This window comes from Hemicordylus capensis, chromosome 4 (genome assembly GCF_027244095.1).
Source record: "Hemicordylus capensis ecotype Gifberg chromosome 4, rHemCap1.1.pri, whole genome shotgun sequence".
Classification (NCBI taxonomy): Eukaryota; Metazoa; Chordata; class Lepidosauria; order Squamata; family Cordylidae; genus Hemicordylus; species Hemicordylus capensis.
In genome coordinates, this window is record NC_069660.1 from 83,363,432 (window position 1) to 83,566,998 (window position 203,567).

General features: G+C 46.1%; 5 protein-coding genes and 2 long non-coding RNA genes across 17 annotated transcripts; 4 read left to right on the forward strand and 3 right to left on the reverse strand.

The window, feature by feature from the left end:
* The first annotated feature begins 5,598 nt into the window (after window positions 1-5,598).
* Window positions 5,599-20,067, forward strand: B4GALT2 (beta-1,4-galactosyltransferase 2). 3 transcript variants are annotated; one of them, XM_053251126.1, is made up of 7 exons: window positions 5,599-5,941; window positions 11,345-11,721; window positions 13,359-13,594; window positions 14,480-14,670; window positions 15,600-15,722; window positions 16,561-16,665; window positions 18,539-20,067. In XM_053251126.1, exons 2-7 carry the CDS (start codon window positions 11,412-11,414, stop codon window positions 18,687-18,689), a joined length of 1,116 nt encoding a protein of 371 aa, XP_053107101.1. In that variant the 5' UTR covers window positions 5,599-5,941; window positions 11,345-11,411; the 3' UTR covers window positions 18,690-20,067. The 3 variants fall into 3 exon arrangements, with proteins under 3 accessions (XP_053107101.1, XP_053107099.1, XP_053107102.1); XM_053251124.1 differs by having other exon boundaries at window positions 5,600-5,941; window positions 11,342-11,721; XM_053251127.1 differs by lacking the exons at window positions 5,599-5,941; window positions 11,345-11,721 and adding an exon at window positions 11,741-11,939.
* Window positions 20,068-20,838: 771 nt separating this feature from the next.
* On the reverse strand, window positions 20,839-25,804 carry LOC128325400 (von Willebrand factor C domain-containing protein 2-like). The gene is made up of 3 exons (XM_053251128.1): window positions 25,212-25,804; window positions 22,059-22,188; window positions 20,839-21,451 (listed from the first exon to the last, which is right to left on the reverse strand). Exons 1-3 carry the CDS (start codon window positions 25,530-25,532, stop codon window positions 21,267-21,269), a joined length of 636 nt encoding a protein of 211 aa, XP_053107103.1. The 5' UTR covers window positions 25,533-25,804; the 3' UTR covers window positions 20,839-21,266.
* A 179-nt stretch (window positions 25,805-25,983) lies between these two features.
* Window positions 25,984-41,983, forward strand: CCDC24 (coiled-coil domain containing 24). Of its 5 annotated transcripts, XM_053251119.1 has the most exons (10): window positions 25,984-26,201; window positions 26,320-26,415; window positions 26,971-27,152; window positions 33,669-33,853; window positions 35,273-35,413; window positions 36,534-36,623; window positions 38,778-38,832; window positions 40,532-40,601; window positions 40,809-40,914; window positions 41,181-41,983. In XM_053251119.1, the coding sequence occupies exons 3-10, from the start codon at window positions 27,006-27,008 to the stop codon at window positions 41,563-41,565; spliced, it is 1,179 nt and encodes a 392-aa protein (XP_053107094.1). In that variant the 5' UTR covers window positions 25,984-26,201; window positions 26,320-26,415; window positions 26,971-27,005; the 3' UTR covers window positions 41,566-41,983. The 5 variants fall into 5 exon arrangements, with proteins under 5 accessions (XP_053107094.1, XP_053107096.1, XP_053107093.1 ...); XM_053251121.1 differs by lacking the exon at window positions 26,320-26,415; XM_053251118.1 differs by lacking the exons at window positions 25,984-26,201; window positions 26,320-26,415 and adding an exon at window positions 26,422-26,574.
* On the reverse strand, window positions 41,935-106,990 carry SLC6A9 (solute carrier family 6 member 9). 4 transcript variants are annotated; one of them, XM_053251115.1, is made up of 14 exons: window positions 106,851-106,990; window positions 99,079-99,225; window positions 53,624-53,780; window positions 52,209-52,340; window positions 50,313-50,568; window positions 49,176-49,308; window positions 48,260-48,394; window positions 47,985-48,088; window positions 46,858-47,095; window positions 45,996-46,130; window positions 45,725-45,824; window positions 44,950-45,050; window positions 44,414-44,584; window positions 41,935-44,308 (listed from the first exon to the last, which is right to left on the reverse strand). In XM_053251115.1, the coding sequence occupies exons 2-14, from the start codon at window positions 99,106-99,108 to the stop codon at window positions 44,090-44,092; spliced, it is 1,911 nt and encodes a 636-aa protein (XP_053107090.1). In that variant the 5' UTR covers window positions 99,109-99,225; window positions 106,851-106,990; the 3' UTR covers window positions 41,935-44,089. The 4 variants fall into 4 exon arrangements, with proteins under 4 accessions (XP_053107090.1, XP_053107091.1, XP_053107089.1 ...); XM_053251116.1 differs by lacking the exon at window positions 99,079-99,225 and having other exon boundaries at window positions 106,851-106,984; XM_053251114.1 differs by lacking the exons at window positions 99,079-99,225; window positions 106,851-106,990 and adding an exon at window positions 75,656-75,924.
* On the forward strand, window positions 74,378-84,597 carry LOC128325401 (uncharacterized). 2 transcript variants are annotated; one of them, XR_008307428.1, is made up of 3 exons: window positions 74,378-74,586; window positions 79,964-80,097; window positions 84,056-84,597. It is a non-coding gene; the product is annotated as an uncharacterized LOC128325401 (long non-coding RNA). The 2 variants fall into 2 exon arrangements; XR_008307427.1 differs by lacking the exon at window positions 84,056-84,597 and adding an exon at window positions 81,158-82,113.
* Window positions 106,991-107,230: 240 nt separating the features above from the next.
* On the forward strand, window positions 107,231-124,843 carry LOC128325403 (uncharacterized). Its single transcript, XR_008307429.1, has 4 exons — window positions 107,231-107,345; window positions 122,231-122,475; window positions 122,558-122,706; window positions 124,402-124,843. It is a non-coding gene; the product is annotated as an uncharacterized LOC128325403 (long non-coding RNA).
* A 45,950-nt stretch (window positions 124,844-170,793) lies between these two features.
* On the reverse strand, window positions 170,794-175,245 carry LOC128323921 (Krueppel-like factor 2). Its single transcript, XM_053247863.1, has 3 exons — window positions 175,114-175,245; window positions 172,419-173,415; window positions 170,794-171,526 (listed from the first exon to the last, which is right to left on the reverse strand). The coding sequence occupies exons 1-3, from the start codon at window positions 175,198-175,200 to the stop codon at window positions 171,351-171,353; spliced, it is 1,260 nt and encodes a 419-aa protein (XP_053103838.1). The 5' UTR covers window positions 175,201-175,245; the 3' UTR covers window positions 170,794-171,350.
* Between the last annotated feature and the right edge of the window lie 28,322 nt (window positions 175,246-203,567).

Here is a 203,567-nt window from a genome sequence, read left to right on the forward strand (position 1 = left end):
CTGCACTTTAGTATGTGAGAGGGGCTGTTGCAGCAGCACCCTCACTCTTCTGCCCCCACCAGTGCGCCGTGAGGGACAGGGACGAAGCTTGCAGTCTACATTTACGTCAGACACTGCTGCATGTAGCAGCCCCAACACTGCCTCCCTGCATGCCCGGTACAGGGAGGGCACTATTTGCCTGAATGTGGTGTATGAGAGGGTCTTATAGTTGGGAGCAAGCAGCAGGTGCAGCTGGTGGAAGCCAGTATTCTCTACCACCTGGAATGGCTGGTCATCCAAAGTGATCATCTCGGCAAATGGCCTGGGGGATGAGGCTTTGAGCAATTAGACTGCTTACCCACTGACTGCACCCACCGCACAGGCAGCTTCCCCTGCTTGGGAGCTGGATACAAGGGGGGAAATCCACAACAGCACCCAGTTAAAGCCACTGGCTTCTGGTACAAAAAAAGTGGGGGGCGGGGAAGTAGTTGGCTGGCACTGCAAAAAGAAAAAGATACAGATAAGCCAGCAGTCTCTCTCTCTCCCCACTGGGCCCACCACCACCAATCTGCTCTCTGCTGCTGTAGTCTCTAATCCTTCCTCTTCTGATGTATCCTCTTCTAGAGAGGCACACTATAAGGCTCTCTTTATCTCCCAGTCCCTTTAAATACATTTTGAAAATCCCTCCTTTGGGTTCCTCCCCCCCTCCAGCCAATGGGGAATGGTTGCCCATGACAACACTTGATTTGTATGATAACAAACCAACCAAGAAGCATGGAGATCACAAGCCAATGCCAGAAAACCAATTAGCAAGGGAAACAGTCCTCCAAAATGGCAGTCAAAACGTTTTGATCTAAATGGGGTTGTTTTGTTCCAAACTTGAAACAGGCCCTTTATTTAAAGGGCATTTTGTTTCAAGCTTGAAACATTTTGCATATCCCTAGTCCAAAGCTCAGAATTCAAATTTAATGTGTCCTTCATCACTGCAACATGTCTATTTCTCTTTCAAACTAATTCATTTTCACAACCCCTCAAAGTGTCCTTCCCTTCCCAGACTGTCCCTTATTTTATTTTAACAATCTATCTTCTATCTGTATAATTCTCTAAGGCGTACCCATGGCTAATCCCATGTGTGGCAGCTCTTGCAAGAGTTCGTGAGCAGAAGCACTGTGGTGAATAGGCAGTGGGGATTCCATATGCAGATGAGGAGGAGCCTGTGGGAGCAGAAGCACCATGGTGATTGGGCAGTGGGAATTCCATATGTAGATAGGAAGAGGAGGCTGTGGCACCATGGTGCTTGGACAGTGGGGATTCCGTATGCATAGGGAGGAGGAGCCTGTGAGAGCCTTGCCACTAATCTTGCCTATAGCTGCTAGCAGGAGCCCCCAGATGATGGCATTGCAGGTGCTTCAGCATCTCCGATGTCAAGACACTCCAGGTCCTTCCTCCTGCTGACCTGTGCCCTGCAGAGTGGTTCTTCGAGTATTTATGTATTACTTGTTAGAGTGGTTCACAACCATACAATCTGATTTATAGATTAATAATAGCAAGGCCAGCCCAGGATTACCCTGTGCCTCAGATGGGGTGTCAAGGGCCGCTCCCCCCCCCCCATTTGGTGCTGCACAAATAATAGTGCCTGCCATTGCCCCTCCCCCTCCCATATTCCTTGAATTTAAGAAGGAATGGGGAATGGAGCTTAAGAAGTGTGGAGGAGATGAGTGATGAGGTAGAGCAGTCCAAGAGAATTCTCTGGCCTACCACTCTTCTCCTCCACACTCAGCCTTCTGCTCACTTCACCTTGTCCTCCTCAAATTCAGTGGATATGAGAGGAGGAGGAAGAGTGACAGAGGAATGTAAACAGCGGTGGATGGTGGTAAGGTAAAGTATGCCATCGAGTTGGTGTCGACTCCTGGCGGCAACAACAGAGCTCTGTGGTTGTCTTTGGTAGAATACAGGAGGGGTTTAGCATTGCTATCTCCTGTGCAGTATGAGATTATGCCTTTCAGCATCTTCCTATATTGCTGCTTCCCGATATAGGTCTTTTCCATAGTCTGGGAAACATAATAGTGGGGATTTGAACCAGCAATCTGGCTTGCTAGTCAAGTCATTTCCCTGCTGCGCCATTAGGTGGCTCACAAATGGTGGTACCCTCCACTATTCTACCACCTGCAGCAGCGGCCTCATTCTGCCTCATAGAGAGGCTGGGCCTAGAAGATCTTACCCTCACAATTATAGATCCAAAATAGGAGAGGCTGCAATGGTACAATTTTGCTCCAACTGATCCCCTGAAAGGTAACTATGACAAAGGAGGAAGAAGGTGCTGTAATGCTGTTATTTAGAATCCTCTTTGCCAGTCCACCAGATATTCTTGCTGCCACTACTATTGCTGCTGCTGATCTGAGCTAATTGTATTAATGGCTCTCACCCCTTAGAATTCTCATAGGCAATAGCTGTTGGAGGTGTTGTGGTGGCTGTGACATATCAAGTTTTCTCCCCAGTCCTCCTGCTGGGCTTCCCTCTCAGGAGGTCTACAGCAACAGCCTGCTAGCCTGGTCTCTGTGGCTTATGTTCAGTAGCCAGATGTTTTCTGTCCTTATGGAGCATACTTCCTTACCCTGGTTGGTGTCTATATGATGGCTTCATTCTTTGTACACATATCAGGAAATGTTCAAACCTGTATCTCCAACTTAGCACAGAAGCACTGGTGACTGTTATGAATGTTTATATATTGCTTTTCAACAACAAAAGTTCTTAAAGCACTTTACATAGAAAAAGAAATAAGATGGTTCCTTGTCCCAAAAGAGCATTCCTGAGTCAAATTGAATAGAGAGAAGATTAAATGTAAAAGAACAAAGCTGTCTGTACCCAGACAGGAGGATACAACAGGAGGTAGTGAACACAATGTGAGATAGTCTTCTATTTTAAATTTGTATCAATTACATTTATATCCTACCTTTTTTCTATTATGGCACCAGAGGTGGTTCCCCATTTGGGGCAGAGAGAGCATCCACCCCTTGCCAGCCCCCCATTCTCTCACCAAACATACAATCTCTTCCTTTCCCTCTGTGCTGCTATCTCTCTTGCTCAAATATTGCTTTTGCAATGCAGAGCGAGAGGGCATTGCTACTTTTCATACTCTCACCATGAACCAGTCTAAGGGCAGGATTCCTTTACTCAAAGCCAACCAAAGGGTGAATTAAGCACTAAATAGCCAGCTGCCAAGTGTTGGTGTGAATTATGGAAATTTTGGTTGAGACAAATAAACAACTTTACAAATGGAGAAACCATAGGCTGGTGATTCACTTCTCTTTAACTTAGGGTTGGTCCTGCTTACTACTAGCCCTGCCTGTGGCTACCCCTGGCTCCCTCCCCTCCCCCAGCTGCCATTGTATGGCACTGTTCTGTTATGGCAATACTTAGGATTCTTAGGTGATCATCCACCCAGGCACTGGCCAGACTTATTTCGCTTCAGCAAAGTAGCTGTATTGTGTGCTATCAGACTAGGCTCCCTAGCTAGTTACTACTCACCACAAAACATAATGAATTATGAGTTGCATGCTTTATACATGTTTGTATATCTACTTTTCTCTAAGTCTTACTGATATGGTGCTTTATGACTGTTAGGCAAAAATTATACATACTAGGGTGTGTTGGGTATATCTCGTCTCTACTGAAATCTAAGAGTCTGGAAGCACCTAACATGTGAGGGAGGAGAGCTGGTCTTGTGGTAGCAACCATGACTTGTCCCCTTAGCTAAGCAGGGTCTGCCCTGGTTGCATCTGAATGGGAGATTCTATGTGAGCACTATGAGATCTTCCCCTTAGGGGAAGAGCAGAGGGTTCCAAATTCCCTCCCTGGCTTCTCCAAGATAGGGCTGAGAGAGTTTTCTGCCTGCAACATTGGAGAAGCCGCTGCCAGTCTGTGAAGACAATACTGAGCTAGATAGACCAATGGTCTGAATCAATATATGGCAGCTTCCTATATTGTTCCTATGTTCCCTGGATTGTACCCCAAACATTCTGGCATGTTTATTTTTCCTTGCTGTGCTCCATTCTACTTGTAGTTATATTCAAGTGATAACTCAAGGGCCCCTTGAGGACACTTTGGGGATGGGCAGCAGCAGATATACCTCACATATCCTATTCTAGTTGAGCTGGCTTGGAATTTTGACTTTACTACCCAAGTTGTGTGAGTGGCTTCAGTATCACCTAATCTATCCTTACCACAAAAAAAGTTCTTTGCATCTCCATTTCCTTTTCAAATGCCTAACCAGGTCCAAGTGGTGATAAATAAACTCATATATAGCCGGCTGAGGTAGGCCATGCTTCCTCTAAGCACTGGAGTAATACTAGCATAGAGCTGACTGCCCATTTAAAGGTCAAATACAGAGCAAGAGGGAGAAAGCAGTAATAGATATGAAATTGGAATGGCTCCCTCCCTGTCTGCCTGTAGGGTACCATACAATTCCCTTTGATTCTATGGAGCTGTGGGTTGGAAGGAGGCCAAAGCCTCCCCCTTTGCTGCATTTTGCCAGATGGGCCCGAGCTCCCTGCTGATTTTGGTTACCCTAGGCAACACCACCTCCAAGCATTAAAACATGGCAGCCAGGAGTAGTATACATAAATGTAGACAGGTTGCTGCTAGTTAAGCTGTGTCACGTGCCAAAACAGCAGTCTGGGGTCAGGCCATGTTCAGAAGGGGGCTTAGAAGTTGTTTTCCCCACAACACAGGATATCGACTAGGAAGGCAAGGTCCTCCACAGGGCAAAGTCGCAGAGATGCAGCGAACGAAATGAGGGCCAGAATCCTCCATCCACCATCACCCTGTTGTCTCATTTCTAAACATCACAACCCTCTGGAACATTTATTTCAGCACACCAAATTCAATATCCAATTTTTTAAAAAATCTAGCAACCTCACTTCTCATTCCACACGTTCAGTGTACCTTTGATGCCTCCTGAAGTGGTTAATGTCTGAAAAGAGAGAGGCCAAGCCTTATGCTTGCCTGACCCGAAAGCCCTGCCTCTAACAATTCAGGAATGAGAATAGAGACTAGGCTATTCGGAAGTAAGGGGAATGCGTTCTGCAGGTGCTCAAAGGAACCCCCTCATTTCTTCAAATCGTTATTATTAAGAATATTTATATACCGCTTTTAAACAAAAAAAGGTTTTCAAAGCGGTTTACATAGTACAGCGATAAGAGCGACAAAGAAGATGGTTCCCTGTCCTCAAACGGCTCACAATCTAAAAATGCTTGGCGCCTCCGGAGCGGAGGACTGAAATAATATACCACAGGGCTGAACTCGTATCGTCAGAAACGGGCCTCTGAGACCCAAGCCCGAGATCCAGCATCCCAAATATCTCATTACCATGACAGGGGCTTATCTCTGACACGAGTGTGGGTGGCTTCTCAAAGGTCTTGCGAGCCGAAGAAAGTGGACCTCAGGGATTTGGACCTCCGCGCCGCCGCCGCCGCCGCCGTCCCCGAGGACGCCCCTGTAGATTTCCCCGGGCATCGTGCTCCGTGCAGGGCTGGGAAGAAACCCAGCCCCTCCCATGTGACTCCTTGGAGAGGAGGACCGCCCCCGCCCCCACCGCGTCCTGTTGCATTAAGTGGGGCTGGGGAGGCGGCGGGGGGGGGGAGCGGGTGCGATAGGAATGGTTGGAAGGGGCTGGAGAGGGCGGCGCTGAGCGCGCGGGAGGCGGGGCCGCTGGCGCGCCCAGGCAGGCCTGATCCGCTACCCTGTGTGGCAGCCCGCCGGTCCTGCCGCCTCAGCTCGGCCGTGTGCTGCCCGGGATGGGGCGCAGGGGCCGCTGTTGCTGCTGGCCGAGCAGCCGCCCGCTTTGAGGCCGGGCCGGGCTGGGGCCGGGGGAGCCGCCGTGCCGTCCCCTGAGCCGCCCGGCCCGGGCGCCGAGAGACAGCGGCACCAAGAGCGCACGGCGCGGCCGGGAACGAGCCAGGAGGTGAGCGGGAGCGAGCGAAGAACAAACCGAGTTGACTGTCTTGGGGAGGGGGGTCTGCTGGGGAGGGATCACAGCCGATGACGGGGGGGGGGTTAGAGAGACTGCTGCCTGCCCTTTCCTCTCTAGCCCTGCACCCTCCTTTTGTTGTTGGGAAGGGGGCTGGGTGTGTTCCCAGCATGGCTGTCTGTCTTGCTGCTTTCACGCGGATCCTTCCATTCTTCCATCTCATGCGCTCATCCCCTGGCTTTGGGGGCATATTCCCAGGCGGGCAAGTCCTTGGATACCTTGGCTGTGTCTTGGAGTACGATGCCTTCTGTTTTCTTGGGTAAACCGGGCGTTGTGTGGACTGGCTTGTGAATAGGTATCTAAGGGCTGCAGGTTGATAGTTCTATGTGTACAGGTCCGTGGCTGCGTGCGGTGTGAATAGGTGTTGCTAGGTACAGTTAGGCACGGGTGTGTGTTTACAGGCAGGTATGTGTATGAGTAAAGGTGTCAGGGGCGTAACGAGGCTGGAGTGGGCACAGAGACAAAATTTTAAAATGGGCCCCTTGCTGATACACACACACTCACTTCACATGTGACTTGCCTCTGGGGGGGCCCCTCAAGGCGTGGGGGCCCCCAGGCAGCCGCCTCCCCTTGCCTAATGGTAGTTATGCCCCTGAAAGGTGTGCCTCTGCCTGTCTCTAGGATGCTCGCCTCTGAGCCCCTCCCCCCAGTCAGCCTCCCTCCCCCAAGATGGCTCCTGCACAATCCCCAAGGCTCTTCTGCTAGCGGTTGTGTCTGGGCCTCCAGGACAGGGTGGAGGTCTGTTTTGTCACCTGCTATGCAGGCGTAGATCTCCACTCCACTTGTTTTCGGCAGGATCACTCCTGGGGTTCTTATCCCCATAAGATTCCCGACAAGACTGAGGACTTCCTGTTCCATGCAGGGGATCCCTGGAGGAACAATGCAGCCTTTCTTTTAGGGAAAGGGAAGGGGCAGCTGCTTTTAGGAGCCAGGGGCCTCATAGTGATGGGAGAAATAATGGAGTGTGTGCATGTTTACCAGGCTGTGTGCTCTTTATGGAATAGAATGGCCTTGTTGCTGGCATTTGGGTTGATTTAGCAAAAGAGTTTGCTGGCAGCAGCTCACCTTTTTTCAGCATTGCTACTTGCCCATCATGGGCTATTGCTAAGCCAATTGTTTGTATACCCCTTGAGAACCCATATGGGAATGGAGGCTTAGGCTAGCACTAGATTGCCTAGTCCTTCCTTTGATTATTGCATCTTCGAATAGCCTGGAAAGGTGTGCATCTAGAAAGTAGAGGGTTCTGTGCTGCTGCTTCCTGCATTCACAGGTAGGGAAAATGTCATGTGTAACCTTTCCAAACAGGTAACCATTTTAAGAAGTGTTTCCAAGAAGGGTTTATACAGAGCATCAATGACTCATGGCTGTGTTTTGGTCCAACTAAAACCTGAGTGTTTCTAAATGCCAACAAAATATCTAAACATTTGTGTCTGCACTCTGCTGATTGCCAGATAGAAGAAAGGACTGAATTTCTAGATAAATTATTCACAGCCAAGGAGCAGCCCAGCTGCAGCCTGGCTCCATTAGTGGATTGTTAACATTGCAAAAAGCCCATCTCTCCAACTATGCTAACCTGTGTTTTGCCCATCTTGTCTGCGCTCTGCTTGTACAATGGGATATCCAACTACATACTTAATCAAGGGGAAAACGAGAGTGACTCTGTATGGGCAGAGCAGTCAGGCCTGGGATGCGTTTAACTCTTGGCTCTTCCGTTTCTGACATCTCATTCAAGAGGCTCCTGCAGTTAACTTTTTGGGGATAGAAGGATGACTAAATGAGCTCTTCCTTCATGCAATTAGCTTAGGCAACAGTTTGCCTTGCTCTGGAAATCAGGAGCCTCTGGCACACTGGCCAAACTGTGACTTGAATTGTTTTTGTGGTTTCTGACTTCATGTCTTTCTCAGCATGGCCTTGTGTGAGAGAAAACCAGGTGCTCTTTTGAATACAGTGGCAGGTTGGCAAGGGAGATATCTGAGTATGAACCCCAGTGGCTTAGCAAAACTATTTAACTGGGTGTTATTGGCACCTCTTCCCAGCAATTGCTTGCTCCAAAGTAAGCTGTTTTGAAGGAACTGTGTCCAACTTACTCTAGTCTAGAACAAGTGGCACCTGATGCAAGCCAGCACTTTGATGTTCTAATGGATATCTACATGTTCTGTTGTGAGGTATTTTGTTCTTTAACAGATGTAGGCATATCATTGGTTGCAAACTATCTGAATTTATTGTCCTGGTATTTAAGGTCCAGATCTATTTCCCCCCATTTTCCTTCCATGCAAGGAGGAGTTATCCTTAAAGCAAAAAGAGCAGTTTTGCTCACTAGGCAACAAACTCTGACGACGTTAAAGCAAACTGTGGAATATTCAAAGCAGCCCTTCTTTCCACTTTTCATTGTATTCCTATAAAGTGATTATGTCTTGTTGCATGCATCACCTGATGAAGACAGCTTATTCATCCACAGCCGCCATGAGTCTGCTGGTATAAAACTGGATGGCACACTTGCAAGCATCAGTGCAGAGCAGAGCTCAGGAGTGTGGATGAGAAAATATGGTCAGCCCACTGCTTACTTAAGAAAAGCTTACCTGTTAAGAAGCTACATGGCCACGATGCAAGTATTGTATTCCCTGAGGCCTGCACCTGCTTGAGTCATGGCCCTTGTACAGGTGCACGAGATCAGTGGGTTTGGCAAAACCATAGAGTACAAGGTAGCTGCACATTTCTAGAGGGTTTCATTTTCCCCATTCTTTGTCGGAATGCTGCTGGTTGTATCATCTTCTGTCTTTGAACTCTTATCACTGTTGTATTGTGTTGGGTATGCCATAGTACTGGCAGATGATGTATGTAAAACACTGGATTAGGTAATCATGCCAGATGCTTTCTACCCACTGCCATGTTCACATTTATTCCCCCCCCCCCGCCATGCTTAGGCATCTTTAGTAGTAGAATAGCAGAGGCACACTACAGTAGTGGTGTGCACAGAACTGACGCCTGCTGGTTCAAAGGGGGGGGGTTATCTTTAAGGATGGGGGAGGGTGCTCTTACCCCTCCCACTACATTTCCCTCATCAGCGCTGTCTTTTAAAACGGTCCGGCAGGGCGGCAGCAAACCTCCTTGCCGCCCTGGTGCCTCCTCGGACTGGAAGTGCCCGGTGCGTGTGCGCACATTGTGCACATACATGTTGTGTGCATGCACACCAGGCACTTCTGGCCACTTCCAGTCTTTGAACTCATCTGCTCAATTATAGCTACATCCCTGCATGTTGCCTAGTTCACAACTGATATAAAAAGTATGTGTACATAGAAATGTAGATATTTTGGAGGAGAGTTCTAGTGTATCCTTCCTCCCTGCATGCTGCTAGTCTATGTATCTGGATTTTTTCCTCCCAGTGATGATGGGAAAGCATTCAACCTGATCCCCAACCTGCAGTTCATTATATGGTCTAGGAACAATTTTGCCATTTCATCTGCTATTTGTGTGAACTAGACCTGAGTGAAGTGAAGTGAAGATTCTAATCTGTTAGTGAATATGAGCCAGAGGGGGGTGGTTGTTCCCAACTGATTGATGTGAAACAAGTACAGAGGTGTGATCTTGTGAATATAGCATTGGAAAAGAGCTACTGTTCCCCAGTGCACCCCTACAGTTTCCCCTGAGATCATTTTCAGCCCTCTGCTTCCTTTCCCCTTGAGAGGGGGTGAGAGCTGCCCAGCCTCTCTCCTGCCGTTGTCACAGAAAATCTTCATAGTAGTTAGGTGCAGAGTGAGTGCTGCTTTGGTCCCAGAGAATGAGAGGTCTTTTACGGGATTATGGTACATTGGTGAATGTATTGTATATGCAACTGTTTGACGTACTAAATGCTTTGTGATTAGCCCACTGTTTGTCTGAATGAAACAGCTTATTATAACCTTCCTCTGATTAAGCTACATTAATCAGATGCCTTTCGGTGTTGCCTGAAGTGCTGTTACTTGAAAACTCCCATTCCCTTTCACCAACAGTAGGTAGTCCTCTGAGAGTTACCTTGTGTATCCTACTCTTACAGATACTCCCTTCGTCATCTATCACAATCTTGCAGCCAGAAGACACCCATTTGTATCTCCTGGCACTTAAAATAGGCAAAGAGGAGCAAAGAAGCAGGATATTCAAGGATGTTGATGCCTCCCCTACACTGACTTAACCAGATGGGTTCAAGTCCTTGCAGTCATGGGGCAGACTGAGCCAATAAGATGCTTTGGAGTCTCAATCTAGTCTGTTTGCTGATCTCTTCCTCCTCCTCTCTGCTATATTATCCAGTGAATTCATAGGTGAGAGAGGAGAGCCTGCTGATGAGATCAGACACTTTCTCTGCACTTGTGCCTTAGTTCCAGCTTTCATTCCCCACCCCCCACCTCCCGCCACAAAAAGATAGGATCCTCCGCTTCAGCCAGCAGGATTTCAAAGTGAAAGTAGAACAGCCTCAAATACGGCTCAATTATTCCTTTCCAAATGCGGTAGAAACAGTGCCCTTTCTATTAAAAGGTGTACTGAGAGGCAATTGAACTACAATAACTGACTCGTATGCATGTATGTGCTGTAGATCTAAGTTAAGGGCTTAAAATTGTGATTTAATATGGAATGGAGTGCGTAAGTGCCAGTGGAGCTGGCATGGAGGCTATTTTGTTCATGAAGTGTCAGGAGCTGTGTCTGGCTAATGTCTGAGCTATCATTGGAGGGATAAGAAAGACCCTGCTTCCCTGTGAGAGAAACAGCCTCTTTCCTGGCTTATTCCCCATATGATTCCTATGTCTTTCCTTCCGAATGCTCAAGGGACATTTGCCCTTCTTTCAGTTATGCTGATAAGTGCTGGAGGTTGTTGTTGTTGTTGGTAAGTGGGATGCCATATCTTCCCTCTTTGCTCCCCTGGATGTCTGTCCTTGTTGAGTTCCAGTTGTGCAGCCTTTTGCTTCTTTGGGCTGGGCTTGTTCCTGCCCAGCTGTCAATATCCCTCTAGAAAGAGAGAGTGAAAGACTGGGAGAATAATTAGATTGAAAGACCTGGTGGACATAGCTTGGAAACGGTACCCATAGCATAAGCGTGCAAAGTCATACTGGGGGGTGGGAGGAAGAAGGCAGTGCTTTCACTCAATGTTTTCAGCGCTGAGAGGGGAACAGAGGGGATAATATCTGCTTGATTTTAACATACTGCATTCTGTGTTTGAAAGCTGTCTTGTCTTAAAATCATTGTCACCTTTGAATGTCTGGTGGGATAGGGCAGGCTTAGAAATCATAGCAGGGAGTGGGTGGGTGCTGTTAGGTTAATGACGATTCCTCGTGGAAAAATTCCTGACTCCTTGTGTGTTTCCAGTAGGCTCAGTGCCTGGGCCAGAGCCCCCTACGCTGTGCTCCCCCGATGCTGGCCGGCCTGTGCCCAGAAGATGAGCAGATTGCTGGTGGGGGTGACCCTGGAGAGGATCTGCAAGGCCGTACTGCTCCTTTGTCTATTGCACTTCCTCATCATCATGATCCTCTACTTTGACGTCTACGCCCAGCGCCTGGACTTTTTCAGCCGCTTCAATGTGCGCAACTCCTCTCGCACTCTGCCCTATGGCAATGCGTCTCGGCCTAACAGCACTGCCGGGCCTCTGGGCCCTGAGCTCTTGGCCCCAAGTGCCAAGTCTATCAGCGGCAAAAGCACCATCACCGAGAAGCCCTTACCACCCTGCCCAGAGATGCCTCCTGGCCTAGGTGAGACTGCAGTTTGGTCCTACTGCAGATGAGGTCTTGGAGTCTCCTGCCTGTCCGCAGACCCTGCCTGCCTCTCTGTACCTTCCCCCACCCATAGAAGCTGCTTCAGTGGTCACCCAGCATTAGAATTGTGCTTGCTTGCCGCACCTGTGGTTTTGTCTCCGCTTCCTGTCCATACAATATGACAAGTGGCCTCTGGCTTCAGACACTTCAAGAAGGTATTGGAAGATGTAGGAATCTGCAGGGTAGCCAGTTCTTTAAGATATTTATATCATTGTAGTGCACTGCAAATCATAAAATGTGGCCTCTAACCATGAATCTGATCCTCGTACTAGTAAAGAAATTTTTGGGGGGGAAACATGTGGGTAGTATTTGTGAAAGCTTGCAAACCAAAGAATGTGTTGGGTGACATATTTTCAGTGGCCAGATGGTGGAATGTGCCTACCCTGGACAACTCCTTGTCTCTTCCAATAGTTCCTGTCTTCCCATACCCTCTGTTCTCCCAAGCCACATGATACTATCCTCCTTTACATCTTAATCCACCTCAGTTCTTCCCAAAGCAGACCAGATTTTGTGAAATGCTAAATGGTGAAAGGAGATTTAATTAAGCAGTATTGTCCAAAACTAATAACTTATTCTGAGTAGAACTTGGGTTTCCTCATTGCTGAGTTTATATCCTGCCCTTCTTTCAGGAGCTCAAAGCTGTGTACATGGGTTCCCAGTGGGTCTCCCTTACAGCTGCTGACCATATTTTCAAACAGAACAAAGGACTCAAACATATGCAGATTGGTCAGATTGACATCTTATAGCAGATGGTTTGAAATTCTGATTGCAAAACTGGGGTACATTCTCAATTAAGGCCCATTGGGACCTCTGTAGATGGTCTACATATAGTTGGGGGTAAGGCTCAACATTGCTCTAGACATGCCTTAGTATAGGGTGCAAGGTCTCATGTTTCCTAGTGAATGCATGAAACAGACCATCTCTTTCCTCTGGAGATAAACCATTCAGGACACAGAGACACATGTCCTCAACAATTCTGGCAGGATTTCAAAGCATTTTCCATTCACAATGACAGGGGCCAGTGAGTCTTCTACTTCCCACCCTTGCCTACCAAATGAGTATTGCCACTATTGGACTGCCTTGCTGCTGCTCCAGTGGTGGATTGAAAGCCAGATGTGCTCTTAAGCCCTGCAGGTCAGCCTTGTTTCAAAGATGGCAAAATATTCAGTGCTTCTTAATCCCCGAGACATCCCTTGTCTCAGGGATAGCAAAAGAGTCAGTGCTTGAATTTTCACCTTGCCCCATTCTGATGTCATGAGTACTGATTATCCTGTCTGGTTCTTAGGATGACTTTGAGCCAGTTGTACACCTATGGCAGGTTGTCACTGGTCAGCTTGATAAGTTCTGAATATATTCCAGGATCTTGTTTGGACATGTAACTGTGTTTTGACTGTTTACTGCCTTGATGACGGATACGCAGCCGGGTGTCTGAGTTCCTTAGCTGAACTTTTCTGGACAGTGTCCTGTCACTTTGGCTAATGAGAGTGGCACAGCCTATTAGAAGTGTGCAAGTCATGAGGCCATTCTGGTCCTGGAAGGCTAATGCATAGGTAATGGACTCTTCTCTCCTGCAGTGGGCCGTCTCCTTATTGAGTTCAGCTCTCCCATGAGCATGGAGCGGGTACAGCGGGAGAACCCGGATGTGCGGGAGGGTGGCAAGTACTCACCCTTGGACTGTGTGCCTCGCCAGAAGGTGGCCATCCTCATTCCCTTCCGGCACCGTGAGCACCACCTCAAGTACTGGCTGCATTACCTGCACCCAATCCTTCGACGTCAGAAGGTGTCGTATGGCATCTATATCATTAACCAGGTGTGTGGGGGAGTGGTGATGTCTGAGTGGGGAGAAGAAATCGTTGGGATTTAGAGCATAGTGCAATAAAATCCCTTGGGGAGAAACCTGCTAGCTAGACACAGAGATACCTTTCAGGTGTGGATTTTCTTTTATTTAGCAGGTGGAGAGTAACTGTCACTGTTCAACCCATTGTCACTCCAGTGGTTGTTGCTGGTCTCCTGTCTTCCTGTCTCTCTTTTTAAGATTATAAGCCCCCCATTTCTGTGCTATATACACTTTTTGGAGCTACTCTGACAATCAGTGGAAAGCAGGCTCAGGGTGCTTAGCCCGCTTACCACCGATCGTGAGACTCACTGGGCTCGCAGCCGACCCCGGTTGAGTCAAAGCGGGTCACCCGCTTATGTAGCCCTCCCCTAAGCCCGGGTTAGTGGAGCGAGTGCTCCGCTAACCCGGGCTTCCCGATCATAAGTTGCTGCGGTGTGGCTCCTCACAAGTAGACCCCCAGAGGGGAGGTGAAAAGCCAGCTCCATGGGTCTCTCCAGCATGCCCTGTGCGCTCGAGCAGGGCATGGTGGAGCTTCCAGCACCCGCCAGCTCTGTTACGGAGTGGCAGTCGTGTGGGTGGCCGGTTCGGCCACCCAGAGCAGACTGTCTGCTCATGTGTGGGGAGAGTGGGCTAAGCCCACTCTCCTCACTCACCCTTACAAAGTGGGTCTCACTGATCGTGAGACCTGCCTCTTTGTTGAAAAGTGTTATATAAATATTCTAAATACAAATCTAAAAACCTGGCAGAGGAAGACTGAGGCTCACAATGAAAAGAAACTTGAGAGGCAGGCCAAATGCACTGTGTAAGAGTATCAGTGAAATGCGAGTATCATCTCTCCTTGATGATTTTTCCATGCAGTTCGGTGAAGACACCTTCAACCGAGCTAAGTTGTTGAATGTGGGTTTCCTGGAAGCCCTGAGAGATGATGAGAGCTTCGATTGCTTCATCTTCAGTGATGTTGACCTTGTGCCCATGGATGACCGGAATCTCTATCGCTGTTATGATCAGCCCCGGCACTTTGCTGTTGCCATGGATAAGTTTGGTTTCCGGTAAGTAATGGATTGGATGGCTCCCTACTAAATGCTCTCTGCTACATTAAATTGTGTTGGGAATCGCACGATGCTACACCAGTAATTGGCTGTACTTCACCTTACATTGAGTCATGCTGGCAATTCCTGGATCCAGCTCTGCCTGCCTAGTAAGTTTCAAATCCTGTTCTTCAGGACCCCATATAGAGATTTTTCCCCAGTCCACTACATTAGATCGTTTAATTGGAAATTAAATTTGCAGCTGTATGCACTTTGATCTTTTCTGAGAAATTTTCTGAGAAATTTCTGAGATCTTTTCTTTGAAATTGTTCAGAGTACCAGAGGCAGTATGACAGAAGGTATCTGTCCTTTTTTGCACACCCACACACAACTTACTTTCCCAGTATAGCATACCTAAATCTGTGCCTTTAAAGATTCTTTGGACAGAATATCCCTAATGCAGTGTATGCTTGCACTCTCTGTTGCTGAGCCTAGTGAAGGCCAAGGCTTTAAAAACTCTCTTATCTGTTTTTTGTGCTCCCCAGTATGACATTTCTCTAGAACATTTACTGAGTTTCTGTTTAAAGGTCTCTAGGCTTTGGTGTATTTGTGATATTGTATTTTGCAAGGGACACTTTCAAAACCTTTATGCTGGTGACATAAGCACACACACCCAATTAATGTTTCATGTTGTAAAGCCCAGCCTACACAAAGTAGGCAAGAGAAGACTGACTGGCTACAGTGTGTATAAAATGGAGCCTTGGAGTCCACACTCTTCAGAAGGGAAGCAGAGGATTTGAGGAGCATGGTTGACTTCTCAGTGGGATCGACTTGACGACTTGGGAGGAGGCATTTGAACTGCAGCAGTATTAGCTGGGCCATCGGGTTCTGTGTCCCCAAACCCGTTCCTGACTTGACTGATCCCTATCTCTCTTGCTTGTCCTTTGCAGGCTACCATATTCTGGTTACTTTGGAGGTGTCTCTGGCCTGAGCAAGACACAGTTTCTGAAGATCAATGGCTTCCCTAATGAGTACTGGGGCTGGGGTGGGGAAGATGACGACATCTTTAACCGGTGCGTGAGAGGCTGGGTGGAGCCAAGCTAGTATTTGATCTCTATGAATTAGTAGACAGTCTCTGTGTGGTGGCTGCTGGGAATACAGCAGAACCTTGCTGCCTATGGATTTGTGTATTTGTGGCCGGGTAATTGACACCTGACCTCAGCATAAGCTTTAAAAATGGCAAGCGGGGGGGGGGGATTAATTCCACATATCCACAGGTCGGGGGTGGCCATAAATGACCTCGGAGGTCATTTCCAACCATCATTTTAAGGAGCCATTTTGTGGCTCATGTTTTTAAAAAGAAACTTTCCTCCTGTGATTTTTCACAGAAAAATTGGGGAATCGGGACAGGGGGTGGGATATTCCTTGACAGCTGGAGACCCACAGCGCATGGTAGGGCACTTTTTTCCCTTGGTGGGGGCATTTTTGGTTGATTTTTGCCATTTTCTCCAGCTTCCTGGAATCTAACCCGCCCCCCTTCCCACTGACTTAATTCCTTGGTATCCATGGTTTCAGTATCCACAGTAGTAGCGGAGAACAGAACTCACATGGATACCAAGGTCCACCTGTCTATCAGTTGACAAGAGGCCAATGTTATCACATGGAGTAGTTATGTAAACCACCGTTAGCATGCAACAGGTGTCTCTTCTGTAATGATTACAAGTATACAATGGAGACTACAGGCAGGTAGCCATTCAGCAGCACATAACAGAGAGGGCCCAATGGAAGAACTATGTCTATGATCTTTGGGGTTGGAGCTTTGAAAACCAGGCCTGGAATAGAGGCCAGAGCAAAGTCTGGTTTGAGACCTACCCTTTTTCTGATTTAAGTTTTGACTTTTGTTTTGCACAGGATCTCGCTCAATGGTATGAAGGTGTCACGCCCTGATGCCCGCATTGGGCGCTACCGCATGATCAAGCATGAGCGTGATCGGCACAATGAACCAAATCCCCAGCGGTGAGTGAGAGCATCCTGGCTCCCTACATGGCTTGTGGGTGCGAAGAGACAGTGAGCTTCCCTGAAACGTCTGCATAAACTTCCGTATCACATGCCTCCTACAAGCCCAGTGCCCAATGGAAGAGCAATCTTCCAGGCTCATCTTCCCTATATAGCATCCTCTTCATGGTACACCTCAAAAGCAAAGTGTGCCACACATGCTTTGTGTATCCCCATAGTATGTCCATGGACCCAGCTTCAAAAGAAAAGCTTCCTGTCAGAGTTGCCTATATTGCTGTGCTGTAGTGCCATCCTTGCTTCCCAGCTCCCTCCCCAGGTGGTCCTCTGCCCCTCCCTTCTAAAAGCCACAGACATTAGTCTGAGTCCCAGCCCTGCACCAGGTTTGTGGAAGTAAACCCATGGGTAGTTAATGCCTAGGTTGGTTGTTAAATTTAACATTTAGTGCCAGAGAAATGCCGCACTTAGTAGGGCTAAGCGATAACCCAGAATACATGGGTGATCTGAAAACAAAACTCTTCCCCATTTTCATAAGTTAGACACCATCATTCCTCACTCTGAGGAATGATGGTGTCTACCTTAGTAGTCTAATGATGCAGTCACCATCCACAGCCTTCCAGGCTCCCCTTATACCATCCCTTCCATATTTGGGATGTCATTTGATAGTGATTCTTGTTTGAACATATGAAGCTGCCTTCTACTGAGACAGATGATTGGGCCATCTAGCTCAGTATTGTCAGTAGTGATGAGCAGTTGCTCTCCAGGATTTCAAATGGGGGTCTTTCCCAGCTCTTTCTGGAGTTGCCAAGGACTGAATCTCGGACCTTCTACATGCAAAGCATGTGTTCTAGTACTGAGCTATGGGTCCTCCTTCCATCTTCTTCCCACAGATATCTCTTGCAGTTGTTACCTGCACTTCCCCCAATATGTGTTTACATAGTTTCAGTAATCCCCAGGCAGGGTAAAAGAGAGAGACTGGAAAGTGCTTCTTATGCTGGAAAAGTTACAAAGAAACTGCTGTATTATTTAACCTGTATAATTTCCCAATGGAGTATCATGGGTTTGTTGCTGACACTCCAAAACCCATACTTCCCCTAACCTTCCAGGATATTTAAGAGTTTATAAAATTAAGACCTGACATGCAGTCCATCTTCTTATGGAAAACTACCACCTCAGAAGCTTAATTATCTTTAGTTACCCTTAAAATAAGTGCTATTGTTTCAATGGAGGGCTGGTCCTCTGCAATGACAAGCAGCAATTTGTTCTGTTTCAGGTTCCCTTTTCCTTTCCTTTTTACAATGCTCATGTTAACAAGTGAAAGCTGCTGGCCATCTAAAGAACTACATTACTAATTCTCTAACCATAGTTAAATATAGCTGCCCACAAAGGGGAAAAAAACAAAAAATCATGACACTCTCTCTCTCTCATGCACACACACACACATTGTCACCAATAGCCAGAGGAAATGAAGGGAAGGAAGAAGTGCAAAGAAAGAGGCAGTGGAAGGAAATAAAGGAGAGGTGGAGGACCAGAAAAATAAGTTCGGAGGAAGAGGAAAAGGACTTTTCCAGGCACAAAAAATGAAAGAAAGAAAGCACAGGCAGAAAGGAAGAAAAGTGGCCCATAAAACAAAGAAACTATTTTACAAAAAACCTGTCATTCTACCCATCATTTTAAATGAGACATTTGCCAATTTATTCATAACTTCTCATGTAAGGGACCAACTCAAAATCTCACCTAATGATGTGAGTGGTTACTAGAGCTTCGATTTCATTAACTGAAAAATAGTTTATAAGTTTAGTCTGTGTTAGACTAGCTTAATGGTTAATGTATAGTTTCATGTGTAATATGAGGTTCTCTCTGGTTGCCTTGGCAGGTTCACCAAAATCCAGAATACCAAGGTGACCATGAAACGTGATGGCATCGGCTCACTACAGTACCGCTTGGTGGAGATGTCTCGCCGTCCCATGTACACCAATGTAACTGTGGAGATTGGCCGCCCACCACCACGCCCCCCTCGGGGCTGACTCTTTTGCTGCCTGGCCCTGCCCATGGCCCCATGCATGAGGAGCTATGTGGATCCCAGCCCTGACTGGTTCAGAGGACTGTGTCCTGGCTTGGAGGACCTGTTTGCCTCCTTTTGTGGGGATGGGGTAAAGGCCCAGACTACATCTCTGCCTTGCCCCAGCCGTTGGCTGAAGCCCACCTCCTTATCTCTAGTCAGTTCTCTACAGTGCTCTTCAGAGGTGGGGAATGAATGTGAGTGTTTCGTGGTGCCTGGCTCAGTGCTGGGGTTTGGGGTGTACTGAAGCCCTATTCTTGGTTGGAAGGTGCCAAGAGCAGAAGAAGCCTTGAGCAGTTCCTTGACCCCTCCCGAGTCTCAGCCAGAGCCCACCCTCTCCCTGAATTTTGCAGGGCCCTTAAGGATTCCAGAAGTACAGTGGTCGTGGTCGTCTTCTTTCAGCCTGCAAGACCGCTGCCTTCCAGGGCAAGGTCTTCTCTTATGACGACTGCCGGCTCACACGGTGTACGGATGGTTCACTTGTGCCCAGGTGAGGAGAGCTCCGTCGCAGTAGAAGCTCTAATGGGTCTGGCCACTGCCCACCTCCATTCATGGCTTGGTGCTGTCCCCTGCTGGGCCCTGGATGTCACCTCTGGCTCCAGGAACACAGGGGTGTTTTATACAAACCCTCATTCGAATACTTGAGTGCTTCCTCGGTTAGTGTGACATGTAGCCTGTCTGGCGGGGGGGCAACAAGGCACCTCTTCCTAGCAACAGTTGCTCCTTGGCCTGTGAATGGGGTGAGTTGGTTGGGCAGTGCTGTTGCACCTCTCAGTAGGGGCAGATTCAGGATGGTGTGGTCTGGCCTACTCCAGTGCAGGCTCTTCATTTTCATAGGCATGAATGGGCCTGCGGCCATTGCTACAGAGCTGAGGAAGGAGAAGTTGATTTTCCTGTGTGTCTTCGCTGATCCGCTATCTCAGTGCCCAACCCCTACTCACCAAGCAATCCTCCCCATCCCTACACCACTTGCCAAGCAGCCTACCCTCAACCACTCATGCTGCCCTCCTTGCTGAGCTGCCATCTGCCACCACCTCAGGCCTGGTCCCTGGGTCTGACAGTCTGCTCGTGACTCATGGCGGTCCTGTGCCTAGTATCTGGAGTAGGAAGCCACGGGTGTCCCTCGATTCTGGTTATGGTGCCTGGGAGGTAGAATCTCCTGTGTCTGTCCACTTTGGGGTGGCAGCTGGGCCAGGCTTGAAGCCAGGCATCAGTGTGTTGCAGAGCCCCGGTGTTGGTGACTTTTGTACATTTGAATGTTTTGATCCCTTTTCAAGCCTATGGTGAATGCAGCACTGGTCACTATGATCAGACTTTTGTATTCAATAAAGTTTCAAGACTTGGGAGACTCTTTTTGTGGGGGGAATGTAGGAGGGTGGTGGTGGTGAGGAAGTACTTTTTCACAGAAGAAAAAGTCATACAAGAGGAAGTAGTTTTTCACACAGCACATAATTAATCCATGGAATTCTTTGCCATGGGATGTGGTGATGGCCACTAGCTTGGATAGCTTTAGAAGGGGCTTAGACAAATTCATGGGCAGGTCTATCAATGGCTACTAGTCTGGTGGCTATGGGCCATCTCCAGCCTCAGAGGCACGATGCCTCTCAATAGCAGTTGCAGGGGAGCAACAGCAGCTGGAGAGAGGGCATACACATACCTCTTGCCTGTGGGCTCCCCAGGGGCATCTGGTGGGCCATTGTGGGAAACCGGATGCTGGACTAGATGGGACTTGGGCCTGATCCAGCAGGGTTGTTCTTATGTTCGGGACAGCACTGTGGAGGGTGGCTTTATACTAGCTAAAGCAGGACTGCACAACTTTGGCTCTCCTGTAGAGGTTAGACTGCAACTCCCATCAAACCTGACAGCTGGCCACTGTGGCTGGGGAGGATGAGAACTGCAGCCTCAAAACAGCTGGAGGGATGAAGTTGTGCAGCTCTAGTCTACAGCTCTTCCTCCTAATATTCTCCTGCCAAAATCCCCAAATTCACGGGGAGGCACTTTCAAGCCTGTCTTGACATGCCATACTCTCTCATCTTGTTTACCAGTTGGAAGGGCCGGGTGATCTGGCCTAGGAAATAGTGAGCATAGTTGTTCAGTATAGGAGACGAGAGCGCTATTTTGTAAGGATCCTTTATTGTCACATGTTCCAGAATTACATACAGGTGAGTCAGTTAAATAGTGGAGAGGCCTGCAAATGGTACTGTGTCTGGACAGGCCTGGAGTGGAACTGATAGCAAGCCTGTGAGGATTGGGGGAGGGTTGAGTGAGGGAAGTTCCCAAGAAAGGAAAAACCAAAGAGGATTGGCTATGTTGAGCTTGTCCTGTGGACTAGCCCCGTGTATAGTAGCTCTGGATTGATACGGGAACAAAGGAGCAGGTCTGGATTATGAAGTGGGATTGCTCCTTGCCTGGGGATGTGATTGGGGTGGATAAGTTAGGACTGAGCTGAGGGTGGGAACAGATGAGGGCATTGTTTGCACAACTGGAGGCTTAAAGGAAGTAAGGGAAGGTGGTTTTACGAATTGCTGGGTGTTGGAAGGAGTTAAGTGTGGTGTCTAGAAGTAGCCCGGCATCCCCGTAGCCGCTCACACTTGGCAACCCGGTTTCCTTCCCAGTAGCCAGCATCCTGGCCATCATGACAGCGGCAACGTGTGCAGGGCCCTACCCAGATGCCCTCTCCAGCAGGGATAACACGGTGCTGGCTCCCATCCACATAGCAGTTTGGCCCTGTGAAGAAATGAGCATGCATTAGAATCTGTCAGTGTTTCGCAGGCTTCTTGCATATCCTAGAAATAGATATGGCAGGCAGCTCAAAAGTCCAAAGGAACAATTCTTTCATGGCCCTGTATGCTCCAAAATTGGAGTTGTACCTGATGCCCATCTTGCTTCCAACTCGGTGATGTTGGACACTCTCTCTGGCAGGAGGGCATCTTTTTATTATTGCAGAAGTCCCTTTATGTAAGGCAGGAACCAGGGCCATAGTTCTGCTGATTCCTATGTGTCCCTAGGTAGTTCTAAGGACCACAGTGCTCTTTTCATGCAATCTCCTGGTTCTCCACAGATTAAACAAGGAGACTTCTGCCACTCCTTCAGGTGTGGAAAGTAGGAAGCTGCCTAATATTGAGTCAGACCACTGGTCCATCTAGCTCAGTATTGTCTACAGTGACTGGCAGCGGCTCTCCAGGATTTCAGGCAGGAATCTTTTGCAGCCCTACCGGGAGATGCCAAGGATTAAACCTGGGACCTGCTATATGAAAAGCAGCTGCTTTCCCACTGAGCTACAGCCCCATCCCACATCTGCCTCTTGTTCTGCCAGCAGTGCTCCATCTCTCACCGTCTTTGCAGGTGGGGCAGCAGTGGCCCTTCTCATAGATGGGATTGACACAGGGTGGAGGGGCACAGTCTGCCACTAGGCAGCGAGCGATGCCATCTGGGTCACAGGTACATTGTTCGCACTCTGATGGCTGTGGGAGAGAAACGATGGTCAATGTGGCAAGGCAGTTTTCAGTCACCTCTCTACATATGCAACAGTGTTGGGCACAGGATGATGAAGCCAGCAATGCTTCCGAGTAGCTGCTAAGTTATTCCCCATTCCTGTAAATTGCCATTCCTATATGTTCAGGTGATCAGTTGCTCAATATGCATATTCATGCAGAGTTACAGAAACTGCAAAAGGGATGTTTCACAAGTTGCAAAATGGATGGGCTGAAGTTTCCCAGTGTGTTAGCTCTGTCTTTTTCTATAACTTTGGAAGGGCCAAACACACGTGCCAGAAAGACCTGACTGGCTGTGGTGCTTGGCTGCATGGTGTATCTTCTTCAAATATCAGGGAAAGGATGGATCTGTTCACAATTGAAATATAAGGCCCATCTTGTTACATGTGGAGTATTTGGAGTTGAATGCATAGTTATAGTAGTTCTTGGATTGCACCATCGGAGGGCACTCTTGATCAAGACAACAGTTTAAGAGGCTCTGTAGAAATGAAAGGTGAAGGATCACATACCTGCTGGGCACAGTCTAACAGAGGTGCTAGTGTCTAGGCTGTTCAGCTATCCTTATGGCTGACACTGGGCAAATTGATTAGGAGGGGAATAGTTGCCCCAAGAAGGGGCAGAACTGGTAGGGATCCCAACATGCTAAAAAGACATATGAATGTGGGGACTAAGCACTCCAGATATCCATGACCAAACCAAGCTCTTGCTTAAAGTATCCAGCAAATGGTATTAGTATCCTTTTTCATCCCTGGCATTACTCATTCACCTTCTCACTAGCACAGGCCTAGAGTCAATATTCACTAAAATGGCGAAGCAAAACAAGAGCAGTTACCAATGTCACTACCTAGCTGCTTCTAGAAAATGATACTATTCTCTCCCCTGTTCTGAGGGGAAAGTTCCCAGATTCCATTGGCTTGTGTGAAATTTCTCCTTTTCAGCACCAATACAATGGATGCAAGGACTCACACCTGCAGGTTGGGTGATGCTAAAGCCTGGGAATTCACTAAGTGGACCTGTCCAGCGATTAGTAATAAGACATTGGCCCCTTGTTCTAGGACATTAGCCACAGTACTTTCATCAGAATTGAGACTTCCATCAGAAATGAAAGATGATGCATTTGTACCCAAGCATGTCGATCAGGTGTTTGTCCAGCAACTTAAGAACTCCAAAGAAGGGATTCCACCTCTTCTCTGGTGACTTGTTATCTTATTTTTATCCATCTATGATCTATATTAACCTAAATATACTGGTTAATTTTCTCCATAATGTGACCCTTCCTGCCTTTGTAACCTATGAGTAGAGGCTGTTTCTAATGTTATTGATTGCACAACATTTTTATCTAAAAGCACTTTAAAATGATAATATCCATCTTTTATGCCCATTGACCCTTATGAACGTATGATTTGGTACAGTACAGTGCACTGGACATAAGGTAACTATTTTAAAATATTTACATCCTACTTTTCTTGATCAATCCAAGTAGTTTTTGAACGCTAAATATTAACTGAGACTTCAGTTACTCACATTTCCCCCTTAAAATAATTTGCTTTTCTAAGCCTCTAATCATGTCACCTTAAGTGGCACAGCAGGGAAATGTTTGACTAACAAGCCAAAGGTTGCTGGTTTGAATCCCCGCTGCTATATCAGGCAGCAGCGATATAGGGGGATGCTGAAAGGCATCATCTCATACTGCATGGGAAGAGGCAATGGTAAACCCTTCCTGTATTCTACCAAAGACACCCACAGGGCTCTGTGGGTGCCAGGAGTCGAAACTGACTTGACGGCACACTTTACCTTTTAAGTCTCTAATAATCCCACTATCCATTCTTGTGCAAGTGCTAAATATTTTGGTTCCAGGAGATGCTGAGGGGCAGCCAGAGGGTTTATATCCCAGAGGCCTGGGATTCAGACCATCCAAATCTGACCATCAGTAAGGATTACAGGTGGGAGCAGAGAATCAATAGGAAGCCAGGGCTATGCAAAGTTTCCTAGAGCTAGTTGGGCTTCAGCTGCTTGTCCCAAAATCTCTGCCTTTCAAAGGAATTTGAGTGTTTTCATGAATCAACCCTAACTGGTAGGACAGGCCAAGGAATATCTAACTTTGAAGATATATCTCAAGGAGTACTTGTAAGTAAATTTGGTCTCTTGGATAACCAGGACAGTTAACCTAGAAAGCAGACTTCTGTCCACTCTCTGGCTCACTATAAGGACAGGCCTTTCTTCATCTAATCGCTCAGTTCATATTACTCCTAGAGGCAGAGAATCCATGAACAGCCAGGTTTGACCTTTCACCTGCAGCCTCTAGGGCAGGGTCTTCTTCCCTGGGCTAGTGCAGGCTGAGTGCCAAAAAATTCCCCACCCCCTATGGCCAACTCAGCCATGCCAGAGATTGTTTGAGCTGACTCAGATCCTAAAATACACTGCATGCAATGTTAGCCTTGACAGACAACAGCCAGCTCACAAGAAAGATATTGTACCAGCCAATGCCAAGCCTAGAAAATAGAAAAAGATGGGAGGGGATTTGTCCAAGGAGGCAGCTGGGCAGTGGGCACTATAGCTAATACTACCCTATTCAATTTCTAGAATTGGCAAAGAGTTCTGATTTTAAAGGAAGCTTTCCAGAGCTGTGTTGCTCAGGCAGTTCTCATCCACAATGGAAAAATAATTATTCAGCTCAGCTTTAATTTTTCTTTTGTTTTAACCAGATATCAGACACAGACAAGGGAAACTAGGATTCTGCTTCCAGTTCCTTCCTTTCCCATCTAGCTCTCTCTTTAAGAAGCAGGATTCAAAATATAGAGGAGACTTTTTGTGACTAAACCCTTCCTTCCTTAGCCCTATTCACATTATTAACTTGACTGCTGCGCTGGTAATGAAGATTCTCACCACCAGAGTTGGTGTCCAGCACCCATCCTTACCGCTTTTGCTGTTAATGGGTTACTTTTCATGCCCCATTCCCACCTCTTTGACCAACAGTCATCTGGATGCCTTACCTGGAAGTGCTGTCCCAGCTCATAAACCTGTCCACGGTGCTCACAGCCAACACGTTCGCAGCGTGGGCAGCAGTCACTGGGGTAGTGGCTGACGTGGATGCAGGCAGGTGGCAGGGTGGTGCACTCAGTGCGGGCACAGGCTGGTCCTTCGGTCGTGCACTCACACTGGGTGCAGTGGTCACTGTCCAGGAAATACCACTCGCCCACGTAGTAGAGGCTATCATTGGCATCGCAAGTGCTAACTGGCCCTGCCAACCCTGGGATGGGCACCAAAGCCAGCAGCAGTGCCAGCAGGCTCAGTTCTGCCAAAAGAAAGGGCATCGCTAAACTCAAGGGACAGCGCCAGGAGCATAAGCTGGGCGTGGGAACTGGGAGCAGCAGCAGCAGCAGCAGCGAGGAGCAGGACTGAAGGGGAGCGAAGTGAAGCGGAGGTGGCGGGGAAAGAGGGCATCCAGACTAGCCCAGACTATCCTCTGCGAGGTGCCCGGGAGAGCGCCGGAGGGTCCCGCTTGGAAGCGCTTGCCGAGGCTGATCGTCACCCCGGCCAGCCACAGCGCGCCTCGGCCTTTGTGCCGCCGCCTCCTGCCCCGGCCCGCCCCTTCATGAAATCCGAGCCCACCCCGCCCAGGGACCGAGGCTGAGCGCCCCCTCCCCAACGAGGCGGGCGGGACCTGAGCTTGGGAGGGAGGGAGGGAAGGAGGCGGGACCAGCACCGCAGCATTGCCCCCCTGCCTGCACCTCCTCCGCTGCCAGCTTGCCCGCCCGCACTCATTGCTGGCCCACTCTCCCACCCACCCACCCGTCCTCCCCAAACAAACTCGTCCAGCTTCGCCACTCATAACTCACCCTCGGTGGCGAATTCTGCTGCAGCTCCCCAGTTCTCAGCCGCTGTAGCCTCCAGGACTCTCTTCACGCGCCCGACATCCCTTTTCCCTCCTACAAGCCTTAGTTGGTAGAGGCACAAGTCCAGCAACTCTGCTGAGGAAGAAGGTAGGACTCGTCCCAGAAAAGGGCACCCAGACTGACATCGCGCTGCCCAAGTGCCTGCCTGCTTGCTATCTATCTATCTATATCGACACGCAGAACTTATTTGCCGTGTGGTTTCCAGGGACCCGGTTTCCTCCTCTCCACGGGACTGACCCGCCCCCCGCTTTCAGCCTGCTGGACGCGGCTCCTTTAAGAGACGAGGTTTCTGAAGAACGAGGTGGGGCGTTTCCATGGAGCCGGCGGGTTTGTGCTCGTGAGAGCCATCGGCGGGTGGGGCCTGGACTCCGGGGGCGGGGGGAACCGAAGAGGGCAAGTGCTCCTCGCCCCACCACCACCACCACCCGCGGCGCGTGTGGGTCAGCCGAGAAAGCTTGAGGTGCGCGCTCGAGATAGTGGGTCAAACATTTGGGGTAGACATAGCGCCTTGGGGGTGGGGGGTGTTTTTTATATTGGCCAAATGGTGTAGGAGAAGGTCGTGAGAAAGTGGGGCAGAGACGTGGGGGTGTGGCGCTGAGAATGTAGGTGGGCATGGAGATCCATGTGGGGCAATGGGACATGGGTACCGTATTTACTGGTTGTAAGGATCAGTGGAAATTCGAATGGGGCTGTTGGGTGGTATATAGCAAACAGGGGGAACTCCTGCACGCTTATTGGCCGCCTGTGGCTTGGGTGGGGTTGGGAAGAATATGCCATGTGCGCTAGCAGGTTCTCGGAACTATGGACCACCCATTTCCCTATTTACATCACTTGCTTTCTTTTCCCCCCTTTAAAGTGTCAGACCTCCATGCTAGAATTGGGACTGCCCCAATGTGGCCCTTATCTGGGGAGCTCTTGCAGCCAGTGCCATCGCTTTGGAGGATGGTGGAGGAACAAGTTGCACCCAGTGAGAGGCTCGAGGTGAAGAACATCTTGGGTGCTGATGTTGTGGAACGGAGCTTGGAGCTTCATGCTGAGGTTAAGTACAGAAACTCTAGATCTCCTCTGAATGGGGCATCTAGGCCACAGGGTGAAGTAGTGCTGTGTGCATTTCATATTCCTGCAAACACACACAAATAAACACTGCCCTTAAGTTAAGTACTAGTGGCTATTGCCTAAGTGGTACCTGAGTACCCCAGCATCCAATCAAGATCTCATGAGGTAAAGAGACAACAGCTGTTTAGCTAAGAAGCTTGATTAATAAAAGGGGCTCCTGAGTCATGTCTTCTGGATGCAGGGAAGAGACATACATATGCACATGGTGAGCTCCATTCAAAGGGACAAGTTACATATTTTTCTTTGGAGATCAGTAATTTCAAATTTGAGTTCTCTAAGAACTATTGGGTGGGTACCATCTGGCCCTGATGATTTGTTAATTCTTAATTTTTCAAGACAATTTAGAACATCATTTCTCATCACCTCAAATTGACCCAGTTCTTCAGCCTCTGTCCCTGAGAATACAGCCTCTCTGTCCCTCATAAGCTCAGTTCGGGCACATGTATATGCTCAGTATCCTTTGCTGTAAAGACAGATGCAAAGAACTCATTCAGTTTCTCTGCAGTCTCCATATCCTCCTGGGGAGCTCTTGATTACAGCCTTTCTCTCAAAGCAAACTCACATGAGGGAAAGAAATGCTGAATCATCCCTGCTGAGCTGCCTGGCTAGGCTTCTCCTAAAACTATTCTGTATTATCGGTAGGTTCAAAATGCTGCTGCCACCACTCCTCTTATTGACAGAGCTCAAACCTCCCTGGACTTGGGGTGGAATCCCAGGGAAAACTCTCTTTATTTTGCTATTGGATAAGTACAGAAATCTTCCAGGTGCAAGCCTACATGTGGTTAGAAAACTGATAGCTGCTGAATGTTTGAGGATGTGTTTGCACCAGATAGACCCCCTTTGCTCCCCCACTTTTCCTAAGTTAAAAAACCAAATTGGAGAGTTTTGTAAAAAGAAAAGAAAAACAGTTTTATTCAATTACTACAGATTGCTTCCATCTGAGGCTTACAAAAATAGGTTGTCTTAATGCATGCTTAAATGTTTATAGAGTCTTTTGCAATGCCCTAGGTATGGTGGGCGTAGGCTAGTGTTTCTTGTTTTAATTATGTTACATGTAAACAATAATAGAACAGTATCAGGAATATGCAAAAGCACACACACCAAATAAATCTAACATCCCTAACGCAAAGTCTGACTAAACAAACTTTTCCCTAGACTAAACTTCCCTTTTCCTTGAACTTGTCAAACTGCTGGAGAGAATTCAAGCTTCCTGCCCGCCTGTCTTTCAAGGATCTGCAGAGTTATTCTCCTGCAGCCAACCTCCATGACCACATGTCCTCCTGTGCACCTACAGCCTAGCTTCTCCCTTTCTTGTTCCCAGAATTCCCAGCAACTATTCTCTAGGTCCCACCCACCTGGTGTACTCATTGGGTGCCCTGGAGTTCACCTGCCTGTCAGTCAAGACAAGGGTTTACTCCCTTTTAACTCTTTAGAGGGAGGGGAGGCTAATAATTACACCTCCTTGCCATATAAGGATGTACCACCTCCCTGGTAGGTTTCCTGCTTCTGATGTATTTAAATAAGTTTTTTGTTATTCCCCTTGATGCTTTCAGCTATAAGTCCCTTAGCATACTCTCTTTTTGCGTCCTTATTGTCTCCTTGCATTTCTTTTGCCAGAGTTTATGTTCCTTTCTGTTCTCTTTATTTGGGCAAGACTTCAATTTTCTGAAGGAAGTTTTCTTCCCTTTTATAGTTTCCTTGACTCTGCTTGTTAGCCATGCTGGCATCCTCCTGAACCTGGTGGTACCTTTCTTGGTATACATTCCAACTGAGCTTCTATTATTGTGGTTTTAAATAAGCTCAATGCTTTCTCTAGTGATTTGACCCTTCTGACTTTCCCTTTCAGCTTCCTTTTTACCATCCCTTCATTTTTAAAAAGTTTTCTCTCCTGAAGTCCAATGTATCTGTGTTAGACCTCCTTGGAAATTCTCCACTCGCATATATGCTGAATTGGATCAAACTATGGTCACTGTTCCCTAATGGTTCTACGACTGACATCTTGCACCAGGTCCTGGGCTGGACACCATTCAGGATTAAGTTCCGCCTTCTCTTTGGTTGTACCATGACCAACTGTTCTAAGGCACACTCATTTAGTGTGTATAGAAATCTGGCCTCTTGGTCATTACCTGCATGTGAATTTACCCAGTCTACATGAGGGTAATTGAAGTCATCCATTATTACATCTCTGTTTCTCTTTGCCTCCATGATTTCCTTCTTCAACTCCAGGTTACTCTCAATAGGAGGATGATCTTTGATCATCCTCTTTGATCAGGAGGATGATAGCATATCCCTAGTAACACATTTCCTGTCGGACCTTGTATTCACCCACAATGTTTCTGTGGACTCAAGTCCTCCTAGTTTTCTAGCTTGTTAGATTCTATCCCTTCTTTAACATGCAGTGCTACTCCACCATCCCCATTCCACCCTTGCCTATCCTTTCTATAGAGATTATATCCAGGAGTAACTGTCCCACTGGTTCTCACTGTTCCACCAGGTTTCCATTATGCCCACTGTATCTCTGTTTTCATTAACGTCCAAGCATTCCAGCCCCCCCCCATTTTGGCCTGTAGGCTTTTGGCATTAGCATATGAACATCTATATGAAGGGTCCCTTACCTGGCATCAATGCGTGCTGTCTTCCTTACAATCATTTGACCTCATTGACCACCTATCACGTGCTTCCATCTGCCCTTTTTTTGGTTCTACTCTGTCCCCTTTTGCTTTATCTTAAATAATTCCTCACACCTTAAGGAATTATGTTTGCCAAACTGGATAGTGCCCAGTTCCTGTTGGTCTGCCTCAGAGCAGAAGATCCTGTACTAAATGTATGTTATAAAAAATGAAAATGCACACATTTCTCTATATATGTGGTGGCAAGCTGTGACTAATTGTGGGTCCCCACTGTTTGTACTTGTGGCAAAATAGACCTATGGGTACACCTGTCAAGCTATGACATATGTGCATTTCCCTACTCAAGAGCAATAGTTGTTTATGGAAATAATCTTGTAACTCTTAATTTTGGAATTTTGAGCTGTTTTGTGGGCCATGTTTGGATCCTTGGAAGGCGGCACTCTCACTGCTGTGAGAAAGCAAAACTGGGAGGGAGTGAAACAATGCAGTCGCCTCCTCCCTTGTCTGTAGGGTCTGCATTTGCCAACCCCCAACTCAGCTGGTTCCTAACGCTTGGCCAGAGTCCCTAATCCAGGCTATTGCAGGCCCTTTGTTCTCCTCCAGCCATTCATGCCCTTTCTCTTTTCAGTGTGGTCCTGGCGGGGGCTGGGAAGTACCATTAAACATCCAGAGGCTTTTCACATGGTAATTGCCTTACCTCTCCCTGAAACCTGGAGAGCAGCACATCCTGGCCAGCTGGCACCCTTTTGTCTACCATAGCCCCTTGTTTAGGGCTTTCCATGGGTCTATGTTTCCAAGTCCAAGCATTCAGGATTTTTCCTTGTGGACAGTAAAACTTTACCACCCACCCCCACTCCCCTTTAGGACCCCCTCACCTGGCTTTCCATCACCTCTTCATCTCAAGCCTGATGAATGTGGCCCTGCTCTGAATTCTCTTCTTGTCTCCTGTGTGTGGCCCCTTCAGTCTTCAATTAGGATATCTGGGAGGCTGCCCAGGGCAGCTTCTGCATTGTAGCAGGCCCCTTGTGGATGTATGAGGCCAGAAAGCAATTCTGGAGTGTGTTTGCCCTTCAGATGTCCCATGTTGTGTGCATCGTTGCTGGGGGTATTTTTGCTGCATGACCTTGGCTTTCCTCTCAGGGAGAGGGGAATGATTTAGAGGGTGGAGGACATGTCATCCACTTTGCACCTTTTATGGAGTGTCTGTGGTGCAGATGGCAGACATGTAGTGCCTGCTTGCCAGCTATTGTAAAATGACAGAGTTTGGGGCCAGCCTGGGGTGTGTGGAGTGTGGATGCCTATTGAGTGGCTGGGAGCTAGTGCTGCTGGTGAGAATTCCAGGGCAGGCCCTGCAGGGCAATTGTGCTCATCTTGTGCTAAAATATTAAAAGCTTATTTAAAAAATCCATCCTTTATCTTAAAATATTATACAATGTTTTAACTCATTCCCTATCTTTAGGCAGACTAAGTGTTTTTATGAATGTTAGTGTGGTCTGATATATATTGATTCATTCATTCATTCGATTTCTATACTACCCTTCCAAAAATGGCTAAGGGCGGTTTACACAGAGAAATAATAAATAAATAAGATGGAATCCTGTCCCCAAAGGGCTCACAATCTAAAATGAAACACAGGATAGACGCCAGCAACAGTCACTGGAGGTACTGTGCTGGGGGTGGATAGGGCCAGTTACTCTCCCCCTGCTAAATAAAGAGAATCACCACATTAAAAGGTGCCTCTTTGCCAAGTTAGCAGGGGCAAATTGATCTGAATATGGAGGCGAATAGGAATATATTGTAGACAGACATTAGCTAGGCAAGCAAACAGTAAATTTGTTTGGCATCCTTTGGCTGTTAAATGCAAGTTCCACTGATTTCAATGGAACATACAGAGTAAATTTGTGTCTAATTCCAACCCTGGTTCTTGTATCTGCCCCTGCTTTTTATTCAGTGCCTTCTGTCCCCAGGTAATTGTTCACCAAGTATGACAAGGAAGATGTAATATATTTTGCAAGCTAAATAAAGACATACACACCCCAAATGATATCACATACACAACACTTTTTTCCTAGCACACATTTTAATTCTATTGCTGTTTATTGAGTATAAACAATGTCTTGTTAAGAAACACAGATGATTCACTGAAAATGAATTAAATCTTGTAAAGATTCCTACATTATTTAGAGAAAGTAGAGCCTATGGGTGTTTGAGAGAGGTATGGGAAAAAGAGGGAAGGAAAGAGACACAGAAAATAACCAGGACATGGGGATAACCGGGAGGGGTGATGGGAGATTAAAGCCCTATTCAGACATTATGTTCTTCAAGTGTAGAGATGTCTGTACACATGGCTGTACCTATGTTCATTTTAAAAGTGAGCCTGGATACAGGCCCTTTAGATGCATGGTATAGATAAGCCCTGTTAGGCATTCATGAAAAGTGCCGCTGCTGTAACCATGTACAGCAGAGTAAATGGGTTGGAAGTCCCACCCTGACTCATCAGTCACCCTTGTGCCCCACTGCTCACATTTCAAGTGGCATTTGTGTAAACCGGGAAGTGCTGCGTCTGTGATGGTCGGTGCTTCCATGATCATGGGACTGGGACAATCCAGCCTCACAGGCATGCAAGCAACCACCATCGCAGACATGGCACTTCCTTTGTTTGTTCACACAAACACCATTCTAAGAGTGAGCAGTGGGGTGCGAGATTGACTGAGGGGATGGAGGTGGGATTTCTGACCCATTTGCTTCACTGTACATGGTTACAGGGGCGCTTTTAGTGAATGCCTGAACAGGGCTATAGTGTACTGCTGTACCTGTCTTCAATATAACATGTGAATAATTGTACTTGTGTACAGATCTGAACATGTACACTGTACATTCGTTGTATGAATGTTGAACATAATGGGTGAATAGGGCTTAAGTCAAATTGGCTTTCATGAGAAAAGTGAGAGGAGTGAGGGCAAGCAAGGAAACATACCTATACTACTACTAAAATGTATGTGAGAGTGCACTACAAGGACATGCTAGAGAAGTGAATGCATGATTGTGACATAACATTTCAACCATGCCCCCTCTTTCCCTTCTCACACATTGTCACAATTTTGATGCATGACAGGCTTCCCCTTTCAGATCCCATCTCTACAACTGTCACAAATGTTGGGGACTTGTGAAATGTAATTGCCCACCACCATGCTTGAGATTAACCAGAACCCATGATTAGGGTTTTTGTTTTGTTTTTTTACTGTCAATTGTCCAAAGTTACTTCTTCTTAGATGAAAGGGAGTTTCTTAAATATCATATTTATTTTCTAGCCAGTGTGGTATAGTGGCTAGAGTGCTGGTCTAGAACCGGGGAGACCTGAGTTCAAATCCCCATTCAGCCATGATACTTGCTGGGTGACTCTGGGCCAGTCGCTTCTCTCTCAGCCTAACCTACTTCACAGGGTTGTTGTGAGGAGAAACCTAAGTATGTAGTGCACCACTCTGGGCTCTTTGGAGAAAGAGCGGGATATAAAATGTAAAATAATAATAATAATTTTTCCTGTATTTGGCTAAAGTATCTCTTTGCTAATAGGCATCTGGCTTGCTTTGCCAGGTTTGAAAAACCTTCTTCCTGGACAGGCTGGGAAGGTATATAGTTGTATTGGCAATGAGACTGCAGTTTGTTCTTCCAGGCTACATGAGTTATTTGGGGAGGTGGAGCGGGTGAGAATATTACCAGATGAATATTTTTGCAGTTTATGTCAATGTGCAATTGTATGCAGTTTTGTACTGTTCCTTGTATAGTTGAACTCCTTCTCTATGTACAGGTGCAGACTCTGCTAGAATTCTATGAGGAGTTGCAGTCAGAGCGACCTAGACTTGGGGGGAAAACACTACACACAACTGACAGCTTGGCTTTGTTGGCTGCTCCACCCCATCTCAAGGAACTAGTGAGGGAGGAGATCCGCCTTCTTCTGCTTGGCCTCCAGGAAAAGGCATTGCAGGAGGGCAGGTACTGGGGATCAGGAGGGAGGGTGCTTGACAAGATTAAAGGCTGAGCTGGTAGCAGGTTGCAAGATGTTGGATGGGTGGATGGTGGCACAGAAGTACTAGGGATATAGCTAGGGGAACCAGAACATCTTAAGGCCTGAAGCCTCTTTGAGGAAAAACTAAGTCTGCTAGCTTTCTAGCCTGGTCGTAGATCTATGTGTTGAACGGGGGAGTTCTCTCATCTTGTATCCAGGGCAGGCCAAGTCAAGAAAGCCAGAATGACACGGTATTGTTCGTCCTTTCAGTATCTCAGGTGACTGTTCCAGAGATGTTTCCCAAGGGATTCTTAATTTCTAGTGCAGTCTAATTAAAACTTCAAGTATCTTTTGAAAATGGTTACCACTCAAATGGCTAATGCCCAGCAAGTAGAGCTTGCACTAAAGAGATACTGAGGTGAGTCTCACGATCAGTGAGACCCGCCAGAGGGAGGGGGTTCTGCGGGGAAAGTGGGTTTAGCCCGCTCTCCCTGCAGACGATCAAGGCTGCAGCCCTGGGCGGCCAGATCGGCCACCCACATGACTGCCGGCTCCGTCACAGAGCCGACGAGGGTTGCGGGGATCGGGGGCTGCGCGGCCCCCCGTAGTTCCAGGATGTGCCGCGCAAGTGCACGAGGGACCCCCAGGGCCTGGAGTCTTGTTTCAGCCTCCTGGCAGGAGTCTCCTTGTGTGTTGCCACGGCGGGGGTCTCCTTGTGTGTGGTACTTTGGAAGGTTTGCTGCCAGTAGCCGCGTGGCTCCTATGGCAGCAGAGGATTGGCAAAAAGCGGGCTAGGCTCCATTAGCCTGCTTTTTGCTGATCGTGAGAATCTCTCTTTGTGTGACTCCCTTATCTTGACCATGGTCTGGACATTCAAATGCAGCTCTTCAGTTTACCAGAAGTTCAAGGCTGTGTGTCACTCACTCCAGTCTATTTCTTATCTGCATGATTCTTCCCAGTCTCACAGGCACACAGCCTTTGTTATTCCCCAAGCACCCTTCCATGCAGAAATCTGACAGAGGTGATCACTCCCATCAGGAATGCCAGTCCAGCTGCTGTTGTTGTTTCTTTGGTGTACTCAGTCCATAGCCTGAGGCTGGGATTATATTCTCCCCACCTCCAAGTTCAAAGGGGGCATTCATCCAAGTGAGAGGGATTAATACCTTCAGGAACCCTTGCCAAGGGACTAGCTCCCTGCCTGGCGCCTTTGTTAACAATGGAAAGCTGAGTGGGCAGGGATCTCAAATGGATTGGCCAGCAAGGGATGGACATTCACTCTTTTGGCCCCAGAGTAGCAGCAGTGTTGAGTCATAGAGAAGACTTGCCTTCTCCTGTCCCTCTTAGTCCAAACACCGGGGTGGGGTGGGGTGGGACATTGCCTTATGCCTCTACTGTTTTCATTACAGGGACCAAGATGGTGCCATTGCTAAATACAGCCCCCATGTGGTCACCTTTGCTTTGAAGACAAATGCTGGCAATGGACGGCCTCCATCTCAGAGCAGTGCCCTCATCAGGAAAGACCTAGGAATAATTTCATCTGTGGAAAGGTAGGATCTCCACACAGTGTGCTCCTGGGCTATTCCCCCCCAGAACACCTTGGGCACCATGGGCTGGCGCCACAGGTGGTCTCAGAATCCAGGACTGAGTATGTCTGCAGAAAGCTTGATACCAGAGGGTGCCATATATTCTGTATACTTTAAAACCTATGTTGGCTAGGTCTTGCTGCTTCGATAAGTAGTTTTGGTGCTGATCACTGCTGTCCAGGTTTTGCACCTCATTTAGAGTCTGGGGGATTTGCAAATTGTTGCCATATACTATGGTTATTTATTTCACCCTCATCATGGCATTACTCTAGCCATGTGTTGTATTGGTTCATATAAATTATATGTGTGTAGAATTAGCAATGGTGTGTCCACCTGAAAAGCAAGTCTCAATTTTGGATGTAAACTTAAAATCAGGGTTATGAAATGCCACAGCCAAGCAGTATAGATAGATAGGTTGTTAGCATGTGGCTTTGTTTATTTACTTATAAGATTTTTAATGTTCTCTTTTGTTTTTCCTGTATGCATATTTCTTTTTCTTTCTTTTTTTTTAACAAATAGGCTCTTTATTTGAGGATTCCGGACCTGGGGCCAAAACCCATCTAGCCTTGTACTATCTAGCTCTATACTACTTATAATATTCAGATGAGATGGGTTTGGAAGTCTTAGGTATAGGTGCATAGACTTCCTGTGAGTTCCAAGTGCACCTGCTTAACTACCAGGTATACTTATACCTAGATGTAAATCTGTGACAAGATAGTTATAGTTACTCTGGGTTCAGATGCCTATGCAAAAGCTAGTCATCCTATTCTTAGTTTTGAGCATGAAAGTAATTCCAGAGCTGGGTCTGAAAAGTATATTGGTTCAATTTGATCAGCCCTGTTCTTATAACATTCACACAGAGGGGCCAGGAGTGCAAGAAACCACTGAGGTCAGAGGACATGGAAGGAAGGGTACCGAGAACCCTTGCCAAGTCATACTTCCAGACACTACCATGAATGTCCCATTTCTAAGCTTTGTCTCATGTAGGAGTGAATAGTTGCAAATACTGAGTCTGCCTGGTTATGGTGAACAACTAGTCCTTGAGCTGCCTGGTGCCTGTAGCCTACCAAATCTGTTTCCTCAGGCCATTGTCATCTAGAACCAGTAACAACCTGGAACCTTTCTGCAATAAACTGAGTATTGCCCATATTGGTAAAGTTGCCTTCCGACTTCAGTAAGTTTTTGCTGTGTTTTGCTTGTACTTCTTGGGATAGACGGTGTATGATGGAAGGAGACCTAAGAAGGTTACAGGTGCCTCATGTAGGCATGGGAGGGAGGTGCAAGGGAACACCTGATGGTGGAGAGTGGTAAGCCCATCCCAGAGCTAGGAGGTCTGGTGGGTGTCAAGGTGTGAAAATGTGCACAGATGAGCTCAGACAGTTTGTATTCTAACCTCTTCTTCCTCAATCTCCCCTCCCAATTTGGCCTATATCACAGGATTGAAATGGAGGAGGTACATAGAGATTTTGTAAGCAAAATTCTTTCCAAATTTCCTGTGGATGCACACACAATTCCTTCTGCATAGGTGCAAGAAGTGAACCAGCTCAAGCACTGATTACGGCAGGGTTTGTGGACTTTCATTCCTTTCCATATTAATAGTGGAGAAAAGAGAGATATCTCTCTGCTCCATGGCATTCTGGAACACAGGTGCACCTAAGTAATTTTGGAGCCTGGTCTTATTTTGGTGAGGTTGGGGGTGGGGGGTGGCTGCCACCACTGCAAGATAAGCTGCAATGCACTAATTTTTTTACACCAGAACATGCTTAGGGAAAGCTGGACACTTTTTTAAAAAATAGAAGAAATTCTGAATAAGATACTTCCCACTGACCTGCTGATACCATATTTTGCACGGACAGTCCTGCCATTAAATTAACTGACTGCACTACTTTTCACACCACTATATGCTCAAGGAAAAGTTGAAACATTTTTGGGGGGATAATTTTAGAAGAAATTCTGAACTGGACACTTCCCACTAACCTGAAGATTATTGTGTATGGACAGCCACTCTCCTCTCTGTTTTGGAACCCAAAAGCAAATGGAGAGGAGTGGGAGAGATGTGGTTAACCAGTCCTCTTTGCCTAGTCCAGGCTGCCTGGCTGCCTCCCCAGTGAGAGTGCTGAGGACAGGGACCACCCGCTAGTCATGATCCAGGCTGTCTCATTCCTCACCGCCTCCCACCGCAGAGCAGCAACCATGCTCCTCACAGGCCACCCCTATGCCCAGCCAGCCATTCTCATGTGTGGGCATTGCTTCCCCAGTGTGCACGGGTGCCAAGATCGCTTTCACAAGGGCTTTTCCCATCTCCCAGTCCCAGAGGGAATGAGGCTCCAGCATGTGGGACTGTGGCTGGATGCATGGTGTGTGGCTTCCCAGCAGCCATTGAGCTGGCACCGCTGCTGAAAGCCAGGCCCCAAAGAAGCAGCAGCCCCGGAGCTTGCGCTCTAAGCCTCCCGCTCCGTCCAAAGCGCGGTTTTGAATCTGAAAGCACGGTTCAAGCACTATTTGAGAAATTCATTTAGGAACTTTAAGAAAAGGGAGAGCAGGTCCTTGCCTTCTCTCCATTGCCCCATTCAGTTTTTTCTTAAAGTTCTTTTTCTTAAATTTCCCAACGGAATTTCCCAAACAGTGCTCAAACCCAGCGAGTTCCTTCCTGATTACTCCATCCTGATGTCACGCTTGGCCGCCTGGCACAGGCGGTGGCGTGGCCACCCATGACATTTGAGGATTTGGGAGCTCCAGGGGGTGTGAGGGACCGGACTTCTGCTCGGAAGTCTTTTCCAAAGGGCTCCTCTGTTCTGGAATGGGAGGGCAGGGTCCTTAGCAGATAGATGCTTCCTAGATCTGTGACTCTGTGCATGGAGCAGAATGCAGGAATCTGTGAATGGGTGCAATCTCAACTCCCAAAGGATTCTCAAGCAGGAATCTGGCAAAGGCTTTTTAGAGATTTCCCCATGTTAGGCATCTTGCATGTGAATGGAATCCCTCCGTCAGAGTCATGATACCCCCCCCCCAAAAAAAGAGTTTGCCTGTCAGTAGCTGGAGAAACTCAGAACTAGATTACAAAATGTACAGTGTTGGTCAGGGGCAGGAGTGTGTGTGCCTTTACACAGGGAAAGGGTCTTTTTATGAAGTACATTACAAGTGGGCCAGATCATCTTGTCTCGTGTGTAGTGGACTGCTGCTGCAAAGTGTGGTGGACACCACTGGGAAGAAAAATAAGAAGTGAAGAGCAAGGCTCTTATTTTTAAGGTCTGCAAAGTTGGCAGTTGCTTTCTGTCCCAAACCTCCCACACTCTATGGATCTCACTGGCAATCTCATTTCTCTTAGGACCATGCTAGAAGATGAGTGCCGTGCTTTGGAAAGATACATCCCTCATTTACAGGTAAGAGTTGACTCTCTCCCAAGCAGGATCTCTGGAGGCATGTCTAAGTTTATTCCATGCAATTCAAGAGGAGCAGACTAGAGTCTGCTTCAGATCTTGGAGAGAGCCCTGCTGGTTCAGAACAAAGACCTGTCAAGCCCAGCATGCTGTTTTCCATCCAGCTGCCTCTGGGAAACCCAGAAGCAAAGGCAATACCCTCCTCTCCTGCCATCGCTCCCCAGCAACTGGTATTCAGAGATGTGTTGCCTCTCAAACTAAAAGCAGCATACAACCATAATGACTAGTAGCCAATAGACTTGTTCTCCATGAAGTTGTCTTAAGCCATCAAGACTAGTGGACATCACGTTTTGTGGCAGCAAATTCCATAAATTATGTGCTGAGTGAAGAAGTACTTCCTTTTGTCCACCCTAAACCTTCTGCCAGTAAGTTTCATTGGGTGACCCAGGTTCTAGTCCAGGCCTGCTCAACTTTGGGTCCCCCAGCTGTTTTTTGACTACAACTCCCATAATCCCCAGCCATGGTGGCCAGTAGCCAGGGATTGTGGGAGCTGTAGGCCAACATCTGCAGGAGGGCCAAAGTTGAGCAGCCCTGTTCTCATCTATGTGGAGGGGTGGAACTACTCTCCCTGTGTTTTCTCTGCACCATGTAGGGCTTGGACAACAGGTCAATGAAGCGAGTCTGTACTCTTCCTTAGGCCCAGTTTTATTCAGCCATACTAGAACATCTCTCTTGCTCTTACTTTTCTGCCCCTTCATATTGGAGCTTGGCCTTTGGGATACACACAGCTGGTACTGTACAGCTAGACAAGCTTCGCTGGTCTGTGATTGTCATGAAGTTTTGAATTCAAAAGGTTTAGAAAGGAGTTTGGGTAGGTTTAGAGGCAGAATGCTTGGGTTCTTCAAGAGGTCAATGACACTGAAAGGTTTGGTTTCTATAGCAGCCATTGTGATTCCTTGCTTCCCAGAACTGAATGGGGGCAAAAGGATGAAGGTGAGTTAGTGGCAGGAGAGTGTAATAGCATCTTCACTGCAAAAATATTGTTATGCTGGGTTGCAGGACTGCAGCAACAGCACCCCCTGGTGTCAGCCTCTGCTCATCAAAACCAACTTTGCTGGTTGCACTACACCAGCAACTCTGGCAGATGGAAAATACTGCCACAGTAACTTCTAGTTAACCACCTAATGGCATAGCGAGGAAATGACTTGATTAGCAAGCCAGAGGTTGCTGGTTTGAATCCCTGCTGGTATGTTCCCCAGACTATGGGAAACGCCTATATTGGGCAGCAGCAATATAGGAATACTACATGGGAAGAGGCAATGATAAACCCCTCCTGTATTCTATCAAAGACAACCACAGGGCTGTGTGGGCGCCAGGAGTCAACATCAACTCGACAGCACACTTTACCTTTAACATCTGATTGCTGAAGATCTGTCTAAACTATTTTCCTGTGGAATGAGGGGCTGGCATATTCAGCTGAACAAGCTGGATAAGTTTCTGCTTGTTCCTCTTAGCTTTCTGTAGTTACCAGGGTGGCCAGAAGACTGGGAGGAAAACTAGAATATATTATTTGGGGAGAATTCTCTGTCATAGATCCCCTTAAATGAGAATGTGTACACCTTTGGGTAAATTGCATGTTTAACAGAGCAACTTTCTCGTTGTTCTGTTTTCTTTAGACTTTGACTCTTTCCTTTTTCCACAGTGCCAGCTGGAGGAGATATGTCAGTGTGCTACACAGAGGCCTGAGACAACACATGAGCCTACCATGGCTGGTATGCAGAGTAATTGATGCCATCCATTGATCAAACAAGGCTGAAGTGGGGTAGGGAAAAGAGACAGCATCACGGTGCCTACAGTTTTCACCTTTAGGCAGTTCTTTGGTGCTGCAGTGGGGTATGGGCTCTGTGTGAGTGCCAGCCCAATGCTTTGCATGCATGCATGGTGCTGTTTCACAGCTGAAAGGAGTCTTCTCTTTTCAGAGCTACAAGAAGAGAAGCGTGTCATGGAGCAGGACTTACAGTGGAGCCAGCCTGAGCCATCCCCACATCCTTTCCTGATGCTTAGACAGCTTGGATACCAGCACAGGTAACACAGGAACACCAAGAGGTTGCAGGTCACAGCTGAGGGGCATCTGTTGAGGTGGATGCCACCTGGGCTTGTCATAGAGGGTGGCAAGTGCAGTTCAGGGTTGGCTTATTATTAGGGTCTGTATCTTGCCTGCCACACTCTGGAGTGTGTTTTCTGCTGCAATCACGGGGGTACCCATTAAGCATGCTGTAGTGTCCAAGGCTTCTCTGTCATTGGTGTTTCATGGACAGGGATATATGAGTTGCACTGCTTTTATTTTGTAGTCACCCAGGAGGTGCAGCGAAAGGGCTAAACTTTGGGGAGGCCAGTCCTACTTCTAATGCTGCTTCTTCACCAAATCCCATGGATCAAGCTTCTCATTTGTGCCATCAGAGACTACCCCGGTGGGGCCACCCAGCAAGAGGCCCATTGGCATGGCTGCAGCGAGACAGCGAGGAATCCAACCAAGCAAAGAAGGACAATGATGCTTGGCTGCTCAGACCTGTGATTCCAACACCCCCTAAGGGAGGCAGGATTGTTTCAGCCTGCAGGACAGCAATACCAGGGTTAAACCCCACCTTCCATCCTGTACCTCCCCCTGAACCATGCCCACTGCCCCGCTTCTGCCCTCGCACTACTAGGCTGCTGCGATGCAAAGGACCCAGCTAGGCCAAGGAGACCTCCCTCCCCCCACTGACACCTCTATTTCTGCTCCCACGGTGCAGTGTCTGAGGGGGACCCAACTCTGCTGTTTCCCATGCCTACGCTGGCCTTTGCTCACCTCCGTGAGTGGGAGTCAAGGGAATTGAGGGAAAGTGAAAAAGCAGTAATGGCTCCTCTTCAGCACAGATCGTCCTCCTGCAACCACAACCATGACTGAGACTTTCCCTCCTTCTAATCCGCAGCCCAGTTATGGATCCACAACTCAGTGGGTCCGCAACCCAGTGCAACAGGTCTCATGTCAGCTTTAAAGAGACGCCATAACCTCTAAAGAAAGACCCTTCCCATTCCCACAAACAGGACTGTATCATCCTAGACTCAGGAATATAAATTTCATTAAAATCTATTGGACTTTAAAAATCTACAACTGGGAGAGTCACAGTATGGGAGACGTGTCACAATTATTGCTATGAACAACGAGAGCGGACAATGGCAATTGCCACACTCCACACAGGAGGGAAGGACAGACATGGAACCATGCATTAAATAGTGCATCATCGGGCAGGGGAGGTAAGGATTGGGTGCTGGAGGCTCAGGACAAAGAAGTACCGTCGTGGCATGGAGCCACCTGTCCTCCCTCTGATCTGCTCACGATGCAGACATTTGGCACTTAAGCACTGGCCCAATGCCCATGCTACTGGCTAGAGCAGGTACCCTATGGGTAGGATCCAGCTGTGCCCTTCCTGCTGGCACCATGGCTACACTGCAGCAATCATGCACGATTGGGAGCTGAGGGGTGCCCCCTACATGCACTGTTTGGCATTGCTAAGTGACTTGGCATCGTTGCCACAGAGTAGAGGGCAGGATAGTGGCTGCCAGGGCCTCCTGTTCCCTCCACCCAGGCAGTTTCTAGGGGTAAAGTGCAGGCAGCAACACTGAAATGGAAACAAAGGGAGAGGAGGCCGGAAGACAGAACCATTAGTAGTGTCTACCCACCTGAGCTAGCATGGGCCCTGCTTTGTGTCAGGAGAGATGGGCTTTGCAGCTTGTTGTGGGGCTGGGGCCTCTGGCTAGCCCCTCTGTGCCCCAACATGGGGCTGGAGGCTTCTATCCCCACTAATACTGGAGGAGTAGCCTGGGACAGCCTTGAATGAAGGTTGTGCTTGTTTGCTTTTGTGCTTCCTCCAAATAGTGTGGACAGGACTTGGCACATCATCTGCTCATAGCACCATGGTTGGCTCTGCCCACTCCCCTAGAAGATGGGGCAGAGCTAGGTCCCAATGGGGTCTTGCCAATAAAGAGACCCCATTCAAGTTCATTTGCACGTCCCAAGGGAGGGACATAAGATAGTGCTTCAGAACCCCCACAACAGGGCTGAGGCACCAGGTCCCCCAGGGTCAGTACCAAGAATAATGGGCTTAGGTGAGTACCCAGAAGATGCTGTAAGCCAAAGGTACACCTGCGTAGAGTGGGTAATGGCTTGCACTTGCTGCTCAGAGCCTGTGGCAATGCTCTAGATTTTTACCAAGGTTGCATGGTGCATCCAGAAGTGTATAGGAGAGAGAGAGCGCGATGCTGGGTAGAAATGTGTGATTCTGAATGAATGTGTGTGCAGTATGTGCGAGTAAGGCTAGGTTTGAGATCACATAGCAGACATGTGCATGCTTGTGTTCATAGATTAATGATATTTCCATCCCCACCTTGGCCATTTTAGGGAGAGTGCTCCTGTTCCCCCACCAACGTATTTATCTGTCAAACCCACTAAATTGTGTGTTTCTTGCAAGACTATTGCTTCTGATGGGCACCGTGACTAGAATGCATATCAGTAGTGTTGAGGAAGCTACCTCTCCTTTTCTAAGTGGGGAAGCTGGGAAGGTATGTGCATTGGTGGGTGGTGTGCAGTCTTCAGTGCATCTTCTGGAAGAGCTCACACAGGGACACCAGTCTCACTTAAGGCTGCCTAGCCCGTGGTCAAGCTTTGCCTAGAATGTCTAGAGTACATTTATAGCTACTTCCAGCCCCTTGCCCGCATCCCTCCCCTCCCTGATTCCCCATTAGCTTCTCTGAGGCCAGTCCCCAGGGCCCTGATCCAGGGCAGTAAGGGGCATACCAACCCCAATAGATTCCAGACCCCCTGGGCCCAGGTGCAGCTGCCAGTCTCTACCCTGAAGGGGATGCTGAGCCAGTGAAGCTGCAGCTTACCCTCCTCCTGGTACCCTTCAAGGCACCCCCAACTGTTCAGCCAGTGCACATGCTCCCCACTTCTGCCCCCTGGTCCTGGCTGTGAATTGGGGCCATCTGAACATTACTGTAAACATGAGGGTTACAAGATGGCACAGGGGCACTAATGAGGTGGGTGGGATGAGAACTCACAGCCCCTCCCCCAGAGTTCGGCACAGCCTGGGAGCCAGGGCTCCCCCACCCAGTGGGGGGCACTGCAATATATCTGAGCAGATTAGGGTTTGGAGGACCAGGAGAAGTGGGAAAAGGGAGGCGCAAGGAGGGCTCCCTGCCCCGCCTCCCAGGCTAAGGTTCAGATCTTGGAGTCCTGGCTGTGGGTAGAACCATTGCTTCCAACGGTGATGGCAACAGCCACGCCAGCCTCGTCACTCTTGGGCTTTTCAGGATTCAGCAGCTGAACCTCCAGCTGTGATTCTGTGGAGGGGCTGAGTGCTGGTGCATAGCGGCCTGTCCGATGCTCTGTGAGGGCTGGGCCCCATTCACGGCTTGGCCGGGTAGCGTTTTTTAAACGCTGTAGAGACAGAAGGTGTGGGAGAGGTTAGTTGTTTCAAACCTGTTACTGCCACCAGGATCCAACAGATTCAGTCTGTTTCCCCAACCCATCACCCAGCCGCACCTGCAGGAGCGAGTCCCCTTCTGAGCGCAATATGCAGAACACAGCATAGATAGGGATGCAGATGACTGACGAAAGTGCCATGAGGAAGCCAATGGTGATAGCCCAGGCGGGGTAGACGTACGTACTGTAGGTGATAGGGCGGTACTGGATCACTGTGAACACGAGGATAAACTGGGAGAGAAAGGGCAAGAAGACTTGATTGAGACAACGCCTTAAGGGATCAGGGCATGGGGCAGATTCCATTTCACTTCCTCCCCCACCTGCTCCACATATGGGTTGGGCTCATTCCTAATCTTCAGAGGCCCCCCTTTCCTTTGCAGGAGTGACCTTTCTTGCACTCTGTTCATGGCAGGCAGTTCACCATTTCCTTGCATATCCCTTACTCCACACTTTCCACTGTGCTTTCCTGTACTGGGAGTCTCCCCTTCTCTCCCGCACACACCCATTCAGTTAGCTAGTTATCTTCCCACTTCCAGTCCCACTTCAGGCAGCTCTCCCATTTCTTCCTTCTCCTGGTGATCCCTCCACACACTCACAAAGATGATAACAGGAGAGATGAACCTCCAACAGATCTGGAAGAACATGGGTGGTGGGAAACCCAGCATCATCTCAATGTCCTTGAAGTAGTTCCGGTGCCCTGTGTGGAGCAGAGGCAAAGGATGGTCAGTGAAGTGTGGCAAATCAAAATACATTGCAACAGGGCACACATCTTCTGCATACTCCAGATTACTCTAACATTAGTCCTACATGAGTTTAGGGCAGTGGGGGAGACATTATGTACAGCAGGAGATTCCCAGCCTTGGGCCTCCAGATGATGTTGGACTACAATTCCTATAATCCCCAGCCACAATGGTTTTCCATTGTGGCTAATATGATGGCAGCTGTAGTCCAACAATAGCTGGGGACCCAAGGTTGAGAATCCCTGGCCTATAGCTTTAAGCTGGAAAAATTAGTTTTACATTCATAAGTTCATTCATAAAATAAATAAATAAAGTTCAGAGGTGAAACTTGGGACTGCTATTGTTCTCTTCTCTTGTTCCAATGCAATTCTCTTTTCTCCCAAGTCCAGGGTTCCTGGCTCTCACTAACACTGGAAACAAAAGCCAGAAACCCTGGTAGTCATGAGCTGCACATTGAGAGGTTCTATCTACTGAATTAGCTTTCAAGCACTCCAACCAACCAGCCTGTTGTTGACTTTGCTTTTGAAAGGGGAAAAGGACAAGTGGCCCACACCTTGCTTAGCTCTGAATGAAACAGGGCAGTGATTGGCTGCTCCAGAAGAGGTTTCTGTGCAATTAGCAACAAACTCACCATAGATGTACATAATGGAGACGCACATGATGCATGAAATGACAACAAGTGAGAAGCTTGCTGCATAGTTGTCCATCAACAACAGCCAGTAGATACCAGCCTAGGGGTGAAGGAAAGCAGTCAGTCCTCTTCACTACCGTCTCAGGGTCCTAGGAGGGATTATTTGCACCCCCCACTAAAGCCTCTCCATGTCTCACTTCCACTTCTCTGCCCTTCCTCTCCTGTCCACAGAAGATTCCACATAGCCATACTTTGCCCCTTGTGCCCGTACCTGTGTAGTGAGCGGAACACCCAGCAAAAAGCCGACTATAGCCACGCCCAAAGTCACAAAGGTTTTCCGACGGATGATCCAGTCATTTCCCACTTCATCTACGATGGCTGTGACCAGGGTCTCCAAGAGGCAGAACTGCGGGGTTGTTGGGGGAGAGAATTCATCAAGAAAAGGCAGGACATGAGAATGTTGGGCTGGCTTCAGTCTCCTTTAACAACAAGCCCCAATGTCTCTCTCTTCCACATGCATAATTTCCCATTTAAGTTCCAGGCTGGGGGCCTGGACAGCTTGGAAAGTGGCTGTTTCCTTGGTTGAAACTGGGGGCTAATTCTCAGGTGGGACCAGTCTCTAGAGTCCTTGCCTCACTGTGATTCAACCTGCCCTAAAGGAACGTTGAGCTTCTTGCTGACTTACTGGCCTTGCCATTCTTCCTGGGATAGCCCCATATGATCTCTGGGAACCCTTGAAGCCTCCATCACTCAGTGCTCCCTCTTCTCTTGTGCCACTCACTTATCCTTGCCACGAGCTCTATGAACCAAGTTTGGGGTGTCCTGCATGTCTGGCCCCTGGATCTAACTGCATGCTTTTCTCCAATAATACATGTATCCTATAGATCCCAGTGTGCTCCTCCACTGAGAATTCCACAACTAGGGCATACTCATGCCCTAACCCATTGTTGTCTGCATCTGTTTCCAACATCTGTATGTGTGTGCTTAGGTGTACTATGTTTACATGGCAGTTCTCTCCCTGTGTGATTACTGGTGTACTCAACCAACATGACTGCAAATGTGCTAGTTCCCTGTGGGTACCTGTGCCTCATCTTTTATCCCACAATATCCGATGTGCCTATTTCCAAGATTACCTGTGTGCCCAGCCCCAGCAGGATGAGCATGAAGAAGAAGAGAACAGACCAGAGAGGGGAGACAGGAAGTAACGTCAGTGCCTCAGGATATGCCACGAAAGCTAAGCCAGGACCATGGTCAGCTACTTTGGAGACATCTACACCTAGGTGGTTAGCCATGAAACCAAGGATGGAGAAGATGACGAAGCCTGCGTAGACACTTGTGGCACAGTTTGTGATGCTGATGATGATACTGTCCCTGTGGAAAGTGGAAGGACATGCCATGTCACGGCAGGAAGGGTACCAGGGAAAGGTAGAGGGTCACATAATAGGGCTTCAAGATGGTGAGGCAGTGGCTAGACCAGGGATTCTCAAACTTGGGTCCTCAGGTGTTATTGGACTTCAACTCCCATAATCCCCAGCCTCAGTAGCCTTTGGTTGAGGATTATGGGAGTTGAAGTCCAATAACACCTGAGGACCCAAGTTTGAGAATCACTGGGCTAGACTGATCTCTGCTATTTCAACCATGAGCATCATTGGATGAATGAGAAAAGGCTCTGAAGAATGGTCTGAAAGCATTTGGTGTCTGAAAGCATTTGGAACCTAATAAACACCTAGATAAGAAACCGTAAGGGAATCCCATGTATGCTGCTCTTAGCATCTTGGACAAAAGGAGGATTTCTAAAATTTAATTAATTAAAAACAAAACAAAACTTGGAATTTAAAAAGAGTAGGAAGAGATTATTGTCTGTGAATACAAAAGTGTGGTTGACATGCAAGGGGAAATGAATCCTCATAAATATTGTACTGTACTGAGCATGTGGCCTACATGTCTAGTCAAGACTCATGGCCCACCTCAGGCTTTGCTCTAAAAAGAAGTCAGGTTTCTAGTCCTCACAGTTTCAGAGAGCAGTCTGCAGTATTTTAAATTCCAAGCCCTCAAAATCAGAGAGATGAGGCTTCTAGTATCTATCACATTTATATACCACCCCATATAAAATCTCTGGGCAGTTTATGGATCAAGACTTCGGTTCTCTGCTGTGGTTTCTGTGCCCACCCCACATACACACTTGCCCTAGACAAAAACTTTGCCACCCCAACAAATGATCTCTGCATTCTTTTGCCATTACTTATATGATATTTCTTACCTGTAGCAGTTGTTGTGGAACTTGTTATACGATGCCATGGTAATAAGTCCACCCCAGGCACAACCCAATGAATAGAAGATCTGGGAGGCTGCATCTCCCCATACCTACCGAAGACAAAGGCATCAACATTATTCCTACCCAGTTTACACTGGGCAAAAACTCCTACAGAAGGGAGGGAGGGAGGGAGGGAGGGAGGCAGCAGATATAATAGTTAAGCCCCAGAGAGTGGTCCTGGCAAAGCGAGCCCCGTCTGCCCAGGCATTCTACACAAGTACCTTTGCATCGAGGATTTTGTCCCATTGTGGTGTGAGATAGTACATGATTCCAGTTACAGCTCCTTCAAGGGTTATCCCCCGCACAAATAAGATTGTCAGCACCACATATGGGAAGGTTGCTGTGAAATACACAACCTGAGGAATCAAAGGAAAAGTTGGATAGAACTCAGATACACAGAGTGTGACAAGCAAACCTCTATCACTGTTATCAGTCAAAACTGGCTTGCAACATAGCTCCTCTTTCACATACACCCATGATCCGAACAGGGGGACCCTTCACTGTTGCTGTCACTGGCTGAGAACTTTCACTTATCTTTCTGGCATCCAAAAGTTTTCTGTGCTTTGCAAAAATATGTCCCTGTGCTATCTTCAGGCACATGTTTTTGGAAGGCACAAAGCATCTCTGGAGTAAGGGAAGATCAGCTAAAACCACTTGCTCCCCCCACATGCATGCTGCAATCTGCAATCGTGAGGAAGCCTGCAGCTGCATTAAGACCAGCCTCCCGCTGCTTCCTCACTTCAGTAGTCAGGATGTCTGCTATTTAACTTCAACCTTATTTAATCTTTATTTAATACCAGCAGTTAGGCACTGTACTATTGTGACTATATCAGAAGCTCTTGCTTATTACTACTTCTAATAACCATGGTCAATGCTGGACCACACTACTCACATATGAGCCCTCCTCTTCAGAAGTGAGTGAGTGAGCACGTGTGCACGTGCCATACTATCCAGGTCTGAAATAAATATTCATGAAGTCCTCTTGTAGGCTCCAGCAAAAAGAGGCTTACTAGGTCTGAGGAATTGAGGAGGGGAAGAGAACTTGTGTGTATTTAGAGTGCTCATGTTGGAGGCTGGAAGGGGTTCATATGCCCTGGGTGGAAAGGGAAGAGTTAGGAGAGAGGGAACTCTACTTGCTTTTCCTGAGGACTTGACACCCTTGATGAGGCAGAGGAAGACAACAACCCACGAGACACCCAGACAGCCCAGCAAAGGAAGTCGAACTTCGCCCAGATTTCCAATGTCATCAGACAGCTTCAACACATAGTTCCTAGGAAAGAATAAGAATAAGGCAGAGTTGACAGGTCCCTTACATCCATCTCTAGCAAGTCTACCACACCAGCCTGCACTTGCTGAAAGATATTAAGCTGCCTTTTCTTGAGTCAGCCCATTGGTCCACCTAGTTCAGTACCGTCTCATTGACTGGCAACAGCTCACCAGGGTTTCTGCTAGGGATATTTTCCTGCCCTACCCAGAGATGTCAGGGGTTGGATACAGAATCTTCTACATAAAAAGTACATGCTGTACCACTGAGCAACAGCCTCCTGATTCCCCCAACCTGCCCTATCCAAAGGCCCTGTCCCAGGCAACATAGCCACCAACAACCTCAGGGTTCCAGGCCATTCTTTTAAGTGTCGGAGTGATGATCTTATGTCGCTAATTGATTTGAGCACACTGCTGGGAATGGGAGATCGGAAACTAAGTAAACAAGTAAATGCCCTCAGAAAATAAGAGAAGTTTCAGAACACGCCAACATTTATTTTTTCTAATCTCATAGTTCAATATGCAAAATAAATTTGTTCTTAAACTGACAATAATGCAAACCATCTCTATCACTTGATCTCGCATATTAACCTGAGTTACACAGAGGTCTATCTAGTTCAATACTGTCTAGATGATGGGTAGCTTTCAGACCGGGATCTCTCCCAGTTCTACCTGGAGATGGCAAGGATTGAACCTAGGACCTTCTACATGCAAAGGAAGTGCTCTATCACAGAGCTACAACCCTTTCCAATAAAGAGCCTGCCTGCCTGCCTGCTATCTATCGATCTATCGTATATGATTTCTATACCACCCTTCCAAAAATGGCTCAGAGCAGTTTACACAGAAATACAGACACCCCTGAAGACAGCCTAGGGCAGGTTATGTTCTTTCTCCATCAACCATATTCAAGCCAGGGGTGCCTTCTAGGTGGTCAGCTTCTCCTTTGCAAGGCAGACCCCATCGATTACTAGCTCCCAATCCCACACCCATTTACCCCCCCTCCATCATCACCTCCAGTATTCCTCACTGGGGCTCGTGCGCTTGAGAGTCTGGTTGAGGAGCTGCGTGAGGTTGAGCGATGACCCAACTGAGGTATTGGTAACGTCCAACACACCAGTGCAATCCACTGTGTTCCAGGGGTTGTTGCAATATGTCCAGGGTAGAACCCGTGTCATTGACGAGAAGAAATAATAGAAGGCGATGCAGATCACAACGTTGTAATAGATTCCAATGTAGGTGGAGACAACCATCATCCCATACCCAACACCTAAGAAGTGGGAAGCACAGTATGAGGACAAGTGTGAAGGAATGTTAAGGTGCCGGAGTATATAAAATCACAGGAATATCTTGCATCTGCTGCATGGGTGCACAGGTATTTAACCATGTACACCTTAGTTGACATCCAGGCTAACGTGGATGCATACAATGGGGAGGGACAGTTTTCACCACTCTCTCCTTCCTTCTGCAACTCCCTGGGATGAAAATGAAGTTAGGGATTGCACTGTAAAGAGTTGTCTGGCCATGAAAGGGTTAACACACTCTGTAAGTGCAGCCACCAGGTCCAGCCCTGCAGCTGTGACTGGGAGACCCCCTGCTGGGAGGATTTGGGAGAGTGGGGGGTGGGGAGCTCAGCTGAAGCTTAAGAGACCCAGGATGAGGGTGTCTAACCCTGTATGCAGCCTGGGTGATTTAGGAAGAACTGGGTCAGGTTCTGTAAAGTAAGGAAAATAAAAAAGCAAATCTAATATATACGTTCTGGAAGGAAAACTGTGTTGTAAAGTCCAGACTCATAAAAGCATGTACAAGTCAGAAGTGAATGAAAAAAGAAGCCATTCTGTAACCAAGCAAGTGCACCACTCTACTTATAATAGAGTGAAGCCAGCCAGCCTTAGTAACTGTAACTAATCAACCTTTATTTATTCAATATGCAAGCAACAACTGTGAATGACTCTGTTTGTACTCTCACACCTGTAACACTACATTACCACACCTGAAGGTCCATATGAAGAGAGTTCCTGAGTTACTGGATATTCAGAATACATATTTGGTGGCAGCAGAACAAGGGAAAGTGAGAAATAAAACATTTACCGAAATATCAGCAAGAGCACACCAACCCCCTGCCCCAAGGCACACTCCAAAATATGCTTACAGTTGCAGAACCCTCGCAGGCTTATTTTTAAGAGACCCAGTGGGTTACGGAGAGAAGGGGAGCCTGGTGGAAGTTACCCCTCCCCCATCATGTGCCCGGAATGTTTTTGATGCGTTCAACAGCAGCCTAGATGTCAGTCCCTGGAGACTAAGGTGATCTAGCCCAAGTGGCCAAGCTGTGGCATGAAGGCCACAAGTGGTGCAGGCAGCTTTGGTTGATGGCATGCCTTGGCAGGAGGAGGGCCCATGGACCTGGTTATGGCACACAGTCAAATTTGCCCACCCCTCCCACCCACTATACTGCTTCCTGCTCACTAAACCAGAGGCCAAACTGCACCATGCCCTCCAAGGAGTGTCAGGGGAGCAGCCTGTGTCTTGCAGTGTGCACTAGAACGCCACTGTCTCATACATGTGAGAGGAAGCGTGATGAAAAGGCAGTGACATGTTGCATTAGATGCTCTGTGTTTCACTCTTGAATTCCTCCTTACCAGAGGGCTGGTCAAGTTAGGTTTTTGCCATACCAATTTATCTGCTTTTAACTGATTTCGCTCCTAATTGGCTAAGCCTGTACAGCTGAAATGCAAATGACAGATTCAGTCACAAGTCCTTCAACCAGGTCCTTCACCAATGCTACTAAATACGTGCAGGAGTCTCCTTTTGAAGACAAATGGGTCAGCTTGCAAATTGCATAAGGAACAGAGGATACAAAGTGTTTGTGGCAGAAACTAGAGAGGTGGTGTACTGACTCCTGCTTCTCACCTTTGAACATGGGGCTAATCCTCCAGACGCCGAGACAGCCCTGGCTGGCAAACTGTCCAAAGGAGAGCTCCATGAAGAAGAGGGGGATTCCACAGAACACCAACATGATGAAGTAGGGGAACATGAAAGCACCTGGAGATGGAATGAGCAGAAATGCAGCTTCAGGACTACTCAGGGGTGGAGGGGACATAAGAGGAGTGATGTTGGATCAAACCAAAGATCCACACACCCCAACAGCCTGCTTCCCGTGGTGGCCAACCAGATACCTGCAGGAAGCCCACAGATGGACTGAAGAAAATAGCCCTCCCTTGCAACTGCTATTTTGTAGCATACCACCTCTAAAGCTGACGATCCCATATGGCTCTCACTGTTCTTTGGCCTCTGCCTTTTAGTTTAATCCCTATCCAGAACAGCATAACTCCTCTCCAGTCACTTTGTTGTTGTTGGTGGTGGTGGTGGTGGTGGTGGTGGTGGTGTGTGTGTGTGTGTGTGTGTGTGTGTGTGTGTAAAACTGTTAGGAGAGCAACCCCTTCCCCTTACATAACTTTTAAATAAAAGCACCTTGAGTTTTTTTTGTTGAAAAGTGGGTCCTATTGCTACTACAAATATTTATATATTGCTCTTCAATGAAAGTTCTCAAAGCAGTTTACCTAGAATAATAAATAACATATAAATAAGATGGTCCCCTGCCCACAAAGGGCTCACAATCTAAAATGAAACATAGCATAGATACAAGCAACAACCACCGGAAGGATGCTGTGTTGGGGTTGGATGGGGACAGTTGCTCTCCCCCATAAGAGAATCACCACTTTAAAAGTGCTCTTTGCTCAGTTAACAGGGGTAATTTCCTCTTAAAGGCATCTAAGCTAGTGGCTATCACAACATCTTTGGCAGTGAATTCCATAAATACATTATGTGTGCTATGTGAAGAAGTCCCTTCTGGCATTGGATGAAACCAAGTTCTAGCTTTGTGGAAACATTTCTTTCCATCCACTTTCTCCATACCATGCATACTTTTATAAACTTCTGCCATGTCAGTTCTTAGTGTTCTTTCTTCAATACCCAGGGCATGTCCTGGGTTTTGTGTTCTGGGTGGAGAATGAAAACAGTTTGTGACAAGTAAGCCCAGTCCTTTCCTGCAGGGGGAGTGCTAAACTCACAGGATCACCCTATGCAGCTTTCTCTGAGGATAGAATACATTCTCATCATGAGGTTAGCACAGGGAAAGAAGCCAAATCCCAGAATTATCAAGGTGTAGCATAAAGTCTCCTGCTGAAGCACTGAGTTGAGTACTGACTGTGGCAGCCATGGAACTACCCACTTCCTGCAAACCACCAGCTTATGGCAGGGTCACGACTAGTACCAAGAGCAAAACCCAGGGGGCCCTGACCTCACCCACTCCCCTCAATACATACCTCCTCCATTGCGGTAGCAGAGATAGGGGAAGCGCCACACATTGCCAAGTCCAACAGCGTAGCCGACACTCGTGAGAACAAACTCAATCTGGTTGCCCCAGTTGCCACGTTTGAGGTTCTCATCTCGCTTACTCGTCTCACCAGGCACAGCGCCATTCTGCCAAAAGAGGAGAACAGCTCAGTTATTGCGGAGGAGGCAAGGCTCAGCTCTCCTGTCTGTGTCTTATGGGTCTCCTTCATTCCCATCTCATGAGCTCCTCCACTTGCTGAGCTCATACGCCAGTGGCGGGGGCAGAGGAGGAGGCTAGAAAAAGGAGGATTTGCACTACCAAATTTTAAGTTATATTTCAAAGCGATATGCCTAACCTGGATAAAAGAATAGTTTACATTAAAAAATCCAAGATTACTGGATTTGGAAGGATTTGATTTAAGATTCGGGTGGCATGCATATTTTATCAGAGGCGTAACTAGGGAAAACGGCGCCCGGGGCAAGCACTGAAATGGCGCCCCCCCCAACATACTACATTATACTTAGGTTTTTCCTCACAAGCGCCCGCCGCTGCCGCAAAGCCAGGCCACTGACTGGCCGCCAGGCGCCAGCAAAGCAATGGGGGGGGGGGCGCGGGCAGCGCAGAAGGGACCGCTCGTGGGGGAGGGGGTACCGACGCGCCCCCTTGACTGCTGCAGCGCTGCTGCACTGAGCAGGAAACATTTGTATTAACAAAAATTTAAAAAAATATTTTTTTGTCATGGAGGCGCCCCCCACGTGACCAGAAAAGATGGCGCCCGGGGCACGTGCCCCCCCTGCCCCCCCTATAGTTACGCCTCTGTATTTTATTTTATGACAAGGTAAAAGTAAATAAAGAATTTTTAAATCATTATGTTAGAAAAAGTCTATATATGGTATGGATGAAAAATAATTTTTTGTTAGAAGCAAAAATCCCACTTTGGGTATCTCCATTGGAAGTTATATCTAGAAAACAGAAAAATATGCAACAGTCTTGGCCCGCGTATCGACAATTGCTCGTCCCTCAAGGTGTAAAATACGAACTTAAAAAGTTAGAACATATGCAGGATTGGAATATCTCTTGGTTCCAATACCATCAAATCAATGCTTTATTTAAGCAAGACTGTAAAAAGGGTTTTAACCTACTAAAGTCAGAATTTGAACTACAGTTGTGCGATAAGGAAGAAAAACTCATTTCCAGGATGTATGGCCTATTACTATTGGAAGACACAAGAATGGAGGTAGTAAAAACCTCAATGATTAAATGGGCCCAGGACGTTGGTTATCACATCGATCTGGAAAAATGGGGAAAACTTTGGATAAAAGATATAAAATTTACTGCTTGCTCTAATTTAAAGGGAAATGTTTTGAAAATGATGTACAGATGGCATCTTACGCCCAAAAAGCTGGCCGTAATCTATAAGAATATGTCAAATAAATGTTGGAAATGTAAGAAAGAAGAGGGTTCCTATACACATTTATGGTGGACATGCAATAAATCGAGAGGTTATTGGGACTTAATATATAACGAGCTTAAAATAGTATTCAAAACTACTTTTCCCAAGAGTCCAGAATCAATACTATTAGGTATTGATAACAATGCTCTCCCGAGGAAATATTGGACCCTCTTCATGTACTTAACAGTGGCAGCAAGACTGACATTTGCGCGCAAATGGAAAGACAGTCAATGCCCGTCTAAAGAGGATTGGATTCTTAAAGTACTAGAATTGGCAGAAATGGCAAAATTAACATCCCTACTAAGAAATAAATTTGAAGATTTTAAAAAAGAATGGGAACCTCTTCTTGTCTATTTAAAAATACACTAGTGGGCCCGGGCACAGAGCATCTGTGCCTCTAGCTGGCCCGCTGTGGCCTGGCTTGGCGCCGCTGCCACCAGGCCCGCCACCAGGCCCGCCACCACCGCCGCCGGGCCCGCCGCCTCGCCTTCGCGGCCGGGCCCACCTGTCTCCCCGGCCATGGCCGCCGCCACTGTTCTCCTGGGTGCGCCAGCCAATCAGGTGCCCTGCAGCCCAGCCAATCAGCTGGGCTGCCGGGACGCATTTTTCCCTGGCACACCCAGGAGAATTAAATATATAGATCATAAAATGGATTTTTGTCAGGCTTTTGAGGGCTAACAACAAATGTTTCAAAAACACCCCAAAGTTGTTATCTATATGAACTATTGGGGAGAGAATGTTTAATCTATAGGCAAGATCCGGTTATTGTTAACAACACTTGTTGTTCCAATGATGAGATGGAAGTCTTTATTATGTGTGTTTGTGAGTGCTTGTATCGTTTGTGTTTGTCCTTTTGTGTTGTGAAAATTGAATAAAAAGTATAAGGCAAAAAAGAAAAAGGCAGCAGCCAGATACAGAAACCAGTATACACACACACACACACACACACACACACCCCTCAACTCAGGACACTTCTAGTTCTGCTGCCCTTAGTCACAACCCTGTCCCTAGCTGGAGAAAAAGAAGGCAGGTGCGGGGAGCTGGATTATGCTGACAGGGCTACTACCCCCTGCCCGCCAGGATGAATAGTCCTGGGTCTGGCTGTAGAGAAGTTGGCAGCTGCAGCACATACAAAGCAGGGATGAGAGGAGTCAGTACAAAGGAGCCTCTGTTCCCGCTCCTCCTGCTTGCCCATTGATCTAGCGCAAAAGGCCCCAGGCACCGTGGGCAGTTCCCTCTATGTACCCACAGTTCATCCGAACCATCAGAACATAAGAAGAGTCCTGCTGGGTCTGACCATCACATGCAGTGCACTGTTTCCAGCAGTGAGCAGGCAGATGCAGAGCATGAAGGCAATAGCTCTGGTTGGTCGTTTGTCCCCAACAACTGGTATTCAGAGGGATGCTGCCTCTGAACATGTATTTATAGTTGCCGTTTATCAATGGGTTCTTTATGCAGAGGTTCCACTTAACAATCTCAACTAATAGTCATGGATAGACCTATCCTCCACAAATCTGGCTTCTCTTTTAAAGCCATCTGAGCTGGTGACCATCATCACAACCTGTGGCAATGAATTCCACAAATTCTTGATTCTCTGATGTATGAAGAAGGAATAGAAACACAAGCAGACTTGTGCTTGGCAATTTCAGGAGGCTAATTAGGATTCCTTGAATGATGAGGAAATATAAAAGAATCTCTGCCTACTGAGTCCATACATATAAGCATCACTTATATTGTTTTTTTTACATATTTTAATCCCCTTTTGTTCACTATCAAGGCGATGGAATGCCCGCGCCTCCCCCGCCGAGCTTTTAGTACAAATTTATGAGTGAAAAGGATATTATAATAACCTACTCTATTACAATCTGCCAAGTAGGGACCTGCAACAACATGTTGCAGTATATGCCCCGCCCCCAACACAAGTACTCCTCCTGTTCGGGGCTCCAGCCAGCCTAGAAATCACAGGGGGAGTTGGGGAGAGGTCAGGAAAGTGAAGGCACTCTCCTGAAATTTCTTCCTGCTTTGCTACAAACTGCTAAAGAACTCAGTTCAAGGTTGGCTGCATTTTATTGTTAGTTAGCATGAAGGGATGGCACTTTCTGGAGAATGAGCAAGGGGAAAAAGCTGTCCTGTCCCGCCCGCCCCCCCCCCCCCACCTGAAAACATTCCTGTATAATGCAGAGTGCTTTAAAAAAAAAAATGACATCCTTTAAAAACCTCATGGCATCCACCTTTTGCTCCTAATCCCCACCTCCAGGATACTTACCATAGGCTGTTAGGGGCTCAAGCAGGCCAATTCCCTCTTTACCCTTCTCTCTTTTTTCTTTTTTCCTTATGGACGCACCTTCTACCTTCCATGGCTCAGTTTACCCTCAGATATCACAGATCCTGGAAACTCATAGTTACCTATTGGTCCATTTGGGGGTGTTTACATTTTCTTTTAATTTACAGATATGCATTTGCATATTTGTAAATACAATATGTAGAAATCTGTAGAAACCACTAGCTTATTTTTGGGTGGTCCTGCATTTCTTCCAAACTGCAACCTAACTTTGGTGTTAGAGGGAATGATGTACTGTAATCTACTAATGATTGCTATCTGGAATAACAGGTAGTTAACAGTAATAAAATTGCATTTTCAAAGGCAGGCCTTTATTCCCATTATTGTAGATTAGGGGATGGGGTTGGGGGGAGAGGTTGACAGTGGTTTGAATAAGGCCATCTAGTGAGTTTATGGCAGAGAGGAAATTTGAATTGAAGACTTCCTGAAAGTCTCAGTCTCTCAGGCACTAAACTAAACCAAACCAAACCAGCTCAACCAAGCTAGAGCATAACCTTTAACATTCAATATTAGCAACAGAAACAGAAAATTAAGAACGGTTCACAGAATAATAACCACAAGAACAACAAAAAAGTGGTAGTCAATGCTGAATTCTCTTTAGTGTCCCAATAAAGGGGCACTGAATGTGTCACATTTGTTCATTCCTTCTTCCTTTCCTTCCCCACTGCCCAATCTCCATCCCCATGCATCTACAGGAGGAAATTGAGATATAATGCCAAATCACACATTACATTAAGTACATCATTCAAGGTGATGTGCTTAGCTTTTCTGGACTAAATAAAAGCTATAGGGGTCTGATTCGAATTGGGCCCATGAATAGGGGAGGGGACTGTAATCCTTTACTCTGCTGTGGTCCCAATCCAGCCAACTGACTTTCCAACAGATTGGCTTAGAAAATCTGTAATAGGCTGTAGTGATGTGATGTAGCCAGAAGAGGGAACTTCACTCCTATTAATCACACCAACTCTCTACATAGTACAGTCTAGTGCTGTGCCACGTGGGGAAAGTTCTGGCCAGGTATGATAATAAGCAATCTTGGCTCTTGGCCCTAAATTCTCCTCCCAAATGATTCCACTGCTGTCCCAAGTCCTGAACAGACCTGCACATATGCTACCAGTTCTCTGCCCCATGGGGAATACAAAAAGGGGGAATAAAGATCACTTGCACTCTGAGTTACCTCTAGAGTAGTGCTGGCTTCAAGCCTGGTTGGAAGCTCCCAGCCTTGCATGGAACTCAAGCAACGAAACAAATCTCAAGCATAAACACTTTCTGAGCACAAAAATGGTGCCTTTGTCTATCTAGCTCCTTCCTGGCACCACCAGTTCGCTCTACTGCCCAACATCAACAATAGCAGCTTTCAGATCAAAGGAAAGGGAGATGCTCCTCAAAAGCACAGTCTGGCTTTTTTCATCCAGAGCGAATGGTAGGTATCTGCTCCTGCCTTGGACCAACAGTTCCCTGCTGGCCATGGCTCCCACTCTGCCCCCTCTTCCCACTGGCCGTTGGGCAGAAGTGACCCACCTCACCTGCAAATACTTCTGGGGCCCAGGGCCATTCATTTTTCCAGCAAAAGCACCTTACTAGAACCATGTAAGGGAGGTCCATATTAATATCCTAGCACTGCAGATGCAGAATTGAGAATGAGAGTGTTTGCCTAAGGTCACTGAGGAAGTCTGTGACACAGGTAAATTTTGAAATGGGCCTTTCCGATTCAATCTCTTAGTCAATGTACATGTCTCCATACATGATTTCGATATATCAGTCCCCAAATTCATTTCAGCTTCCTAGGATAGGCCTTCCTCTCTTGCACCTTTTAACTGTTTAATTTTCTATTAATATAACATTTTTATTCCACAAGGCTTTTAGATTGCTTAATCAGAGATGCTATGTTAATTGCTACTTTTAAAATGTTTTATCTGATATTCGTATTTTCATTTTCATTTTAATATTTTGACTGTTAGCCACATTGTACTGGCCTTGTACTTTGGAGAGGTGGGGGGAAATCACGTATGTAATAAATAAACCTCTTACTTACATATTCAAGGGGTTAATAAGAGGTTCAAGTGAACAGACAGCTGCTCAGCAATTTGTGACAAGACCTACAGGCTGCTGAATCTTCTCTCTCACCCATCACTCATAAGTGATCAAATAAGTAACAACAGAGTTGTGAATCTCTAGTTAGTGAAGTGGAGATGCAAAGTGACCTGGCAATAATGCAAGCTGGAGAGTGAAAAGGTGTGGCTAAAGTACTATGAAATTCTCCAGTTGGTGCAGATGGGTTATCAGTTCAGGGCAACAACCTTATGATGACAGCCTTTGAATCATGACTGTATAAATCTAAGCCATCAAATTATGCTGCTAATGAGGGTCCAAAGCTTTTTTCTTCTGGGGACCTCCATTTGGCCTAATAAAAGGTATTGCTTCCTATGCTGTACATCTCACACCCAGTCAGCAATACAGACAGTTGTTCCTATGGTAGGCATCCAAGTGCAGCCCCTCTTCCTATGAGACAGGCCAGCTGGGGTTATTACAGGAAAGGAGAAAAGTGAGTATTGTAGAAATGTGTACTGAGTCCTACATGCCAAGTCTCTACTGGGGCATAGCAAAGTTGGAGAGGGCCCTGGGACAAAAAGTGAAGATGGGCCCTTCACCGTCTTCAAAGAGATGCGAGGGGGAGAGCAGAGAGCAAGCTGTCACCCAGCCAGTGGGCGGGTGGCCCTCAGGGGCCATAGGAAATGTGTCCCTCCTTGTTCCACTGTAGCTATGTCCCTGGTCCCCACTGCCTGAGAGTCCAGTGGCCAGCCACCACCCAAGATTCCAAGCGGCTGGGCAGGAGACATTGCTTCCTGGGCTCAATTGCGTCTTAGATGAACAAACCGCCAACAAGACCTTGGGGTCATTTCACAGGGACCTTGGTGGAGGTTCCTCTTTTGCTCCCATCCCAATGCATGCAGCACACTCCTGTACGCTAACACATGGCTGCCCGCTGATTGCTACAATTGCTGTAAGCACTCAGCAAATGGAAGCCGTCATTTCAGCTCTGCCTCCTGCCACTGGGAAGGGAGGGGGCTGGCAGCCGGCAAGTTGTGCACCTAACCGTGTCATTCAATTAGAGAGAGCAGCCGCTTGGGCACAAAGCTGCCAAGGAGCCATCTGCTGCCCTAACTGGGTGGGTGGGGGGGACTAGCAGGGTGCAGGAGAGCCACAGAGCAATGCCTACTAGGACTGACCCTAGAGGGGGACTGCAGTACAATGGGGACCCAGAGCACAAGGCCTGGTGGGAGCAAAGAAGCATGAGTCACAGACAACCTCCAGGATCATCTCCCCCAGGAACTGCTAATTCAGCAAGACCTGAGGTTGTCTTGTCTTCCAATCCTGCTACTTTGCCAGCAGCGACTGACATTGCTTGGGAAGCCATGTGAGGGCAGGACCACAGCCTGCTATCCTTATTCCAATCTTTCTCCATAATCTGTACTCCTGACTGTATCTACCCCAACACAGGGGAAGCTTGAAGCCCACGTGCTACATAACACAAGTCTTGTGGGGAACACTGCAGAAGTCATCAGTAGACGCTTTGCACTATAGGACAGATAAACCTCTTATTTACATATTCAAGGGGTTAATAAGAGGTTAATTAATAAGAGGCTGGCGTAAAGAGGTCAAGCCCTTGGTCCAGCCAGCATTCCAAAAGACCCTGCAGTACCAGAGCTATGTTGAACTCAGCAGCTCAGTATTGGGGACTAGAGATTATAAGCATGGGTGTGCTACTCTTATGGGATACGTTTGTATCTTAGGAAGAAGGGATACGATTTCCTTATTTGAAAAGCTATGGCAAAATACAGCCTTCAGGGGTCTCGTGTCTCTTCTCCTGAACTCAAGCAGAATGGCAGTCCCTCTCCCCTCCCCCTCTCCCTCTCCAAATGAAAATAAATGTACGCCCACCCAAGGGTTCCCCGAATGCTTGTTTATGCAAATATGAGCGTAAGTGGATACATTACACAAATGTGAAGAAAGAGGCATTGCCATGTGTGTGTGACCACTGAGGATATAACTTAATACATGTGATTGGGGGGCAGGGGCTCAAATCCACCATGATAGCTTTTGCTAAAATAACCGTGTTAGCCTTTCAGGTGCCACATGGCTCTTTGTGTTTCAAGAACTGGCAGAAATTATCCCTCATGTCTTATGGATGAAGCTACATTAGAACTTCTACGTCAGGCCTTTAATCTGGGTGGCTACTTTGACTCAAACGTCCTCTTCCCTCCAGCCAAGTCATTATTACACAAGAATGTAGATCTCCTGCCACCACCCTTCCAAAGCAGGCATAAGCTAGCAGCTCTGGACCACTTGATATTGGTCAGATGGGCACAACATGAGCCTGGCCAAGCGATGGCAGACAAAAACAGAGTGCACAACGGAGGGCTGTATTCTCTTACAGAGTCTCCAGAACAGTTTAGAGCACAGAGCAGTGATTTTTGGAGAAAGCACACAAAAAGAACATGATTTTCACTCTTGGCGTTCAAGTTTAGTTCATTATTACAATTCTGGTTCTTCATCGGTGTCCACCTGAAGGCAGACTCTTTTCTTGGCTCTGTAGGATGTGTATAACAATAGAGAGCAGAGGCCCCTCCGTGTCCTTCCCCTTAGACCAAAAGGCCTTTCACCATGGCACAGCAGGGAATCTGGGGCAAAGAGAGGAAGAGCTACTTCCCCCTCCCTTCCCTCACCCGCGGAAGCAGTGAGTCCAGATGCTGTAAATCAAGCAACTAGTGCGTTCCCAGCTCCCCTCCCGCTATGTCCCCCATTCCTCCCACATTGACTGAGTCCCTGCCGGGTGCTTGCGGCCATTCATGTTCCCTGAGCACAGGCAGTGGGGGTGGGGGTGGGGCGCTCAGGACGAGATGTTCAGGCAGCAGCCGCATGTGACTGCGTGGCACGTTCGCCTGCGCAATTAAAGGGGTTGCCAGCCTGGCTACGTAGCACTTCGTAGGAATGATGTACACGGTCAGGTAGCCTTCCCCATAAAGAGTCATGATGGTGGGGTGGTATTCTGACAAGGATCTCCAGGGTGTCCTGCAACCAACAGAGCTCCCACTGTTCTTGATATTCTGGCTCCTTTGCCACAGGTTGGCGTGTGTCAGCTTGGCTGGCTGAAGGTAGACATCAAGCCATGCAAGGCACTGATGAAGCAGGAGGATGGTTTGATTCTTGGTTCAGCCAGCCAAGCTGACACACGCCAACCTGTGGCAAAAGAAACAGGCTAACAAGAGTTGGGGCAGCTCTATTGTCAGATACAGGTCAGACCCTCCATTGCTGGCTTTTTAATGCAGACTGCTCATTCGGAGTAGGCTAATCTGACTAAATCACAGTGAGCGCTAATGAGGCTTCTGTTCTGTCTAATTAATAGGAGCTTGGCTCACTCTGGCCATGTGGTGGCCTGTCGAACAGAGGCCTCCAACAAGAGCACAGTGAGGGGCTAGACCCATCAAGCTAGCCTACTGAGTTGGGCAGTTCCCAGCATGCACTGCTGTTTCTTGGTCTGTTAGGACCCAATAATCTATGGAAGCCTAGCGCCAATTTGTCTGATGGTCTTAATAAGGAAATGTTTGGAATCAATCCTCCACTGCTGCGACCATTTGTTAAGGAGAGGTGAGAACTGGGATCAATTTCCAAGCAGCTCTGTCTCCGTCAGGTACTGAAAGGAATCAGTCCCACTGCCTTTTTTGGCCATCAAGACATGTGATGGCCTTAGCAGTTAAAGATTGGTTCCATGCATTCCCTCATGAGGCAAACACGTGAACTGACTCCCAGAGAGTGATAAAAACTCTTAAGGTGCATGTCAGGCAGACCTTTATCGACCAACCCCTCTTAATAGGTTTGACAGCTGAAGCTATTTCTGGAGATTCCCCACCCCCATTTCCCCCAATATTTTCTCCAATATCAAGCCATCACAATCTTCAGGACCGCTTTCAATCATCACCTCGTGATTGATGCCATTTCCTGGAGAATCCAGGCCAATCCCCAAGGGCTGGCAACTCTACTTTTTAAAAGAGTTTTTACCTCAGTATGTCCCATTAGTGCCAGTAGAAGCTTCCTTCTAGGTAAACAGCATATGTGAAAACCCAGTCTGATTAATGACCATAGCAGGAACAAAAGTTCTTTAAAAAAAACAACCCACTCCCCTCACACGGCAGTCCTGATCCAGATCCCATGTGTGCTCTTTTTGTTTGATAAACAAGCATAGCAGGCTGAAACTACACATTAAATATGCAGCTTGACCCACACAATCACAACCCTACAGAACACTGGCTAAAACAACCCTTAACATTTGGGTCCTGCCTCCCAGCCCCCACCCTCGCCTGTGGGGCATGTGGATACCCTTGGCCTCTTCTCTACAAGGGGTCTGTTCTCTCCTCCCTCATGTTGTTGTAAACCACACAGAGACAGAAGTTTGGGGTAGTGTACACATGCAATAAATAAAAATAAATAAGAATAAATGAATACAATCCAGACCAAGTTACTCATGAGTACTCCCACTGAAATTAATGGGCCAAGTTAGTTATGCATAATTTGTTCATTAGTTTCAATGAGACTACTTACTTATGAGTAATTTAGTCCAGCTGTCAGCTATTACCTTGTAGTTTCTCTCTTTAAGTGAACATATTAACATAAAGATGACGCATTCATAAGTACAAGAGAAAAGCAGGCCTGGCCTAGGATAGCTATCTCACCTGTTTTAAAAGTTTTTAATCTGTTTCTTTGCCAGGGATATGGCTTTTGTTATTTAGTCAAGTGGCCAACATATTCCTCTAGAAGAACTTGGGATAACGTCTCTATAAAATACAAACTTCCTGGCATGAAAACAGACATTTGGAAGATGTGGTAAAACCATATCCTGGTGCCAGCTATTTCACCAAGATTCTAGAGATCTGCCCTCTTGTCCTGGGTCACTGCCGAGATAGGAAGTCTCACCAGACTGGAAGTATTATAATGAAATGAGGTGTACTCCTGCTGGCTACATGTAGAACAGCCCCACTTAAGCTAGTCTAATCTTCCCCTTCCTGGCTAGGCAGGGTGGATTGATTTAAACAAAGTGATCTAAATAATTGAATTAAAGCATGATTTACACCACCAAGAACAAGGACCAATTTAAATCACAGATTTAAATAAAGTTTCCAGCTCTCTAATTCACATATTTATTTAACAAGATTGCAGACTATTTGGTTGCTATAACAAATGAAAACATACCTGTTTTCAGCTTATCTGTTTCAGCTAAATGTTAAATAAAAATATGTTAAATATGTTAAATATGTTAAATAGATAGATAGATAGATAGATAGATAGATAGATAGATAGATAGATAGATAGACAGACAGATAGTACTTTTATACTTATCCAGGAGCCTAATCTAAAACCTTTGGTCATGCAGTCTACATTTGAACTACAAATTAATTTACATGTTCTTAGAGGAGCGATGGCAAAATTAGGTTTTCTGTTTGGCATTCTCTGTCCCAGTAGGAGGACACTTAAGACTTAACTGCCCAGAACTTTCCAGAAACAAGGGCTAGTAGTTACTGGGCAGAAGAGAGTTTCTCTACAATTGTGTTGATTTCTTTTTTTCAAACATGGTCCATTTTTATTCACTTTGCTACCAAGTTGATTGCAGCAATCTGCCACCTTGCAATGTGGCCAGGGTACTGAACAATTTGACCAGCCCATACATGCCAAGGCAAGATTTTCCATGCCTCCTCTAGGAGCACCCACAACTCATTCTTTCCCAGGGCCCAAGTGTACAGGCTACGCCTGGAAAAAAACCCCAAGAGTAAAGCCTGTGGGGGCCCTGAAAAAGAATGAGCCGCTGAATGTCTCCATGAGCAGTACAGAAGGCCTTGCTTTGGCATGCATGGGCGTGGCAGTATAATCAGCAATGCCGTGTGAAATTGACATGATGGGGGGAGGGACGGGACTATGCTAGCTTTGACTGGATGGTCCTGTATGCTGTTGTACAGGCAGAGTCAACAGGATTACACTCATGGTTTTTTGAACGATATTGTGTGCTCTTTGTGTCTGATGAGGTGCAGTCATCTTTAATGGCACAAAAGGCACTACAGCACTGGAACGAGGAGTGTGGCCCCTAACAGTCATGTGATGTACATACTGTATGTATGTATGCCTGCATGCCTGAATTCTGCACACATCTTCCTATGTTCTTCTCTGCAATCATGAAGGCAAGAAAAATAACTTGTAAAAAAACACAACATTCTAATTTTCTCAGCATGCCAAATTCTCAGACGTCCTAGTCCTAACTATGAACGTGCATCTGGTACGCAATCCTGCCCCTAATGCACTGATCACGAAGGCACTTCAGACCAAACACAGAGGGCTCTTCAAGCTCCTTATTAGGGCCAAGTCAAAAATAGTGGCTACATGCATGCACATACACACACCTCACTACTGGAATTGCAAGGCAACATTGTTATTCCAGTTTAGCTGAAGAATACTGGCTCTCATGCAACTGTACACGGATAAGAACCACCACCTGTGAAAACCATATGAAGATGTACAGATGCCAGGGTTGCCAACTCCCCCAAGAGTGGGCATCTATCTCCAGCAGACCACTGAAAACAATCCTGCAGATTTAAGAGCTTGCTATTGTGAAAAAGTTGGGGGTAAAAATCTGAAAAACAAAGACCGTCCTAAAATAGCTTCAGTCAGAGTTAGCAACCCTAAATGCATGAAACAAAAATGAGAATTCTAAGACAGGCACCCAAATTTGAATGTGCAGAGAATACTCTTCCCCCAAATGTATGGGATGGATATCTTTCAGTATAAGGAAAGCAGAAACCCAGAGACTCCCAACATATGCAGTCTTAGGGAATGCTCTCCCAGTTCAGAGAACTGTAGTGATGTGATGGGTGGATTATCAGAATAAAGAGTACAGAAAACGTACAGCGCAGACTCAGATTTTTCTTCTGAAGTCCGCCAAATTTTGTAATCCCATTTCAGAATCAGTTTATGATTCTATTATTCTCAGTTTTGATTAGTACTTAACAGAACCTAGGCATTTCATGGGGGATGCAGCAACTCCGGAGGTTTCTGAGATATTGTGGAGCTCGCTATGCATACATGGATTTCTTGAACTGACATGGTACAATAACATCATCTTGCCACATCAGAGAAGGAGAATTCTGTCCATATGCAATGAGGCCCGGTGCACCCCAGAAGTCTCCTGAAGTGAAAGGAAATTATTAGAATAATAATTCTAAGAAGTTCCTATTCTACTGTGGAACCACAGATTTCTACCAAATTCTGTGTGTGGCAGAATGAGCCATATTGTTTATTTATTTGTTCTTCCAACAAGGAACTCAGACCAGTGCACATAGTAATGGTTATCCTCACAACAACCCTGGGAGGTAGGTTAGGCTGAGAGATAAGTGACTGGGCAAAGTCCCCCAGTGAGTTTCATGGCTGAATGGGGACTGAATTCGGTCTCCCCAGTCCTAATCTAGCCACTACACCACACTTGTTTTCTAAATATCAACTGTAAATAATGGCTGACATTCTCACTGCACAGATAAAGAGGGACTGCAGGGATGTGATGGGGGTGTGCACACACTGTTGCGCACGCAGGCCAAATGTGTCTACTCTGCTTTCACTCTGTGAGTACTCTGGAACAGAGGAAACATGTCACTGACCATCAGACTGGAGGCCCTGTGGCTGCTATTTGCCCCAGGAGGGAAGTTGCCCAAGCCTGACCCAGGTGATGATAGATCAGGGTTGCCAGTGGTTTCTCCCAGAGGCACAGTGAAATTTCAGAGGCATGAAGGGGAAGGAAGTTTTTACACTACTCCATGCTAATCCATCAGAGCTCACCAGCAGTGCCCCCTTTCTCATGCTAATTCACCTGCTAGTTCAACTGGTGAGCCTCACTGTCGGGCACTGGGCTGCTTCCAAAAGGAGACTTCAATTAGGCACCAGATTTATGCCTGAGAAACGTTTGCCAGTTGCACAGCCCCTTCCGGCAAGTGGTTCCCAAGGGACATGCTGCCCTTGCAGCGGCAAGGGAAGAGAAGCAGGCCTGGGCAAGGAGCCAGGTGGCAAGTAGTGGCTAGTTGGGAGCCAAGGGAAATCCCTCTTTTGATCTCAATGGTCTTGGGTTGACCAGAGCCTCACCTGACCCCACACATCACATCACCACAAAAGCCTCCAACACTGGAGCAATGCAGGCAAGCAGAAAATGAGCTGCTCAGTTTATATCAGCAATACAAAGACAAGTGTTTGCAGGATCATCCTGTTCACAGAATGACATCTTTAGTGTGAAAGGAACTGGAAAGGCATCGTTCTGAGTGCCAATGATATGTTATGGGCAGAGCAAATGCCTCCCTGGGCACGGGACTGGGAGCTACAAGGAAGGTACACATTATTTCTTTAAAAATATCTTGTTTTCCACTAAATTCAGGAGGAAGCAGCAGACCTTCCCAGAGAACATTTTCCACATTTGACCTGCACTTGCTGGTTAAAGGACTCCGGAGCTTGCCCTTATTTATAGTGCTGCAGCTGGTTCTCAGTGAGACAAAGGGTAGCCCCTTTGCCTTATTCTTACTAAATCATAGATTGGGAGGGTCTTGCTCTTGAGACTGGAGCCTCAACATTTTAGCAAAAGATCACATGGAACCTCGACCAGAGAGGCACTGCTACTAAGAAGCTCATAAACATGTTATCTGCAGACTGCATGATGGCTTCTGTCACCGGAGACAGACATTTGACCAGGAGCTGGTGGTGTGAAAGCAGCCCTCCAAGGGGAAAAATGTGTCCAGTTATGCTGGTGATATTAAGAATTCCGAATCCAAGTAAGAGATTTGTGTTTTATGGGCAGGGTTGCCCTTTATCTTTTTGCTGCCTAGGGCAAAAACTCCCAAGTCATCACCAACCTCACACTGGCCGCCGCCGCTGCCTCCTCTTCCTTCAGCAGTGTGGAGAGTGCTTACAAGATGTTGTCCACTCCCACACCCTGAACCTGGTTGGTGGTCTCATCCTCTGGGAGGTAGGGGACAGCACTTCCAAGATAGCACTGGGCATAAACATTGCATGCAGGCTTCTTGAAACAGGGTGGAGGCATTTTGGGAAAGATGCCTGCTGCCTTAGAGAGATTACTCTATAAACGAGTAAGAAGAGGCCATAGCTCAGTGACAGAGTATGTGCTTTGCGTGCAGAAGGTTCGATCCCAGATATCTCCATATAGGGCTGGGAAAGACCCTTGCCTGAAACCCTGGATAGTTGCTGCCAGTCACTGTAGTTAACGCTGAGCTAGATGGCTCAATGGTCTGACTCAACAGAAGGACAGTTTCCCATGTTCCTAATTGTCCATGCCTAAAGGTACGTAACTTGGGAGTGCTCCTGGATCCCAAACTCCCTCTGGTTTCTCAAGCTGAGGCAGTGGCCAGGAGTGCTTTTTATCAGCTTTGGCTTATACATCACATGGGGCTGCCTTTGTACATAGTCTAGAAATTACAACTGGTACAGAATGCAGCAGGCAGGTTGGTCTCTGGCACAACCAGAAGGGACCACATAATACCAGTTTTCAAAGAATTGCACTGGCTGCCGATATGTTTCCAAGCGAAATACAAAGTGCTGATTATGACCTATAAAGCCTTTAATGGCTTAGGTCCAGGGTTAGTTAGTTCATTGTCTATGTAAACCGCTTTGGAAACTACAAGAACTGGAACTAAAATTAGTACCCAGGGTCAGCATAGTGCCCAGGATTTGTCATCATTACATTATTCCTCAAATAGCAATAGCACTTACATTTATATACCGCTCTATAGCTGGAAGCTCTCTAAGCGGTTTACAATGATTTAGCATATTGCCCCCCAACATTCTGGGTACTCATTTTACCGACCTCGGAAGGATGGAAGGCTGAGTCAACCTTGAGCCCCTGGTCAGGATCGAACTTGTAACCTTCTGGTTACAGGGTGGCAGTTTTACCACTGCGCCACCAGGGGCTCTGTTCAGCCACTCCCAAAATTGGTTCGGCTCTTGTTATTCTTCTGCGGAACTTCTTCTAGGGCATATCCTATTCCTTAGTTAATTAGATGATGATGATGATGATTTAATCACACTATGAATTCACAATGCAGCATGGTTTAATGGGTACTGAATTAAGATAAACCTGTTGAAATGAGGGAGGCAGCAAATCTTGCACATTCAAAGAAGAGACTGATTGGACTCTTGCAGAGAAAGATCCCGTAGTGATTGAGCAGTGCCTACAGTCAGGAGAAACTGCATGCAATAGCACTAGAGAGAAGTCTGCTTAATGGTGTGTGGTCCTACTCTACACTACACAGCTATTTTGAATCAACATCAGTCACTTATATTCCAAGCGTGTGCTATTGCACATCTTAGCTAGCTCCACTCTCATTTCATATTCCTGATAACACAGACCTATGTCCCAGGTTCCCAATAACAGTGTTTGGCAAAGAAAAAGTGAGTGAAGGAGAATGAATTTTTTGTCTAAATCTATTATCCTCACATGACTCCCAGCTGCTTGTATCCAATGCCACTATTCACACACTATTTAATCAAATCTCAAATGTAGAGTTACTAGATAGGACTTATTTTAAGGGATAACCTCAATCTGAAGAGAATCTCCTTTGCTCCAAAAGCATCACAAGTACAGAGAAAATAAATGTTGTCTTTTATTTCAGACCCTACTCCTCTTGAGTGCCCTTAATGCTGAAATTTTGATCTGGAAACCCTTTTGTATTGAGATAAAACCTCTTGTATTGATAGTGTTTCTTAAGAGTTCTTTTGCATGGAACTGAACAAATATAAGCTACTGATTCAGATGTTATTGTCAGTTTTGCAGGGTTGAAGGATCCTCAAGTAAGCAGCTATTCAAGGGGGATTCATTTGAGCCAGGAGATGGGGATATGGGTGGGTTAATTTGCCTGCAAACCACTCCACAAGCCAAGAAGCTACAGAAATATCAGTGTGCATTGCAGCAGCTTCACCTAAAGAGAAATCCCAATTCAGAGAAACCTTTGAAAGCCACAGTAGCAATCTTGCTGGAAAATAAGCTACCATTTGTGGAATTTGCTTCTTCTCTGTATGTGCTCATTAGCAAACATTTTTTTTAAAAACCTGGGAAATTTTTTGTCTGCTTCACTGACTGCAACACTGCTTTGGACTCCATCTGGCACCCAGAGCTGAACCTTAAATTGCTAAAGAAAGCAATTGTGGGGGGAACATATGACCTGATTAAATCTATGCATCAACCCATCAAACACAGGATAAAAATAAATGGGCAAACTGAACCTTCCAAACAGGCATAAAGGAGTTAGCCAGGGACGCAGCTCTGCTCAACCCACTTCACCCCTACGCATCCACAGGCTGCAACCCATCTGGCCTAAAATTTCCCTTAAATGGGGTCTATCAGCTTCTATAATCATCACCTTCAGAGCGACAGCAGGGAAACCTACTGGAGACTCTCAAGTGCGAAAGTGACCAAAAATTGGGGAATGTTGCCCAGAATCCAGCTTCTGATCTTCTAGTGTTCTGGAGAGTGGCTGTTTCAAGGAATGTGGCGGTGGAAACCCAGAGGTCTTTGTATGTTGAGAGGAAAGAGGGAGAAATTCCAAGTACTGCTGACTCTCTAGCCCTTATGCAAACAGCAAATTTGTTTACAGTCTGCAGCTGTGGGGGTTCTGCAAAGTTTGCATTCCATTTATTTATTTCATTATTAGCATTACATGTTTATCCTGCCTTCCCGCCAGGGAGCTCAAGGCCAGTATATATGGTCTCTCCAGCCCCACCCAGTTTATTATCACAACAATCCTGTGAGGTAGTTTAGACTCGGAGGGAGTGACTGGGCTTACTAGAAACAGTCCCTATAGTTCATTCCTATACATGAATTAGTTGGAAGGCACTGTCAATATAACTCAGCAACAGTTTTTCTTAAAGGAATATTAACTAATGTGGGTTTTACTGCTGTGCTTTCTTTTCGAGTTTAGATTGCTTATGTTTCCTAGTATAATTCTTGTGACAACCAACACAGAGAAAAGTCAGCATTAATTGAATAAAATGTTGTTGGTTTGGGAACTTGTTTTAAAAGTTCAAAATTGTTTTTCTCAGAGCTGATTTTATGGTTTATGGTTGCATCTGAACTGTCTTGGTTGCTCCTCTTGTGTGAGATAAGTTATTGCATGACCAAGAGGTAAGGTAAAGTGTGCCTCCTTTACACTCCTGTCTCCCACAGAGCCCTGTGGTTTTCTTTGGTAGAATACAGGAGGGGTTTACCATGGCCTCCTCCCGAACAGGCTGATCAGGCTCATTTTCACTTTCTTCAAGTTACTGAAAGCATGTTCCTGCAGTCTGACCAAGAATCAAGTTGAAATGCTCCCCTCTAAAGGCCTAGCTGGACCTCTTGCCTCAAGGGAGAAGAGCTGATCTTGCGGTAAGGTAAAGGTAAAGTGTGCCATCAAGTCGGTGTTGACTCCTGGCTCCCACAGAGCCCTGTGGTTGTCTTTAGTAGAATACAGGAGGGGTTTACCATTGCCTCCTCCCACGCAGTATGAGATGCTGCCTTTCAGCATCTTCCTATGTCGCGGCTGCCTGATATAGGTACCAGCGGGGATTCGAACTGGCAACCTCTGGCAGTGGCTTGCTAGTCAAATCATTTCCCACTGCACCATTAGGTGGCTACTGGTTTTGTGGTAGCAAGTATGAATTGTCCCCTTACGCAGGGTCTGCCCTGGTTGCATTTGAATGAGAGACTACACGTGAGCACTGTAAGATATTCCTCTTACGGCAGGCCTGCTCAACTTTGACCCCCCAGCTGTTTTTGGTCTACAACTTCCATAATCCCCAGCCACAGTGGCCAAGGGCCAGGGATTATGGGAGTTGTAGGCCAATATCTGCAGGAGTTGGCCGAAGTTGAGCAGCCCTGCCTTAGGGGATGGGGCCACTCTGGGAAGGGCATCTGCATGCTTGTATGCAGAAGATTCCACGTTCCCTCCCTGGCATCTCCAACATAGGGCTGAGAGAGACTCCTGCCTGCAACCTTGGAGAAGCCGCTGCCAGTCTGTGTAGATAATACTGAGCTAGGTGGACCAATGGTCTGACTCAGTATATGGCAGCTGCCTATGTTCCTAAGCCCTGACCCCGGCACTGGCACAACAGAACCATCAGTGCTGCAGTGCTAATCCCAGTTTCCACTGCACTGCAATAAAGGCAACTGAGAGGTGTTCCTGAGGCAAGAAGGGAGTGGAGTGTCACTGACAGCAACACAGCATTCAAAGCATCCGCCGCACAGTTTTTCTAATAATATGTGCTTGACTGGGATGCATCCAGGTGGGGATACTTCATTCTCCATCACAAGTTAGATTACACTTTAAGAAAGGAGGTTTATATTACAGATAAAATAATAAAAAATAATTAAATTTTTTTTTTAGAATTCCTGTTATAGGTCTGGGGTTTTTGGTGAATCCATTCCTTGATCCAGGCCAGTTTTTGAATGGGGCCTTAGTTACTTGTATTCCAGTCCTGGAGCAGAGGTGGAGCTAATAAACAGCCAGCAGCAAGAGCACTAAAAAGCAGTCTGCACTTGTCTCTCTCTATATAATATATATTTAATTAAACTATTAATATTCCTGATTTAACGAGAGAGAGTTAGAGAGAGAAAGGAAGTAAGTTACAAAACCTAAGTGATTAGATTCATTAAATTACTATTTAAACAAATGATGTATCTATGTTATATATCTCTCTCTGACACAGAACAGACAGACATGTCTTAATTCCTCTTCCAAAAACTATAATTTTCAGAACTCACTAGTCACCCTCCTGTCCCATGTACTTGTTCTTTCCCCCTCAGTTCAAGTCAATTCATCATACTTCACTGCAACCTAACAGGAAAGTCTACAAACATTATTAAAAGGAAAGGAAAGATTGTGCCGTTGAGTCGGTGTCGACTCCTGGCGACCACAGAGCCATGTAGTTTTCTTGGTAGGAGTGCTTTGCCATTGCCTTCCTCCCGCACAGGATAAGGAGATGCCTTTGCCATTGTCACTGAAGTGAGCATCTGCCTCCAGGACCTTCCTATATCGCTGCTTCCCGATATAGGTGACTACAAATATATATTTACTAGGCACAGTCTGGGAAGCACACCGGTGGGGATTTGAACTAACAGCCTCTTGCTCTCTAGGCAAGCTGCTTCCCCGCTGTGCCACTGCAGCTGATACAAACATTATTAGCCCACCAAAAACCCATTCACACCTGATAATACATACCAATAATATTTGTAATTTGTGATACATCAACAGCAAGGTGGGTGGGGAGGGAGAAACAACCATTTTCTTCCAATTGGCAAGGAGAGGCAATTGGCAGCCTTGATTAAAACATTTTAAACAGTTGACCATGTTGTAAGGAAATAGATTTGTGAAGCATATGCTCCAGAGCACACCAGAACACCACCCATCACCCTAGGGAAAATGACAGCGAAAGTCTATGCAAAATAGGAGAGATGGACGGCAATGAAATTCCTTAACTAGAGGAGTACTACTTGCTTTCATGGTCCTAATATGAAAGACATATATTTTTTAATTTTGTTCAGTGCCTAGTACAACATTTAATAATAAATGCAACAATAAAAGTAAAGGTCCATAATTCTCAACATTCTGGAAAACCCACCAGAATCCAAAAAACAGAGCTATATTTCCACACATTACTGGGATTATACACGTTTCATGATTTTGACTCATCCACTAGGGTAATCATCTTCCTTCCAAACAGGAATCCCTTGCCTTTTTAACAACTGATGAGCAAGAAAACGTTCAGCTAGAGAAACCCTCCCCTCGTTGCCCACAGCCTATCACTGCACCTGCATGTTGGGAAAAGCTATCTGCTGAATGTTTATTTATCAGGCAGCTGTAAAAGGCACGAAACAAAAGGGGAGGGGATACCTATTCACAGGATATGCAGTTCATCTGCGGAACTCATTGCCATGGGATGATGCCAAAGTCAGACAAGAGAAAAACTGGTTTCAGGTCATATTACGTGGATTCACACACAGGACTATTCATCATCATTCTGAATATACTCCTAATCTTGTGACTGCTGAAAAGTGTGAATGAATAAGTGGGTGAGCTCTCCTACAGTCATCCAGGTACATCTCTAAGGTTTTCTTTTTTCTGAAATACTCCCCTCTCTACGGGGCAGAGGCAAGTTGGCAAAAAACAACCAATTCTAAAGGGGGAAATCTGGGGGGTGGGGGTGGGGAAGGTGTACGTTTACCCCCAGAACAGACTGACGGGTTTAGATCCCCAACCACACACCCCATAGCCTTGGAAGCTTAGAACTTGTGGGAACAAAAGTCTGCCAGCATAACCTGTTGCTGTAGCAAGTTCACTTTATAGCCCACCAGCTCATTATTGATTTTTGCTGTTCTCTGGCTCTCTCTACAGGCCAAAGGAGAACACGGCAGGTCCCCCTAACCCCAGCTGGCAGATAATTTAAAGTATAAACAACACTGACTCCAAAAGCGCAGGGCATGAGCTGTGGTGACGATAAGCACTTCCAGTCTCCAGCCAAAAGCTACAAAATGCATGCGGGGAGGCAGGGAGTCCTACAAGGAGACAAGGGCGAGAGCCCCAGAAACTAGAAGGCCATCTTATGGGCACTCCGACTGGAGAAAGAGACCCGTACGCACACAGCAAGTTTCCCCTCCCCTCCTACCTACACGTCGTCGTCCCCCCGCCTTTAATGCCAGCCTCCGAGCTTCACAAAGCAGGTGGCACAGCAGCCAAGGAGCCCCCGCCCTGTGTGTTGGTGTGCTGGGGCCCCCACACGGCTTTGTGCATCTCCACCCTCATGACAAACAGCCTGGCAGGGATGCCTGAATGGCCACTGTGCCTGGCAATTCCTCACCTCTTGCCGCTGTCTCCCCGGGAGCCCGCACACAAAGAGGCTTTGAGAGAGTGCAGTTACCAGCTTTCATTGAGTCTCCTCTGGCACTAACTTCTCCCCTCTCTCCCCCCCGCCCCCCGCCCCGCTTCCCGCCATGGTAACTTGCTGTGGCAGCCAGCACAGCGGTAGCCCCTCACTAGGTGCGCTGCTGCTCAGTGGCACATGCAGACACCCCCCCACACACACACACACATCCACCGGTTCTTCCTCCCCATTGGAGAACAGCTCCCTCCCCACTCGGGGCTGTCGGAAAAAGGCTCCCCACTGACCTGCTCTTGGGGGCAGGGAGCCCCTTGGCTGCTCATTCCTGATCTCTGGGGGCGTTGCTAGAGCTGCTGCCACCGCTTGCTGCTGCTGCTGCTTCGCATCCAGCCCTGCTGCTACTGGGGTGATAATGTGCTTGCCTCTCCTCATGAACTTGGCATTACTCTCAGCTCAGTTCCTCCAGCACTATGCTGCCCCCGCCTGCCCAGTACCCAGCACCGCCCAGCCCAGCACCCATCAGCATCCTATACCCAGCCACATGGTTGGTGGTGGGGTTGGTGCTGCTGCTTTTCCCTCTCTCTCACTCTTCCCCCCACCATCCCACTGAGGGCAAGAGATCCCATCAACAATCAACCCTCCCTCTTCTATTAAGACTCCTCTCTCATGGGCAAAAGGCAGCCTCCTCCCTTCGTTGGCACAGGGGGGACTCATTAAGGCCAAATGGGAGGAGAGCTGGTCTTGTGGCAGCAAGCATGACTTGTCCCCTTAGCTAAGCAGGGTCTGCCTTGGTTGCATATGAATGGGAGACTACATGTGTGAGTACTGCAAGATAGTCCCCTCAGGGGATGGAGCCACTCTGGAGAGGGCATCTCGGTTCCAACTTCCCTCCCTGGATCTCCAAGATAGGGCTGAGAGCGATTCCTGCCAGTAACCTTGGCGAAGCCACTGCCAGTCTGTGTAGACAATACTGAGCTAGATGGACCAATGGTCTGACTCGGTATATGGCAGCTTCCTATGTTCCTATGTTCCACCCAAGGTGTAAGAGATTCTTGACTCTATTTCCTGTCATTTTGATTTCCACTTAAAAACTAGGACTCCCCAAATTGGTCAGGATCACCAGCACTTAGGGGCACTTTCCAGCTTAGCCGCTCAACAGCGGCAAAATGCTTCTGTTCAGGCAAATCACATTCAAAACGTAAATAGCAAAGCATCCAGCAGGGGGAGCAGTCTCACGAAAACTAACAACCCAGAAAAACAGCAATCTTTTTACACCGGACATACAACATTTTATCAATAAATAGCAACGATTAAACACAAAACAAGGCATCGGAAATGTGAACGGCACCCTGCTGTCAGTGTAGGGACAGCAGTGTCACAACACAGGAAGTGTGGAAGCACACCTCAGAGATATGCCGTGATCCCATTGCAGGGACTAATCTGGAAAGCACCAGGCAGGGGTATTTAACTTCCCCAACCCCACCCCAGGCCATTTTCCTGACCTAAGCCACCCTCCAAAGCTATTTTGCCCTCGTGTACAAAACAAGCATATAACATGTGCCCTGTACAGCTTGGCTCTGAAAAAGCTACAAGGAACGGATGGCTCCAAGATAGTCCAGACCAGTGTGGGATCTCAGCAAAACCCATGCACTTCCTGGCTTCAGACAAATGAAGTTGGGGCTGGCAAGGCAGTGCCAGAATAGATCTGGGTCTGCAGGAGGGAGGCTTGACATGGGAGTTTGGCCCCAGCGTGCAGTTCATTCCATTTGCTCTCCTCAAGCACATGATGCCGACTTGCCCTTGCGAAGCACTGACAGTCACCCACTTTTCAGAGCACTGCTTGACCCTTCCCAACTATGCCCCACACTTTGAGATCAGAGATAACCTGCTTTGAGGTCTGGATCACATCCCACCGAGCTAGGCTCCCGTGGCATGGTGTGGAATTCAGATCTGTGAAGTTAACCAAGTGGGGGCAATAATAAGCACATTCAGGGAGGGCTGCAAGAAATAACAGCGCAAGGAATCTGGCTGACCTGAAGCCAAGTTCTGCCTGCTACTATCAGAACTCCGACATGCAACTACATTTCACCCTGCCTCTCTAATACCGGCTGAAAGCAGAGACTGAGAAAAACAGATCTCTGTGATACGGAGATGGAGTTGCAGGTTTCACTTCTTGTTCCGCTTTGTGTCCAGCTCCGGCGCAGCCCTTTCCCGTCTGCCCAGCAGGCACACAGGGTGGTGAAAGAGCCAGCTCAGCCTGACCTCAGCCTAATGAGGCCTCATTAGCAGCATCCAGCTGTTGGCCACCCCTCCTCCTCCTCAATTAGCTAGCATGGGGAAGAAGGGGAGCTGCTTCACGGATGGGATCAGACCCCACAGTGCCTGGGCAAGGAGCCGGGCACTAGAAGGGGAGGAGAGGCAGGCCAGGGTGGGCTCTACCTTCCTCTCTACTCAGGCCGCGATAGAGATTTTCTCTAAGCCAGCCCCCCCTCCCAAGCCCAGTGTAGGCTCAGTGACTGTGCCTGCAGCCTGGCCGGGCTCCTTGGAAGCAGGAATACCCGGCACAGGCAGAGGATGACAGCCTTGCTGGGTTCCGCGGAGACAGGCGTCATGGGCTGGATCCGTTTTCATAACACCTCTCATTCACAGTGCTCACATATCCTCTCTTCACTGGGCTATTTAAGTCCTGGCCTGACCCACCTCTGGCCTCAGAGACTACTGCCTGCACACACCTGTTGCGGGGGTCCTGAAAAACCCAGCCAGCCCCAGAGCTGAGAAGAAATTGCAGTTGCAAAGAAGCAACTCTGAGGCTTGCATGTATGCAGCAGCACAACCTGCTTGGGGTACAACCTTCACTTCCTACAAGCCTCATTGCCTAATGGTCAAAACCGACTATCTCCCTGCAGCTCTGAAACAGGGGTAGGTGTGTGTGTGTGTGTGTGTGTGTGTGTGTGTGTGTGTTCCATAGTCATAAACCTTTCCCATTCAACCCAATCAGACTTGCTGATTGGAAAAGGCAGTGGCTATGTTTCTGACTGGCCAGCAGAGTGCAGGAATGCAGGGTGACTGCCATCCTCATTGTATTCACAGCTAGGCTCAGCCCTTCCTGTGTGCAAACAGTAGGGCAGTTCACAAGAACGTAAACTGGGCAGATGAGTCTTATCCAGTTTTAGGAGCTCAGCGCACTCCCGTTTTGCTATCATGTGAGACAAAAAGAAGGTCGGGGAGACGAGGAGCTTGATCATCGGTCAAGTCCCAACTGGGTAGGAAGAGTGCACCCAGGAGCACACTCAGCTAGGAGGGTAGGATGGAGGCACCTCCTATCCTAGTAATCATCATGTGAACTGCCCTAGTGTCTCCTCCTAACTGGTTCCAAGTCTTTGGATGGATGAACCAGCAACAGACCGCTTCTCCACTCTGAGTCCACCCCAGCATCTTCAGCTGCACAAGCCACCTGGGACTATTGGGAAAGAAGAGTAACAGCTTGCCTCATGCAATGCTGAGCTCTCCTTCACTGGAGGTTTTCAAGCAGAAGCTGGACAGCCACCTGTCCAAGATGCGGTAGCAGTTTTCTGCTCGAAGCAGGGGACTGAACTTAACTAGACCTTCCAAGTCCCTTCCTTCTGTGGGAAAAGCAAGACAGGGAGTCGTTGCAGGCGGCCTGTATCAAGATGCGCTCGCTTTTGTCATGGAGCGAGAAAGCGGGGAGTACTTTTAGATGCTTTGCGCCCTTTATCCTTCTTCCTCTGCTTCTCAGGGCCGTTTAAGGGCTTTTTTTCTTCATTTGTCCCACCCCCCCCCCCGCCAGGCCCCTCGGAAAGGGAAACTGTTAAGGTGTCCCCTGCCTGTATCAAATCCATGCTGTTAGTAAGGAAAAAGGTCTCACCAAGTTTAGTAGTAAGGGGGCTAGAGCCCCAGAGAATCTGTGCTGTCTTTAGAGAGCCCTGGTGGGGTGCAGGGCAAATCAGCAAGTGCGGGGCGCCCTTCCAATTAATTCTAATGGGGGATAAAAGAGCAGGGCCCAGGGCCCTGCTTGCCATGCCTTAAGGACAGCCCTGCTGAGGAATCTAAGTTGCAGCATGCTGGGAAAAGGGGACGTACTTCAGTACCTGAGACTACCTGAAATTCCTACATTTCCTGTCTACTGGGAGCAAAGTGGAGGAAGTTAACCCTATGTGAGCTGTGACCTCCAACACTGAGGGAGAAAGCAAGATGTTGGATCTCCACAGTGATCTAGATGGGAAGGGGAGCCTATTCCTTAGTGACATGTCATCTCACTGAGCCATTCCAGACTGTCCTCCCTCCAGGGGACCACATGCCATGTCCTCCTGCTGTTCTCCCTTCTGCTTGACATCATCACAGCCATCCTCATGATAACCACTTGTGAGGTCACCGTGTACTGACGAGACCATCTGGTGACAATAGTGAACAGTGAAATGGGTGGGTGGGTAAGGAGGCACGTCAAGTCCTTTATATTTCCCCCTAATTTGGGCTCCTCCCAGGAGCAGCAAGAGCTTCCTTTTTTGTCTCAGCACTCCCTGCCTTGTTCTTTTTTTTTTTTAATCAATGTTTTGTTTTGTTTTCAACAAATACAGCACATGTGTAAAAGGTGTGCAACAATGGAAAAGAACATACAAGAAAACTCCAATATAAGCCAGAAATTGAGAGCCACCTGAGGTTATAAACAAGTCCAGTGTTAAGAAGAGATTGTCGGTTGCTGAATATGCAGGTACAACTTGATAGGACACAACTGAAAACAAAATTCAAGAACATCATTCCAAAATATGATTTGAGTGGATGGAGGGTTACAAACTGACCATCCCTAATCAATGTATTCAATACATGGAAACCATCTTTCCAAAGACTTGTTTTGTTTTGTTCTCCTTTAGCTAACCTGATTTGATGGGTTAGCTTTTCAGATAATTTTCAATGGATAGACTCTTTGAGGATTGCTTAGCTACCTATCTGGGCTGTTGCCAGCAGCAGAGTTATTAGATCTTTATGAGATATATCTTTGTGAGTACTTTTGTAAATTGATAAAAGTGCTAACACTGGGTCAGGCTGAAGACTGAGTTGGACTATTTCTGATATTATATGAAAATTTTGCTGCCAATAGCCTTTCACGTATGGGCAACCACACCATAAATGAAGGAGAGTACCTCTGGTTTTACATCCCTGCCAACAAAATGGGGAAGATGTTTTGGTGATATAGTGCATCTTGGTTGGAGTAAGATGCCATCTATGTACGATCTTTAATGTTGCTTCCCTTATCTGGGCAGTTGTTTCAGCCAAATTGCTTCCCATTCAGTACCTTCAAAAGAGGTTCCTAAATCAGTTTAGTCCTCCCAAGGAACCAAAGGATTTGGAAATGAGGTTATTGTATATAGTCCTCTGCTAACTGGGCAAAGAGGCACCTTTTTAATGTGGTGATTCTCTTTATTTAGCAGGGGGAGAGTAACTGGCCCTATCCATTCCCAGCACAGTACCCCCAGTAACTGTTGCTGGTGTCTGTCATGGTTTTTTCCCCCCGATTGTGAGCCCTTTGGGGACAAGGATCCATCTTATTTATTTGTTTGTTCTCTGTGTAAGCTGCCCTGAGCCATTTTTGGAAGGGCAAATTTATCCAATTTATAGAAATTGGATAAATAAATAATATAATATAATATAATATAATATAATATAATATAATATAATATAATATAAGGGAGGCTACCCCTCTTGTTTTGTTAGTTGGTGAGACATGCATTTTCATGGACAGTCAAAGATCTAATAACCTCTCCTTTCTGTAGTGACATGGATGCAAAGGACCTGATTTGAATTTTCTGAATCCTTTGTTGCCAATTCCTGCCTTGTTCTGCCTTGTTTGCTCCTGCCACTAGTGCTCACGATAGAATGCTAAGCATCCCCACCTCCCCACAATAGCTTCAAGCGCCCCAGCTGTTTTCTGAGCATCATCTGAGCATCATCGTCCAAGGAGCCCAATGAGGCGTGAATGAGACTGCAGAACATGGCAGAGGAGTGCAGAGAAGAGGAGACGGTGGAGACCAGATGGGTCTAGGAGCCATCCACTGCTACACATGGATGGTACATGATCCAGCAATGAACTGCCACTTGCTTCCACATGTGGGGGCAGCCAGCATGCAATGCTAGCTTAGAACCAGTCCCACTCTTCAAAACCTACTTGCCACCACTGCGGCAGGAAAGGCAAAGTGAGGGGCATGCCAGTAGCAGATTTTAATTAAACCAGAAGGTGGAGCTAGAGAGATCAGCCAGAATGAGAATCCTAGGTCAGGGGGCGGAAGCAGAGGCCAAGGAAGATATATGTATCCTTGCATGCACATCCTCATGTAAAGAACAGAAATTATAGTCCGCAAAATTTCAGCTCCAAAGTCCAAATAAATGTGCAGACACTTATGTTCCAGGAACCAAGCATCCTGGCATCAAATTGCAAGGTGAAACTGTTCTTGAATTTTGAAGATGTCGTCGTAATATAGGCACTAGCTATAACCAGCACAGAGAAGGGACATGCCCAAACATTTCAAAATGTGTATGATGCGGTACTGGACATTTTACATGGATTCTTAGGGCACCAGTATGAGTGAACCCAGCCTGGCAATATAATCTTGAGCTGAACAGGAAGCCTAGTTGTTCCTCTGAAAATGGTAAAAGTGGATACTGGGCACATTCTGCCTTAAAAAAATTAAAGCAGGAAAGATACACCTGCCTGATTTAAACAACCAGACAAGCCATGTCTTCATATTGTTATCACAAAATATCTGCATACTTTTTCTTTCTCTCAGAGATGGATTTATGGCACCACAATATCTCTCTCCAAATCCCATGGTCAGGCACAGACAGAGTTTTATTTTGCCCCTACAGTAGCATCAAGAGGAAGTCACGAAGTAGCATGTGTTTTGATAATCTGTTTCACCAACCGTACTACAGGCATATGTGCAAATAGCTACACCTGGCTGACACGATGAGGAAAGTTACTCAAAGTAGTCCCATTGAAATTAAGATGACAAATTAGGTACCCATATTTCTAGGGTGAGTGCTTATGTGACAACTCCAGGAATAATGGGGTGCTCATGCGTCTCCTAGTAAGGAACATGCACTAAAACTATATGAGCATGCATTGAAACTTCGCAAAGATTGCCTCCATTGCAGACAGCGCTCAGTTGTTTGGAACCAGCTCTTCCCACACTCACATACATACATGCACAGCATGCACCTTACGGCATCCATGGAAACATCCTCTAGATTTACTCCCAAAGACTTAGCAGTTATTAAAGCACATCACATTCTGCCCTGGCACCCTGTCAATATGTAACCCTACAGCAGGACACATTTCTGGCAAACCTTTCTTCCAGCCTATTCCTCCCACCCCCCCAGTTTTCACAAGAAGAGAGGGACACATGCTCTCTACAGAGCCAGACTGGGGGCACTGAGAGGGCGGTGGAATGTACATGGGGAGGGCGCCGGGTTTTGAGCAGAATGGGTGCTTAAGGGTAAAAGTATTTGCTGCTGCCGAGTGTGGTGGGGCGCCCTGGGAATATGCCCCGTTGCCCTGCGGGCCAGTCCGAACCTGGCCTCTCTACAGCAAGGTAAGGTGGGAGCAAGGCTTGAAAGGGTTTCAGAATCCAAAGCACCCGAGACATTTCCAAGCCCAGGACATGAGGATAGACTCTGGCCAAAGGGCATTGCTTGCATGCCAGGGAATACCAGGCAAGAGTGGGAAGGGAGGACTTGCAACATGGGGCCACACCAGATGAAAACAAAACTAGAAATTACTCTTCGTACTGCAAATCTGTATATACCATGTTTAAACAAAAGTCCTCAAAGCAGTCTCCATAGAAAAATAAATAAAACACAGATAAGATGGTTGCCTGTTCCAAAAGGGCTCACAGTCTAAAACAAAACACAAGGCAGAAACCAGCCACAGCCACTGGAGGGATGCTGTGCTGAGGCTGGATAGGAATAGTTCCCACCAACCCACAAGCCGCTAAACATAAGAGAATCACCACTTTTAAAAGGTGCCTCTTTGGGTAAGTTAGCAGGGGTTATGCATGGGCATATATTGTTTTATGGAGTTTTAAGAGTATTTCAATAGTCACTGGGTTTTAAAATCATTTATATTGTTTTTGTTTTATACTGTTTTAATATGTTATAAACCTCTTTGAGGCTGTATTGCTGAAAGCAAAATACAGGCATAAGAATTAACAAATAAAAATAGCTTCAATTCACCTTTTGTGAGGACAAGGCTTCCGCTCAATTACTCAAAAATCAAATGCCTACTCTGAACAGAAAACCTGGCAATTTCACCTAAACCGCAGGGACAGTAAAGGAGCCTGCCATTTCTATCACACTGTGTGCATGTCAGCAGAGGAGACAGCACAATGAGCTTTTTTAAAACTAAGTAGCAAAAGACACCATGCTACTGCACAGAGATGAAATCTGAGCATACAGTACTCACTACATATACATTAAGCCAACAATAACCCCACATACCAGAACAAAACAACACAGTGCATTTTTGTGAAATAAAAACAGACCCATGGAAATAAAGCAGCACCATCGAGTCGGCTTTACTCTTCCATGGGTGTAAAATACTTTTTCATGCTTGTGAAATTCAGGAACCAATTGCAATAACTGAATCAACCTATGCAACAACTTTTCTGTACGTACAGGAACTCCAGCAACAGCAGCTACTGACAAGGCGGAATACTTCCCATTGCTACAGGACAGAGAGAGGAGTGTTCTGATGTCACTTCAGTAGAGTAGCCAAGAACGCATTGGAAGAGCAAATCCTAAAATAAAAATGCAAATATAGTCCTAACCACTGAATCACAACTTTCTTAAGCCATGGTGAAAATGCTCAAACAACATACAACTAACTCAGCAACATAAAATTCAACAAAGAATCAAACACAAAATCTATCAACAAGCTTGGCCAACACTGCTTTGGATTTTGTTTTTATAGAAAAGCAGCTAAGGACATTTTAAATAAACAAATAAACACTTGTAATTCAGTGATATTTCTTTGCTATATGGCAAAATATATATGTTCTGTCAAAGGACAATATAAGGAATAATCTCTAGTACAAGTGAAGTCAATTAAAAATCTAGAAATCATTGCCACAAGATGACTACCGGATTTGCAGAAGTTCTTTTGAAAAGAAAAGAAAAGAAAAGAAAAGAAAAGAAAAGAAAAGAAAAGAAAAGAATAGAATTTATTATTACAGTCAGTGACCAGCAATCAAAAAATAAAATGGAAAATAAAAGTAAAATAAAATCAAAAACAGAACTGGGAAATAGAGTATCAAAACATATACATACAGAGGTCTCAATTATTGTACGATTAATCAATTGCTCCCATCTCAGTTTGCATGCTGAAGCTCAGAATTATTTTTAAAAGAATTATTTAAAGACTCTAGGAAACAAATGGACAAGTCTACTAGGTCTATCAATGGCTTTCAGAACTATAAATAAAACTGAGCCTCCATGTTCAGAGACAGTATATATCCCATTACAAGATGCTAGGGGGAAAGGGGATAGGAACAGGCCAATTATGGTTGTTTTTAGCCCACGTGTAAACTCATCCATCTGCCTCTTTAATGAAAACACATATGCAGAAACATGTATTTGGCAAGACAAACAAAAATGGTGTAGGCTTCAAAGTCAAACATACGAAAATCAGATGTTATATTCAGTCAAATATCTTAGTTCCTGAATTATGATGTAAGCATGAGGTGATATATTTTATTTCACCAGCTTTTTATGGTAAATAATTTGGCAATAACACAAACTTTGGCAATAACACAACATTCTTCCCCAGACAGATGGAAAAATTCCGTGTAATTTAAAAAGATTTTCCTACTGCACCAGTAGAAACTGATTTAATAAAAATTATTGACTTTGACATGTTTTTATTCTCTAGGACCAACCTGGCAATGAACACCTATGTCAAAATAAACAAAGACAGATCTGTATTACTTAAAATATCTTTCACTCTTATTTTAGACTATTATAAACCATTGCCAGCTTGAAGTTATTTAATATGCCCAAGATGCTTTTTGCCCTTTACACTGAAGAACTGTGACTGGCATCTATTTTCCTTCCATTGGGAAAGAAAGGTGAAACAAGGCCACACTTTCTGCTCGAGGGTCTCCCTTATGAAGAAATGTGTGAAAGATGCATGTTAAATGTATCATGGATTGCACAAAACTTCAAAAGCTAAAACTGAAAGAGCACCTGATCTGAATCTGGGGGATGGAAAAAGAGGCCAGAGGACGAACCTGGGAGAACGGCAAGAGATAGCTCCAAACTGGGAGAGTGAGCAACAAAATGGCAGATGTGGCTCAGTGTTAGCAAGTGCAAAGTGATGCATTTTGGAGCAACCCTCCCCCCCCCCCCACCCGCCACCACACTTCACATATACGCTGATGGGATCTGAGCTGTCGGTGACTGACCAGGAGAGGAATCTTGGGGTTGCGGTGGACAGCTCATTGAATGTGTCAACTCAATGTGTGGGCAGCTGTGAAAAAGGCCAATGCCATGCTAGGGATCACAAGAAAGGGGTTGAAAATAAAACTGCTAATATCATATTGCCCTTATACAAATCTATGGTGCAGCCACATTTGGTGTACTGTGTACAGTTTTGGTCACCATACCTCAGAAAGGACAATATATAACCGGAGAAGGTGCAAAAGAGGTCAGCCAAATAATCAGGGGCCTAGAACAACTTCCTTACGAGGCAAGGTTACAACACTTGGGGCTTTTTAGGGGAGGTCTGTAATAGAGGCCTATAAAATTATGCATGGGGTGGAGAGTGGATAGAGAGAAATTTTTCTCCCTCTCTCACAACACTAGAACCAGGATCACCCCATGAAACGGATTGCGAAGAAATTTAGGACTGACAAAAGGAAGCACATTTTCCACACAATGTATAATTAAGCTATGGAATTCTTTGCTACAAGATGTGGTGACAGCCAACAGCCTGGATGGCTAAGAAGGGTTTGGATAAATTCATAGAGCACAGATCTATTAATGGCTACTAAGCCTGAGGGCTGCAAATCACCTCCAGCCTAGGAGGTGGGATGCCTCTGAATACCACTTGCAGGGGAGCAACAGCAGGAGAGAGGGCATGCTGGACTAGATAGGCCTTGAGTCTGATTCAGCAGGGCTGTTCTTTCTTATGTTCTTATGACATTAAGGTAAACTGCCATTGCAGCAGTGTCTCTGTATTAGCCCAAGTCAGCATGACTGTGAGGACAGAGTGGAGGATATAATACATGCCTGTGCTTAAGATATACAACTGCCCAGAAAGCATGTCAAAGGAAGGAGGGGAACTAGGGGTACTAGCTCTTTGCCCTTGAGTGTACCCTGAACATGCAGAACCCAGGCACATTGCAGCTGGTATATCTGATCTTTGGGTACTGGCAAATACTCAGTGCCGCAAGCCCTGAGCATCTTCATGTATGCTCCTTGACTTCAGTAAATTTGAATTCCTCTAGTTTCAATGGCACTATCTGAAACAGAAGTCAAAGCTGATACTCTGTTTCTGACCAACCTGTAAGATTCAAATATGGGTGGCTTACACATATGTGCGCGCACACAAACACACACACACACTGCAAAGAGCCAAAAAATAATTAATGACAAAGTAGCACACTGGGAACACAAATTCATGCATTACCGAATACCACTGTCCCCCTGCAAACTCTAAATGCAAACGTAAAAATGTCACCTCCACTGTTAAGTTTCCTTTTTACTTGCACACATGGCCTAGATGATCAACCACGTGCAGTCATGGATCCCAAGCTACTTAAGCCCACACGTTTCTCACACACAGAGCCAGTCCTGGGTGACTTTTAACTCACAAGACAGAAACCCAATTTAAAGGTTGGGCTCAACACTCATACAATCTCTGTAGAATGCACACAGGCAGAGCTAGTCACATGTTATGCTGAATGCAAATACAGTAGCATATTTATCTGTAGCATGCATTAGAGAGACCTGTACCCAGGTTCACTTTTAAAATGAACATAGGTACTGTCATTCGCAGGAAAACATTTACATGTTATCAGGTGCAACATCATGCCTGAATAAGGAAACCAAATTTCATTTTGATGCTTAATCCAGGGTAGTTGCCACTACAGTACTGTCTCACACAACTTGTATCTAAACAAAGGAACTCTGGACTGTTTGGTCTAATGACCGTAAATACAATTACAAGGAACGATGGGAATTGTAGTTCCACAACAGCAAGAGGGCCAAGTTTGCGCACCCCTGACTTAGAGCCAGAACAGATGTTACTTTAAGAATGTGTTGGAATCCTGTGATTGGGACTCTCCATTATTTTTCTTTTACAAAAAAAATTATTGCAGGTGGGCCCAATCCAGATTGGAACCATAGCATGGAAGAGGGTTTTTCAACGCTTCTCCCACCATATTCATATTGAAAACTCTCTCTGCAGCTGCTCTTTGCCCCACTGGCAAATAAGTCCCTGTGAAGAAGGAAGTAGGGCATCTGTCCAGGAAGGGCTGATCCACATTTGACAGTGAGTGGCTCACATTCTACACAGGGTAACGTGGACGGTTCAGCAATGTCTCAGTTCAGCACTTGTGGTGTTGCAGAACAGCCGGTTCCACTGCAACTTAAAATTGTACAAGCACAGTTGCATGACGCTGTTGCATGAAAATTATGGGCATAGCGTCACACAACTGCGATTGTGCAATTTTAAGTAGCAGCAGGACAGGCTGCCCCACAACACCACAAGCAGGGTTTGCACAGTAGTGCAGCAGTTGCTGAACCATCCACATTAGCCAGCACAGAATGTAAGCCAGTATCTGGAAGATACTGCCAACATCTATTATGGAGACCACAAATTACAAATGTTTGGTTGTAGCAAGGTTGGAGGGGACCCTGAGACAAAAGGTGAAGCCCCCTTCACCTTTTCTTTAGAGAGATGCAGAGAAGAGAGCACTGGCAAGGTGTGTGTACCCAGCAAGTACACACATACCCCTGCAGAGGCCCAGGGACATTTGTAATTCCCCGCCCACGCCTTGTTCAGTTGTAGCTTTGCCCCAGTTTGAGATTCATACAAAAGTGGAGACAAGTTATTTCTAAGAGTAATGGGCTGGAGCCCCTGAGGAGTAGGACTGATCATTGCACTAAATTAAGGAGTCTCAACCCTCTTCACACCAACATTCAGAACTGTTTTGGCCACTGAAACTACCAGCCGTGTGTGTGTGTGTGTGTGTGTGTGTGTGTGTGTGTGTGTGTGTGTGTGCGCGTGCGCGCGCATGCACGCACGTGCACATGCATGCTTTTTAGAGCATGGCCAATGTCTTTCCACTGTCAGCTTTTTCCTCTGCAACCATGTAAGCTAAAGGCTTACTTTTCCAAATCAGCAACGGACCACTTGCAAGTGCAAGTAGTAATATGCCAGCAACAAAGCAGAAGCCTAGTAGAGATACGCAGTGCCACTGGGACAAAGGAAGCCTCAGTAGCACTCATTTCTAATATTTAGTGTAGAATCTATTGGAAGCTCATAAAACATTCATCTTCCCTGAATGCCGCTTTCAAAAAATGAAGCAAGAATTCCTGGGATTTTATTCCACCTGCTGGATTTCATGATAACAGTTTATCCTGTACTCTGTGACATGACAACAGCCAAGCATGTTTGCAGAACCTCTGGTTAGAATGCCAAAGGTGATTTAAAAAAATGTGTTGGGAAAACCCATAGTGGTAAAGTGGGTAGATTAGGAGTTTTTATGGCATTACATCATCTAGGTCATAGTGAGAGCCAGGGTGGTGTAGTGGTGAGAGTGTTTGACTAGGACCAGGGAGGCCAGGGTTCAAACCCCCATTCCCTCTAGGGTGACTCTGGACCAGTCACTTATCTCTCAGCCTAACCTACCTCACAAGGTTGTTGTGAGGATAAACATAAACATGTACACCACTTTGGGCTCCTTGGAAGAGAGTAAGATATAAATGTGGAGATACAAATACAATAACTAGCACGCCAAACACCAATTTACATTTCAAGCAGCCATTTTCATTCAGTTTGTTCAGTCTGCAGGGCACGGGTGGGAAGACAGAGAGAAAAAGAGAGGGAGAGAGAAAGCGGGGGGGATGGATCCCCCTTGTATTCTATCCGGCAGGGCACCCTGTAACTACTGCCGCACAGGGGCTAACAAGGAAGTGAGAAGAAATTGTGTTAACATAAAACTTCAGCACTAGTGCAGTGCCAAAACTACGGGTGGAGAACTGAGGCCCCAGAAGCCCTTGCCCCTTGCTGCCTGGTGGGGCAGGGAACTAATGCAGCTGGTAAAAGTAAAGTGTGCCATCAAGTCAATGTCAACTCCTGGCACCCACAGAGCCCTGTGGTTGTCTTTGGTAGAATACAGGAGAGGTTTAACGTTGCCTCCTCCCGTGCAGTATGAGATGATGCCTTTCAGCACCTTCCTATATCACTGCTGCCCGATATGGGTGTTTTCCATAGTCTGGTGAAACATACCAGCGGGGGTCTCGAACTGGCAACTTCTGGCTTGCTAGTCAAGTCATTTCCCCTAAACCTTGATTAGACTGGGGATCTCAGGAGCAAAGCCAGCAGCAGGTCAGGCACAAGTAATCACCTCTGGGGCACGGCAGGCCATTTTCAAAGTACAAGATAAGATCCTATCTAACTATCCCGTTGGCAGGGGGTGCCTGTATCATTCGTGGGCGGGGGGGGGGAACATGGGGCAAGGAGGGGGAAGGGGAAAGAGTCCTATGCCAGACACAGACATCCTCAGGCGACTTTCTCAGGCCCTGCTGACAGCTCGGCCTCAATTCTCCAGGGCTGCTCAGGCAGAAAATCCCCACCAACCCTCCTCCCTCTGCTCCCCCTTATTATTCCAGGCAGAGGCGCTTCCGCAGCCCAGTAAAGACTCAGCAGCCACCACGGGGGTGGGGGTGGGCCGCTTGGCCAGCGGCCGGAATGTGTGAGCCAGGGGCTGCTGCTTCAGTCTTGACATTCAGCGGGGGGGGACGGGACCCCTTGCCCCTGTACCCCACAGCTAAGCAGAACAGAACCCACTGGGCTACCGCAGCAGCGTGCACTGTGGATGCCCCTGTCCCCTTGCCCCAGCTGCCTGAAAATCCCCCAACAGATGCTGCAAGCCCCCAAGCAGCCAGGAAAGCAGCCCAAGAGTCAGGAGCCGCTGGCAGGGGCTGCTGTGCAAACAAAGGCAACGGCAAATCCAAGGACAAAACATAATGTCCTTAAAACGAGCAAGTGAGTGTCTGGCACTGACTTGTGGAAGGGTGTTGGGAAGTGCCCGCTCCCCAAGGGGGGAAAGCGCACACACACGCACACACACACACACGCACCCCTCAGGCAGGGTCAGGGCAGGAAAGAGAGTTTGTGAATGAATTTCCTTGCCAGTGAAAAAGATAGTCACTTCAAGAGCCCAGCACCTTCACTCTGCTTGGTACCCTCTTCCTGATTCACTACATCTCTCCCTAGGGAATCAGAGTTCCCATCACTATCATGGGGCTTCACATTCTGCTGCACATGTCTGTTGACCATATAGTCATGCCATTATCTAACATCACTCCAGCAACTGAGAGTCCGCTGCACTGTCTGAACAGCAGTTCCACTGCAAGCAGCCTGGAGGGATGCTGTACCTGGCTGGAGTTCAAGCCTTGTCCATCCGGACTCAGGAAGCAAGGGGACAGAGCTATTTTTCTCAGGTCCAGCTCCTCCCCACATCCTGGTGTTTGCACGCTGCATTAAGATGGCCCCATTTGCAGAGGCCACCAAGTCAAAGTTGGAAAGATTCCTAATGGAATCCTAATGGATTCCTAATGGGAAATATGGCCTTAAACCTTCCCCCACAAAACTTGCATACTAGGATTCCTAAAATCTTGACATTGGCTGTCATCTATCCACTTGGATGTTCTTCCCATCCCTGGGCATTTTCCAGATTACATGCTACAACAGGGGTAAAATGCTTTGGCTTGGCAGGATCGTATTGAAAACGATCCCCAGAATCTCAAACTCCTATAACAGGAAAATGCGGCTTTTTTGCGATGACCTGCAACGTTGCAGGACTAGAACACAAGGATAAAATCTGAAAGAAGGCATCGGAAATGTGAACGGCACCTTGCTGTCACTGGAGGGACTGCAGTGTCACAACACAGGAAGTACGGAAGCACACTTAGCAGATAGGTAGTGACACTGTTGTAGGGTTTAATCTGGAAAGTGCCCTGTTCTTTGCATCCAAGGCAAATCTAGAGGCAAATCTAGAGGAATTCTTGCTGAATTCCATTCAGCAAGAATGGAGACAAAATGCTTCAAAGCTGGGCAACATGACACAGTGCCTAGAAGCAGAGTAATATCCACTTGAGACAACAGCTTCCTATCCCACCACCATCTTCCCACTATCTTTTAGTTCTCCATTTTGGCTTTGAGTACTTTACCACAATGGTCAAGGTATGCAGGCACAGCTTTGTCCTAGCCTAGAAGATACAGGCACTCCTGAATTTTGCCCTGTGGCCCTATGTTGTGCCTCAAGCTCCCCAAGTTTTGTCAATTAAATTTGTCAAATAAATTAAGAAAATAATAAATAATTAGTAGGAATTTACTTTAGCTACCCACTAACTGGGGGGAAGTTATAAAATAAAATATTTCTCTTTCTGATATGACTTTTTGCCAACTACTAGCATATCAAAAAATGTCTTGAAGTTAGCATGTGGCTAGGATTCTTTACACTGCAAACTGGCAGTCACAGATAATCCCGACTTTGGACGAATGGTTACTAAAGATATGGGAGTATGCTTCAATGGCTAAGGTTACCGCTTATTTGCAGAATAACTCAAATGTAACATTTGTGGCAATTTGGGAGCCTTTTATAAGTTTTAATATAGCACAGGGTCTACGTCCACATCCAAGATTCGGTTTTTCTTAAAACTGAGAGCCGAGGGCAGAGTATTAGTGTATCATGTAATTACTATATTACCCATATCCCTATCTTTGCCTTTCGTGATATTCATTGAGAGGGAAACGATTACTATTAAAAGGTGAATGTGAAATTTTGGATCGTCATATGAAATACATATGTACACATGAAATATGCCATATGTAGCTGTTGGAAGCTCAAGAGCAGATAATGTCTTTTCTTCTTGCTCTACTTTTAAATAAAAACCTTGTGTGTGTTTTAAGTTAGCATGTGGCTTTTAACCTGCAGTGGAAAAAGAGAAAGGGTAGCACCCAAGCTGCAGAAGAAGAAAAGGACACAAACAATACATGGGATTTATTATGCAAATAGAATCTTAGATAGATAGATAGACAGATAGATATAGAGCAAGCATTTTGGTGAAGAATCTCAATCAGAAACAAGACTAGCAGATCATTCCATTTTGCAGAAATCTAAAGGATGAAATGTTTTTGTGCCTCAATGGAGGTTCATAATCAAAATGCACTGGGCATATAAAGATTATATCTCCACAGTAAATCCCAAATACCAGTTGGCACACTGTTAGAGTTTGCCTCCTCTTTCCCTTTTACCCTGAAGGGGCCAGGATGTATATTTGACCTTTAGATGGGAGTTGGGGGATGCTGAACTGAACTGGTTTTATAATTAAAATTTCTCCAGCAAGAGGAAGAATTATCTGATTATCTGGTGCTTTTGGTCAGACGAGCAAGCTTTAGAGCTTCATCATTCATGTTTCAACAGAAGTTCCCTCTGATATGCCAAAGATAATCATCTCAGTACACTGCTTTGGGCTCCTTCGAGGAAGAGCAGGATATAAATGTAAAAATACATAATTAAAACATGTATCAAGTATAGGTTAGATAACATGCACTTACTTTTCTATTCTGACTATCCATAATAAGATACTGTTTTGTTTATTATGATTGAACATATAGTACTGCCTTCTGGGTAGGACACTAAGGTCCTATACTAGTCAATTCTGAGAGATCCCAAATCTTCAGAAGCAGCAAATGTTTGGAGCTCTTCACATGACCAATTTAATATCAGCTCAGAGATCATGTAAACAGTGATGCTCTTACCCCTGGACTTTGGGGCCAAAGTCCAGGGCCTCCATACACTCTGAGGGCCCCCCAAATCCTCTTTAGATTGTCCCAGCTGGTGTGGTTGCTGCTGGCTTGAACTGTGCTGGGCGGCCAAGTGTGATTATGACCTGCTCCGGGTGCTTTAGAGACAGAGGAAGAAGTGGGGAAAGAAATATGTGGGATGGGAATATGTTAAGTTACGTGTTGAAATGTTTCTGCGAATGCATATTTGCATAAATATACCTATTTTATATTACTACATCCTTGTGAGTTCAGTTGCTATTTGTGCCCTCCAGAACCCACTTGTTAAAAGTACTGTGTTTGTCATGCGGTGTGTGTGTGTGTAGGGGGATGATGCTTAACTTGCAGTGGGGGCGGGGGGCGGAGGGGTGGCTCCAAAGGCCTTTAGGTCCAGGCTTCAAAATTACCTAGGTGCACCTCTGTGTGTAAACCTAGAAAATTCCCCTTCTGCAGTGGGCAATGTGCCTACCCAACATGATGCCAAGATCCATAATCTTAGATTCGTACTCAGCTTCATGATGTTGGCTTCATGTCAGGTTGGCAGCCAGAGATTGGGGAACAAATCTGGGTTTACACAATCACCCTATGGGAGTGTGCAGTGCACACTGAGGGAATCTCTAGATTTTCACAGAGCCAATATTACATAGATTGTGTGAGGATCCCGTTTTAATTCTCGCGGACTTCCAGGGCTCTGAGTTTGAGGTAGACACTACTGCAGTGCCCCTAAGACAAATAAGGCAGGCAAAGGCCTGGCAAGAATATACTTGCAGTTCGCAGCGCTAGCCAAGGAAATGCAAGTGGAAACACCTTCATGCTAGTTTTGGGAAGCACTGGGGCTTACCTGGAACACTAGAGGGACCCCATGGCATCACAAACACCCACACATCTGGCTTTTGAAACTTTGATCAGTTCCACTAAATGGATGCCACCATTAGGTGAGCGGAGATGACACAGATGGCCTCACTCATGGCTCTGTGCCCAGCTTGCTCTATCTCCCGCAGTGCCTGAAAATGTGTAGCCTTCCACTTCAACATCAGACTGATACAGGCCACTCCAGTTTGGGTAGAGGTAAATAGCAGAAGAGTTGGCACTTCAGGGCTCAGGAGGTGTCTGGCTATTACAGATCTCAATCCAAAGAGTAGGCCTCCAGGACCTCTGGGGGAATGGTGGATACAAAGAGCACACATTGTTCTCCATGTAGTACAAGATTTAGTACAGATATTACTATCCAAGCCTGATTATCACTATAACCTCTGGATTCCTCCACATGTGCCCCAGTTTCTGCACCCTCTAATTGCCTTTTTCTCCACACAACTGCCCTTCGAAAGCCAATGCAGAGCAATGGGCTGGGCAGCTGCACAGATATAGGGACAAGCATCCTACCATTTTGGGGAGCTGTGCACACTCCCAATTTTCGGTCATGTGCAAATTAAAAGCTAAGTCAGGAGGGGAAGTGATTGTGTGGGAGGCAGCCACAGGCTCTGACAGCACGGTCCTGCCTTTTACACTTTTACCCAGCATATTATCAGGGTAGGAGGAAACGCTGTTGGAGTCTGCACCCACCTCCCATACGATCACTTTCCCCTCCTCCAACCTAGCTTTTAACTCATACACGACCAAAAATCAGGAGCGCACACATATACCGAAGAGGGATAGGACACTTGTCTTGCGCACTTCATGGTCATGTAAATAAACCTATAGTTTTACAAATCATGGAATTAGTACCAAACAGCTGAATCCAGAGGGCAAATTCATGACACTTGTAAACAAGCAACTAGATAGGGAAGAGATGGACACAAGAGGCTAATCTCATTCAGGAAAAGTATTCATCCACTCACAGTTTCATTAACATCTTGCTCTGCATTGCCCATATTTACACATCCTTCTGTTGTGTTTAGTGACCTATAAATGCATCATGACACAGAATTCCAAAAAGGGTCAGAGAGCAGGGGTGTAGCTATAATTGAGTGAATGGGTTCAAAGAACCTGGGCCCCCCAGCTTCTGAGGGCCCCCCAGATCCACCCCTCCCTATTTTCTTCATTATCTCCCCCACACCAAAGGGCCCCCTCTCCCCCAGCTACACCCTGTTGGAGATGATTCTTTTCAGGAAGAAAATCCCAGTCACTCACTTGGACTAATGCTCACTTGGGGAAAGAGAACTAGCTGAGATGGAGATGGAGCATGGGACACAGGAGGGGGACAACAGGTTCCTATAACCCTCTGACCACCCCAATGTGTGTCTCTTCCTGGAAAGGTTTGTGGTTTGCAGACTGGAACATCCCATGCCAGAGCGTTTTTGGTTATTTAGTCGCCTTAACAAACAAGGTGAGAGGATACCCTTGTAGGGAAGCTGTCCCCAAATAATCATCAATCCCCCCAAGAGGAAGGGCCTTGGGGAACTGCACTGTTCCTTCCATTGGGGAGAAGCTGCTGGATCCAAGAGGCTATTCCTGTCTTGGGATAGTGGATTAAAGGGTGATGGGTTTATGCTGCTATTTCAATGATGTCTAGGCAGCTTGACGAGGGGATTAGCTCCTTCTCTATGGCCAGAAAGCTCCAGTAGCTGCCCCAGTGACCTAGACACCACACATTCTGGATGAAACCAGCCCAGAGTTTCAGCAGTAGGTGAATGGAGGGGGCTGCAGGTCAGGATGGAAGGGCATTTCTGATATGTTCCATTCCTTTCCTGTCCTAGTGGCCTCTATAAACATCCTCTTTTCCAAAACAACACTGGGCTCCCAGAACTGGTTAAAGTTTGACTCAGAATATATTTAGTAAGCCAAGGCTATGCTGCATCCTCACTGCTGCACACCCTGTCCCTGTTCCCTGACACAAATTGGCACTGACCAAGGGCTTCAGAGTTACAAGCAGGAGCCAGAGAGCTGGATAACGGCATAAAAGGGTGTCAAGAGAAGAAGCTAAGAATGTGCAAAGAGTTTGCATTGTATGTAGAAGGAGCAGCATGATGTAGTGCAACAGGAGAAGCCATTTTTGCGTTTGTACAAGTGTAAATATGCACATATATTTGCAGGCCTGCTGGGATGCTCCCTAAAGCAGTATGTACAGTCCAGGACAGCCTTCTGCCAGGCAAGCATAGGAATCTTCTGCACACACTCTTTGCTATCTGGATCTAGCTGTTCTGGGATGCAATACAACACAGACTAGCACTTCAACTGCCGGTCCTATGTGACCAAGCAAAGAAAGTGGCCGGAGGCAAGAGAAAGAATTAACACCCATCTAAGCCCCCACCCACAAAAGAAGGTGGGTGAGCCCATGGTGCCAAAAAACTAAGTTACTCCAAAAATGCCTGGAACATTTTGCCCTTTTTCACATGCAATAATACCTCCCCGCCCCCCGCTTAGAATACTCTCAACCTCAGTAAGATTCATTGGTTCTTTGTTAACCAATGAATCTTCTTGAGAAAGGTTAACAGAATCCTAATTAAAAATTCAAATGATATTATTAGGAACATAGGAAGCTGCCATAAACTGAGTCAGACCATTGGTCTATCTAGCTCAGTACTGTCTACACAGACTGGCAGCGGCTTCTCCAAGGTTGCAGGCAGGAATCTCTCTCAGCCCTATCTTGGTGATGCTGCCAAGGAGGGAACTTGGAACCTTCTGATGCTCTTCCCAGAGCAGCTCCATCCCCTGAGGGGAATATCTTACAAGTGCTCACACTTCTAGTCTCCCTTTCATATGCAACCAGAGCAGGCCCTACTTAGCTAAGGGGACAAGTCATGCTTGCTTCCACAAGACCAGCTCTCCTCTCTTTCATTGCCTTCTAAAAAGTACAAAGAGCTTGAAATTCATCTGGCATTATCTGGAGTAATTTAATGTTGGCTTTTGATTCACCCTCTTTCCTCCCCCCCACCCCATTCTGTGTTACCACCTCCTTTCACCTCGGCTGTGTGTATTTGGATCATGTTCATGTCAACTGGACTGCTTTTATAAGACTGCAAGTGATCTACAAGACTGCATTGTGAAGGACAGCATCATGTTTATATGACCTCTTGGACTGAAACTGTATGAGAAAATGCCATGTATATCACAGACTGAGTTATGCTATGCTGTACACGCAAAAGGAAGTATGTTCTTCTATGCACGTGAGAAAGCAGTGCTTGCGTAAGTGAAACTAGTTAATACAATTTGAAGAAAAAGCCTAAAGCAGTGCATGAGAGGAAGCACGCACGGGGATATGCAAGTCTGCCTTTCAAATGTTGCAAAAGAGAAGACCTGTGTTCTTTATGGATGGAGTGCAAAAGATTCTTGTGGTGTGTGTGTGTGTGTTGCAGCTATCTTCGTTCCTTTCGCCCATGTTTCCCAGGCCTGAAGCTGGCGCGGTGCCCCCTGGCTGGAGTGCAGGCTATTTCAGGCACCTCCAGGGAGCCTTGTTCTAAGTAAATGCAGAAATCCAAAACAAAAAACAGTGGAGTGTTCTACCTGCTGAGGTCTGCACATTTCCTGGGCAAGGCTTGGGCATCTTATGGCACCTCAAAGAGCAGTGGAATTCTGGAAAAGGTCCAGGCAGTGGCAAACTATGCCTGAGGAAGGCAAATCCTGCCTTCTTCTTCCCAGGGCATTTGAGGAAGAGGAAAAGGGTAGAAGTGTGAGGCAACAGAGCAGCAAAGCCAGTGTCTGAGGTTCCATGACAGTCCATGACAAATGCAAATACCTAATATATCCTCACCCACCCACACCAGGGCTGGGCATGCCCCAGTACTCAGCCCCAACCTCTTGTATGTCCACATGCATACAGACCCCACCCCCCGCTAACTGGGCAAAGAGGCACCTTTTACCGTGGTGATGCTCTTTATTTAGCAGGGGGAGAGTAACTGGCCCTATCCACCCCCAGCACAGTACTTCCAGTGACTGTTGCTGGTGTGTGTCTTATGTTTCTTTTTAGAATGTGAGCCCTTTGGGGACAGGGAGCCATCTTATTTGTTATTTCTCTTTGTAAACCGCCCTGAGCCATTTTTTGAAGGGCGGTATAGAAATCGAATTATTATTATTATTATACAGACCACATAAATCTGACCTCTGCAGACCCCTAATGGTGCAGTCCCATTGTAGTAAGACCTGTGTTCAGGAGAACTTCCTCCACTCTTCATCTCCACTCCCCCTATCAAACAACATTTGGAATTAGGGCAAATGCTGGTTATGGTGCTCAGGAACTACCCCACCTCCTGCCAGCTAATGAGGTAGGCGTCATAATGGGGGAGTGGAGCACAGCAGTTGAGAATTGTGATTAGCAGAGGGACCTATACATAAGACATGCTGACTCCACTCCAAGCACAATAGCATTATCTACTCCAGGAGAACAGAGGAGTCTAACTAGATGGGAAGGTGTGTACAACTTAACCAGCAAATCCCCACGAATCAACTGGACTACATTAATGAGGATACTCTGCAAGGCAACATTGTAGAGGGTAGCATTCTATTTAAATAACCTCCTGGATTGAAAAGGGTGTGTGCACAAAGCGGGTAGAATGTGAAAAGATTAAACAATAGCTAGAAAGTCCAGCAACCACTCAGCCTTATGGATTTCCCCAACCCACCAGCATCCGCCATATTCCAGCCCTAGCCTGATGTTGCACAATCGGCAAAGTATCCCCACAGACTCACCAGCAACCCCTCACTGCATTTTTCTGCCATGGTTGGGGGTTGTGATGTGGGCACACACTGGCCCGCTGTTCCGTCTTGCTGGCTACACTTCCCAGGCTACAGAGAGCGCTCAGCTGGCAGCACAAATCAGAGCAAAGAGACAGCAAGCTGCAGAGAAAGAGGACACAAATTAGCAATAGAAAAAAAGTAGGGGGAGGGGGCGGCGCAGGGATCAAACAAGTACTGTATAGAGGAACCTTATATTCTACACCTTCAATCTCCAGTAGGAAAAAGAAGCAGTCCAAACATTTTGCGAAAATTTTGAGTGCCCCAATCTTGTACATCTTTTCCCTACTGGACAATTAGTCTCTAAGAACAATCTTCTTTTAACTACAAAAATTACACTGTTGTTTCATAATCTTCACTCAGCACATGTTTAAAGATGGTTGAACAAGATTTTGTCACTAGGTCTGAGACAGAGCCCAGGAGCAGGAGTTAACAGACACGGCATCTGCTCCATTGTTTGGGTTTTGTTCAGTGCACTGCCATCTCTTGAAGCGGGAAAAGGCCACAAGAATCACACGTGGTTGGGAAAGAGCAGAGCTAGCGCTCAGGGCAGAGGAAGTCTTCCGGGCACTGAGCACACACAGGGGCACAGCTGCCACTAAGGACACAGATGGGAGGCAATTGCCTTCCACCCTGGTGCACCTCGTCACGTGCCGGGTCAGCTCTGCCATTGTGCCAGAGACCAGGTGGTACTGCCAGGCAATGAACAAGGGACAAGGACTGAATCCACCCTCTCCCTCATGTAGTGTAGAGCTATGTGGGGAAGCAACTTCCTTTTCAGCGATGATGTGCGTGCATCTAACATGCAAGGGCATTGTCCACACGAAGGCAGCAAAACTGAAGTGTGCAGTGCTCGTGATGAGGCACAGCTTGGCAAACAGGCGCAGAGCTGAAAAGGTGGCTTTAAGCAGCAGCTCAAGAGAACAGGATGGAGGGAGAAGAAGTGGGTGGATGTTTCAGGGACCTTGACAGCTGGACCTAAGCAAAGTGACATAAGGAGTTGAGTTGCTTGAGCATTCCCCAACCATCTCACACAACAGTTTCAGGCTGGAGGTGTTTGTTCTCTGCTGTGATGATGCTATTCAAGGGAAAGCGACAACCTGGGCTAACCTTAGACCCTTGTTCAGCCTCTCTCGCTCAAGTGGCCCAAATGCCCAACCTCATGCATGTGGTGTCAAGCGTCCCATAGAGACTGACACTACACTCAGGTACATGTGCACATGCCCCACACACATGCACAGTTGCTACAGACCCTTTTTCATGTAATACCTCTGCACTTCCCAGACACCCCAAGAATACAGTCGATGCAAGGAAAGAGAGCAAGGCTCCCAGTTCCAGCGCAAGCCTATCTGAGCATCCCCTTCCCTTACTGTTGGGCCCCAGCTGCCCTGTCTTGCTCCCTAGAGGGCTGACCTGACTGCATCAGAAATCTCTGGTCATCAGAGACCAAATATCACCTTGTTCTCCTCACCTAAGCTCAGCTGGAGAAATTTGCTTATATAAACACGGAAATTAAAGTCTTGTTCTCTTCCTCCCTCCCATAATACGCTCAGTTCTGTATACCAGGATAAACTGACACCCAAAGCAGAGCTTGGGGACCAGTCAAAAGACCTCATAAAGTCCCTGTAAATTCTGGTTATGAAGTCTAAGTTCTGAAACAAGGAGAACCTAATAGAAACTGCAAGATACATGACTAAATATTATGCAACTCTACATATTTATGCAAATATGTGCAATTTGGATTTCTGTGACCTTGCAGGTTTGGGGAGCAACCAAAAATGGGTACTTATGAATAATGTGGTAGAATCCCAAGTTCGGTTGATGCATTCGGGTGGGGGGGGGGCGGCGGCATGGGAATGAGGAGAACCTAGAGCACCATTATTGCTGCAGGAAACTCCAAGATCCTCGTGCTTGATGTTCCATGGCTGCCAGCTATATTTAGCAAGCAGACTATAAAACTTATTTCATAACTGTGCTACAATTGCCAATTTTTTTAAAATCACGGTGATCAAAAAACTTCAAAATCCACAGGGCCTTGGATATCTTATTATGTAACGACAACAGCAACTGCCAGCTGGCATAAAACATGGAAAAACAGGAGGGGTTCACTGCCCTATCATTAAAATCTCTAGGGTACAGGTGGCCAGACTGTAGACCATGAGGCACATTTGGTTCCTGGACACTTCAAAGGGTGGTTCCTGAACAGTTCAAGCCAGCAAACTGTAACTGAATGAACAGAAACTTGTAAAACATGTGTGTGTGTGTGTGTGTGTGTGTGTACGTGCACATGTGCATATGCGCACATGTATGCCTATAACAGACTTGCCCTTCTCATCCCGTTCACTTCCAAAACAACTTTTTCTTGGGATATTACTTTATCATAGTCATCCTCCTCATAACCAGTGCAATGAAAGAATGCTACAATTGCCACATTTTGTGAAAACCACTGTGATCACAAAATTCCCAAATCCACAGGGCCCTGGGTATCGTTTTTCCCCACTCTTTCAATGCATGCTTATAAGAATACATTATTAGATCTAGAAGCAGGGGTAAGCAGCGATGTGGCCAAATTTGCAGATGATACCAAACTCTTCCGGGTAGTGAAATCCAAAACGGATTGTGAGCAGCTCCAAAAGGATCTCTCCAAACTGGGGGAGTGGGCGACCAAATGGCAAATGCGGTTCAATGTTAGCAAGTGTAAAGTGATGCACATTGGGACGAAAAACCCCAACTTCAAGTATATGCTGATGGGATCTGAGCTGTCGGTGACGGACCAGGAAAGGGATCTTGGGGTTGTGGTGGACAGCTCGTTGAAAGTGTCTATTCAATGTGCGGCAGCTGTGAAAAAGGCCAATTCCATGCTAGGGATCATTAGGAAGGGGATTGAAAATAAAACAGCTAACATTATAATGCCCTTATACAAAACTATGGTGCGACCACACTTGGAGTACTGCGTACAATTCTGGTCACCACATCTTAAAAAGGACATTGTTGAACTGGAGAAGGTACAGAAGAGGGCAACCAAGATGATCAAGGGCCTAGAGCACCTTTCTTACGAGGCAAGACTACGACACCTGGGGCTTTTTAGTTTAGAAAAAAGACGACTGCGGGGAGACATGATAGAGGTCTATAAAATCATGCATGGCGTGGAGAAAGTGGAGAGAGAGAGATTCTTTTCCCTCTCACACAACACTAGAACCAGGGGTCACTCCATGAAATTGATTGCCACGAGGTCTAGGACCAACAAACGGAAGTACTTTTTCACACAACGCGTGATCCACTTGTGGAACTCTCTGCCACAGGATGTGGTAACGGCCAACAACCTGGATGGCTTTAAGAGGGGTTTAGATGACTTCATGGAGGAGAGGTCTATCAATGGCTACTAGTCAGAGGGCTGTGGGCCACCTCCAGCCTCATGGGTGTGCCTCTGAGTACCAGTTGCAGGGGAGTAATGGCAGGAGAGAGGGCATGCCCTCAACTCCTGCCTGTGGCTTCCAGTGGCATCTGGTGGGCCACTGTGCGAAACAGGATGCTGGACTAGATGGGCCTTGAGCCTGATCCAGCAGGGCTCTTCTTATGTTCTTATGTACATTAATACATAATACTGTAATACATTTTAGAGTTCTTAAACATATCATATACATTATGTCTACTGTACTTATGAAAACTCTGGACAGTTGGTCAGTATTATTAACCCTGTATTGCAGGTTGGAGGGGCACTGATAGAGGCTCACCTGGTGCTACCTACAGAGTCAATAACAAAAGATAAGATCTGAATCAGACCTTGATTCACAGGTCGCTCATGTAACCACTGCAGTGCACTAACTGTTAAAAGATGGATTAGCAAGTCTAATCTGCATTAGAGGTTATTAGTGTGGAGCAAAGCAATGACAGATACAGATCTACAAACTACAGATTAATATAATGGCACATTCTTGTGTGAGTGTCACTACATTAATTCTAGGCATGGAATTCAGCATTCTGACAATGGCCTGGGTCACACAATCCTTCAAACCTAGGTTCAATGTGAATTGTTGACATTAGCGTGATCCTGTGAATCCATGCCAAGGCAGGAATCTCAGATTCATCTCAGGTAATAAAGCACCTTGGCATGGGTTTACACAATCATACTAATGTCAGTAGCCCACATGAAACCTGGATTCAAATGACTGTGAGAACTAGGCCAGTGTTAGTAGTTACTGGTTATGGCAGAAAAAGTAAGTTTCTAGTATGTGTGGATGCACAATTCAGCTTGGAAGTGTCTCACAGAATCCCAGAAGCAAAAACGGTGATGCATTATTATTATTTTATTAATTAATCAATAGTGATAGACTACTTTTTTAACAAAATGACACTGGGAGGATGCTGTGCTGGGCTGAATAGGGACAGTTGCTTCCCCCCCACTGCTAAACATAATAGATGCACCACTTTAAAAGGCACCTCTTTGTCCAGTTAGCAGGGAAATAGGAGGGTTTTTCTATGTTCACGAAGAAAAACTTTAGTGCCCCAGCATAGATTTTGACTCCTCCCAATGACAAAGTTGTATATGTGTGTGCATGCATGCATGCCTTGGTGCGGATTTATTTTTTTTAAGTGCAGCACATTCCTAGCTTTGGGTATGTGGGAGCTAGGTACAGGAGCCTTCACAGTGTTCCTTAAAGGTGAAGTATCTGTCATATTTCAACCGGGAAACAGGCCCTGTCAAAAACACAAAATGACATCTCTCTCCAAAACTGCCACTGTCCAAGCAGAGAAGAGTTTGAAACAGAAGTCCACCCGCAAACAGCTCAGGATCCTGCCTGAGGCAAATGCATTGCTCCCAAAAATCTGGACAGCACATGATCCTGCCCAGAGCAAGAGAACAAGTTTGACAATTTCACTTCGGGGGGGGGGGGGAATGAAAGAAAACATTTATGCAGTAAAGTGACTGGCCAAGGAACCAAGATGGAAATGCAGCACAACAGAGAATGCTCTGAGGTCAGAGAAGAGGTTGTGCAACCAGAGGGTCACTCAGGAGAGGCTGGAACAGAGGCCCTTTCTGCTTCAGTGTCCTAAGTACGAGGAAGGACATGAAAGATACTCCCTCAAGCTGCCAGGGATCAGACAAGAAAAACTGTATGCTATAGTGGGAGGCTAGAACAAGGTGACACAGAAGGTATTCTGTGATATGGGATCTAACTCCACCCCTAAGCTTGAATCAGCTTCCCCCACTCTGGACAGAGACCAGAATGATGTTTCCCTTTTCATACTTGAGCAGCCCTTGTCCTGCCAACAAACTCCTAGTGAATTGGGATGTAGAAACGTTTCCTTCACTGCCATGCCAAAAACTAGGAAGTGCAATAAGAATCCCGCAAAAAGGCAGGGACATCTCACAAAAGGACACGGGGGAGCAGTGCCCAGGGATGGCACTGTGTCTCAGAGCCACTTGTCACAGACCCCAGACAATCTCTTGAATGGACCGCCCACCTTGCCCATGTGACAGAGCCATGAGGAACTGACATGTCCTTGCATTTTAAGGAAATGTTGGGAGTTCTTTTGCCAACACTGTCTTTGCCAACTGAATAGACTAGCAGCCACACATCACAGCTGTAGGGAGATCAGTTCTGCAGAAAGGTCAGCAAAGTTACCTTGGAAGAGCCAGTGATGACTTTGGGAGGAGTGCAGGGTCCTATTAGAGCTGATGGGAATATATCACACATGATACTATGGGAAGGTTTGGCTTCAGCTTGACCAAAGTGATACATTAACAGCAATCATATCTCAATACTTACAACTGATTTATTCACCATTCAGAGCTAGCTTAGTGCAATGAGTACTTCCCTAGGATGGCTATTTGAGCCACTTAGTCCAGTTCCTGGAAAACAGGGGTGCATTCCACCCACTCTGGCAGCATCTGAATGATGCTAACAATCTGCCACTGAAACACATTATACAAGCATGGTTTATATATAATAGGGCGGATTACACCGATATCTTCTCAAGGATGAAAATGACCATCTCAAGATGAGCTCAGGGGGCTGCATCTGGGATTTCATCCAGAGATTTGTTAATTCCAGCTCGTGTCTGCTGCTCCACTGGCAAGGCTGCAATGGGATCTGGTGGAGTTTATCCTCCTTTCATTTGGAAACAAAACTTTGTACAATTCCTATTTGCAATTCCAAACTGATAGCCATGTTAATTTATTGCACCAAAACCAAAACAGTTCTCTGGTATCTTGAATGGACCTTTCTTTCTACTTAGGGTATACCATAGTTTGTGCCTTTGGCAAAGTGGGCTCTGCCCCCTGAAAGTTTGTGCTGTAACAAAGGGGTTCCTAACCTGTGGTACTCTAGATGTTGCTGAAATACAGCTCAATTTATTGTGGCTGGGGATGATGGATGTTGTAGTTCAGCAACATTTGGAGAACTGTGCCGCAAGTTTGGAACTCCTGCTAACACATTTGTTTTGTCTTTAAAGTGCCACAAGATTCTCTGCTCCCCCCCCCCACAACTTTTTGAAGGAAGTACATATTGTGAAGATAAAGTGTGTGTGTGTTTGTTTGTTTGTTTGATCATCTCTGGTTTTTAGTATGGAGAAAGCTTTGTGCTTCTCAGTCAATCTTCATTACTTAATCTACCATTTAGAAACATTTTAAGTTTTTGATGTTTTATTGTGGCAAGGTACTTCACTAATTCACTGAAGAGATCTACAGCTACTCCACCCTGCTGCAATAAGATATGCATCCTGTGGAATCTGTTTTCCTACAAGATCTGCATATACTGTATTACTGTGTTAATTACGGTCCTGCAAGTTTAGGTTGCTAGTTCAGGGTGTGTTTATATTTACTCTGGGCAGCGAGAATACAATGTATTATGAAGCACGCTTTGGTTGTTGAAGCTGGCAAGTGAAACCGGAACTTTTCTCCTCGATATTGATCCCCAAGAGAGGGAGGGAGGGAGGACTGGCAACAGTTATGATAGTATCCCAAACTGCGGGACGGCGCTTTAGTGCTAAGCGAGCCTTCAACCTCATACCCGTCTCTCCACTCCTTATGTTTACGGTATCACGGCCCCAGTACTGGGTCCTCCATCCGCCGGCTTTGGAAAACACCCCAATTTGGGGAAAGCTCAACCCCAGAGGAGCTCGGAACACCTGGCCGGAGAGGGTGCGCGATCCCTTTAAAGGCAGCGGAGGGGGGCCAAGAAAAGGGGGGGTTACATCAGCTGCCACGTGGGAGTTGCTGCGCGCTCCGCCCCTGCACATGCCGGGGTGGAAAATTACAGCGCGCGGAGCCCCTCGCCCTGGCCCCGAGAAGCGTCGAACGGCTCCACCTTTCCCAGGCCAGATACCCCTTCACTCTGCTCGGCCGGGCAGCCGCTCCATCCGCAGGCACTACCCCTCTAAGATTCAGGCTCCGAGAGCCCGCTTTCCAAGCTCCAGCACCTGGGCTGCGGCGGCGCCGGGTACCTCTTCCAAGCCTTCCCCTGAAGGATGAAGGCTCGAGACAGCTCCTTGCAGAATAGCGGGAGCTGGCTAGATGCAACACATTAGGAGCGGCACCTTTGCCTTGGGCTCCCCAACAAGCCAGCGGGTGCCCCAGCAGCACGTTGTTCTCCGGCACTTCCTGCACACCGCTTGATTTCCCCTTCCCTCGTTTACAGAGGCGCGCGCGCGCACTCCTCCTCCATCGCGCCCCGGGCTCGGAGAACCTCTCGGATCGGGCCCTCGCTGCTGGGTACTCTCCTTACCCTCTCCATGCCGATCCTGTTGCCGCCTGCTGGTCCCCGCGCGCGTGCCTCACCCGGGCTTTTCAGGCGCGCTGTCAAGGTGGATCTGCTTAAAGGGAAAATTGCATCAGCCCGAACCGTACTCCGTCCTTGGCCTCGCCTCCACTGGCAGCTGTCACGGCGCTCCCTCTCTGAGCCCGGCTGCGCGTCAAGCGGGAGGATAGCTCTGGGTGGCTACCGACACTCGCTGTCTGCCCGTGGGGGCTCGGGGGCCGCCGACTTTAATGAAAGTTTTGATAGAGGAGTGAAGAAGGCACGTCCCGCCTTTCCCGCCTCGGGCTCCGCCCAGCCGACCCCGCCCCTCGTGTTGATTGGGACAATCCTGTTTCTCCGACAACGACAGCGCACCCACCCACCCCCTGCGCCTCGCGCGCTGCCTCCGTCTGCCGCGCGCCGTCAGGCTCTAGGGCGGGGGCAGCAGCAGAGACTTGGTTGCGGTGAAGAGAGGGCTCGCTGGTGAGAGAGAGGGCCCATTCGGCCCCGTCGGCGCGTAAATAAATACTGTTGCTACCCGCATGGCAAGGAAAACACACACCTCCAGGGCTCGCACAGGGCTGGGCGCACAAGCGGGGTGCGCGCGCCCGGGTGCCTACAAACACCGGGGCGCCGCGTGGCCGTAGGAAGGAATCGCTTTGGGCAGCTGTATAGGCATGCATGGCCACGCACAGACGCTGAGGGCACGCACAGGAGGAAGCGTATCGCGCACAAAGCGACATGTACGCTTCATCGTGGCAACATGTGGCACATCGATGCATAAGCAGGAAGACACGCGCGCCGGCGGTAGTTAGCATCACACCCTCTTCTGCGCAACCCCGCTCCAAGCAGCACCATGGACACCCCTTGGGGGTCACACCCCTTGCGGGGGTGGCTGTGGGGAGGACACACACACACACACACACACACTCTATTGGGGTGGCACGCCCTCCCAACCCCCATCATACTAATCAGGCATCTGAATAAGTAAGCTGTCTTGTCACAATATCCCTGTACAGGCGCCATCTACGGCCCTATCCAGACCCCATAGTAAAAGACTTAACGGGCGTGTTGTGAATGTGAACCGTTCTAGCTTGGGGGTAGAGCATCTGCCTTCCATGCAGAAAGTCCCAGGTTCAATCCCTGACATCTCCAGGTAGGGATGAGAAAGACTTCTGCCTGAAACCTTGGAGAAGCTGCTGTCGGGTAGTGCAGATAATACTGAGCTAGAGACTCCGTATAAGGCGGATTCCTACGGTCCTTGAATACGCCATGCCGCTCTTGGCTGTCTTTGCGTCCTTCCTACCTGACGGGCACCGTGCTTGCCGAGCCTCGGCTCGCAGCGCCTTGACGTTCTCTGTCTTCGATCACCTGCTAGCCAGGACCGAGAGTCCATCTGGCTTGGTGTATCACGCCAGGAAGCAGATCGCATTTGCAGCCTTGGTCTGCGGTTCAGACAAATGCTGGGCTCCGCCCCCCACCCCACCCCCGCCTCGCCTCACCTCACCTCATCCTTAACCAAAATCCATCCCAGAAAGCCTACATGATGGAACAGTGAGAGGGAAGAAGCGGGAAAGCCCTCCTCACTCAGATCCTGGCATGTCTGCTTTTGCCCCAGAGCGAGCAAGTTTCATCTCCCCCACAACCCTTGTAACTTGGTCCACAGAATTTGCTCAAGATTTGGGTCTTGCTACGTGGCATTCATGTTTCAATCTAGTCTGTGAACCTCAGGATTGTGTGCACTGCCGCCCCCTGCCGGCACATCTTGTGTCTGCTCGCAGGGCGGGAGAGTTGGGGCAGGAGAGATGAGAAGGCTTGCATTGCATCAGAATCGCCGCAAAAAGCACAGCATACTACTAGTTTCTGCTCCTCAGCGGCAAATGGGGCAGGTCCAGACATTTCCCGGATCGCCACCCACCTCGACTGCCAGCAGCCTCTCTTCCTCCGGAGCAAAATGCAGCGGGTCGTGGTTTGCCCCAAAAGGCAAGTGGCATATTGCTCCGAGGCAGAGTGTCCACGCGTCCTGCGATTCTTCTTCCTCTGGCAATCGCAAATGCCAGCACAGTGCTCAATTGACCCTTATTCCACAGAACCCACTCCACAAGTGTCAATGCAGAACGCAAGCTTCCAGCTCTCACTACTCGCTGTGACAGTTGCAGACAGTTCCAGCTCCCTCACGTTCTCTTGGCAAGTGCCTGTTACACTTGTAGCTCAGTCCTGCTCATGCTTACGCGACAGTAAACCCCACTGAATCAAGTAAGCGTGTTCAGGATCGCACCACTATAGCGGTTCAGGCTCCCAGACTCCAGGGTAACTTGTAGGTGGTTTTGAACGGAATAAGCTTAAGAGACTGGAGGAAACCATTTTCTCTTGCCATTCTTCACTAGGGAGCCACTGGAGGAGAAAGAGTCTTGCTCCCGTCCCTCGCTCCCTCCTTCCTTCTGTGGGCTGTAGTGTACGCTGTACGGCCATTCCTTTCGGGCGCAGAATGAGCAGTTTTCTTTCCAGTTCCGACGTCTAGACTCACTGTAATTGATGCTTCTGCCTTTGAGGAGAACCTGCCTCCGCATACTAAAGCAGTGAGGGTGGTGCAATCATTCTGAAACTGGACTGTAGTAGCTACTAGTATAGCGCCTTTTTCCCCTTTTTTCTTTTGCAATGTAGTAGATTATGCTTCCGCTGTCTTTAGCATCACATCTGAGGACGTCTTGACTAAGGAGAGAGCACCTGTTACTGCCCTATATCTACTATCCTACACTACTACCAGCGTTCCTCCTGTTGCATCATGGGTATATTGGGGGAAGAGGAAGGCTACATCCTCTCGTCTTGTACCACCCCCCCCCCAAAAAAATCTAAGATCAGTTTGAAGGCAAAACTCAGCAATTGGACAAAATTGCTCAGCAAATGGACTAAAGTGACAAATGTCCCAAGGATGGGCTCCAGAGGGAACAGCAACTAGCCAATTCCTGGTCGGCCATTGCCACTTGTGTCCACTGAAGAAGTCAGGAGAGAGAAGGGAGGCAAATGAACTTAGCTAAGCAGGAGGTGGCGGAGCTGAATCCTGGAGGAATTAAGACCTCATAGAGGGATGGCATCCACTGTGCTCCCCCCATGCAACTTTAAAGCTGATTCTGTTTTAAGATCCACCACCCACATTTAGGAGCCATCAGTTCCAGGGGTGGCCCAAGCTATTATGGCACCTGAGGCAAGGCACAAAATGCTGCCTTGCGGCTCCATGCCCTGGTGGGGGCCAGTCTCCTTTCAAAACGGATTCTTGCAAGCTTTGGATGTTCATGGCAGACAGGAGAAGGAAAGGTTGCTACTTGCTAGCAGTTTTGTCTTCACTCCTCATGCCTCTTGCAAGCTTTGCAAAGAGTGTGAGGAGAGATGCTCCTTCCTTACAACATTTACAAATAGCACTTACATTTATATACCGCTCTATAGCTGGAAGTTCTCTAAGCAGTTTACAATGATTTAGCATATTGCCCCCCAACATTCTGGGTACTCATTTTACTGACCTCAGAAGGATGGAAGGCTGAGTCAACCTTGAGCCCCTGGTCAGGATCGAACTTGTAACCTTCTGGTTACAGGGCAGCAGTTTTACCACTGCGCCACCAGGGGCTCCAAATGTCAGAACAATCCCCAAAAGCTGTTCCAGTGGCAATAGTGGGGGTTGGGGGGTACTTTTCTGCCCTGTTGACACCTCCATAATCCACCACCTGAAGCAACTGCTTCACCTCGCCTCATTAAAGGGCCACCCCTGCCCAATTAAATCTCCAGATCATGCTACAGAATGCCAGTTGCTGGGTGGCAGGTGAAGGCTTTTGCCTTCAATACCTGCTTGTAGGTTTCACAAAGCACCTGGCTGGCCACAGGCAGCAAATGGATACTGCCAGATGGGACAGAACTTTGATCAGATGCAGCATAACTGTTTTCAAGCTGTTCTGACCCTGGGAGTGGGAACATGTGGGAACATGTCTTTCCAATATGGCCTACTGTGTTAATAGACATAGGCATGGTCTTTATTTCAGTCTTTGACCAGCATAACAGCAAAATAAGCAAAAACAGTTAAGACAATCTACTCCTACAAAGTATGTACTGTATGTATGTATGTATGTATGTATTTAAAATATTTATACCCCTGCCCTTACCCACCACAGTTCTCTGCAGACCCTCTGCAAAATAGTGGATTTTTTTTTACTCTGGATATAAATCAGGCTACACTCTAGCCAGCAGTGAAAAACCTGAATTGTGTGTGAACTGCTCCCCAATAACTCGCAGGGACTTCAGGGTAAATCTGGCCAACATGTAAATGCAGCACCTCCATTCCAGAGGAGATGTGTGTTAAAGGGGTTTAAAAGCCCCGCGTGAAAAACCTCCTTGCAGGGGCATAACTACTATTAGGCAAGGGGAGGCGGCTGCCTAGGGGGCCCCTACGCCTCGATGGGCCCCCCAGAAGCAAGTCACATGACTATATATTGTGAAGTGTGTGTGTGTGTGTATCAGCGAGGGGCCCATTTTAAAATTTTGTCTCTGGGCCCACACTCCAGCCTTGTTACGCCCCTGCCTCCTGGAATCAAACTTGACTGAATTTGTTCAGAATTCTGAGAAAAAAACATACAGAGGCTCACACTGCATGGTTGAATGTCTCCTTTGCTAATCTGCAATGAGGGGCCCATTTTAATAATTAGTGTTTCTAGTGTGTTCTAGGCATTAGAAGTAGCACAAATATACAGTATTCAGTTCAATGTATATCACTATATATTGTGAAGTGTGCGTGTGTGTATTCAGTGAAATGTATTTCCAGACAGCATACTTATTTTGAAATATCAGACTTAAATCCTTCCTTGGGGGCCTGGGGTATGTGGAGGCCTTGGACTTTGAGTGGGGGCATTTTAAAATCTCATCTCTGGGCCCACTCCAACCTTGCTACGCCCCTGACCATCCTAAATATCAGTTTGTCAAGGAGATGTTCAAAGACCCTTCCTCATTGCTCAAGCAGCTATTTGGGTTGGTGCCCCCCCCATCACTGTTTCCAGTTTAGCATCCCTCTGCCTCCTTTTTCAAACTGGCCGTTGCAGGAAGAACAGCCATGGGGGGCTTTTTTGCTCTGACAGTGGGGAGTTTTGCAGGTAAGTGGATAGCTGGCTACAGATCCAGAGATCTGGCTACATAGCATAGTGGTTAGAGCATTGGACTCTTGGTTAGCCTCCAATCCATGGCCATATCCCTAACGAGCTTCTGCATCAGTCAGTGTCTTTTCCATGGCTTGTTTCATAATGTATTTTCCTGCATTCTAAAATGTGACTCTTCTGACCATTGGGATTTACTGCTGCTTTTTTGGTCTGATCACTAGATGCTTGCCTAATCTGATTTCTTCCCCTCCCCATGGGAACAATTCTAAGGTCAGCTATTCACCTCACTGCCTTGCAAATAATAGAGACCTAGTAGCTCTAGAATAACTAATGGGGTATATAATGATTGTTTGTATTAATGGGAAAGATAAGATCTTAATCTCAGGAAACTGTTTAACCAGGTGCTTGGAACACATTAGCAGAATGGGCAATTAAATTCACTAAGCAAAGAAATAGAAATAAATATTGTGATGCTTTGCGTTATCATATCCCTGAAGTTCTTCAGGTCTTTTCCAAATGACAACCAAAAGGGAGGGGAGAATATGGGTTAGCTTGAAATATCCTGTCCTCACAGCAATTATTTGGAAGCAGCAGGAAGATTAGTCTTTCTGTAGAGGGATTCTACAGCAAGACAAATCCATTAAAATATATATTAAAAACTAAATCAGCCCAAGCATGGGATGAGGAGTATGTTGATTGTCACCAGTGAGGTCAAGGACACTAGCCAATACATGCATGTGATGCACTCTGGCACAACCGCAGTACACCCAGCCAAACGGCCACTAGCAAGGAGGGCAGAAATGGTATATTTCAGGAAAGGAAAATATGCAGTACATTACAGTACTTGATTTAATTTATAAAAAAAAAAAAAAAAACAAACCAAAGGATGTGCAAACTTTGGAGGGAGATTCCATGTTCCCCCAAGGACAAATATTGCAGCTTAGTCTTTAGAAAATTATATTTCCCTGCAATGAGTGTGCAGACTGGGAGAAAGATTTCAAACCCCTTGTAACAACTGAATAACACCTGCGTTTTTATTATGCAGTAAAACAGTTCTCTCAACAGTCCTCACCTGGACACCTTTATTTAAGCTGAAGGCAACCATTCCTTGCAAAGTGTGTGTGTGTGTGTGTGTGTGTGTGTGTGTGTGTGTGTGTGTGTGTGTAATAGACAATGGGTAGTCTGGGACTGTTTCCTTTGGAAACAGAGGGAACATGACCAGAAGATTAAATACAACATGGTGAGGATGCAAGGAAACTTGAGAGTGCATTCTCCTTTTGCTTTCATAAGGCAGGAACAAGCCTCAGAAGACTATCCCGGATATCCAGAAGCCCTGCAGGAGAAGAAGAGACTACCTGCTTCCTGGACGCCCCCAGGATATGAGCCTGGGTTGCTGTCTGTCTGTTGCTGCTGTGTGCAACACTAAGCAACTTGCTTGCTTCCTACTTGCTGGTGCCCGCTGCTTCACCTGTGGGACTGTGGGCTCTGATGGCTGCTGCTTTTCAGGGAGTTTATGCAAGACTGGGGCCCTGGTTTCTTTGTACCACCTGCCCAGAGTAGCCAACTCTGGGCCTATATAGGGACACTGCCTGTGGTGGCGGGCCCGCCACCGAAGGGGCGACACCAAAAGGGGGCTGCCCCTTTAGGGGAGCCACTTCGGGGGATAGCCAGGGCCAGGCCTCCTGGCCCAGTGTGTTTGGCTGTGGTGGGTGGGTACTTCATATTTTGGCTTCTGCTTTAAGTCTTAGGTGAGATTGGTTTATAATGTGTCTAGGTTTGTCTGGAGGTGGGGAGTATCCACTGATTATGGGGCAGCTATTCCAGTGATGGTGGGGAACAGAAGAACTAATGTTGGCAAGTCAGCAGGCCGTTACAGGGTAACGGAAATCAGAAATCTCCTAGCTGTTTCCCCTTCTGGCTATCCTGCCAGCTCTTTGATCTTGGGGGGCAGTGCCAACCACCCAGAGAGCCTCACCTTACTCCTTTGCAATGCCAGGTCAGTCCTGAATAAATCAGAAATCACCCATGATCTGATTCTGGATGAAGGGGCTGACCTTGTATGTATCACAGAGACTTGGTTGTGGGAGGCTGGTGGCCGGGCTGGTCCCAGCTTCTCCCTCCAGGGTACTCTATTGAAGAGCAGGAGTGGGGATGTGGGCAGGGAGGTGGAGTGGCTGTGGCCTACAAGAACATCTCCATGATCAGCATCCCTGTTGAAGTGTCAAACCATATTGAATGTTCGTACTTAAGTTTGGGGACCAGGGATAGACTGGGACTTCTGCTGGTGTACTGATCACCCCACTGCCTAATGGAGTCCCTAACTGAGCTGACAGACTTGGTTGCAGGCTTGGCCAGTGGTGTAGTGCTACAGGGATGGGCAGGGATGCAATCCTGGTACTTCCTGCCCCCCCACCCCGCCCGGGTCTCAGCAGAGACACAAAGACCTTGGCTTTCTACGTGGAAGTAATGTGCTGCTCTTGCTATTCTGACTGTTTATTATGATTCTTCCTCTCTTAGGAATATAGGAAGCTGCCCTATATCAAGTCAGAGCCTTGGTCCAGCTAGCTCAGTATTATCTATTCTTACTGGCATCAGCTTTCCAAGGTTGCAGGCAGGAGTCTTTCCCAACCCTAACTGGAGATGCAGCCAGGGATTGAACCTGGGACCGTCAGCATGCAAGTTCTATGGTGGACTAATGTCAGAACATCCTAAAATGAATGACAACGAATGCCTGCTGAAATGCACTGGTTCCTTCCAAATGGCCATAGTAATGCACTGAATTTCTGAATGGCCATTTGGAAGGAACCAGTGTATTTCAGTGGGCATTCCCTTCTAGTACATAATGTACTGGAGGTCTGGGGGCACTGACAACATCACTGGGGTCTAGTGTTGGGAGTCCCCCAGGCTTGTGGTGGTGGGGGACTTCAATGTTCATTCCAGGACCAATTTGTCTGGGGCAGCTCAGTAGTTCATAGCAGCCATGACAACTATGGGCCTATCCCAAGTCTGACACATATTGCTAGTCACACACTTGATTTGGTCTTTCACTCTGATCAGGGTGCTGTTGTGGGTGGGGACTTCTGAGATTTCCCCATTATCATGGACGGACCACCATCTGGTTACGGTTGGACTAACAATCACATCCCACCTCTGCAGGGGTGAGGGGCCTATTAGGATGGTCCGCCCAAGAAGGTTATTGGATCCAATAGGATTCCAAGAAGCCTTGGAAGGACTTAGTGTTGACTCTGCTGGCAACCCTTTTGATGCCCTGGTGGAGAATTGGAACAGCAAATTCACCAGCACAGTAGACATGATGATCACTCCTAAGCAGTGTTCTCTCTAACATTTTTCATCTGTGTGCAGAATGGATTTTGTTCTGGGCAACAGTATCAAGGCAGTATGCGCGCACATGCATTCAAAATGGGGCCTTCCTGATTCAACCTGAGCGGTATCTAAAATTAACTGAGTGGACATAAAAAAATGTGTGAGTGTGCACACACGTGCACACCTTAGAGGGAACGCTGCTCCTAAGTGTCCTCACCTACCCCGCTTTGAAACTGGCCCTTTGGTAAGGAAGAACTACAGGGGCTGAAGCGGCAAGGTAGATGACTGGAACGCAAGTGCAGAAACACCCGACTCGAATCTGACAGATTACAACATAGAGCACATTTGAAGATCGATGCTCAGGCGATACAAAGATATTCTTTTCTGCCAATAATATCTGGGTGTCTGCAAGCTCACGCCCAGTGGAGTTGTTCAGGGTTGAGAGAGGACTAGTACGTGCCCCTTTCCACTTGAATCAGAATCTGGAACCAACAATTACTTACTGTGATGTTGTTTTAATGATTTCTTTGTCAATAAAATATCTCATATTTGGGTCAACTTAGACTCAGAGCCCACAATTACTGCAGTGTATGATGCAGAGATGTCGAGCAACTCCTCTTATGTAGTTAGGCTGGATTAGTTTCAGTGTGTGACTCCTGAGGATATGGACAAGCTGCTTGGCACAGTGCAGGGTACCACCTGTTCTCTTGACCCTTGCCCAATTTGGCTTATATTATATGGCAGGGTGATTGTTGTAGAAGACCTAGTAGAGATCATAAATGCTTCTCTGAGGAAGGGCAGGATGCCTCCTTGTCTTAAAGAGGCAATTAAAGAGCTCTTCTGAAGAAGCCTCTGTTGGATCCCTCAGAGTTAAGCCACTATAGGTCTGTTTCCAACCTTCTATGGTTGGGCAAGGTAATTGAAAAGGTGGTGGCCTCCCAGCTCCAGGCAGTCTTGGAGGAAACTGATTGTCTAGACCCATTTCAAACTGGTTTTCGGGCGGGCTATGGGGTGGAGACTGCCTTGGTTGGTCTGATGGATGATCTCCAATTGAGAATTGACAGAGGAAGTGTGACTCTGTCAGTCCTTTTGAACCTCTTAGTGGCTTTCAATACTATTTGTTGGGAATTCTCTCTGGTAAGAGATACCCTTCTAATATAGCAGAGTGCACAGAGGCACAACACAGCGGAGTCTGCCCAGGCATGCATGTATGCTAAGAGTAAAACAACTTGGAGCCAGTTCATAGTTTCAAATCAATATAAGGAGTATTTATTAGTGAATTATTTATTATTTATTATTTATTATTATTTATTTATTATTTATTAGTGAATTATTTATTAGTGAATTATTTATCCATTCTAGATAGTAAAGTGGCGAGATAGGATCTCTAATCTAGCTAGCTAGCTGGATGCACATGGATGCATCTCTGCACACATGGTGCAGAGAGAGAGAGGAGCTTGCATGTTGCAAGGGAGAGAAAAGGAAGAGGAAGTGGCAGGCAGGCAGGAAGTAAATCAGTCCCTAAGAGTAGCAATCTACATACCAAAGGGATAGTGTCAGAGCAGTAGAGAAGGGATGACCAATGTCTTGACCTCTCTAGCCCTCTGACTCACTAGTCTGTCCCCCTCTGTCATTGAGACATGAGACAGCGCAAAGTCCTTAACTTCCAACACTATTTACTATAGTATCCTTCTTGAGCGTATGAGAGAGTTGGCGGTGGGAGGCACTGCTCTACTGTGGTTCCGCTCTTACCTCTTGGGCAAATTCCAGATGGTGTCCCTTGAAGACTGTTGCTCTGCAAAATGTGAATTTTTGTATGGTGTCCCTCAGGGCTCCATATTGTCTCCAGTGTTGTTTAACATCTACATGAAACCTCTGGGAGAGATCAGCAGGAGATTTGGTACAGGGTGTTATCAGTGTGCTGATGACACCCAAATCTATTTCTCCATGTCAGCATCATCAGGAGAAGGCATAACCTCCATAAATGCCTGCCTTGAGATGGTGATGGGCTGGATGAGGGATAACCAACTGAAAAAGAATCCAGATAAAACAGAAGTACTTATTGTGCAGAATTGGAACTTGGAAGACGATTTTGATCTGCCAGGTCTGGATGGGGTCACACTTCCCCAGAAGGAAAAGGTACGCAGTCTGGGTGTGTTTCTGGATCTAAGCCTCTCCCTGGTGTCCCAGCTTGAGGCAGTGGCCAGAGGTGTTTTCTATCAGCTTCGGCTGATACACCAGCTACATCCGTTTTTTGAGATCAGAACAGTGGTACATATGCTGGTAACCTCTAGACTTGACTACCGCAATGTGCTCTGTGTGGGGCTGCCTTTGTACATAGTCTGGAAACTGCAGTTGGCCCAGAATGCGGCAGCCAGGTTGGTCTCTGGGTCATCTTGGAGATATCATATTACTCCTGTTTTGAAAGAACTACTCTGGCTGCTGATAGGTTTCCAGGAGGCTTTAGAGACAGTGCTTTTATTTCAAATCCACTCCGGATTGGAGTGTGCCAGTCCACATATTAGCTGGATTTACCCCAAAATCCCTACAGGCTATCAGGGACCAGGACAGACAGGACTTTCTTTCCCCCCTGAATGGAGGTTGTGCTTTCTGGCTTAGCCCAAAGTATGTCTGGCTTTTAAAAAATCCTCTAGTTTCAGAGGCTTTTGAAAACAAAATCAAAATTGGGGCTTCTGTTTTGTCCCACAGTTTCTCTGTTATGTGTGGGGTGGTCATGCCAGTAAATCCGCGTTTCCCAAAACTCAGTGAAGGGGAGTTTGACAGCTGTTTGGGGTATGGTCTGCTCTAAGTGCAAGCGCTGGCGGGGGTGGGGGGGGGAGGTGTTGTTGCAGATTGGGGAGACTCTGTTGAGGGAGTCCAGAAAGGGAGGGGGAGGGAGAAATTCCTGAGTTAAACACAAGCACAAACTGCAAAATGTGTGTCTTCCTATGTTTTACATAGGCTTTAGATATGCAGAATGAATGTAACCTGAACCCCGTTTTGTCTGAGCTGCTTCCATTAGGGTTGTGTGTGGGGTGGGGGGCATGAGGTGATGAAGGAAGTCACTCACAAAGGCAAGGGTTCCGCTTCCTCCTGTTCGATCCAGCTGCTTGGCAACTCGTCATGCCGTCCTTCCACTCTTAGCTGTCAAACTAAAACAACAACAACCCCACTCTCTTGCCTCTTCCTCTGTGGTATGATTTGTGATTGGTTGGAGGAAAAACCTGGAGCAAATAGGGAAAAGATCTGCTAGGGAGTGCGGGGAGGAGCCGACATCTATGTGAACTGTCAATTTAATCCCCCAAATTAAACATCTTGCTAATTTGCTGCAAAGCAGATTCACTCTTCAGGTACCCCGTGGCATGAAGCCATGTATTTAATAACTCCCTGGCAAAATACAAGATGCTGATGATAACCTATAAAGCCCTAAACAGCTTAGGCCCTGGGTATTTAAAACTTTTTCTTTGCCATGAGCCCATCTGCCCATTGAGTTCATCTGGAGAATTTCATCTGCAGTAGCCACTCATTTGGTGGCTACTCAGGGATGGGCCTTCTCCGTTGTTGCCCCAAGGCTTTGGAATGCACTCACTGCTTAAATAAGGGCCTCCCCATCTCTGACAACTTTTAAGAAGGCCGTTAAGACACATTTGTTCACCCAGGCTTTTAATTAGATTCACATTTTAAAATAGTTTTAACATTGTGTCAAATTTTTAAATTTTAATGTTTTAACATTTTAATTCTGTTTTAATTTGTATTTTATTGTGAACCACCCAGAGACTAAAGTTTTGAGCAGTATAAAAGTGTGTTGTGTTAAATAAATAAATACACCACCAAATAAACAAAAATTAGAACAACCAGTACTTAACTGTGGGGAATGTCTCAAAGAAGAAAAGTGACTCTTTGTTAACAAACACACACTGTAGTGACACATTTTTGAGCATCTGATGAAGCCTGCCCTTGCCCATGAAAACTTATGCTGGAATACATTGGTTATTAGTCTTAAAGGTGACACAGGACTTCTTGTTGATTTTTGCCTCACATCCCTTGCCTCCTTTGACTTGGTAGGCAAAATATAGACAGCAAGACAGTCAAAACAATCCTTGTAGCTCCACCCAGGAGGATCAGATATGCAGGGCAGGCAGAGAGATCTTTATGGGATTTAGTAAACTGGACAACAAAATGTCAATTGCCACCAGTTTTCTCTACACCCACCCTGAATTTGCTGAAAAAACACCCCCCTCCCAAAAATATTTCTTGTCAACCCAGTCATAAGCTAGAACATTTTTAGTTGTCAGAAACATTAATGCTGTTCTGACTGCTGATTGACCATCCTTGTTGAATGCTGACAGTCAGGAGGATTAGATTATCTTTCCTCAATAGAACTGTGAGCTCTACACTGTGCTGGATTCTAGCCCAGGTGCCTGAGGCAGTCAGCCTTCCTCCGATGGCCAGCATTAGGAGACAGTGAGCCCAGAGCAGCTCAGGGTGGGTTTCTGCATACCTGCAACCCAGTACAGGAGGACAAGGGAGCTGCCGGAGGGGATGGTTGGAGGCTCTCTATATAGGCCCTAGGCTGGGAGTACCCAGTGCTGGCTAATGCAGGAGAGTGGGTACCACAGGAGGCTGCTAAGTGACTGTGGGCCATTTCTCGCTGGGACTATGCCTGTAATGCAGGCCGCCAGAAGCAGTCTTACCCCTGGACTTTGGGGCCGAAGTCCAGGGCCTCCACAGCTCCTGCCCTCCCCCTCAAATCCCCTTTAGTCTGTCCTGGGTGGTGTGGTTACCTAGTGGAGCATAATGATGCTTAATATGCAGGGGGGCGGGGGGCCTCCAAAGGCCTTTGGGTCCAGGCTCCAAAATTACCTAGGTGCACCTCTGCAGGCTACCAGTCCTCTTCATGAAGGCTAGAGGGCAAGGGGGTCCAGTGATGAAGCAACAAGCTGGCCCCTGGGCAAGACAAGGCACTGATGGCTGGGTAACACCACAACTGTCTGGCTTGGGGTCACGACAACAACCCTGTACCTGGATGCCAATAAAAGTCCTTTTGAGCATCAGACCTCCTACTTCATTTCCACTGCTTTTTGCAGACCACGACGAATCCCAGTCCCTTTGATGTGGAACTGCCCTCCTGGAGCAGCAACCCTGACAAGGACATAGCCGTTAGTGACTGGAGTGTTAACAGCGAATATGCTTGCAGGGTGGAATTCTGAGACTGTTCTTCCAATGTGGCAGAAGCAGAAAGGAAAGCAGCTGCAGTCTTGAACTGGAGTCAGGGACCAACAGGCGAAGATCCTCTGCACGTGAATATATCGTGCTGTGCTAGCCTTTGGATGCCAGTTGATCAAAGCATCTGCTTTCCTGGGAACTGAGGGGCACAAAGAGACGTTACAATCATCCCAGCCCAGCAACCAGTACCTCTGCAGCTGATCGACATATCAGAGGGGCCACTCTTAGAGGGACAGGCTGCAAGAGAGGCAAGAGGGAGCGGTCTGTGGCTCCCACTCCTATGGGTGTGTTTTTGTTGCACGAGGGGGCAAATTACAGATAACATAGCTTTGTCTGCATTAAAGTGATAAAACAACCCCAACCTTCTTCCAATGTGCTTCTTTGCTTTCCCCACCTAATCAAATTTGCCAAGCCCAGCACTGCAGCTTTCTGAAGGCATCTTTAATGTTCCTTTTTTTCCCCAGGTGCTGACATCATTAATTGTATAATTGGCCACTCCTCTACACAGAATACGGTGCTAGTCTGTCCATACAATGTAGGGCTGTGCTTTAACTCTCCCACATCCCAAAACTGTCATGCCGTTAAAGGGAAAAGGTGAGGGGGACAAGAATAAGGAAAACACAGGAGTATTACATTTAGGAAGCAAAGCTGTATTACATTCAGAGTAATAACTGTGTGGATGGCTGGTGTCCATCCCAGAGAAAAGGCCTGATATAGATAAAGTTACTGTCTGAAAGCTGAGGGGTTTTAGCTGAATGGATCTAGCCCAGAACCCATTGAGTGTGTCTGATGCATACAGATAGCAGAGATGCAGCCAAATTAAGTGGCGCAGCAGGGAAATGCTTGACTTAACTAATTTAATTGTTTTTTAAGATGTTTTTAAATTGGTGTTTATATTTGTATTTCTGTTTTAATTGTTTTTAATGATTTTTGTTTTAATTATTTTTAATGATTTCTGTTTTTAATTGTAAACCGCCCTGAGCCATTTCGGAAGGGCGGTATAAAAATCAAATAAATAAATAATAATAATAATAAATAATAACAAGCAGAAGGTTGCCAGTTTGAATCCCCGCTGATACTATTTCGGGCAGCAGCGATATAGGAAGATGCTGAAAGGCATCATCTGATACTGTGCGGGAGGAGGCAATGGGAAACTCCTCCTGTATTCTACCAAAGACAACCACAGGGCTCTGTGAGCACCAGGAGTCAAAATCGACTTGATGGCACACTTTACCTTTACCTAGCCAAATATGAGGCAACATCTGAAGAGCTGCACAAAAGCTATGCCTGTTGTAGTTAATAAACAGATCCTCAGATAACCTATCTGTAATTCTGTAAAGTAGTTCACACAAGCAGCCCTACCTGGGTAGAACTGCTTGTGTGAAGCACTGGGATTGGCCTCAGTCAGCCAGGATTGGCCCTCGGGGCAGCCCGGATTTTTTATACAACCATTTATCTGGGTAGAAGGGTGCAAGCCGCTCTGCTCTCTGCAGCAGCTACCATGTGCACAGGGACTCAGTGTGGCTACAGGAGCAAGATGATCATGTGTGGGAAGGTAGGTATACTCCTGCCTTCCCCCTAGCCCTCCCTAGCCACCAGGGATTTCAGCCATGTGAATGACCATTTTATGTTAAACCTATTGGCAGATGCATGCAAGGTTTTTTTGTGGGTTTTTTGTCCCAGAAATCTGAGGAGGACACTAAGGAGAGAAGAATCTGAGGAAGAGATGTTTCAAGTGAAGATCTGAGGTAGAAAACTGAGAGGAGACTCAGAGAACTGAGAGAGAGCCTTCTACAGAGGGGCTGTGAGGAGTGAGTGAGTGAGAGAGAGAGCGAGCGAGCCCGACAACATGAAGAAATACTGACAAATTAGAGGCCTGCAGCAGATGCATCCAGCCAAGGGCCCTGCATCAGTCACAGATCTGAGAGGTTAATTTACATTGATCTTATGTTAGGTTTGCTTTATTCTAGCTGTTTCATTCTTTATTCATATCTGTTTCATATGTTTCAGGTCAAAGAGGAAACAGACTGCATGCTGGGACTGTGCATAGATCCACTTATCAGATCCGATCCAGTTCCAGTCCAGTGCAAGCAATTATTGTATTGTTAATCTGATATTAATACCAGCCTGGATTGAACTGTTTGATGCATTACCATCAGGTTAGTATTAATTAATTAATTAATTAATTAATTATATTAAAATTTTATTATATACTGCCTCATCCAAAGACTCCAGGTGGTGAACAACAACAATACCAATACCAATTAATTTTAAAATAATAATAATAGGGCAAATGCCTGGCGAAACAGATGGGTCTTAAGGAGGGCCTTAAAAACAGCCAGGGAGGGGGCTGAACAAATCGGGGGGGGGGAGAGTGTTCCAAAGAAGGTATATCACCCCATATGATCCATCTGATCCATTTTATTTATTTATTATTTCTCTGTGTAAACCGCCCTGAGCCATTTTTGGAAGGGCAGTCTAGAAATTGAATTAATAATAATAATGATAATGATAATAATAATAGGAAGAAGAAGAAGAAGATATAATGGCCCATAGGAAATAATGGTAAATTAGCTATACATATATTATTTTAAGTCAGAATGGGATGAAAATTCCAGACATGGTAGCCCTTAAATAGAGTTGATGGTGAACCCTTCTTAGATCTTGATACCAACCCCTATTTCATGCAGAAGTGCCAGGGTTTCTGAGAAGTGGGCTCAGCCCCCTTTCCCATTTCTGCTTGGCTTAGATTCTTACTTTACTTTGATATCTGGAGGCATAAGTAACCCCTTCTGAGAAAATGGTGTCCCCCAAAGTACATGCAGTTATGTGCTCGGGTTTCTGAGAAGGAGGTGACCCCCACCTTTCTGCTTTGCTTGGGTACTTTGCTTCTGTGAAGACTTTGTTCCCAAGTTAAAGGCAGATAAGTCTGGGGGTGGGGAGGTTTGCAGCCAGGAAGGGATGCATCAGGCTCTTGGAAATAGCAGCAAAGCACCTTACAAGAGCTGAACTAAGACCTGAGGGAATGTGCTGAACTAAGAACACAGAACAGGGCATGCATTGCTGGCACTTTGTGTAATGGAGTGGAAGAGCACCGGCAGGCAAAGTAGAATTAATAATGATGATGATGATGATGATGATGATGATGATGATGATAAATAAATTATTATTTCTACATCCCTCCCCACAAGAAGTGTGATTGGAAGGGAACAGAGAGGCTAGAGACACAGATGAACCAATATTTTGTGCAGCTGCAAGTCTGAGGAGGCACTGAAACAATGTACATCTAGATAGGTCAATCATATAACTGCTGCCCTTTCCCCCTCAGTGTTTTCCATATATGACACATTACCATATTCAAAGAGAAACAAGTTTTAGGTGGGGGCTGTGTCAAACTGGATAAGACGGTTGTTCCAATATGATGCATAGCCCTGCCACATACCTCTTTCACCCAGGTCAGCAGAATGGTGACCAGAGATCAATTATAAAATAACTGGATGACGTATATTAACATGGTTGGGCTTTAACTATTATTTGACAGGTCCTGCTGTCCAAATGATGTTGACCTTTTCATCTTTGGTCCTCATGAACATTTGTTCAGTATTCTTTGCAACACACTACCCAATTTAAGGGTAAACTCTATATGATAATGTTGAAGGCAGGAAGGTCGGCATTCTCTAAGGTTAGAAGACACCAATACTGTTGAATGTACAGCAACATCTGTGTGTTACTGAAGATTCTGTCAGTGCACTGGATAGGGAACATAAAGAATATGAATGGAATGAGATTTATGATGTTTAATATGCAGCACAGAAAATAAAATCTGCAGACTGAATGTGTCTCTCTCCCTGCAGGCGTGCTAGAGCAGAATTTAAAAAGGGCTAACTACAATTCAATGATGTGAAAAAATACATCAAGAAGTCAGCCAACAACATTTCAATTTGTCATCATGGCTACAAAAGTAGACAGTGATAATCAGCTGCTAATTCCTGTCTGAGGGGCAACAATGCCTGGTTGACAAAGATTGTATTTGTGTCTGAAGAGATACATAGTGATGAAACGAACAATGAACAAATTATTTCTGTGTCATCAAAAGAGAGTGACAGTGGCTAACAAATTAGTGCTACTACAAGCAGTAAAACACTATTATGCTTTTTAAATAAATTAAGCACAATCCAGCCAAAGTGAAGCACATTTAATTCCAATTGATTTAAATGGGAAAGTTAAACCAGTGTTTTATCTTTATCTTTCACTGGATCACATCCAATATTTCTAGCTGTATGTCAACATTTTTTCCTCATGACTAAAAAACAATGTTCATTACATTTGTACCACGTAAAAAACAACGTACAATGTACATACTGGATATGATTCTTCCCAGTGCAGGCACCTGTGATCTTGACTGAGCAAGGGAAAGGGGTTTATGGTTCACATAACTTGACCAAGTGGAAGTGGAGGGCTGGATACAGACATGAGAAATGTGCCCATTCCCTGAAATGCCCTGGCACACTACCTGCATGTGATGCTGTCCAAGCATCTTGAGCAAAGCAGAATAAATTGAGCCTATGGGGATCTCACCATGCACATGCATTGTATGCAGGGGAACTGTATTATCATTTATTCAGTGTATAAGTTATAATCCACTTTTCCAGAAAGATCTGTGTCCAAAACTGCTTACAAAACAGCAGCAGCAGGAGCAACAACAACAGAATACAAAACTATAAAGCAGGTTAAAAGCACACGATCAACATTGCAACTGAAAGAATAAAACAATAAGGTAGCATCGGATCAAAGCAGTCTCAACACAGATAATTAAGGACTAAATGCCAGTCTGAACATACAGATGTTCAAGACCTGGCTAAATAGGAGGGAGCCAGGTGGACCTTGCTGGGGGGGGGGTCATTACAAAGTGTTGATGTCACCACCAAAAATACTGCTCTGTATACCTGTCTGCTGAATCTCTGGTGGTGACAGGACAGAAAGCAGAACTCTGGAAGCCAATCTCAGGGTTTAGGCAAACTTATATGGGAGAAGGCAGTTCTTGAAATACCATTTATGCAGGGGTTGTAGCCAGGTTTGAGTTGGCCCTGGGACAAAAAATGAAGATGGGCCCCTGACCCTCCCCTTTCTTCAGAGAGGCATGAGGGACAGAGCAAAGAGCAAGTTGTTACTCAACCAGCAGGGTCTTTCTCTAAGTGGCCCAGGGACATCTGTCCCCTCCCCTTGTTCAATTTTAACCAATCCCCTTGTTTTTGAATATCAATACATAATAAATACCATATAATAAATAAACATTCAAAATAAAAAATGTTTAGGCCTTTGCCCCCCTCAATACCTTGTGTCTAAAAATAAAAACACCTACACATAATTTAATGGCACCTGTGATTGGACTCCCTCCTGGTGGTTCATTACAGTCTTGTATATATCTTTGTCTAGTATTGGCATTCTTGAGGGGAGGGATAATTGTTAGATATGCTGAACTGCTTAGTGAATCTGCAGTTAGGTTTCACTCTGTACTGAAGTACGATGCATCTGCCAAGCTGATATATCTGCTAGTTTTACTTAGTGTGTTTGTTGCTCACTGAAAATGCACTGTTAAGAGCTCTGTGTCTGTTTGGAGTTATTTTGTATAACTACTACACAAGATCTTACAACACCTATAATTTGGTGTATCACCCAAGGACAGCTCCAAAGAGCTCTCTATCAGTCTGTACCCACAAGGCATGTGATGTACATGACATGGGATATTAACATTTTAGAAAAGGATTCAGCATTTCATTACAACAACTTTGTTCTACCACAAGAACCATGCAAGGAATGCCTTTTCACATGTCCCAGATTCTCTTTCAAACTCCCAGATTTCTCTTTCAAACTCCATGCAACAGACAAATGACCATTTCTGGCAAAATAAATTGCCCCAGTTCTCTTTCTCTAACAAGATGGAAGCAGGACAGAAATCACAGAGATAAATCTGCAGAGTAGGTGGCAGAGAGCGTGAATGAGGTGGTTGGAGAAACAACAAAGGAAGAGAATATGGCCGGGTTCAGACATAGCACAGAACTGTGAGTCCAATGGACCCACGGTTCCACACACCTCTCCCCCTGCTCCCCTGTCAGACATTGGGGAGAGGGGCCTCTCTGCAGTCAGTGAGACTGCAGAGAGGTGGGGGAGCTGGCTGTGTGAGCTTTCTTCTTGACCGAAGGATGTCCTGCACAGCCAATTGGGCCAGAGTGAGGGAGGAGCTTCCACCCTCAACTCCAGTCCTGTTGGGCCCAAACTGCAGAGCCAGCATTCAAACGTAGCACTGGCACAGCGAAACCAGTGTTAAGGGGAGCAAAACTCCACTCTGACCGAAGGTACAGAGTGGAGTTTAGCAAGGAAAACCGCAGATCCCTTTTCATCCTTTACTCCGGTTTGCCAAGTTCAGACATGCAGCTTCGGAAATCAGAAGGTGAAGGGACCTCTAGTTTCCTATTTGTCTAAACTTGGCCTATGGATGGGAATTAACTTTTTTTTTAATTGCAAGCTGAGAGAGAATGAGAGCTGGGCAACTGGGCAGCACAAGAGGGGAAGTGGGGGTGAGGAAAGAAAATAGAGGTACAGATTGGAAAGGGAAGGAAAAAGCAAGAGATTCATGGCATGCTGCACATGACCAGCAGTTTGCACTTGTGATCAGCAACAGGTTGTGATTGGTTGGAGGTACAGAGAGAAAAACACTCTGTACTTGCTCAGAGATGCTTTCCTTCTCATACGCCCTGAGCCATTTTTGGAAGGGTGGTATAGAAATCGAATAAAATAATAATAATAATAATAATAATAATAATAATAATAATAATAATAATAATAATAATAAATAATATTCTAAGACAGCACTCTGTTACTGAAAACAGATTCTGCAACTAAGCTCTGGCACAAATTAAGCCCTGCCTAGTGTTGTATAACTGAAAAAGTTACATATTATTTCCTGCTGCACGTATATAATGAAGAAAAAAACCTTGGGCGTATGTGGAATTTCTTAATTTGGAGTCATAATTTGCTCAAACATGTAATTTGAGGGGCTAATTATTTTTAAATTCATTTTTTGAGATATGCATGTAGCATGATCTCAAAGGATAATTTAAAACTAGCTAATCTGAGTCCGTCTGGAAAAGATGTTTCTCAGCATGAAATGCACAGTTAGGTAAAGACAGATAAAAGAAGTTAAATCTTCAGGAAACTGTGGATGCAAATGCTGTAGTAACTTATGTTGTATGAAATTAGACTCACCCTGCTGAAAATTCCTTTGCCCTTCACCCAGTTACACACACAAAATTCACCCCCCCGCCCAAGTAGCTTTTTGCCCCATAAGTGGCTATTGCCTTTGGAAGGCAAATTGGAATCTGGGAAATGTTTGAATAACATCGTATTCTGGGCCACGCCCCTTGTTTCTGGTCTTCCCTTGGCTGGCATCCAAACAGTCTAAACCTGGAGAGCTCAAGGTTCCTCTCACACCCTTAGAAGGCTTTCAAAATTGCCCTGATCCTTCACAGGCAGGCCTGTGGCCTCAGTGTTCTCCAGGCTGCATCTCAGCCTGCCCACTGCCAAGGCTGAACAGAGCTAAGTGCTGCCTTCCAGGGACAACAGACGGTGTGAGGAGAGCCATGGCACATTCTCTGCTGCAAGCACAATGCCCAGGAGCACCACCATGTGTCTGCCTTCCAAAGAAAAATATTCTGAGCCCATTTTCCCCATGATGATAGTCTCTCTATCACAACAGAGCCCAAGTTCTGCGTTTGCCAGTGGGGGTGCATGTGCTTACAATAACAAAGGGGGCTGCAGAAATCTGTACTGTGCAGGCTCTCCTCATCAAATTCAGTAATCTGGAATCAAGTCCGAATAGACACCACTGGAACCTGATGTATTTATCATACTTAATTTAGTAGATCTGTATGCTGCTTTCCTACTGGAATTCTTAAAGCAGCTCACCAAATTCATAAGGTAATAGATCCACTAAAAACTTTGTGCTTACAAAAATTAAACTGAGGTAGAAGCATATATGTGATGGTGTCTTTGCTTGCCTCCATCCCTCTCCTGCTTCTCTTTCACAGGACAATTGGTCTTAGATGGCCTTGTGGTGAGGAGGGGGCAGTCCAGCCCAGCAGACATCTGGTGACAATAAGAGATGACAATAAGAAGGGGGATCTCCAGATGACAATAAAAGGGGGATCTGCAAAACTGCTGCACTAGCTCCAAGCACTGTCTTGTAGTCCACATACAGGAAGCTTTCCATGCTCCTTCCCACTGCAATCTTATTTTCTGTGTTTCAAAGAGAGCCTGTTTGTGGGCTCCCCTGAGGAGCACCCCTCTATATTTGGGACTACGAGCCTGTAGTTACCACTGTTTGCACTCTGGATCTTATGGGACCATGAGATCCCCACTTGCTTCCCCTGTAGCTAACTCAAAGGGCATGTCATTTTGGCATATAGCCTGGGAGAAGGAACACTTAGGTCAAGTTCAAAGAATAAGCCAAGTATTCCCCCTATGCTGGCACATCGGATCAGGTCAACATAGTGCCTCCTCAGGAAGGAGTGATAAGAAAGCAACAGGTCATCTCCTTTGCAAATGAGTACGTTAATGGCTGGCTCAAGGTGGAGGAAGCTAGCTTGTTTACATTTTAGCCACCCCCAGATATTCTGAAAGACACGAGACATAATCTTTGATACGTCCATATTGCCTCTTCCTGCACGGGTCTTCCCTAGCCTTTGTCCAATAAGAGGTTCACTCTTCACTTTTGAATAGAACAATATTGCATCCTGCCCTTTGTCCCCATTGTCCACCTTCACAAAGGACAATCAACATAATACCCTTGGGCAAGAATTTTCCTATAACTGGTCAAGACACCATCAATCTGTGTGCTTTCTGTGTCTCTTGGGATGTGCGTGCCTCCTGTGCCTCCTGTGCCTCCTGGTTCACCTGTGTCCCTTCCTCAGATTCATCAGGTGGTTCTTCCTAGGATCCACCATCTTTTCCCTCCAGTTTGGCACAGGCACCTCCATCTTGCCCAGCCTCAACTCTCACTCCTGCTTTACTTTTTGCCTCCAGGCTGGCCCTTTCCCCTAACCCGGTCTGTGCAGCACTCCTGGCTGCGATATTTTGGTTCATTTTTGGATTTTGCCTGGCTGACAGACCTGTGCCTGGTCCCTGGGTTCCCGCTCCCATCTGCCTGCCTGCCTGAGAGGAGAGAAACCTCTCAGTCATGCCTGAAGTGCAGCGGTTCACAACATTCCTCTGGAAAGGAGCAAGGTAGTATATAACCCCTATTCTCAAAACTCTATTTTCCCTTCTCCTCAATCCTCCTAAAATCCAAAACTGTCTGTTTCTCTCTTGTCAGCCTTGAGTGAACGTAATTCAGAAACTCAAGCCAAATTGCCTCCTTATGAGCTGTAACATAGTCTGTTTTAACTTGTTGGTCTTGCTAGTCTTGCTAATTAAATATTGTTGCTCTTAACCTTTATTTTCTCTTCCTGTACCCCCAAACCCTTCAATAAACTTCATTTTATTTTGAACTTTAGCCTCTCCATTCAGTTATTTCCACAACAGAAGCTTTGAACAAATTTATTCTGAAGGTGGGACTGCTAGCTAATCCCCCCCTACACACACACACACACACACATGCCTAAAACATAGCTCGGGGTTCCCACTAATTCCCTGGAGCAGTTTCATTAAAATCTGGTCACACGCTGAGCAAGGGACCTTGTGCGATTTCCTCAGCTCCATCTGCTGGCCAGCTTCTGCAGTCTGAGAAGAACCTGTCCCTTTCCCCAGGCACCACAAAAGTAGTGGGTGGGTTTTCAGCCTGCTTTCCTTAGGGAAAGTAAGCTTATGAGATACCCGGCATTCTGAGTGAGTGAGTGAGTGAGTGAGTGAGTGAGTGTCTCATCAACTTCACAATTCCTGGACTATATGAACCAAACTGGGTACACATAGTACCCAATGTAGTACCCAATGTAGGCACACATAGAGAGACACCTCAATGGCATGGTTTATGAGACTGTCATCCACTCCAGTTAAAGAGTGGAGTGTGCTTCAACATTTGAAGCACAAGAGGACTAACTTGTGAACTGCCTAACTGATTTGAACAATATTTACTGCAGGTGCAGGGACACATAGGGATGGCTTAAGGGCATAATTTGTAATGATGTCATCCACCCTGATTCAAGACAGTGGACACAGAAATGTTTGTGGTGCAAGTGAGAACCGATTTTGACCAAATTTGGTACAGTTGTAGGGACATTTAAGGACACCTCGAACACATAGTTTGTGATGATGTCATCCACCCCAATTCAAGATGGTGGACACATGAACATTTAAGGCATAAGAGGGCTAACTTGTGAATCCCCTAACCAATTTGAACCAAACTTGCTCCAGGTGTAGGGACACATAGGTATGTCTGAAGGACGTAGTTTGTAATGATGTCATCCAGCCTAATTCAAGATGGTGGATGCATGAACATTTGAGGTGCAAGAGGGCTAACTTGTGAGAATGCTAATTATCAATTTATAGTGAAAGGAAAGCAGGCAAATTAGTTCTTACCAAAACTTGTTCTTAAAATGCAAGAGCTGGCTAATATATGGCACTGCAAAAATTGCATGACGTTCCTGCTTGGCATGTGGCCAGAGGATACTATTGCCCTGGGAAAGAGTATGGAAGCCTATGCAAGCATGTCTTCACCTGCCTTCTTCCCTTGCTCGCCTAGGCGTTAGAGACCCAGATTGTGGTGGAATCAAATATGGAGAGATGTACATGTGGCTACAAGCACCTTTCTGTGTCACCCTGATCAAACCTCCATCTTGTACATCTCTCCTGCCCCAGGGTCCATATCTGACACATCTGGATAATAAGAAGCAACACCCAATAGAAAGACTGTAACCATGTTCCTTCCGCAATGTAAAGTAGCAATGCAGGTGTGTAATAATCTAAAAACAAAATTATTTATCAGTGTGCCAGTGCAGTATAGTGGTTGGAGTGTTGGATTAGGACCGGGGAGACCCAAGTTCAAATCCCTGTTCAGCCATGAAACTCACTGGGTGACGTTGGGCCAGTTCACTTATCTCTAAGCCTACTGCAGCGAACGTAAATTGATGCAGGAGTTCCACTGGCATAATGTTGAGGATCTCATCACTGGAGGGGCCAGTGCTTTCAAGAGATGCTTCCATTCAGCAAATGGAGTGGCAGCAGTGAAGGGAAAGTAGCGGCTGCTGTACGGCAGAGGTATTTGTTGCTGTATTAGGGCAAAGTGCTAATTTGCTAATTGCCGCAGAGGAACAGCATGCTGAAAGAAAAACACGCTGCAGTCTTTTGCGGCCTGCCAGCTCTCACTTGCCATTCTCAGTGTTGCAGCAAGGACAGGGATAAGGAGGGAGGTGGTCAAGATGCAGAGGCATTTGCTGCACTCTGAGCTACATTCCTTCCCATATCCCATGCCCCATTCACCCAGGGTTATGGTTGGGTTTGTTGTTTGTGTGAGTTTGTTTGCTGTGAAGCAGATGACACACATGCACTTCAAGGGTTCTTAGGCAAAGGGCTGCTGCTGCTGCAGTCTTATGGCTGTCTGGTAACAGCTTGCTGGTTGCCTAGGAAACAAGGTGGCAGATTGGGTCTTGAGGATGGATGGATTGTCAAGACCTCAGAGGAGAGGTTTTGGAAGGGAAGGAGGGAGCTGGAAGGTTAATATCTGAAGGACCAAACTCCAGTTTTATCTATCTATCAAATTTGTACACTGCTCCAAACTTTCATCTCTGGGCGGTTAACAGTAGCATAAAGGGAGAGCTTTGTAGTGCAGGTGTTTAAGAATTTCACAATGCATCTGAGGAAACTAAGGGCTTCCTGTTGATGGCTGCAGGGCAGTTCTGCTCATTTTGGACAAGGCAGAATTCATCCCTTGGGGCCTGCAATGGTGCTTGCCTCCTCCCAAGCACAGACAGTAAAACAGGGAGCCTCTGCTGCCGGCAAACGATGCCAATGGTTGGTTAATCACCTTCTCTGCTAAACATAGTATCTAATGAGCTTTGGTTTTCTTTCCACACTGTTGGTTTCATTTCATTAATTTCTGCTTCTCTTTTCACCATTAAAATGCTCAGCATTTCAGCTCGGGAATGCATTAGCAGGTCCATCTCTATTCCACATTACAAATCCTGCAACACAGGAGTGAAATCTAGTGCCTTGGCCCCCCAAGGCCCAACTATGTGTGACTTTAAGCATGGCATTGGACCTTCTGCATTTGCTTCTGCCCCCCATATATATTTCATCATCATCATTATTATTATTATTATTATTATTATTATCATCATCATCATTATTAATTTTACATATTTTTATACTGCTCAAAACTTACATCTCTAGACAGTTTACAACAAGATAAAAATAGCATTAAAACATTAATTAAAAACAAAAACAAGAAATTTAAAACACAACAATTTGAAAATTTTAAAACAATATTCTAAAACAACATTAGTACTGTAACAATCAAAACAGTATCATTTAAAAGGCTGGGTGAACAGATGCGTCTTTAAAGACTTTTTAAAAAATTGTCAGAGATGGGGAGGCTCTTATTTCACTAGGGAGCACATTCCAAAGCCTCAGGGCAGCAACAGAGAAGGCCCGTCCTTGAGCAGCCACCAGATGAGCCAGTGGCAAATGCAGACGGACCTCTCCTGATGATCTCAATGGGCGGTGGGGTTCATAACGAAGCAGACGTTCTATTAAATACCCAGGGCCCAAGCTGTTTAGGGCTTTATAGGTTATAACTAACACCTTGTATTTTGCCTGGAAACATATTGGCAGCCAGTGTAATAGCATGCACAGTGGGGAGAACAATCTGTAATGGGACTGTAGTGGCAGGGGGGAGGGGATTGAACCCAACCCTTCCATGGTCTCAGTTGGACCCCCCTCCCAGGCATGTTATTTGCTCTGGAATAAAAGCTTCCGTTGGCTTCAGTAGGAGCCAATCTCAGTCAATGTCGTCTTCTAATTTCTTACTACTTGCTGCAAGGATAAGCTGGAGCTCTGTGAGTAGCATCTGGTGAATATCCAGTGTACTTTCATAGCTTCTGCAACATGGCTAAAACTGCACTGCAACCTGAAGCTGACTGACAATCTAGAGGACTCAGTCACTGCTGCTGACCATGTTGATTTGTTAGTTCTTGGAAGCAGAATAAGATATGCAAAATGAAAACACATACCCAAGTTTATGGTCTTTTTCTGTTAGGGACCCAGCACAGGCAATGAGGGAGGGTTATTGGGAGGAGAGCTGGTCTTGTGGTAGCAAGCATGCACTGTCCCCTTTGCTAAGCAGGGTCCACCCTGGTTTGCATTTGAATGGGAAACTACACGAAATAAATAAATACATGTGGACACTGTAAGGTATTCCCCTCAGGGGATGGGGATGGTCAGAATAATTCAAATACTGTTTGGTAAGTAGTGCACAGACAGTCATGAACAAACAGTGTGTGCACTGAGTCCGGCCCCACCTGACTTGTAAAATGAGTCATCTCTGCCAGCAGAGCCATACTGCCCAATGACAAGCCTGGATCCAGAAAGGTTTATGACAGCCTTTCATCGCTAAGACTGTTTCCTTAGTAATGAACTCCCTTGGTGTACAAAAGGTCCTGTCTCACCTTTGTTACTGTGGCATATGTTTTTGTCATGACCCAGTCATGATGACCCAGTCCCTGAATGCAGGGGTTCCCAAACTGGAGCTCCCAGGTCAAGGGCGGCTCAGGAGAGGGTTAAGCCCCCCAGACATGTGGCTTGCCCCCCATTTCTGTTTAATATGTGGGACACAGCTCACCCACCCATAAATGCACTTTGTCCCTTCTGTTTCTCCCCTAATCCCCCCCCCCGGTGCTGCCTCTGCCCCAGATGTTGTTGGACTAAAACTCCCATCATGGCTTTTGGCCATTGTGGCTGGGGATGATGGGAGTTGTAGTCCAATAATATCTGCGGACCCCAGATTAGAAATCCCTGAATTAGTGAATGCGCCCAGTGCAGGTTGTACAGGTTGGCTGAACATAGGCATGCACACAATGTAAAGTCAACCCTCTGATTTGTTCTGGTGCAGACACAGTCTTATAGAACTTGGCTTCCTGCCTCAGTTCCTGGGCTGCCACATGTCCCTAGGCGGATACAGTTCCTTCTTCCTTTGTAACCCCTGCCTATGGTTCCAGTATCCTGCCCTGGACCTTTAGTTCCTAAGCAGTGTATAAGAACAGTAAGTAAAAAGGTAAAGTTGTGCCATCCAGTCGGTGTCGACTCCTGGCAACCACAGTCATGTGGTTGTCTTTGGTAGAATACAGAAGGGGTTTGCCATTGTCATCTCTCTCACAGTATGAGATGATGCCTTTCAGCATCTTCCTATATTGCTGCTGCCCGAACAATATGTCAGGACTGATGAATGCCCTTTATATTCAAGGAGAAGCTCCTTTTAAGAACCAGCATTATCCATACAGCATCACAGGTGTCCCTTATTTCAGATTATATCATTGCTCCATGTAATTACAGGTCCATAGTGGAGATTTATGAAGAGAAGGACTCCAAAAACAAAGTAAGTTGGGAAAGGGAGGGGGAAATCATTCTAGACTCTCTTTGTCCTTCTACTCCACTTTGTTCAGGATTGGGGAGGTGGTCTGTGGTAGCAAGCATGACTGGTCCCTTTAGCTAAGCAGGGTCTTCCCTGGTTGCATATGAATGGGAGTCCATAAGATATTCCCCTCAGGGGATAAAGCCACTCTGAGAAGAGCAGAAGATTTCAAGTTCCCAGAACAGAGAAAAGGTGAAAGGTGGTGGTAACACACAGATTTTATTGGTAATCTAACAATAAAATAAACACAGGACAGGGGCGGGCGGGAGGAGGGTGAATCCAAGGTGCTAAAAACCAACTTATTAAATTACTCCAGATAATGCCAGATGAATTTCAAGCTCTTTGCACTTTTTCAATGGCAATGAAAGAAAGGAGAGCTGGTCTTGTGGTAGCAATCCTGACTTGTCCCCTTAGCCAAGCAGGGTTCACCCCCCTGGTCGCATATGAAAAGGTGACTAGAAGTGTGAGCCCTGTAAGATATTCCCCTCAGGGGATGGAGCCATTCTGGGAAGACCATCTAGATTCCAAGTTCCCTCCCTGGCTTCTCCAAGAGTTAGATGGACCTATGGTCTGACTCAGTATATGGCAGCTTCCTATGTACCTATGTTTCCACTCTGCAAAGCAAGATGGATTCACACAATCACAAGGATTCAATCCTGGTTATCTATCCTGGCTAAGTTCCAAGCCCCAGCACCTCCTGGCTTATCTACATTGATCCTTGCACTTCCTTGTACCCCAAACACCATCAGCATAAAAGAAGTGGCTGGCTGTGGACCCAGTTATGAGTGCTCAGACCTGCTACAACATGGCTGCAGGAAGCTCTCCCAAGCTGCCCCACCCTTGCTAAACTGTTTTCCCCTGGAGCTTTAGGTTGGGCCACATTTCCATCTGGTATGTCATCCTGGACCTGGACCATATTGCTGCCTCCTCCTCTGGCTGCCAGTTCCCAAGGGGCTCACCCGTCCAGACAAGGGGTGGGGGGTCACACCCAATTCCATAGCATGCTGACTGATGTGTCCAGTACTGACTGACAGTGTCCAGCATGTGAGCAGTTTCCCCAGCTCAGTGCAACCCAATCCCTTCCTGTCAGCTGCAAGGGTCTGAATGCTGAAGAACCAGTTTGCTGGCTCTTTCATTACTGAATCGAATGTAGGGCTTGGATGTATTTAGTGAAACCTTGACCTTTCTTCCCTTTTGCACACCGAATGGGGAGGGTGAGCCATTCCAGTGTCCAGCTGCCTTCCCCACTCTGGGAGATGCAGGGATGAGCTCAGAGAATGCCATCCACTCTAGCAGACTTTAGTGACTGAAATCACACTCTGAAACTGCTAACAGCAGCTTTGGAGGTGGGGGTGCAATTTCAATTGAGAAAACTGTATAAGAGGGAAAGGGTTAAACCCCTCTCCGCCATGGTTAGGGTTAGTCACTGCTGTCCTGATCTAGCCCTGCCACGCACACACACACACACCGCTGCTTTCAAGCTCTGAAGACATACAGAGGTGCACCGATGTAATTTTAGAGCCTGGAGCTAAAGGCCTTTGGAGGCCATCCCCCCTCCCCGCTGCACATTAAGCATTATCCCCCTACACACACACACACACACACACACACACACACACACACACACACTATTTTTAGCATGTGGGTTCTTGAGGGCACAAACAGCAACCGAACTCACAAGAATATAAGAATATAAAACAGGTATATTTATGCAAATATGCATTGGCAGAAACTTTTCAACATCAACTTAAAATATTCCCATCCCACATATTGCTTTCCCCACTCTGTCTCTAAAGCAGAGGTCATGCTCAGCATCTGTGCAGGTCACAGTCATGTTCGGCCACTCAGTGCAGTGTAGCAACCATGTCACCTGAGACAGACTAAAGAGGATTTGGGGGCCCCCAGGGGGTGTGGAAGCCCTGGACTTCGGCCTCAAAGTCCAGGAGTAAGAGCACCTCTGAAGACATACATTGGGAGATCCAGTCACAGACCTTCCAATCACAGACCCTCACCTCCTCTAAGTAGCATAGGAACTAAGAGGATTGATTCTAGGCTTAGTTCAGAGCTTCTTAAGAGAAGATAAAGTGGGCAATCTCAAACAAAGGGGGGAGTTTATTTAGGAGAAATAGAAGTCAACAAAACATTTGATTTATAGGAAATCAGAAGAAACAAAGTTCATTCCTTTAATGAACTGTTCTAAATTATATGCTGAAGGCAAAAGAACAGGGCAAAATATGGCAAACAGTTACTTGTTCAAAAATGTTGCTAGAACATATCCGGGCATGCATGTTATTCACAACCTGAAAAGTAAAAACAAGCTTCACTCAACTGTACAGTATCTGGTTTTAAGCACAAGCTGCTCCCTAAACTGTATCTGGTTTTGTGGAATCCTAAAGGTATGTAGGATGGAACCCAAAAGGAGCTAGCCAGAGGCATGCCCTTTTATGGATTTAAAACAAAACAAAAGACCTCTGAGATTTAGGGCAGAATAACATCAACAAACATTATAATTTAGAGCCAATTCAAAGTGTTTCCGTTATATTTCAAATAGGAACAAAGACTTAATTAAACATGTAAGTTGACTGATCTCAGCTGGCAATCAAAACATGGAACAAGTTGTTTTAGTAAGAACTAATCAGCTTACTTTTCTTTCACTGTCTCTACAACTGGACTAAATTTGGTTCAAATCGAGGACCACAAATTAGATCTCTTGCACTTCAAATGTTCACACATCCACTATCTTGGATCAGGATGGATGACAGCATTATAAACTACACCATTGAGGCATCCCTATGTGTCCATACAGCTGTAGCAAATCTGGTTCAAATGGGTTAAACGGTTCACAAATTAGCACTCGTGCCTCAAAAATTTACACATCTGCCATCTTGAATTGGGGTGGATGGCATCATCACAAACCATGCCATTGAGGTGTCCCTATGTGTCCCTACAACTGCAGCAATTTTGCTTCAAATAGGTTAAGCGGTTCACAAATTAGCACTCTTGCTCCTCAAAAATTTACACATCTGCCATCTTGAATTGGTGTAGATGGCATCATCACAAACTGCCATTGAGGAGTCCCTGTGTGTTACTAACTGCAACTGTACCCAATTTGGTTCAAATGGGTTAGACAGTCCACCAATGAGCCTGCTTGCACCTCAGATGTTCTCATGGCCATCATCTTGAATTTGAGTGGAAGACATCATCACACACCATGCCATTTGGGCATCCCTATGTGTCCCTACAGCTGAAGCAAATTTGGTTCAAATCGGTTAGGTGGTTCACAAATTAGCCCACTTGTGCTTCGAAAGTTTATTCATCCGCTATCTTGAATTGGGGTGGATGACATAATCACAAACTACGCTGTTGAGGTGTCCCTACAACTACTTGATTTGGTTCACATTGATCTAGGCGTTGCAAAGTTGATGGCGGGGGGCACACACATGGACGGACACAGACACAGAATGCTGGGTGATCTCATAAGCCTACTGGAAAGTAGGCTAAAAACAGGTTGAATCCACCAGATTCCTCCAGATTCTTGGTGATAAGAAATACTTAATTGAACAAAATAATAAACAATTATATCTGTGAGCAGCTATGATTTTCTGGTCTGAAAATAATAGTGTCTGGGTACTGACTGGAGGGCGTCACCTTAAATGACACAGTGGGGAAATGCTTGACTAACAAGCAGAAGATTGCTGGTTCGAATCCCCGCTGGTACTATATTGGGCAGCAGCGATATAGAGAGATGCTGAAAGGCATCATTTTATTTGTTTGTTTGTTTGTTTGTTTGTTTGTTTGTTTGTTTATTATTCCTCTGTGTAAACCGCCCTGAGCCATTTTTGGAAGGGCGGTATAGAAATTGACTCATCATCATCATCATCATCATCATCATCATCATCTCATACTGCGCAGAAGGCGGCAGTGGTAAACCCCTCCTGTACTCTACCAAAGAAAACCACAGGGCTCTGTGGTTGTCAGGAGTTGACACCGACTCACAGGCACACTTTACTTTACCTTTACTGAATGAAGGAGGCAATGGGAAACCCCTCCTGTATTCTACCAAAGACAACTACAGGGCTCTGTGGTTGCTAGGAGTCGACACCGACTCGATGGCACACTTTACCTTTACTGAAAGCATAAAGCCACCTAATGGTGCAGCGGGGAAATAATTTGCCTAGCGAGTAAGAGGTTGCCAGTTTGAATCCCCACTGGTATGTTTCCCAGACTATGGGAAACACCTGTAACGGGCAGCAGCGATATAGGAAAATGCTGAAAGGCATCTTCTCACACTGCCTGGGAGGGGACAACGGCAGCCCTGTCCTGTATTCTACCAAAGACAGCCACAGGGCTCTGTGGTCGCCAGGAGTTGACACTGACTCGACTGCGCAATCTTTCCTTTCCTTTCCTGAATACATAACTGCACTTTGGTTAAGAGACATACACGACTACTACTGCTACTACGTATATTCTATACCACTTTTCAACTGTTCTCAAATCGGTTTATACAGGAAAAACTCCAATAATAAGGTCATTTACATGACCGTTTTAGCTGGGGCTGGGGAGGACTGGGGGAGAAGGCAGGACACTACCTCCCCCCCCCCCGCCAGTCTTTGCCACTCCCAGGCTCCACTGCACCAGACACCACACAACCAGCATGTGAGCAACCCTGGAGCAGTGAAGGTGCAGGTGGCGGGTGGGAGAAGCAAGCTGCGAACTCCTGTATCCCACAATACACCATGTGAGGAGCGTGGTGCATTGAGGAATTCCCTCCTGCTGGGTTGCTCCTTCTGCCTGGCTCTATGCTGAGCAGTGAGGAAGGAGGCCATGTGCACACCCTCCTACTTCCTTTTTAGCCCAGGTACAAAACTCGGGCTACCCAGTGGAGGGGCGCTGGGACTGGGGCCGAACCCAGCGGTTCTCAGAACCGGCCCTACCCAGGCTACAACTCCCCTACTTGAATAGGGCTGGTCGTGAAAATGGCCTCAATACATTACAAGGCATCCCTCCCTAAGCAGAGGTTTGCCTTCTCCACCTGGTGCTTCTAGTCCCTGGAGAAAGATGCACCCCCAGGGCTGAATAAGACTTGGGCATCAGGACTTGGGTTTCTCAGGCCTCGTTTAACCCTAGTGCTCCCCCAAATCAGTGCATGCCCTTCACTCTCTCCTGGGCAGTTATAGGTGCTTTCGACATCAACATGCTCCTTGGAAGGTTTTTGTCAGGCTCCCTCCACTCCCGGAGAACAGCCCAGCAGCAGGGCCTGCACCAAGCCCAGAGCCCTTCCAAGCATCCAAGAATTAAAGGTAGAGTGTGCCGTCAAGTCGATTTCGACTCCTGGCGCCCACAAAGCCTTGTGGCTTACTTTGGTAGAATATTAGGGCAAAGAACTCCAACTCCACAAAGACTCATTTCCCAGCTAGACAGGGTGATCCTATGATCCTGCTGTGTCTGTGGCCACCACCATCCAGTTATGATAGCAAGGTGACATAGTCAGGGCTGGATGACTCTGCCACACAGTCAAAGCCAAAATAACTGCAGTTGAAACAAGTTAATGTAACATTGTCAGCTCCCATGGCTTCCTAGACAATGCCATGACTACAAAGACACTTGCTAAAGATGCCCCGCATTAGACTGGGAGCTTGTGATAATAATTACTGATAGGAACATAGGAACCTAGGAAGCTGCCTTATACTGAGCCAGACCCTTGGTCCATCCAGCTCAGTATTGTCTTCACAGACTGACAGCAGCTTCTCCAAGGTTGCAGGCTGAAGTTGCTCCCAGCCCTGTCTTGGAGATGCCAGGGAGGGAATTGGGGACCAGATATCTTCTGCATGCAGATGCTGTTCCCAGAGTGGCCCCAGATATCTTACAGTGCTCACACTTCTCCCATTCAAATGCAAACCACAGTGGACTCTGCTTAGCAAAGGGGACAATTCATGCTTGCTACCACAAGACCAGCTCTCTTCCCATTGGGCTGAGATAATTTAGGCTGAATACTGGGCAGATTAGGGGTGACAGAGAGACCACATATTGAGCCCCAAGAAGCATTGCAAAGCAATACAGATTCATCACTTGACAATCCCTCTCTTGGTTATATCATTCAACTTCAATGAACATATTTGGTTTGTGACTACATATGAGACCTCCCCTACTTGTGGCATTTAAGCTGCGGTGCCAGTTTTATACACACAAGTTGTTAGTTGCACTCTTTGGCTTCATCTTTGACATTCCTTTATCACCCACTTCTGTTTTCTGTGCATAGGAGAGTAATGCAAACAGCTTCTGGGTGGCACTGAGTCAAACCAACACATCTTCATTTGGCTAATGTGTTTCTTATCAGGAACCTACAAGCACAGTTATGGGGAAATCGGTTCCCCCCCACCTCTCCCCATACCAAACCATTCCAGCTACTGGTGCCAATGGACTCTGTTCCTGTTAAACAGACCTGGATTCAAACTAAAATGTACAGAGACATTAACGTCTAGCTGTATTTGTTCTGCCACTCCACTGGGATAACCCTTCTCTGTCCATCAGTTCCTTTCCTGCCCTTTTGAAATGCAGGGCCAGTGAGAGTGAGTGACCCTCTAGGCTTAACAAACATTTCTACCATCTCTCCTCCCTTATTGCTTCTATATATTTCCAACTGCATCTCCCTATTACTGCATTGCCTATAAAGATGCTCAGGTCTTTCCCCCTGGTTGGCTCTGACTAATTGAAGACCCAGTGATGCGGACGAGTAGTTCTTATTATGCCCTCCAATGTGCATTACTCTGTATTTGTTAACACTGAATTGCATTTGTCAGCATGCAGCTCATTCCCTGAGCTTAGCTGGGTCCCTCTGAGATTCCCTCGCAGGAGTTGTGTCCCTGCTTGATTCCTCTTCGCTCCTTTCTATCATCTGCACAGCTTGGGTCCCACTAATTTCTGAATCGTAATTGCTGCTGGCCCAGATCTAGAACATTCTCGTTTTCCTCTGTCACCCAGGAAAATGGGTCTGCCCCATTGCAAGTGGATTAGTATCTGTGCCAGCACATTTTCTTCTTCCTCCCTAACTCCTTTGGAAGGATTCTGACCCAGGGGGATCCAGATCGGTTCTAGCTACCATTCTGCTCTTTGTAATCACAAAGCCTGGCAATCTAGGGCTCCATCAATCACATTGTTTTGTGCAAAGATCATACTGGTGAATCCCATCACCACTTCATGGCCATCAAGAGACTGGCAACACGCAAACTGTGAGTGCTAGTTTTACTCCTGATGCCTGTAGTATGAGATTCCTAGGCATGCCTGCTGGTGCTAGTAACAAAAAACAGACAACAAGCCACCTTTTCAACACAGCCTTTGCTTTGAATGGAATTGCATGATTTCCTATCTGCTTTCCTAGACCATTCAATCTTTTTATAATGGTTTCTTATGTACAGCTTTGGGGCTTTCTTATCTGTAACTCTGGCGTTCAGAACAAGATAGAACTGTTCCTAACTGGCTGGATAAATAGACTCTCAAACATAGTCTATTGCAACTGCACAGAATTTCTAGCTTTTGGTCTGTAGCAGCAGCACTCTATTCATTCCAAAGGTCCAGGGAGAATTCTGTGGATTGATAGGCTGCTTACTTTAATGGAAATGGGAAACTTCAAATACCTTCACCTATGGCAGCTCTTCATGTATTTCCCCCCTGCTTGTAACTATGACTGTTTACAACCAATAGAAATACGGCATGCAGATTATCTCGGGGTTGGGGGGGAGAGAAAGAAAGGAATGGGGAAGTGTAGTTTATTCTGTAAGGGGCCCAGAAGTAGCTGTAGCTCATTCGGAAACCAGGTAGCTGGAATTTACTCAAGATCAAGGGCAGGAGGCTGAGTCAAGATGCAGTTGTAGGGTCCACGTTGGCTCTTTCTTCAAACCCCTCAACTCACCTCTGCTGTGAAGCCTCTGGCACAAACATTTAGACCCATATTGAAAGTAAGCCTCAGTTTGTGTAACGAAGGGGATGTGATGATCTGGGCTGGTGGGAAAGCAGGAATCATAGATCCAAGTGATGCACACACTCCCGATTTTGTGTTGTGAGAACCCAGAAATGTAGGGCTTGCAATTGCACCCAGCCCATACTGACCCCAGATTGGTGATCTAGGGTTTGATCTGGGGTGGCTGCTCTGCATTTGATGATGTGGGCTGGGTGCAACTACAAGCCCTACATTTCCAGGTTCTCACGATACAAAACTGGGAGTATGTGCTCCACTTGGATCAAGGATTCCTGCCTTCCTGCCATCCCAGATCATTGTGAGGAGGACACACCCTGGAACAAACATATCCCTCCCTTTTAACCTGCCCTCCATCTTCCTCCCTCCCTTCGATTGCCTCCTCTATGTCAGCCTCCTCTGTGTTTTGGAGTCTAAGCTCCTCAGGGCAGAGAGCTGTCTCCTTGTGGCTACTCTGAACAGTGCCTTTAACTTGATGTTTCTGTATGCAATTTATACTATCAACCAACCAACAAATCGATATTTGCTATGGGGATGGTAGGGCAGAAAGCATCTCTGAGAGACAGGGAAGACTGGCCTGATAATTCAGTTTCACTCCAGAATGGCTCTGATTTGTGAGCTGTCAGGCCACACATATACCCATTAACATAATCCTTATGCTGGGATTGAGATGCACAGAGCAGAGAGATGGCTTCCTGCTGGGTACACAGAAATACCATGGCTGTATTATGGCTGTATTTTCTTGCTGCAGTTCAGAAATAAGGCTACAGAAACTTTGGGGGAAACTGTCTCACAGTCATATTTACCCCCTTGGTACCCCCATGATCTCAGGTAGCGGCTCATTTGGGCTTGGTGATCTCTGGTGCCCTCTGCTGGCAAAGTGCAGGGAAGTGGTTGGCTCCGAGGGCAAAAGATGAACCCCTTGAATGAGAACTACAGTTTGGATCTCCCAATGAAGCTGCTCCATGAGGCACCATGATGGTCCTACTCCACTCAAACAAGGGAGAGAGTCATTGCTTGGGTCAGTCCCTTGGCACAGGAGGGGCAATGCACATAATATAACCCTGCTTTGTGGTGCCTAGAGTTGGCATATTGTCTTCTGTAACAGAACCAAAACAAAACAAGAAACAAACACATCAAAAACCAACCCCACCCCCGCCAAACAGACAAAACCAGTTGGCTGTATCTTCTGTACTTTCTCCATGTTTCCATTTCGTGGAAGACGGCACTTATTGAGCTTGTTTGCTTGTCTTGATACTGCTACTAGAGAGCCCCACCAGATCAACGTGGCAATCCATATGGCGGCCTTTTCCCACCCCACTTGCTCAGGAGGATGTTTTCCTGTTTGTGGACACAGATTGTCCCTGGGCCCCTGAGGAGGAGAGGGCCGACCAGCTGAGCAACAGCCTGCTCTCCACTCTCCCCTCTGTCTTTCTGAACAAGAAGAAGGAAGGAGGGCAGCAGAGCCCCATATTCACTTTTTGTCCCAGGGCCCACTCTAACCTTCCTATGCCCCTTCTAGTGCTGAGATAAGCTACAAAATTAGGAATTCCATCAAATACTGGGTGCAGGGACACCGCATGTTTGGGTCCCTCCCTGTTCTGAGAATCTACCTCAAATGAAGACGGGTGGAACATTTCAGGGAATTCTGTGATGTTGGGTGAGTGAAGCTTCACCTGTGGTTTCTGCTGCTATGCAGCTGTTAAAGGCACAAGAACCCTGCAAGAAAAAAGAGCTGACAACCCTCCTGCCCTACAGAGAATGCAGAATGTTTAGGGCATAGGGAATACCATCGGGGTGGAGCCACTAGTGACTATCGTATTCTTCCTCCAGGTTCACAGTAACGTGACTGTACAGGACAGGAATACCCTTTTTGCCTTTCTGCCCTCCAGACTGATTTAGAGGAGGGGGTTGAGCATAGTGGTAGCATGCAGGCAGGAAGTCTCAGGGCCAGTCCCTGGCATCACTCCAGCTAGGGCTGCCAAAGATGCCTGTTTGAAACCCTGGGCAGCCACTGCCAGTCAGTGTAGACCATCCTGGTCCAAATGGACCATTGGCAGCTTCATATGTTGAGTCCCTAACATTCATGACAGTAGCTTGATGAGTGACATGAACTGCATGGGGCTGTTCTGAAGACAGGAAGGGTGAATGGTGTTTGGTGGGGAATGAGGAGGAAAGGACACAAATCTGTGGGTGTCAAAAAATACCCTAGTTTTGGAGGAACAACAAAGAGCCTTGTAAGTACCTTATAGACTAATAAATGTATTGCAACATAAGCTTTCATGGACAACAGTTCATGTCGTCAGATGCCTGAAGTGTCATTCTCAGTTGGCAGGGGAAAAACATGAGAGGCGAGGGGGAGGGAGAGATGGGGTGAGTGGGCCATGGGATGAGAAAGGTACAGTCAGTAACCATTATTATGTAACATTTAAATGTAAGTGATATGTGCAGTGAAGATTCACAACAGCAGTAATACTAGATGAAGCAGTCTCCCTGGCTATGCTAATTTAATTAGCTAAAGTACTGTGATCGGAAAGCATTGTTCCTATTAGAACCTGAACAGATGGACTCCAGACCTGTAAACAATGAGGCCAAATGGTTATAGAATGAGAGAGGTACAAAAAGTGATTATTCTGCTGTAAAACTAAATGTATGAGATAAGTATGAGAAATGACCATTTATACCAGCATGGTATAATATAGGTGACAATAGAGTCTTATTGGATCAACTAAGTTACTTCACATCCATAGTGAGATAGGAAATCACCTTCTTTGTCTGAACCAAAATGGAGACACTCACATCTGATAAGTTCTAGTTCAGCAGTTTCACAGTGGAATTTTGGAGGCATCCGTAGGGAGTTGCACCTGAAGCAATGGCTGAGTAAGGCAGTCCTGAGCCCCTCCCATGTCCCCACCAAATCTGCATCAAAAGGAGCCTCCCCAGTCAATCTTACAGGATGGGCATTATCATATATGGTCCTTTAAAGATTCTGGTCTCAAGCCATTTAGGGCTTTAAAGGCAATAATTGATTATAAAGCACTAAGAATACAAGAACTGTACTATGGCACACCTAAAAAGTCCCTAGAGGACGGTGCATGACAGCTATAGTCTCTCCCTCCCTTGTTGCCCTCTTCATGTGAACCCACAAAGCTGCCTTATACTGGTTGACATCCAGAGCAACGGTGTGCTTGTGGAACAAGCGAATTTACACTACTGCAAGAAGTCAGCTTAGCTGCCCTAAAAGTAGAGATTTGTGCAAGAGCTCTTGAGCACTCTTGCACTCTTGCACAAGAGTTCCCATTACAACACAGTTGTACAGCCACAAGTAGGCTTGCTGTAGTACAAAACTAGTCCTCCTATGTGCAGGTTCCAGACTTAGCACAACTAGCAAGTGCAATCACTTTGCACTAACCCAGTGTTCTAATTGCAATGTCCTACAAGCTCTCCATTGCTCTGGATGTCAGCCACTAGTCATATTGTTGGTTCATCATGTAGCTCAGAAGTGTCCACACTGACTGGCAGTGCTTCTCCAGGAAAGGCTGTTCCAGACAGCCCTATCTGAAGATGCCAGAGATTGAAATGAGGACCTAGAGCCCTTCCCTTAATCAAGACTGTAGATACCCCTTACCAAGAAAGAAAGAAAGAAAGAAAGAAAGAAAGAAAGAAAGAAAGAAAGAAAGAAAGAAAGAAAGAAAGCCAAACAAACCATGTTTGGGCCATGCCTATATGAGCTGCTAACCAAGAAACCTGTACCGTATTCTTGTTCTGCCTGTTGTGGGAAGCATAACAGCTGAGGTGTCTGTAGTTGCCCAAAATAACCTCCAGCCAGTGTAGCGCTATCTTGTGACAGGGCCTCAAAGGGGGCACAACAGCTGGGGGAAGGCATCTGAGCTGGCCTGGTGATTGGTGCCAATTACCCTGATAGATTTATGCTTATGAAGTCCACTGGGTCAGGCAAAGGGGCACCTATGTAAGAAGGTCCTGGCCCGCTGGAGAGGATGAAGCCTGCAGTTCAACCTTGTGCCTCTCAAGCACGACTGTCCTTTTTTTTTATTACTTAGAGTAAATAATCCTGGTGCTAAGACGAATTAGAAAAGCCACCCCCACATTTAAAGTCCTGTTCTCGAGATAACTTGACATATTTTGGAGCGTTCCTGGCAGACTACACTTAAATGGTGGACTAAAAAGTGAATTCCCTTCCCCAACCCTTCTAAGCAATGCTTATGGGAGAATTCACTTAAGAACTTGACGAATTCTAGATACATGAACCTGGAATGTTCTTGAAAAATACCAATATGTTCCTGAAAGCACTAGTTAAGAAATATTATTCCATCTTTTATTGCAAGCACCTTGGAATCAGTTTCTTCTAGCTAATTTGTGTGAACAAAAAGATTGATCAGAATGTACTTGCGGGTAACTGTTTGAAACCCTGGGCAAAGCATATGAAGGAAAAACATAAAGGAAGAGCTGTGCAAACAAAGATGTTTATTTTGGCTATAGAAGGAAATACAGTAAAGTGTAAGATTAAAGTGGCCATGTATATTGAACAGCTAACATAGGAACATAGGAAGCTGCCATGTACTGAGTCAGATCATTGGTCTATCTAGCACAGAATTGTCTTCACAGACTGGCAGTGGCTTCTTCAAGGTTGCAGGCAGGAATCTCTCTCAGCCCTATCTTGGAGAAGCCAGGGAGGGAACTTGGAACCTTCTGCTCTTCCCGGAGTGGCTCTACCCCCTGAGGGGAATATCTTACAGGGCTCACACTTCTAGTCTCCCATTCTTATACAACCTGAGTGTACCCTGCTTAGCTAAAGGGACAAGTCATGCTTTCTACCACAAGACCAGCTCTCCTCTCTTGACGAACTCTCCTTTCTTAGGAGGAGAGCTGCAACCAACTATTAATATTAGGGAAGAAATGAAAGAGGCAATGAAATGTATTGGTGTATAAAAGGGTTAAAATTTGTTCTGTGGAGTCATCTCCTCCTACCTCCTCTCCCTTGTTCTTGGGTTGGTTATTTAGTTTCAGTTGCTGTATTTAATCTCAAGAGTTTCCAGCTGTTTGAGACAGAGCATTGACCATGATGTTTTAACACTGCATTGCATTTGCTCAAGTTTGTAAGATCTTTGTTTTTATTTGTTTGTTTTACCTATGCATTAAAAGAGGTCTTAAAATCTTGCCTGAAGTACGGGAGAATGCATGTATCACCACCACTATATCATCTTAACTAATATTTATCAAAGTATCTTGTTAATGCCTCCAAAGAAGCTCTATATCTCTTATTATGGTATATTGGAAAGAAAGATCATGCCATCAAGTCGGTGTTGACTCCTGGCGACCGCAGAGTCATGTGGTTTTCGTGGTAGAATACAGGAGGGGTTTACCACGGCCTCCTCCATTATGGTATCTTAGCATCTATAAATTTTGTACATTGCCTAGAGATGTACCTACTGTATCAGGCGCTATAAAAATATGATAGATAGATCAGATCAGATCAGTGCGAGTCTCTGAAATAGAGCTCTTTCCAGAAGGGGGAAATATCTCCATACCTCCCTACCCTCACAATAGAGAACACTTTTCATTGCATGTTAATGGGTGGACCAGGTGCAAAAGAGAGTAATAGTTACATAGAAGAGGGAAGTTTGACAGGTGCCGCTTCTTGTGCAGGGATGAGAAAAACTGCCTCTTTCTACACAACTCTTAACTTGCAGAAGAGTATGTTAGATTAGTCAGCTATAGAAAAAACACAAAGAAGTGTTGTAGCACCTCAAAAACTAACAGATATATTATGGCATAAGCACTCATAGATTAGAGTTCACTTTACTGGATATTGGAAGCATATTTTCAGTTGGCAGATGATGATTATTTATTTATTTTGGGATGTTTATCCCACCTTTCCACAGAGGGTGCCCAAGGTGGCTTACAATCAGCATAAACATGCATTTAAAGAATAAACAGCAATAAGCCAGTGTAACATATCAGCAGGAAATCCAGTAACGGCTGTTCTGCTGGGGAGAGGGGAGGAAACGATATTCACAGGCCTTGAGTGTTACGCTTGCCGCTCCAGCGGCTACTCTCTTGGAGTCCTGTGGTGGCCAAAGAGGGGAAATAGCTCTCCAAGAGGGTGTGCGGCCAGTAACCAGACCAGGTGGGTCCAGAAGTTGTTGTCTCCAAGGTCAGAGCATCTGCCCACTTGGGTGTAGCTGCATAGTCCACGGCTCTTGCTGGCAGCAGTGGTGACAGACAAAAGATTCTAGGGGGTGATGTTTTAAGATGCCCACTCCCTACATGGGTATAGGCAAAAAAATTGAAACCAGAAGGGCCAAAAAGCAATGAAAAGCAAGAAGTTCCGTCTGTGACATTTCTATGCAAATGCATACAAGTTAAGCTCAGTGTTCATTCACAAAATCAGTAATTGTTTATCTTGCATTTAATGAACTTTTAGCCCTGTTATTTACATTTGTGTGGGGGGGGGGGGGCCAAGGTATTGCAGCATCTGAGGCAAAGTGCAAAATGCTGCCTTGCCCCATACCCATGGTGAGGAACATGGTTTCAAAGCCAACCCTTGCAAGCTTTGAAAGTCCATGGGGAGCAGGGAGGAGGTTGTCAGCAGCCTCCTCTTCTCTCCTCATGCTTCTTGCAAAATTTGCAAGGGTCAGAATGGTCCCAAAGAGGGTCAGCTTTGAATATGCATGGGGAGCAGGGAGCAATGGCCCCAGAGGTGCTCCGATGGTGACTGCGTGGGGGGGGGGAGCATCTTGCTGCCCTGCTGGTGCCCAATAATCTGCCACCTGAGGCTACTGCCTCACCTTGCCTCATGGGAAGGCCGCCCCAGTGCACATGACCATCTATATAGAACCATACACACACAATCTCCCAGCTCCACAGTTCATGCATGTGATGAAGTGGGCTCAACTGCCCGACACCTTACACCACAATACATCTTTTAAGCTTCTAGGTGCTATAAGACTCCTTTTTGATACAAGAGTACATTTGTTCACTCTAATAATACCCAATTGCTCAGGATTGGCCTCCTAGGAACTTGGCCAGGAGCCTGCAGAGTTAGGTGCTGCAAACCACTGGGCAGGGCACTAAAGAGCCCTTTCATTCAGCATAGAGGAGCAATACAAGAACTGATGGTTGGGTGTAAAATACAGACAGGTTAATTTTAGAATGATCCTAACTTCTTTAAAACAGAGCTGGCTTTTAACACCTGACCTAGATGGCCCAGGGAGGGCGGGGGTGAATTCTCAGCTTCACATCATCTCCACATCCAAATTCCATGTCCCCACAAAAGATACATATCAGCTGAATGTGCTCAAGTGGGCCTTGCCCTGCGTTAACTGGAAGGGGAGGGAATTCCCTGTTCTGCGCTGGAAAAGACTTGGTCTTTATTCTGTCATTTGTTTCATCCTTATCTCTAGTGGCGCTCTTATCCCTGGACTTCTGGGCCGAAGTCCAGGGCCTCCACACCCCCTCGGGGCCCCCCAAATCCTCTTTAGACTGTCCTGGGTGGTAGTCACTGCTGGCCTGCACTCTGCGAGTGTGATTATGACCTGTGCCGGGTGCTTTAGAGACATAGCGAGAAGTGGGGAAAGAAATATGTAGGATGGGAATATGTTAAGTTACATGTTGAAATGTTTCTGCTATTGCATATTTGCATAAATATATTCCATGTGTTAAAAATACTGTAAAAATACTGTTTAAAATACTGTTAAAAATACACAGGGTTTTTTTTTAATGGTGTGTGTGTGTGTGTGTGTGTGTGTGTGTGTGTGTGTGTGTGTGTGTGTATGATGCTTAACTTGCAGTGGGAGGGGGGCATCCAGTGGTGGTGGTGGTGGGCCTCCAAAGGCCTTTAGGTCCAGGCTCCAGAATTACCGAAGTGCAAGTCTGCTTATCTCACTATCTGTGAAATGAGCAACTAAAAAAGTCAGTCTCCTCTCCATCCTCAGCTCTGCTTATAAATCTTTCCTAATCCTTGGCTTTCTCCCTTTCTGCATCATGTACATATAGTCCAGCAATCACAGGGTTAAACCACAGGAGAAATGTGTTCCCAGTTCTTTCCTTTGCTCCCTTGGGCTCTGCTCCCCAAGGGGTGAAGGGCACAGGGCAGCAGCTGGGCTTTTAGCATGTGCATATGCTGTGACCCAAACAGAGAAGGATGCTTGCAGCGGGGAGAATGGAGGGGTAGGACGACACCTGCTGGCTTCACGGTGTAGATCTGCAACTCATTCAATGGCCCTTCCACCACCTGGTCATTTTGACCCAAGTGGTGGTGGCTCAGCCTCTCGGTCCTGAACAATCCTTGGCACAGGCTCATTGCCTCTGCAGTATATGGCAATTCTCCGGGGTCCTTCCTGATCTTCATATGGGGATCCACACCCAGACTATTAAAGCCAGAGCATCCCCCTCACTTTCCAAACGCAGTGCTCTCTATCTGTTTGCAACAGAACTATTTAGAACAGGGCTTGTGGAACAATTGCCTGAGCTTCTCATGCTTAGATTTTTCCCCCAGATGATTTTTTTCCCAGATGATTGGACTATTGCACAATATAGTCATAGTTAGTTACTTTGCTGTGCATGGTCCGGACATCTTGCCTCAAGGTAACACTTCTGTTGCAGGAATATCATATTTACAAAAAATGCAAAGGGCAATGTTTTGTTAAGAGGAAACACATTTCTTCCCTGTTGTATACATCTCTTTTGCAAACACTGCACGCAATATGGATTATTGCACAAGTAGAATATCATGGGCACCTGGAGAGTGCAAATATTTCTCCAGTTATGAGAAACACGACTCTCTCCCCATACCCTTTTGTGCGAAATGGAGTTGGTTGCCTCAGACTGGTAATGAGCAGTGGGGAGCATGACTGAGAAGAGTGGCTGTGTGTCCAGTCCAGCAGGGCAAGAAAGAATTAATTGGGGAGGGAGAGGGAGAGGGAGAGAGAGAGAGCTGCAATGATGCCAGTATTTGAGAATGCAAGAAAGGCAGTGCCTGAAACAACTAAGGCCTGAATAAGACTGAGTATTTTAAAAATGGTGAAGATAAATTATGTGAATCTTGGGGAAAGGAAACTGACCACATAACACAATTGTGCAATACTTCCATCTGTCTCTGAGTCAGAAATGACAATGAACATGAAATGCAATGATAAACGTATCCTGGCCATGTCATGCCCTTTGGAGAAATATTAGGGCTGTCTGCCCTCTTATATAAGGAGATGTGCTACATTTTTCTCAGGGACTTAAGGCTTATTTAAATTATCTGTTAGCCTGGATAGTCATCTAATGGTGCAGCGGGAAATGACTTGACTAGCAAACCAGAGGTTGCTGGTTCAAATCTCCACTGGTATGTTTCCCAGACTATGGTTTTCTGTGGTTTTCTTTGGTAGAATACAGGAGGGGTTTACCATTGCCATCTCCTGTGCAGTATGAGATGATGCCTTTCAGCAGAGACGTAAGAGACGTAAGTTTGGGTGGGGTATAAATTTGACAAATAAATAAATAAATAAATAAATCTTCCTATATCGCTGCTGCCCAATATAGGTGTTTCCCATAGTCTGGGAGAATACCAGTGGGGGTTCGGACTGGCAACCTCTTGCTTCCCCGCTGCGCCATTAGGTGGCCATGCAGTTAAAACATGCCATAGAAGGAACACTTTGGCCTGATGCTGTAGCAGTAGCTAAGCTGCCATCTCTTTGGATCCATTGAGAAAACTAGAGATACGTGCCCAGGCTTTCATAAAACGTTGTAACAAACTTTACAGGATGTTAAGTGCTAGGACACAGAACAGCTAAGAGCAAAAATAAGGAATCTAGAGATACAATGAAAGATCTTAGCACCCATGCATATGTCTCCAGGGGTGTAGCTATAATGGAGCAGATGGGTTCAAAGAATCCAGCCCCCCCCCAGCTCCTGAGGGCCCTCCAACTCCACCCCTCCCTATTTTTTTTCATTATCTCCCTCACTCCAAGGGTCCACCAGGGAGAGAGGCGAATATGGGCCCCCTCTCCCCTAGCTACACCCCTGCATGTCTCCCCAGGTCCTCAATATACAATTAATTTAGTAAAATATTGTTCATAGGTAATAGTGGTCAACAGAGAGATTTCAGCCAATGGGATCAGGTGGTAGCTGCTAGTGCTGTGGACGCCAGATGTGAAATTATGTCATATGTTGTGGGCTTGTAATAAGATTGGAATAAAGTCAGATTAGATAAAACTGGTTAGATGCAAAGTGTTTACCTATAAATATAGGTAACTAGGAAGTGAGGCCCGTTGTTGACTGGGCAAAGTCATTTTGCACAAATTAGTCTTATAGGAAAGTTCAATAAATTAGTTATATGTCATAGAATTGTTTATTGGTATTCTTGCAAAAGGAAAGTCAAAGAACAGTTTTAAATTTGTAGAATTTCAACTGCAAACATTATTCATTTTATTGAATAATTACCATACATAATAAATTTGAATTATAGCAAATTTGAATTTGAGAAAGATCTTCTGCTTTCTCTTGGGCATGATGTCATTTTTGAATTATTGATCTGATTATTATGTTAATCAGATGTTATGTTAAAAATCTGTTATGTTAAAAATCTGTTGAGAACAATCAGCTAAAATATGACCATTATATTCAGAATTTCTTCTTAAACACAATTTTAAAAAAAACTTTCAAAAGCAGATCTATTCAATATAATACTCAGCATATTCCAGTGTGAAATGTAGTGCATTCAGCTTATTTAAGTGGCAGGATTGTATATGAAAACTTTGGTATTTTTAGGTAATTGGGAAGTATTATTTCATTGTAATTGGGAAGTATGGCAAACATATCCACAAACATTTCAAAATATATAACAGATTTGAAGATATGTTCCAACTATATTTAAGCCCCTTGGGTGGGAAATGGAGTCTGCATGCTCTGTTGGTGGACGATGGTCAGACTGAGGGCTTCAACTCCTGCACATTTTGTAACTTTATGTCAGAAAACATGTACTTCTTTAAAGCTTTAAAAACATTTCTCAAAAATGCGTTAAAAATCAATGGGTTGGCTGATTACCTTCAAATTCAAATTTCACCTGGGCAGATTACCTTCAAATTTTAAAGCTTTCTGCCAAGCCATTCTGGAGCTGAAATTTTGTTTCCCATTGATCCCTATGGGGGAGAATCCAATTTGTCAGAATTTCCAGCTGAAAACAGGACACAATCCAAATATATGAAATAAAAACTAATCTGCCTACTTTCCTTTCACTATCCCTGCAAATGGACTAAATTTGGATTAGTCCACAAGTTAGCTCAATTGCTCCTCAAATGTTTATGCATATGCCATCTTGAATCAGGGTGGATGATATCTATGCCATTGAGGTGTCCCTATGTGTCCATACAGTTGTAGCAAATTTGGTTCACATTGGTTAGGCGGTTTACAAGTTAGCCCATTGCACCTCCGAAGTGTGTGCATCTGCCATCTTGAATTGAAGTAGATGACGTCATCACAAACTACACCATCGAGGTGTCCCTATGTGTCTGTACAACTGTTTCCAATTTGGTTCATATTGGTCCAGGCGTTGCAAAGTTGATGAGGAGGGCACACAGACGGACGCACACATGGAATGTTGAGTGAGCTCATAAGCCTACTGGAAAGTAGGCTAAAAGCATATGCTAATCCCAGTTCTGACAAATGTTATGTTGGATCACATAGTGCCATCTAATACAGTGCTTTTTTTCTCATGCACAAGCCTAATATACAATGCCCTGTTGTGAAGAATTTTATAGATTCTAGCAATGGCTTCTGGGGAAGGGAAGGAATCAAGTTTCTCCAACTGTCCTATTGTTACATGCCGTGCAATATATATGCATACTATTATTATTACAGTATGGTTGTACTGCTATAACTTTGATAGAGTGGAGAGGCATGGAGTTAGGGCTTCATTTTGATTTTGTATGCTTGTGCTGTTATATGATCAAACCCAATAAAAATTAGTGTTCAAGACTGAACGGAAATAGAGCGGCAAAGCATAAGAGGAGGGAGTTTGATTGGCAGTCTGCACCAGCTGGTGTTCTATAGCAGACACTGAAAGCCATGTGGAGGGCAGCATTAGCTTCTGAATTATATAACTCAATGCCCTGCTCTCCGGCAACCTTACCAACCTGGTTGACTCAGAAGGAGCATGGTGCCCTCTGGTGGTTGCTCAGGCTCATTCTGCAATTTAACAAGAAGTGGTTAGGAATATAGGAAGTTGCTTTATACTGAGTCAGACTATTGGTCCATCTAGCTCAATATTGTCTACACGAACTGGCAGCAGTTTCTCCAAGATTGAAGGTTCTCTCTCAGCCCTATCTTGGAGATGCCAGGGAGGGGACGTGGAACCTTCTGCATGCAAGCATGCAGGTGCTCTTCCCAGAGCAGCCCCATCCCCTAAGGGGACTATCTTACAGTGCTCACATGTGGTCTCCCTTTCAAATGCAACCAGGCTCAACAAAGGGAACAATTCATGCTTGGTGTTGGTGTGTGTGTGTGTGTGTTCGCATGCTTCTTTTATTAATTTGTTACATTTATACCCTACCTTTCTTCCACACTAGAACCCAAGGCAACATTTGTGGGGGTTCCCAGGTGGTCACTCTTCCACGTACTGGCCAGACCCAGACCTGCTTAGCTTCAGCAAGGTGGCTTCAAACTAGGGTGTGTGTCTGTCTGTCTGTCTGCCTGTGAACTGATAGCTTGAATTGTGCTGCATGTTAAATTCATGGGGTGCAGGAGGGAAGGGATGGGTTGAAGTGGAAGGTGAGAAATATGGGGTTTTTGTTCATTGTTGTGTAACTACTGAAACATAATTTAAAAAATAAAACTCAATAAAATCTAAATAGAAAATAAACTTAACTCCTACCGTGTAAAAGGGAGCTTAATTCTGAGCAGGAGTGAGTAGGGTTGCAGCTTTAGAAACTCAATAGTGGGATCCAAAGTCTACACCAAAAGGCATCTGAAGAAACTCCAATTTTTGCATTAACAGCCACCTTTCAGAATTAACCAACACCAATCTGCACCAGAGTCATTCAGCAATAATGAAGTTTAAGCAAACAAGGACCAGTACTACTTTATTTTTATGTTATTTATTTATCTATTTATTTAACACATTTGTATACCGCCCAAAACACAAGTCTCTGGGTGGTTTACAACAAAACAATAAAAACAACAAATAAAAAGGTTAAAACATTACAACAATTAAAATTTAAAACATTAAAACTATTAAAAACACAATTAAAACAGTATTTAATTTAAAACCTGGGTGAACAAATGTGTCTTGACTGCCTTTTAAAAAGTTGTAAGAGATGCTCTTATTTCAGCAGGAAGCATGTTCCAAAGCCTCAGGGCAGCAATGGAGAAGGCCCATCTCTGAGTAGCCACCAGACAAGCAACTGCAGACGAACCTCTGATGATGATCTCAATGGGCGGTGTGGTTCATAGCAAAGAAGACGTTCTCTTAAATACCCAGGGCCCAAGCTGTTTAGGGATTTATAGCTTATCACCAAGACCTTGTATTTTGCCCGGAAACTTATCAGCAACCAGTGTAGCTCTTTTAAGATGGGAGTGATATGGTCTCTCCAAGATGACCCAGAGACCAACCTGGCTGTTTCATTCTGAACTAACAGCAGTTTCTGGACTACGTACAAAGGCAGCCCCACACAGTGCCAGAGGTGTATCTAGGGAAAATAGCGCCTAGGGCAAGCACTGAAATTGCGCCCCCCTGTCCAAGCATCTGACACCCATCTTTCAGATAACTTTACCATAATATCGGCTGAAAAATACAAGTCAGGCTCGTTAATCTTTTAATATTTCAAAAACTATTTAGCAGTGGACTTAGCCAGACCAAAAAATGCTGGAAAACTACAAATTTCAGTATGCTGGGGCTCATGAAATACCCAAATACTATGTGGAGGTGTACTTGGAAAACTAAACAGAAGTGCCTGTCTAATTCTCTGCTATGCATTGTAGCATCACCATTACATAAGTTTTAAAAATCAATGGAGAATTTGACTTTTCCCAGATACTCTGTAAATAATTAAAGGACATGCAGAGTAAACTGTGTCACTGCTTGGAATATATTCTAGTCTTTCAGAAAGACAGTTAAAATGAGAGAAAGAGAGCAAGAAACTCCCACTGGGCCTTAATATTAAAGATTTCACACTGATTCAAAGACAAACTCACCATTAATAGCCATATTATTAAGACATCACATTTAACTCACTTATCACAAGAAGCAAAGTAAGAGCAAATGAATACAATCCTAGGTCATAAGCGTCAGCTCAGTATTCACAAGCCCTGATTCTCTGTACATAGTGCCAATCTGAATATGTGTACAGTGTCTTGTATTATATTAATTTTTTTAAAAATTTTTACCTGTAGTCCCTTTGGTGGGGCTTCCTAAAGGCTGTGGGGGGCGGTTGCAAAGGTTCCCCCTCCCACCACTGGCCTCTAGGGCCTTGCAGGTACCATTTGAGCATGTGCGGTGGCCATTTTTAAAAATAATCTTTTTTTAAACAAAATGGCCACTGGAAAAAAAAAGGCCACCGCGCATGCTCAAATGGCCTCTGCAATGCCTGGCATGACCTAGGGCCTTACAGAGGCCATTTGAGCATGCACGGTGGCCATTTTGTTTTCGGCAGCCATTTTTAATTTTTTTTTATAATTTTACAAAATGGTGCCCCCCTTCAAGTGGCGCCCGGGGCACGTGCCCTGCCTGCCCTACCCTAGATATGCCCCTGCACAGAGCACACTTCAATAATCAAGTCTACATGGCACACAAGCTTTGCCAGCTTCTATTTCTTCTAGAAATACAAGGATGCAAGAAATACAATGAGACGGTGCCCCCTACTGTGCTTTTCTTTCTCTCCCAGTGTTCCTGTCAATGGTTTCTGATCCAAACTGGCCAAGTATTTGTGTGCTTAATTAAACGAATGAATGTTAATTGAATTGACACCTTGTGAAAATATCAGATTAATGTCTGGTGCTACACATTAATTTGTACTTGTGAACTAAGAGCAATTCAGTTCTTTATCACTTGATAATCTGACACTGATAATCTGACACAAATTGCTGAGGCCCTTTTCAGATGTTACCAGCTTGACTAGCCCTTTTGCATCTTGAAGGAATGTGTCAGTGTGCTTTGTCTGAGACTTGCCTTTTTCCATCTGTGAGAGCAGAATACAACTTTGGTTGTCTTCAAACATCTCGGTAGGCTTTGGTTCTTCAACCCCTAAATCCAGCAGTAGCTTGTGTCTGCACACAGCTTCCTTGCATGGCTCACCTGCTGAGATGTACTCTGCTTCTGTTGAATGAGCACAATAAGTGACTACTTCTGGCTAGTCCAGCAGACAAACAGGTGTCCACGACTTGCGATCAGTTCTGTCTTCAGCCCAATCTGCATCCATGTATCCCACTAGTCTGAGGTTGCTGCTTCTTGGAATCTCTGATGCTTCAGGTATCTTCCCAGCCTTTTGACTGCTGTTCAGTCATTCTTGGTTGGTGCACTTACTTTTCTGCTTAGAATTTCCACTATGGCTATATACAGATGCTTGCCAGTTTTTTTCTGTATTGGTTGTTGGTTGGCAACGGTTCACTATCTCCATCTTGCTTCAGGAAATGTGTATCCATTAGTGTGCTGACTTCATTGACATCTGTCAATCCCAGGCATGCTAGAAGATCTTTTATTTTTTGTTTCTGGTTAATAAGGTAGCTTCTATCTTCCTCTCTTTGTGTTTGAATGCCAAGGTAGTATGAAATGCTTCTAAGTTCCTTTACCTCTACTTCCTTGTTAAGGTGCTCTATCCTTCTGAATTGTTTGGGGGATTTGGGAATAGGGGAGACTGCTTTGCAATGGTTCCATTCCTATTATCTCAGGCAGATTTCAGATGGTGTCACTCGGGGATAGTTGCTCTGTTTAACGAGAGCTACAGTATTATATGGTGTCCCTCAGGGTTCCATCCTATCTTCAGTGCTTTTTAACATCGACATGAAACTGCTAGGGGAGATCATCAGGCGGGGATTTGGAACAGAGTGTTATCAATATGCTGATGACACTCAAATCAGAGAGCCAGCGTGGTGTAGTGGTTAGAGTGCTGGACTAGGACCGGGGAGACCCGAGTTCAAATCCCCATTCAGCCATGAAACTAGCTGGGTGACTCTGGGCCAGTCACTTCTCTCTCAGCCTCACCTACTTCACAGGGTTGTTGTGAAAGAGAAACTCAAGTATGTAGTACACAGCTCTGGGCTCCTTGGAGGAAAAGCGGGATATAAATGTAAAAATAATAAAAATAATAATAAATCTCTTTTCCCATGACAGCATCATCATCAGGAAATGTCATAGCTCCCCTAAATGCCTGCTTTCAGGATAATAAATTGAAGCTGAATCCAAACAAGACAGAGGTACTAATGGTGAGGGGTCATAATTCAAGGGATGTGATAGAAGTTCCTGTTCTGGTTAGGGTTGCATGGAAATGCTTGGAAATGCTTCTGGACCCAGGCCTCACCCTGGTATCTCAGGTGGAAGCTATGGCCAGGAGCGCTTTCTATCAACTTCGGTTGATACGACAGCTGTGACTGTTCCTTGAAGATAGTGATCTCAAACCTGTGGTGCACTCACTGCTAACTTCTTAGCTTGACTACTGCAATGTGCTATACATGGGTCTGCCTTTGTACAAAAACACAAAATGTACAAAATAGTACAAAATGCAGTAGCCAGATTGGTCTCCAGGGTTTCTTGGCGAGACCCTATTATGCTCTTTTAAAACAGCTGCACTGGCTGCTGATATGTTTCTGGGCAAAATACAAAGTGCTGGTAATTACCTTTAAAGCCCTAAATGGCTTAGGTTATTTGGGAGAGTGCCTTCTTCAGTATGATCCTCACCACATCAGGAGAGGTCATCAGGAAAGGTCCGTCTCTGGCTGCCACCAGCTCATCTGGTGGCGACTCAGAATCGGGCCTTCTCTGAAGCTGCTAAGAGTTTTAGCATCCTTTTAAAAAGCCCTGAAAACATATATTTTTATCCTGGCCTTTAGTGATTACTAACATGATTTTCAACTGGTTTTAATTTAGTTTTAATGAGTTATTTATTTTCAAGTGTGTGTTTATATTTGTGAACCTAGAGCCATCTGGGGGAGGCGATATAAAAGTCTAATAAAAACAATTTTAAAAAATTAATATAAAGCACCCAACTCCCAGACACCAGTATCATAAAATTCCATTTCCTAGCCCAAACCACTGTACAGCAGGCTGGCTTGCTATGAAATTTGAGTGTGTGGCCATGTTATGCTTTCCTTTTGCAAATGCTCCAATGTTGCATACTGTCCTATAATCCTACTCAGATTGCAAGCTGAACATTGAGATTCTTAAACCACAGCTATCATACGCACGCACGCACACGGACAGACAGGCCCAACCCTTAGGAAATATTTGTCTTTGGGCACCTGAGTCCACAGGACTCTGATAACTTTCACCTCTCTCTTGCTGCCCAGTGTTCACTTCTGGTACTATTAGATCTTAGTCACACTCTGATTGAGATTTCCCTAGGGATGGTCTCTTGATAACTTGCCTCGGCCTTGTTGGCATCACATTCTCCTTTGCTAGCAGGGCAGAGGTTGCTGTATAGGATGGTGCCAGGTCCTGACTCGTGGAAACCCAGCAGAGAAGGAAGAAAGATTGCGTCAATGAGACAATGCAGAGGTTACTCATATCAACCAGGGGAAGAGGGTAATGCTGGTATAACAGCCCACAGAACATAGAGAGAGAGACACACTTCATTTATTTGTATCCTACCCTTTCTCCAAAGAGCTCAGAGCTGCTTACATGGTTCTTCCCTACCCACTTGGTTCCCACAACTCTGTGCGGCAGGCTCAACTGAGAGAGGGCAACTACCCCAAGGGTGTGTTTTGTAGCTGTGTGTTGGGGAGGGCGGGGTTGAACCCAAGCCACCTGACCCCACTCTTCGCCCAGCACCTGCTACAACACCACACCAATATAGCTTCACTTGCTTCCATGAGCAAACTTGTTGGCACTCTGTGAGCCAAGCTCAGTGCAAAACAGGTCATAACTCTGTTTTAGATGGGAAGACTCTCAAGGAAATTATTGGAAGGGAAAGAAGAACTCAGTAGAGTAGGAGGCTCTTTATTTTATTTTATTTTATTTATTTGATTTATATACTGCCCCTCCAAAATGGCTCAGGGCGGTTTGCAGTGGAAGTTCCATATTTTGAAGCAGTGACTGATGGGCAAAACAGCGCACACCAACCGGTGCTGTCTCTTTGCCTGTCTGCTTGTCCCCGTCCAGCTGTTGCCTCCTGTCTCAAGCCATAATCAACCAAATTGTTACTTTGGAACAAGGCAGATTTTAGCTCTCTTATCAAGCAAACAGGAGATTGCAGACAGGAATAAAGCAGTTTTGTGTGCGAGTTGGTGAAGAGAGAAATAAAGAGTGAGTTTGTGGGCAGATCTGTTTTTATGCCCCCTGCTGAACAAAGAGGCACCTTTTTAGAGTGGTGATTATTGAGCAGATGGGAGCAACTATCCATCCCCAGCACAGCATCCTTCCAGTGGCTGTTGCTGGTGTCAATCTTATGTTTCTTTTTTAGACTGTGGACCCATTGTGGGACAGGGAGCCATTTTATTTATATTTAATTATATCTATGTAAACTGCTTTGGGGACTTTTGTTGAAAAGCAGTCTATAAATATTTGTTGTGTTCGTATATGTAGAAAGTTGCTGGTGCAGGGGCGTAACTACCATTAGGCAAGGGGAGGCAGTCGTCTTGGGGCCCCACTGCCTCGAGGGGCCCCCCAGAGGCACATCACATGACTCCCCACCCGCCCATGTTGCACCCCCTATGAATTATGTTGAGTCTCTTGGAGATCGGCGGGAGCAGAGAGTAAAAAAAACTAGATTGTGAAGTGTGTTTGTGTGTGTATATCAGCAAGGGGCCCATTTCAAAATCTTGTCTCTGGGCCCCCTCCAACCTTGCTACGCCCCTGTGCTGGTGTGTTTTGTGTAAGGCTTTTTGTGTGAGATTGTGCAGCTTCTGGCGGACAGTTTCAGCTTCTGCCTAATGAGAATGGGTAGAGCTTGCTGCAAAGTTGAGTCGGTGAGCAGGTGGGGCAGGGGTGGAGCCACATCTCAAGAATTCAGTGTGGATGCACAGAAAACTCCCTAAACAGATAAGAAGCAAAAAGGGACACAGAGTAAATAGGAGGGACATATAACCAAGAAAGCAGCCTTGGGTGACTTGTTGGTTTTGGATTACAAGTCCCATCATCCCCGGCCACACTGGCTGAAGGCAAGGGATGATGGGAGTCATAGTCCAAAAATAACAAATTACCCAAGACTGCAAGAAATAGTACAGAAAAGTGGCCCAAATCTGTTTGGATGTTTTCAGGGAAGCTAGAGCTCGAAATGAACTTTGGCTTGCAAGGGATGTAGAAACAACAAGGGGCTTTACTGTTATATCTGGAACAAGAGGAAGGTCAAGGAAGTGGTAGGTTTGTTGCTTGGAGAAAATGGTGACAAGATAATAGATGATAGAGAGAAGGCAAAGTGTTTAACACCTATTTTGCACTTGCCTTCTCACACAAGGCAAATGTGGCCCATCCGGACAACAGATACACACATGAAAAAAAGTAGGGAAATTGACTTCAAGATAGGTAAAGAAAACATCGAGCTACCTTAAAGGAGTCTCCAGAGCCAGATAAATTACATATTACAGATGAGATCTCAAAACCACAATCTGCAATCTTTGAGAACTCCTGGAAAATGCATAAGTGGGAAGTCTGGAGATGAGCAAATGTTGTCACCTTCAACAAGGGAAAAAAGGAGAAGCTGTGAAACTGCAGACCTGGCAGCTTGATGCCGATACCTGGCAAGATCCTAGATCAGCTTATTAAGCAATGTGCTGTGAACACTTAGAAAACAATCTGCTGCTTAGTAGGAGCCAGCATGGATTTCTCATGAACAAGTCATGGCAAACTAATCTCATATCTTTTTTTTTTTAGACATTTACTAGTTCACCAGATCATGACAATGTATGCTCAGGTATCTTGATTTCAGCAGAGCATCTGACCAAGTCTCCCACAATATCTTTGCTGGAAAGTTGGTAAAACATGGGCTAGATGATGCTCCTGTTAGGTGGAGTCACGGCTGGTTGAATAACTGTGCCCAGTGAATATTGGAGGGATTCCAGTTCCAGGTCATCCTGGTGGGAGGCATCAAGGGGAGTGCTGCAGGGCTCTGTCCTGGCCCCTGAGCGATTCAACATTTTTGTAAATGACTGGAGAAGAGAGTAGAGGGGATGCTTATCAAATCTGCAGATGATGAAGCTGGGGAAGGGAGATAGCTATAATCTTAGAGGACAGAATCAAAACCAGCCTGGACAGGCTCAAATATTGGGTGAAACCAAAATGATGGAAGCTCAAAAGAGACAAATGTAAAGTCCTGAATTTGGGTAAGAAAAACCAAACAAACAAATACAGGCTGGGGGAGACCTGGCTTGGCAGCAGTACACGAGAAAAAGACCTAGGCGTCTTAGTAGACCACAAGGTGAATGTGAGCCAGCAGTGTGACACAGCTGCTAAAATGCTAACACAAGCTTAGCTGAGTTAAAAGGAGTATGGTGTCCAGCTCATGAGACGTCATCATTCCACTCTGTTTTGCACTGGCCAGAATACTGTTCCCAGTTCTGGGTCCCATATTTTAAGGACATTGGAACAGGTCCAGAAGAGAGCAACAAAGATGGTGAGGGCATCTGAAAATCAAGTGCTGTGAGGAATGGTTGAAGGAGCTGGGTATATTTAGCTTGGAGAAGAGAAGACTAAGGGGAGATGGGAAAGCAAAGCTATCCTCAACTATCTGGAGGGCTGCCACACAGGAGGAAAAATGGACTTGCTCTCTGTTGCTCTTGAGGGCAGGACTAGAACCAATGAGCTGAAATGACAAATAAGCAGATTTAGGCTAGGCATTAGGAAAAATTTCCTTACTGAGTGAGCTGCTTGACAGTGGGACAGTCTGCCTCGTGCCCGCGGTAGGCTCTCCTTCATGGAAGATTTCCAAACAGATGCTAGGCTAGAGCATCCCTGGCCACCAGTCAGGAGTGCTGTACCCAGGGGCACAGCAAGGTTGGAGTGGGCCCAGAGATGAGATTTTAAAATGGGCCCCCACTCAAAGTCCAGGGCCTCCACACACCCCAGGCCCCCAAGGATTTAAGTCTGGTATTTCAAAATAAGCATGCTGCCTAGAAATACATTTCACTGAATACACACACGCACACTTCACAATATATAGTGATATACATTGAATACTATATATTTGTGCTACATTTAATGTCTAGAACACACTAGAGACACTAATTATTAAAATGAGCCCCTCACTGCTGATTAGCAAAGGAAACTTTCAACCATGCAGGGTGAGCCTGTGTATGTTTTTTTCTCAGAATTCTGAACAAATTCAGTAGAGTTTGATTCCAGGAGGTTTTTCACATGGGGCTTTTAAACCCCTTTAACACACATCTCCTCTGGAGTGGAGGTGCTGTATTTACATGTTGCCAGATTTATCCTGAAGTCCCTGCGAGTTATTGAGGAGCAGTTCACACACAATTCAGGTTTTTCACTGCTCGTTAGACTGTAGCCTGATTTATATCCAGAGTAAAACAACAACAACACTATTTTGCGTTGGTTCTTTGGGACAACTTCAGTTTCGCAGTAAAGCCTCCCAGTAAACTTGCAGTAAAGCCTGCTGTGTGTAAGTCCCAGGTAAGTGTGTGGAGAATTGCAGCCTCAGGCAGCAAATCTAACCACATTTAGCTGGAAATACCTTTCATTGAAACCTAAAGGACTTACTAGCAAGGAAAGCATGTCTACTTAAAAATAAACTCCATGGCATTCAACTGTCTGAGATCCTTGCCTGGTAAGTTCATATAGGATTGCACATGCTCAAGGATGTAAACCAAACCAAACTAATTTGTGCTCCCAGCATATTTTGCTCCCTATAGGAAACCAGTAAGTCCCACTGAAGCAAGGAAGATAGGTGGGGAGAAATAGAGAAAAGAGCAAGAATTTGCACCATTCCTCAGGAGAAAGGGGTGGAGGGGAGAGAATGAGGAATCTGCCTCTTCTTGGTAAGATTTTAAGATAGATGAGACACGCCAGGGCTCAAGGAGCTCCTGAAGTTACGCCCTAGTCTGTCCTAAAAGCCTTCTCCCTGCTCCCCAATGTGGAAGCAGGGCTGGTTGTGGTCTCTAACTGTACTGAGATCAAAACCACTCTCTGCAGGTGCTCAGAAGCAGGGTCATCCCTAGTAGGGTGCGGGGCTGGTGGGCAAATCAGCATGTGCAGGGCCTCCTTAACATTTCATATCATTACAGAATCATACTGACTGATGACATACACTGTAAATAGTGTGAGTGAGGTTTTTGGACATGTCCAACCAGCTTGGCATTTCTAAAGTAAAGTAAAATAAAATAAAAGCACAACACATGCTTCATAGTTCTCACTCAGACCTTCTGGGTTGCAAAAAAACTTGAACATAAGTGCACTTATAAATGAATGAATATATATAATATTGTTTGTTCCAGAAGTTTTTGTAATTTTCTGCCATGAAACAAGCCACTTATAGGACTTTTTAGATAGTTTTTTTTTAAGCCAGCAAATTTTTCAATCTGCTTTAAATTAAATATTCAGAGACTTCTCAGTCTTCCCTCAAAGCAGGCCCCCCCCCAAGACAACTGTCTCCCCTTGCCTAATCGTAGTTACTTCCATGGCTGTACCAATTCCTGCACTGAGAAGGGGGCTGGACTAGATGTCCTCCGAGATCCCTTTGAACTCTAAAGTTTTAGGAGTGCAGTGTTCAAAGTGCATTATGAAAAGCTATCACAAGGGGGCATAACTCTACTTGGGAAATGTAGTTGAGCAGCTGCTTGCATTATTAACAGCAAGTGCATTCTGAGAACGGGAATCTAACTCTTGTAATACAACCCTGCTCTTATCTAGGGCAGTGGTTCCTAACCTAGGATCCTCCAGAGGTTGCTGAACTACAACTCTACAACTGAACTACAATGCTGGGAGTTGTAGTTCAGCAACATCTGGAGGAACCTTGGTTGGGAACCACCGCTGTGGAGGCTAACTTGTATGCACACATACACGCACACATACACACAGCTACTACACTAGTCCCACCTGAAGCAGCTCAGGCTTGTTACCTTGCCAAAGCCACCCTGGAATGCCTGGCACTTTCTAATTTGTGCCAATATAGCTTCACTCGCTTCCATGAGCAAACTTGGCTGGACCATCCAGCAATTCATGGCAATACATGGCAAAGTGGGATGAGATGGTTCCATGCATATTACATCCCTTCCCAGCTAAGCCAGTGAGCTAAACCACAAAGGGCCAGGCCTTGGGCTGCCATCTACACCGTGTGCAGGATCAGGGTCATATTTAGTACCTGAGTGACTCACACTGCTGCATATCTCTCTGCCAGTTTTCTCTTTCAATTTCCTTGTTCTCCTCCCCATCTGTCTTCTCTCTAAAAGGGAAGTGGCAGAACAACTCCAGACTGGCACCAGTCTTAATATGACACTGGTGATGAAGACTCCATGAGAAATTTCCTCTTCACAAATTCATATTGTTACCATCTCAACTCCATTAGCAATACTTTATCTAGTATTATCCAACCTCTTTAACAGCATCCTATTGCATGTGGCAACCAGTTTTAGGGGGTGTTAAAAGACCCAGAGAACAGCTCCCAGCAGGGTAAGGTTAGAGACTTTCAGGAAGGGTGGGGGGAGGAACATCACCTGAACATCTTGCCTATTAATGCCTAAGAACAGTCACAATTTTCCTATCCTCCATGGCCAGTTTTGGTTTCGATTCACCCAAGTAAACCCCTCTTCTCTTGCAAAACTGTTTCAATACCGTGTTGCAAGTACCAAGGGAACAAGTCCTTTTACCACTTGATGGTAAAAAAACATGGAACCAACAAATCCTAATGGCAGGTTGTGGAAGGTAGACTGAAACAGCCTGTTCCATCCTGAATCTTGCATGAGCGGGGGAAGTTTCAAAACAATTCCATGCTGTGGCCTTTTGCTCCAAAAGGACAAGGAAGGTGAGCACTGGAGCCAGCTTTTCCAGTGTTACAGGATGTTTAGAAGAGTCTGGAACTATAACTAAACCAAAAGCACTCGCTCACATGGAGCCATCTAGCATGGCTCACCTGATCAATCAGGTATTCCATTTAAACCACACCTCTCTCCAGTTTGTAAACAAGGCACTTCTGAACAAGCTCCTGGCGGAGTCGTTACATCCATTCACCCAGGATCAACTAGAGAATCTCTTTCAAGAGCCCAACAAGATCTGCGTCCATTTATCCAGTTAAGTATCATCCAAATTCCAGGCAGACAAGGGGCAACATTTCACAATGGACTGAACCCAGTTAAGTCAGCAGGGTGCATACTTCTGGATAGCAGCCTAAGCAGCTTGCTTAAAACCAAAACAGAGGGTTAACCAAATCCAAAATCATGTCTGCACTAGACTAAGTGAGTCACATCTATTTCAAATGCTTCCAGCAGGAAATGTGACTTTATACTGTCAGTATGTAGAATCTAGTTTCCTCAACTATAACAGGAAAATGAGTCCAAGTAAATCTTGTTAGCAGAATGTACTCAAGTGTGCTAAGCACACTGGTTGCAACCAAGTACACAACTCCTGCCCCTTTCACCTCAGCCCCAAATACATTCCCCACATCATAGCTGCCCCCACTTTGTTTCAGACAAATGATTCAGAGCCCCTTGCAAATCTGCCAAATTCTAGGGGCAACAGGATCTAGTTCCTCTTATTTCTGCAAGAAATCTACAGCAGAAAAAGCGGCTTCTCCGGCTACTCATTCACACAGATTCTGCTGCTCAGTGTTTCTCTAGAGTTCCAGCAACATTTCAAAGAGCCCATCGTGTTTGGGACCGTATTTTGCCTCTGCTGGTAGCTCTACATCAAGTCTGCACAAGCCCAATCCTTAAAAGGAGTATGCGTGACTGTGGGAGGGATGGAGACAGACCTGCTTTCTGGGCTTGGGACCTGCCAGAGCTTAGTCACCCCTTGTTAATTTAAGAGGAAGCCTCCGTACCTGGCGCAGAGTGAAACTACCAGTAGATCCAGTGGAGGAGCCTGGGCTGAACCACAAAAGTGATGGGCCATGCCCAGTCTTGGTAGGCAAGTTTGTTGGGGAACCTGTATTCTAACCACCTGACTCCACACTGAGTTGAAACAGGGAACCGAGAAGTCCTTGCTCTCAACTCCTCCCCCCTTAAACAGCTAGGAATGCAATTTTAGCTCTTGCATTTCCATCTGCCACATGAGTAGCGAGCTGGTGAAGGAAAACAAACCAAGATGGATTTCCTACTATAAGCCTCTCTAAATTTTCAAAGCCTGCTCCTCTTTTTTTGAAGTTAAAAAGCAAGGAGTTGGTTTATATTTTATTTGTTTACATCAAGTCAACAATATCGTACAAATCAACCTTGTAGCAACAAGGTATGCATATAGAGAAAACTAACATTTTGCATGGGAGATACGTGATGAGCCCAAGCAAAGAAATGTTAATTAACAATATACACAAATAGGAGCAGTGCACATACAAGAGCTGAGGTCCTTTTCTCAGACCCAAGCTATAAAACAAGAGTTTAAAAATATTACAGCATTTGTTAAAAAGAATTACAACTTGTTTGCATAAGCTACATATCAAGAGTCATTTTCTCCTTGGAAAGAGAGTTTCAAGTACAGCAGAAATGGACAAGAATGCCCTTTACAAAAATAAAATTCAAAAGCTGCCTAGAAAAGTTGCAGCTGCAGCAGTACCTGGTTTAATGATCATTCTTTGGAGGGAGAACACCAAAAAACACAGTTAAGAGATATCCACAAGAGACTCACAACTGACCCATATAACTCACTGCCATAGGAGGCTAAAATGGATCCCCAACCTCTCACATATCAGGTCCAAAAATATAGATTTTATGAACACTAGAGTTTTAATTAAAACTTTAGGCACAGATTTGATTGCAAAGATTTGATTTCAATAACAGAACCATACATTTCAGTTGTCTCAGAAAAATCACAAGTTAAAATTCCTAAGTTTAAGAAACTTGTAGCATTGCCAGTTTGACACATTTGATTAAAAAACATGGCTTTCCTTCCAAAAGACAATTGGCTTTCTCTTTAAAACTTGCATTACTTTCTCTTAAAGTAACAAAGGGACATAGGAAGCTGGCTTTTAGCAAGGCAGACCATTGTTCCATCTAGCTCAGTATTGCCTACCCAGACTGGCAGTGGCTTCTCCAAGGTTGCAGACAGGAATGTCTCTCAGTCCTATCTTGGAGATGCCAGGGAGGGAACTTAGAACTTTCTGCATGCAAATGCTCTTCCCAGAGCAGCCCCAAGGAGAAATATCTTGCTTTGCACACACATGTAGTCTCCCATTCAAATGCAAAGCAGGGTAGACCCTGCTTAGCAAAGGGAACAATTCATGCTTGATGCCACAAGAGGAGCTCTCCTCCCAAAGTATGTTGAGGTATTGCAGTTAAGCAGATGTTTACACATCTAGTCAGCTGGTTAAAAGCCAAAACAGTTAAATTAGCTAGGGCTGCAATCCTGTACACCAGGGGTTCTCAAACTAGGGTCTCCAAATGTTGGAGATAATGGGAATTGTAGTTCAACATCTGGATACCTTAGTTTGAGAACCCCTGCTGTACACACTTGAGAGTAGTTCCCACCGAGACCAGTGTGATTTGCTTCCTTGTAAGTATGCATACGATCACACTCACACAAATAGGAGTGCAGATCACCACTAGGCATTTGGGGAGTTCCTCATTTTACTGAATTTCCCATGAATTTAAAGTGAGGAGTTGCTCCTCAAACTTTGCCTGTCTGCATCCCTGCACACAAGAACTTTAGTTAGCCCTGCAATAGTTCAGCTTGTTTCTAGAAAGCAACTTTTAAGGTTTTACCTACAAACATGTGGTCTCTTTACCTTACAGAATAGTCAATGGGAAGAATTAAGGGAGTCTTTTGGTCTTGAGTTGGCATCCCTGAGCAAGAAAGGACACTTTAAGGTTGCAGTCTTATGCATATTTAGGACCAAGACTGCCTAAACACACTTATCTGGGAGTAAACTCCACTGAACATACAGTAGGCCTATAGAACTGGATTGCAGAATATTGGTCCCAAAGCACTTCAGCTTATTTATTTGCATTTATATACTGCCTTTCGTTAAAAGACAACCCCAAGGCGTTGTGAAGTTTATGCAATTTGCCAACAGAAGTTGGTCTCAGTTCAGGGTTTATATTGTGGTGTTATAGTTTCATGTCAGATTTAAGAGGTCAAGTAACCTCAAATACTTGTCTGAGTTTCTGTTCCCATATCTGTGATGCAAAGACCAATGTTTAATAAATGCACAATTCATTTCCAAGAAAATCAGGACCAATACTTAGTGCAAGCCAGCAGAACTGGACCTTTGTTTTGGCACTTTCCCTTGGGAGAACAAAAGTTGGTCACTTACACCCAGTTTAAGTTTGTCCCCCTCAGTGTTCCCTCTAACAGGGATTCCCAGATGGTGTTGACTACAACTCCCATAACCCCCCAGAAAAAGCCATTGCAGCTGGGGATTCTGGGAGTTGTAGTTAACACCTGGGAATCCTTGTTAGAGGGAACACTGCCCCCCCCTTCAAGGATGTCTAATTTAACAGTTAGAGCTTTTTTATATTGCAAGAGAACAAATAGAGGCCATTCATTAATCAAAACATACAAAAGTTAAAACCTTACAAACAGCTTGAGTCAATATAGCATCAGTACTATGGCGTTGTGCAGCATACGGAAGATGTCAAAGGGGAATGGCAGAGATACACTGCCACAACACAAAGTCTTCCAGTGCAGTTTTTCCCTATGTCCTGGGCTCTGCTGCAGTTGGATATGTGTAACTATTCACTCTTAAATACATACTTTTTTCCACATTGCTATGGAAAAACCAGGTGGCTTTCCTCTTTAAATATTAAAATGTTTCACTATTATATACATAAGTTAGCTACTCCAATAAGAAAATATTCCATCCCTTCATAAATAAAGAGTTGTCCGTCTCTTTGCCTCCCTCCTCCCACCCTGCTCTACTCCAACTCTATCACTTTGTTCCCAGATGACCCAGGGCATCCGCCGTGCTTCACATATGCCGCTTCATGTGCAGAGCCAGGTGATCTGACCGGGAGAATGCACGGTCACACATGTGGCACTGGAAGGGCCGAATGCCAGTGTGTTTGCGGTAATGGCGTGTTAGTTCGTCGGACCGTGCAAATTTCCAGCCGCAGCCTTCCCAGTTACAGTGATATGGCTTCTCACCTAGGAAAAGAAAAGCAAGGTTAGCTTCCTAGTCTGGTGAAAAGAATTGCAAATGACCTTCTCCTTACCTCCAGGGCCTTAGCTCAAGTCTATTAGTGACTCTGGGAAATCATCGACATCTGTTTATACACACATACACCTCTATCCTTATTGGAGTGAACTCTCCACGGATCACACAGGCTTGGCTGTATGGCACCTTAACCCCCACTCGAAAAAACCTGATTTAAGTTACGCGGTATAGCTAGTTAGCTACAATGACTGGTTTACAACCAGGATTCAGTTCCATGCACACCTGTCCGGGAATGGCCCGCTCAAGTTAGTCGATCCTTCTGTGTCAACATACACATGATTGCACAGCGCGCGTGTCTTTATGGAAACCGTTTAATTCACGGGATACAGAAATAAGCCCCACACTCATTCTCTTCCTGCAGCCGTGCCCTTCAAGCTGTCCGACCCATAAGCCCACATACCCGCCACCCCGCGCTGCTGGCTGAGAAAGTATCTTAATTGGTCACAGCGGGCCCAGAAACCTTCCGCGGTTCACTGCTGTTAGCCAGGCTCCGTTTCCAGCTGCTTTAGACGACAACTTTTGCACTGGCACCAGCGCTTTCCGCGCTGCCTCCCAGGTCCATCCCCCTTGGCGCCCTGCTTGGCTTTCACCAGTCCGCTCAGCTCTGGGGCGCCCTTGCAAGGCTCCCCGCGTGTCCTTCCCTCCGATTATTACCCGTCCTCCACCGGGCAACTCACGCATATCCCTGGGCCCACATCCACCAGCCAGGCGGCCCTCACAGTGGTCTGCGTCTACCCTTTTCCCAGCGGCGTCGTCTCCCGCTTCCCCACCGCGCTGCCCCGGCCGGCCTTCTTGCCCGCTGAAGGCGTGCGCCGCCCTTACCGGTGTGGGTGCGCATATGGGCCTTGAGGTGCGAACTCTTGGTGTATGTCTTCCCGCAGCCGGCGAATTCGCAGTTGTGGGTGGCCGTGCGCTTCCGGGACCAGGACCTTCGGCCCCTCTTGGGCTTGCAGTCCTCAGGGGGCCCCATCTGAGGATAGTATTCCAAAATGGGCGAGTTGGGCGGTGTGACTAGCAGCCCATGCAGGCCTTGGCCGTGCGTCTTGAGGGGCTCCCTGAAGACGCTGAAGTGTCCATGGAACTGGGGCTGCATCTGCCCAGCGAAGTTAGGCGGGAAAGCGTGAGGGGCGCGCGGGTAATGCTGGGGGCCCCCCATCTGCGCGTGCATGTCGCCCGCCACCTGGCACTGGGGCGCGGGGCCCAGCTGCTCGGCAGCAAAGCCTGAGGACGCGTGCTGCGGGAGAGAAGGCTGCTGGTGGTGGTGGATCATGGACTGCATCAGGAGGGGCTTGTGGTCCAGGGGAGCCGGCCCCAGGCAGTCGGGGCTGCCGCTCAGCATGCAGGGCTGCCCGTCCATCGGCTCCTGTTTGACGCGGAGGTGCTCCATGGACAGGCCTCGGACTAGGACGGGGTGAGGATGAGCGAGGCCAGGCGCGCGCAGCTCAGTGTACTCCCGCCGCTGGAGCTCGCAAGGGCTCGGCCCCGTCGGAGTTGTTGCTGCTGCCGCCTGCTGCACGTCCTGCGTGAAGAGCTCGGCCACATAGCTGTGCCCGGGGCTGGGCAGGTAGGACGCCACGAACTTGTTAGGCGGCTGGTAGTTGGAGCCGTCGCTGTCGTAGGTAGTCCCGCAACTCTCGGGAGTCTCGGGCAGTGGGTAGTTGGGGTTGGGATGGGGAGGAGGCGCCATGCCATTTGGCTGCCCGTGCCCATTGGTGGTGTGCGCGAGGATGAACTCCAGGTCGACGAAGCTGCCCAGCTCGTCCGCTTCCTTCTTGATGGTAGTGGCGGCGGCGCCCTCCAAGCGAGGGGGAATCTGCCTCTGCAGGGAGAGGAGCAGCGGGTTAAGGCGTGGAAAGGGTTAACGCGCCAGGCGCAAACCCTACTGGGGGAGCCAAAGCGCGACACTGTTTATAGCACCCCCAAACCTGAAAAACGAGTTGCGCGCTTCTTTCCCTCCCAGAAGTCTAAGAACAGGGCGCGCCTGGCGTTCAAATCACTTCGAATTAGACCCACTTGGCTGGGCTCCCCTGAACCCCACCCCACACTCCTTTCTAGGAGAAGGAGCGAGCTCCGAGCCTACAGCATCGCGTGCTCCGAGAACAAGCCAACCCAGACCATTTCCTTAGCTTGCCGAATAGGCTCACCTCCTCTTGGAACGCAGCTAGTTGTGGAGTTAATTAACTTAACCCTTTCGGCTGCTCCCCAATATTTAATTGGTTCTGCCCAACCGAGAAGCCCCTCGGACCGGAATGCGATTGGTAGTTTCGGGATAGGCACCTCTCCATTAGAAATTACGGTGGTCTACCAGAACTGGCGTGGATTTTCAGTTTTTCTCGAATGCCCAAGGAAGTATCCGCCCGCATCCCCACAGAAATGCTACCTCAAGGAGTTTCTCGGTTTTGTAAATGTAGTAGACCCTCGAATGTACTCGGCTCTCCAGATCTATTAGAGTAGAGATCTAACATCTGGGACACAGTTCGCCCACCCAGAAATGCACTTTCCCCCTTCTGTTGCCCACCCCCCATTTCTTTTCTGTGGTGCCACCACTGGCTTAACCCTTTACTCACTTCGCCATTTTTCTGCTCAGAATCGCTTGTCCCCCTCCCCCAACTCCTTCTATCGGCCTTTTTAGAGCCCCCGCTCCGCCACTCCACACTTCACGAAGCTGCTTTTAACAGAATACTGTCTGGGCTTCTTTTCACGTCTTTGCGTGCAAGGTGTATCTTGTCCCTTAAGGGTGCTGATGTCTGCACAGGATCGGACTACAAGGATGGGCAAGAATTCCAGCAACTATTCGCGCAAACGCTTCTGTCAAGGAAGGTGGACCATCAAGTCCGCTTGAGCGGTAACTCCACCCTGCTTACTTTCTGCACGTAGACCTGGACGTGCGACGCTCGTTTAGATTATTGCTGCGTTCTGCTCACCCTTCAAGAGCCCAGAAAGGCATTCTAGCCTCACAATAACCCTATGAAGGAGGAAAGAATCTGCTTCCCCAGAACTGAAACTCCCAATACTTCAGGAAAGAGAGACGTCTCTAAAACTGTCGCCCCGAATAGTTCTAATGCCTACAGAGTTTTAAAGCCCTACCGCTGAAAAACCATCGCTTTTATCCAACCTACACCTGTGCCGTTTATATTGGCCAAGTCCGGCCGCCTCCAGGAACTGCCCCCGGCACGGGCAGCTTGATTACGGGAGCTGCTGAAAGAGGCGCAACTTCATGGGCCCAAGGAGAGTAGCCAATACCCCGCAAAACGCAGTGGAACTTCTCGGTGGCGCCGAGGGAGGGGAGAATTAGTTGGGGTGATTTTGGAACAAAAAACCACCGGCGAGGAAAGCGTTAAGTACCACCAGCTCGCCCATTCCAAATCTCCCGCTCCGTCCCAAAAATTTTGTATGTAAGCACAGGAGAGCCGAAGGGGCTTCCTTACAGAGTGGGCGAAAGGCGTCCTTTATCCTCTGACTGCTCAGGCGGAGGGGCCCCTCCAGCGCACTCCCTAACCTGCGCTGCCCCCCGTACCATTTCGGGCTGTCCGTCTTCCAGCGGCACCAAGCTAGCAAAGGTGGAGATGGACGGCAAGGCGGCTTCCTCCACGGCTACGCTCATCTTGCACGGTGGCTTGAGCGGGAAAGAGCTGGGAACCTGCCCGGATTCTGGCAGCTCCCTCCAGGCAGTGAACTAGCGCTAAACTCCTTCTCCGAGCAAGAAAAGTTTCTTTGGCTTCAACTTGTAAAACAGCTGAGGGGGGAGCTCCTAGGCGCTCTAATTGGTCGAGGGCGTCTTTACATATTCATAAGACTCGTCTTCTGATTGGATTACCAGGGGTCGGTCACGCCCACTAGCAAAGTCTGGGCTGCTCTTTGGCAGGGAAGCAAGAGAATCCCTGGCTCAGTGAGTTTGACATCCGTTCCTGCCATACAGTGTAGGAGGGGTGCAAAGTAAGGATGCCTTCCTTCCCCATCAGAAACAAAAAGGGGTCTACTGAAGTACTTACTTACAGTGCTTACTTAAGCAACTTTCTTTCCTTCCCCATCAGAAACAAAAAGGGGTCTACTGAAGTACTTACTTCAGTGCTTACTTAAGCAACTTACTTTCTCCAGAGCAATCCTGTTGCTCTCAGTAGTGCTTCCTCACCACCAGTCTTGCCTATGAAGATTGCAAGTCTTACCTGTGGGGTAGAGCATCCTTTAACCCAAGTTAGGATACAGCCACCTTCAGCTCCTAGACTCTGCTTCAGCCACATCAGGAGTACCATTGCTTGCTCCCCAAACCTATGCATGTACTCAAAAGTCAGTTCTGCTGCATCTCATTGGACTTTACTCCCAGTTAATTGTGCATAGGGTTGTTGTTGTTATTATTATTATTTTTACGTTTATATCCCGCTCTTCCTCCAAGGAGCCCAGAGCGGTGTACTACATACTTGAGTTTCTCTTTCACAACAACCCTGTGAAGTAGGTTAGGCTGAGAGAGAAGTGATTGGCCCAGAGTCACCCAGCTAGTTTCATGGCTGAATGGGGATTTGAACTCGGGTCTCCCCGGTCCTAGTCCAGCACTCTAACAACTACACCACGCTGGCTCTCTCAGTTACTCTACCCCTGCTAAATAAAGAGAATTGCCACATTAAAAGGTGCCTCTTTGCCAAGTTAGCAGGGGTTACCAAACATGCAAGACACATCAGCTGGGCTCTTGAGAGAAATGATAATTCTGAATTCAATTTGGGAGGGATGGTTGATTTCCATTAGGTGGGCAAAGAGGAGATGTATTTGTATGTGTTTTCTTTCATCCTTTGTTATTACAGGTGGCCATTGTTATCTGCAGGGGTTCTGTTCTCACCTACAACCACAGATAACAGAACTGGGAGTCAATGGGAATTGGGGTGCTAGGTTCCTTAAGGTTAAAAAAGGGGGCTTAAAAATTAAATAAAGGGCTTAAAGGTTAAAAAAGAGGCAGAAGTGTGAAATGTTTGCCATGCAAAGTGTGTGAAAGTTTACCATGCATTTCAGATCTCCAGCAATGCCCCACAAAACCACCAATTCCTATGATTTTCAGCAAAAAATCATGGGGCAATTTTTTATTTCTTTTAAGACACACAAAAAGGCTCGCAAACCTGCACATGACAATGTTGTTAGTGGTTGTTGGCCAGTGAGGAACTGTGATGAGCTTAAAAAGACAAGATGAGATTGTGTTTGCCCCCAAGCATTTTGTTAAGCAGAGAAGAGGGAGTACAGAGCTACTGGGGAAGATGGATTTTGTTGTCCCCATATCCACAGGGAAATCTTAGTGTTGGAGAAGCCTTGGAGGCTTCTCATCCAACCCCCTGCTCAATGCAGGAAATCCAGAGATAGCACACCACCCCCAAAAGAGGGTTGTCCAGCCTCTGCTTTGAGACTTCCAGTGAGGGTGAGGCTTACCTTCCAGGAGTAGTTTGTTCCATTGTCAAACTGCACTTCCCATGAAGAAGTTTCTCCTAAGTTCAGCCATCTACCTCCTTCCACTTAAGCCTGTTAGCGTCCTGCCCTCCGAAGCAGCAGAGAACAAACTTTTCCCCTCTTGTGTGTGACAGCCCTTCATGTATTTGAAGATTGCTGTCCTGTTCCCCCTCCCTTCAGTTTTCTTCAGTACCCATTACTGAGCAAAGAGACGATTTTTTAAAGTGGTGATTCTCTTTATTGAGCAGGGGGAGAGCAACTGGCCCTATCCATCCCCAGCACAGCATCCTTCCAGTGGCTGCCGCTGGTGTCTAACTTATGTTTCATTTTTAGATTGTGATCCCTTTGGGGACAGGGAGACATTTTACTTATTTATTTATATCTGTGTAAACTGCTTTGGAAACTTTGGTTAAAAAGCGGTCTGTAGATATTCGTCGTATTCATATTCTCCAGGCTTTAGAGCAGGAAAGGACATGCTCTGAGCTACTGCTAAAATTCCAAATAATCTGCACTAATCCACTGAGTGTAATTTGCTTGAGACTAATATTGTTTTATCTGTGATATGCGCAAGGAAGGAAGCAGGAAAGGGAGATCAGGTAGCCAAATGGGATTATCTCAAAATTAGAGTTGGATGGGATGTCAATAATTATGAACCCCAACATCCTACACTTGATTGCCTAGACCTAAACTTTCTTTGATATACTTTAATATATCAAGGAGAGGAGAGCTGGTCTTGTGGTAGCAAGCATGACTTGTCCTATTAGCTAAGCAGGGTCCACTCTGGTTGCATTTGAATGGGAGACCACATGTGAGTACTGTAAGATATTCCCCTCAGGGGATGGAGCCACTCTGGGAAGAGCATCTAGGTTCCAAGTTCCTTCCCTGGCTTCTCCAAGATAGGACAAGATTTTTTTATAGGACAAGATTTTTTTATTGAACCAACAAACTACCAAAGCATACAGTACGTTTCCAAAGCACAATTATATACAAAGTGGTTGTTTGTACATGATATATCTACAAAGCTTTACACACAAGGATTTGGAAACCCACAAGGTTATGAGGTATATGCAGGTAGTACTGTAACTCGGGGGTGGGGGATTACAAGAGTCCTGCCTGCAACCTTGGAGAAGCCGCTGCCAGTCTGTGTAGACAGTACTGAGCTAGATAGACCAATGGTCTGACTCAGTATATGGCAGCTTCCTATGTAATCCCTTTAAAAGCCCCCCCCCAATCCTAAAACTTATCTGGACCTTCTTCAGGAATGCTCTTTGAACATTAGGGCAAATGGGCATGTTTTGAGGCCGATAGCAATGACTGATCACCTTCAGTCATTTGGCAAAGGAGCTGTATCTGCTGTAAATGAACTATGATCCTGGCATACGTTTTCCTTTATAGAAACATATATAACAGGAATACTCGGAAGACATTACATTTGATATATAGCACACAACAAGGTCATTCACACTGAGGTCATTCACACAATCAAAAACCATGTTTTACTGTTTGAGAGCTGTCTGTGCTCTCAGTTTTTGGTTGTGTGGAAGCAAGGTAAGAGGAAAACCTGGGTAGAAGTAATTGTGTGGAAGCAACGTAGGAGGAAAAGCTTCCCAGGTTTTCCTCCCAACTTGCTTCCACACAATCACTTCTACCCAGGTTTTCCACCTACCTTGCTTCTTACACAACCGAAAATTGGGAGCGCACACAGCTCCCAAACCTGGGTAGAACACAGTTTTTGATTGTGTGAATGACCTCAGTGTGTTTCACGTGCAACTCCACAAAAAGATTCTCACAACTAGAGAATGGGCTTGGACAGGCTGAGGGGAGGAAGCCACGAAAAGTTTGCTTCCACCACAGATGATCCCATCCATGTTGCTAGGCAGATGGATCAGCTGCCCAGACTATTGCCAGGTTCTTCCAGTAGTAGGGAGGGAGCAGAGAGGTCTTGTCCCCAAAACCCGGCTAAGTGACAGGCTCCATAAGTGGGCTTGCCATCGTTCTGCTGCCGGGAGATGCATGCTCCTGGCGCTACACACGCACACTGAAAACCGGGCCGGGCTTCCTTAGCCCGGGTTTTTGGTGCATGTGTGAATAGGGTCTATGTCAGAGTAATTATTAGCAGCTGAGGAGAAATTAATCTTTTAGTCCCAGGTGTATAAACCAAGTGGGGCAAACTGCCTGCCAAAATCAAGAAAGCAGCAGGAAGACATTTCCCTAGAGATTAGAGCATATGTAAGATGATATGCAAATTAGTCCTATGTGTGGTTACTCAGAAATAAGTCCCTCTGAGTTCAGTGGGGTTTACTCCAAAAAAGTGTGCATAGGATTGCTACTTTAATGTGAGTGAGCTCTCCGTTAACACACATAAGCTACTATTGGTGCATAAAAACACAGTTGTTAAAGAGCAGGAAAGTAGATTTTCCCCACATTCAAAGCACTCCTCTGGGTTAAGCTGAGTTCTGTATTAATGAATATGTGTAGAACTTAAGTTGAAATTACTGTATTCTAGACTAATTTTTCTGGAGTAAAGAGGATGTGATTTTGTGTCAACAGTGTGCTAGATCTGGGAACATTCCCTAGAACAATAAAAAACAACCCACAGCCAGTAAAAGTAATTCAAATTTTAATATTGTCACCAATACAACATAGATTGTACTCACTGGGAGAATTTTTGAAGTATTCCCCTGCAGTATGTCATGAAAATAATGGAATTGCAATTTGGAAGGGACTTGGTGTAGTCCCTTCCAAACACCAGTGGTTTCCAAATGCCTTTCCAGGTTTTTTTAAAAACCTCTCATTAAAAGGGGCTATTCAGTCTCCAGAAGCAAGTTGATTCATTGCTGAACTGCTCTTACAATTAGAAAGTTTACCCTAGCATTTTTGGCTGCTGATATATCTGGGTTTTCTTTTTATCTCAGTCTGATTGTATTTGGCTTTTCAATGACAGTTTACTGTGTTTTTAATGATTTATGGGTTTTTTTTAATCTTAGATGTAAAAAAAAGCAGGAAGCTAAATTAAAAATTAAATAAAATCAACTTCCCTTGTACTGAAAACCACTGGTGTTTGCCTTAGCTTCAGTTGACAGAATATTGTCCCTTGTTTCCCTTCTTGAAAAGTGTCAGCATAACCCCCTTATTTTCTCTCTCTGAAAAATATCCACCCCAGCTTTGTTAGCTTAAAAAATACACCCTTTTACACCCTTTATTATCTTTGCAGGTATCCTGTGAGTCTCTTCCTACTCATCAGGAACTTTTTTTGAACTGTGGTGCCCAGAAGCAAATGCAGCACTCCAGTTGTGACCTGCAACTAGAATGGTACAAGTACTCTCTGAGTCATAACAACAAAGAGTCCTGTTCCTAGTCTTCTGAGTCTTAGAATGAATGGTCTTGTTAATACAGTGGAAAGAGACATTCACCTTATTTATAACAGAATCATATCATTGACTCATATTCTGCTTGATAACCATTGTAATCCCTCCATCATTTTCAGCACTGTTGCCACTTTCCCAATTATTAGTATTTATTTATAAAGATTAATATGCTGTTTTTCATCATCAACAACAAAGTTCACAAAGTGGTTTACTTAGCAAAAGGAATGAGAAGATTGTTCCCTGTCCCCAAAGGCCTGACAATCTAAAAAGAAACACAAGGAGACACTAGCAATGGCCACTAGAGAGATGCTGTACTGGACTTAATAGAGACAATTGCTCTTCCCCTGCTATATACGAGAGCCACCACTCTTGTATATAGCAAAGAAGCACTAATCGAGTTGGTGTCGACTCCTGATGACCACAGAGCCCTATGGTTGTCTTTGGTAGAATACAGGAGGGATTTACCATTGCCTTCTCTCCCACAGTATGAGAAGATGCCTTTCAGCATCTTCCTGTATCGCTGCTGCCTGATATAGGTATTTCCCATAGTCTAGGAAACATACCAGCGGGGATTCGAATGGCAGCCTCTTGCTCACTAGGCAAGTTAGTTCCCTGCTGTGCCATTAGGTGGCTTTTTTCTTCGCCCAATTCGCAAGGGTTAATTTGTCCTGGTTATCCTCATATCTTATACATGCACATTTGTTATCTTTTCCCTGTATCTAACACATTTATCTGCACTGAGCAGCATCCAGATTAAGTTACTCAATAGTATTACTCAAGAGATACTCTGTAGGACTACTTAACCGGAGAGGTCCAGTTAGGGTTGCCACCAGCTCGTCTGGTGGTGACTCAGGACTGGGCTTTCTCTGTGGCTGCCCCAGGGCTTTGGCATATGCTCCCTGCCAAAATAAGAACATCTCCTTCTCTGTTTGTTTTCAGGAAGAACCTCAAGACACCGGTTCTCGCAAGCTTTTACTTAGAATTAATTTTAATAATTTCAATAATTTGTTTTATATTGTTCTTATTGTGTTTTATCTATTTTAATCTGATTTTTAATATTAAAATTTGTACATATTAGAGATGTACATATCAGGCAGTATAAAAATATGATAAATAAATAAATAATTTTATTTGAGCTACTCAGAAATAATTTAGTCTGGACAGTGCCATTTCATTTTCATTTCTCTTGATACCTTCTCAGCTTGCTACTTTGAGTTCATTTTGAATTTTTAGCTGGATAAAGGGTTATATATAGGCTTAAATTCATCTCATGCTTTATAGTGGGGACGGGATAGGGCCACACAAGCTGTTTTTGGGTCCTAGAGCAAGGAAAACATCCCTAGTGGTACTGACACCGGAAGGGGAATCTAAATGCATGTCTGTGCATGAGTATCTCTGAGGCTACATTGTGCACCAGAATGAAAGCAGGGAGCAAAATGGCCAACCTTATTTATTTATTTATTTATGTTTGTACTGCCTGATATGAGCATCTCTAGGCAGTGTACAGAATTAAAACACAACAAATATAAAACAGAATAAAAACAGTTAAAATTTAACAAAAAAAATTAAAAACACTATCTCATAAGATAAAAAACAATTTAAAATTAATTTGTTAAAAGTCTGGAAAAACAGGTGCATCTTGACAGTCTTCCTAAAAGCAAACAGAGAAGGTGATACTCTTATTTCAACAGGGAACATATTTCAAAGCGAGGCAGCCACAGAGAAGGCCCAGTCCCAAGTTGCCACCAAATGAGCTGGAGGCAACTGTAACCAGATCTCTCCAGATGATCTTAATAAGCGACAGGATTCATAACATGCTATTATATAGCTATAGATGAGGTGATCTAGAAAGTAGGGAAATAAAAATTTCCTTTCCCCTTCCCCCCCTACTAAAGCTGCTTCATACAGTACTGAGGAGAGGGTTTTTTAACCTCATGGCATGCTTCCTCCAACCCTAAAACCTCCCCTGGAATACAATAAGTTCCTAGGGTTTAATTTCCTTCCCCCTCTTTCCCCCCAATTTTCATTCCATAGGTCCTGGAAGTCACTTTGTCAGGATGTGGTTTAGAATTAACAGTTCTGTTTCTTTGCAAACGAATACACCTCTGCATGACAAGGGTATACTTCAAGTATGCAGGAAACCACTGTCTTATATTTGGACAGCCCCATATTACTTCCAAATGATAAGCATAGGACCACGCACATTATATATTAGGGAGTATGACACAAGTGTCTCACCCATGAATGTGTCATAAAAATGCCGCCAAACAAATTCTAACATGGTGATTTTTAACACTCAAAGCTGAAATGAAATACCTTCCAAAATACCTCCCAAGCTAACTAAGGTATTAATTACAAAATAGAGAGGTGAGAAAAGTCATTTATTTATTTTGGTCTTATTTTAGGAAGACTCATCTTCTTAAAACAACCTGATTGAGCAAAGGTAGGTTTCTCCTTTTTTTTTTTTTTTTAAATTAAAGAGAAATGTTTTAGTTAGATAAAGAAAAAAAGTAGTTTTAATTCTAAGTTCACTAGATCATGGTTTCATGACTTTTCGATATCAGTTTTAAAATATATAAATGGCTGCCATCTGGACTAAAGAAGCAAGGATGCAGCAAGAGGTTACTCCAAATACAGCCAGAGGCTTTCCCACCAACACAGTGCATGTGTGTGTACAGGGGAGCAATTTTTGCTGATATTTCCTACTTTGGGAAGTGCTCTGTGCCTTCCAAAAACATTTTAAATGGCATGGCTGGTAGGCTTTGGAGGAAACAGGATTCTTTTAGGTTTACCATGCTTGCATATCTGGTTGTTAAATATGCCTAACTCAAACAGGGGAAAGGTAGAAAAGATGCAAAAAAATACAAGTTGTTCTGGAGCAAATGAGAAGGAGTCCTGTTCTCAGCTGTAAAGGAATGCATTTTTTTTCAGAAGCTGGATGATGCAATCTGTCCCATTAGGATCTTTAACTGGAGATCCCTCCAAGTAATTATAGTGACAGCTCAAGGAGGAACAGGTTCATCACACAATCCTCTAGAATGTTTTCAGTCCCTCCCAATTTTGTATCATCCACAAATTTGAGGAGTGTTCTGTCCTTCACACCACTAATATAAACAGAAGAATCTCACTAGACCTAGCACAGACCCCTATGGAATGCCACTGGCTCTCTTTTTCCTTGGATGTCAATCCATTTGTTAATTGTTTTGGGTGTGATGGTTCAGCTAATTAATTACCCATCCATCCCTACTTCTTTGATAAAGTAACAGGCTCAGTAGAAGGGGAATGCACTCTAGACTCAGCAAGGCTTTTGACTGAAAGAAACTACATTAGTTCTAAGAAAACTCAAGAAAAGTGACTTAGAGTTGTCAATTGCACTTCTTTTTCTGCTGCTTGTTTAGAATATCAGGAGCTTAGCCCATGCATCTCCACCAGTCAGAAGATGCATGTGCTCCAAGATGTGGAGACAGCACATGCATTTCCCTGTGTGTGGACAAGTGTGGGCTTAGTTTCAGATGTTCAAAACAAGGGTTGTTGGAGGAAGCAAAGCTCAAGTTCTCTTCTTCCTCAATAATAGGTTTGAATGTTTGAACTGACTCATGGCAGTCCACACATCCATCCAGAAGAGAACGAAGAAGACAGGTAGCGAACATTCCCTGCTGGAATAGTACATGTACATGGTGAGTGGCTTCCCAACTTCTTCAACCTACCATGCATATCTATTCACAAATGGTCATGCATGGGATCAGTAAATGCAAAGATATCCTCCCCACACCATAGGATAGCGTGCAAACATTGACAAGTATTGCATGCATATTTAGAAATAAACTCCTCCTCACTTTAGTTAGGAGTAATGCCAAAGGGATTCTCCTGGTTTAAAATAATCTAGACTTGTGAAAGGAAAGCTGGAAAAATCCTAGTTGCATGGTAGCCTAGGTGGAGAGAAATTTGATGCTGGTGCCTAGGAATATTTGTCAGCTGGTTGCAGATGGGGTCCTGAAAACATTAAATACCTTTTTCCAGCCCTGTGGGTGAGTATGAACACCTGTGAATTCCAGTCTTTGTACACAAGTGCCAAAAAGCAGCAACAATTCAGTTTTATTTTATAGGTACATAAAGGTAAAGTGTGCCATCAAGTCGATTTCATCTCCTGGCGACCACAGAGCCCTGTGGTTTTTCTTTGGTCGAATACAAGAGGGTTTACCATTGCCTCCTCCCATGCAGTATGAAATGATGCCTTTCAGCATCTTCCTATATCACTGCTGCCTGATATAATCCCAGCAGGGATTCGAACCGCCAACCTTCTGCTTGTTAGTCAAGCATTTCCCCGCTGTGCCACTTAGCTATTATAGGTGCATAGGAAGCTGTATAATACTGAATCAGACCATTGGTTCTCCTAGGTCAGGGGTTCCCAACCTGTGGCACTCCAAATGTTGCTGAACTACAACTCCCATCATCCCCAGCCACAACAAATTGTATTTTGGGATGATGGGAGTTGTAGTTCAGCAACATCTCTGGAGTAGCACAGGTTGGGGACCCCCTGACCTAAGCTTCTGTGACTGGCTGCAGCTCTCCCGGGGTTCAGAGCAGGGTCTTTCCCACCATTATATGGAGATGCCAGAGATGAAGCCTGCGATGCTCTGCATGCAAAGCATAGAGTCTACTGCCAAATTACAGCCCCACCTGATATTGTTATATCAGCTATAGGCCATAAAAGGAAAACAGAATACAATGCACAAAGCAACAGAAAGACATCTATTTCAAATACTGTGTTGGGCAAAAAATAAATGGACTAATTCGTTTTCATCACAACAGTCATAACTAGGCTGTTATTCTATTCAGTTATAATTAAAACAAAAAACAAAAAAACAGGTAGTCATGTTTGGGGGGAAAATTGAAAAGTCAGAGTGGCATAATATCCTAATTAGAATTTTTTTTAAAAGTCAAATGTAGTGAGAAAGTTTTCAAATTCACCAGAACACTTCTACAGGCCAGATGAAGCAAAACACCTAGCAGAACCTAATCTAACACAGCAGAGGCACCTTTTAGAAGTGGTGATTCTCTTTATTGAGCAGGGGGAGAGCAACTGGCCTTATCCATCCCCAGGACAGCATCCCTCCAGTGGCTGTTGCTGGTGTCTCTCTTACATTTCTTTTTTTTTAATTTTAGATTGTGAGCCCTTTGGGGACAGGGAGCCATTTTATTTATATTTCTATAAACCACTTTGGGAACTTTTGCTGAAAAGTGGTATATAAATATCTGTAGTATATTTGTAGGTGTGTGTGTGTGTGTGACACACACATACACACACACACACACACACACACTCAATTAAGACTGCAGTACTGTACACCCTTACCTAGGAGTAAGCCCCACTGAATTCATTTAGACTTACTTCTGAATAAACAGACATAAGATTGGGCCTAACAACACTTCCTGCTCTCTATTTTAAGACTAACAAACTGCATACTTTGGATCTTCAAAACTCAAAAGTTTGCTCACTACTTTTGTGACCATTTAGTTTGTCTAAATGTAGGTGTTATGCTACTGTAGCTTTATATAACTTTCAGTTTACTCTGTATGTGCGTGGCAGTGTAAACGAGTATGTCCTTAAACTGCCATGGCACTCTTTGTTTTTATGCACATGTGCAATGACAGGAGAATTCCTCCAGATTCTCAGTGTTTCAGTTTTGATCTGGTCTTGAAGCAGAGGCAGTCCAAGGTATTGCAGCACCCAAGCGTCTTGCCCTGTTCCCCGGGTGGGGGCCAGTTCCCTTTCAGAGTTCATCCTTGCAAGCTTTGAAAGTGGCACATGGGGCAGGGAAGAGGGAAGGTTGCCAGCAGCCTCCTCTCTTCTTGCGTTTCTTGCAAACTTTGCCAGGAGTGTGAAAGACACGGAGCCGGGTCTCATGATCAATGAGACCGGTTTGTGAAGCTCAGCAGGGAGAGTGGGCTAAGCTCGCTCTCCCCGCAGACGATCAGGGTGGGAGCCCTGGGCGGCCGGATCAGCCGCCCACACGATTGCCGGCTCTGTGACGGAGCCAGCAGGGGCTGGGGAGTTCGGGGGTGGTGCAGCCACCGGAAGCTGCAGTATGCCCTAGTGCACAGGGCATACTGGAGAGACCCCCGGAGCCGGGAGGTGGCTTTTCGCCTCCCCTCCAGGGGTCTACTTGTGAGTAGCCGTGGCGCGGCTACTCATGATCGGGAAGCCTGGGTTAGCAGAGCACTCACTCCACTAACCCGGGCTTAGGGGAGGGCTACAAAAGCGGGTGACCTGCTTTGACTCAACCAGGCTTGGCTGCGAGCCTGGTGAGTCTCACAATTGGTGGAAAGCGGGCTAAGCACCCCTAGTCCACTTTCCACTGATCGTCAGAATAGCTCCACTCATTCCAAAGCTTGCAAGGGTCAGATCTTTCTCAAAGAACTGCTCTGATGGCAGCAGGGTGCACCTTGCCGCCCTGCTGGCACCCCAATAATCTGTTGCCTGAGGCAACTGCCTTACCTTGCCTCATGAAAGGATTGCCCCTTCTTAGAGTTCTCTGCCTATAAACAAAAAAAAAAAAGACCATTTTCTTCCAAATCTATTTTTTCCTTCTTTTTTTTGGTAATGTGAGTGTTTGTTGAAGATGTTCATTGCATATTGGAGAAATGATAGTTTTATCAGTGAATACAGAGTCTCAGCTGCCTTTCCTATGAAGTAGAGTGCCTGCATGTATGTATGTATGGCAAGGGAGAGTTAATTGTCTTCTGGGCCCTTTTTCATGGTCAAGAGAAATAAACACAGACATTAACTACATCAGAACAGCCCTGCTGGATCAGGCCCAAGGCCCATCCAGTTCAGGATCCTGTTTCACACAGTGGCCCACCAGATGCCCCTGAGAAGTCCACAGGCAAAACCATGCCCTCTCTCTTTATGTTGTTCCCCTGCAACTGGTATTTAAAGGCATCATGCCTCTGAGGCTGGAGGTGGCCTATAGCCACTAAACTAGTAACCACTAATAGACCTGTTCTCCATGAATTTGTCTAAGCCCCCTTTAAAGCCATCCAAGCTAACAGCCTTCATCACATCCCATGGCAGAGAATTCCATAGATTAATTATGCACTGTGTGAAAAAATACTTCCTTTTGTTGGTCCTAAATTTCCTGTCCTTCAGTTTCATGGGATGACCCCTGGCTCTAGTGTTGTGAGAGAGGGAGAAAAATTTCTCTCTGTCCACTCTGTCTACTCCATGCATAATTTTATACACCTCTATCATCTCCCTCTGTAGTCGCTTCTTTTCCAAACTAAAAAGCCCCAGATGCTGTAGTCTTGCCTCATAAGGAAAGTGCTTCAGGCCCCTGATCATCTTGGTTGCCCTCTTCTACACCTTTTCCAGTTCTACAATGTTCTTCTTAAGATACAGTGACCAGAACTGCATGCAGTACTCAAAATGTGGCTGCATCATAGATTTGTATAAGGGCATTATAATATTAGCATTTTTATTTTCAATCCCCTTCCTAATGATTCCTAGCATGGGATTTGCCTTTTTCACAGCTGCTGCACACTGAGTCAAACACTTTCAATGAGCTGCCCACCATGACCCCGTGTGCTCACCCCTTAGTCAGTCACTGATGGCTCAGACCCCATCAGTGTGAAGTTGGGGTATTTTGCCCCAAAATGCATCACTTTACACTTGCTTACATTGAACCACATTTGCCATTTTGTTGCCCACTTACCCAGTTTGGAGAGATCCTTTTGGAGGTCCTCACAATCTGTTGTGGATTTCATTACCCTAAATAGTTTGGTGTCATCTGAAAATTTGGCCACTTTGCTGGTTATCCCAATTTCTGTTATGAACAAGTTAAAGAGCACTGCTTCCAGTACAGATCTTTGGGGGATCCCACTTCTTACTTCCCTCCATTGTGGAGGTATGTGACACTGTGTCAGTAGCAGACACATGGGGAAACTGTCTGTGCAGCAAACCCTTCCCAAGTGCAAACAGGCTTGAGTGCCATGCAAAGCTCTTATGGCAGGTAGAGCAGGTACTGATGATCTCTGAATGGCACCAGCATCTACTTTCCTGCCTCCAGCATGGGATGTATTGCTAGTATTAAGCCAGGGCTTTCCATGCCTTGGGCACAAAACAGAGGCTCTTTCTCCTGTGTGTTCACTATCAAGGTACATGGCAGCTGGAAGGGAGATTGCTTTGCTTCTGGGGAATTCTTGGCAGGATCCCAAATGGCACATGAGCTATCCAAAGATGTCTTCAGGCTAGAAGAACTACAGAGAGACAGTGCCCATCAGGGAAGTCTGCTCTGCTCATTTGGGACTTGGCTGCCAGGAAGTTAGTACTAGAAAAGCTCCTTAGCTGTTGGGTTTGTACAGCACAGATAGGCCTTATCTCCCCAGTCCTCCTGCCTGCTCTGGGCTTCCCGTACCTAGTTACCTTTCTAAGAACTTTGGGTTGATTTGCTACTCAGAAGACACAAAAGACCACTACAAATAATGGGACTGTACTGTAATAGCCATCAAGGTAAAAGGCAAGCTGGGTTTTTTGAGCCTCAATCTAAAGTTACTCTTCCAGTTACTCTCCTCACCAGACCTTAATTACCAGGGTGGAGCAGCACAATAAATTGTTGCCATAATGCAGAAGAGCAACAAATATGCAAATCTTTCTCCCGAGAGTTCCGGCACTCTTTCCCAGGACACATGCTGGTCTCTGCAAGGAAATTGTTCCTACACTGTCAGTGTTGCTCATCTGTGTTTCAGAATCAGTACTGGCAGAAGTCCAGCCACTCTAAGGTACAAGGGCTAGAAAGTTCTTCTTTCTCCAGGTGAATGTCAAAAGCAAATTGGTTTACGTTGGTGAGCAAGTTGCCTTTTTTGTGTGTCTGCTGACTCTAGGTTTTGCTATTAAAGTGACTCATAGATCAATTATCAACACTGTCCCCAAGTTTTCTGTACAATGCAGAAGTGGAAAGCATATTTCTCTCCCAAGATTCAAGGATTAATATGCAGAGAGCTTGGAATGAGGAGGGCTGTTATTTCTAGGAAGTAGAAATGCAGTACAACAGCTGACATCCAGAGTAACACACTCTGAAGATGCAGCAAGAGGCTGTGTCCTTGCAGTCAGAAGCTGCCCGAGCAGCAGGGCATGTGTGGGGTGTGTGTGGATTTTGCTAATCTCCCCTGCCTCCATAAGTGCTCTTTGCCTTCCAGAAATATGTCCCAGAGCAGTTCTCAGGAACATATCCTGGAAAAAAAAGAGTGCTTCTTTAAGGCAGGAGAGATCAGCTAAAATTCCTCCCTCTCCCCCATGCACATGTGCTCTGCTGCTCTGTGTTAGGAGCAGCCTTTTGCTCTGGATGTCAGCTAGTATCTTTAGTGGAATGGCCATGGGGATGGTCAAAATAACCAGTTGTTTGGATAAGTGGGAGTGCTATTTTTACAAGGGTACCTTGGCATAGGGCCTTCTAGTGGAGACAGTGGTACTGGATAGTCAAGAGATAGTGGCCCTGTTCAGACATTATGCTGCACATGTGCAGAGATGTCTATACATATGTACATGTTTTTGTGTGAATGCTTGTACATGTATTTATTTTAAAGCAAACCTGGGTACAGGCCCCTTCAGATGCAAAGCACAGATATAGAAAGTACCCTGCTAAACACATATTAAACACAATTTGTGAATAACTGTAGCCCTATTTGGCGCAGCGGGGAAATGCTTGACTAACAAGCAGAAGGTTGCTGGTTCGGATCCCTGCTGGTACTATATCAGCCAGCAGTGATATAGGAAGATGCTGAAAGGCATCATCTCATACTGCACGGGAGGAGGCAATGGTAAACCCCTCCTGTATTCTATCAAAGAAAACCACAGGACTCTCTGGGCTCCAGGAGACGAATTCAACTTGACGGCACACTTTACCTTTTACTTTATTCATATGTTATACTAAATGCACATACAGTACAAGTACACTGTGTATACATGTACAGATTGGTACACATGAACAAGTTATTCACACATTATTCAGTGCACATACAGTAGCACATTTCATATCTGTATCCTGCATCTGAGGGTGCCTGTATCCAGGTTCACTGTTAAATTGAACACATGTACACTCATTCACATAAAAGCATGTACACTTGTACAGACACAAATACAACATAATTTCTTAATAGGGCTTGTATGTGCAACATCTGTATGTGCATACAGTGTAAACAGATTGTACCGTACATGATTTGAACATAATGTGTGAACAGGGCTTCTGAAAACCGTTGTTTAGAAAATGGGAAGATAGATGTGAAATGTAGTAGCTGAGGTTTTAATGCTAAGCATACTTTCTTGGAAATAAATGCCTTTATGTTTATTGGACGTTTACATGGTTAGGATCAGGCTGCAAGTGTGTGAGCAAAGAAGTCCCTGTTTATTTTTTGCCTTAGCCATGAACTTACTAGGTAGCCCTAGGCAAGCCATTATCTCTCAGCCTCAGCCCCTCATCTGCAATATGGGGATAATATAATACTGGTTTTCTTTCCAGGGCTCTTGGAAGGTTTACTGAGATAATGTACATGAAGCATTTTGAGCACTTATTTATTAAAGTGATATCCAGCCTTTCAATTGCACATATGGCAGCCTACAATAATAAGCTTAGCAATATATCAACGCCAAATATTATGGAGTGTTTCTTGGAGCAATATGCCAAACTAAGAGGGCTCATCACTCTAAGAACCAGAAAGAGATAATAAGCAGCTTGTCTATAGCACATGTGCAAGAATAGCACACACATTTTGCTATACACAGGTATGCAGTCATCATGATCCACAACACAGGTTGCATGTTTTTACCAACAGAGAAGTGCTATACATGTAATTTATAAAGTCGCCTTTATGGGTGCCTGCTGTTGGTATATTGCTACCTGTGTAAATTGGCATTGGTTTCAAACTGGCTCAGGTGAAGACACAGATATGAAAACATATCAGGATTGGTAACCCATGTGGGTTTTTCAGAAGAGAGCTAGCTACCAGGAATCTAGTTTAATGCTTATGAATCTCTCCTGACAAATTCTCGTGGATGGTCATTTCCAAATGGAAAATCTTCCTTGGGAATAATTCCAATCATGTACTCCTGGAGGCTTCCATTACATTGGAGCTGACCCTGACCTTGGTCTTCCTGTCATCCTAAGGCAGAGAGTTCCCAAGATTAATTGCATTTTGGCCCCTTCTCCCTGCACCTGTACAAAACATGAAGACAAAGCGTTATGTTCCTGCGAAATGCTGAATGTAGTACAAAGTCCTTCAAAGCAAGGTGCTGTAATAGAGGATGACTGAATAGAGACCAAGATATAAAGACACCACATTTAAATTTAAGGTGTATCATTATTTGACCATGGTGTTTGTGTTTGAAAACTGGGAATAGTTATGTATCCTTTTTCAGTGGAATTTGTAAAGTGTGGTGCAAGATCTGATTTGGAGGTACAACCCATAGATATAGTGTATACATTTCTGTGCACATCTGCCTTTAAATTTGTCAGGCATTACTCATTTAAAGATGTCTCATGTTCTTTATTTTAAAAGAATCATCCAAGCCTGGTTGCTCCAGAATGGGAGACATCTTTAAATGGGCAATGCCTGACAATCTAAGCCAGGTGAGCACAAACGTCTACATGTCTATGGGCTGTACCTCTCAATCAGCTCTTGCACCAGAGTTTACAAACTCCACTGGAAAAGGGTGTGTAACTATTTCCAATTTCCAGGACCAGGAAACAGCTGAAGGGATGGGAATGGGCTTGTTCAAAGTCATCAAGGCTACCGGTGACAGAGCTAGAGATTAGTGCTAGGGATTAGTCAGCCTCTGGTCTCTTGCCTGACTGATCAGCCATGAAGCTCATTAGGTGACTTAACTTTGAGCCATCACTCTCTTTCAGCCTAATCAACCTCACAAGGTTGTTGTGAGGATTGTGTGGTGGCCAGCCACCATGTACACCACCTAGAGCTCTGTGGAAAAGAAGAGTGGGATGCAAATGTGAATTGTAGTAGTAGTAAAATCTAACCTTACACATCCTACCTGAAATAAAATCTTTCAGACACCAGAGCTATTCTGTGTAAGCACCAATACACTTTTCAAAGGTATGAGCAGGTGGACATTGGAGACAGTTACCTGGGGTGGGGTCAGGGCCGGTGCTAGGGTTTTTTGCGCCCTAGGTGAGATCACCTTCTGGCGCCCCACCCCCCCGGCCAATCATATTTCAAACACAGATGTATTATAGGAAGAATGAAAAGCACAGAATTTGAAATCCCCCCCCCCGCCAGTGCTCATCGGGGCAGCAGCATTGCCCCCTTTACCGGATGTAACTGGAAGTACTCGACACGCCTGTGTGCGTTGCACACGCACCCAACGCGCACAGATATGTCGAGTACCTCCAGTTCCATCTGGTAAAGGGGGCAACAGGGTGGCACGATGCCAGCCCAATGGACTTTTAGGAAATCGAGCGTGGGGAGGGGAGAGAAGTGCACCCTCCCCTGCCCTTAAAGTTACCCCAGGCCAGTTCCATGCACCTCCCTAATGTGGGGCCCATGGAGCAGACTTGCAGGAGCTAGGCAGCCAGGGGAGCCAATGGGATGAGAGGCAGTAGGGATGGGGGGGGGGACCCTTCTGGGCAGTCTCTCCCCGCAGTGAGCCAGCTGGCTGGGTCCAGGGGGGCTGGGGGGAGGTGGTGGTGTCTTGCCATGGAGCTGGTGGCCCTTTGGCTACTGCCGGCCACCAGGCACTGCCAGGCTCTCCCGGGGCTGTGGCTGCTGGTTTCTGCAGCCCTCTTGCCTGATGTCTCTGTGCCACCCACAACCCTAACCCTACCCCCCCCCCACCAGAGAGGGAGCAGCGGCAGCCCGCTGAGTGTGCGGGGCGGGGAGGGGCAGCCTTCTTGCAGGCGGCGGCAGCAGCGGCCTCAGCCTCCTCCTTGCAGGCCTCTCCTCCGCGGCCAACCAAGCAGGCGCTGCTTTCCGCCCTCCTGCTGCATGCAGGTGGGTCGCTCCTTGTGCTGGCGGCGTTGCCGTGTGCCCCGCGAGCTCCTCAGCGGGCAACTGCCAGGCTGCTGCTGGGCGGGCGCCACCACCGAGGCCCTCGACTCAGCCGCGGCGGGCTTCCCGTGCTGAGAGTCACTCAGCAGAGCCGGCCCGCTGCTGACGGCGGCTCTGGGGCACCCAGTGGCCGGTCGGGGCTCCGGGGTGAGGATGGTCGCCCTCCTCCTCCTCCTCCTGCAGCCGCAACTGGCAGGCTGGGCAAAGCAGGGCGCGGGGGCGGGCTGGGGAGCCCTGCCACGCCAGAGGCGTGGCTGGCTGGCTGGCCGGGGTTGCGGGGTGCCCAGCAGCAGCAGCAGCAGGCCGCTGCCCGGCAAGTGCCCCCGCTGGCTGGCCTTCGGTGGGAGCCTCCACGCGGGGGGCTCCCTCTGGAGCGGGAGGCGAAGGTCGTCCTCGCAAGGCCTGGACTGCTCTGTCCAGCAGGCGCGGCGCGGCCAGAGAGAGCGAGCTGAGTCCCACCCCGCCCCCGGAGGAGGCGGCGCCGCCTGCTTGCTGCTGCTGCTGCTGCCTCGGGGGCTGGTTGGGGCCTGCTGCTGCTGCCTGCCTGGCCCCTGCCGCGCGCGGCGGGGGGAGCCCTGGGAGGGGGGCGGCGGCAGCCCCGGGTTGGGTCCCCCGCCTCGCCCCGCCGCCAGACAAAGGGCTGCTGCCTTGTCCTGCCTTCTTGGCCCCTTGCTCTCCCCCGCCAGGCAGGGGCCTGCAGGCTGACCGCTCAGGGTGGGGGGGGCGGCAGGCTGGCCAGCGCTGCGCCCCCTCCATTTTGGCGCCCTAGGCAACTGCCTAGTTCGCCTTAATGGACGCGCCGGCACTGGGTGGGGTGGAGTGGAGGTGGGCCAGTCTGCTCTACCTTCCTGGAGGTCCAAGCAGAGACTGGATAGCCATCGGTTGTGGATGTCCCAGCTCTTGATTACCTGCACTGAGCAGGGAGTTGAACTGGATGGCCCACAAGATTTCTCATGATTCTGTGACCCCTGCTGGGAATCCATGGCAGGCAATTTTGGCAATGGGGGAAAGGCTCAAAACCCTCCTTTCACTCTCTTTGTGGTAAATAGATACCTCTTGGTTAAACCCATAGCTGCTTATCCTTTCTCTTTGGCAACTAAGGAGCTTTTCAAGCTATTGTTCTCATCCTGCCTATGGGTGGGTAGCTATACATGTGCCTGCTCCATGCTGAGCTCCCCATCCAAACCAGCCCGGAAGGGCAAACGAACACACACGTGTTCATTAACAATAAGGGTGTGTGGTTTCCTTATTTGAGTTTGTTTTCACTCCAGCCTCGTGCCCCAAAGGATATCAGGAATCAGGTCCTCATGTGGGCATTGTGATTGGCCAAGCTTGCTTTGAGCCAGGCCAACCAAAGCGGGTAGGAGCACATGGTCACATTGCCATTGGCCGCCCCACCCAAAATAATTCCAATCCAAATTTCGACCTACACTGTCGGGGAGGTTGCACCGATCAAGACACAGACAGACAACACTGTAGGCAACGGCGCCCCGCACGACATAGGAGAGCGCCTTAAAAGCAGGTCGGATTTGAGAATATATATGTTTCGTCACCAGCCAACGGTGGCTTTATTTGTCAGGAACTAGAAATGGAATCCGAAGTGACCTCCGTTTCAGTTATCATCGTTTGCCAGCTTTTTCCCGCTGATGAAAGGAAAACAATGTTATCAGGAACAGTGTCCGTCTTTCTGGGGCGATGGAGAAACTCCAGCTCTGGCGCTCCCCGCATCTTTTTTGAGGGCGGCGGCTCAAGTCCAGTTCCCAGTTGTGAGCTCGCTCAGAGACTGCTGGCGACACCTTTCTCGGGGTAGGGGGCGATAGAGCCGAAGTCCTCCAGCAAGTCGATATTACGCTTCCCTTCCCGTTATCTCTGGCTCTTTGAGGTTATGTCCAGGGGAGGGCCCCGTAAGGACACAACGGCGTCCTCCTCCTCTGTATTTCCGACTACCTCTAATGATAAGGGCACCTAAGGGAGGCGTGAGGTGAGGTATAGAATACACACGCCCTCCACTCCCCCACCCCCACTCCAGTTCACAGCCGACTCCTGAGCATATTTACGCAGGAGCAGGGGCGTAGCTAGGGGAGAGGGGGCTCATGTTCATCCCTCTCTCTGGCGGCCCCCCAGAGTGAGGGAGATAATGAGGAAAATAGGGAGGAGTGGAGTGGGAGGGCCCTCAGGAGCTGGGGGCCGCGTTCTTGGAACCCTTTCGCTCAATTATAGCTGGCTACTCCCCTGCGCAGGAGTTGCATGAAGTTCAATAGATCTCAATTCCAAGATAATGTGTTTCGAATGGCAGCCATCAGCCGCGACTGCATATGACGGCGACCATTGTTTGCAAAAGGGCCACGTGTGCCTAGGAAACCCTTAAAGGTTAGAGAATGCCAGATCATGAAAACTCTCCAGGCTGTAGAAGTGAGTCCACTCTAGTACTGATGATACGGATAAGGCCGTAGGCACCAAATCGATATTCAAGCCTACCACGATCCTGATGGAATTTACCAGCGCCTATTTAGCTTTTCAGTTGCAGTGTTTGAGAGATGCTATTATCTGGGCTGTAGAACCAAATAAATACCTATCTTTTGCCAGTAAATATATTTTCTCTTCATTACCGTGAAGAAGTAGGATCTTAACTATGTTAACTAAGTTTAGGATTCCAGCTTTGCATTTCAAACATTTAGCATTATTTAGGTACATGGGAATTTTGTTAATGATTCATTTATTTCTGTAAGGCTAACTGTGAAGGATTAAGATTGCTAATACCATTAAAAAGATTTGTGTGGAAGTTCTGGTTTCATTCTTAGCAACGATTAAACTTAAACACATCAGCTTTTAACTTAGCTCTCCAGTTCATTCATATTCAAAATAATATTAGAAGCGGAACTTGAGCTGTCTCTGCTTCATACCTGAAGAAGAAACCAGGTGCTTAATTCTATTCTCCGCCCTAAGAACAGTGAACACTATCTCTGTAGGAATTAATAAACAGTATTTTGTAAAGACAACTGATTTGTTTGTTTTGACTGAAAAAAGCAAATGCCAACAACCCATCTTCTGGTGACAACAATATGTCACTTTATAAACTTCTCTCTCCCTTTTTCTGTCTGCATTCTTTTACAAAACTGACACTTAGTTTTATAAACTTGACAGTTAATATTCAGTCTTTGCCCTGCTATAGAGTGTTGTATCTTCTACACCTGTTACACAATTATGAATTCCCTTGAAAGGTCACAAGCATGCAATATATCAATTAAATATTTCCATGATTTAAAAAAACCGCAGCTCCACCTGTTATTAGGAAGAGGATTTATAGCTATGTTTATTTTCCAGAACAGGCGACAAAAAAGAAATTGACTAAAATGGCTAGGAGGGCAGGAATGCTCTTTGTGAGTGCTTGCGCACGCACACTCATACTCAATTGCAGTTCAGTATAATTAGACCTTATGGCATTATGAGATGCAGAAATACTGTCAGACATATAACTAAGACTACAGTCCTATGCAAATATATGGGAAATAAGATCCATTACACTGAGTGGGAGTTCTGAATCAACCTGCTTAGGATTGTTCTATAAGGGTACACTCTGTATCCCAAGGAAACCAATAGCATCACTGCCATTATTGCCCCCTGTAACCGCTAGAGATCCAAACACACGCACAAACACACACGCTTCCATGAATAAATACACTGTGCAGCTGCCTGGATCATTCCATATTGGAACGTTTTTTGCTTTGATCATGTCCCTTGATGCAGTGCTAGTTCTGGCCACTTCATTGTGCAGCAGTGCTTAGACCTTTTGTTATGGATCTTGTTGGCCTTCTGCATTTCTCTTTATATACCCCTGTTATTTTTAACTCTGCCTACGCAAATCCCAGATCCGGAATGAGCAGCGGCCCAGGGCCAAGGGGAAATGGACAAGGCACAAATTTCCTGCCCTTTTTACCTCTCTTCCTCTATAACATACTAAGGACAAGTTTATTTTCTCCCCCTCTTAACTTTCACTGTGACAGGAAACCTGCTAGCAGCCCAAAGGAGTGTGAGAGGGTCTGAGCTGTACAAGTGCAGAAGTTGAAGAGATGACAAGCAATCAGGCTGTGATTTTACTGTCTTTGGCAATGAGTGTTAGACATGCGTGAGAGAAAGGACCTATTGGGATGAACAGCCAGCCATTGAAATCACAGGGAAAATCTATAATAACACCAGTCAGCAGTGCCTCTCCCAGGCCAGGCAAAGGTGGTCAAAGCACAAGAGGGCAGACATACACAGACAGATGTGCAAACATTAGGCTCTAACAGGGGCACTTCTTCATCCAAACTTTTGTGTCTATCTAGCCCCACCTGGACCCATTTGTCATCTCAGCTGCTTCCTTGATTGAGAGGAAGGTGAATCTGTGTAGGGCAATGATGATAGTGGTGTCATTCTTTTGTTTTCCAGGGAGTGGACTTATTTTAAAAAATGGCCACTGCACATGCTCAAATGGTACCTGCAAGGCCCTAGAGGCCAGCGAGAGGAGGGGGAACCTTTGCAGACTCCCCACGGCCTTTAGGAAGCCCCCTGAAGGGGTTACAGGTAGATTTTTTTTTAAAAAAAAATTAATATAATATAAGTCACTGTACACATATTCAGATTGGCACTATGTACAGAGAATCAGGGCTTGTGAATACTGAGCTGAAGCTTATGAGCTAGGATTGTATTCATTTGCTCTTACTTTGCTTCTTGTGATAAGTGAGTTAAATGTGATGTCTTAATAATATGGCTATTAATGGTGAGTTTGTCTTTGAATCAGTGTGAAATCCTTAGTATTAAGGCCCACTGGGAGTTGCTTGCTCTCCTTCTCTCATTTTAACTGTCTTTCTGAAATACTAGAATATATTCCAAGCAGTGACACAGTTTACTCTGCATATCCTTTAATTATTTTCAGAGTATCTAGGAAAAGTCAAGTTCTCCATTTATTTTTAAAACTTATGTAATAGTGATGCTACAATGCATAGTAGAGAATTAGACAGGCACTTCTGTTTAGTTTTCCAAGTACACCTCTACATAGTATTTGGGTATTTCATGAGCCTCAGCATACTGAAATTTGTAGTTTTCCAGCATTTTTTGGTCTGGCTACGTCCACTGCTAAATAGTTTTTGAAATATTAAAAGATTAACGAGCTTGACTTGTATTTTTCAGCTGATATTATGGTAAAGTTATCTGAAAGATGGGTGTCAGATATTTGGACAGGGGGCGCAATTCCAGTACTTGCCCTAGGCACTATTTTCCCTAGATATGCTTCTGTTCCTGTACATGTTGTACATCCCTAATGTTTTCCCAGTTGTATGGTCACTAATCTCTGTGAAAGTTCATGTGGAAAGAGTTAAACAACTACACAATATTAACACAATACTAACTACCCAGTCCGCAAAACTCCTACAGTACAAGATATGCACACACACACACACACAGAGTGCACAAACACTACATGCAAGTCAGGTCCTTTAGACAAGTAAGATTTTTTTTTTTAAAAAAAAAACCCCCCGCCTAATATTAGATGTGTTTACATTCTGACATTCTGTTTTCACATCTTTTTCACATGCATTCACACACATTTGAAAGGCTTGCTTGGGCACCCAAAGTCTAGAAGGAACAATATCTTGTGCCTGACTGAGGAGCAAGCCTCTTTCATGTTGCATTGCATAAAGCTTCCTCCCTGTGTTCCAGGAAATGTCATTTAATTATCCACTGTTCATATTAGTAAATAGGTTTGCTACACATCACAAAAGGATTGCAATTTTTGGAAGCAAGTTTGTTGATTACTCAGACTAGGTAATCTCCTTCTGGGGCTAGGGTTCCAAAACAGTTTCGATTGCTAGTAAGCAGAGAAAATAATTATGCGGGGATAACTAAAGGATACGTGGTGGTGGGGGGAGTGGGGGGCATTGTTTGTTTTCAAAGAAGTCTCATTCCTGCTTTCCCTCTCCTCTCCTTTCATGTGCTTAGCAGATAAATGTTCTGCCTTCATCTGAATTGCTCTCTGTTGATGAAGCCAGCACTGAACACTTGGAAGAATGTATGCCATTGAGTTGATCACCTGAGCTCCTATCTAGGAGAGGGAGTTGGAAGAAAAGAGAAGGTGACAGCTCAGCACTGTCTCCTGCTTCTGACCACTCTGGGGACTAGGCCACTCTGGGACTAGGTTACCCACTGCCTGACCTACAGTGCAACTGTGGGCATAACTCCTCAGAGGCAAGAAGCATCTAAATACCAGTTGCAGGGGAGCAACAGCAGGAGAGAGGACATGCCCTCACCTCTTGCCTGTGGACTCCCCAAAGGCATCTGGTGAGCCACTATGTGAAACAGGATGGTGGACTAGATAGGTCTTGGGCCTGATCCAGCAGGGCTGTTATGTTCTTAACTGCTTTGAAACGGCTTGTTTTCAATCCATTCTGAAAATGTATTTGTCGTGAATTGGCCATTGTGGGTGGATTATTGTAAGCAGAATTTGCAGTTTGGCATACCACTGTTCAGCCCACATGAAACAGGTTTTCAGAGGTGTGCTTGTGACCTGTGTTTGTGACACAACTGGTTGCACAACCAGTTCACCAACCACAAGCAAATTTTGGCACACATTTAAAACAAACAGGTTTGCCACTTGCAGAAGGGTATGGTGAATGGGCCTCATGTTTCTTGCCCAGGGCTAATAGTGGTCTATCCCAACTTCCTGAGGACAGAAATTTAGAGACTCAACATGGGAACTGTGTTACTGCCAGATCCATCCCTACTACAAGCATCCCTTGTTTTTTCAAAGGAGCGCTTTTCTTAGATTTATTTTTACATTTACATCCCGCTCTTCCTCCGAGGATCTCAGAGCAGTGTGTGCAACAATCATCTGGGATAGGTTAGGCTGAGAGATAAGTGACTGGTCCAGAGTCACTCAGTGAGTTTCATGGCTGAATAAAGATATGAACTTGGGTCTCCCTGTAGGTATAGACACATCATGGCATCTAAATATCCTTTCCAAGGCCTTCATTGCAACCCCACCAAGTGCTAGCCTGCGGCCTATTTCTTGACTGCTGGATCCTTTACGTTTGATGGTCAATCCTAAAAGGCAGAACCTATCCGCCACTTCAATGTCTTCATTATCAATTCTGAGGCTGGTTGCTGTACTCATTGTCATTAGTTTAGTCTTTACTTTGAGTCGTAGTCCCATTTTCTCACTGTTCTCCTTGACTTTCATTACTAGAGCTTGCAGATCATCCGCATTCTCAGCTATCAGAGTGGTGTTATCAGTGTAGTGCAGGTTATCGATGTTTCTTCCTCCAACTTTAAAACCATGCTCATCTTCTTCCAATCCAGCTTCTCTCAGTATATGTTCAGCATATAAGTTGAATCAATGAGACAGTATACAGCCTTGTTTTACTCCTTTGCCAATCTGGAACCAGTCTGTTTCACCATGTTTTGTCTGGACTGTGGCTTCTGTGTATAGATTTCTCATGAGAACAATGATATGTTCTGGGACATTCATTTTCCTAAGGATATTCTACAACTTGACATGGTTGATGCAATCAAAGGCTTTTCTGTAGTCAATAAAGCACATATTGACTTCTTTTTGGTATTCTTTGGTTTTCTCAATCATCCAGCGTGCATCAGCAATGATGTCTCTTGTTTCTCAGCCTTTTCTGCATTAGGATAGTCCCATTCTTGCTTTTGGATAGTCCAAATATACCACAACAGGCACTATCTCTAACAGTAGTGTCGTGGTGAGCCCATGGGCTGACTCTAACCCATAGAGGACTACAGACTGAAGTCATTCACATGACTGGGTAGATAGGGTGGCGGGCAGGTGGGGTGGTGGCCATGTTGTGGGGGGAGGCTGATTGAATTCACCTTCCCCCCAGATGAGCTCTTGACCTTGCTATGAGAGTGGACCATGCTCCCAGAAGATCTGTGCTGTGTAGCCAACCTCTGGATATCCCACAATGCACCTCATGACATGCACAATGCATTGGGGGATTCCCCTAGGAGACGGGCGCTCTTTGAACGTAGCCCCAATGAACACACGATCCTGGAGCGCTTAACTCCGGCTAAGAGCCTGGTTCCAAAGAGGGGCTAGGCAGCACTGCCCCGCCAGGATCGGACCCAATCCCAGTGGTTCTCATACACAGCCTAACCCAGCCTGGGCTTCCCTAGCATGGGTTAGGGTGTGTGTGAGAACAGCCTCATAGTCTCTCTCCACTCACCTCTGTCCTGGTAGCTAAAACAAACTCTTTAGCTTTAGCCAGCATCCTTATTACTGGCATATACTGTATGGCAGTAACATATAAAAGCTGTTCATACGTGCAGCAAAGATCAGGCTTGGCTGCCTTAGCCCGATCTTTGCTGCACGTGTGAACAATCTGGAGCCATGTGGCTCCTGGCAGTGGTGTGGCGGCAAACCCGCCTCTGGAGCCTGCCTCCAAAATGAGGTTAAGGGAGTATGTGCTTTCTTAGTCCCCTTTTGTTGATCGTCTGCCGGTCCCGGCTGAGAATGCAGGGCTCCCAGCTGGCATTGGGGGGGATCCCCATAATGCACTATGCACTCATGTGGTGCATTATGGGATTTCTGGGGTGGGTGGGGCTAAGTGTCCTGTCCCCGACTGCCCGCCACTGCCAGGGAGAGCTGGAGTCCGTGTGGGTGTGTGATTTGTGTGCCTGGCATGGACGGGGCTGTCGTCTGTGGGGGAAGTAAGGTTTTGCAGCCTTCTTCCCCATGTGCCCCAAGCCCTTTCTCATGGATCGTGGCTCATGGTCCATGTGTTTTGCCGCAGTCTTTCCCTCTTCCCCCAGAAAAGTCAGCATGTTGTCTGAAGCGTTCAGCCTCAGCCAGCTGTGAGTATGCTGTTGAAACTGCAACTAAGTGATGGCCCTTTGCACTGGTATTCTGCCCTACATTGGTCTTATTGGTCAACTTTGCAACCACTGCCATCACGAAAATAACCCATTTGACCACATCAATATTGATTCCACAGTTCCTTTGGAATGATATGAAGTTAGATTGGTGGGACGGAGGAATAATATCTGCTTTCCAGGGCTCTTCAGATGGACATGGAGTTGGCAGTCCTGTCTGAATGGGGTTGAGAGGGCAGTCACCCATGGTACCACACTTACGGGGGGCCCATGTTGCAGAGCAAACAGACTCATCTAGTTCTGGCAGGACCACTTTCTTCCTCTCAGCCAAGGGCAGCACAGGTTAGAATAGATTAGATTTATTTGTTAAAGTGCAAGAGCAGCATCAGGAAGCACATGTTCCTCTTCTCCCTTTTTGCAATGCCTGTGACACGCCTGGGGAGGATGGAGCTAAAATAAGCTAAAGAACATGTAATATTGATTCATCATAGGGAGCCTGGCAAACTATTCTTGCCCTGGACCCCCCCAAAATGAGACAGCCCTGGGGCTTGGAACCCCCAAGGTAGAGAGGGCCAAGTCTTGTACTTTGAAAGCCTCCCCATCCCCTGCATAGTATGAAGGAGGGAGAGATGGTTGAGAGTGTAAGGCTGTGTCAGGAAAGAAGCACGTGAATGTCAGGAGATATGTGAGGATAGAGCCCTGTAATTGTTCTTTCACTTACACAGGGCCCCAAGTTTCACTGGTTTTAGGAGGCCTGCTGCTGCTCTTAGTGATATTTTCCTAACAAAAGTCTCTCAAATTGCACATACACACCCTCCTCCTCACAGTTTGCTTTCTCATAAAGTTTCCCATCATCCCTCACAGTCAGGCTGCTTGGATGTGTGTTGTGTGTGTGTGTGTGTGTGTGTGTGTGTGTGTGTATGTTGTATGTATCTTTAGAACACAACAAATATTGCATTAGGCTTTTAAAAAAAATCCTTGGCTGTTGAATAGCAGGTGTGGTCCTTACTCCACGCCAAAACCAACAATTGCTGTGTAGCAGATAACCCTGTGAGCAAAAAATACACATACATATTAGGGAGATACCAGCTGGAGAGGGAAGCAAGCAAGCTGCCTCAGAAGAACTTTCTGTGCTGTAAGAGCCCAGTGTACCCATGGCACACACTCTGGATATGGAGTTGGGAGTGTTAGCAGGGGCGTAGCTAGGGGAGAAAGGGCCTGTGTTCGCCCCTCTCCCCGATGGCCCCTCGGAGTGAGGGAG

What these genes read in the sequence shown, in the direction of transcription:
- B4GALT2 (XM_053251126.1), top strand. Translation starts at nt 11,412, where the DNA reads ATGAGCAGATTGCTGGTGGGGGTGACCCTGGAGAGGATCTGCAAGGCC. An exon ending in AGAGATGCCTCCTGGCCTAG is followed by an intron (nt 11,722 to 13,358) that starts GTGAGACTGCAG and finishes TCTCTCCTGCAG; the next exon opens with TGGGCCGTCTCCTTATTGAG. An exon ending in GATGACGACATCTTTAACCG is followed by an intron (nt 15,723 to 16,560) that starts GTGCGTGAGAGG and finishes TGTTTTGCACAG; the next exon opens with GATCTCGCTCAATGGTATGA.
- LOC128325400 (XM_053251128.1), bottom strand. Translation starts at nt 25,532, where the DNA reads ATGCCCTTTCTTTTGGCAGAACTGAGCCTGCTGGCACTGCTGCTGGCT. An exon ending in AGCTGGGACAGCACTTCCAG is followed by an intron (nt 22,189 to 25,211) that starts GTAAGGCATCCA and finishes TCTCTCCCACAG; the next exon opens with CCATCAGAGTGCGAACAATG. An exon ending in CTGCCCCACCTGCAAAGACG is followed by an intron (nt 21,452 to 22,058) that starts GTGAGAGATGGA and finishes ATTTCTTCACAG; the next exon opens with GGCCAAACTGCTATGTGGAT.
- CCDC24 (XM_053251119.1), top strand. Translation starts at nt 27,006, where the DNA reads ATGTGGCCCTTATCTGGGGAGCTCTTGCAGCCAGTGCCATCGCTTTGG. An exon ending in AAGGCATTGCAGGAGGGCAG is followed by an intron (nt 33,854 to 35,272) that starts GTACTGGGGATC and finishes TTTTCATTACAG; the next exon opens with GGACCAAGATGGTGCCATTG. An exon ending in ATAATTTCATCTGTGGAAAG is followed by an intron (nt 35,414 to 36,533) that starts GTAGGATCTCCA and finishes CTGTTTCCTCAG; the next exon opens with GCCATTGTCATCTAGAACCA.
- SLC6A9 (XM_053251114.1), bottom strand. Translation starts at nt 75,691, where the DNA reads ATGAGCAGCCAAGGGGCTCCCTGCCCCCAAGAGCAG. An exon ending in CCCAGTGAGGAATACTGGAG is followed by an intron (nt 49,309 to 50,312) that starts GTGATGATGGAG and finishes ATTCTTTCCTAG; the next exon opens with GAACTATGTGTTGAAGCTGT. An exon ending in AAGGGGACTCGCTCCTGCAG is followed by an intron (nt 44,309 to 44,413) that starts GTGCGGCTGGGT and finishes CTGTCTCTACAG; the next exon opens with CGTTTAAAAAACGCTACCCG.
- LOC128323921 (XM_053247863.1), bottom strand. Translation starts at nt 175,200, where the DNA reads ATGAGCGTAGCCGTGGAGGAAGCCGCCTTGCCGTCCATCTCCACCTTT. An exon ending in AAGACGGACAGCCCGAAATG is followed by an intron (nt 173,416 to 175,113) that starts GTACGGGGGGCA and finishes CTCTCCCTGCAG; the next exon opens with AGGCAGATTCCCCCTCGCTT. An exon ending in CCATATGCGCACCCACACCG is followed by an intron (nt 171,527 to 172,418) that starts GTAAGGGCGGCG and finishes TTCTTTTCCTAG; the next exon opens with GTGAGAAGCCATATCACTGT.